Source organism: Cetorhinus maximus, chromosome 29 (genome assembly GCF_964194155.1).
Source record: "Cetorhinus maximus chromosome 29, sCetMax3.hap1.1, whole genome shotgun sequence".
Taxonomy (NCBI): Eukaryota; Metazoa; Chordata; class Chondrichthyes; order Lamniformes; family Cetorhinidae; genus Cetorhinus; species Cetorhinus maximus.
In genome coordinates, this window is record NC_135907.1 from 17,606,810 (window position 1) to 17,895,167 (window position 288,358).

General features: G+C 45.0%; 4 protein-coding genes across 9 annotated transcripts in view; all 4 read left to right on the forward strand.

Annotated features, from left to right (window-relative positions):
* The window catches only part of LOC144669324 (oxysterols receptor LXR-beta-like), a 25,836-nt gene extending 14,048 nt beyond the window's left edge, over positions 1-11,788 (forward strand). Inside the window, exons 7-10 of the mRNA XM_078531684.1 lie at positions 4,295-4,394; positions 7,393-7,506; positions 9,480-9,574; positions 11,153-11,788. Of these exons, the coding sequence (XP_078387810.1) occupies positions 4,295-4,394; positions 7,393-7,506; positions 9,480-9,574; positions 11,153-11,299 (456 nt within the window). The 3' untranslated portion in view covers positions 11,300-11,788. The remainder of the gene's footprint in view (positions 1-4,294; positions 4,395-7,392; positions 7,507-9,479; positions 9,575-11,152) is intronic.
* Positions 11,789-42,546: 30,758 nt separating this feature from the next.
* On the forward strand, positions 42,547-155,433 carry pold1 (polymerase (DNA directed), delta 1, catalytic subunit). 6 transcript variants are annotated; one of them, XM_078531718.1, is made up of 28 exons: positions 42,561-42,658; positions 44,167-44,208; positions 48,468-48,668; positions 51,378-51,494; positions 53,281-53,421; positions 54,924-55,049; positions 55,677-55,845; positions 59,785-59,905; positions 62,930-63,059; positions 65,371-65,537; positions 69,794-69,898; positions 72,069-72,209; positions 73,948-74,058; positions 74,868-75,059; positions 79,186-79,274; positions 81,731-81,847; positions 83,137-83,250; positions 84,861-85,008; positions 108,515-108,610; positions 109,566-109,703; positions 115,858-116,033; positions 116,966-117,118; positions 122,100-122,202; positions 126,745-126,877; positions 127,683-127,796; positions 141,110-141,162; positions 146,830-146,927; positions 153,273-155,433. In XM_078531718.1, exons 3-28 carry the CDS (start codon positions 48,473-48,475, stop codon positions 153,367-153,369), a joined length of 3,345 nt encoding a protein of 1,114 aa, XP_078387844.1. In that variant the 5' UTR covers positions 42,561-42,658; positions 44,167-44,208; positions 48,468-48,472; the 3' UTR covers positions 153,370-155,433. The 6 variants fall into 6 exon arrangements, with proteins under 6 accessions (XP_078387842.1, XP_078387844.1, XP_078387847.1 ...); XM_078531715.1 differs by lacking the exon at positions 44,167-44,208 and adding an exon at positions 48,286-48,375 and having other exon boundaries at positions 42,591-42,658; XM_078531716.1 differs by lacking the exon at positions 44,167-44,208 and having other exon boundaries at positions 42,547-42,658.
* Positions 155,434-176,087: 20,654 nt separating this feature from the next.
* Positions 176,088-200,132, forward strand: LOC144669337 (transcription factor PU.1-like). The gene is made up of 6 exons (XM_078531699.1): positions 176,088-176,196; positions 186,870-186,894; positions 190,842-190,935; positions 192,265-192,461; positions 197,227-197,389; positions 199,811-200,132. Exons 1-6 carry the CDS (start codon positions 176,174-176,176, stop codon positions 200,128-200,130), a joined length of 822 nt encoding a protein of 273 aa, XP_078387825.1. The 5' UTR covers positions 176,088-176,173; the 3' UTR covers positions 200,131-200,132.
* Positions 200,133-218,857: 18,725 nt separating this feature from the next.
* Positions 218,858-288,358, forward strand: part of LOC144669336 (myosin-binding protein C, fast-type-like) — a 90,992-nt gene continuing 21,491 nt past the window's right edge. Inside the window, exons 1-28 of the mRNA XM_078531698.1 lie at positions 218,858-218,986; positions 232,473-232,736; positions 232,851-232,877; positions 235,276-235,539; positions 235,652-235,678; positions 238,467-238,490; positions 238,595-238,624; positions 244,534-244,611; positions 246,018-246,166; positions 247,348-247,462; positions 249,345-249,390; positions 250,466-250,522; positions 252,140-252,312; positions 253,179-253,311; positions 255,007-255,131; positions 259,723-259,828; positions 262,362-262,528; positions 264,139-264,304; positions 264,648-264,754; positions 266,282-266,311; positions 267,919-268,061; positions 273,507-273,666; positions 274,908-275,012; positions 277,170-277,358; positions 277,637-277,771; positions 279,941-280,108; positions 283,282-283,370; positions 286,753-286,948. Coding sequence (XP_078387824.1) covers positions 218,965-218,986; positions 232,473-232,736; positions 232,851-232,877; positions 235,276-235,539; positions 235,652-235,678; positions 238,467-238,490; positions 238,595-238,624; positions 244,534-244,611; positions 246,018-246,166; positions 247,348-247,462; positions 249,345-249,390; positions 250,466-250,522; positions 252,140-252,312; positions 253,179-253,311; positions 255,007-255,131; positions 259,723-259,828; positions 262,362-262,528; positions 264,139-264,304; positions 264,648-264,754; positions 266,282-266,311; positions 267,919-268,061; positions 273,507-273,666; positions 274,908-275,012; positions 277,170-277,358; positions 277,637-277,771; positions 279,941-280,108; positions 283,282-283,370; positions 286,753-286,948 — 3,295 coding nt within the window. The 5' untranslated portion in view covers positions 218,858-218,964. The remainder of the gene's footprint in view (positions 218,987-232,472; positions 232,737-232,850; positions 232,878-235,275; positions 235,540-235,651; positions 235,679-238,466; positions 238,491-238,594; positions 238,625-244,533; positions 244,612-246,017; positions 246,167-247,347; positions 247,463-249,344; positions 249,391-250,465; positions 250,523-252,139; positions 252,313-253,178; positions 253,312-255,006; positions 255,132-259,722; positions 259,829-262,361; positions 262,529-264,138; positions 264,305-264,647; positions 264,755-266,281; positions 266,312-267,918; positions 268,062-273,506; positions 273,667-274,907; positions 275,013-277,169; positions 277,359-277,636; positions 277,772-279,940; positions 280,109-283,281; positions 283,371-286,752; positions 286,949-288,358) is intronic.

The following is a 288,358-nucleotide window of genomic DNA, read 5'->3' on the forward strand; positions in this document are numbered from 1 at the left end:
TTTACCCACATTTTCTCCATTTCCCTACATACCCTTACTCAATAAAAAAAGCTATCGATCTCAGTATTGAAAATTTCGATTGACCCCAGCGTCCATAGATTTTTAACTAAGAAAATAAGAAGTAGGAGCAGAAGTAGGCCATTTGGCCCCTCAAGCCTGCTGTGCCATTTACTAAGATCATGGCTGATTGTGGCTTTAAGTCTATTTTCCTGCCTGCTCCCCCATAACCATTGACAGGCCGAATGGTCTCCTATGATTCTATATCACTGAGTGTAAAATCTGCCACATGAACCAAAGCAAATGTGCAGACATGTTTAATGTTGACTCCCTTGTGGATCAAAAATCAGTCTAACTCATGACCCAGTCTCCACTGCTCACCGTGGAAGAGAATTCCAAAGGTTAATGACTCTCTGAGAGAAGAAATTCCTCCTCATCCCCATTTTAAGTGGGAGACCCCTTATTTTGAAACTGTGCCCCCGGTTCCAGATTCCCCCACTAGGGGAAACGCCCTCTCATCATCTACCCTGTCAAGCTCCCCTCAGAATTTAAGATGCTTCAGCGTTCCATGCTTTAGAAAGAAATTCAAGGCTTCCATTTGCTTTTTGTGGCTGTAACTACTTGTATCTTTACACCTTTTATCAATCTCTGTATCTGCACACCAAAGTCCCCTTGCTCCAGTACTGCACTAAAATCTGTGCTGTGCTGTTTAATGAATACATCCATTCCCTGTGTTTACTTCCAAATTATGCTGCACCGCGACTTTTATTTAAAAAAAGACCGCGTTGCCAATGAAATTATTTTCCAATCTGCCAAAAAAAAAACTGGAGAATTGCAAATGTCACGCCCCTGTTTAAAAATGGGGAGAGAGGTAAATCTGGCAAACGCAGGCCAGTCAGCCTCACAGTGGCTGGGGGTGGGGGTAGGGGCGGGGTGGGGGTGGGGTGGGGATCTTCTTTCAAGAAGAATTACAGAGTTTACAGATAACACGAGACTCAGAAATACAGTAACTACTATCTGGAATAAAAAGCTAACATGATCAACTTTAAGAATTCTTTGCCAGCCTGCCTAGTTTAACTGCGTCTTTAGTATCTGTACGTTTACATCGCGTGTACAACACAGAAATGGGCCATTCGGCCCAACTGATTTGTGCTGGCATTTATTCTCCATGCTTGTCTCCTCCCACCCCGCTTCAACTAACCCTATCAGCATATCCTTCTAGCCTTTTTTCCCTCATGCGTTTATCTAGCTTCCACTTGAATTTATCTATACTGTTGACCTTAACCACTCCTTTGTCCACATTCTTACAACTCTCAGTATACGTAAATTCAATAGGGAATTTAGGAGAAGCTTATCAGTGATTATCTTATATTTATGATCTCTAGTTTTGGACATCGCCCCAGATGTGGAAACACCTTCTCTACCTCTCTCTTTGTCAAATGCTTTCATGATAGTATATCCTCTCAGTTTTGATGCCATCCATGAGTTTTTAAAATTCTTTCTAGGGACGTGGGCATCGCTGGCTAGACCAGCATTTACTGGCCGTCCCTAGTTGCCCCTTGAGAAGGTGGTGGTGAGCTGCCTTCTTGAGCCGCTGCAGTCCGTGTGGTGTAGGTGCACCTACAGTGCTGTTAGGGAGGGAGTTCCAGGGTTTTGACCCAGCGACAGTGAAGAAACGACGATATGTTTCCTAGTCAGGATGGTGTGTGATTTGGAGAGGAACTTCCAGGTGATGATATTCCCATGTGTCTGCTGCCCTTGTCCATCTGGCTGGCAGAGGCCACGGGTTTGGAAGGTGCTGTCGAAGGAACCTTCTTGAGTTGCTGCAGTGCATCTTGTAGATTCTTATGTACACTGAGTTTTCTTCACTGAAGGACATCACTGAACTGTTTTTTAAAATGTGGTCACTTTAGCTGACTCCAGCTTTTTATTTCCAGATTTTTAAAAATCGAATTCAAATGTTCAATGTACCACGGGATTTGAACTTGCATTCTATGGCTTGTTAGTCCAGAAATATAGCCACAATGTTACTGTACCCCTTCAACATTAAACGTGTCTGCGCATTTGCTTTGGTTCATGTGGCAGATTTTACACTCAGTGATATAGAATCATAGGAGACCCTTCGGCCTGTCATGTCCTTGCTGGCTGGCTGGCTGCAAGGGCAACTCAACTAGTCCCACTCAATCACCCTGTCAATATTTTCCCACAGTTCAGTTCCTAACCACTTGCTGCTTAAAAATCTCTTTCCCCCCACCCCTCACCATGTCACCATAAGTTCTTCTTCAATTAAATCTTGACCCTTTTTGTCAATGGGAAAAGTTTTATTCCGACTGCGCTCTCATGATTTTGAACTTCTATATCAAATCCCCAAGCTGATCTAGTCCCTAAAAGCTAGTTTGCCGCCCCCCCCCCCCCCCACCTACTTGAAATATCTTAAATAGATACTGTCCCTCTTAAAGAGCTTATCTTGACCCGTAACACCTCCCAGTTAGCGAGGAAGTGGAGCGACTTTTTACAAAGATCCCAAATCCACATATTGAATGTCAAAGGGGAGACAGTGGCATTACCACTATGCCACTGGACTAGTCATCCAGCTGGTGGAATTTGAATTCAATTAATAAATCTTGAACATAAGGCTGGCCTCAGTAATGGTGACCATGACAACTACCATCGATTGTTATAAAAACCCATCTGGTTCATTAATCCCCTTCAGGGAAGGAAATTGGCCAGTCTTATCTGGACTGGCTTACATGTGACTCCAGACCCACAGCAATGCGGTTGACTCTTTACTGCCCTTTGAAATGGCCCTAGCAAACCACTCAGTGATTGGTAGTGGCCCTGAGACTATGCCCCTTTGTCAGGAAGGTACAATAATTCTAATAATGTTATTGGAATTTATTGTAAAATAGTGGTGTCTGTGACTTAATTGGATTAAAGGCAGCTGTTCTGAAGGCTTTGATGTAAACATGGGGGAAGTTTAGAATGTAAGGTGTAAAAGAACATTTGCATTTTTAAATAAACCAGACTAGCTTGTTTTCAAAGGAGGGGTGAAATGTGTCACCTAGCCAGGTGAAGTTCAGGAACAGTGTGTTTATTTTTCCTAAAGATGGGTACTATGCTAACTTTTTATGATCCGGAAGGTAAAGCCCAAAGACGTAGTGAAACAATAGGTATTTGCATTCAAAGGGGAAAATATGTATAAAGGAGTGAAGGCTGTGTGTAAGGGTAGGTATTTTAAGAACTAACAAGTGTGAAAAGCCTTCAGCACCTCTGCCTCAAGCTGAAGTTAAGAAAACCCACTTGAATTTGATTGGTTCAGGGTACCATGTTTCTTTGCCTGGGTCTTTTAAAATCTGTGTGTCTTATTGCTGCCTTAACGAAAGTATAACTGGAAGTTAAATTAATTAGGGGATTTAGAAGTTATTATAGTAGTAATTTGTAGATACATGCGTGTGTTTAAAAATCATTTTTCTTGTTAATGAATGTTTAATCTAGATTTGTAAAAACCTATAAGACTTGGTGGTCTTATTACTACTGAATTCAAGGCACGCATCTCAAAATTTATACAAATCGCAAAACAAGTTGTGTCAGTTGTTTCAAGTTTCCCTCTGGGATTTGAACAACTCAGCATTTACTGTGCCATAACACCTTGTTCTTGAGGATGATTATAACACAGAAAGGTTTGCATTTCTGTAGTGCATTTCACAATCTCAGGAGGCCTCAAAACGCCTGATAGTCAAAGAAGAACATTTGAGGTGTTTACATCAAAGCCTTCAGAACAGCTGCCTTTAATCCAATTAAGACACACACATACCATAGTACAATAAATTCCAAAAATCACAAACACAGTGTATGAAACAAGGCAGCCAATTCACAACAGCAGCGACCAGATAATCTGTTGTCCTGCATGGTGGTTGAGGGGTAAATATTGGCCAGGACACCAGGGAGAGCTTCCCTGCCCATCTTAGAAATTATGGCTTTGGGGTCTTTTTATGGCAGTTTAACATCAAACCCAAAAGTTAACACCTCCAACAGTGCCGCACTCCCTCAGCACTGCGCCAGGAGTATAGATTAGGGGCTGCAGTCAGGTTTTAGTGTGAATCCTGCGAAACAAATGGATTTTGATCCATTGTGTTGCCAGTGCTGTGTGGAGGCAGCTAAGGTGAGGCGAAGGGGGATAGGTGTCATCAGTCATACTTGCAGAAGTCAACCTCAAGCCAACACAGTCTGCATCTGTGAGACTCTGAAGCAAAGACCTAACTGGCGCTTGCTCTTTCACGAATGTGTTCCTTCCCAGATAATGTTGCTGGAGACAGCTCGGCGGTACAACCACGAGACCGAGTGCATCACCTTCCTCAAGGATTTCACATACAGCAAAGATGATTTTGCCCGGGCCGGTGAGTGAAGCCTGGTTTCTGTTACCTTTCCTGGTCCTTTGCCGCTATCTTATTTTCTTTCTTGTTTTTTTTCAGTGCCAATTTATCTTCCTTCCTCCCTTGAAGGAACTAAATCACAGCTTGCCGGACCAGCAAATCCCCTTCCAGTGCCTCAACAAAGTGGCCGTTCTTCAATACGTATGAGCTTATTTGACCACAGAAGCCATCATGTACTGTACCCATTCCAACCTCCACATGTTGAATTGTAGGCAGCCCTGCCCTGCCCCCACACCCCAACTGCTCAACTTATACCCCCCCACATTCGCTATTGCAGGCTGAGACTAGCGTGCTCGGCATAGATCAGGAATTGCATGAGGCTCTCCGGTCTGAATGTTTTTTTTCATTACCAGTTCATGGGATGTGGGTGTCGCTAGCTGGGCCGGCATTTATTACCCATCCCTAAAGGGCATTAGTGAACCAAACGGGTTTTTACAACAATCGGCAATGGTTTCATGGTCATCGTTAGACTTTTAATTCCAGATTTTTATTGAATTCAAATTCCACTATCTGCCGTGGTGGGATTCGAACCTCACTGGCTCTCTGGATTACCGGTCCAGTGACAATGCAGTTACGCCACCACTTGACTTTCTTACCAGTAGAGGGAGCCAGTTGTTTAAAATTGAATAAAAGAGGCAGATGCATCACAGTCTGAAAAGAAATTATGATCAGGGATGGGGCGACTTACTGCCAGAAGAGATTTCTACATTCTGTGTATTAATTCATGCCTGATCCCCTTTCTAGAATTGGAGAACCATTGGAGGAGCTGAGCAAAATATCTTTTTCATCCTGGTTTTTGGGGTTATCTGGTTTGAGGGTTGTAGCTCTTTTGCTGCCATGCATTACGCCACTATTAACCTCTTTTCACTCCTATCGTTTGTTTACTCTTGTGGATTGCGGTTCTATTTTCCACAGCCCTTGAGTCAGGAAGGGTTGGTTTTGTGCTGTGGATTTGTGTACAGGCAGGAGGTGGACCGAGAATATCCAAACTGAGTTCACGTTTACAGCCAAAACTGCAACCCATCACGCCAGCCAGCCTAGCTTTGAACCCAGTTTTGCTAAGCTGAAAGCCAGGCCATATACTTTTTTTTTTAAACAAGGTGATTCCACCCAAAATGGGCACAACAGGTGCAAAAGGTGGCGGGATTTTAAATGCAAATTATGTTCAGGTGCAGATACGATGGGCCGAATGGCCTCCTTCTGCACTGTAACAATTCCGTGATTGAGAGCAAATGGAGATTTCCACAATAACTTGCGTTAGTTTAAAAAAACATTGTGCTAACAGCCAGCCCCCTTCCACAGGACTGGCAATGTCCCTGGGGCGAGTTGATCAAAATTACGAGTTTCCACTAATTCCACTGGACGGACGGTAGCATAGTGCTAATATCACTGGACTAATAATCCAGAAGCCCACGCTAATGGTTCAAATCCTACCACAGCAGCTGGGGGAATTTAAATGTAATTAGTACATCTGGAGTAAAAAACTAGTCTCAGTAACGGTGACCATAGAACTATTGTCTTAAAAACCTGTCTGGTTCAGTAATGTGCTTTAGGGAAGGAAATCTGCTGTCCTTACCCAGTCTGGCCTACATGTGACTCCAGACCCACAGCAAGGTGGTTGACTCTTAACTGCCCCTCTGAAATGGCCCTAGCAAAGCCGCTCAGTTGTATCAAATTTCTACAGAAAAAAGCACTGTGGGTGTACCTACAGCACATGGACTGCAGCGGGTCAAGAAAGCGTTTCACCACCATCTTCTGAAGGGCAATTAGGGATGGGCAATAAATGCTGGTCTTGGCTCACATCCCAAAAATGAATTGTGCTCTTTTGTGAAGGCTCTAAACGTAAAGATGGATCTTTGGGACACAAGGGTGCTAGCATGTTTTAAAAACGTTTGAATGTAATTTTTTAATTTACAAGTAAGTTCCCTGTTAGTACTCCAATGTAACTAGCAAATGTACAGTACATCTTTTTAAAAGCCATTTTCAGTCATTTAAAATAGAGTTATTCACAGGTGGTGGATTGACGTTGTGATTAAAAATGCTTAATTTTTTGTCATAGACCTGTTTTCTTGTGTATTAATCGAAATTGCACAAGGTTCCTAAACATATCAAAGTTACTTTTGAAAGAGAATTGCATTTTAAAACACTGCTTGATTGCTTTGGTTCATGTGGCAGATTGAACACTCAAGTGATATAGAATCACAAGAGGCCCTTTGGCCCGTCATGTTGTCTCTTGCTGTCTCTTCTGCAAGAGCAACTCAGCTAATCCCACTCAATCACCCTGTCAATATTTTCCCTTCAAGTGCTTAACCAATTCCCTTTAAAGACCACAATTAAATCTACCTGCACCACACTCTCAGGCAGTGCAGTTGGGATCCTAACCATTCCCTGCTTCAAAAACACTTTCCCCATTGGTTCTTTTGCCATTCCACTTAAATCTCAATCCTTTTGCCAACAGGAGCAGTTTTTTTCCTCTCTCCCTGATCCGCACTCTTATGATTTTGAACCTCTCTGCCAATTCTCCTCTTCTCTTAAGGAGAACAACCCCAGCTTCTCCAATCTATCCGCACAAATGAAGTCCCTTATCCCTGGAATTGTTCTTGTAAAACCTTTCTGCGTCCTCTCTAAAGCCCCCGCATTCTTACTAAAGTGCGGTGCCCAGAATTGGACACAATACTCCAAATGGTGGCTGTTTTTGTAAATAAGTTTGAGTGGAAATATAAGGGGGAAAAAAAAAACCACTTCTTAAAACGAGCACAATTTTGGGTGCAGTTTGTGCCCAGAATGCCAATTGCGCCCAAAGTGGAAACCTGTCACCCCCCCCCCCCAGCTGTGTTTAACTCTTGAGCTGTTGCCAGCTTGCCGGGGTATTGATGCCACGAGGTTCAGAACTGGCAGAGCTCTGGCAAGTGAACATTCTCATGCTACCTTGGCATAACCTGTTGCTGTCTCTCTCACTCAGGGCTGCAGTTTGAATTCATTAACCCGATCTTCGAGTTTTCGAAGGGCATGAGGAAGCTGCAGTTGGACGATGCTGAGTATGCCCTGCTCATAGCCATCAACATCTTCTCAGCAGGTCTCTCTTCGTTTTTTGCTTAAGCTTTCGTGAAAGAAATGATTCTGTGCTCGCCGTGGATGCGAGGAACGAGGTGTCTTCCCGCGTAAGGCATGCCAGTGCCAGCGTCAAATACTTCATACCATCTACTGTGCAACCAGATGTCGAGAGGATGTTTCCCCCTGACTGGAGACTTTAGACTAGGGGTTATAGTCTCAGGATAAGAGGTCATCCCCTTAGGACTGAGATGAGGAGAAGTTTATTCACTCAAAGGGTTGTGAACCTTTGGAATTCTCAACACAAAGGCCTGTGGGTGTACAGTCGTTGAGTTTATTCGAGACGGAGATTGAAAGATTTTTGGACATAAAGGGAATCAAGGAATATGGGGATAGGGTGGGAAAGTGGAGATTTTTCAAATTTATCTGTTCACGGGATGTGGGTGTCACTGGCTGGGCCAGCATTTATTGCCCATCCCTAATTGCCCTTGAGAGGGTGGTGGTGAACTGTCTTCTTGAACCGCTGCAGTCCACATGGTGTAAGTACACCCACAGTGCTGTTAGGGAGGGGGTTCCAGGATTTTGACCCAATGACAGTGAAAGAACGGCGATATATTTCCAAGTCAGGATGGTGTGTGGTCCTTGGAGGGGAATTTGTAGTTGGTGGTGCTGAGGTTAACAGATCAGTTATGATCTTAATGAATAACGGAGCAGACTCGAGGGACCGAATGGCCTACTCCTGCTCCTATTTCTTATATTCCAATTAAAACTTGCTGTGATCTGCTCCGAATTGTCCCTCAGCCCCAACCTAAGTTGCGAATTCCTCACCGCACCAATTTTCGACTTCCCATACTGGCTAATTTTCAGTATGACTGCATAACCATAGTCAGTTTTATGCCATTCAGAAGGCAAATGGCATGTTGGTCTTTATTGCACAGGGATTGGAGTACAAGAATAAAGAAGTCTTGCCAAAATTGTACAGAGCTTTGGTGAGACCACATCTGGAATACTTTGTGCAGTTTTGGTCTCCCTATTTAAGGAAGGATATACTAGCATTGGAGGCACAGCGAAGATTCACTAAATTGTTCCCTGGGATGAGAGGCTGAGTAAACTGGTTCTATGTTCTTTGGAGTTTAGAGGAATGAGAGATGATCTGATTGAAACATGCAAGATTCTGAAGGGGCTTGACAGGATAAACACTCAGAGGTTGTTTCCCTGGGCTGGGGAATTAGAACACCGGGTGGGGTGTGGGGGTGGGGGGCACAGTCTCAGGATAAAGAGCCAATCATTTTGAACTGAGGTGAGGAGAAATTTCTTCACTCCAGAGAGTTGTTTTTGTCTTTGGAATTCTCTATTCCGGGGGTGGGGGGGAGGTGGAGGTTGTGGATGCTCCATCATTGAATATATTAAGGTGGGGATAAACAGATTTTTAGTGTCTCAGGGAATCAAGGGATATGGGGAGGGGGCAGGAAAGTGGATTCGAAGCTGAAGATCAGCCATGATCATATTGAACGGCGAAGCAGATTCAAGGGGCATACCCTGCCAGCCTACTGCTCCCGCTCCTGTTTCTTATGTCTTTATGTTCGTATGCTGTAGGAAGCAAATTACCTGCTCGTAAGACCCAGACCTTGGTGCTGAACTCACGGTTCATACATTGAGGAAAGGATGAACCCGGAGCCGGTCTCTTCCTCAATCCAGGTTTATTCACAAGGCCACGGAGCGCAGACGGAGACTCCCTCGTTCTTCCCCCTACACCCGGTGTAAACTGGGTTTTTAGACATTTGGAATAACCCCCTAATCTTTCCCCAGTTGGTAGCAGCTGCTGTCAATTGCAAACTAAAGCTTGCTCCACTTTGTAGTATAACTCCAGCATCCCACGCCTAAGAGAGGGTGAAACCTCGAATTTTTGTTATCGAGTTGATCCCGTTGCTTTCTATAAAAACAGGACAGAGCACTTTTATTTCCGTTCAGTTGACTTTGGAATTTTTGTCTTCACAGACCGCCCTAACGTTCAAGACCATGAGTTAGTCGAGAGGCTCCAGCAGCCGTATGTTGAGGCACTTCACTCGTACTTGCGCATCAAGAGACCAAAGGTAAGTTCGACAATACAGAAAGCAGAAGGACTTGCAAATTTGTATAGCGCCTTTCGCAGCCTCAGGGCCTCCCAAAACGCTTTACAGCCCAAGAAGGAACTTTGAAGTGTTGTCACAGTTTGTAAATGAAGGAGCTGTAGCCTGAGGCAAAGGAAGAGTCATAAACCTCATTGTATTTTTTTTAAAAAATGGATATGCAACTGCAGTACAGTATTTTACAGGGCAACGCCCCAAGAGAAAGTGGGATTAGGCTGGATAACTCGTTTTTGGTTAGCACAGATTCAGTGGGCCAAATGGCCTCCTCCTCTGCTAAATTTTCTACCGAGACATGGCAGCCAAATTGTGCACAGCAAGATCCTGCAAACAGCAGTGTGATAAATGAACAGGTAATCGGTTTTTGGTGTCGGGTTAGGGATAAATATTGGCCAGGACACCAGGGAGAACTCCCTTGCCCTTCTTCGAAAAAGCGCCACGTGATCATTTGAGGAGCCTCAGTTTTAAAGTTTCATCCGAAAGATGGCATCTCCCGACAGTGCAACCCTCTTTCCCCCATTACTGCCTCGATGTGGCGGCCGGGATCTTTGTTCTCAAGTCTCTGGAGTTGAACTTGAACCCATGACATTCTGACTCAGTGGCGGGAGTACTGAGTCAGGGTTGACATTATACATGTACTGATCCTGAGAGAGTGCTTGCTGCTGACACTCGGTGCTTGGAGTAAGAAAGTGCCCCATTTCCAACAGAAAAATCCCTCAACTTGATTCACACGATGTTCTCAACACAAAATTGGAGAGGGGGAATTATAGAAGAAAATGTGAAACTTTTGCTGACAAGTTTCAATTTTAAACTAGTATTTAATAGATGTATTTAAAATTATGTGGGGTTTTGTTTGTCTAGACAGAGAGGAGCTGTTTCCACTAGCAGAAGGGTCAGTAACCAGAGGACACAGATTTAGGATAATTGGCAAAAACCTCAGGGGATATGACGAGCAACGTATTTGATCAGTGAGTTGTGGTGGTCTGGAAAGTGCTGCCTGAAAAAGTGGTGGAAGAAGATTCAACAGTAACTTTAAAAAGGGAACTGGGTACATAATTTAGAAGTAAAAAAATTGCAGAGCTACGGGGAGAGTGCAAAGGAGTGAGACCAATTGGATTGTTCTTTCAAAGAGCCAGCATAGACATAATGGGCCAAATGGCCTCCTTCTGCACTGTAAGATTCTAAATGTTGTCAAATGCCCACGTAATAGAGTCGATTAGGAGAAATACTTACCACTGGCGGGTTGGTAACCAGAGGTCATAGATTTATGTTAATTGATGGAAGAACCAGAGCGGAGATGAAAAGTTTTCCCGCACAGTGAGTTGTAATGATCTTGAACGCGATGCCTGAAAGAGCAGATTCAATAGTAACGTTCAAGAGGGAATTGGATATAATATGGAAAAGGAAAAATTGACAGGGCTACAGGGAACGAGCAGGAGAATGGGACTAATTGGATTTCAAAGAGCTAGCACAGATGCAATGGGCTGAATGGCCTTCTCTCCGTGCTGGATAATTCAATAAGTGGTACTCCTTTCTGTTTTACAGGATCACCTGATGTTCCCTCGCATGTTGATGAAGCTGGTCAGTCTTCGAACCTTGAGCAGTGTCCACTCGGAGCAGGTCTTTGCCCTCAGGCTTCAGGACAAGAAGCTGCCGCCCTTGCTCTCCGAAATATGGGACGTTCACGAGTGAACGAGGGAAAAGCCGTAAGCAGGAGAGGAGCGGGGCGGAGTAGACTTTTTTTTTCTTTTTTTAAAAAAAAAACTGAAAGGAGGATGAGGGGGGGAAAAAAATCTGCCCGGTTTTTTTTTAAAAACTAAAAACTCAAAGGAGAAAAAGGTCGAAGAGGGCCTGACCAACGTGTGAGAGAGGGACGGATTTTAAAAAAGAGACGGATATCGAACTTTTCGTGGGTATGGGACTTGGATGTCTGGAAGTTGAGGAGACGTCCGTTGCTGCACTTAGTGAACTGAGCTCCAATGAGAGACTTAAGCCTCCACTTGTTCCTGATGCGGTGGTTTTGTTACCGCAGCTCATCCTTGTTTATTGTTTAACATGCATTGTTTACCGACCCAAAAAAAAAGATTTTAACAGTGATTTTTTTTCTTCTGCAGGGTTTTTGTTTTGCCCACTAATATATGAAGTTCAATGATTTCCCCCCCCCGCCCCCCCAATGAGCAAGTTTTCAAAAAGAGATCAAATTCAATCTGGTATTGGAAAGTGGTTCTTGCAGAGACTATAGATGTGCGTCTGTGTGTTCAGCTGAGAGTTTTAGTCACGTTTCACATGAAGGGAGTTGGATCTTGCTGCTGAATGGGACAACATTATGCGGAGAAGAAACCCGTTTAATTTTATAACAAACATAAGCACTACATCCCATCGCTAGTTATCCTGATCTCTGAAGTAATGAATTGTCGGTCATTAATGTGACTTAGTGAGGTTTCTCATAATTACCTTGTAATCCACTGTCGGTTGCGTCACTGGGGCATCGATGTTGTTTTCTCCTAAGGGATTATCTTAAATCAGGGATCCTGTTGATGCAAATTGCACAAAGTTCCCCCTACTTGTTATGTTCAGATGCCCATACTACTTTGGACCTTACTCATTCGTAGGATGTGGCTGTTGCTGGCACGGCCAGCATTTGTTGCCCATCCTTAAATGCCCTTGGGAAGGTGATGGTGAGAACCCTTCTTCACTACAACTGAGTGGCTTTCAGAGTTGAGAGTCAGCCAACTTGCTCTTTGGGTTTGGCATCTCATGTGGGCCAGACTGCCTAAGCAAGGCAGGTTTCCATCCCTAAAGGACGTTAGTGAACCAGTTAGTGATTGTGTGAGTTGGGAAACTGGTTGAATTCTGCCAACCAATCTTGGGGAGAGGAGAAGATTATCTTTGAGCATCGCCATCGGCCTAGGTTAAAGCCTTGGTTTTTTTCCTTCCTGTAATTAATGCACTAGTGTCTATGTCTCTTACTAGTGTTCTGCCTATATCTGCCCTGCATCCCTCTCTCTACCCGTAAGTATGTCTTATCCTTTCTGTGCCTCCCTCTGGACTTTATCTCTGACTGACTCTGGTATGTATATGTTTTATTCTGTGTATGTCTGTCTGTCCGTTTCTCACTTCCTTTGTGTGTGTGTGTGTACTCTCTCTGATTTCATCCCTTAATTGCGAACATTGAATATTTTCCTCAGTACCCATCTGATTTTGACATCCAACTTTTGGATGTTCACACAGGTGGGTAAGAGAGCAAAAATGCAGCCAGGAAGAGAAAGATGAACAAAGAGAATTTTTTTTATATATTAAAAAAGGGAAAATTGAGGTAAGTGGAAATATATGCAAAGATGAACGTATAAATGCCTAAGCCAAAATGAATCTGATTTAGACATCTGATTACGGGTGGACCGCATGGAACAGCTGCAGATATGTATTCTTGCTGTGAAGCGTATGAAAGCAATCCTCCCTCTGTGTCTTGCTTTGTGGAGCAAGGAGACAGGCAGCATGTTGCTTCATCTTAATCAGTCACTGGGCAATGTTGGGTGTCACTCCACTGCCCTGTACCTGCGCTCAAAACATTTTGCAAACAAAGTGATTTAAAAAGTACGTATTTTTTCACACAAATGACCATTGTCAACATTTTCACCGCCGTCTTGTTTAAGTCATTGATTTCCCCCCACAATATTTGCACAGTAAGAGGACATATTAAATGCCTCCCTCACTTTGTTTCTTGTACGTTGCCTGGGGTTCCACTCCTCTGGATGTGTTAATTCATTTAAAAGGATTTCAGATAGAGATCAGGAACTGAATGGCCTTCTCTTGCCCCTGTACTCCTTCTAATTTCTCTTCTCTTGAAGGCAGTGAGGTTTGGTTCTGGCAGTGGAGATTGGAGGGATTGGGGGCTCTGGGCACCTTCTGGTATTCCTCCCAAGTGACCCTAACATGTGAATGATCCTTAACAGTGTTCCTCTATCCTTCAAGGGAATCAGTGCTCAAGCTCGAATCGCGTTCTTGTCCAATACGCACACTTTCCAACACTAGTTGGAGAGTTATCCCTCATCTGTCCCGCCAAAGAGCCTGAGACCAATTGTAGTGACCTCGACTCGAGATCAGCCAACTCAGCACGGTCCGGGAGTCAAACCTGAGGCCACTGGACTTCTATCCTTGACTCAAACCCCTCTAATTCCCAGATTGCATCAACGTCCACGTCCACCTGCACAGTTAGAGGCCAACCTTACTCAACGATAGTGAAACAATTTTAATGAAACCGTTGCTTACAGATTTATCCTAAGGAGGTTAGGGGGTCCAATCCATTTCCGCACCGAAGTATTTGTATTTTAGACTTTTCCCTAATTAATTGTATTCTCCTTTCCTTCTTGTTTTGGTTAGAGGGTGGGGGTTGGAGGGCAGGGGGGGAGGGGAGAGATTGGGCAAGGGCAGGCCTGAGAGAGCAGGCGGGCTAACCTGCTCCCAGACCTTTGTCAATATTGTACTTGTAAATAGGGCCTGTCGCCCCATGAATGAAAAGGAAATTTGAAGGCTGATTGTTTTCCTTTTCAACTTATGATTTGGGGAAGCACTTTAGAATGAATAAAAGCATTGTGAGTTTTAACTTCTGCTTTTTTACTCCCTTGAAGTTTCTGGTACCTTTCTCTTAATCTTGAATGGGATTCTTACACCACACACCTTGAATGTACAAAATTACCATTTGAAGGTTTGTTCTGTTGAGGGTTTTTCCGGCAAGGTTTTCCGCTCTTTTCCCTTTTTTTTTTGATGTTGTTCTGTGTACTAAGGAAACGTGCCTCATTGCTGTCGATAGACAAGCTTGCTTCTCCTTTGCACAGTCCTGCCAATTAATTGCACTTTGGGCTCTTGGCTGAAACCCCGGCCCTAAAATTCTGCTCCACTTAGAAAAACCACGGACTGATACAACTTTCGGACAGAAGTTGTGTTCCCTCATTTGCTGTACCTTTGAGCTTCCTCCGTGTGTGTGGGATTTGGAGTGGGGGTGGTGGTGGTGCTGGAATCGGGCTAAATTTTATTTGCACCTCTTTTTGTTACCTGTCTATTCGCTGGACCGAAGCACATTGTTGGGTGAATGTTGATGGGGATCGATACTCCCTGCCTTTGTACATTAGCGCAATCGGAATTATGATTCAGAAAATGGGTGGTGCACACCAAATTTTAGAAACTTTTTGGAGTCAGGGACTTCTGCACCCGTTCAGTTCAGGGATGTTCTGGCGCTAGGGGAATGAAGCACTTTGCATTTTGAAAGCCCCAGTGCCAGCACTGGGCATTCACAGGCATAGAGAAGATTCTACACAGTGGAAAGCTTCCTTTAATGTGCTCCATAACAATGTGCTTCAGTACCAACTCCAAAGGAGTGTTCCCTACACACTCAGTGCTCCATAACAATGTGCTTCAGTACCAACTCCAAAGGAGTGTTCCCTACACACTCAGTGTGTACCTTATCACAGCGACTCTCCCAAATAATATGCCAGATTTGTCCTTGAGACTGCACAGGTGAATTTGCCTTGAGAGCCCTACAGTACCCAAAGAGAAGGCATTCCATCTGGCAGGGGTACCCTTGAATCCAAGGGTCAAGGACCAATGTTGACCCCACTGCACCATCCAGAACCTATCACAGAAAGGCTGAAGGCATCATTTCCACTCTGTGCACGAGGGAGGAGGAGGACTGGGACTAAAGCAAAAGCATGATATAACTTGTGTCTTAACCGTGACTGACTACTTGGACTTCAGGCTTCTCCCATTCTCTCACCAGCTCTCCTGAAGGTGATGAATCTCACTGGGTACAGGATCATGGGTGCTGGTCACCTGACCCAAGTGGTCTGCATAATCGATACCGTAACACTTTTCCATGCTCGAGTCCAGTTTCTTTCTTTGGATTTGAGTATTATTTCCAGGTCTGCGGGGAGCTGACAGTCCTGCCAAAAGGCTCTGCCAACACTGCTCTGAAGCCAGTGTTTGGTTCATGTATTTTTCCCTTCTCTCTCCCTCAACACTTTGGAGGTCATTTTAATGTGGGTGATGGTGTAAAATGGGATTATATGGGACCTTTTATGCCCCCCATTCAATTTTCCAAGTTTGAGATCTCCAGTTTTTACACCCAAATGTTAATGACTGCCTTTTGAATTGTGTAACACTAGGGGAAAACAGTGGTAGTGGGAGTTAATTCAAGCTGGAGTGCAGATTCTGTGGACACTGGCTGTCCTGCAGTGCCCCACACAAGCAGCCACTCTTCATGTGTGAGCCTAGACAGTGAATGCTGACAGTTTGAGTTGTACGTCACAGACAATACACATTTTAAAAGGCTTAAGGGTGACGTTCACCATGTAGGGGATTGGCATCAGTCTGCTAGTTAATTGCTGAGCAATGCGTTGTACTAATCTACTACAGTCCAGTGACGCTAATAAAATTCAGCCCGATGCATTTGGGAAGTTGGATGTTTTCATTTGAAGAGCTCTCTCAGGATCAGTAATTGTTTGGAAAATATTTCTCAGTAGGTAATTTTTTGTTAGCAATTAAAATATTAATCTGAATCCATCAGTACTGGGATTGTAGTGTGCATGTTCTGTCATTTCCTTCAGATTTAACTTGCTTCTCCTCGGGTTTACTCTCCCTTTGATGGAATTTCCTCAGGGGCATTCTCTGCTCTGATTTTCCTCCCCCAGCCACCCCACTTACACACGAAGTTGTAACAGGAGGAACCCTAAGGAAATTCCCAGTGGTTATATTGGTCTTCAGGCACTTAGGAACAGCCCATATCCTGTGATGTTTTTAAAAAATTCATTCATGGGATGTGGGCGTCACTGACTAGGCCAGCATTTATCGCCCATTCATAATTGCCCTGTTCAGGGGCATTTAAGAGTCAACCACATTGCTGTGGGTCTGGAGTCACATGTATGCCAGACCAGGTGAGGATGACAGATTTCGGACATTAGTGAGCCAGATGGGTTTTTACAACAATTGGCAATGGTTTCATGGTCATCATCAGACTTTTAATTCCAGATTTATTTTTTATTGAATTCAAATTCCACCATCTGCTCCGGTGGGGTTCAAAGCCGGGATTCAAATCCGGGTCTCCAGAGCATAACCCTGGGTCTCTGGATTACCAGTCCAGTGACAACACCACCACGCCGCCACCTCCCACAAATTGAATAAATTCATACAAATTTATAAAGCCACTCATACGCCTTCTCAAGGCTTTATGTTGACTGAGTTGCCAATCAGATCATTCGACTGGAGACAGTCACAAGGCTCAGGACTGCCTGACGGGTGAATTGTTACCTATGCAGATTTGTCCTTGGGAGGAGTTATTAATTTCCAGGAGAGACTCAGTCTAGGAAGCTCGCCATTGAATGCTTACCAGCTAAACGATCTAAGAAGACAAAAGCAAAAGACAGCAGACGCTGTCAATCTTAAATCGAAACAGCAACAGAAAAAAGCAGAAAATGCTGGAAATACTCAGCAGGCAGTATCTGTGGAGAGAGAAATGAGTTAACATTTCAGTTCTGTGACCTTGCATCCAAACTAAGAAAAGTTAGAAATGTAATAGGTTTTGAGCAAGTGAAAGGGGGAGGGGGTGGAGAAGAATAAAAGAGAAGGTTTGTGATCGAGTGGAGGACAGGAGAGATTGAATGACAAAAGTTTTCATGTTGCAAGGCCAAATAGAGTGGTAACAGGACAAGTAAAGAAACAAAAGAAGAGTTTAGAGGAAGTTGAATGGCAGGATGGTGGCTGTTGAACAACAGGTAAAGGAAATAAGAGAGAAATGAGAAAGCGGGGGGGAAAGGAACCATTGAAGAAACACAAATCAAAATGGGGTCAGAGGTTGTGACCGAAAATTGTTGAACTCAGTGTTGAGTTCAGAAGGCTGTAAAGTGCCAAGTCGGAAGATGAAGTGCTGTTTCTCGAGCTTGCCTTGAGCTCGATTGCAGCGGGCCGAGGACAGAGAGGTCAGAGTGGGAACGAGGTGGAGAATTGAAATGACGGGCGAGTTGTTTCACGCATGTAAACTGAATGGAGATGTTCACCCGATCTGTGTTTGGAATCCAAAAAAATGTAGAGGAGACCACGTTGTGAACAGCAAATACAGTATACTAAATTGAAAGAAGTACAAGTAAATCACTGTTTCACTTGGAAGGAGTATTTAGGGCCTTGGACATTAAGAAGCGAGGAGATAAAAAAGGGCAGGTGTTGCGTCTTCTGCCGTGTATTTTCAACATTTTCTGTTTTTATTTCCACTAAAGTATCTGTCTGGTAACTTGTAGTTTCTTGGAAAATAAAACTGGCATTACCAGCCTTACGTAGAGTTTATAGCTTATAAACAGGTCCATTCGGCTCAACTGGTCTTCTAATAGAATTTCATTTTGCAGCCAAAAGGTAGTATTCCTTACAATACCACCATCACCCACTTTGTGGGGGTTGGTCCAGGAAATGATGATGATCACTGCTACTGTCTGGTGCTGCAAACCCCACCCCCCCACCTTGCATTTCTGTATTCTTACAACTGGAAATGTTTCCTGCACTCAGGAGCTCATCCAACTCCCTTTTGTAGGCAGCAAGATCTCTAGCTGTGTTTGCATCTTATTCCAGGCATTGTTGGCTACAAAAGAAAAGATTTCCTGGAATCCTACACTTCTGTAGTTTTTGTATAGATACCCTCCTCATTTTGCTCTGCTTATCCAATTTCAAATTTTGTCCAGCTGAACAAAATATTCTAATTGGGATTTTAAATGATCCTATTATTTCGAAGAATAGACTTAACCACGGTGAAGAAGTCCCAAACGTCTTAACCCTTTTCTGATAACCAAGAGTTCTAAAACTCGGTGTCAAATTGTGCAGTCCTAGTTTGAATTTTGACCAGAACCTCAATATTCCCCTACCTTATGAGAGAACCAGAACCACCGCTGTATTCCCTGAGGGTTTGAAGCCTTGTTACTTGGAACTTAGTTCCACAGATGTCAGTTATCCTCCAATCCCTTGCTCAATTGGGCTGTTCTACACGTAGACGTTTGGCAGTGTACATTGGCGGACTAACCCAACTGTAGGAGGAAGGGATCATGAAACTACATCAACTCCTCCGCTCACTCCAAGTCCACCAGGAGGAGTTCACCCCAATGTCCCGGCCAACACGTATTCCTCAACAAGCATTACCAAAATCTGGTGAATACCACACTGCTGTTTGTGGGATCTTACTGTGCGCAAATTGGTTGCCGTGTTTCCTAAATTACAACAGTGTCTAAACTTCCAAAAGTACTTCATTAGTCTTGTGGGATATCCTGAGCTTGCAAAATGGAAAACAAATTTTTTGTTAAGTAAAAACAGAAAATGCTGGAAAAACTCAGCAGGTCTGACAGCATCTGTGGAGAGAGAAATAGAGTTAACGCTTAGAGTCCATATGACTCTTCAGAGCTCTGAGAAGAGTCATACGGACACAAAACTCTAACTCTGTTTCTCTTTCCACAGACGCTGTTAGACCTGCTGAGTTTTTCCAGCATTTTCTGTTTTTATTTCAGATTTCCAGCATCCGCGGTGTTTTGCTTTTATCTTTTTTGTTAATGTTGACACTACAGCAGAAATGTGTCCTAAATATGAATGTCAGCAGGTGTATTTTACGTGTGACAGACCACTGATAATCCTCATTCTCCAAATAGCTCATGTTGTGGAAGAAATACATTTATAAAATGAATCCAGATGTGAAGATGGAATTGGTGAACACCGTGGTGTACAGAATTGTATTGAAATGGGAGGAGGAAGATGAAGAAACTGATGGATTTGCATAACCCATAGAATCTTACAGCACAGAAGGAGGTCACCTGCCTGACTGTGCCTTTGCTGGTTTCTTTGAAAGAACGATCCAATTAGTCCCAGTACCCTGTTCCTTCCCCATAGATCTGTGATTTGTTTTTTTTTCCTTTTGATATACCTATCCAAGTCCCTTTGAAAGTTACTGCTGATCTGCTTCTACCACCCTGACAGGCAGCACATTCCCAACGCAACAACTTGTTGTGTTCAAAGAAATTCTCATCTCGTCCTGGTTCATTTTCCAATTACCTCAAGTCTGTCTCCTCTGGTTGCCCATCTTCCTGCCATTGGAAACACTTATTCACTTTATCTAAACTCTTCATAGCCTTGAACATTTCTGTTAAATCTCCCCTGAATCTGCTCTGCTCTGAGGAGGACAATTGCAGCTTCTCCAGTCTCTCCACAATTATTATCTACCTCACCTTGTTGCTCTCGTACATCTTGCTTCACTGGGTGTCGCAATCCACTTGCAGTAGGGTTTGGAAATGTTCCATTCTATGCTGTAAGTTTAATAGCCAAGAAGAGATTACCACTGCTAACTTGTAAACTCTTGTTTTTTTTTTAAAGATGCTTTCTTGTGTAGGTCCAAGGAAAAGTGGATAATGAAAGAAACCCATGGGCAGTATTTTACATTTGGCGTCCGGGCACACGCCCAACACGCCAGAATATAAAATGACGCGCGATAACTCCGGGTGTGCGTCCCGATGTCATCGCGAATCTGCGCGATATTTCATTCGGCGGGCGCGTGCCAGAGTTGGCCGCCCACCCGCCGATAATTGAAAGGCCTATTGAGGCCGTTAACGAGGTAATTGAGTTGAATTTTATGTGCCCGCCCAACCTCAGGGGGTTTGAAGCGCTTTGTCATGTGCGAACTGCGCGCTGGACCCGACTGTCCTTCCTACCCCAGCCCGCACTAGGTAGTGCTCGGTACTGCTCACGATCCGTGCCCACGTGAAATCGCGGCGCGGAGCCGATCGCGGGCAGCTCCGCGACTCCTCCCGCCGAGCCTGTCCGACGGCTGGAAAATCCTGGCCCATGTCCTGCTTCAGAGCTTGTGGTGCTTAGTTTGAAATTTACTTGGGAAGATGCCACCAAGTGGTTCCTGAGTGAAGAAGTTTGCAGTGATCACAGGAGTGACAATCCCACGGCTGGAGAAGTAGATTAGTCTGAAGGTAGGTGAAGAGCAACACAAGCCAAGTCAACAGCGTCTGGCATTCACTCCTCTCGGCGAGACAAAACAATAACTGGAGAAGCTGTTGCCGCATCTAGAAAGAGGAACTTTGTATTTATATAGCACCTTCATGACTGCAGGACATCCCAAAGCGCTTTGCAGCCAGTTAAGTTTTGAAGCGTAGAGACTATTGCAGTGTTGGATATGGGGCTGCCAATTTGCACACATCAAGGTCCCACAAACAGCAATGTGATACTGATCAGGTCAATTATTTTTAATGCTGTTGATTAAAGGGTAAATATTAGCCAGGACACTGGAGATAATTCTCCTGCTCTTCCTCAAACACCTCCACCACCTGGAAGTTCCCCTCCAGTCACTCACCACCCTGACTTAAATATATCACTGTTCCTTCACTGTCACTGGGACAAAATCCTGGAACTCCCTCCCTAACAGTGCTGTGGGTGTACCTACACCACATGGACTGCAGCGGTTCAAGAATGCAGCTCACCACCACCTCAAGGGCAACTAGGGATGGGCAATAAATGCTGGCCCAGCCAGCGAAGTCCACATCCCGTGAATGGATTAAAAAAAAGAAATAGTGCCATGGTTTCTTGACGTCTACCTGAGAGAGCAGATCGGGTCTCACTTTAATGAATCATCCAAAAGATGGCACTTCTGACAATGCAGCAATCCCTCACTACTGCAGTGGGAGTGTCAGTTTAAATGAGATAACTCCAATTGATATTCAGATCTTATTTAGGACAGTTTCCCATGGCTAAGTAATGGAGCAATGGCAAAGCTGGCTGTTATTATAACCATGCTCCAGACTTTAGACTATAGCAATATAACTGATTTTGACTATCTTTCCTTTTTTGAAACTCTACAACACCAGTAAAGCTGTCAAAACAAATTGCATCGCTACTGGAATCATTCTCCTCAGTAATTATTCTCTCTAGATATAGTTCTCAGAAGTGAAGAATGGGATGAGCTTGCTAGAAGTATTCCATTCAGTATTTTTTTTTGTGTGTGTGAGAAATGGAGAAATTACATCAGTATTACTGGAAGCAGGGAAATTCCCTCTGGGAACTGGTCCAAAGGATTTTGTAATAAGTTGTAAGCTTGAAGGAACAGCCAAGACTTAGAGGATTCTGTGCCCTAACTGTGAGCAGAAAGTGTCAATATGAATAAGAGACAAGTGTTTGCCAGGTCAAGCTACTAAAACCCCCATAACCAATTTTCTGTCTCTCTTTTTGTCCCCTGCCCCCAGCCAGCTGCAAATTCTTTAAGAAAGACTTGCCCTTTATACAGCACCTTTTATGATCTCAAGGCATCCCAAAGTGTTTTACAACCAATGAAGTACTTTTGAAATGTAATCTCAGTTGTAACCTTGCAAATGTGGCAGCTGATTTGTGCACAGCAAGCTCCCACAACCATGAACGTGACGATTACCAGATAACCTAGTTCTACTGATGTTGGTTAAGGGGTAAATGTTGGCCCGGCCAACTGGGGCGAAGATTTGTTCGTTTTCGACAAAGTGGCTGCGGGATTTTTTTTACACCCACTTGAGAGGGCAGACAGGGCCTCGGTTTTAGCATCTCCGACATTAAAGCACTCACTCAGTACTGCACCAGTTTTTATTATACGCATAACTGTCTGGAAGGGAAGTAACCTGCTGTCTCAGAAGTGAAAGGGCTATCCATTGAGTCACGGCTGACACCATCGCAACCTTTGCACTTCTAATGCTACATGCGACACTGAGGGAATTGGTAAAAAACATAGTTTTTTGTGCCTCTCTCCTCAAGACACTAGTGTGTGATTCTGTGGGATGCACTCCGTCACATTACCCAAGTCGCCATACTTCATGCGAGTCAGACAGACAACGGAAGGCCAGGCTGGAAGACATCGCAACTGATCTCAACCTCCACCCATGATCTATGGAGGTTCCCTCTCCATGGTGGGGACGGGCAAGGCGTGTGTCACCTTTACTACAACCAGCAGCAGGAATTCTAGAGGGGAAAACTTATGGGGTAGAAATTTGCCTTGGACCGTCGACTGCTCCCCTCTCTCTAACCCTTGCCCTACCATTGACCTCAAGCAACCATGACTTCAGTGGAACTGACTGCTGGACGGAGAGTTTAACATGAGGCCGGTGTGATCCTGCCTGTTGTCCTGCCCTGTGCAGCCCCGTGGTGCACTCGTTCCTGCTGGGATTGCACTTGCCCTGAAGGCAGGTGAGCCCATGCCAGCAAAGACTTAATGCTGTTTCTCCCATGCTTGGGCCAAGTGCCAAGGAGAGGGTGTGAACTTACTGGTAAAGGAGAGGAGTTACCGCAGCATGTGGGTACCTTGGCCAGGTGGGCGGATAATGACTCGAAAGATCCCAAAAGGTAGGGTGCCTGAGGCAATGTGTGTAGATGTTTCGGGGGAGGACCACCATTGCCAGCGATGGTTTAAATTTCTTACTAGCATTTGGGCTGATTCCTTTTCAACACCGGCTGAGCAGCCTCGTTCCATCCTGTCGTGAGGTTAATTTTGAAATCCTTCCTGACAATTTTTAGTACATTCCCTCCCCCACCTCCGGGCTCTCTCCATGTTTTGAGGAGGAGTGTAATGGTAAAGGTGAGAGGGAGGGCGAGGGAGCCACTGCCGATTTACCTTCTGTCTGATGTTTGCCATATCACCGTATGGTGCTTTCGCTCTCCTCCCCAGCCGGCACTGCTGATATCAGCTCAAGTATTGGGAGCGAGAAAAGGGAAAGAACCAAACTGGCATTGGACAGGCAACATAGCCTTTGGGACTCTTGCATTCAGCTGCGGAGAACAGTATCTATCCCCTGAACTACACTGTTTCTTACTACAACTACATTCCATTTTACCCCACCACACCCCCCCCCCCCCCGCAACTGGAATGGCTCCCTGCACCACGGTGCCATAGTCAGTTTGCTCATCCTCCCTGCTCTCGTCTACACCAAGCTGCAAGAACTCCGAGCTTGTTGGACAACTGCAAGGGTGGGGGCCTCTCCGTTGCTACCTTCCAGATCGCCATCCCTGCCTCACTCATAGTCACACCCTCCTGTCCCTGACCGATGAACCAACTCTGAAGCACCTAGCCTGAGCAGGGTCACAGCCTCCTGGAACTAAGTGGCCCAGGTGACATTTCCCCCTCCCTGATGCATTGGCAGTGTCCAAAGCTCAGACTCCAGCTCATCGGTTCGGAGCCGAAGTTCCTCGAGCTGCAGATGTGGTTGCCGCGGATCACACTGGCGTCCACCAGACCCCACGGTGCTACTACAGCTGCAACACATTGCCTTGCCCTGCCGCCTTTATCGTGTTTGATTTAACGAATTGAGTTTCAAGAGATGAAGCATTCAATTTGCTGATGTACTTGGGTCATGACTATTCACGCAGTACATTTTAGTTTCTTTAATTCACTTTTTTTGAGAAATCGAGGTCGGAAAGTCCTTCAGCCTGGGCAAGTCCCAGTGCTAACCACTTTCCTGCCATGATCTCACTTCTTTAGACAGAGTTTTTGGGACTCCTCCAAGTTGAAAAATTGATCTGTGTCCCAGAACCACACAAAGAATGTCGGTAATCCAGCGTGGGTGAAATCATGGGGGAGTGGTGATAAACTGGTTCTCTCCGATTTCCAGGGATGTTTGCTAATAGAACACGTTTGCTTTTGAAAATTATGTAAGGAGAAGAAGGCCAGCAGCGCTCCACAAACTATTCGGCAACATGAAGCTCACCGGTCGAGTGAAAAGAAAACTACCAAGGCTGGAATTCTGAAACAAGAACACAGAAAATGCTGGAAAGCACTCAGCCCATTTGGAAGGGACAGAGATGAATGTTTCTGGCCCTTCGTTAATACGAAAATTTAACAGATGGGAACGTTCCTCAGTTAGATGGGAAGAAAGTGGAGGTGGGGGAGGGGCAAGGGATGGACGGGTGTTGGGGGGGGGTGAGTGTGAGGATGAGACAACAGACGGTCCAAGCACAGAAAGGAAGTTAACCGGCTGAATCACCTGCAACCTGCTTTCGAAGAACGGTAGAATTATTAAACCGTGTCCACATTGCGCCTCTGCCAGAGCAACTCAGCCCGTCTCACATCCTGCCCTTTCCCCATAGCCCGGTTACGTTTTTTTTGTCTTATCAGATAAATTATCCAATTCCCTTTGAATGCCACAATTGGGTCTCCCTCCGCCGCACTTTCCGGGAGTGTATTCCCGACCCCTCGTGAATTTTTGAACACCTCTACCAAATCTCCTCTCAAACTTCCATAAGGGGAACAGCGTCAGCTAGTCCCAACCATTGGAGCAGGGAGAGGTCGTTCAGCCCCCTCCAGCCTCTTCTGCCATTCAGTTAGAACGTCACTAACCTGCATCTTAATTCCATACCTTGCTCAACATATATTATATATATATATATATATATCAATTTTTGTAGATAAGTAGGGAACTGTTGGATGATGTGAGGGTAAATCTCAGTCAAGTGATGAAGTGGCCACACAAGGAAGAAAAATCAAGAAAATGAAAGAAACTAGAGGGGTGGTAAACGTTTAAGAAGAGAACAGGAAATACTGGGAACACAAAGTACAGCTGCCATTCCTGTAAAGCAATTAACAGACCAGTGCTTTTTTCTCATTGATTCTTGAGATATGTGCATCGCTGGCAAGGCCAGCAATGATTGTTTTGAGGATATCCCTAAAGCACTTTTGTTGTCCTCCTGGGAGTCTCTTGCCACAACCAAGTTTCGAGTAGAACAGCTGCTTCAGGAATCTGGTGTCAGGCATACGGATGATGTGTCATCCCCACCCCCCCCACCCCCGAGGGGATTGGTTTTGACTGGTTAGTGCCTTGCTGCTGGGCATGTTGGCTTGAGAGGGGACGCCGTTCTTGCCACTGGATGCGAAGGATCGTGCGAAGGTATCGGTGGTGATACTTCTCCAGTGCTTTGAGGTGCCTGCTGTAGGTTGCATGTGACCTTTCACATCCACTTAGGTCGTTTGAAGTGTAGTTGCAATGTAGGAAAGTTGGCAGACAATTTGGCTCCCACAATATTACAAAGAACAGATAATCTGTTTTAGTGATGTAGATTGAGGGATAAATATTAGTCAGGATATCGGGGAGAATTCACTGCTGATTTTCAAAATAGTACCATGGGAACATTTTATATCCACCCAAGAGGGCAACGGTTTAACATCACATCTGAAAGATGGCACCCCCAACAGGGCAGCACTCCCTCAGTACTGCACTGGTGGACCAGCTAGATTTTTTTGCTTCATTGGGGTTTGAGGCCATGGCCTTTTAACTCAGCCAAGAGCACAACCCACTGAGTCGCAAGTGACACCTCACAGTATTTATAAGTCCTGGCTATGCACCTGGAGTTCCGTAACCTGCAGGGCTGCGGATCAAATGCTGGAAAGTGGGATTTAGGCTGGGTGGCTCATTTTTCGGCTGTCACAGGCACAATGGGCCAAGTGGCCTCTTTTTGTGCCGTAAACCTCCTATGATTGTGTCACTATCGGTCTCCAAGCTCTTCCTTCTCAGCAGTTCTCATGTGGGGAAACCTCTTTGACCTCAGGATTTTGATGGGGTTGAAGGCCGATAAATCCCCAGGGCCTGATAATCTACATCCCAGAGTACTTAAGGAAATGGCCCTAGAAGTAGTGGATGCATTGCTGGTCATCTTCCGAGATTCTATAGACTCTGGAACCGTTCCTACAGATTGGAGGGTAGCTAATGTAACCCCACTATTTAAAAAGGGAGGTAGAGAGAAATATAGACCAGTCAGCCTGACGTCCATAGTGGGGAAAATTCTAGAGTCCATTATAAAAGATTTAATAGCTGAGCACTTGGAAAACAGTGGCAGAATCAGACAGGGTCAGCATGGATTTACGAAAGGGAAATCATGCTTGACAAATCCACTGGAATTTTTTGAGGACGTAACTAGTAGAGTTGATGAGGAGGAGCTAGTGGATGTGGTTTATTTGGACTTTCAGAAGGCTTTCGACAAAGTCCCACACACGAGATTAGCGTGTAAAATTAAAGCGCATGGGATTGGGGGTAGTGTGTTGAGATGGATAGAAAACTGGTTGGCAGACAGGAAACAAAGAGTAGGAATAAATAGGTCTTTTTCTGAATGGCAGGCAGTGACTAGAGTACCACAGGGATTAGTGCTGGGATCCCAGCTATTCACGATATATATTAATGATTTAGAGGGAACTAAATGTAATATCTCCAAATTTGCAGATGACACAAAGCTGGATGGGAGGGTGAGCAGTGAGAAGGATGCAGAGATGCTTCAGTGTGATTTGGACAAGTTGAGTGAGTGGGCAAACACATGGCAGATGCAGTATCATGTGGATAAATGTGAGGTTATCCACTTTGGTAGCAAAAACAGGAAGGCAGATTATTATCTGAATGGCTATAAATTGAGAGAGGGGAATGTGCAACGAGACTTGGGTGTCCTTGTACACCAGTCACTGAAGGTAAGCATGCAGGTGCAGCAGGTGGTAAAGAGAGTGGTGAGCCTGTGGAATTCATTACCACAGAAAGCAGTTGGGGCCAAAACATTGTATGTTTTCAAGAAGGAGTTAGATATAGCTCTTGGGGCAAAAGGAATCAAAGGATATGGGGAGAAAGTGGGAGCAGGCTATTGAGTTGGATGATCAGCCATGATCATAATGAATGGCGGAGCAGGCTTGAAGGGCCGAATGGCCTACTCCTGCTCCTAGTTTCTATGTTTCTATGTTTGCTTTCACAATTACACACACTACAAGCTTTACCTTTCGCAGGAGAGAAAATTATAGGCCTTTTGCTGTGAGTCGGAGAGTTTTCAGTGAATGTAGGGTCAGCTCCATTTCCCTCAGTGATCTTGATACTTACAAAGCCCAGAGTGAAGAAAGCCTATGAAGGTGGGAACTAAGGAGAAAATGAGGGCTTAAAATAGAGGGTTAAATTCTGAGGACAGGTTGCTTAAACTTGTAATAAAAACGGAAAATGCTGGAAAAACTCAGCAGGTCTGGCAGCATCTGTGGAGAGAGAAAACCAGAATCAACATTTCGAGTCTGTATGACTCTTCTTCAGAGCTAAAGAGAAGAAAAATGATGGATTTTATACTGTTTAAGAGGAGGTGGAGCAGGTAGAATGAGATAGAAGGTCAGCGATAGATGGGGGCTAAGGAGAGATTGACAAAGATGTCATGGACACAAGACAAAAGGGAGTGTTAATGGTAGTGGTAAGGGGCTAAAGAAGGTGCTGATAGTGGCACAAAGGTAAGAAAGCAGAATGTGTGAATAGCGGAACAAGGGTCAGCATTCTGTGAAAGAACAACATAGAAACAAGTGATAGCTGGCCCTGTGGGTGGAGGGGTGGGAAAATGGATTAAAAAAATGAACAAATAACTAAGAGAATAAAATAAAATTAGTAAATAAATAAATTAAAGTAATTAAATAAACAATTAACAATTGGATTTAAAAAAAGGATCACGAGGGAGGAAAAGAGTTCACAGTCTGAAGTTGTTGAACTCAGTGTTAAGTCCGGAAGGCTGTGAAGTGCCTAGTCGGAAGATGAGGTGTTGTTCCTCCAGTTTGTATTGGAACATTCACTGGAACATTGCAGCAGGCATTGGACAGGCATGTGGGCATGAGAGCAGGTTGGTGTGTTGAAATGGCAAGAGACAGGAAGGCCTGGGTCATGCTTGCAGACTGAGCCTTCCATAAAGCGATCACCCAGTCTACATTTGATCTCCCCACTGTAGAGGAGACCACATTGGGAGCAGCGAGTTCAGTAGACTTGAACTTGGCTTATATTCCCTTCGTTTTAGTGTTTAAAATGGCAAACCGTTTTCGCAGGGTAGATGCAGCAAAACAGTTTCCTCTGACAGGATTATTCAGAACAAGGAGGCATAATATATATCGAGCTAGGTCATGCAGGAGTAAATCAGGAAGCAATTTTCACGCTAAGATTTGTGAAAATCTGGAATTTTCCCTCCCTCCGGAAGGCGTTGTCAAACATAATTAATAGCCGAGCCATTTAAGGAGCTATTAGGACAGGTGACCAAATGACTGATGAAAGAACTAGGTTTAAAAGAGCATCATAAACAAGGAGAGAGAGAGAAGTAGAGAGGCTACTCTCAGGAGAGATCGCAGCATAGTGGTAATGTCGCTGGACTAATAAACCAGATGTTACTGAGCAGACGTCTGCTTGGCAAAGGAGGAAGCTGGAGCCAGTCTGCCCTCAACATAGAGTTAGTCACAAAACTCAGTATAGCGTAAGCGCAGACTACTTTTCTCTTCCACACAGTTCCCCTCACACAGGCTCCAACTTGCTCTTATATCTGTGCCCTAACCTTTCCTCAATTAGCATCAGCTGCTCTTAATCACAACTACAGCAGACACTCAATTGTCACAGTATTTGCAACATTAACACCAGAGGCTAATGCTGTTGGGGTTGGGCTCAAATCCCACCATCGCAGCTAGTGGAATTTAAATCCATTAATAAATCTGGAACATAGAGCTAGTCCCAGTAATGGTGACCATGATAACTGCCATCAATTGCCGTAAAAGCCCAGGAAATCTGCTGCCCTTGCCTGGTAGACTCATGGACGTTAATAGCACAGAAGGAGGCCATTTGGCCCATCATGTCTACACTGGTCAACAAAGATCTGACTACACTAATCCCATTTTCCAGCGCTTGGCCCATAGCCCCAGAGGCTATGGCAATGCAAGTGAATATCTACATACTTCTTAAATGTTATGAGAGTTTTTGACTTAATCACGCTTTCAGGCAGTGAGTTCCAGACTACCACCACCCTCTGGGTGAAAAAATCTCTCCTCAACTCCCCTCTTAGCCTTCTGCCTCTTACCTTAAATCTATGCCCCCTGGTTATTGACCCTTCTACTAATGGAAAAAGTGCCTTCCTATCCACCTATGACCCTCATAATCTTATACATCTCCATCAGGTCCCCTCTTGACCTTCGCTGCTCCAAGGAAAACATCCCCAGCCTATCCAATCTTTCCTCATAGCTCAGACCCTCCAGCCCAGGCAGAATCCTGGTAAATCTCCTCTGCACCCTCTCCAGTGCAATCACATCCTTCCTATACAAGTTGGTCTGGCCTACCTGTGACTCCAGACCCACAGCAATGTGGTTGACTCTTAACTGCCCCTCTGAAATGGCCTAACAAGCCACTCAGTTCAAGGGCAATTAGGGATTGGCAACAAATACTGAACGAAAATAACACTTACGGAGGGAATTAAGGTCCAGGCAGCTGAAGGCGCAGCCGCCTATGGTGGAGTGATTAAAATTGGGGATGTTTAAGAGGCTGGAAGAGCAGGAGCGCACAGATCCCAGAGGGTCGTGGGACTGGGGGAGATTACAGAGATAGGGAGAGGATGAGGCCACAGTGGGATTTGAAAACGAGGATGATAATTGTCAATTTTTTAATTGTGACATTGCCGGAGTGGGAGCCAATGCAGGTCAGCGAGCGTAAAGATTAGGATACAGGCCACAGAGTTCTGGACGAGCTCAGGCTTATGGGGCTTAAATGGATGCTGTTTTTGTGGTCAGGCAAATAAGCCATTGGGAAGCCTCTTGCAGTGAGGAAAGCACCTGTTGTGGCTGTATTTGCCCAGCAGATGGAGCTTTCTAATAGCACTTCCGGAATTCGGGAAGCAGACGAGCTTTCCTAAACTTCACTTGCAGTTGGCCATTCAGTTCTTTCCTTTTAGCCTTAAGCTCTGCACTAACATCTGGGAAAGTTTGTTTACGAGAACTCATAAATTTCCAGCGGCTAGGATTAGAGCAGCAGGGAGTGACAGGGACTTTCCAGAAACTCAAGTCTCGTGTTCCCAACCCACTTTTATTCAACAAGGATTCCAGTCACAATTGTGAAACTAATGACCCGAAGCCAATAATAAGAGCTCAGCCATGGCCAAGCTCGTCAATGTCCATTCGTGTTCCTCTCCAGTCCCTCCCCAGGTCACCTCACCCATGTAAAACCCTGGGATGAAGGGGTTATTATTATGGGGTAAGGTTGGGCAGGTTGGGACTGTTTATAAGGATGAGACGTGATCTCATTGCATAAGTTCCTGCGGGCGCTTGACAGGGTGGACGCTGAAAGGACGTTTCCCCTTGCGGGAGAGACCAGAACCAGGGGACACAGTTTTAAAATAAGGGCTCTCCCATTTAAGACAAAGGTAAGGAGAAATTTTTTTCTCCCAGAGGGTCGTGAGTCTGTGGAACTCTCTGCCCCGGAGGGCGGTGGAGGCCGGGTTTTTAAGGCGGCGGTAGATAGATTCTTGGCTAACAGGGGAATCAAAGGTTATTGGGTGGAAGTGGCCGGGGGTAGGGGGTGGGGGTTAGGCTGGAATGTGGAGTTGAGGCCATAATCAGATCAGCCATGATCTTATTGAATGGCGGAGCAGGCTCGAGGGGCCGAGTGGCCTTCTCCTGCTCCTAATTCATATGCTCGTATGTCTTGCACCGCTATATAGGGTTCCTTAAAATCCAAGTCCTGTTCACTCATCACCCTGGTGCTTATTGACCTACATTGGTCCCTCGTCCAGTAACACCTTAAGTTTAGTATTCTAATCCTTGTTTTCAAATCCCTCCATGGCCTCGCTGCTCCCTACCTCTGTAAACTCCTCCAGCCCCCTGAGATCTCTGTTCATCTGACGCTATCCTCTTACACACCCCGTACTAACTTCACTCTGCCATTGGCTATTGTACCTTCAGCTGTCAAGGCACTAGGCTCTGGAATTCCCCCCCAAAATTCTCCACATCTTGATCTCTTTTTTCTTCTAAGACGCTTTCTTAAACCTACCTCTTTGACCAAGATTTGGTCACCTGCCCTCATCTCTCCTTATGTCCCTCAGTGCCATTTTGTTTGTCACCGCCCCTGTGATGTGGCTGGGGTGTGGGGTTTACTACATTAAAAATGCACTATATAAACTATATATGCACTGGGGTTCTTTCTGCTCAAGTTATGGCAGCAGATAGACAGAATTTTGCCCCAAAATCTCCCCTAGAGATTAGGATTTGGTTTAATCTCACAAAATTAACCTGGATGAGTGCAGTTCTAACAACTCTCAAGAATTTCGACACCATCCAGGGCAAAGCAGCCCACTGGATTGGCACCCCATCCACCACCTTAAACGTTCACTCCCTCCACCGCCGACGCATAGTAGCAGCAGTGTGTGTGCCATCTACAAGATGCTCTTGAGCAACTCACCAAGGCGCCTTCGACAGCACCTTCCAAACCCACGGCCTCTACTACCAAGAAGGACAAGGAAACAGCAGATGTATGGGAACACCAGCCAGCTGGAAATTCCCCTCTCTAAGCCACTCACCATCCTGACTTGGAAATATATCACCGTTCCTTCACCGTCACTGGGTCAAAATCCTGGAACTCCCTAGCAGCATTGTGGGTGTACCTACACCACATGGACTGCAGCGGTTCAAGAAGACAGCTCACCACCACCTTCTCAAGGGCAATTAGGGATGGGCAATAAATGCTGGTCTAGCCAGCGAAGCCCACGTTCCATAAAAGAGTAAAAAAAAAAGGTTTATGCTTTCTCTTCACTTATAACTGGCTTGCAGAACCCATTCAGCACCCACACCAGAGTGACAGCCTTGATGATATGCTCAAGGACTGGGGTGAGTTGCTCCTGGTTCTTTTGCCAATTACCCTAAATCTACCTACCTCCTCAGCCAGCGTCACTGATACAACTGATTATCTGATCATTGTTGGATGTGGGAGCTTGCTGTGCGCAAATTGGCTGCTGCATTTCCTGCATTACGACAATGACTCCACTTCCAAACACTTCTTTTAATTCTGACAATAATTGCTGAGATGCCGGTTGACTATTATTAAGGGTGCTGTAGCCAAGCCAGGTTTCAACCTTTTCCAGCATCCACATGCCTCCAGCAAGGTTCATTGGACAGCAACTGGGAAAGGGTACCCCTCTTGGTTTTCCTACATTACAACAGTGACTACATTTCAGAAATAAAGAAGTACTTAATTGGCTGTGGAGTGCGTTGGGTCTATGTGAAGCCGTGTTTTTTTTGGGAGGGTGGGGTGCAGGGTTTGTGTTACAACTTGAGGTGCTGGGGTTGCTGTATCAATATAAAGTTGCATTTTGAAAAGAGCTGTAATATCACAACTATCTCTCAGTGAGCCAGGAGCTCTGCTGGGGACGGCAGGTTTGGGTGTTACATAAGGGGATGTGTGGTTATGTAACAGTAAATGGAAACTTATTGCCTCTACCTGTCTGCCCAGGACTAATAGTCAGGTCTAACTGTACATTAACGACTGTGTGTGGTCTGCTAGATGCAGGCTTGGAATTCCATTTCCCACTGAGTTAAACATAAGATCATAAGAAATAGGAGCAGGACTAGGTCATACAGCTCCTCCCCTAGTAAATAAGATCATGGCTAATCTAATCTTGGCCTCAACTCCCCTTACTTGCCTGCCCCTCACAACCCTCCATTCCCATTTGTTCTTGAGTCTGTCAATCTCAACCTTGAATATATTAAATGAACCCTCTGGGGGAGAGAATTCCAAAGATTCGCGATCCTCTGAAAGAATAAATCCCTCCTTATCTCCATCTTAAACGGGAGATCCCTTATTCCTAAACTATTCCCCCAAGTTCTAGATTCCCCCACGAGGGGCAACATCCTCTCAGCATCCACCCTGTCAACCCCCACAGAATTTTATGTGTTTCAATAAGATCACCTCTCATTCTCCTAAACTCCAATGAATAGAGACCCAACCTTTCCTCATAAGACAATCTCTTCATCCCATGCGTCAATCTAGGGAACCCTCTCTGAACCGTCTCCAGTGCAAGTGTATCCTTCCTTAAACAAGGAGACCGAAACTGTACACAGTACTCTAGATGCAGTCTCACCAATGCCCTGTACAGTTATAGCAAGACTTTTATACTTTTATATTTGTATTTGTATGCTCTTTATACTCCATCCCCCTCGCAATGGAAGCCAAAATTTATTTTGCCTTCCTCACTCTTTGCTGTAGCTCCATTTTAACTTTTTGTGTATTTTGCGCGAGGATGCCCAGATTCCTCTGTACTTCAGCATTTTGTAGTCTCTCTCCATTTGGATAATATTTTGCTTTTCTATTCTCCCTGACAAATCTCTCATTTGCCCACGTTATACTCCATCTGTCAAATATGCTGCCCACTCACTTAACCCATGCGTATCCCTTTGCAGACCCTGTGTTCCCGATCTCGGTTGCGCCGGAGAGGGTGCTGAGGGGAGGCGGGGTGCTTTCCCCCACTGGGGTGGGGTCGATCGAGTGCTTGAAGCACCCGGTTCCCTGATTCCAGCTTTCACGTCCCCAGTGCCGATTCTTTGTTTCACCCGGGGCAGTGAAAACTGCATCAACCACATTCACTTTGCTCGAACTGTGGAATTACTGATGGTAAATTACTTGTATCTGGAAGGGAATTCTGTGGTATCACTTACTCCTGTCAGACCGGTTAGGAGTGTCATCAGACAGGATTTCATTATTAAAAACAAAAAACTACTGCGGATGCTGGAAATCCAAAACATTTCATTATTTCATTATTGCCTGATACACAGAGAAATAGGTAACTCCCTGTAACATTGATATTCTGGCAGCCACAAGCGGCTATCAGCTCAGGGGTTTAAATGCATCTAACGTTACTTAGTTAAAGTCTCCTAACCTTAGTGTCACATGAGGCAACCTATTTCTTTCACTGCTGTTTTGGAGTATAATCTTGCGTCACATTCAGTACATTGTGGTTCCTCCACAGTCGATCTGTAACAGGTGGTTAAGGTGTCTGATGTGGTTCGGTCGGTAGCACTCTTGCCTTTCGATGAAAAGGCCGTGGGTTCAAGGCCCACTCCAGAGAGCCCGGCGCACAATCCACCGGTGCAGTACTGAGGGAGCGCTGTGCTGTTGGAGGTGCTGCCTATTGGTTGAGATCTTAAATCAAGACACGGGCTGGGCTTCCCAACCCTCCTGCTGGAGACCACCAGAATAGCTGGTTGGCCTCCCGATTGAGAAACGGTCCTGCATTCGCGCACACACGTGGTGTTTTGGCAACCAAACTGCGTTGTCCAAGTGCTGTCGGTCTCCCTGTTTTTCAGAATGCATTGTTTCACAAGAACATTCCGGAACAGGAGTAGACCATACAGCCCTTCGAGCCTGCTCCGCCGTTCAGTATGATCGTGGCTGATCTCGGGCTTCAATTCCACTGTCCGTTTGTATTGCTGATTGTAAGGATGATGGCACAAGGGGCTGAGAAAAATCTCCTGGAATCTTGGTGACCCTGAGAGCAGGAAGGGGGCGGGTGAGAGAGAGAGAGAGAGCGAGAGCGAGCGAGCAACAAAACTGAGGGGAGGATAGAGAGACGAATGCAAATTGGGGGTGGGGGTGGGGGGGTGGGGAAGAAAGCAATACAAAATGGGTGGGGGGGGGAGTAGGAGAGAGACAGAACAACAAATTGGGGGAGGGGGGAAACACAAACATGAGAGAGAGAGGAACTCAAACTGGAGAGAGGGACAATTCATGTTGACCTGTGATGTATGCTGTTTTTTCATTACTGACAGCAACAACCAAGATTACCCACCCTCCAGGATTGGCCTGACGTCTCCAGGAATTGAAGATCAATCTCCAGGACACTCGTGTTTGCAACCCTGGAAAAAAAAAATCATCAGGACATTAGAAAAGATAGTTTTTTTTTTGTCATTTTCTTTGAACATTTCTCTTTGCCAGATATAAAAATTGCTAAAAAAAACAGATTTTTTTTTTTGTTGAAGCTTTTTGTCTTGCACTCACCAGGACAATTTGCAAGAATACCAAATGCAAAGCAAACAACAATTTACACCACACGAGGAGAGAATGCTGAATGGCTCGCAAGAGGATTCTGATTGGTAGAGGCATTGCCATGGAGAATGCAAAAGTTAATAGTGACTGACGTTCAACTGCCAAGCGTTGTTTGAAATTCCTCGACTCTGGTCAAGGCAATGTTCTGAGGAATGAACCAGGCTGTCACTTATTTTGTTTTGCTGAAACAGATGCAATGTGTGTACACATTCTTTCTGTCTGTAAAGAACAGGGCCCTGCGTATTAATATGTGTAGCTTCCAGTACATGCAAATGTGCCGCACTACAAGCCCGACTGACAATCTTAAATTGGCTGTCAGCGTAATTCTTAGCACACTGATGATTATTTAGCAAATGTTGTCCAATCACGAAATCACATCTAATATCACATATTGGGAATATCACAGCTTTACGACAGGAGGACACCTCGGTGGGCTCATGCAGCGAGGCAATATGGGTAGAGCTCCGGAATAGGAAGGGTGCAGTCACAATGTTGGGGGTTTACTATAGGCCTCCCAATTGCCGGCGGGAGATTGAGGAACAGTTATGTAGGCAGATTTTGGAAAGATGTAAAAACAATAGGGTTGTTGCGGTGGGTGATTTTAACTTTCCCTATATTGACTGGGAATCACTTAGTGCTAGGGGTTTGGATGGTGCAGAATTTGTAAGGTGCATCCAGGAGGGCTTCCTGAGACAATATGTAGATAGTCCAACTAGGGAAGGGGCAATACTGGACCTGGTATTACAGAATGAACCCGGCCAGGTGGTCGAAGTTTCTGTAGGGGTGCATTTTGGGAAAAGTGACCATAATTCAGTAAGTTTCAAGGTACTGGTGGATAAGGATAACAGGAGTCCTCAGGTTAAGGTGCTTAATTGGGGGAAGGCTAATTATAACAATATTAGGCAGGAACTGAGGAATCTAGACTGGAGGCAGATGTTTGAGGGCAAATCAACAACTGACATGTGGGGGGCTTTCAAACGTCACTTGATAAGAATTCAGGACCGGCATGTTCCTGCTAGGATGAAGGATAAGTATGGCAAGTTTCAGGAACCTTGGATAATGAAGGATATTGTGAGATTAGTCAAAAAGAAAAGGGAAGCATTCGTAAGGGCTAGAAGGCTGGGAACAGATGAAGCCCGTGGAGAATATAAAGAAAGTAGGAAGAAACTTAAGCAAGGAGTTAGGAGGGCTAAAAGGGGTCATGAAAAGTCACTGGCAACCAGGATTAAGGAAAATCCCAAGGCCTTTTATACATATGTAAAAAGCAAGAGGGTAGCCAGGGAAAGGGTAGGCCCACTCAGGGACAGAGGTGGGAATCTGTGTGTGGAGCCAGAAGAAATGGGAGAGATACTAAATGAATACTTCTCATCAGTATTCATCAAAGAGAAGGACTTAGCGGTCGATTTGTCTAGGGAAGAGTGTGTAGATAGCCTGGATCATGTTAAGATCAAAAAAGAGGAGGTGTTAGGCATCTTGAAGAATATTAAGGTGGATAAGCCCCCAGGGCCAGATGGGATCTACCCAAGGGTACTGAGGGAGGCAAGGGAGGAGATCGCTGGGGCCTTGACAGAAATCTTGGTATCCTCACTGGCTACGGGTGAGGTCCCAGAGAACTGGAGAATGGCCAATGTTGTTCCGTTGTTTAAGAAGGGTAGCAGGGATAATTCAGGAAATTACAGGCCGGTGAGCCTTACGTCAGTGGTAGGGAAATTATTGGAGAAGATTCTTCGTGACAGGATTTACTACCATTTGGAAGCAAATGGGCATATTAGTGAGAGGCAGCATGGTTTTGTGAAGGGGAGGTCGTGTCTCACTAACTTGATCGAGTTTTTCGAGGAAGTGACAAAGATGGTCGATGATGGAAGGGCAGTGGATGTTATATACATGGATTTCAGTAAGGCCTTTGACAAGGTCCCTCATGGCAGACTGGTATAGAAGGTAAAGTCTCATGGGATCAGAGGTGAGCTGGCAAGATGGATACAGAATTGGCTTGGTCATAGAAGACAGAGGGTAGCAGTGGAAGGGTGCTTTTCTGAATGGAGAGCTGTGACTAGTGGAGTTCCGCAGGGATCAGTGCTGGGACCTTTGCTGTTTGTAGTATACATAAATGATTTGGAGGAAAATGTAACTGGGCTAATTAGTGAGTTTGCAGACGATATTAAGGTCAGAGGAGTTGCAGATAGTGAAGAGGATTGTCAAAGGATACAAAGGGATATAGATCGGTTGGAGACTTGGGGCGGAGAAATGGCAAATGGAGTTTAATCCGGACAGATGCGAGGTAATGCATTTTGGAAGGTCTAAGTGCATTGACGGGCAGAGGGATCTGGGTGTACAGGTCCACAGGTCACTGAAAGTGGCAACGCAGGTGGATAAGGTAGTCAGGAAGGCATATGGCATGCTTGCCTTCATTGGCAGGGGTATTGAGTATAAAAGCTGGGAAGTCATGCTGCAGCTGTATAGAACCTTGGTTAGGCCACACTTGGAATATTGCGTGCAATTCTGGTCGCCACATTACCAGAAAGATATGGAGGCGTTGGAGAGGGTGCAGAGGAGGTTTACCAGGATGCTGCCTGGTCTGGAGGTTATTAGCTATGAGGAGAGGTTGGAGAAACTCGGATGGTTTTCACTAGAGCGACGGAGATTGAGGGGCGACTTGATAGAAGTTTACAAAATTATGAGTGGCATGGACAGAGTAGATAGTCAGAAGCTTTTTCCCAGGGTGGAAGAGTCAATTACTAGGGGACATAGATTTAAAGTGAGAGGAGAAAACTATAGAGGAGATGTGCGGGGCAAGTTTTTTACGCAGAGGGTAGTGAGTGTCTGGAATTCGCTGCCAGAGGAGGTGGTGGAAGCAGGTATGATAGTGGTGTTTAAGAGGCAGCTTGACAAATACATGAATAGGATGGGAATAGAGGGATATGGACCCCGGAAATGCAAAATATTTTAGTTGACCGGCAATATGATTGGCGCAGGCTTGGAGGGCTGAAGGGCCTGTTCCTGTGCTGTACTTTTCTTTGTTCTTTGTTCTTTGTTTTAATATTGGACACTGTGTTTTGAGTTTTGCAAGCACAGGCTGGTTGTGTACGGTCTGTACCTTGCCCATTGTGAACGGCAGCTGGGACATGCTGTTTGATATGATCCGCCAGTCTTTGGGATGTACACCCTACATACCTAGCATCACACTGGCACTGAAATTCATATATCACATTACTGATTTGTGTGATGGGCCAAAATGTCTTTTTGGCTTGACAGTAGCATCCTGTTAGTGGCGAATACCACTTGCGTTGCTACTGCATAGTTGCAGCGTGAAACAGTGAGCTTCACCTGTTGCTGAAATTTTTGTGATACCCTGCCCTTCCAGGTTAACCTGAGGTGGACTGCGCACTTTTCAGGGCTGAAAGTGACGGCCTTAGGCCCGTTCATGAGTTTGCGCGATATACAGTGTGAAATAATCTGATCAGGGTGGCCATTATCCTGCAGGATGGTTTTGATGCCCCTATTTCAGCATCAAGCTTGCATGGTGAGGAAATGGCTCAGGCCCTATTTACAAGGTTGCCAATAAGGCCAATCTTATAGCGCATGGAACTGTAAGAACCCCAATGCATATATTGACCAGTGGTAGACTGTGGTAGAGAACCCCCTGGCAGATTTCTCAACTAGTACGTCAAGGAAGGGGAGTTCATTTGACTGCTCCATTTCAAAGGTGAATTTGAGCACAAGATGGAACCCATTAAGACATGTAAGGGAATTATTAAGTGCAGCTGCAGATTTAAATATAGCAAACGTATCATCCACGTATCGGAAATATGCAAGGGGTAGGAGGTTAGGTGTCATTCCATCGAAGACTTGTTTCTCATGGAACCCAAAAAAGATGTTTGTGAGAGCTGGGCCTAGAGGGGATCTCATGGCAACACCATCCATTTGGGCATACATGGTGTCATTAAAACTAAACTCAGCTGCACGAGTAGTTCATAAGTTTGATGAATGCTGATTGGTGGGTGGTGGGTCTCAATCACCATGGTATAGTGCTGTTGAGCAAATGTCTATGGCTTCCTTAAGTGGAACATTGGCTAGCAATGTCAAGCGAGCACATGGGTACAGCATTGCTATCGATATGCAAGTCCTGTATGGTCTTCACAAATGTGAAGGAATCTTTCATTGTGTACCTGCAAAGCTTGCTCAAACTGGTTGTAACAATTCGCCCAACCATTTGGCTAATTCATGTTGTGCAAAACCGGTCATAGTTATGATGGGGCGTAAAGGGACATCACTTTTGTGTGTCTTGGCAGCCCATACATACGCAGATGCAGCGTGCTGTGAGGATGAATATATATCATGTGGTAGTTCATTGCTCTTACACAAGCCCAGTGAGCGTTTTTTTTAGCTTACTTTTGAGCGAGGCTTACTTTTGCTTACTTTTGAGTCCGGTCACGTTAGGCAGCAAGGTCCAATGGATACGAATTTAGACCCGTCATTAAGAATGGCGTGCCTTTTGTTGATATAGTCACATTTGTTAAGGATGACTATTCCGGTACATTTGTCAGGTTTACTGATGTGTATGGGTTGGTCTTAAGGCCTCAAATGCTGTAAGACATTCGCATTGCATGTGAAAACCAGACAAGTTGTTCAGAATCCTGAAATACACATGCGCTAGATCAGCTAGACGTGTCTTCAAGCATTCAGTAGATGCTGCTTTGTGCTGGCATAGTTGGGAGTTTGAACTCAGCAAATGCCTCTTCCTGTTTGATTTGGGATGAAGACACACCAAAATTGAAACCATGCGCAAGAACAAACTCCTTGCTTTCTGAGAGTACATGGTCAGAGAGATTTGACCATGCTTTCACTGATCAAAATACACGTATGCAGACTCAAAACGTTAACTTTGTTTTTCCCTCCCCACAGATGCTGTCAGACCTGCTGAGTTTTTCCAGCATTTTCTGTTTTTGTTTAAAATTGATCTGGTTGTGGTCTCACCTCCACCTTCCTGTTTGTCCCCCATTGTCTCGTGGCATCGTTAATCGCATTGCCAAACTGCTTCCACTTAAGTGAGTTTATGGTTGCAGACATGTTCCAAACGGGTCCTGTGTATGGTGCTGCTATCTATTGAAGCAGCATAAATGGATCAAATCGAAAAATGAAAGAAATTTGCGTACCTCAGATCAAGCACAGTGTAGGGCACGGTGTAAATTAGTAACCCTGTTACCAATCTGCAACCACAAGCCTACCTTCACTGATCAAAATACACGTATGCGGACTCGAAATGTTAACTTTGTTTTTCTCTCCCCACAGATGCTGTCAGACCTGCTGAGTTTTTCCAGCATTTTCTTGTTTTTGTTTAAAATTGATCCGGTTGTGGTCTCAACTCCACCTTCCTGTTTGTCCCCCCATTGACTCCTTTAAATGGGACTTGGTGCAAGTTAAAACAAGGGCAGCTGACGTTTGGGTAACTTCAAGTTTGTGGCGGGTAGAGTGTGGGCGAGCAGCCAGAGGCGTATTGGAATATTTGAGTCTAGAGGTGTCACAGGCATAATGGGCTGAATGGCCTCATTCAACACCGCAGGTGTCAGCTATGGCTCAGTTGGTAGCAAGCTCACCTTTGAGTCACAAGGTTCTAGGTTCAACTCCCACCTCCAGGGCTTGAGTACAAAGATCAAGGGTGATGCTTCACCAATCGAGGGAGCCCTGCACTGTCGGAGGTGCCATCTTTCAACGAGATGTTAAACCGAGGCCTCACCTGCCTGCTTGGGTGGAATTAAAGATCACATGGCACTTTTTTGAAGAAGAGCAGGGGAGCTCTTCCCGGTGCTCTGACCTAAATTTATCCCTCAATTAACATCCCTAAAACAAATTATCTGGTCATTATCACATTGCAATTTGTGGGATTTTGCTGTGTGCAAATGGGCTGCTGCATTTTCTACAACAGTGACTACGCTTAAAAAGACATCCAGTGGTTGTGAACGGTTCTATATAAATGCAAGTCTCTTTTTTTTTTGCAAAAATTACACTTTATTCATGAAATATCTGAAAGAACATTACAAAACTTTTCAAAACGACTATCATAAATGCACAACAAAAACAGAATTACCTGGAAAAACTCAGCAGGTCTGGCAGCATCGGCGGAGAAGAAATCAGTTAACGTTTCGAGCCTTCATGGCCCTTCGGCAGACTGAAGCATAGTTAGAAGAAGGGAGAAATATAAATTAAATATAAATATAAAAATATAAATTACCAATTTATATTTCTCCCTTCTTCTAACTATGCTTCAGTTCTGCCGAAGGGCCATGAAGGCTCGAAACGTTAACTGATTTCTTATTCGCCGATGCTGCCAGACCTGCTGAGTTTTTCCAGGTAATTATGTTTTTGTTTTGGATTTCCAGCATCCGCAGTAGCTTTTAGCTTTTTGTTTTTATCATAAATGCACGTTTTTTTTGGAAAAATATACTTTATTCATAAAATATTTCGAATAACATTGCAAAACGTTTCTAAATCGCCATCACAAAAAGTGCAATCGGATTCAACTTTTACACACGGATCCCGAAGATCAATGAATATTACAGTCATTTCAATATGGTCATTACTGACAGTCAGACAGTGCAATGGGACTGGAGTTATCAACATACATCATGTTGTTCAATACAATTATAATACAATTAGTATTCAATGCATAGAATCATAAATGCACGTTTCTTTTTTTTAACAGTGATATAAACCTGAGGATCATTGTCAATGAATGAGCAGGAAATAGACCTAGTTATAAGTGGGAAGGAGAGGCGTGCAGCCAATCAGCATTGCCTACTTTCAGCCAATGCAAGCGCAGCTTTCTTGTCAGCCAATCAACGTTGCCTATTTTCAGCCAATGAGAGCTCAGCTTCGTCAGCCAATCAGCGTCGCCTACTTTCAGCCAATAAGAGCTCAGTTTCATCAGCCAATCAACGTTGCCTACTTTCAGCCAATGCGAACGCAGCTTAGCTGTAGGCCAATCGGGGTTGGTATTTTCCGCCCAGGAGAAAGCACTCTTCCTGTGGACCAGTCAACGCTCAGGCGTCAAACCAATTAGGGGGGGGGGAGTCGCCTGAGGTTGTTGGCCAATCCTGTGAGACGTGCTGCCGTTGCTGCGGTAACCGGGGGGGGTGGGGCGGCGGTTATCCCCTTGGCGGGAGATTGAGGGGAGAAGCAGCGCGAGCGAGAGGCTGAGGTAAAGGAGCTGGAGCCTGAGGCCTAGGCCATGGCTAGAGCTCTGCAGGTTTCCTGCGGCTTTCCTTGGAGCTCCGAGCAGCTGGAAGCCGGTTCGGGCAGCGGGCGGGGGGAAGGAGGGAGAGGAAGGGGAAGGGGAAGGCCGATATAAAATGGAAGCCCCGGCGTTGTGGCGGTTCAGAGACTCTCTGTCCCTGGGGAGGGGATTGAATATCCTCCCCCTCCCCCCCACCCACCCTCCTTGGCCGTTGGTTGATTTTCAAATCCCCCCCTTGGTCTCACGGAATTTTTTGTGCCTGTGAAAGGTTCATATTTTTAGACAGTGACAGTGCTTCTCCAATCTCTCTCCTTGATGCCATTGTGGCTCTTTATCTCGCTCGCCCCAGTCACAAGACACAGGGTTTGAACCCTTCGATTTTATAAACGATCAAAACCTGTTTTCAAACCCCCCACCCCCATCCCCCTACCTATCCCCATCCCCCTCCCCCTCCCCCTCCCCATCTCCCTCTGTGGTTTTGTCCGCTGTCTACCTCTTGTCATCTCCTCCAGCCCCACAACCCTCTGAGATATCCGCCATCCTCTAATTCTGGCCCCTTGACCGTCCCTGATTTTAATCGCTCCGCCGTAGGCTGGCGACCGTGCCGTCGGCTGCCCCGGCTCTGAGCTCCGCAATTCCCTCCCTGAATCTCTCCTCCACCCCGCTTTCCTCCTTAGAGGTGACTTAAAACCTGCCTCGTGACCAAGCTTTTGTCCACCTGACCTAACGTACGAATTAGGAGTAGGTCCCTCGTGCCTGCTCCACCATTCGATAAGGTCATGGTTGATCTGATTGTAGCCTCAACCCCACATTCCCACCTCCCCCTGATAACGTTTCACCCCCTTGTTTATCAATAACCTATCCAGCTCTGCCTTAAAAATATTCAGACTCATCTTCCACTGCCTTTTGAGGAAGAGAGTTCCAAAGACACTCAGCCCTCAGAGAGAAAATTTCTCATCTCTGTCTTAAATGAGCGACCCCTAGTTCTAGATTCCCACACAAGAGGAAACATGTTCTGCACATCCACCCTCTCAAGACCCCCTCAGGATCTTAAAGGTTTCAATGAAGTTGCCTCTTACTCTTCTAAATTCCAACCTGTCCAGCCTTCCCTCATGAGGCAACCCGCCCATTCCTGGTAATAGCCTAACTCTGAACTGCTTGTAACGCAATTAAATCTATCCTTAAATAAGGAGACCAGTACTGTACACAGCACTCCAGATGTAGTCTCACCAGTGCCCTGTACAACTGAAGCATGTCCTCCCTACTTTTGTAATCAATACCACTCATAATATATGATAACATTCTATTAGCTTTCCTAATTATGTGACTCCGTTATCAAATTCAAAGAATTGTTATGGCATAGAAGGAGGCCACTTGGCCCATTGTGTCTGCACTGGCTCTTTGAATGAGCAACTCACCTAGTAACATTCCCCAGCCTTCTCCCTGTAACCCTGCACATTCTAACTTTTCAGATAACAGTAACTAAATAAATGACTTGGATGAAGGGATTGAAGGTATGGTTGCTACATTTGCTGATGATACAAAGATAGGAAGGAAAGTAGGTTGAGAAGAGGACGTAAGGAGGCTACAAGGGGACATGGATGGGTTAAATGAATGGGCAAAGATCTGGCAAATGGAGTATAATGCGGGAAAATGTGAAATTATCCATTTTGACAGGAAGAATAAAAAAGAAGCATATTATCTAATGGTGAGAAATTGCAGAGCTCTGAGATTCAGAGGGATCTGGGTGTCTTAGTGCATGAATCACAAAAAGCTAGTATGCAGATACAGCAAGTAATTAGGAAAGCTAATAGAATGTTATTGTTTATTGTGAGGGGAATTGATTACAAAAGTAGTACACCAGCTTCAGTTGTACAGGATGCTCGTGAGACCACATCTGGAGCACTATGGACTGTAGGTCTCCTTATTTAAGGAAGAATGTAAATGCGTTAGAATCAGTTCAGAGAAGGTTTACTAAACTAGTGCCAGAAATGGGCAGGTTGTCTTATGAGGAAAGATTGGACAGGCTAGGCTTGTGTTTAGAAGAGTAAGAGGCGACTTGATTGAAACATATAAGATCCTGAGGGGTCCTGACAGGGTCAATGAGGAAAGGATGTTTCTTCTTGTGGGAGAATCTAGAACTAGGGTTCCCTGTTTACAAATAATGGGTCGCCCATTTAAGAGATGAGAAGAATTTTTTCTGAGGGTAGTGAGTCTTTGGATTTCCCTTTCTCAAAAGGCAGTGGAGGCAGAGGTAGATAGATTCTTGATAAACAAAAGGGTGAAGGGTTACCAGGGGTAGGTGGGAGGTTATAATTGGATCAGCCATGATCTTATTGAATGGCGGAGCAGGCTAGAAGGGCCGAAAGGCCTACTCCTGGTTTGTATGTCCCCTTTTGAATGCTTCAATTGAACATGCCTTCACCAACTCAGGCAGTGCACATTCTGATTCTGTCTCTTTCTCAATTGCTGTGAGTGATTCATGAGTTACATTGCGCCTTGCCCTATCTCATATTTCCTGAAGCATCTCGCATACAGCGAATTGTTCTATAGTGTGGTGACTTGTTCTGTAGGCAGTTGTAGCTCAATGTGTTATGCACAATGAGATCCCATAAACAGCAGTGAGATGAATGAGCTGCTTCCAGTGATGGCATTGGTTGAGGGAGGAATGCAGACCAGGATTCTGGGGACACTCTTCTAACCAATACTGCCTTGGATTCTTTAAGGGCCAAAGGAAAGAAACTTGCATTTATATAGCACCTTCTACATCCTTAGGATGTTCTGAAGTGCTTTACAGTCAAGTACTTTTGAAGTGAAATTGCTGTTGTAATGTAGTAATTGTGGCATCAATTTGTGAACAGCAAGGCCCTACAAACAGGAATAAAATAAATTGCTAGGTCATCTGATTTATATGTTGGTTAAGGCATGAAGGTTGGCCAGAACACTGAGAGAGCTCTCCTGCTCTTTGATTAGCATTGTGGTAGCTCTTAAAGACAGATGGAGCCTCTATTTAACATCTCATCTAAAAGGTGGCACCCTTGACAGTGGAGCATTCCCTCAGCACTGCAGTGGGTGTGTTGGCCTGGAGTAGGTGCTCAAACCCTGAGTGAGGCTCAGGTCTGCAGCCACCTGACTTGGGCAAGAGGGCTACCAATTGAGACATGGTTGATAATGATTGTTGAGTGATTCTTAATCTGAGGAAAATAACACAGCAAGCAAGAACTGTGGAGAAGTAGCGCCAGGGGTTGTTTTGTTATGTGGTGAACATAAACTTGGGATAGCAATGCCAAAACATGGCAGACAATTTCTATGCAGTAATGCAGGTACAACATATTATGTTTATAATCTGGTTAGTGCATGTACAGTACCTCAAATCCAGCTATCCGAAAACTGGTGGTGCCTGAGAACCAGACACTTTTTTAAAGCGGGCTGTGCAATAATTTTAAATGAATGAAGAAAGATCACTGGCTTGTTCGGGGAGTTGCTGCATCGATGCTATGGCTTGCCGAGTCGGTTTCTGGTTCTAGCACCTGATGTTTTGAGTGGCTGAGTGACCTTTGACCCCACCTGACCCTGCCCAGAGCAGTTCAGGGAGTTGCTGCATCCCGGTAGCTTCACGCTCCTGTCATTTCTTGCTCTCCGAGTGGTCGGAGTGACCCTTGACCTGGGTATCATACTATTTGGTTTTCATGCGTCCCCTATCACTGAATTAAGGGGTTCCAGTTTTTTTCCCCCGAAAACCATCAAGTTCCGAAATGCAGCATGGTCTTCGTCCTGAGGTTGCTGTTTTTGAGACACGACCAGGATGTATATTATGCTCTATCATCGACTGGATTACATTATCCGACAGCGCTGTAGCAAGGCAGTTGAGATGACTTAAAAGCAAAGCTTGAATTATTTGGTGAAACCGTTTTAATGCTATCCCAATGTGTGTTTTCTATGTGGTGAAGGGTTGGCCGTTTAGTTCCACATTTGGCAAGATGTACTTTTGCATATTATTGTTCTGCTTTTCCTTAGGAGAGTGTGTTATGATGGGCAGTGACGATCACAGATACCGCCCGCCCGTGTATTCAATTCCTTTGGAATTCGCCATTGGAAAGATCCCATTATTCTGGAAGGCCTGGTGTTCACATCCCAAAAGATCCAGGCAGGCCCATGGTGGTGTATCTACTATTCTGTGAAATGCTAGGTTAGGATTTAAGGATCCAAATAAAACTTAATGCTGATTGGTTGGCAAATCAATTCTGATTGGCCATGTTGTTGCCATGGAGAAAGCAATGGGAAACTATAGGCTCCCCAAGCTCCCAGGTAACTCAAGAAAAGCACAAGACTTGAACATATTCCTTTTGTTTGCAGAGAACAGGTCCCTGCATATGAATGTATGTCGCTTCTACCAAGTGTAAATGAACCACGCTACGAGCTCGACTGATTATATAAATTGATTTTCTTTTTCTTTTGTCTTTCATGGGATGTGGGCAATGCAGCATTTGTTGCCTATTTCTAATTGCCTTTGAACTGCGTGGTGTGCTAGAGGGGAGTTAAGAGTCAACCACATATTGTGGGTTTGGAAAGACCAGACCAGGTAAGGATGGCATGTTTTCTTTCCTAAAGGCCATTAGTGAACCAGATGGGTTTTTACGACAATCTATGAGACTAGCTTTATACCCTGTATTTTATTAATTGAGTTCAAATTCCACTAGCTGCTGAGAAATTTGAACCTATGTCGCCAGAGCATTAGCCTGGGCCCCTGGATTACTAGTCTAGTGACAGTACCACTATGCCACCATCTTCACCCCACCAGTGTAGTGATTAACGCACTTAGGATTGTTCAGCAAGTTCTGCCCAATCGCAGAATTACATCTAACAGTAGATGTTTTGTTTTAAGTTTTGCAAGTGCGGGTTGGTTGAGTACGGTGTGTATTCTGCCTATTATGAACAACTGAAGAATCATACAGCATGCTCCTATCAGCCAATCGTTGTGACGTACGGCGTACATACATAGTATTGTACCAGCATTGGAATTTTTACACAACATTGCTCAATTGTGTGGTAGGCAGAACATCCTTTGGGACTGAGGCCAGCACCCTATTAGTGGAAAATACCACTTGCGTAGCCACTGCATATTAGCAGCATGAAATGGCTTGCTTAACCTGTTGTTCAAATGTTTGAGATACTTTTGTCTTTCAAGGGTAACCTGAGGTAGACCGGGCACTTTTCAGGTTGATAAGAGGCAGCTCTTGGTCAATTTGTGAGTTTGCATGATACACAGTGAACAATGACCTGATCAGGACAGCCATTGTCCTGTGGGATAGCTTTGATGGGCTCTATTTCTGCATCAAGCTTACAAGCTGAGCAAATGGCAAGGGCCCCATTTATATGATCATTGTCGTGGCCAATCTTGTAGCTCGTGGAGCTATAACCAATCAGCATTATTTTCTCCTGTAATATAAATTGTTATAATAATTTGAAATTTGACATTCTTGCATTTGTCCTGATGAGTGCAAGATGAGAAGCTTCAACACGTCTCTCTTTTCAGTGATACAGAAAATAAAATGCTTCTATTATTACAATAAGTCTTTTTGCTTGTGCAGGCTGGAATATTGATGTGAACCATACACACTATAATAGTGACTATACTTCAAAAGGACATTATTGGCTGTAAAGCACCTTGGACATGAAAGGTGCTATATAAATGCAAGTTCTTCTTTAAAAGCACCCGATGTCTGCAGAACTCCCAATTAAATGACCGGCAACATCCTTTCTCTTTAAATAGATAAAATGCAGTTTGCAAGAAACAAGCCGTTTGGCGGCAGTGGTGATGGCAATCGGCCACAGGCGAAGAGGCTCCGTGGAGATTGGGATGATGAGGGACCGTCACAGTTTGAAGAAGAGCTGGCGTATCTGGATGAAGTGGAGGCAGAAATGGCAATGGATGCCAAGGAAGTGCAGGCATCGAATGACGTGGTTCCAATTGGTAGGTGGCGGATTGTTTTAGATGTGAATGACTGGGTTTGATATAGACTAATTGATAAGAGATTGATTGCTGTGTTTAGTCAGCAATTATTATCATTATTGTATGATAACCAGGCTGGTAGCAGTTGAGCTGGATGGATGGACCTGTGTTTTTTTTCACTTCCAACCATTCCAATGAATGTGGGAATGTTAATTTATTTTAAGACATTTTTCTTCTCGTTTTCTACCCCTCTTTGTTGGGTTCAGCTCCCTGAGCACTGACAGATCTTCTGTACCTCACCCAAGTGACTATTCTCAATGTATAAGCTTCAGTAGTGAACATTAGGAGGTTGTTTGTTCACGGGGACATCGCAGGTAGTCTCCTCTGACCTCTGTGCATGTATTTTTCGACACCGAATCGAGTTTAGCAATAGGAAGGCTGGCTGAACTGGGCACTGCCTCTAATTGTAGCACTCTTACTGCTCGCTACCTTATCTGAAATCAGGTGCCATATCTCTGAACGTTGAAACTGGGCCCTTCAACTGAAAGGGTTTCTGTTGTAAATTTGGGTCTTGTTGTGCTCTTGGTTTAGTGGTATAGTTCTCTCTCCTATCAGCAGACCCCATGTCCCTTGTATATGGAGGGCACTGGTGATGGATCAGGTAGATATTGAGAGCGGGAACTCTAGTCAAGCAAATTCCTGTATCCCTGGATGTTGCTGAATATCGCTGAGCGGTGAGTATTCCATAGCCGTCCTGACTTGTGGCTTTTTGGTGGTAGAGAGGCTTTGAGGGGTCAGGAGGCATCTTGCTCTTGTAGCGATTTTAAAAAAATTATTCGTTCATGGGATGTGGGTGTTGCTGCATCCCTAGTTGCCCTAGTTCAGAGGGCATTTAAGACCACTTTGCTGTGGGGTCTGGAGTCACATGTAGGCCAGGTAAGGATGGCAGATTTTCCTTCCCTAAAGGGCAACCAGATGGGTTTTTACAACAATTGACTATGGTTTCATGGCCATCGTTAGACTTTTAATTCCAGATTTTTATTGAATTCAAATTCCACCATCTGGATTTGAACCCAGGCTCTCAGAGCATCATCCTGGGTCTCTAGATTACTAGTGCAGCGACAATACCATTATGCCATCGTCTTCCCCCTTAAAAAATGATGGTGTTATGTGCTGGTTCAGTTAAGCTTCTGGTCGATGGGGACCACCTGATTTGTTAATGACGTAGGACTCTATGACGGTAGTACCATTATAGGTTAAGAGGAGACAGCTGGACTTCTTCCTTCTCATGATGGTCACCACCCACCACTTGTGTGAATGTCATGTACCACTTGTTAGCCCAAGTTTGGATATTGTCAGGGACCTGTAGTAGGTTGACATGTGCTGCTTCGTTATCAGAGGAGTTGGGAATGGATTAAATACTGGAATCATCAGCAAATTGCCTCAGTGTAGTGCTTATGACTAACTTCATTCACTTTAATCACTATGACTTGTCCCTGCTTGATAATGCATATCAGTGAATATGCTTCACTACCCTAGACCACAAGGTGATTGTGCTCAACTTAAACAAAACTCTCCCACATCCGAACCTTCTGATTCTGGGCAAAAGCCTGATCCAGCATCTTTCACTTTAAAACTTGACTGTTCCAGTGTATTTCCATCTCTATTACCCTTTGTTCACAACCAGAAGAGAGAGCCTTTGACAGACCACCCTTGCCCAGCATCCCAGACAGAGACTTCTAAAATAGTGGATGTGAAGTTTATCGATTAGCAAGACAGGCTAACAAATGGCTTAATTATTTTCTGATGTTTGGGGAAACAACTTAAAATACCTAGTCATCAGCATTTTTAACCAGCTTTAATTTCATCGTTTATTTATTACATTTGTGTGAATACTGTTTGCATAAAAATCTCCCACTCCTCCTGTCAATATAAATGTAGTTCTTTCCCAAATTATTCCTTTTGAAAATTAGTCAAAATAAATCCAAAAAGTAACCACACTCGAATAAATTTTCACTCCAGTATTATCAATTACTGATTTTACTGTGTCTTTTGGCAGAATTAATGTGATTCTGTATCCAAAAGATAAAGGCACCTTTGCTCTCTCGGGCATGTTGCTCACCTCTCTGTGGGTTGAGAGAGAAATGCTTGTGTGAATATCTTCCAAGGACATGAGTTCAGGTCTGTGGTACAGAGCTGTGGGCCTGAGTAAGCAGGTCTCAGCTGGTGTAGCCTTTGGGACACAGTTGAAATCTAGGTGAGAGGCAAAAAAAAAATCGATTAGGCTTCCTCATTCTCCTATGACTGTGAATGTAGTTGAGGGGAGGGATGGTGTTGTGTGAACACAGGGCAAGCGTTAGTTGTGATGGCCTCTTGTGGCCAAATAGCTCATTGACATTAATTATCAAGGCTCATGTCTGAAGATTGGCCACTTGGGCGAGGTACCATCAGCCACTGATGCCCTTGGAACCTGAGTAAGCAGTGGCACCTAGAAGAGGAGGGAAGAACACTGAAAGAAGGAAATCCGTTCTGAGCCTTGAACTGTGACAGATGAACTTCTGATTTCCAGTGATCTCTGGTGATTTTATACTAAGGAAAATGGGATAATTTCTCTTAAACTGTGCCATGTATTCTTCCCTTTTCCATTCACCTTGGCCATTTTGCCTGTCCGGTGGCTAAATACAGATAATTTGACTTGTGCTAAAAGCTCTTTTTCTTCCCTGTGTTTAGGAAACCTGTTTTCTTCCAAGGTTATGAACAACAAATGGCAGCGCCCGCCAGCACCCAAAATTGACCCAAAAGTGGATACAATCACCTTCCAGCAGATGGAGCTGGAGTACTACGTGGGTAAGTGGTGGGACCAAGGGTTGGTGGGCAATAGAAAGCTCGGAGGAAGCTTGAATTCAACTCTCCCCACTCCCAGTTAGACTGTGACATAGTATCAAAGCTTCACCCAAAAGCTTTTGAGGCTTGGAGGTGGATTCGTTACCCATGGTCAAGGACATTAAGGGTTACAGAACCAAGGCAGGGTGACAGAGCTGAAATGCAAATCAGTTGTAATCTAATTGAATGATGGAACAAGCTCAAGGGGCTGAATGGCCTACTCCTGTTTAATTATAAATAGTTCTTTCCTAACTAGAGAAAAAAGCTGAGGAGAAAAGGCCATTTAGTCTATCAAACTTAGCCCGGTGGCGTTTCAACTCAACCAGCCGAGCATCCGACTTCATTTTGCACTTCCCTCGCCCCTTTAATTCCAGAACTTTTCGTGATTATTTACCAGGTAACTTTTGAGTAAAGGAATATTTTTTCCGAGTGTAAAGTTATATTCTCTATTGGCTTAGCTGACCTATATCCTGGCTTCCTCATCTGCCTGCAATTTAATTCCAGATTAATTTGGTAAATGATCTGTTCGTTATGGTATTGCTGCTTGTGGGAGCTTCCTGTGTGCAAATGGCTGCTGCATTACAAGAGTGACTACACTTCAAAAATACTTAATTGGTTGTAAAATGATTTGGGGCGTTCTGTGGTTGTGAAAGGTGTTACAGAAAGGCAAGTCTTTCTTTCATTTTGGCCTTGTCAAAAGCTTTAAACGCTGTAACAGTCAATATGACAAGCTCCCCTCTCACTAAAATCGCGCACTTCCCTGACCGGGAATCGAACCCGGGCAGCGGCGGTGAAAGCGCCGAATCCTAACCACTAGACCTTAAACATGCAAATAAACAGTATCATAGGGTTTATTTTATTTGTAATGTTGTGAGGGAAGTTGAGGTTTGTCGAGCAGCATGCTCACCTCCTAAATCCTTACTGACCTTTACCGTTCAAGTTCCTGCTCAAACCTTTTTTGTATGCTTTGGGTCTGGCTCAAGTTTGATCCCCATTTGAGAAACAAGCATTATATTTCCAGCCCTGCTGAATGTATTATTACTGTAGCCAGTGCTATGCAAATTTCCTTGGTAGTCTCCTTCAACATAGGCCACCTGGCTCAGGAATTTGCAAATCTTCCATACGTTTAACATAGCAACCACCTACTCAGTGACGTCAAACACATGCTTCTTGTATCATGATAATTAGACAGTGAACCATTATTTTCCTGCCTGGGGAGCGTTAACTCTGCCGTTTCCCCTTCAGTAGTTTCAATTGCGCCAATATTATCTTTCATTAATAATTATCTTCCTCTCTTAGTTTTTAACCATAGAATCATAGAACAATGCAGCACAGAAGAAGGCCTTTTGGCCCATTGAGTCTGTGCTGAATAATATAGAGAAAGCTTTGTTTCCTCTGTTTGAAGTCCTTTTGCCAGATTCCTCTGTGTGCCTTTCTTTGAACCTGTTAGAAGGAATACTTGAGAAAATTCAAAATGTGATTCTTTTCCACTCTTGTTCGTTTTGTCCACTATGCTTTTCTTCCTTAACTCCATTTCATAAGAACATAAGACATAAAAAAAGCTTGCATTTATATAATGACTTTCACAACCATAGGACATCCCAAAGTGCTTTACAGCCAATGAAGTATCTTTGGAGTGTAAATAATGTTGGAAACCTGGCAGCTAATTTGTATGCAGTGAGCTCCTCCAAACAGCAAATGAGATGAGTGCCTGTTATTTTTAATAATTGTAGTTTTCTTTTTCTTGAAGGATCCTATGTTGCTGGAATGCCTGGGAATAAACAGGGACCAGTTCCTGTTACCCGAATGTTTGGAATTACAATGGAAGGGAATAGTGTCTGCTGCCACGTACATGGATTCATGCCTTACTTCTACGTTAAGGCACCACCTGGTGAGATTTTGTAAACCCTTACAATAATGGAGATGATTTGACTTTTATAAGGATCCACTTTCTGTAAAGTGGATTCACATTCCACTTTAGTTGCCAAGTTTCAGTATTGACTACCTCCCTGTCAGATATAACACAGGAGCCATAGCAGAAAATTCACTCTATTTTGGCCCTAAAATGCACTTTGAACCAGAATCTCAAAATTATGCCAGTATAAATCTGCTGAATTTAACAAATTACCCATTCTTTTTCCATCTGCAAGTGAGATTGTCTAATTTGTTCCTTGATTATAGCTAACTTTTATTTAACTTCTAATGAGAACAAGAAATAGGGACAGGAGCAGGCTTTTCAGCCCTTCAAGTCTGCTCCGTCATTCCAAGAGATCATCCCTGATCCTCTACCTCAACTCCATCTTACTTTACTATCTCCATATCCATTGATTTCCTTAAGGTACAAAAAAGCACTGATCTCTGTCTTGAATATAGTTAGTGCCTGAGAATCAATGGCTCTCTGGGGCAGAAAATTCCAAAAGTTCACAACCCTTAGAGTGAAGAAATTTCTCCTCATCTCAGCCCTAAACAGCCAATCCTTATTCTGAGATTGTGATCCCTAGTTCTAGACCCTCCATCTAGGGGAAATATCCTCCCAGCATTTGCCTTGTCGAGCCTCTTAAGAATTTTATATATTTCAATGAGGTTGCCTTCTTCTAAATTCTAGGAACCCGCGCCTAATCTACCTTGGGGATGGTGAAAATGTGACATATAGGATGCATCAGTGTCTCAGGAATTTCCCATTTGCAAGATATTCCCAGGCTTATTTACTAGAGTTCCAGTGTTTTCTTTTGTTCTCTTCTTCGGCTACGGATCTCTCCCCTTTGCAATGGCATGCCACGTTCTGTTGGCTTGAGAGGCTGACTTAAAAGGAGCATTTATAGAATAGTAAAGCACAGAGAGGCCATTTGGCCCATCATGTCTGCTCCAGGCCTTTCAAAGAGTAGCCCGGGTAGTCCCACTCCCCAGCTCTTCCTGAATATCTCTTCAAGTATTTATTCAGTTCCTCTTTGTAAGCTCCTATTGAATCTCTTTCTGTTGCCCCATTTGTTCTTATGATGCTAGTAAGGCCGTATTTATTGGCCATCCCGAGTTGCCCTGAGAATGTGGTGGCTTCTTGGATCACTTCAGGCATTGATAGTCTGTGAGAACTAGTGTTACCCACTAAAGGGAAGGCTGGAGCTAAATGCATGGCAAAGACAAGAATATTGACAGAGCTGAACTCTGCTTAAGCCTCTGTTTGAACCTGGATGTGTTGTTCAGCGTCAAAACTATAAAGGCTGCTGTCCTACCTGGCATTGCTTGAGTAAGTAAATATTTGCAATGTTATTTTGGTTAAAAGTCTGTTGTGGTCACCTCCCAAGGTGATGTGTCTCACTGCTATGGACCCTCTGAGCAGTCACGTTTTTGTTACTGTTTGGTTTTATTAACCATGAAACATAATTCGCCTGACAGATTTTGGTTCGCAACACCTCCATGATTTTCAGCGGGAGCTGAACGCAATTGTGATTAAGGACATGAGATCAAATAAGGACAACATTTCACAAGTGGTTCTGGCAGTTGATATTTGTCTGAAGGAGAGTAAGTATAAAATTCATTTGTGTGGCTCCTGCAGTTCTCTCCCATGTAATGGTTGGGGAAACCAAGGAGAAGGGCCAAACTCCATTGAGAAATGCCACAATGGTTGAAAGTAGTAGGATTGATCATCAGGTAAATTAGAAAGCTTTTTTGAACATGTAGGAGCCTGTAGATTGTCAGAGGAAGAGGAAGGTAAAGCACTTTGGTTTCCAGATTCTGAGAAGAATGAGTTCTAGCAGGAGATGGTTTGATGTGAGCTAGAGCTACGATAAGAGTGTCACAATTGACCTGAACAGGGCTAAGGCGAGGGCAAGTTTCTGACTCCTCATCACCTTGAGCCCTGCTGGAAAGTGTGTGTGTCTGGGTGTCAAGTGAGCAGATGACTAGACTCTATGAGGACCACTACAGTTGAATAGCCTGTGATACTTGCTCTACAACAGCTTGCATTTATGGCATGTTGTCTAGTTTTGCATGAAAGGAAGTCCGCTTTGACAAGGCACCAGAAAGTTCCCGTTCCAAAGGGAATGTCCTAGCAGGGTAAACTATGTTAAGGAGAGGCATGAAGAAAATCAGTATGTTTCAACATTCCTGAGGATATGCTTTCAGGTGATGACTGGTGTGTAATTACAGATATGTACGGCTATGGAGGAAATACTAAGATGCCGTTTCTGAAGATTACGATGGCACTACCTCGTTTAATTGCCCCTGCGAAACGCTTGCTAGAGCAAGGATTCCGCTTTGGTTCAACCCCAATGTATAACTATCAGTCATATGAGGCCAACATAGACTTTGAAATCAGGTATTTACTATTTCTTTGTGTGTGTCAAAGAAATTGTGCAAAGAAAGGTTCATATGAACATATGAAATAGGAGCAGAAGTAGACCATTCAGCCCGTTGAGCCTGCCCCACCATTCAATAAGATCATGGTTGATCTGTTTATACTACTAATTCCACATTCCCACCTACCCCCAATAACCTTTGATTCCCTTGCCTAACAGGAACCTACCTGTCTCTGTCTTAAAGATATTCAATGACCCCATTTCCACCGCCTTCTGAGGCAGAGAGTTCCAAAGTCTCACAACCTTTTTGAGAGAAAAAAATTCTCCTCATCTCTGTCTTAAAAGGGCACCCCCTAGTTTTAAAACAGTGCCCTCTAGTTCTAGACTCACCCACAAGAGGAAACATAATTTCCATGTCCACCTTGTCAAGACTGTTCAGGATCTTATATACTTCAATCAAGTCACCCATCACTGTTCTAAACTCCAGTGGAAACAAGCCCAGTCTGTCTAACCCTTCCTTATAAGACAACCCACTCATTCCATGTATCAATCCAGTAAATCATCTCTGAACTGCCTCTAATGTATTAACATTCTTTGTTAAATAAGGAGACCAAAACTAAACACAGTATTCACGATGTGGCCTCACCAATGCCCTGTATAACTGAAGCATAACATCCTTACTTTTATGTTCAGTTCCTCTCGTAATGAAGGATAGCATTCCATTAGCCCTCTTAATTACTTGTACCTGCATACTAGCTTTTTGTGACTCATGCACGGGATCCCTCCGCACCTTGGAATTCTGCAGTCGTATTCCATTTATGTAATACTTTACTTTTTTTTTTATCCTTCCTGCCAAAGTGAGCAACTTCATATTTTCCCACATTGTGCTCCATCTGCCAGATTTTTGCCCACCTACTCAACCTATCTAAGTCTACCTGCAACCTCCTTATGTCCTCTTCACAACATACCTTCCTACCTATCTTTGCGTCATCTGCAAATTTAGCTACCATGCCTTCGTTGCCCTCATCTAAGTCATTGATATAAATTGTTAAAAGTTGAGGCCCCAGTACAGACCCCTGCGGGACTCCGCTCGTTACATCCTGCCAATCAGAAAATGACTCATTTATGCATACTCTGTTTTCTCCCAGCCAGCCAATCTTCTATCCATGCTGATATGTTGCCCCCGACACCATGAGCTTTTATTTTCCGCAATAACCTTCGATGTGGCATCTTATTGAATGTCTCCTGGACATCCAATTACAGTACATCTACAAGCTCCCCTTTATCCACGGCGCAAGTTACTCCTTCAAAGAGCTCCAATAAATTGGTTAAACATGATTTCCCTTTCACAAAACCATTCTGATTCTTCCCAATTACCTTGAGTTTTTTTTCTAAGTGCCCAGCTATATCTACCTCAATGATTGATTCTAGCGCTTTCCCCACGACAGATGTCAGGCTAACTGGCCTATAGTTTCCTATTTTCTGCTTTCTCCCTTCTTGAATAGAGGGGTTATATTTGCTACTTGCCAGTCTGATGGAACTTTTCCAGAATCTAGCGAATTTTGGAAAATTAACATCAATGTGTCTCTGACCTCATTAGCCACCTCTTTTAAGACCTGAGGGTGACGGGCTGCAGGACCCAGAGACTTGTCAGCCCACAGTTCCAACAGCATGCTCAGTAAGGCTTCCCTAGTGATTGTAATTTCACCAAGTCCCCCTCTCCTTCCACCTCTTGTTTTATGGCTGTTACTGGAATGTTTTTGTATCCTCTGTCATGAAGACAGAAGCAAAATATTTGTTTATTTTATCCGCCATTTCCTTATTTTGTACTATTAATTCTCCATTCTCACTCTCTAGAGGACCAACACTCACTTTATTTACTCTTTTCCTTTTTAAATACCTGAAGATGCTCTTGCTAACTGTTTTTACTTTTCTAGCTAGCTTCCTCTCATAGTCTTAATTTCTTTCTCCTAATTAACCTTTTAGTCATTCTCTGCAGTTTCCATTTATATAGCATCTTTTACAACCTCAGGACATCCTGGAGCACTTTACAACCAGTTAAGTACTTTTGAAATGTAGTCACTTTTGTAATGTAGGAGACATGGCTGTCAATTTGTGCACAGCAAGCTCCCACAAACAGCAATGAAAGAAATGACTTGATGTTTTTTTGGTGGTGTTGGTTCAAGGATCAATGTTGACCCAAGACACCAGGAATGCCTCCCCTTTTCTTTGAATAATGCCGTGGGATCTTTTATGGGTCCACTTGAGAGGGCAGACGGGCCTTGGCTTAACTTCTCATCTGAAAGACGCCACCTCAGACAGTATAGTGCTCCATAGTACAGCATTGGGCGTGTCAGCCTGGATTATATGCACAGGTCTCTTGTGTGGGACTGGAAACCGCCATCTTTTGATTCAGGTGACGATGCTGAACTGAACCATGGCCAACAAATGAGTAGTCAATAGCTGTTTCACAGAATTGTTACAATGCAGAAGGTGGTCATTTGGCCCATCGTGTCTGCAATGGCTCTCCAAGTGAGAAATTCACATAGTACCATTCCCCCACCTTCTCCCCATAACTCTGCACATTCTTCATTTTCACATAACAGTCTAACTCCCTCTTGAATGCCTCGATTGAACCGGCCTCCACCACGCTTTCATGCAGTGCATTTCGGATCCTAACCACTTACTGCATGAAAATGTTTTTCCTCATGTCGCCATTGCTTCTTTTGCCAATTACCTGAAATCTGTGTCCACTCATTCTCAGTCTTTTCATGAGTGGGAACGGTTCCTCCCTTTCTGTCCCTCATGATTCTGAATACTTATCAAATCTCCTCTCAGCCGCCTTCTCCAAGGAAATCAGGCCCAACTTCTCCAATCTAGCTTCATAACTGAAGTTCCCTATCTCTGGAACCATTTTCTTGTGAATCTTTCTTGCACTCACTGCAATGACTTCAGTAAATTCTTCCTAAAGTGTGGTGCCCAGAACTGGATGCAGTATTCTAGCTGTGGCCAAACCATTGTCGTATGCAAGTTCAACATAACACCTCCTTGCTCTTGTACTCTATGCCCTTATTTATCTTAAATTGTCTCCAAGTTCCTCCTACCAGAATGAATTACTTCACACTTCTCGCATTGAACTTAATCTACCACTTTCTTTTGTAAACCTTTTCTTTTGGGTGAGGGAGCATAATAGTCTAAATGTGTTTGATATGTGCTGTGTTTTGTTGCTTGTAATATTGGGCTTTTGCCAATAGGGGTTATCTGTGAGCCATAGAAATGGCACAGGTTCCACTAGTGACAAAATGGGTACAGTTCCATTTACACTGTCTACACTTAGCACGGTCAGCTGCTTATATCGTTTAAATAGCGTTAACCATGTGCCATGACCATAACTGATTTCAGAAGCACTGCTCGTAATGTAATGCTGGCTATCTCAGGTAGTTCAATAATTTCTTTACACTTCATTAATTCTCTGTATTTACCGATCTAAGCAGCTCTGCTGATTTCAGGCAAGGTCGGGCCTTTAAACAACTTCCAATTAGCTGGCCTGTTTGGACCATTCATTTAGCTGTTTGTTCTGCTTTGAAATGCGATGTGTTTGCACGCAAACGACTAACTGCAGATGTCTCCCTCTTGTGTTCTCTGCTCTCACCTATATTTAGCTATTTATCAGTGTTGCTTAGAGGAAACTTCAGGCATTTTACATCATGCCTGTTTTTGAAACAAATATTGGTTCCATTTGGTCTTTTAATCACATTTGGTGGGAAAAAGGTGCTAACACAAACATATCCACTACTGTACTTGGTATTACACAGGCCTCAAGGTGTTTTTTCGTTGAGTCGGGCAGGTTCTGAGCCCACAGTGTGTGCAGATGTGTGGAAGGGCACTGTTGAAAAGATTGAATATAATTTTTCTTTAAATCTTGCATTTTTCTCCCTTTCCTGCAATATTTTTTGAAGATTCATGGTGGACAGTGATGTTGTTGGCTGTAACTGGATAGAATTGCCTGCTGGAAAGTACTTGTTAAGGGAAGAACAGACACCAGGAAACTCTACTACAACAAGGGACAACCCCAGAAAGGTGTGTTCGATAAAAGACTAGTTGGGTTGTATTTTTAGAGGGGTATGGAACGGAGTTAATCTTTTAAGAACTTGCATTCTTCTAGCCTGATACAGTAATTCCTGGAAGGCTAGCCCTCCTCTTCGAAGCATGACTTTGCCAAGCCTTTTGGAGAGCTGAAAACGCAGATCCTCTAACATAAAGCCTTGGGAAATGCAGGAATGTTTTAAAGTGTCATAGTAGGGCTTCTGCTTGTCATGTGGCATCGGGCTAAACTGAACAATTATTTTCTCTCAGCAATACTCAGAAGAACTTGTATTTATATAGCCCAGATTTGTGCTCAATTCTCTGCAGTGGGACTTGAACCCAGAACCTCGTGACTCAAATGTGAGGGTGCTACTATCTGATCCATGGCTGAAGTTGATCAAATTTGTCATTTTGGGCACTAAATAATATGGATGTGGATAGGGACTGACTTAAATAATCATTTACCACTGTGCCCAGAGTTATAGACATGTACCACAGAGCTTCAGAGGCCACAGGAACAGCCAGTCAGCCCCTTGAACATGTTTTGGCATTCAAAGAGACCTTGCTTCACGCACCCGCATCTGCCCCATATCCCTTGGTAACTTTGGTTAACAAAAAACTTATCAATCTCCGATTTAAAATGAATAATTCATCTTGCACCTATTGCCATTTGCAAAAGAAAGTGCCAAACTTCTACCACCTTTTGTGTGTAGAAGTGTTTTATGATTTCACTGTTGAGAGGTCTATCTTTAATGTTAGACCACACCTAAAACCCCTGCTCTCTTTAATTTATGTACATCTCAAATTGTTGATGCTAACAGATCTGATTTGCAATTGGTTCATTGGTGAAAACAATCCTTTGCAAACTTTCGGGCTCACAAAATTCAAAGAGGACAAACCAGAAAATAAAGCTGTAGTGCATTGCTCTTGTCCCATGTTTGCTCTCCCTTTTTGTGTGTGGCCTCCTGTTGGTGCCCTGCTTCTTCGGATTGCATGTTGCTGATTCAATTATTATAATTTAAAATAAGTTTTGCATGTTTATGACGGTCGTTAAAACCCACAGTGGTTTGAAGATGCTCTTCTATATCATTTAGTTTTATACACCAATGAAATTCTGGGCCTCAGATCGCGACCAAAAGAGAAACCTTTGTTATTGAACCCATGTGACTCTGGACACTCATTTTAGGAAGTACTTTGTTATAGAGTCATAGAGTCAACAGGCTGAGAGAGGTATGATTCTATTTTAATTCCCTAAATACGCTGGTGTCTGAAGTAGCTGGAACACCTGCCCATATCATTCTCTCTCATCAAAAATAGAAAATACTAGCATCAATCAGTGGATCAGTTCAAGAAACACTCTTTCTCCACAGATGCTGCCTGACCTGAATGTTCCCAGCATTTTCTGGTTTTTATTTCAGATTTCGAGCACCTGCAGTATTTTGCATTTTGTTTCATTTTCTCTCATGACTTTTGCACCTTTTAAACCGCCCTCATTTTAAAGAAATGAGCATATGGCCACAACTGGTAAAGAGGGCAGTTACGTATTGTTTGCTGTTTTTCCACTCTCCCCTCCTGCAGTAGTTCTCTTCTGTTTGTGCCAGCAGTTTTCTGGAGCTTCACCTAGGTAATTGATCATTTTTTATCTGTGAGCATAGACAGTGATCGGTGGCAGGCTGTTTGACTAGTTACGGCTTAACAGTGGAACCCCATTCTATTCTCTCCTAACGTCCTTGCACAAGCACTTCCTATATGAATAACAATCCAGTCTAACACTTTTTCTTTCAATTCCACCTCCATTGATTTTTCCTTGGTTTCAGTTTTCCTCTGATTATACAGCTGTGAGGTGCCTTGGAAAGTTTTGTAGTAGCAGCAGCCCACAGAGGTTAGGACCCCAACTGGTGCCATTAGTTCATTCAGCATGAACAAGAAATGAAACCCAGCAACTTCTGTGGTCTGTAGTGGCTGCAATCAATGTTCTCTTTAATGTTCTCTTTAAGGCATGGCCTGTTTCTCGCACTGCGTGGTCCCTTTATGATTGATGGATGGCCTGCTTGTCCCCTGTGTGGCACATTCCTGATTGCGCTGCAGCTGTGCATCTGCGCAGCTCAAGTTAAATGGATCCCGAGCCAGATGGTGAAGTATGATTCTAGACACATATCTTTTTCTTGATAAAAGCAAAATACTGCGGATGTTGGAAATCTGAAGCAAAAACAGAAAATGCTGGAAAAACTCAGCAGGTCTAACAGCATTTGTGGAGTGAAAGAAAGAGTTAACGTTTTGAGTCCGTATGACTCTTCATCAGAGCTCTGAAGAAGAGTCATACAGACTCGAAACGTTAACTCTGTTTTTCCCTCCACAGATGCTGTTAGACCTACTGAGTTTTTCCAGCATTTTCTGTTTTTGTTTCCTTTCTCGATAGGTTTATTTACAGAATGCAGCATTGCATATCTCTGCATCCCAACCAACAGTGTCCCAGCAATCCCTTTTCATATGTTCTCAAGATGCTTAATCGATATCTTCCACCTGTTTACCCTTAACCATAACAATCCAATTAATATAACATGAACAGTTTAGAGGGAATGTTGGCTGCAATGTATACTACTTACTGGATGCACTGCAGTAACTTTGCCAGTATCAACCAAGCCTGTGATCTTCACCAAATAGAAGGGCAAGGGGAGCAGCTGCTTAGGAACGCCAACAGCTCCAAGGTTTTCCTCCAAGTCCTCTCCAAGTCTCACACACCATGTCAACTTGGAAATATGTTGCTGTTCCTTCATTGTCGCTGAGGTCAAAATCGTAGAACTCTCCAACCAACAACACTTCATCAATTGGACTGCAGTAGTTCAAGAAGGTGGCGGCTCACCACTACCTTCTCAAGGCACTTCAGCATGGGCAATAAATGCTGGTCTCACCAGTTACACCTACACCTTGGAAAATGAATAAAAAGGAAAAGTTGCACATTAAGCATTACGTTCACTAACTGAATAGCCTTTCTTTAATTTTTGCTGTGTCATACAGGTGACTTTGGCACAGATTGAGGTGGACGTCGCCTGGACGGACTTCATCAGCCATCCTGCCGAGGGCGAGTGGCAGAAAATCCCTCCACTTCGAGTGCTGAGTTTTGACATAGAGTGTGCTGGCAGAAAGGGTATGTTTAATAAATTCTACAACCAAATATTTGTTCTTTTCAAACCTCATTTAAAATGTTTTGAATGATTGGGATCAGTATGGTGTATTTTCCTCCAGGAGCTAATATTAACTCATTTCATACTTGTGCTGACATTTTGTGTGTATTAGTGGAGGAAAACAGACCCGTAAATGTACATGCTCTTAAAAAAAAAAATTCTTTCCCCAAGTTCGTTCCCTCCTTTAGTACTGTCCGTGGTCATCAGTGGCCTTTGGGTGCCTTGCTGATGTGGCCATTCTTTGTGTGTGAATGCAGACAGTACTACTGTATCTTTAGGGGAATTACAGGCACTCTGAACCTTACCTTCATCTGATGTTCATTGAAATGCAGTTTGCAGCATAGGTGAGAAATGGGAACCTTGACTCAGTTCTCATTCCCAGTCTTCCCAACTGTAGTGGCAATGTAACCAATTGTAGCCTCGCCCCCACCCCATTATCACTAACCTGACAGAGATCCATTCATCCAGCACAGACTTGGGTTGGACCTGAGAGAATCTGATCTGTATGACTTAGTATTTTTGAATAAATATTTGAATGAGGGGAAGAAACAGTGCCAGGTGATGAAATAAACCCCCTTGTCCCAGTAATTTTTGGATTCCTGTAACAAAGAACTAGCACAGCATAACCTCCATTTGTACCTTTAACAAGAAATACTCAGACGTAGAACAGAGACTTTTGCCATGGCTTGATTTGATGCAGTATGAAGAAAAAATTCATAAATGATTTGCATGAGAGAGTCTGTTTCACTGAGAGAGTTTGTTTTTCTTTGCATGCATTTGGACTGCCTCCCTCATGCATGTTTTTCCCTGATAAAAGAGTGTAAAATGGTTCTTGTGTTAGAAAGGGAAAAAATAAAGATGAAAGAGGTGGGGAGCTGGAAAAAATGTGTATGTCCATTTTTCCCCAGCAGCCCCATTTCCAATTTTGTACAGTCCGCTTGTGATATGGGCCTTACTCTAGCTGATGGGAAAAGCAGCCGATTTTCTACCAAGCACCTGCCAGTATAACTATGTAATGGCCACTTCGTGGGCTGGATGATTCTACCATACATGTGTGTGCGTATGTGTTCTCGCTTGCCTGGGGGTGGGGAGGCGGGTCAATCCCTGATCCATCACTTGGCATCTTCTGTGTACACTGTGAAAGATGATTTTTATTTTTGGCCTCCAAGGGAATCAAAGGGATATGGGGATATGACAGCAAAGTGGTGAAGTTGAAGTTTAGTATGGCCTTCTTGAATAGTGAAGCAGGCCTGAGGGGACGTGGGGACGTATGGTCGTCTTCTGCCCCTGTTTCCTGTACGGTCTTATAATGCAGGTACACATGTATATCGCAGCATTCTTTATCACTGTGAAATCTACATCACAGCATTCCCCGTTACTGTGAAATCTACATCACAACATTCTCCGTCACTGTGAAATCTACATCACAGCATTCCCCGTCACTGTGAAATCTACATCACAGCATTCTCCGTCACTGTGAAATCTACATCACAGCATTCCCCGTCACTGTGAAATCTACATCACAGCATTCCCCGTCACTGTGAAATCTACATCCCAGCATTCCCCGTCACTGAAATCTACATCACAGCATTCCCCGTCACTGTGAAATCTACATCACAGCATTCCCCGTCACTGTGAAATCTACATCACAGCATTCCCCGTCACTGTGAAATCTACATCACAGCATTCCCCGTCACTGTGAAATCTACATCACAGAATTCCCCGTCACTGTGAAATCTACATCACAGCATTCCCCGTCACTGTGAAATCTACATCACAGCATTCCCCGTCACTGTGAAATCTACATCACAGCATTCCCCGTCACTGAAATCTACATCACAGCATTCCCCGTCACTGTGAAATCTACATCACAGCATTCTCCGTCACTGTGAAATCTACATCACAGCATTCCCCGTCACTGTGAAATCTACATCACAGCATTCCCTGTCACTGTGAAATCTACATCACAGCATTCCCCGTCACTGTGAAATCTACATCACAGCATTCCCCGTCACTGTGAAATCTACATCACAGCATTCCCCGTCACTGTGGATTGCTACATCGTTGCATAGTGTTCCACCTCCTGAACCATGTAGTCAGATGATTTGTTAGATCCTAAGAGAAATTTTAATGACTACTTAAGAGAATATTTGCTTTGTGGATATGATTGCTTACTCTTGACCCTCTTTCGGATGTTAAATCAATGCAACAATTAATCATTATTTTTGGTTCCAGTTGTCCCTCTTTTTAATTTTTGCTTTTCTTTTTCTTAAGGTATTTTTCCAGAGGCTGACAAGGACCCTGTGATACAGATTGCTAACATGGTGCTACAACAGGGTGAAAAGGACCCCTTCATCCGTAATGTCTTCACACTTCGGTCTTGCGCCGGCATCGTGGGCTCACAGGTCCTGTGCTTTGAGAAGGAAAACGAGCTGCTGAAGGTATTTGCGCTGGGATGGAAGGTGATGGGGGCTAAGTACAAGTGCAGCATCAGGATTGGAGAACCTTTGGAGATTTTTGCCCAGATCCCACAGTCCTCCGATAAATTTTCTTCTGCTGTGCCCAGCCCAAGGTGTAGTTTCCCTTTGAGGATGGAATTGCTGCTTTGTTCAAAACGTTATTGCTGAAATCAGAAGTGACTCTCATTACTGTGCATCCAACTACCGTTGATTTTATTTTAAAAAAATTGCACAGCTTTGGTTTAATTATCTTCACTTTTCCTCCCCAAAGGCCCTGACTTTCATCATAGCATGGTTTCTGAGGCATCAGCCAAATTGTGCTATTCTTTTCACATGAGTTATCGTCAAGTCATTTGACTACATGGGAGCACATTACATCGACGTGCGCACTTTCCAGCAGATGTCACTGGCTAGCAGTGTGAATTCCTAGCAATGTTTTCTCTTAAAGGAGGAGTAGATTAACACTTGTATTTATATATCATCTCAGCGCATCCTAAAGCGATTTTCTGCCAGGTAGTTTTAAAATGCAGCAATTGTTGTAATGAAGAAAATGCACAGTGGGCTTCACAAAACAGCATTGAGATAATGGTCAGACATTCTGTTTTGATGAAGTTGGTTGGGGGATAAATCTTGGCTGGTAAACTGGAAAAAAACTCCCCTGCTCTTCTTCAGATACTGCCGTGGGATCTTTTATGTCCACTTGAGAGGTGGGGAGGGGACGTGGTGTGGGGTGCTCGGTTTAATGTTATCCAAGAAGAGGCACCTCCAACAGCGCAGCCCTTCCTCAGCACTGCACTGCTGTCAACCTGAATTCTGAGCTCAAGTCACTGAAGTGAGACTTGAACCTGCAAAGTTTGGAGTCAAACAAGAGTGGGCTGTCACAACAGACACTCAGAAGAGCAGAGGCCAAGCATAGCTAACTCAGTACTGTGTGTTGAACCTGATATTTGTGGGTTAACACTGCACCTGGTGATGCCTTTAGCCTCCAAGCTTTGAGATGGTGTTGGGGTGGGGGGGGTCGGTGAAGGGAAATAGTTTGCACGTTTTGCTTTTTGTAACTTCGGTGCTGCCCTGCAGAATGGGCTTTGCACTTGAAGCTTTCTCGATAACTATATATATTTTATATATATATATATATATATATAAAATGCACTGATGGAGAGCTGATTAGTCCCCCCAAGAGGCAGATTTTAATGGTGAGCGAATTCTTGAACGAAGAGATAAATTTATGTAAAAACTTTAAAAAAAAATATTTTTGCGGTTTTGTATCTCAAACCTCTCCACTTTTAGATTCAACCAGCCAGTATGATAATCAGTCATAATTGCATGGTGGGGGAGGTTGCTCCACGCTTCGCTGAGTGTACACAACCTCACCCTTGGTACTTTTGTTCCATTCGGGGGAGGTGGGGAAACTGGCCTGTTTCTTGGTCAGTATATTTTTGTTTCTGTAACTTACTTTTTTTTGGTTCTGAATGCATGGTTGTGTGGTAGTTGTAGCTGTAGACCAATGACCCAGAGAATGTAGATTCAAATCTCACCAAGACCAGCAGTGAAATTGAATTCAGGAAACCTGGTGATTTGTGGTCCATCACCGGAAGTAAAAAATGACCATGGAAGTTGTTGAATTATTCACTAATCCTCTTCAGGGAAGGGAATCTATCATCTCTGCCCAGTGTTGCCTACACTTGATGCTATCCATGCGACATAGTGAACCCCTGAAGAGGCCACTTAAACCACTTGGTAATGTATGGGCAATATATGTGACCTTGCTTGTTTTGCCCATGTCCTAGTATGAATATTACAAAATGGAGAACCATTACTTTTTATTGACAATATCACTCCTAGCAACATGCTTCCTGTCAGCTCCCAGTAATAGTCTATGCAGTTTGTAACATCACAGGAAATTTATGTTGATTCAGCAGGCAAAGGCAAGTTAATGCAATTGTTGGTTTTTCAGTTGAAGTAAAAGCTGAGGTCTTGTTAAGAATAAGTTTAGTTTACACTAGAAATACTTTCCCCCTGCTTTTTTTTTCTTAGAAAATAAATTTGGATAATGGATTGTTTGAATGACTTAACAGTATACACCATTTGGCGTGATGCAGAACTACATAGAGCCTGGTCTCACCTGGTTTCAGTCCAGAAGGGTGGGGGATAGATGGGGTCTTGGGGATAAAGATCAGCTAAGCTTCCTACTTCTGCCAGCTGCCCTTTGACACCTGCTTGAAGTTGCCATATGTGAATGCTGGGATAAAGGGTTGTGGGTGGGGAAGGGGCACTTTTGGATTTGATGTTCTTCATGGTCAGAAGTTTGCTGATGCGCTCTGTTCAGACTTAGCTGCTAGGATGAGTTACCAGTGGAACCAAATCCCAGTGGTGGTTTTTGACTTAATGGACTGGGACCCTTCTCTAGAAAAGAGGAGGCTGAGGGTGACCTGATTTTTAAAAAAAGTTGTTAAGGGGTTTGGTAAGATAGACAGAGAAAATATTTCCAATTGTAAGGGAGTTCAAAACTAGGGACTATAAATGTAAGATAGTCACAAATAAATCCAATCAAGAAATCAGAAGAAATCCCTTTACCCGGAGAGTGGTGAGAATGTGGAACCCGCTAACACATGGAGTGGTTGAGGTGAGTAGCATTAATGCATTTTAAGGGGAAGCTGGATAAATACAAGGGAGAAAGGAATAGAAGGTTATGCTGATAGGGTGAGATGAAGTAGGATGGGAGGAGTCTCCTGTGCAACCTATACCAGCATGGACCAGTTGGGTCTAATGGCTTGTTTCTGTGCTGTAAAATTCTGTGTTCTATCATTCATCAACCAGATAACTAGTTTTGCTGTAAAGTCACTCTAGCATCACTGTTTGGCACCATGCTTAAGTGAGTTTGAGTTATTTTCTCCTTTTTGTTAGGCTCCTGTAGGATCACTGCCCATTCCTCAGCTGAGAAACGATGCAGGCAGATGACCTGTAGTGTGTAAGTCAGGCTGTTTGGTGACTGTGCTGTCTGTTCCTTCTCTCCATGACCTTCCAGTTGATTGAAATCTGTTGTTGAAAAATCACACCCCACGTGCTAACACAAAATAGCCTCTGTACTCTTGAAATGAGTTTTCAGCATCACCAGTCTCCTCAGCGATACGTCCAGATGTATATCCGGTGGTTTTTGTTATTTGAGATAATGGTTTTAAATAGAGGGCATATTGTGATTTTAAACACAAATTACTCAGATGTCTGAACGTTTTTGAAATAATTGTCATGTTTATCCCCCCCGCCCAGCTCTTTCAGTAAACTTATGTTCTAACATGTTCTAGATGGAAAGGGTCACATGCATGATTTAACACTCGGCTAGCTCTTGATCTCAGCCTTGCTGTCAGTGATGGGGTGACTAAACACAACCTTCAGTGACATGTGGTTATGTACATTAAAAGTAGAAAATGCTAGAAACACTGAGCAAGTCGGGCACAACAACTGTGGAGATCATTCAGCCCCTCGCCTGTTCCGCTATTCGATTATATCAAGGCTGACCTGTATCTTAACTGCATTCACCTGCTTTAGTTCCATATCCCTTGCCTAACAAAAATCTATCAATCTCCATTTTGAAATGGTCAGTTGACCCCACCCTCACCCTCACCCGCCCCACCCCATCGCCCCCACCTCCAGCCTCAGCAGCTTTTTGGGGAAGAGTCAGAACATCCTGAGTGGTGCCAGAATCATTAACTTGCCTCTTTTCTCCACAGCTGCTCTGCACAACTTCAGAAGTTTTTAGCATTTTGTTTTTGTTTCACTTTTCCAGCATTCAAGTATTTTGTGTTGATTTACAGTTTGGAATAAATGTTACATACAGGTCGAGTATCCTTTATCCGAGTCCCTTAGGGCCAACTGCGTTTTGAATTTCAGATAACTTTGGTTGTCAGATACTGTGTTTATGCCTAGACCTGCTTACATTGCAATAGTCTAAGCCTAGGATTGCTATAGCCTGACGTAAATAAAATGGCTAGAAAAGTAAGATGTGCTATTGAATACTAAATACAGGGTACTTCTAATAAGTTTCTTTTTGACATGTTCACTGCAAATATCATAAGGTAAACAGTGCAGACAAACAACTAGGCTTCCTGCGCTAAAGGTCGATGAGGTTCATTAAAAAGTACGGCTCTTTGACATGTTTGGTTTTCAGATTTACAGATAAAGTATACTTGACCTGTATATAAAAGGCTTGTTAAGATTGATGTTTTTTCTCTTTCTAGGCTTGGTCAGAGTTTGTCCGAGTGGCTGATCCTGATATAATTACTGGATACAACATTCAGAACTTTGACTTGCCATACTTGATCAACCGGGCGCAAACACTCAAGGTAAATATGACAGCCCATTCTGAGCCACTTTCCTGTTCCTGCTTGTTTAGTGTGGATTTCAATAGAGCATCTTCCATAAGCTGGCCCTGATTTTACATTACAAGTCAGGTTTTCTTGTCTTTGTAACAACTTTCGTATCCAATATTTCTGCAATGCTGCCATTGTGGTTAAGGAAGCTGGATATGGCTGTGTGGAATCTGGCTTCCTGAAGCCTGGCCTAAATAGACACGAGAGTAAATAATTTTTAATTAATCTTCAGCATTGAAAGTTACAATTGAGGGCGATCGTAGTTTATAGGGGAACTGAAAATCGATTTTGAAACTTTTGCCTTCTCACTCATCAAGCAAGCCCTTCTCTCTTGCTTAACTGAAAGGAGAGGTGTAAGCCTTTGCTAGTGTTTGTTGTGAGCTGACCAATAAGAGGTAAGTGAGAGTAACATGATTTGTTCTTTGATTCTTAAGTTGAACTTGTGACATTGCTTGTAAATAAATGCAGCAATTCTTTCTGTGTTTCCAATTCTAATGTTTTGAAGACGTCAGGCGGGAAGAGAGTTGTAGCCCTTCTGATGTTGGTTGGTCATTGTTTGTTATACCTTCCCAGCCCTGTGACACTTCCTCAAGACAATTTTTTTTAAAAAATGTAGCCACGAGATGATAACTTAAGGGGAAACTAGATAAACATATGAGGGAAACGGGAATAGAAAGATATGTTGGTAGATGAAGTAGAATGGAAGGAGTGGAATGTAAACACTGGTGTGCACCAGTTGGGCTGAATGACCTGTTTCTGTGCTGTAAATTTTATGTAAAGGAGAAACCCTTCAGTTTTTCTCCTAGTACCACACACTGCCTGTGGTTGTGAGGGAGGGCAGCTACCTAAGCCTCTGTCATTTCTATCCCTAAACAGCTGCTAGGAGACAGCAAAGCCTTGAAGAGAGTACAAGAAAGATTTACGAAAGTGGTATCAGGGTGGAGAGATTGGAAAGGCTGGGATTATTTTGCTTAGAGCAGAGAAAGGGTTAAGAGGAGATTTGATAACAATATTCAAAACCACGAAGGGTTTTGAAAAGAGTAAATCAGAAGAACTGTTTCTCGTGGGCGAAGGATCGATAACCAGAGGACACAGACTTAAAGTGATTTCCAAAAGAGCCAGAGATGATATGAGAAGCATTGTTGTACGCGGCTAGTTGTTAAAAATTGATTTAAAATACACAATCTAAAAGGGTGTTGGAAGCAGATTCAATCGTAACATTCAAAAGAGAGTTGGATAAATACTTGGAGAAAAAAATTTATAGGGCAATGACCACTCTATTAAAGAGCTGGCACACACGGACTTCGGATCAAAATGATGGTCTTCTGTGTTGCATCATTCTTTGATTCCATATAGATCCAGTGATGACTGCCCAGCCAGTTTGCTTTTACATCTTGTTGAGAGATGACAGATTTTTGATTTGTCTCTTTGTGCCTGAGATTAGAAATTTAATGGATGGGTCAGTGGATAGGGAGACAGGGACCAAGAGTCCCTGAAGAAGGGTCATATGGACTCGAAACGTTAACTCTGTTTCTCTCTCCACAGATGCTACGAGACCTGCTGAGTTTTTCCAGCATTTTCTGTTTTTGAACCAGTAATCTGATAACTCAGCCAAGTGGCTAATTGTGAACAGAGAGGCAGCAGTGAGCTTCTGATCATGAAGGACATCACATCAGAGCCCAAAAGTGGCCCCCTTGATACCAGTATCCATGTATAGCAGATATTACAGGATAGTTGTCAAAAATAGGAAACCTAGTTGATCTCTCTCTTTTTCACCCCGCCAACTCTCCAAATTGAAGCTAGCTGAGACCAAGCTCTGTGTAGTTCTGCATACACCATTTGATGTTTATTCAGCCACTCAAAACAGTCCTTTTTCAAGATTTATTTTATGAGAAAAAAAATAGAGGTGAAATAATTCTATTGCATACTAAATTACACTCCTCTTCCTGTCTTTGAGATGCCAGACTGTGATCGGGGAAACATGACTAATACTAGCAGGATTCAGTAATTTGGGTATTGGTTAAGACCTGAATGACACACGTGTAGTAAAGGACACAAATGCATCAACATTATTGTGTTATCTGTTCTTGTGATTTACAGCCATCATCATGTAACAATCAGAGAAACTTGTATTATTTTTCAGGTGACAACATTCCCATTCCTGGGTCGTATTCCTAGCATTAAATCTAAAATCCGAGATTCTTCGTTTCAGTCTCGGCAAATGGGCCGTCGAGAGAATAAAGTGATCAACATAGAAGGAAGAGTGCAGTTTGATCTCCTACAGGTGTGTAAAGCTATTAAGTGCATGGATTACACTGTAGTAGTTGTCATGGCCATCCATTTCTTTGGTAAAGTGAGTTTTTCATCATTTGTTTATTCTCCTGCTGCTGAGATTTAGCCTAGATTTTTTAAGGAGATCACTAACTTGGTAGATAGGAGAGTGTTGTCTATATGGACTTCCAGAAAGCATTTGATAAAGTTTCACTCATGATTATTAGCAGCAGGGAGAGAACATGGAATTAGAGGCATCCATGTGATATAGGTTGATAGTCGGTTACAAGGTAGGAGACAGAGTAGAAATAAAATTCTCTTTGATTGATGAGATGAAACAAACTATGTTCCCCAGAGATCTGTAGTGGGACCTTAGCTTTTCGCCATATTGATGACTTGGATGAAGGAATAGAGAGTCATATATCCAAGTTTGCAGATGATTCTTAAGTTTGGAGGAAGAATAAATTGTGTGGATTGGAGGAGGAAGTTAAAAAGGGTCATGCACAGACTAAATCAGCAAGCTAACAGAGCCAGTACAATGTGAGGTCATCCATTTTGGATCCAAGAAAGAATGTTTTGGAATGTTTCTTAATGGTAAGGTAAAGGGTGTCCAAAGGCCAGTGCACAGATACCAAAAGTAATCAAAAGCTAATGCAATGTTGTCCTTTATTGCAAAACGATTGTAATTCAGAAGTGAGGAGCTGATGCTTCAGAGCCTTAACTCAGGCCCCATCTGGAGCACTGCATGCAGAATTGAGCAAGAAATAGGAAAAAGGGTCCAGTGCTCTTTCACCACAATTATGCCATAGCTTAAAAAGTTAAATTATGAGGACAGGTGGCATATACTTGGCTTGTATCCCCTTGAGTTTAGATATTTGAGTGTTGATCTAATCTCGTGTTTAAAATGACTGATAGATTCAATAGGGCCTTCAGAGTAACTCTTTTTCTTTAGTGGGGGACAATCTTAAAATTTAACCTAGACCATTTAACAATGCAATTAAGAAGTTGTTTTTCACACACATTAAATTCTAACACAGGTTTGAGAGGCTAAGTGGCCTGCACATGTTTCCTGCCTTCAAGCCCAGACCAGGACCTGAGCACATAATCCACATTAACACTTCAGTGCAGTACTGACAGAGCACTGCATTGTTGGAGTTGCCATCTTTCAAGTGAGACATTAAACTGAGGTTCCATCTGACCTCTCAAAATATCACTTGGCATTATTCAAAGAAGAACTAGGAGTTATCCCAGTGTCCTAACCAACATCATCTCCTTCAGGTATCATGCCCTAAGAGCACTTTGGCAACCATGGACTTTCATGGATTAGTCCATGGTTATGCTTGGGAGTGAACTGTAGTAGTTTGCCACTGCCTTCTGCAGTATGGCTGACCAGGAAACTCTCCTGCTCTTACCATCTACCATCAGGTGTATTGGAAGGATTTACAGGCTGATAATTAACCTGTTTGGCTGTGTTATGAATTTTCCGTGGCCATCAAGCACTGAAGTGGGACTTGAACCCGGAGCTTCTGGCTCAGGGGTACGGACACTACCCACTGCGTCACGATCTCCAACCATCTATCCCTTGATAAACGTCGCTGAAAGATAAGCCAAGTAACTTGACATTCATCTTATTACTGATGGTGCTCATAAAACATCAGTGACTACACTTCAAAGCAAGCCATTTCCTATTTGGGAATTGCTGACTGACTTTCCATCTTTGAAGTAACTTGCGTAACTTTTGTTTTGGTCAGGTGTTACTAAGAGATTACAAACTGCGATCGTACACACTCAACGCAGTGAGTTTCCACTTTCTGCAGGAGCAGAAGGAAGACGTCCAGCACTCAATCATCTCAGACCTGCAGGTATTCAGTAGCTGGATGACTATGTTGCTGGGTGGGGGAAAGAGGTGGTGCCATCTCTTGGCGGCTTAACTTAATTCTTTAATTTAATTGAAGTTTCTTGAATTGAATTTTATGATATTGGGTTGGGGTGGGGGTTTTCCTAAATAATCCTTCTAACTCAGTTTCAGAATAGACCAGTGTTAGATTTCATTTCTGAACAAGGCACCAGCATTCGTCCCAATAGGTTTATTTTGCTTGAGAACCATTTCTTTGCTGAGCTGCTAGGAATTAGACTAATGACTGAAGAAGGAGGTAGGAGATGTCATAAGTTTTCTGTGGGCTTGAATAACCCTGAATTTGTTGAGTGCTGGCCTTTAAATATTTCACTTGAAGCGAAACTTTTGTGGCATCCTACAATCAGTCACATGAATACTTGCACCCAAACTCTGTGTGCCTGGACCTCTTGCTTGACATTGCAGTCACAACTTAGAGAGAAACCATTACAGTAAGTGAGAAGAGTTCTGCATATAAATGTTCATATAGGATCTTCTAAAAATATTTTTATCTAGCTTATTGGTTAAAGGCCAATTTCTCACATCGGCTTAGTTTCAAATTTAACTACATTGTTAAGATTTATTTTTAATTGTAGTTTAACCTTTTACACTTGAAGCGTAACTAAATAATTTTAAATGTGAATTTTACAACACATGGGTAGTTTTCTGATCTGTGCACTGTAGGTATCACCTGTTCTCTTTTTCGTCGTCACATCTATTTCTTTTTTTCATTTGTTTTCTACTTTGCCCATCTCCTCATCATTCTGCTTGGTTTAGAATGGTAATGAGCAAACACGAAGACGATTGGCCGTCTACTGCCTGAAGGATGCCTACTTGCCCTTGCGGCTATTGGAGAAGTTGATGTGTGTCATTAACTACATGGAAATGGCCAGAGTGACGGGCGTCCCCCTCCCCTATCTCCTCTCACGAGGACAGCAAATCAAAGTGGTCTCTCAGTTGCTCCGACAGGTATGGATCAGAGCGATGCTCTTTTAAATTAAGTCATTAGTTAGCTGTAATTTGTTCAGTGAATACGCCACCTAACTTCCATGTTGCATAAAGAACTTCTCCGGTATTTAGTTCCCAGCACTAACCGAACAATAGTGAATGATCTATGCTGGATAAATAGTATAAATAAAACAGTATAGAATGTGTAGGGGGAACTTAAAAAGGAAATGAGGAGAGCCAAAAGGGGGCATGAAAAAGCATTGGCAGGTAAAATAAAGGAAAATCCAAAGTTATTTTACAAGCACATTAAGAGTAAGAGGATAACTAGGGAAAGATTAGGGCCCATTAAGGACCATAGTGGTAATTTGTGTGTGGAGTCGGAAGACGTAGGTAGGGTTCTGAATGAATACTTTGTGTCGGTGTTCACAAGTGAGAGGGATGACATGGGTATGGAAATCAGGCAGAAGGACTGTGATATAATTAAAGAAATTAGCATAGAAAGGGAGGAGGTTCTTAGTGAAAAAACAAAAACAAAAATAACTGGAAAAACTCAGCAGGTCTGGCAGCATCTGCGGAGAGGAGCACAGTTAACGTTTTGAGTCTGAATGACCCTTCAACAGAACTAAGTAAAAATAGAAGAGAGGTGAAATATAAACTGGTTTAAGGGGGTGGGGTGGGACAAGTAGATCTGGGTAGAGGGCCAGTGATAGGTGAAGATAACCAAAAGATGTCACAGACAAAAGGACAAAGAGGTGTTGAAGGTGGTGATATTATCTAAGGAATGTGCTAATTAATGGTAGAAAGCAGGACAGAGAACTTAGAGGTTCTAAGTGGTCTGGCAGGCCTAAAAGTAGATAAATCTCCAGGCCTGGATGAAATGTATCCCAGGCTGTTGAGTGAGGCAAGGGAGGAGATAGCAGGGGCGCTGGCAATAATTTTCAATACCTCTCTGGCCATAGGAGAGGTGCCAGAGGACTGGAGGACAGCCAATGTGGTACCATTATTCAAGAAGGGAGGAAGGGATAAACCAGGGAACTACAGGCCAGTCAGTCTAACCTCAGTGGTGGCAAAATATTGGAAGCAATTCTGAGGGACAGAATTAATCTACACTTGGAGAGGCAGGGATTAATCAAGGACAGTCAGCATGGTTTTGTTAAGGGGAGGTCATGTCTGACCAATTTGATTGAATTTTTCGAAGAGGTGACCAGGTGTGTAGATGAGGGCAATGCATTTGACGTAGCCTACTTGGACTTCAGCAAGGCTTTTGATAAGGTCCTGCATGGGAGACTGTTAAGAGCCCATGGGATCCAAGGCAATTTGGCAAATTGGATCCAGAATTGGCTGAGTGGCAGGAAGCAGAGGGTGATGGTCGAGGGGTGTTTTTGTGACTGGATGCCTGTGTCTAGTGGGATTCCACAGGGATCGGTGTTGGATCCCTTGTTATTTGTGGTATATATGAACAATTTAGACTTGAATGTACGATGGTTGATCAGTAAGTTCGTGGATGACACGAAAATTGGTGGGGTGGTAAATAGTGAGGAGGATAGCTTTAGATTACAGGATGATATAGACAGGCTGGTCAGATAGGATGATCAGTGGCAAATGGAATTTAATCCAGATCAGTATGAGGTGTTGCATTTGGGCAGGACAAACAAGGCACAGGAGTACACGATGAATGGTAGGATCTTGAGAAGTACCGAGGATCAGAGGGACCTTGGTGTGCATGCCCACCGGTCCCTTAAGGTAGCGGGACAGGTAGATAAGGTGGTTAAGAAGGCATATGGGATACTTGCCTTTATTAGTTGAGGCATAGAATATAAGAGCAGGGAGGTTATGCTGGGACTGTATAAAACACTGGTTAGGCCACAGCTAGAGTATTGCGTACAGTTCTGGAATCTGCATTATAGGAAGGGTGTGATTGCACTGGAGAGAGTGCAGAGGAGATTTAACAGGATGTTGCCTGGGCTGGAGAGTTTTAGTTATGAGGAGAGATTGGATAGACTGGGGTTATTTTCCTTGGAGCAGAGGAGATTGAGGGAGAACATGATTGAGATGTATAAAATTATGAGGGCCATAGATAGGGTAGACAGGAAGGAACTTTTCCCCTTGGTGGAGGGATATATAACCAGGGGGCATAGATCTAAGGTAAGGGGCAGGAGGTTTAGAGGGGATGTGAGGAAGAATTTTTTCACCCAGAGGGCAGTGGGAATCTGGAACTCACTGCCTGAAAGGGTTGTAGAGGCAGAAATCCTCATAACATTTAAGAAGTATTTGGATGTGCACCTGCGATGTCATGGCATACAATGCTATGGGCCTAGTGCTGGAAAATGGGTTTAAAATAGTTAGGTACTTGTTTGACCGGCGCAGACTCGATGGGCCGAAGGGCCTTTTTCTGTGCTGTAGACCCCTATGACTCTATGGTGCTGGTGAAGTGGAATGGGGGGGCGGGGGCAGGGGTTAACTTTGGCAACAATTATTTTGACGCAAGGTGAAACTGGTCGAGAGTTCTAATTGTAAGTATAGTTAAATAAATCTGATATGTGCAAGAGGCTGCTTGGTGGTGTGACTTGAATATTGCCCTCTCTTTTCTGGGATCTATGTTTAAATCCAGCCTAGATTAATAAAATGAATGTCCCACCTGTTTTTTGGCTGTAAATGGACTGTATTTGGTGCAAAAGGGTTTGATTTTGAGATCGATGGTTAAGATCTAATGTTGTGATCATTAATTGGCAACTAGCTTGATGCTGAACCAAAGGGCAAAATGTGGAAACTGTTCTATTACTCAGTATTGGCAGCCCTGATTTATTAAAATGGAGAAGTTTGTCTAGCCTTCTCGACCTGCCTTTAGCCTTTGCCGTGGTTTAACTGCACCATTGTTCAACTCCTCTCATCCATCGCCTAGCTGGGTGGGATTGTCCTTGCCTGGTTCCATTCTTAACTATCCAGTCATAGCCAGAGAATCACCTGAAATGGCCTCTTTTCCTGCTCCCGCGCTGTTAACTGACGTCCCTTGGCTCCTCCCTGTTTAACACTGACCTGTAGCTTCTTGGTGGCATTATCTGATTGTCAGGTTGGACATGTACGCTGACATCCAGCTCTACCTCACCACCATCTCTCTTGATCCTTCCACGATCTCAAAATTGTCACACTGCTTGACTGACATCCACTGCCGGCTGAGCAGAATTTTGCTCCAACTAAATATTTGGAAGACTGAAGTCATTGCCTTTTGTTGCTGCCACAAACTCCATTTGAGCTGAGCTGAGCTTCTGACTACATATCTGCTCTTGTCACCAAGATCGCTTAATTGCACCTCCGCAACATTCCCAAGTCCACCCCTGCCTCAGCTCATCTGCTGGTGGAACCCTCATCTATGCCTTTAAATCTACACTTAACTGTTGCAATGCTCTCTTGCCCGGCCTCCCATCTTCCATGCTACAAAACTTGAGCTCATCTAAAATTCTGCCATCCATGTCCTAAGTCGCACCAAATTTCATTCACCCATCACCCTGTGCTCGCTGACTTACATTGGCTTTCAGTTCAACAACGCCTCAATTTTGAAACACTCACCTTTGTTTTCAAATCCTTCCATGACCTCTGCAATCCCTACATCTATTACCTCCTGCAGGTCCATCAAGATCTCTACGTTCCTCAAATTCTGGCACATCCTCGCTTTTAATTGCTTTACCATTGGAGGCCATGCCTACAGCTGCTGGGCTCAAAATTCTGGGAATCTCTCCCTACCGTACTCTGCTCCTCTAAGATACTTAAAGTTTACATCTCTGTCTAATTGTTTGGTTACCTATTTTAATATCTCTGTGGTTCAGTGTTAAACTTTGTTTGATAAAACCCCAATGAAGCTGGCTAGCACATTTTATGACATCAAAGATGCTTTATAAATGTAAGTTGTGGTAATGCTAAGACAACCAGGTTGCAAATACTGTTACAAGAAATGATAAATTTAAGCTTTTTATGCTGGTGCAAGGTTGTGTAGAAGTAAAAATGATGCAGGTTCCTGTGAATTCACCCCATGATCTTTGTTGCATTAAAAATACATTAATTGTTAGTTGAAAGTAAAAATTGCAAAGCATCTCCTGAGTTGATGATGTAGCAAACTGAGTTGCTGTATTAATCTTCTTTCTGTTGCTAGGCAATGAAACACGACCTGGTGATGCCTGTGGTCAAAACAGAAGGTGGAGAGGACTACACTGGTGCCACTGTCATCGAGCCAGTTAAAGGGTACATTTCGGTATAAATTTGCTTTGGGGTTAATTTTATTTGATGGAGGCTCTAAATGCTTTTTGAAACTTAGACATGCTAAACAATAATCACAGTGATTTTTCTTTCTGCACTTACCCAAGCACTCTCCTGTACCATTCTCCAACTTCTGTGTCCTTAATACTGAATTTTAAAACCACGACTGCCTTCCGCTTGGCATGCAAGTATGTAGATCCGCTGGGGTCTTCCATTTTGGACTGAGATGAGGAGAAACTACTTTTTAAAAGATTCTTTCGTGGGATGTGGTGTCGCTGGAAAGTCCAGCATTTGTTGCCCATCCCTAATTAGTCCTGAGAAGATGGTGGTGAGCTGCCACCTTGAACTGCAGCAGTTTGTGTGGTGTTGGTACATTCTCAGTGCTGTTAGGAAGGGAGCACCAGGATTTTGATCCAGTGACAGTGAAGGAACGGCAATATAGTTCCAAGTCAGGATGTGTGTGGCTTGGAGGGGATTACAGGTGGTGGTGTTCCCATGCATCTGCTGCCCTTGTGACCTCTACCACCAGAAGGCGGTGTTTGGAAGATGCTGTTGAAGGAGCTTTAGTGAGTTGTTGAAGCGCATCTTATATATGGTACACATTGCTGTCACTGTGCGTTGGTGGAGGGAGTGAATGTTTAGGTTGGTGGTTGGGGTGCCAATCCATTGGGCTGCTTTGTCCTAGATGGTGTCGCACTTCTTGAGTGTTGAGCTGCACTCATCCAGGCAAATGGAGAGTATTCCATCACTCTCCTGACTTGTGCCTTGTAGATGGTGGACAGGCTTTGGGGAGTCAGGTGGTGAGTTACTCACTGCAGAATTCTCAGCCTCTGACTTTCTCCTGTAGCCACAATATTTATATGGCTGGTTCAGTTCAGTTTCTAGTCAATGGTAGCCCCCAGGATGTTGGTAGTGGGGGATTCGGTGCTGGTAGTGCCATTGAATGTCAAGGGGAGATAGTTAGATTCTCTTTTGTTGGAGATGGCCGTTGCCTGGAACTTGTGTGACGTCACTGTCACTTGCTATGTATCAGCCCAAGCCTGAATGTTATTCAGGTCTTACTGCATATGGACATGGACAGCTTCAGTATCTGAGGAGTGGCGAATGGCAGTGAAAGTTGCGCAATCATCAGTGAGCATCCCCACTTCTGACCTTATGATGAGGGAAGGTCATTGATGAAGCAGTTGGAGATGTTTGGGTCTCAGACACTACCCTAAGGAACCCCTGTATGATGTCCTGAGAATGAGATGATTGGCCTCCAACAACCATAGTCACCTTCCTTTCTACTAGGTATGCCTCCAACCAGTGAAGAATTTTCCCCCTGATTCCCATTGACTTCAATTTTGCCAGGGCTCCTTGATGCCACACTCAGTCAAATGCTACTTTGATACCAAGGACTGTCACTCTCACCTCAGTTCTGAAATGCAGCTCTTTTGTCTATGTTTGGATTAAGGCTGTAATGAGGTCAAGAACTGAATGCCCCTACACTCAGATGGTTTTGATTCTTGAAATTTTATACCGTCTGGATGCTCAATCATTGAATAAGTTCAAGGTCTGGATTGGTATTTCTTTGGACACTGACGGAATCAAGGGATGTGGGGGTAGGGCAGGAATTGGAGTTGAGGTAGATCAGCTATAATCCTTTGAATGGCACAGGAGGCTCAAGGCCTATACTTACTTGTATTTCTTGCGTTATTGCAATTTTTTTTCATCCCATTATGGAAAGTGTGGAGAAACAGAAATGGTTTCACAGGGTTTCGCTGCCTGCCTCAATACACTGCCCAAATGGTTAATCTTCACGTGAGCCTGAAAATTGACCATTGCCATGTCATTTGACCACCAGCACAGAAACAGATTGTTCATACTAACTAGTCTGTGTCCGATTTCCTCTCATTCTGCTTATCTCAACCTACCAGCCTACCCTTCTACTCCTTTCTTTCATGCGCTTACCTTAGCTTCCCCTTCAACACAGCCTGAGCTCAATCATGTCCTCACCCAAAACATGCATAAGGACTTCCAGCAGGATTATCTGGGTAATCATCAATCGCAGGAATCCTTTTTTTTGTGTTGGGGGAATGGGGAGATACTGAGGCCAGTCGTGTCAGCTCTACCTGTGTTCGGGCCAAGATTGAACCTAAAACCATCCTATCTCTATGACTCAGCTACTGTTTTGCTTTAGCCAGCCAAGCGATTGTGGGAGCTCTGTTGAGACAGTATGGCGGTCCATGAGGGATGTCAAGTGAATTGCTGCCCACCATCATGCTCCATGTGCCCGGTCTTCATAAGGGCAAGAATGGGATTCAAAGCAACATTTCTATCTAGTGCAAGCATTAATATTTCTTTTTAAAACATCAAACATCTGTCTTATCCAAGATAGCTTTTAATGGCTCCATTGTGTTCTGCACTTCATAAAGTGTCATTTTCCTTTTCTATTCCTACAGGTATTATGATGTCCCTATTGCAACTCTGGATTTTTCCTCCCTATATCCATCTATAATGATGGCACATAACCTCTGTTACACCACCCTGCTGAAGCCAGGTGCTGTAGAGAAATACAAGTGAGTTGTGTAGCTTTACAAAGTTGGTATGTTGCATGTTGTCTTAACGTGATGATCATTCAGGTGGCTGAGTTGCAACCTTAGCTGGCCTAGGTAGATTTCTCTGTTGTCGAGCCATCTAGTTTGCTGACCTAATCAGAGTTGCGTGGTTTTTGCTGTTTTCCCCCCTGTTGCTTCTGAAAGCACTGACTCAATTTCCTCACTTGGAGTCATTCTTCATGCATTATCCTTGATGGCGAGTGATTATTCGCCATCACTGACAAGTCTGATCCTGGCTGTGACTGATTGCCATAAACAGAATAATTCCAGCAGTTGTCGCTGGTGTAGAAATTGCTGAAAAAAGAGACATGTCTAAGCTTGTCTTGCACTCATCAGGACACCTCATAAAAATACCAATATAAGGGGAAAACAACAATTTATACCGCATGTGAAGAAAGTGCTGATTGCAAAGTGTGTACATGTTCTTTCTGCCTGCAAAGAACAGGACCCTGTGTATTAACATATGTAGCTCCCAACACTCGTAAGTATGCCACACTGTGAGCCCGTGTATTAATATATGCAAAGAAAAGGCACAAGAACATGCATATTTGCGTGTTTCGGCTAAACTAAATAAGTGATAGCCTTTTGTTGACTCATTCCTCAGGCCAATGCCTTGATCAATCAAGATCAAGTTGCCTGGTTGAAATTTCAAACAATGCTTGGCAGTAAACTCAGTCACCATCACTGATGTATTCTCCATGGCAATGCCACTTGCCAACCAATCAGCATGCTTTTCACATACAGTATAAATTGTTGCTTTCTCATTAAATTGATATTCTTGCGACGTGTCCTGATGAGTGCAAAACGAAAAGCTTAGACATGTCTTTTTTTTCAGTAATGCTCAAGTTCTGAGCTACCGAATGACAATTGGTGTAGAAATCCTGTTTTTTTTTCTCTCTTCTACTGTTCTCTAGTCCTGAGTTGTTATAGCTGTGCTATTGTCATGCTGTCTGAAACTGGCTAACTTGGCCAAAATCAAACTGGCCTGTATATTACAGCAGCACAGCAAGCAGCGTATTTTTCTACTAAGCCATTTGGGGCACTAAGCAGTGAAAATGTCTTGCTAAGCCTAGCACTCTCAAAAACATGAGCATGTTAGAGGCTTTGAATTCCTAGCTAGTGATATCAAAACACATGTGGAATAATAATGTAGTGATAAAATTGAGGCTCAATTTTCTTTAATGAAAAACTTCTATTTATTATATTTTTGTTTGTTTTCTGTTCTTCTCTTCTATCTTTACCCCTTCAAGTTTTTCTTCAGATCAGTTCATTAAGACTCCGACAGGTGACCAATTTGTCAAAGCTTCAGTGCGAAAGGGTTTACTTCCAGAAATCTTGGAAAACCTTCTGTCTGCAAGGAAGAAGTGAGTACAGCGGCCTCAAATTTTTGTTATAATATATTTGTTAATTCAGCAGCTGTAATCATCAGATTTGTTTTGGAACTGGGAATGATTGAAATCCAGTTAAATCTTCTCACTGATCAGCTTGGTCAAATTTTACTCTATTGACCTAAGTAACTGGCAAAAGAGCCAGAGGCGAGTTGAGGGATTTGTTTTTTATGCTGAGAGTTATTATAACCTAGAATACACTACCTGAAAGGGTAGATTGATTTTTGGGAGGAATGGGTTGTTATGGGAGAGAATGTGTGGAATAAACTTGTGTTCCCTGAAGCTTAAAAGAACGAAAAGTGATATTCTATAAAATGTTTGAGGGCTTTACTGGTTAGATGCTGACCGGCTGTTTCTCCTGGCCTGTGTAAGTGTAGAACTAGGGGTCAGGATAAGGAGTCAACAATTTAGGACTGAGATGAGAAAAAAACCCTGATTAGGGTTTGAGAACTGTTAGCTGTTCAGAGCATCACACCTCATTGGCCTTGGAGAGAGCACAGTGTAGATTTACCAGAATCCAAGGGTTAAATTATGAGGCGAGATTTCACAAACTATGGTTCTGTTCCTTGCAATTTAGAAGGTTATGGTGTAATTTGATCTAAGTGCTGAAGCTATTAAGGGGAATAAGTAGGGTAGATAGAAACTATTTCTGCAGGTTGGGGAGGACTAGGGGGACATTATCCAAAATTTGGAGCCGCACCTTTCAGGAGTGAAATTAGGGAACACTTTTACACTCAAAAAAAAAAGGGTGGCAGGTCTTTGGAATACTTCGACAAATGGCAATTGATGCTAGATAAATTTTCATTTTAAACTGGGATTGATGAATTTTTGTTAACCAAAGGTATTAAGGGATATGGGATAAAGGTAAGTGTATGATGTTAGGTCACAGATCAGTCATGATTTCATTGAAGGGTGGAACAGCCTTGAGGAGCTATATGGCCTGTTCTTGGTTTGATGTTCCTACCAAATTTTGATTCTTGATTATTGCAGAAAAATTAATCTATTTTGCACCAGTATGAGCATCAAGTGTTCTCAGGTCAGGAATAGTATGTGTCATGTATGGAGTAAATCAATACCTACTCTCTAATATGCTGTATTAATATTCTCAGGTGAGTAATGTTAACTGGATCCATGCCAATTGGTGAAGTTAAAACAAAAACAAAGCTGATTTCTTTGCTGGAGAGAGTTTATTGACTTAGTTCATAGTCAACACTACTCCAATCTACCAGTATCCCAGCTATCCCCATTTATAGAGTTTATACAAAACCATCACTTGTTTGACAATGTAATTGCCATTAAACCTTAACAATGTGATTAATAAGACATCGCCTTGCACAAGGTTGGGCATTTTGATTTTCCATGCCAGCCATTTTGTTGGCTCTTTGGGTGATTTTACCAATTTGTATGTTGGACACTTACCATGTGGGTGCACTTCATATGGAATAGGTGACATTTTCAGCTTGCTGACATTCAAACCAGGGGCCAGAGTTGGAAGGAGAGTGTACCACACCTTTTGTGGCATCCAATTCCTGGACAATGAAGTAATGTGCTTCTAATTATCACTTCTTCACCTCCCAATATTCAAGGGCAAAGGCAGAACTAAAGAAAGAGACGGACCAATTCAAACAAAAAGTTCTTGATGGTCGTCAGCTCGCCCTGAAAGTGAGCGCAAATTCGGTGTATGGGTTCACTGGAGCACAAGTTGGCAAGCTGCCTTGCCTGGAAATATCACAGGTGAGTTTTGATATTTTGTGTCCTTGTCCTGCCTTTCACCATCCCTTCCTGCCTTTCTTTATAACTACTGCCGCACGTCCCCCCCCCCCCGCAAAAAGCCTGCAGCGTGGCTAGTTTCAAATTTTCCTTGCTGTCTAAACAAAAGCACAGCAAGTGAGATTCTTTTTTACCGAGTTGGTTGGTTTAGAAAGGACTTTATATTTGTTTGGTTTTTGTTGGAAAGAGTTCTCATGATTCTAATAGTTGCAAGTTAATTCAAGTGTCAGAAATCACAGGAATTGATGGGTTCTCGTAGTCAAACTCTCATAAGTGGCGGTAGTACATTTATGGAGCTGGACCAGTAAGGTTCAAATTCTGCCTGGCAAGTTGTGAAATTGAACTAAATTAAACCTGGAAGATGCAGAACGCTTACCAGAAACATTGCTGGATTGGCATAAACTGGTGGTCTAGTGCCCTTCAGGGAAGGAACTTGCCACTCCTGCCCAGACTTGCTGACAGATGACTCTAGTCTTGAACATAGTTGATTCTAAATGTATTTTTGTTTTTGTTTCGGATTTCCAGCATCTGCAGTGTTTTGCTTTTATCTTAGTGTTTAATTGACTGCCACTTCTCTTCAAGGAATGCCTACTCTTCTCTCTGACAGGATTTCCGCCTCACTCTTTTGCCCTGTTCACCTTCATTGCTTTCCATTTCTCTCCTGGTATTTTACAAGTTGTTTCTATGACATCTTTTGGCAATCTCCATCTATCACTGGCCCTCTATCCAGCTCTACCTGTCCCACCCCCCCTTAAACCAGCTTATATTTCACCTCTTTTCTATTTTTCCTTAGTTCTGGTGAAGAGTCATACTGACTCGAAACGTTAACTGTGTTCCTCTCTGCAGATGCTGTCAGACCTGCTGAGTTTTTCCAGGTATTTTTGTTTTTGATTCTAAATGCAACTCAGTTGACTGCGGCTCCCCACTATTGCCCCCTCATGGCACCTAGGACTGGGCCTTACCAGAATCGCTGCCAACCCAAGAACGAATGAAAAGGAAGATTGAGGCACCGGTAATGCTTCATCACTATACCCAGTATGTTTAATAGGTAATAAATTGTCTCTTATATCTACACTAAAGTGATATGCCTTTGAGCTAGGATTCTGCATGACGATTAGTTCTTAATTTCAGTCTCGCTGAGGTGTTAGGGAAATACTGAGCTGTTGGAAAGTTGGGGGCACGGGAAATCAAAGGAACACTCTTGCAAACCTTGTCCCAGTCAACTGTAGAGCAACATTGACAGAGCTGTGCCAAGACGTGTTTCCCAGTCTGTTTCTCTTGACTTGAAAGCTGCGTGACATCAGGGAGGAGGAGAAGAGCCCTGGCGTGGGAATATAACACTTCGGTAATGTACGCAATTGTGCAATAGGACTAAAATAACACTTTGGAACTTTTCTTCTAAGAATTTTGTTTCTTTAAGATGAGTAAAAACTTAAAGACTGAAAAGGGAAATGTTTGCTTTATTTATAAAGTTGTGGCAATGGAAAATGTTTTAGGAAGCAACTTCTCACCAAGAACAGATTCTACAGTACTGAGGTTTTTTAAATGGCTGTAACAAATATGTGTATATGTATATAGGCGATACGTATATACATGTATACCCGTGCAGCCTGTGTGTAGTCTGAAGACTGCAGTTTTGTGATGACTCTTGTCATATGTTCTCAGAAGGGAGACTGTGGTTAAGCTGTGCAGGAAATTGTGTTGAGCAGGATAAGATGTTATAAATCAGTTTGTCAGCAGCATCTTTGCTCACTGTCCTCTGCTTTTTTTCAAGGAGTGTCTCTGGGATTCTTCTTGGTGTTCTAGGCATATGGGGTGCTGGAATTGCTTATATCCTTTTCCTGTCCTTTACCTGAAGACAGCAACATCATCTTGCGTTCGTGTAATGTCTTTAATGTAGCAAAACATCCCAAGGCTTTTCACAGGGCCACAATCGAAACAAAATTTGAGAGTGGGCTATATGAGATATTAGGACAGCTGACAAAAAGCTTGGTTGAGGAAGTGGGTTTTAAGGAGCATTTTAAAGGATTGAGACCAGTGCATGTTTAGGGAGTGAATTCAATAGCTTAGACCCTAGGCAGCTTGAGGCATGGTTGTCAGCGGAGCAATGTAAATGTGCAAGAGACCAGAACTAGAGCAGATTGGAGATCTTGGCAGGTTGTAGGGCTGCAGGAGGTTAGAGGTATGGAGGGATTTGAACATAAGTATGAGAATTTTAAAATTCTTTTGTTGGGATATGGTTTCACGAGCACTTTCACTTGATCAACACTGTCTGTCACAGCTGAGCCCAAATCTTCAAGCACATTTTCAGGAGGGACTCTGATCAGCAATGGGAAACCTGGCTGATTTTAACTCTGGGCACTCAGGCCAGGCCACTGCACTTGCTCTGGTCAAGATGAACTAACTCTGTAAAGCCTAAGAACAAACTAAGGCTTTTTTGGGAACGTATTTACACTGTGGTGAGGGACTTTAGTTCAGTGGAAGGACTAGTAAAGCAACAACAACTTGCTTTTGATGTAGTAACACGTCCCAAGGCGATTCACAGAAGTATAATCAAACAAAATTTGACACAGAGCCCCATACGGAGATATGAGGAAAGATGACCAAAAGCCTGAGCAAAGAATCTTATGGAAGGGACAGAAATAGAGAAGAAGAGAGATTTATAAAGTAAATTCCAGAGCTTAGGGCCTTGGCAGCTAGAGGCACAGCCATCAATCATAGAGTGATTAATATTGAAGATGCGCATGAGGGCAGAATTGAAAGAGTGAAGAGGTCTGGTGGCTTGTAGAATTGGAGGAGGTTACAGAGAAAGGGAAGGAATAAGCTCATGAAGGAGTTTGAAAGCAAGGATGAGAATTTTAAGATCGAGACATTACTGAACTTGGAGCCAATGTAAGTCAGAGGAGACAAGAGTGAGGTGTGAATGGAACTTAGTGTGAGTTAGGTTACAGCCAGCAGAGTTTTGTATGAGTTCAAGTTAATATAAGGTGGAAATGAAGGCTGGCCAGGCAAGTGTCATTGGAATGGTAACGTCGCCCCACACATGTGCCAGGCAATGACCATCTCCAACAAGAGAGAATCTAACCAATGCCCCTTGATATCACTGGCATTACCATCACTGAATTCCCCATTATCAACATTCTGGGAGTTGCCATTGACTAGAAACTGAACTGGACCGGCCACATAAATACCATGGCTACAAGAGCAGGTGTCAGAGGCTAGGAAGCCTGCAGCGAATAACTCACCTCCTGACTCCCCAAAGCCTGTCCACCACCTACAAGGCACAAGTAGGGAGTGTGATAGAATACTCTCCACTTGCCTGGATGACACTCAACGTCACTCAAAAAGCTCAACACCATCCAGGACAAAGCGGCCTGCACCACCTTCAACATTCACTCCCAGCATTGCTGACATGCAGTGGCAGCAGTGTGTACAATCTATAAGATGCACTGCAGCAAGTTACCGGGGCTCCTTCGACAACATCTTCGAAACCTGCGATCATTACCATCTAGAAGGACAAAGGCAGTAGGTGCATGGGACCACCATCACCTGCAAGTTCCCCTCCAAGTCACACGCCATCCTGATTGGAACTATACCGCCATTCCTTTAATGTCGCTGGGTCAGAAATCCTGCAACTTCCTCTCTAACAGCACTGTACCCACATCACATGGACTGCAGCGGTTCAAGAAGTTGGCTCACCACCACCTTCTCGAGGGTAATTAGGGATGGGCAATAAATGCTGGCCTAACCAGCGACACCCACATCCCATGAAAGCACAAATATAAAAAAAAATTAAGCCTAGAGGTAAGGCTTGGATGAGGGCTTAGCAGCAGTGTTGCAAACAGCCTGGTTCAGTCACAGACAGTTGACAGGAATGGAGGCATCAGCTGGAGAGCTGGGATTGTACTCCTTGGAACAGAGAAATTTAATAAATTTGTTGCAAATAATGAGGGGCTTTGATAGAGCAGAAAGAGAGAAACTGTTTCCACTGGCAGGACACAGGTTTAAGATTATTGGCAATGAACCAGAGTGTGATAGAATACTCTCCACTTGCCTGGACGACACTCAACGACGCTCAAAAAAGCTCAACACCATCCAGGACAAAGCGGCCCGCACCACCTTCAACATTCACTCCCTTCATCACTGACATGCAGTGGCAGCAGTGTGTACAATCTATAAGATGCACTGCAGCAAGTCACCAGGTTCCTTAGACAGCATCTTCGAAACATGCGATCTCTACCATCTGGAAGGACAAAGGCAGTAGGTGCATGAAAAAAAATTACACAGCAAGTCATTACTGTCTGATCTGGCAGTGAAAGCAGGTGCAAGAGTAATTTTTGAAAGGGAATTAAACGATGGTTTCAGCAGCAGATGAGCTGAAGCATGGGTGGAATTGGGTGATGTTATGGAGGTGCAAGTAGGCGGTCTTAGCGCAGGTATGACACCTCTGTCAGGTATGACACCAAGGTTGCTTTTGTTTGTTAACGCTCCTGATCTAGCTGTGGAAGCAGATTCAGTGGTAACTTCTAAAAGGAAATTGTATAAATACTCAAAGGGGAAAAATTGCAGACTGAGGAAAGAGTAAGGATGTGATTAATTGGATAGCTCTTGCAAACAGCCTCCACAGGCATGGTGGGACAGATGACCTCCTGTGCTGCATCATGCTGTGCTGGTATGACTCAGTACCGAAGTAGGCATTGTTTTACCAACTATACCATTGTGGGAGGTGGGGAGCGGTGACTCTATAGGTTTATATCTACAAAATATGCTGTGGTGAATTTCTCACTATCTTTTTTCAACTTTCCATTGCTTTCGCTCCATGTCATTGTGATATGTCATCCTACACCATCCAGTGTCTAGTTACATAGCAGTGACAGAGCTGTGGGTCCAGGTAGCTACCTGACTGGAGATTGCTGCATAGTGCGGTATTGGACAAAGGGGGAAGGGAAGCTGACACATTGTCATCTCAGCATTGTAAATTGTGCAAGATAATTTTTTTTTAAACATCTCAGTGTGATAGTTTGATAAGTGAGTGTAGCCTTGGGATGAACTGTTAAAAAAGAATTGATCTTGATCTGGAGATAGGACACCCATGACTTAAGCACAAATACTTCTGTTTTCCTCATGTCCTAATTTGAAATAAGATCTGAAAATCCAGTACAATTTTGCTACATAGGAATAGGTAAATAAAGACTAGAAACCCTCCGTGCAATATAATTAAACTGATCCAGCCAATGGTGTGAATAGAAAGCATGTGGAACACGAGCACATTTACAGGCCAATGTTATCCCCTAGCATAACTGCAGTCATGCGATATGAGATTTTTATGAAAGATACGTGGGCTTATAACTGTCAAAATAAAATTACAACACTTGAATGTTGCAGTTAATTAGAATTTAACTCTTAGTGAATATTGATTGACCCTGTTGGATGAAGTATAGTGGTTTGATACTGACCCTGACTGGACAATCTTAAATGCTAGAGCACTTAGTTTAACAGTGGGCATTTTAACCGTTGACTATTGGTTGGAATTTTAGGTTAAAGAACAGGGCCAGGGTCTTGCCTGAATACATGTGTATTAAAAGGAATTGGGCAGATCTGTTTTTTTTTTTAGCTAACCCTTGAGGTTTTTTTTTCTCTGTCCCAAGAGGAGAATCCTGCTTTGGATTCATGGTTACTTTTAGTTTTTCTAGTGCTTGTATCTTCATACGGATTTGGGTCCAGAAAGGAGGGGATCGTTGTGGAACATTTTGCCAATGGACCTGCCAGCTGACTTGGTCCCAGTGGGCTGCAGGAAGGAGAGCAAATGCCAAATTACTCTTAATATTAACTCGTAATATTTTGAGGCAGAGAAGAATAGTTTATATTGAAATCAATCTCCCCAGCAATGGTTCCCTATTAGTCATTAATAACAACGAAAGATGTGGTGGGTTCTTTTTTCAGTTTAATTTGGTTCCCCTTTCACCTTTCATGGTGGGCTTAGGCTGTGCAATATTTGGGGGAGGTGATCTACTTCCTTTGTGGATACTGCAATGGAACTGGCTATTAGATGGCTTACAAGAGAAGTTTTACAAGAGGATAGGAGGTGGAGTAGGGGGAGCTAGGAATGTATGTGTCTCTTCATTCCAGCATTTACCTATCCTTGTATCTTTGTTTAATTGAAACAATTCCAGTAATGGGCAGCGTTGGCATAGGTTGGGATTTTTATTTTGAATTCAACTGAACTTCCAGGGTACGATAGAAGTCTCCAATGATTACATAAAGTCAGCAGTGTTCGGTTAGAAATATTGATTTGTACTGTTGACTTGATCATTGTAAATGTCAAAATAAATGAGTTTGACATCTTTGAAACAATTATGAACCTTAGAGCAGATCGGGCTCCTGGCCTGGATGGCATTCGCTCAAGGGTGATTGAGGAAATGGGTCATGTGCTTTGTGAACCTCTTGCCCGTATTATTAGCTCATTAGAATTGGAGGTTTATTCCATTAGGTTGGAGGGATGACCATGTCGTAGTAGCAATTTTCAGAAAGTTGCATGCGTTTCGGCCAGGGGATAGACTCTGGAAGGGATCTTGAGAAATGTTATCTGTGATCAACTGGAGAGAGGAGGAGTTGTCAGAGATGCTGAACATGATTTGTAGGAAAGAGTCATGTTTTGCCAACTTTTTAGGGGAAGCCACTGAGTTGGTGTATGCAGGTAGACGTACATTTCGATTTTCAGAAAACTTAGTTATTTGACAGAGAGATCAGATTACTACACAAGATAAAGTTGGTAGGATTGGTGTTAAATCGTTACAGTAGTTTAAGAACTAGCTGCATTCTGACAGTCAGAAAGTGCTCATTGATGGTTCATTTACGGATCTGCTGGGAGAGCAGTCACTAGTGATGTTCCACAGAGACTGGTCTCAAGGGCTGTTATTTCTCACTGTCTTCATCAACTTAATAATCTGGATGCAGGTGTTGGGAGAATGGTCTGCAATTTTGTAGATGAAATTCTGTGTGAATGTTAGGTTTGTAGATGAGAATAAGCTACTGCAAGCAGATCTCGATGTGGGGGGTAGTTAGGTCACTATTTGGAATTTAACTTCAATAAATACATACTGTGCACTTGGGTAGGACTAATGTTGAATATACTTACACCCCACAGAGTATAACACTTAAGTCTGTCGCAAGCAAAAGAGAGCTTGGTATTATAAATACATAATTCCCTTGAGGGTCATGATCAGTGCAATGAAGCCATAGCCAGAAGAAAACAAAGCACTTTTTTTTGTTTTTATGTAAGCCTTTGGTTAGGCCTCACTTAGAATACCATCTTGAGTTATAGCCCTTTCGCACAAACAGTGATATAGAGGGCCGCAAGAATGAGACCCAGCTTAAAAACCTTTGCTGTCCAGATAGACTTAAAAACTGGGTCTAGTTACCTTAGAGAGTCATTGATTCCAGGATAATCTGATAGATGTGTTTCACATATTGAAGGAACTAGATGAGGTTAATATACATTGATGATTTCATTCTAAATAGTTTAGGAAGGACCAAGGGCCAGGTGCTTATGTTGCATAAGGGTAGAACTAGGTTAGATTTTTTTTATTCACTCAAGGGATGTGGGCTTCGCTGGCTAGGCCAGCATTTATTATCTATTCTTAATTGCCCTTGAGAAGGTGGTGTTGAACTGCTGCCGTCCATGTGGTGTGGGTACACCCACAGTGCTGTTAGGGAGGGAGTTCCAGGATTTTGATCCAGCAACAGTGAAGGAATGGCGATGTATTTCCAAGTCAGAATGGTGAGCGACTTGGAGGGGAACTTCCAGGCGGTGGTGTTCCCATGTATCTGCTGCCCTTGTCCTTCTAGATGGTAGTGGCCGTAGATGTCAGGAGGTTCATTAACCAATGGAACAAGCTTGTACAGTGAATGCAGATTTGTCACATTCCCCAAGAGACCTGAACCAGTTCCTGGTTGGGACAGATCATAGCACACAAAAGGCAGGAAGACACCAGGTAATATAAATCAGGGTCAACCCTTATAAAGTCTATTCTTTTCATAGACTGTATATAATCTACCTAGTTGCTCATTCTTCCCGAGCCATTTAATCACCTCATTGAAAATTCTGCGCAAGTACACCCTGACCCCAAAGATCATGATTTCAAATTCCAGAATATTCATCAGTCAGACCTTTTCACCTTGGCTTCCTCCATTCCACAGATATCATCCTGCTGCAGTCCATTGCAGGAGCTAGTGTATAAGGTGATCTGCTCCTGTAAACTTTATTCATGTACCCAACCAGGCATTTATGCAAGAGCAAAGTAATGCAGACGCTGGAAATCTAAAATAAAAAAAGAAAATGCTGGAAATATTCAGCAAGTCTGGCAGCATCGGTGGAGAGAGAAGGCGTTAAGTGACATGAGCTCTTGTTAAAGTCTGTTCTACATTTTCTCTACTCTGGAGGGATGGGGGCACTTTATTCCGAATTAAGACACGTCAGGTTTTAAACCTATGGTTCGTTAATGTATTACCAGGCTGTTGTGTCTAACTTTTTAAAGCTCCTTTCTGCACAGTCAGGCTGTTCTACAAGACTTATTTTGCAATCCTTCATGCTTGCACAAATTATTTTCATTTCTCTTTTTTTTAACCCTTTTTCTAGAAAGATTTTAAAATTTACTAGAGTTTAATTTTCTTTCTCTGCATCCTTTTTTTTGTTAAGTTTTCTTTTCCTCCCTCTCTTGAATTTACTGACATTCACTGGGTCAGTCCCATAGACCAGATTCCTTGCGAAAGCAGCCATTTTTCATGTTTGAATTTAGATTGTGAGTATCGCAGGCTATTTGACTGCTTGTGACAATCACAGTTGAGCCTGATTCTTTCCTCATCCCCCAGCTGCACAATCCCTTCCAGAAGAGATCACAGTATAGATATCAGGAATTGAACAATGGCTTTCCCAGCCTTTCTTATGGATGTTGAAGTCAGTTACAGCTTCCTATTTGCCACCTTGTCTCAGATTGACTGACAAAGTACAGACAGGCAATTGAGCCCTGGGACTTTCCTGCTCTTTATGCTCAGCTGTTGACTGGCTTAATCAGCTGAGTTGTCAGGGAACTGGATTTATATCAAGTGAAAGCTATAATTTTTTCATTATGGGTTGCACAAAGCATTCCCTTTTTGGTGGGTACCTTAGCCTTTCATGGCTTCAAGGAGAACTAAAAGGACGGTTTGCGGAAAAACAAGCTTCCTGTTGTGAGGAGGAAGCATTTAAAAAAATATTTTTTTTGTTCTTAAATTAAATGGATGGAAAATCACAACAGATTGTTCCAACAAAATGGAGAGACGTTTTTGTAAAAAGCTTCATTCTTGACTGTTATCTTTTATTTTTGTTTCTTAAATTCTTAAGCATATCACACCAATTAGAGCCGTAGAATTTTACTGCACTGAAGGAGATCAATGAGCCTGTGCTACTGTTTGAAAGATCTGTTCAGTTAATGTTGTTCCCCCAATTCTGCCTTCTTCACTGGCTAGCAGTGTTTTGGGAGTGGACAGGCTGTTTGTATCTTGGCATCTGCCAGTGCCTCTTCAAGTTAATGTAGTGGGAAGTGTGAGATCCTACTCTGCAATTGCCCTCTCTGATTTTTAGCCCTTCTTTCCCTTTGCGCCATCCCGCTACAGCAGTGCAGGAGGGTCATCACTTTCAGTTGATACCACCTTGCAATGCTGACAACTTGGTAGCAGCAGAGATCAAATTTGTTCCATCCCCTGACCCATTGCTAGGGTACAGTCCTGAGTATGATAAATGCACCACTTAATATTGTCAAACCTTACAGCACTAAAGGAGGTATTGCGCTCATACAATATATGAACTAAAAAAGGAACTTGTGAAGTATAAAGCCGAAACAGGCACTTTCTTGTAAACAAAATGGAGTTGAGAGCCCTGGTGACCTTTTCTGACCTCTTTCCTGTCAATGCACATGGAACTCCAGGAACCCTGAGCTAACCTTTGTGTCTGGACAAATCTTGACTAAGTCATTAAAATGCAAATGACCTTCCTGGACATATCTTTGAGAAGTCATTAAAGTGCACCGACCTTTCCTGTGGTTAATGGCTGCATTTCTCCAACTAATTAAAAGGATTGGGTTTCACAATAATGTTGCAGACTTTTCGGATCTAAATTTGAAAACCAGAAAATGGGTGTGAAAAGCTCTATTTTATCAAGATGGTATGTGGATAAAATATACCCGGACTTCATTATCTGACAATGGCTTAGCCATCAGAAACTGAGGACAATGGAAAAAGATGCTGTGGTCACATGACAGAAACTAGGTTTCTGATGAGATTTAATAAGGCACATTCTGAGCAGACAGACCTGAAACACCTGGACCAATTAAGCGAAAAGACTCTGCTTAAGAAATACCAGTAGGCAGAGATTCAGATTGGCCTTGAACTCTCTATCTGAGGAACTGTACCAGGGCTTCGATTTTGCACCTTGACTGTAGTAGAATAAAAGAAACCTGTTACAGTGAAAATACAACAACAGTGAATTTGTCCTTCCAAGACTACCAGAGCTTTTATCTGCAGTGGACAAGAAAGAATTACAGACTTGCATCATTTCAAATCTTCACCTCATTGAAAAACAAGTTTAATGGAAAACTCTTGAAAAATCATAAGACCTAAATGCATGCTACTTTTATAGTTACAATAATTTCTTGAGTGTGTGTGTATCTATATGAGTGAGAGAGCGGGTGTTGAACAATAACATTTACCTTTCTTTTAAAACGTATGAAAAACCTGTCATTTGCCTGTTCCTGAAAGTTACAGCACTCAAGGGTTAAAACACTTTGTTTAACATGCTGTTTCGTTCAGTTGAGAGGTGAAAAAAGGGGAACCATCCTTACCATCTCTTCCCTGTCCGTAACAAAGGTCATTCAGCCTGTACTGCTCTATATAAGAAACAGGAGTAGGAATAGCCATCTGGCCCATCAAGTCTGCTCCACTGTTCAACAGTATCGTGGCTGATCTGATCGTGGCTTCAACTCATTTTCCTGCTTGCCTCCCCCATAACTCTCGACTCCCTTGTAGATCAAAAATCTGTCTAACTCAACCTTGAATATATTTAATGACCCAAACTCCAATGCTCTATGGGGTAGAGAATTCCAAAGATTAATGACCCTTAGAGAAGAAATTCCTCCTCACCTACATCTTAAATGGGAGACTGCTTATTCTGAGACCATTCCCCCTAGTTCTAGATTGCCTCACATGGGGAAACATCATCCTAGTTTCTACCCTGTCAAGGCCCCTCAGAATCTTATACATTTCAATAAAATCACCACTCACTCTTCTAAACTCCAATGAGCATTGGTCAACCTGCTCTTTCCTCATATTCAACCCCTTTATCCCAGGAATCAGCCTGGTGAATTTTGTCTGAATTGCCTCCAATGCAAGTATAAGGAGACCAGAACTGTGTGTAGCACTTTTCTCACCAGTGCCCCCCTTCCCTATAAATAAGATTTGCCTATTTGTATGCTCCATCCCCCTTGCAATAAAGGAAAACATTTAATTTGCCTTCCTAGTTACTTGCAGTAGTTGCATGCTAACTTTTTGTGATTCATGCACGAGGATACCTGGACTCTTCTGAACTGCAGCATTCTACTGTTTCTCTCCACTCAACTAATCTGTTTTTCCATTCTTATGACCAAAATGGGCTACCTCACATTTTCCCATACTATACTTCATCTGCTAAATTTTTGTCCACTCACTTAACCTAGCTATATTCCTTTGCAGACTCTGTGTCCTCCTCACATATTGCTGCCACCCATCTTTGTATCATCAGCAAATTTGCCTCAAATAGCACGTGACAATGATCAGATATTTGGGTGTTCATTAAGCGAGAAACATAGGCTGCGACACTGGGGAAATCTACCCCTGTTCTTTTCGAATAAGAACCATGGGATCTTTTAGGATAGGCGGGACCTTGGTTTAACATTTCATCCAAAAGTTGGTACTTCTGACGTTGCAGCACTCCCTCTACTACATTCAAGTCCTTGGGGTGGAACTTGAACCCACAACCTTTTGACTCAGTGGCAAGAGTACTGCACCATGGCCATTGACTGCTATTAAAGGAGCTCAGTTGCTTCTTGAACTGGAAGTTGTGTGGATTTTCAAAAGGAGTTTGATAAAGTAGCAAATGGAAGTCTTGTTAAAATTAATGTACCTATAGTAAAGGAAGTGTGGCAGCAGGATAGCAAGTTAGTTGAAGATCAGAAAATGACGGACCTGATGTCCTGAAGCCAATAGGAGTGAATATGAATAGCCTCCTGTGTTGGCACAAATTATGTGCCTTCCATTTCTTCAGGATGAACCAAAGCACTTTAGAGCCAATGAATTTTCTTGAAGCATAGTAACTGTTATGTTGGCAATATGGTAGCCAATTTATGTACAGAACAGGACTGACACTACTGATTCTTTTCCATTAGTACTGCACTGAAGTGTTGGCCTTTATCAGGCTTGCCCAAGCCGCAGAAGCCCCTCCATGTAGCCCCTAGAATTATTTTTTTTATTCATTCATGGGATGTGGGCTTCGCTGGCTGGGTCAGCAATTATTGCCCATCTCTAGTTGCCCTTGAGAAGGTGGTGGTGAGCTGCTGCCTTAAACTGCTGCAGCCCATGTGGTATAGGTGCACCCACAGTGCTGTTAGGGAGTTCCAGGATTTTGACCTAGTGACAGTGAAGGAACAACAATATATTTCCAAGGCAGGATGGTGAGTGACTTGGAGGGGAATTTGCAGATGGTGGTGTTCCCATATATCTGCTGCCTTTGTCCTTTGAGATGGCAATGGTCGTGGGTTTGGAAGGTGCTGTCTAAGGAGCCTTGGTGAATTCCTGCAGTGCATCTTGTAGATGGTACACACTGCTGCTACTGTGCATCAGCGGTGTAGGGAGTGAGTTTGTGGATGTGGTGCCAGTCAAATGGTCTGCTTTTTCCTGGATGATGTCAAGCTTCTTGAGTGTTATGGGAGCTGCACTCATCCAGGCAAGCGCTGGTAAGATGGCTCAGTGTGTTGGAAGATTTCTTCAGGGGCTTTTTCCCCCAGCCACAGCCTGTTTCTCTCTCATGTCTTATGCTGATAGTGAGCCTATCAGTATAAAACATGGGAGAGAAACAGGCTGTGATTGGAGGAGCTGTGTACACCGGCAAGTGTGAGTATTTGAAGATAAGAGACTTGGAGTGCACGTTCACCATGCTTTCCCTTGTCTGCCAGTGCTCTGGCCCGGCTGCGGCCACTTTCCTCCAGCTACCAGTGCTCTAGCCTGGCTGCGTCCCAACGGTTCTCCCCTACGTTCCGCCGGCTCTCTGGGTGGCGAGGTTGGGGGGGGAAGGTTATAGGGATGTGAGAGTGTGTGTCTGACTCACTCCCAGTCACAGAATCCTCATTCGCCCTCATGCCCACACACCAACAGGCACTCTCTCAGTGGGTGAGGGTGAGCGAATGAGCACCCTGATACTCGAAGTAAGCTGCACACACACACTCTCACCCTTTCGCACTGAAATGGTCGTCTTTATTTATTACTCATTTTTTAATTACCATTTTATTGTGGAGTTTTTTTTTTGCTCAGCAAGTTGTTTAGTATAATATGTCAGCTTTCTTTTTGAAATTCGTGTTTGATGTTGTGCCAGACCTTATCTTTTCGAAATTTGCTTGTCAACCCCCCCCCCACCCTTTCCCCCGAGTGTGAGATAAATTGAAATGTGGCCCCCCCCTACGAGAAAAGGTTGGACAAGCTTGGTCTATGTTATATGTCCTGCAATGGGACTTGACTGCACAACCTCTGATTCTGATGTGAGCCCTCCCATGGCTCAGAGAGGTTCTCGTCCAACCCCTTTAAGTGCCTCCTTTCTAGGGTAGCACTTCATTCCCATAGTGCTTGCCATGATTTTCATTGGGTGTACTTGCACCCCCTTAGGTCCTTGTGTTCTTTTGCGGCAGAGTAGCTGGAATTGCATACACTACCCCAAGTACGATACTTCCGTCCCCTATTTCTCTCTTTATATTTCTGTTTGTCTCTCTGAAGTGTCTTGGAATTTTTCTCTTACATGATTCGCTTTTCAGTAGTGCTTATAATTGTTTTGCTCTTTCCTTGTGTGTCTCTTAAGAACCACTTCTTATTGCGACTTAACAGCCAGATGGAGGCTGCCTCAATCCTGAACAGGTTGCTTGGTGCGTCAATTGTCAATGGTTTAACAAACTCTAACCGCAAGCTTGCAGCTTGATGATTGGGAAAGAGATGGCTGATGTAAACCAAGTTACAAAAAAGAAAATTATGCAATTTGGGAGCAGATTAATGAGGTTGTGTTGTAAGCCCCTTGCTGTACATGGGTGGTAGTGAGGGGGAGATGGGGGTGGCAGTGGCTCTGCTGTGGCAGGGGTGCTGCAAGGAGTGTGGCTGCTGTGCGTGTGTTATTTAGTTTTAACATAAGCAGGCCTCAGGAAACGGACAGTTTCCAGCTTTCCTGTGGTAAAGCCTTGCTTCCTGCCTGATACAATTCTGCTGGTATTTGTACTGCACAGTTGGGCTTGGGGCTCTGTTGCAAAATGAATTGCAAAATTGGTTTGAATTTCAGTTGAAATCATTTTCCTTTCAATGTTCTCCGTTCTGCACCCACCTGACTTGACTCCTTGTTGGGTGTATTCACACATGTGCCAATGACCCAGTGGTACTTCACCCAAGTGGACATTCTTTATGTGTGTTTGAGTGCTTTTTGACCACAGAGAGCATCACTGCCCAGCCTGATCCTCTACTTTAGTCTACTGCATTCGCTGCTCCCCATGCGATTGTCTCTACATTGGAGAGACCAAACGCAGACTGGGTGACTGCTTTGCGGAACACCTTCGGTCTGTCCGCAAGCATGACCCAGACCTCCCTGTCGCTTGCCATTTCAACACACCGCCCTGCTCTCCTGCCCGCATGTCCGTCCTTGGCCTGCTGCAATGTTCCAGTGAAGCTCAATGCAAACTGGAGGAACAGCACCTCATCTTCCGATTAGGCACTTTACAGCCTTCCGGACTTAACATAGAGTTCAACAACTTCAGATCATGAACTCTTCCCTCCACCTCCACCCCCTTTCCGATCCCCTTTTTTCTAATAATTATTATATTTTTAAATATATTTTTCTTTTCCCACCTATTTCTGTTATTTTAAAATTTATTTCCATCCATTGTTTTATCTCCACCTTTTAGCCTATTTCGATCCCTTCCCCCCACCCCACCCCCACTAGGACCATCTGTCACTTGCACATCCTGCTTTCTACTCTTTATGTCACCATTAGCACATCCTTTAGCTAATATCACTACAGTCAACACTCCTTTGTCCTTTTGTCTATGACATCTTCGGCAATCTCTCCTTTGCCTCCACCTATTACCTCTATCCAGCTCCACCTGTCCAACCCCCCTTAAACAGCTTATATTTCACCTCATTTCTATTTCTCTTCAGCTCAGATGAAGAGTCATACGGACTCGAACTGTTAACTCTGCCTTCCTCTCCACAGATGCTGTCAGATCTGCTGAGTTTTTCCAGCTATTTTTGTTTTTGTTTCAGATTTCCAGCATTTGCAGTATTTTGCTTTTATCTGATCTTCTACTTACCTGATGTTTACACATGCATATTCATCAGAAAGGGAACTTTGAAGAATGAGTGAGAGTCTCAGGTGTCATTGTAGTCAAACTTGTACCTGCAATCACCAAACACTTTGCAGGTTCTCTTTCAGCAAAGGTGACTGGACAGCAACAAACAGCCTGAAACTCTAATTGATTTTTCAGTCCATGGTGCAGAAGTTTCAAGGCCAGTTTTAGTCCCGTCATCACCGATGAGATTAATAAACTAACTCAGCCTGGGGATCAGCAGATGATGTATACAACTGAACCAGATTACTGAACCACTGGGAACCCTTTGTAAGAAAATAGTAATTTCATACAACGGCTAACCTTTCTGCTATTGTGAAAGAGATTGGTGATTTAAATCCAGTTCATGTCAAATGAATAGGTAGTTTTGTCACGTACACCCATAGTACTGGGAACACAGTAGAGAGTGTCATGTAGGCATTTTGTCAGTGTGGATTGGATTGATTATTCCAGTTATGACATTTAGTTTGAGTTGTATTTTTTGCCCTGTTTTCTCTCATCCCTCCCCTTCTGAAGGCAGTAACAGAAGCCAAGGTTCAGTTCCATGGGTGCCAGCACCCCTCCTGTACTAAACTAAGTAACCATTCTTCAAGGCAAATTTATATTTTACCTATTGTTTACAAAATAAATTCATAGAATATACTTTTTAATAAATATGGATGTATTTTTAAAAGTCAAATTATTGTACGAAAGCTGGCTTGTGTTCCTAGCCTTGCCTACAAATTTAAAATGAAAGACTTTTACAAAAAAGCCTTTAATCTCTGAGAATGAAATGGAATTTTAATTAATTAACCCAGTACATTCTAAGAATGTGAGGAAGATAACATTATTCTGGTGATCACATCTCCTCAGAGTTGGTATGCCCAGTCTGTTTAACATGCTTGCTAACCTCTCCCAAAACCAGGACACAGAGCCTAGGCTTGGGGGCGGAGAGTTGCTGGAAGCCTCAGTTACTGGTCACACACATTGTGAAAATTGCGGTTGCACTGTTGGTCATGCAAAATCCAAAACTGGGTCTTCAGTACTGCCCCAACTGCTGCCCCTGCTGAGAGCAACTAACTCGGCACCTGTCTCGTCAATAATTTAGCAATGCATCTCTACTTTACACAACATAAGAAATAGGAGCAGAAGTAGACCTCCTACCTCAACTTCACTTTTCTGCTTGATTCCCTGAGAGATCACAAATCTACCGACTGACATTTCATCACATTGAAGGTGCTAATAAATATAAGTTGTTGAATATACTTAATGGTGGAGCATCCACAACCCTGTGTCCGCCAATGCCCCGTATTTTAGATTCCCCAGCCAGCGAAACAACTTCTGTGTCCACCATGTCAAGTCCTTTCTTGTATGTTTTAATGAGATCCCCTCTCATTCTTCCAAACTCTAGAGAGTATAGGCCCAATTTGCTCAGCCTATTGTCGTAGGACAACCATCCCTTTCATACTCTTTCTTATACTTGTAAAATCTTTTACAATCTGTTTTTATATTTCTTGCTAGTATATTCTCGTGTTCTATTTTTGCCCCTTTTATCAACTTTTTGGTCATCTTTTGCTGATTTTTAGAACACTCCCAATCCTTAGGTTTACACTATTTTTTGCAACATTATAAGCCTTTTCTTTTGATCTAATACTATCCTTAACTTCCCTAGTAAATCATAGAAGGATCAATCTTGTTGAGTTTTTGTCTTCTAATGGAATATATTTTTGTTGTACATTTTGAATTGTTTCTTTAAATGTTACCACTGTTTATTTACCACTATACCTTTTAGCCTTTTCATCAAACCGAGCATAGCTGGCTCTCCCCTGATGCCTTCGTAATAATTGACTTTGTTTAAGTTTAAGATGTTTGTTTGGTTGGGACTGGAATATATCAATTTTAAACTTAATATGGAATTCAATTGTACTATGATCACTTTAAGCCGTTGAGGATGAGTATGGTAAATTTAGACTTGTCCCAGGAGCATGAAGTCTGATGCAGTTACCTCCTCAGTGGAGGCTGCAGGATTACCTACCAAAGGTTTTTCTGACCTGAACCTTGTGCTTGTTGTTTAGCTCTTGGCCCTCTCGTATTTGTATTTTATATCTTAAAAGATCATAACACTTTCCAAACCTGTGACCACATTAAGCACCCTTGGTCTGATATGGCATAGATCAAATGCAGAGTAAAGCTTCCTGTACCCTCACCTCAATTCTGATCATATAAAGAAATTAAACCACACCAAGATTAGAAAACTAGGCACTAGCAGTCCTCACATATTTGGGCTTAGTGAATCACTACGTGAATGTACAGGCCATTTGGTTCATCAAGGCAATACCATTGTTCATTTCTCATGTGGACTGCCTAGCTTAATCCTTCACTTCCCATGCCAGTATATTGCCCATTTGAGACTACAGCATAAGACTTGGGAAGCCTATTTTAGAAAGGACTTCAACCGTGTGCCTTGTGGAATATTGATGAAAAAGCTGAAAGCAAAGGGAGTATGTGGCAAAATACTGGATTTTGTATATTCTATCTTCAGCAAGGCTGGATAAGAGACTGACTGAACCTATTTCTCTCTCCAAAAAAAGCAGCGAAACAAGGTTGTCTCTGCTGTTGTTTGTCTATAACAATTTATTGGCGTCATTATAAGGAATCGTCATAAGTTAGCCTTAAACAATGAGATCCAATCAAGAGTGCCATTGCAATCAGACTTGTATCTGCATGCTCACTTTCAGCAGAGGTGACTAGATAGCAATGAGCAGCATGAAAACCTAACTAATTTTTCATTCACCTGATGCAAATTTTCAGAGGCTAGTCGTAGTGCCATCATCCTGGATGAAAGGAGTAAGCTAACTCAGTTTGGAGATTAAAGCAGGTGATGTGTCAGTTTAGTATCAGATCACTGAACTACTGGGAAGCCTCTGTATGAAATTGTTTCTTATGACAGTTAATCTTGGCCATCCCATCAAATGAATAGGTTGTTTTGTGCTTTACACCTGTAGTACTGGGAACTCGGCGGACAGTGTCACACAGTCCTTTTAGCTATAATCATTCTATCATTGTGGATTGGATCAATTGTTCCAGTAAGGCACTTAGTCCCAGTTATATATTATCCCCCACTTTCTCTCCTTCCCTCTTCTGAAGGCAGTAACAGAAGCCAAGGTTCAGTTCCATGAGTGCCAGTACTTAATCCAAGTAGCCATAAAACTGTGAGCCCACTTTCCTTGTCTATGCTGTATTTGTCCATTATCCTCATCAGGGGTCACTGGATAGGAACGTGTGGCTAACTTTCCTTGTAGCCCAGGGCATTGCCCCTAGTTTCTTGCATAACCCCTGCTTGTTGAACAGGGATGGAAGAGCCTTTCCCCATCCTCAGACTCTAATTTTAGATCATATTCCCTCAGCAGCTTCTCTCATTCGGTTCAGCTGATGCCAGTTGAGTGCATGTATGAAGTGATGAAGAGAGAATGAGCCTGAGAGAATAACAGCTTTCCCTTCCCAAGAAGGATGGAAGTGTACAACACAAAAGGAGGTCATTGGCCCATTATGTCTGTGCTGGCTTTTTGCTAGAAAAGTCCAAAGTATCTTTTTTTAAACTGGTTTCTGGGTTGCGAGAACCACTGGAAGGCCAGCATTTGATGCCCATCCCTAATTGCCCTTGAGAAGGTGGTGGTGAGCCACCGCCGTAGTCCATCTGGCGTGGACACATCCACAGTGCTGATAGGGAGGGAATTCCAGGATTTTGACCCAGTGAGAGAGAAGGAACAGTGATCAGTTCTAATTTAGGATGATGTGTGACTTGGAGGGAAACTTGCAGGTTGTAGTGCTCCCATGCATCTGCTGCCCTTATTCTTATAGGTGATAGAGGTTGTCAGTTTGGAAGGTGCTGTTAAAGGAGCCTTGATGAATTGCTGGAGTGCACCATTGTCATGCTGACTTCCCCCATTGGCACGTACTTCCTTTGCTTTAAGTATTATCAATTTTCTCAATATATGCAATGGTTTCTACTTTTAAAAACTCCGTATTTTATGCTCCTAAGACTTGTTGCATATATTTTTCCTATTCTGTTACTTCCTCTCATGTTGAAAATTTAAGAAAATAGCCTTTCTCAATATATTCTATTAAAAACTTGCTTAATTAAACAAAATCTCCATTGAATCTTCTCTTGGCCACCGCTGCACTACTGGAAATAGCTCTAGTACCTCAAATCTCTCCTCATAACCATGGCACCTTATCCTTGGCAGCATTCCCGGTTCTGTGAGGAAGAAATTGGAAAGAGAAAGATTTGTTGATCAGCAGAGCTTGATACTTCCAACAAAACAATGTCCAGTTTGCTCTATCTAAGACTTTTCCCAATTTAGTCTTTTGTGAGAGTTGAATTGTATTTCTAACGAGAGAAAACTCTCCGTGACCCTGGAAGGTAATTGAGCAAAAACTGTGATAATCAATGGTAATCTGTCTTATTTAGCTTTGCCCATTTGCTTCTTCTGTTGCCCCAGCAGGTCTGATGCCATCATGTTTGTCTTGATCTGTTATGAAAGTAGAAACTGGAAATGCTGATGATATACAGCAAGTCAGTCTGCATCTCTAAAAAGAGAGCATATTAACATTTTGGATGCGCGTACCTGATCTGAACTTAAAACTAGTTGATAAGAAAGGATTTTAGTAAAGTTGGGAAATGAGGAAGGAAGGAAATCAACAAATACTTCAATCACGGTGAGAGTATTACGAGTTGAATGACTTGCAAAGTGCCAATTAGTCTCATTCCAGTCATCACTAAAGTCATGGAAGGAATCTTCAGTAGTGCCTTACCTGTGTGTGGTTCTGTCTCTGCTAGAACCACTCAGCTTTGGTTTCATCTGGGTGTATGGAAGCAAAATGCTGCAGGGGAGCTGACATTGAGATGTCCCGTTGTGCTTTTTAGGAGTGTTGTCGAACAAAATTTTGAAACCCAAGGCAGGTGACCAAAAACTTGGTCAAAGAGGTAGGTCAGCATAAATTTGTTAAATGCAACAGTGAATTTTCGGTGCAAGGCAGTGCTGAGTGAAGAAACACTTAAGTAAAGACATGTGAGGTTTATTGCAAAGATAGTTATTTGGCAATGATGTGGATGGCGAGAGTGCCGCCTTTGCACTTTTTCTGATTCAGTCCTCCTCCTCAGAGATTGATTGTGAAATAAAGGGACTTGAGTGCTCTAAAAGATAACTACAAGTAGCTGAGAGACTATACAGCGATGTTGACCTAAATCTCTTTCTCTACCACTCTGGGATCAGCTGTTGAAGATTTGGGCAGAGGGGGCAGCAAATTATTCTTGTTTTTGCTTCAAAAAAGTCACTTGTTTGCTGAGTAAATTTTGAGGAGGACAGCACAACAGCGCAGCATTTTCTGCTGTACTGTGGAATGTGGGTAGCTACTCTCAACTGCTGACTTCCCTTTCTTGGTTACAATGCAATGAGGTGGTGCAGACTGGAAGCCTGTGGGAAAGGGGAAATCAGATTGAGCATCACAGTTGCATGCCTCTTAGTGGCTGGCTTCAGAACCAGGTTTTTGCTCATTCACTACTTTCTCCTTGGATTTTTATGTGACAAAGGGAGATGGTTAGGAAAGAGAAAAAAAAATATTCTTTTTAAGGCAGTCTGATTTCAACCCAGACTGACAATCAAAGCCTCCTCAATTTGTTGACTTGAAGACTTCAAGTGAGTTGAGTTTGGAAGTCCTAAGCCATTTGTAAGGTGTTTCCAATATAGCGAAAAACCCACTTTAACCCAGTGCTAACTTAATTTCATTTCAGTCATGGGTTGGCTTACATAGCATTACATAGAAACTGCAACAGGCCATTTGGCCCAGCTGGTATAAGCCAATGTTTATGCTCCAGTGAGCCTCTTCCCACCCTGCCCCATAACCCTCTGTCTTTTTTTTCATGTATGCATCAGGTCTCTCCTTAAATCTGCCACTGCTTTCTGCTTCAACTGCTCCACTGCTACCACTCTCTGTGTAAAGAAACTCCTTTTAAATTCTTTACTTGACCTGTCAGTGACTATCTTACACTTATGCCTCCTTGTTCTGGACTCACCTACACACAATTCTAGTACATTTTTTCTGAGCTTTCTACAGTGCTTTGGTAACCTTTTTATAGCATGGAGGCCAGAACCATGCACAGCACTCTACGGTCTAAGCAAGGTTCAATATAAATTAAGCATTACCCCCCCCCCACCGTTTTGTATTCTATTTTTCTATAGATGTACGTTGTCTGCATTCTTTTTGGCCTTATCAATCTACATTGCTACTTTTGGTGATTTCTATATCTGTATTCCCAAATCTCTGTGCCACTCTACCACATCGAGTTTTTTCTAAGGAATAAGTGACTTCCTTATTCCTCCTGTCAAAATGGATTACTCACAATTCACTATAGTGAATTTAATTTGCCATTTATCAAGCCATTCTGTATGTTTGTTTAAGTCTTCCCATATTCTGGTGCGGTCTTCAACATTAGGTATACCCTTTCACCAAATTTGGTATTTAGTAAATGGTAAACAACAGTGATTCCAACACACAACTCTGTGGCATATCACCTCTCATTTTCTGTTAGTTTGAGTGTGAGAAATTGATTTTTAGAAAAATATTTTAGGGGAATACTATGTTGTTCTGTGGAAAAGGCTGTATATGTGTGTGTGTGTGTGTGTATGATTTAATTAAGCTGGGCAGAGAGTAATGGGAGACATCTCGTCTGGGGAGGTTGAAGCATGAAAAGAATAGAGGTGTTAGGTTTGAGGTATAAGTAAATAGATTCGATCTAATATTTGCATTTTTAGATAAGTTGAGAGTTAGTTTGAATATCTAAGGGGAGTCAGAGGTGACAAGAAACATATTTGCATCTTGCAGGAGTTCCATAGGTAAATAGAAGGGGAGAGATTGATTTTTATTGACCTGAAAGCAAAGACAAGATGGAAACATGAAAGATCTTATATTTGGAAGGGTTTAAGTTTCAAAGAGATGTGAAAACAATGGAACCCGAGATGAAAGGGAGAAAAAAAGTATTTTAGAGTTACTGTTGAGCTGGAGATATATCTGTTTGAGCTGTTGAGGCAGCAGCTGGAGTTGTTTGAGCTGTTGAGTTGGGAGCTGTTAGCTCTAGACTGGGAGGAGGTACCGCTTGAACCAGCCATCCATTCAAGCCAGAAAAGCAGTTTTATTCTAAAGTTTGGATTCCACAGTAGAGTGGAAGTGTGTTTCAGGTCATGTGGTCTGCCTCTATTAAAGCTACAGCAGGTTGCCTTGGGTAATACTACTGGATTTCTTAGTTAAACATCTATAAGGGAGTGATGCCTGGAAGGTGTTTACTTGTAGGTCTGACCAAGTAGAAAGTCTTTTTTGGGGGATTGTTTTGTAAGACTAAGTTTTAACTGTGTAACTAATCTTGTGTGCTTAAGTTTTCTTTTATTCTTCTTAAAAGCCCACATATACCATATCCACTGCATTGCCCTTTTCTACTCTTTCTGTAATTTCTTTAAAGATGTGTGAAATAAGAATATCTCTCAAATGCAATAGGCATCATTCATCTGGGATTGGGGCCAGGGTGCATTGCTGAGGGGAGTAGATGGAGCTTTACTCTCCACCTTAACATTTCATTTTGGGGGAGTGCTTAATATTGACACTTGGAGCCCGAAATGGAGGTTTTAGCATTCCCAGCACACCCTACACCGTTGTGTTCAAATAGAAGACACACATTTTACATGTTTATCTTTTGACAACTGGTAATTTCTCAGAATAATACTTTGTGCTCCTACCACGTGAATGAATTTTAAGCTGTGTGCTAATATTTTTTCCAGAGTGTTACCGGATTTGGCCGACAAATGATTGAAAAAACAAAACAGCTGGTTGAATCAAAGTACACCATCCCAAATGGCTACAAAGCAGATGCTAAGGTAGGAATTGATCCACTTCCTCCCTCAGCATGCCCCACACAAGTCAAGAACATGTTCTGAAGGCACAAAATCTCTGGGAAATGATCCGCCACCCAACATCTAACCTATCCCTACATGCATCGTTTAAATGCATGACCCCTAATCCTGCCAATCTGTCAAACTGGAATAATCCTATTAATAGGCACCCCACCCAGCTCTTTCATCGCTTCACATATCTCCATCGGACTCATTATAATTCAGTGGTTCTCAGAGAGTGGGGCTCAAGACCTAGTCCAGCTGAGTACAGTGAGGGGTTGGGAGGAGATGGAGTTGCCTGTGTTGTTTTTAACTTGTCTGATATTATGCAGCCTGCAACAATCCGGCTACCTGTGTTCATTCAGGTCAGGTAGCTATCTTGGATAGCAGAATGAGCACTGCAGGGAAAGGAGGAAGAAGAATGAAAGCAACAAGTGCAAGAGCACAAAAAGAGAGGAGAAAGAGGTGAAAAATAGCAGCGAGGAAAACATCAAAGGAGCAGGGAGAATGAGAAAGCAGAGAAAAAGAAATCACCTGAGTCAACACAGAACACAATTGAATACAGGACCTTTAGGCTGGGTACTGCACCACATGATATCCTGAGGTCATGATAAGCACTTTATAAATGCAAGATTCTTTTTTGATTTGTTGATCACAAAGGTCATGCCATGGACTCTTAAGGGCAAAGCACAAGGCTTAAATCCAAGTTGCCATTAATTTGCATATATCACAATTTGCTGAAGTCTGATACTGAATTCTAGGGGCAGCACATTCCAAAACTGAGGTCAAAAAAGTCAAAACAGAACAGGCAAGTGAATAAGAAACACAAGTATAAATGCCTGGGCCTTCAGAAACTGAGTCTCAGGTACTACAATTTACAGTATATCACCGAAGGGGCTTGGCAATGTTTTATCCTAATTCCTATTTTTTTTTAAATTAGGTCATTTATGGTGACACAGATTCTGTGATGTGTAAACTGGGAACAGAGACAGTGGAGGAAAGCATGACATTGGGTCGTGAGGCAGCTGAGTGGGTCTCCAGCCACTTTATTCCTCCTATTAAACTGGAGTTTGAAAAGGTGAGTGGAAAAAGCTAGTATGAATTTTTGTTGACCTTTATTTGGTTTGGAGGAGTCCAGTAGTTTCACAGGATTGGTCTACCCCAGTTAATGGGCAGCACCATAAAATAAACAGTGGAAGCACAGATTCGCCCCATGGCTGTTCAGTCTCCATTTCCTCTCTTTCAGAGTTTATCATATTTGGATCCCTTTTTGTTTATTAAGCGAAAGTTATTTTATAGGAGGTTAAAAATTGTTGCACTCAATACTGAACTGAATATTACCCAATTCAAAATTATAGTGGTAGTGCCTGTGTTAAAGCTATTTTGTGCTGATATTCACACCTGTTTTGCATTCATAGAATTGTTTCATATAAACATGGAGATTCTTTTACATTTGAAGTCATTTCACTTATTAATTCATTTTTAAAAAGTCAAGCCTGAAGGAAGCTATGAAAACAGAATGGAAATTTATTTCAAAAAGCTCATTTCTTTTTCGGCTGAAGTAGTACTTTTTCCTTGCTAATTTATTTTGTAACCCAACAGCTTGTGAATTTTTGTCCCTGTGGATTTTTGGTTTAAATCTGAACCTCATCTTACACTTTATTGGCTACGATTGAGAGGAAAGCCTTTGTAGGTTAAGTACCTGTCAGTCGTCTTTTTTCATATGGCTTCAGGAGTTTTCGTCCCTAACCAGTCCAGTGCCCTACTGGAGAGCAAGTGTAACTCCAAGATGTTGCCCTGAGTCAGGGCCAAGATGTTATTAGGTGCTCCATGGTTTGGTCAGGGTTTCCCCAGTTGCAACTAGGTGAAATTTTGAAGTGCTACTTCAGGTGGCCACATTGGCCATACCTGGTCCATATTTTATTGAAGGTTGTCCACATGCACCAGGGGAGATTGGAGATTTCCCCTAACTTAGTCTACTGCATTCGTTGCTCCCAATGCGGTCTCCTCTACATTGGAGAGACCAAACGCAAACTGGGCGACCGCTTTGCAGAACACCTGCGGTCTGTCCGCAAGAAAGACCCAAACCTCCCTGTCGCTTGCCATTTTAACACTCCACCCTGTTCTCTTGCCCACATGTCTGTCCTTGGCTTGCTGCATTGTTCCAGTGAAGCCCAACGCAAACTGGAGGAACAGCACCTCATCTTCCGACTAGGCACTTTACAGCCTTCCGGACTGAATATTGAATTCAACAACTTTAGATCTTAAACTCCCCCTCCCCCCATCCCCACCCCGTTTCTTCCCCCTCCCTTTTTTTTTCCAATAATTTATATAGATTCTTCTTTTCCCACCTATTTCCATTATTTTTAAATCTACAACTAATACTTTGTTATTCTTTCCACCCCACCCCCCACTAGAGCTGTACCTTGAGTATCCTGCCATCCATTCTTAATTAGCACTTTTCTTAGATAATATCACCACCTTCAACATCTCTTTGATCCTTTTGTCTGTGACATCTTTTGATTATCTGCTCCTATCACTGCTTGCTTGTCCCCACAACCACCCCACCCTCAACTTCTCTCTCCCCCCGCCCCCCACCTTAGACCAGCTTATATTTCACCTCTCTCCTAACTATACTTCAGTTCTGCCGAAGGGTCATGAGGACTCAAAACGTCAACTGTTTTCTTCTCCACCGATGCTGCCAGACCTGCTGAGTTTTTCCAGGTAATTCTGTTTTTGTTTTGGAGTTTGGTTGTTGAAATGTTGGATTGGAGGCGCTGTGTTTATTTGGGAGGGTGTTTTCAGCCCCAGCTTTCCTCCAGGTTTCATCAAGTGTTATGGAGTTGGAGATGCTTGGTTCATGTCCAGAGCGGGCTTCGTGGAGCCATGTGGTAAGTTGGGGAGCCTTGAAGGTCTCTGTGGATGGGGAGGTTCAAGTTGCTGCTAATACGAGTTATTTCTCTGAGTGTTGCTGCATCCTGTCGAATGGAGGGAGGCATGATATTTGAGAGAACTGGTAACCACTGAACAGAGATAAAAACAAAAAACTACTGCGGATGCTGGAAATCCAAAACAAAAACAGAATTACCTGGAAAAACTCAGCAGGTCTGGCAGCATCGGCGGAGAAGAAAAGAGTTGACGTTTCGAGTCCTCATGACCCTTCAACAGAACTGAGTAATATTAGGAGAGGGGTGAAATATAAGCTGGTTTAAGGTTGGGGGGTGGTGGGGGGGGTGGTTGTAGGGTCAAGCAAGCAGTGATAGGAGCAGTTAATCAAAAGATGTCACAGACAAAGGAACAAAGAGGTGTTAAAGGTGGTGATATTATCTAGAGAGTGTGCTAATTAAGAATGGATGGCAGGACACTCAAGGTACAGCTCTAGTGGGGGTGGGGTGAAAAAACTGACAGGGCATTACAGGTATAGATTTAAAAATAATGGAAATAGGTGGGAAAAGAAAAATCTATATAAATTATTGGAAAGAACAAAAGGGAGGGGGAAGAAACGGAAAGGGGATGGAGGAGGGAGTTCAAGATCTAAAGTTGTTGAATTCAATATTCAGTCCGGAAGGCTGTAAAGTGCCTAGTCGGAAGATGAGGTGCTGTTCCTCCAGTTTGCGTTGGGCTTCACTGGAACAATGCAGCAAGCCAAGGACAGACATGTGGGCAAGAGAACAGGGTGGAGTGTTAAAATGGCAAGCGACAGGGAGGTTTGGGTCTTTCTTGCGGACAGACCGCAGGTGTTCTGCAAAGCGGTCGCCCAGTTTACGTTTGGTCTCTCCAATGTAGAGGAGACCACATTGGGAGCAGAAGTTGATCTCAGAGTTCCAGAGATTATCCTCATTACTAAATGAAGTTGTGTGTCAGTCAGTTTGGTGTGACAACTTGAGGCCCACATGGGTGCACAATACTTAGCTGTCGAGAAAACCAGAGCTACAGCAGAAGTGCAGAGGATGGCAGTTTTTGCACCCCAGTTTGCGTTGGCGAGCTTGTGGGTAATGTTCACTTGTGTCTTGGTCTTTTTGGCAGTCTTTTGGAGGTAGTGATGGTAAGTTAGGGAGTGGTCAAAGGTCATTCCAAGATAGGTGGGAGTCGGATCATGGGCATTTTTTCTCCAGAAAGTGACATTTAGGGTGTTTTGCAATTTTCGAGAAACGCTGTAGAACAGGGACATAGAAGCTTGTGTCAACCGTGGCTCAGTTGATAGCATCCTTGCCTCTGAGCCAGAAGCTTATGGGTTTAATTTCCACTCCGAAGACTTTGGGTTGACACCTGATGTAGTATTGAGGGAAGAGTTGCCATGTTAAAGGCTCTGCATAGAGGCCTTGACTGGCCCTCAGGTGGATGTGAAGGATCCCATGGCACTATTTGAAGAAAAGCATGGGAGTTCTCCCTGATGTCCTGGCCAATGTTTATGGCTCAACCAACATAAATTATTTTTAAAAATTCTCATTGCAGTATGTGAGACTTTTCTGCATGCAAATTGGCCACTGTGCATCCTACACTATGACAGTGACTACACTGTATAAGTGCCTAATTGGCTTTGGGATGGCCTGAGGCCGTGATAGACGCTATATAAATGCAGGATGATTCCTGTGACTAGTGGAGTTCCGCAGGGATTAGTGCTGGGACCTTTGCTGTTTGTGGTATACATAAATGATTTGGAGGAAAATGTAACTGGGCTAATTAGCAAGTTTGCAGACAACACCAAGGTTGGAGGAGTTGCAGATAGTGAAGAGGATTGTCAGAGAATACAACGGGATATAGATCGGTTGGAGACTTGGGCGGAGAAATGGCAAATGGAGTTTAATCCGGACAAATGCGAGGTAATGCATTTTGGAAGGTCTAATACAGGCAGGAATTACACAGTAAATGGCAGAACCCTTAAGTGCATTGACAGGCAGAGGGATCTGGGTGTACAGGTCCACAGGTCACTGAAAGTGGCAACGCAGGTGGATAAGGTAGTCAGGAAGGCATATGGCATGCTTGCCTTCATTGGCAGGGGTATTGAGTATAAAAGCTGGGAAGTCATGCTGCAGCTGTATAGAACCTTGGTTAGGCTACACTTGGAATATTGCATGCAATTCTGGTCACCACATTATCAAAAGGATATGGAGGCGTTGGAGAGGGTGCAGAGGAGGTTTACCAGGATGCTGCCTGGTCTGGAGGTTATTAGCTATGAGGAGAGGTTGGATAAATTCGGATTGTTCTCACTGGAGCGACGGAGATTGAGGGGCGACTTTATAGAAGTTTACAAAATTATGAGTGGCATGGACAGAGTAAATAGCCAGAAGCTTTTTCCCAGGGTGGAAGAGTCAATTACTAGGGGACATAGATTTAATGTGAGAGGAGAAAACTATAGAGAAGATGTGCGGGGCAAGTTTTTTACACAGAGGGTAGCGAGTGCCTGGAATTCGCTGCCAGAGGAGGTGGTGGAAGCAGGTACGATAGTGGTGTTTAAGAGGCAGCTTGACAAATACATGAATAGGATGGGAATAGAGGGATACAGACCCCGGAAGTGCAAAATGTTTTAGTTGACGGGCAATATGATCGGCGCAGACTTGGATGGCTGAAGGGCCTGTTCCTGTGCTGTACTTTTCTTCTTTCTTCTTTCTTTAATTTGTTGATCACGAAGGTCATACCATGGAGTCTTAAGGGTTAGACACAAGGCTTAAATCCAAATTGCTATTAATTCGCATATAGCACAATTTGCTGAAGTCCACTACTAAATGCTAGGGGCAGCCCATTCCAAAGCTTGAGGCCTAAAAAGTCAAATCGAACAGGCAAATAAATAGGAATACAAGTATAAATGTGGGTCTTCAAAAGCTGAATTGCTGTGTCTCAAATACCACAATTTGGTCATTATGCTTTTGAAACAATAACATGCATTTACATTGTGCCTTTAATATGTAATATAAATGTTCCAGTACACTTCATAAGGAAGAAAGAGGCAAGGTAGGGGTGACTGAAGCCTCGATTGAAGAGAAGGGTTTTGAGAAACTGAAGTAAGAAAGAGATGAAGAGTCAGAGGTTTCCAGAGAGAATGTCAAAGAGCGAAGCCTAAGCAACTGAAGGTCCTGTCACATATGGTGAAATCTTAGGTATATGCACAAAAGAAGGGGAGAAAGTCGTAAGGTTGAAGGAGATTGTATGAATAGTTGAGGCAATATAAGGATTTCCAGGGAAGGATTTTAAATTTGAATTTGTAGGGTAGAAAGCTAATACTGGAGAGCAAGGACAGGTGAAGTGCAAATGAGATATCATGTGGGTTCAGGTATGTGCTCCACAGTTTTGGATAAGTGTGAATGGTGCAATAGGAAGGCCAGCAAAGAGACTATTGGAGTAGTCAGATCTGGAGGTGATAAGGCATGGTTAAGGGTTTCTGTTGTCCAGAAGCACCAGCGGAATTAAGCTTGTGGCTTAGTGAGCTTCCTACCACATATCCATACCATCACTAAGATCCCCCATTTTCACCTCTAATATTACTCAACCCTGCCTCAGCTCACCTACTTCTAGATTTGACTATTCCAATGCGCTTCCATCTTGCACCTTCTGTAAACTTGGCATCCAAAACTCTGCTACCTGTGCCCTAACTTGCACCAAGTCACCTTCATCCATCACCTTTACTTGCTGGCCTACATTGGCTCCCAGTTAAGCACCATCTCGGTTTTAAAAGTCTCATCCTTGTTTTTAATTCCTTCCATGGCCCTGCACCTCCCTAACTTTCTAACCTCCTCCAGCCCTACAATCCTCAGATATCGCTATGCCTCCAATTCTGGCCTTTTGAGCATCCCTTTTTTAAAAATCATTCTACCAAATCATTCTATCATTTCCTAGCCCCAAAGTTCTGGAATTTGTTTCCTAAACCCCTCCATCTCTTTACCTCTCATTCCTCCTTTATGATGGCCATTAAAACCCACATCTCGACTAAACTTTTTATCATCTGCTTTATATCTCTTGTGTGGCTTGGTGTTGAATTTTGCTCAGTAACACTCTGTGAGGCACCTTAGTTGTTGTTGTTTGAGGTCTGAAACTGCTTGAGATGTAAGACCCCAGTGCAAATGGTCTGATTCAGCTTGAGATGGTGACAGGGAAAGAGGGAGAAATCAGCGTCAAGGGACATATTTGTTGCGGGATGTCAAGAACAATGAGTTTGGTTTTTCCATTAGGGAAATTATGTTGACTAACCTTTAGCAGATAATGGCAGATAATCCTTTTGTAAATCTGTGTTTTAGGTATATTTCCCATATCTGCTGATCAACAAGAAACGCTACGCTGGTTTATACTTTTCCTCCGACCCAAATAACCATGATAAGATGGATTGCAAGGGTATAGAGACGGTGAGAAGGGATAATTGCCCACTGGTAGCCAACCTCATCAATACCTGTCTTCAGAAGATTTTAATTGACAGGTAGTTATTAATCTGCATTATTTTCTTTTTTAATAAATCTCAGTTGGAAAGATTTAGTTCCCCACTGAATGTGGTTATGTTGGGTGTACAGAACAGTTGAAATGTGAGACCTGAGGAAAGAGGTGATTGAAGATAACGGGCACTCACTGCACACACTGTCCTTTCAGCTCCAAGTTGAAGATTGAATTCACTGCAGAAATGGAGGATGGAGGTCGCCTAACTCCATGTTAAATCTTTTATTTTTAGCACTTGAGATAATACCCAAATGAGGCAGTTTTATTTTTATATAATTCCTTAAGTAATTGGAGTAGGTCTCATCAGTTCAGTTTTCAAACCTTTGTATCATTCAGACAGACTGACACTTGGCTGGATTCTGATATTTGAAGTTGGTGCATGGTCAGAATGTTGTACCGGCTCGGACAAGATAGAGCAGCTTTTCCAAGTTTGCGTATGATGAGCCTCCTGTGCATTGTAAAATCTCCTGCCAATTGGGGCATTTAAAAATTCCGATTAGACAAGCAAGCCCAAACCATCTAATTAATCTTAACCATGAAACCAGATGTCTGATCGATATTCTAAGTGTTAAGTGGCAAATGATGCAGCATCAGAGCCCGCACTTAAAATCCCAAAGCTTTGGAAAGACTTGCTACGTGAGGAGGTTTGGAATCCATTACATTGCTTGAGGTGAGTCTCTCTGCCCACAGAGGTTGGTGCAATTACTACTTCCCACCCTGCCACATCTCCATTGAACCAGTCGTAAGAATGGCACCACCAGAGGTGTTTTTGACTTGCAGAGTGCCACCATATTGGTTGAAGGAGTGACACTGGGAGACACCTGAAATAGGGACAAAAACGCAAAAATTAATCATTTTGTAAATGGGGACAAAATACATGCTAGGGGTCTCACTGGCTACACTTGTATTCTCTGACAGGGATCCAACAGGAGCAGTGGAACATGCAAAGGAAGTTATCTCCGATTTGTTGTGCAATCGGATTGACACCTCGCAGCTTGTGATTACAAAGGAGCTCACGAGGACGGCTGATGAGTATGCAGGGAAGCAAGCCCATGTGGAGTTAGCAGAAAGGTATCTATCTGTGTCTTATTTCAAGATTTTTTTTCCCCCTCCACTTCCAGTTTCCTTGCAGGCGTTGTCTTGCTGGGATCTGGTTCCACAGATGTTGGCAGTCCTCAGGCACCTCACTCAAGTGGCCATTATTCATGCATGAGGCTAGATGGAGAGTGCTAGCAGGCCTTGTCAGTGCAACCAAATACAGTTCTGTTCAACCCTGACATTTATCTCCACACACCTATCTAGCAAGGAAGTGGTAAGGGTAGGAATCATGTTTTTATTTTCTCTCTAGCCAGGAGCAAAACTGGCTGTCCAGGCTGAGATCAGCTAATTTGTTACTGTCCATCTGATCAAAACTTGTTTGGCAGTCATGACTCAGTGGGTAACACTTTTGCCTCTGAGTCAGACAATTGAGGGTTCAATCCCACCCCAGGGACTTGGGCACATAATCTAGACTAACATTCCAGTGCAATACTTAGGCAGTGCTGCACTGTTGGAGGTGCCGCCTTTCAGATGAGATGTCAAACTAAGGCCTTATCTACCCTCTCAGGTGGACTGAATAGATCCCATGACACGATCTTGAAGGATAGCAAAGGAGTTCTCCCTGATGTCCTGTAAATATTTATCCATCAAGCAACACCTCAAACCATAGATTACGTGGTCATTGCCACTTTGTTGCTTGTGGAACCTGGCTCTGCACAAATTGGCTGCCACCTTCCTATATTACAACAGTGACTACGTTTTTAAAAATACTGCAAAGAACCTTGGATTGTGGAAGGCACTATATGTATGCCAGTTCTTTCTTTATAGTTTTTGAAGCACTTTAAGAGCTCACGTTGATCCCGAACTTGCAAAACCCGAAAGCAAAAGGGGGTGTTGACCTTCCTGACTGGATAGTCTTACCTGTACAAATAAAGGAAGTGGTTTGAAAACTCTCTGTGACGGTAATAAGGACTGCAAGTCCTGAGAGTTGCTGAAATCCAGTTGTGTTGTATAAAGAATAGTCCATTAACTGAACCTGTGGGAAATTGAGTGGTAGAGAGCGAATGCATGCAGATGCTTTGTAATGAATTCCTTTCAGGCTTTGAACCTCATGCCAAATTATCGAAATTGTATATATTTTTGAACAAATTCAAGCAGATTTTGTTAGTGCCACAATACAGAATGGGAATACTGCATTTGGAAATGCGTTTTGTTTTGTTTCCAGTGAGGTGCCAGAATTGCTGACCTGTGTCTTGCAGGAAATGCAGAAATAGCAACTCGAGGCTGGGTCACACAGCAGCTGCAAGACCAGAAGCCGTTGCGCAAAATTTAAAAAAATGTTGCTTTGAGATAAAATTGCTCAGATTTCCTGTGACCGAAGCGACCTTTAATATGTTTTTTTTAATATTCAACCACAATTGACAGTGGAGGGAGGGAGAAGATGAGCCACCCTGTCTAACATTTGTAGCAGAAAATATATTTAAATAGAAAGACTTGTATTTGTATAATGCCTTATTATATCTTTCCAAACAATCCGAAAGTATATCACATGCAATGTATTGCTTCAAAATGCAGTGACTATTGTGTAGAACACTTGACAACCATTTACAATCCTTAAGGCACCTCATAGTGTAACGACAGCCTATCCACCACTGGTGTTTCATGGCTACAGTGTGTACTACGTATAAGGGTGCACTTCAGCAACGTACCAAGGCTTCAACAGCTCCTCCAAAAGCCATGACTTCCACCACCTAGAAAGATGAGGACAGTAAGTGCGTTGATGAAACATCACCTCCAAACTCTCCTCTAAGTTGCACACACATCCCAACTTGGTTAAGCATCACCGTTCCTTCAGTGTTGCTGGGTCAAAATCCCAGCAGATCGCATGGTTTCTGGTTGGGCTCGAGAATGTATATACTATAATGCGCAAGGTATAACAATTGTGTGGGACAGGAAGGACCAGAGGATCCATCTTTGTTCATATAATTGAGAAGTAAGGAATATGAAGAAAGAGCAGGGAATTGGAATGAACAAGAATGACAAAGCAGGCTCAATGGTCCAAATGTTTCAATTTGTTTTCTGTGTTTCTTTTTAAAAGAGAGGATTTGGTACCAGTAATATAGGCTCCCCCAATCGAATATTCACAAAGAATAGAGTTGAAACTTGTATGTTGCACAGTGGCATTCTGCCTGTACCAGTTGGAGCCATGCACACACCCCCGCTCCCAAGGGCAGAGGGGGCTCATGGATGCAGTTCACTGAGCACACTGCTGTAAAATCAGAAAAAAAGGTGCAGAGGTCACGCATCGTTAGCAGCCTGGCCCATTCTCGCCGCCCTCGCTGTAGATCTCATGTCCGATGCAGGTGTTCGGGCAATGATGTCTTATTTTAGAATTACTTAGACCCATGCAAAGGATTGTGGGGCTTTCCTTTACACGGTTGTGGCTTCTTTGTGGGTAGTGGGTGATCGTTGTAATCAAGACTTGTCTATTTTTAGTATTGTTGGCGCTGTTCAAATTTTTCTGTCTTTTGCTCTCACATAATCACAAGGCTTTTTTCAGATTTATCTTGAATGAGATTCCCTTCAGTATGATGGCATGTGCATGCAGATTCAGGACCCATCCTCATACCTTGTTTTCGGAATGAGACATCAGCCTAGGGATGCCTTTATAAAACTTGCTGCTTTAGAGTGCTCGTTTCATTTGTTTTGTTAAGTATCTCACCACCTCTCCCGAAGATGCTGACTCTTGCTAGGAGGTGCTTCTATGGGCAGTGTTGTTGCACATCACTTGGGCCACTACTCTCTATGTATAGGCCTTGCCTGTGCTTACTGGGGGGCTGTTCATCTTGGTCATTCACTGTTCCAAGTGCATTTTCTGTCAGAATTGGATGGAGTAGGTTTTTGGTTTCCTGTGCACCCCACCCCCATCCACTCGCCTCAGGGTACTGAGGCAAAGTGTGGCACATTAGTCACTACTCCAACTGAAACCAGCTAGCTTGGTACAGGCCAGGAATTGAATTTGGGACCCTCTGGTCTGTTTAGCTTCAAGTCTAATTGTATTGCTGCAAGCAAGGATTGTATGCAGACCTGTGAAGATTTGAACTGTGAAGTTCTGTATGTTTATCCCTCCTCCCAACCCTCAAGCACTAACCAGTAATGTTTAACTGCAAATAGTGTTGGTTGAGGAGCTCTCCAGTGACTCGTTTATGGATGTACTTCCCAACATGAAACTGAGCCGTGTGAGTTTCAATCCCTTGTGTGTGCTGAGTTCACAAATCTTAGATAGGGGAGACAGCATAGATGTCACATCTCAGCTTAGCGCTTCAGATTAGAGGTGAAAAGTGCGACCAGAGTTCCTGCTCCTGATCACAATCTCACGATCCTTGTTGGAAAGACAGTTGAGCTGATCCACGATGTCTCCAAGAGTTGAATAGCCTGCTGAATCTCTGTCTTAGTTCAGACATGAAGGCTGGCCATTCGACTGGTATTGGGAGGCAGGTCCTTGGACCTGTATCCCTGTACAAATCAACCCCATCAAAAGAGAAAGACTTTTAAGTTTTGTACTAAGGAGAGGTACCTGATTACTTTATAAATGCATGTTTTTTGAAAAGTTAAACTGAATTAATCTTTCAGTGACTCACTTAATAAATCAGTTTGTAATTGATCCATACAGACCAGCAGGTGTCTGCTTTGTTCCCTGGTTCCCTGTGGAAATGTACTGCAACAAGGAGCCCCACTTTCAGAAGACAAGGGGAGGAAAACCTTTAAAAAAAAAACATAATTAGTTCCCAGGGTTCAGTATATCAACTAACAAATTATGTCAGCTTGTCTTTGCTTGTAGCACAGCAGAAATTGAACTTGTAATAAAAGCTAATGCTCCAGTTCAACGCTGATCATTGAAGGAGATGTTTTCCTTACGATGCGACATTAATCAGAATGTGTCGATATGTAGTTATTCATGTCTGCTTTAAAGATCCCTCTTAAGCATTAAGGGAACTCTGGTGTTCTGCCCAATGTTCCTTGCTCAACCATTTTCACCAAGACACAGGGCTGATCATTTCTTGTTGCTGTTGGTGCATCTTGCTGACTCAGAATAGCTGTTGTGCTTGCTAAGAAATAAACATAAGAAATAAAGTAGTTCTTGGTGAGAGCTATTTTGAGATTCTTCTGCCACTAGGACAAGGTGCTATATAAATGCAGATACTTCATTTTTTAAAAGTGGGGTTTGTGGGTAAGAATGGATACTTATGCCAGTTTGTTTTGAAAACTGAAATCCTGGACATTTCAACCTTTCATTGCATCTCTAAACTCTCCCTGTATAAGCTTTTTCATGGACTTCATTGCAAATAATTGTATTTGGTACTTGAGTCCTGTTCCATTGTACCCAGGAAACAGTTGCTGATTATTGTACAAAATACAGTTTGCAGTTCCACAGAGGGCTATTTTAATATTGAAAGAAAATACCCTTAGTTTCAGTTTAACACTATTCAAATAACAGTAATGAAGTGCTAGTTAACCCTGACTGTTAAAATACAGAACTGTCATTAAATACAGAATTTATTTCTTTGCACCCTGCTCTGCTATGCCGCACTCTGTTATGGGAGAGGTCATATTCAAGTAATTAGTCTGCGATTATCTCAGGAACTATGCCAAACTGGAATTTTTCATATGCAGACATATTCTTACAAGATATAACCTCACTTTCAATAACTTGGCAAGCATACTTTATTAAAGAATCCTGTATGTTTGGCATTGTTCCTAATTTTTAAAGAATAAGTCTTCACTTCAGTACCACTATAGATTGGGTTATCAACTCGGGTCACTACATCAATCCCACCACAGTGAAGGATTGTGTGGACCAGTAAGTATCAAGACCACTAAAGTTGGTTAGGGAATAGCAAATAATTAAGATACTTGAATCATTTGGCTGGAATTAACTTTTAAAACATAAAATCAACTGGAAGTTTTTTTTGCAAGTGTGTGTTTTGATCCATTTCTTGTCTGTGCCATACAGGATGCGAAAACGAGATGCAGGCAGTGCACCTAATCTTGGAGACCGAGTGCCCTATGTTATCATCAGTGCTGCGAAAGGTGCAGCGGCCTACATGAAGTCTGAGGTATGGATGTTTCATTTTGTTTGGCAAAGTCATTTTTATTGCCTATCTCTCTTTTTTTGGGGTGAATTAATAGCCTTCTCCTTGAACCACTGCAGCCTTTATAGTAAGTCCCCCCACCCTCCCCCCCACCTCCCCGATAGTGTTGGGTAGGGTATACCAGGATTTTGAACCATTGACAATAAGAAAGGAATGGTGTCTTTCAATTCCTGAAGGTCCCAAAGTGCTTTCAGCCAATCAAGTACTTTTGAAGCATAGTCACCATTGTAATGCAGGAAACGTGGCAGCCAATTGCACACAGCAAAATCCCACAAGCAGTAATGAGGTAATGACCAGATAATCTGTTTTACTGATGTTGACAATGAAGGAATGGTTATAAATGCCTAAGTCAGGATGTTGGAGGGAACTTTGAGGTGATTGTGTTCCCTTAATGCTGCTGCTCTACCTTGGTGGTAGTGATTGCAGGTTAGATGGTGCTGACGTAACCTGGTTGCTCCTGTACATTCCATTGATGGTGCGCGCTGCAATCACAGTGCATCAGTGGTGGAGAGAGTGGATATATAGAGTTCAGTGGCAAGGAATCGATAGACAAAACTCCTGAATCTTGGATGGTGTCATACTTGTAGAAAGCATTATAGCTGTACCTATCCAGACAAGTGGCAAGTATCCTGATATACTCTTAACTTGAGCATTATAGGCTTTGTGAGATCAGGAGATGAGGCGCTTGTCTTGGAATGCGCAACCTCATGTGCCCTTAGTGTGCTTTGGATATTTTTGTTCTGTATGTTGCACAGTTGTCATCTTGTGCTGTTTTTCTATATTTCAGTTTCTAATTCTTTTTGATGTTGGGAAATGCAGAAGGAGTTGTAAACAAAGCAGCAATTGGAGAAACTGTATAAAATGCATCCACAGTGATTGGCTTTTTAAAAAAACTATAAGTCCCATGTTTTTTTTCCTTTCCCATTTTCTCCCCCGTTGGGGTTCCATTGATACCTGTCGCTGCCCAGTATCTAACTCAAGTGGGTTCTTGAACAGTTCAAATGTAGTGTGTGCCTGGTCCTCTTCTGCCCAATTTGCCATGTATGCCACACTTTTCAGCAGAAGTTGACAGATGGCAAGCTCATTGTCCCTCTTCCTACCTGGTGGATGCTTCATTTGACCAGCAGGAGCTCTCTCTGTAATAGAGAAACCAGGTAAAATTCCTTCACTGAGGTGATCCTGTAATGCTTCTACCTGCATATTCTGCACTGCTTGTGAAGACAGGAGTGCAGAAGAATGGTGTCAACCACCCAAACAAGCAATCTGCGACTTTGTTTTCCTGTTTTCACCTATCACCTACCCACCTTCTCCAAAAGAAATGCAATAGCATTTAGGTGAATGCTAGTGAAGTTGAAGTTAATGACTGTGCCTTCTGAGAGTGTTTTTGGGAACCCTCCCCATTGTGGTATCAGCCATACAGTGCTTGGGGAAGTGAGCCTTTGAACACTTGTTCTCTTTTTTCAGTTTTGTGAAAGTATTTCCTTATTTTTCTGAACATGTTTAATTGATCGCTTAACTTCCTCAGCTCAAAGAGAAAGTTTAGCGGTTTTGGTGTTTGTGTTGTATCAGGTGTGTTTCCCATCCTACAGTAGTGAAGGGGGATGCCCATAACTATAAAACCTAATAAGGCAAAGAACCTGCAGCCAGTGAGCAAACCACAAAAGAACTGTTCTTTGTTGTTCACTGCAGCAAGCTAGTACCTATTACAAAGAAGAACGCTTTTTTGTGAATTAATTCTGTCACTTTTTTTAATGAGGGGTTTTGAGGAGAAACTGTTTCCACTGGTAGGAGGGTCAGTAACCAGGGGACACAGATTTAAGATAATTAGCAAAGAAACTGGAGGGGTGATAAGGTTTTTTTTAAAGCAGAGAGTTATGATGGCCTGGAATGCATTGCTTGTTAGGGTGCTGAAAGAAAATTCAATAGTGACTTTCAAACAGAAATTGGATATATACTAGAAGAAAACATTTGCAAGGCTATAGGAAAAGAGCAGGTGGAGTGGGACTAAATGGATAGCTCTTTCAAAGTGCGCGATTGGCTGAATGGCTTCCTCCTGTACTGTTTGATTCTATGCTGATCTATTCATTTTGAGGTCAGATATAGCATGGGCTAATGCAGAGTAATGCTCCCTTTCCTCTGCCCCGATTTTGTCTCCTTGCCCCATTTTCAGAAGAGTGGCCCTGCTCTAGAATTTTTCACTTCCCAGATCAGGCGTCATGTAGCTCCTCAGTGAGCTTGCCAATTAGCTTTGTGCTGAGGGTCCATGTCTATTGGTAGCTGGATTGAGACTACGGAAATTCCTTAGTTCCTTTCACATAAAACCTTTACAGCCCACAGAGAGAAATATCTTTAACAGCTGTTTAACAGTTCATGCAGAAGAATTGTAGGGGAGTGCTGCGCCATATTGTTGCAACACTATGTGAATTACACACTTCTAAATATTTAATTTAATATTTATTTTTGCAGTGCTGTTGGGGAGAAGGATCAAGCAAAAAGGGTATTCATGTGTTTGTGAAAAATGTGGTCATTATAAGCACAATCGATTAAAAATAGAATTGTTTGGCTTCTCTGAAAGCTTAGTATATAAAGATTAAAAGGCTCCAGCTTTGAGCCCAGATCTTTGTGGAGTTAACTACCTTCTCGAGCAATTAGGGATGGGCAACAAATGCTGGCCTAGCCAGTGACGCCCACACCCCATGAATGAATAAATGAAAAGTTGATTTCATTTGGGCAGGAATTAGTGGTGGGGTTGGGGAATCCATTGAGGATCCATTTTTCAATTGCTATCTGGCATCTTCTGCTGGAAAGCGTACATGTTAGCTGAGGATAGGATCAGGCTTGAGTGTGATACCCCTTGCCATTGATAGGCTGCTGACATTCCCCATGTAAGACCACGTGAAGTATGGTGAGGTAACAGAGGATAGTGGTACTGTGGACTTGTACGGCAGCAAAAACTGACACCATCAGGGGTAGAAAAGAACAGAGAGAGCCAGGCGTGTGGTTGGGAAAGACTGGTATCAAATCTTACAGACCATGAGTAAGAATACATTTCATGAGCCAATCCCAAGAGCAATTTAGCTCAAATAATTTCTTCATTGTCTGTCTGTCTTTTTGTTCTCTGGATTTGACTGACTATGACATGGCTGCATTTATTGTCCGTCCCTGTTTGCTCTGAAAAGGTGGTGGCACTTCTCCTTGAACTGGGGTGGTGTTTGTGATGATTTTCCTCCACAATGGTGGCGTATAGGGAACTCTTAAGATGTTGACTCAGTGCTGATGAAAGAACAACCATATATGTCCCAAGTCAGGGTGGTCTGCAACTTAAAGGGGAACCTGGAGATGATATTATTCCTATGATGTTGCTGCTCTTGTCCTCTGTGGTAGAAGTAGCATATTGAAGTAACCTCGGTGAATTGCTGCAGTGTATCCTGTAGCTTGTACATACTGCAGCACTAGTGTGAACGGAATGATTACTGAGCTCAGTGACGTTGCACTAATCAAGCTTTGTTTTTGATGGTGTCCAACTTCTCGAGTGTTGCTGTGTTGCACCCATATAGGCAAGTGGTGAGTATTCCATTGCATTCCTGACTTGTATATGGCAAAGAGGCCCTGAGGAGACCAGGAGTGAGCTAATTATCACTAAGTACTCCAGCACTGCCCGTATTGCTCTTTTCAAAAGAAATCTGCAAATTTATTGCCATTGGATCTTCTCTGCAAAGTCTGTCTGTTGAAGTCAGTAAGTGAAGGAGTTCTGTGCATCCTAAAGTGGTTCCATTCATTTTGATGGAGTACATACTTTGAATCTGTTCCAGAGCCAGTTAATCTCCCTGCCAGTTTTATACTGGCTGAATGCCGTTGAATATGTCCCAGGTGTTTTATGGCTTCATGCAAAGTACTGGTGATAGTGCTGAAGCCCAAGGTGCTCCCCACTGGATAACGAAAATAAGTCACTCAGTAGGGTTCAGAAGGTGGAATCCTTTGTGAGACTGACATAGCAGTAGGCCACACAACTAAAACATTTTCCTCTGATTCAATAATAATGAAACCATCTGTGTTTCATTATCTGATTCTTCCCTTGTCCTCCTTTTTCCAAAGGTAGCAGCTTTTACTGGTATGCAGTCAGGTGGTGATGGCCTTGCAGTCATTCTTCCTTCATATCCCTGAAAAGTGGCAACAGGGTATTTCAATTTTAAGAAGCAACCTGACTTAGCAAAATACTCCCTCTGCAAGCACTTATGCATGTACCAACTTTTTTCTTTGAAAGCCCTCCCTATCCTGGGATACAGATCAATTGTGCTACCTCCACTATTTCCCTGACACAGTTGACTGGCATAGACCTGAGAGCAAACCTCTCCTGGTTGCTTAGTTCCATTCTGACTGGGTATTTATGAGCGGTTGGGTCAAGTCATATTTTTTTAAGCTTTCTTCTGTAAAAGTTTCTTTCCAATTTTATAAGGTCCTCATTCCCTCTCCCTCCCTCTCTCTCTCTCTCTCCTCTGTCTTAAGGATCCAATTTATGTCCTGGAGAACAACATTCCAATTGATACGCAATATTATCTGGAGCAGCAACTTGCAAAACCGCTCCTGAGAATCTTCGAACCCATCTTGGGAGAGGCCAAGGCAGAAGCTGTGCTCCTAAGTGAGTGAATTTAAACCTCGAAGCCTTAACTCTGGTGCAGTGACCATTTGCACTGTGGAATCATTAGTGGAATATCTTTCTGGTATTGAGTTATTCAGGGTTAAGTGACAAGTGAAGTGAAACACCAAAGTACTACAGTGGTATAGTCGTAAATCTGATGCATATGTCCTTATTTTTATTGTTAATTCCAGTCTGTATCCCCATTCTATAATCCTCTACATATTTCAGTTTCTCTTGTACTTCATGAGGTCATTCAATGAACAAGTAGTGGGACAGTTGCTGCTGTTCATAAATTTTTCTTCTACTTGCTCATTTTGGATGACATCCAGTGGGAAATCTGTTCCACATTCTCCTTTTCTGAAAGGAAGAAATGCTTTTCTTTTTAAAGGCACTAAGTGATGCTGGGTGTGGTTTGTGGTACATATTGTACCTGACTCAGGTGGCCCTCTTCATTTGTGAGACCAGACATTGAATATTAGCAAGCTTTTCAACTGGGGGATTCAGAGTCCAACTTGATCTGTCCTCACCTGGGATTCACATATGGTCACTTCCATCTGAGATTGCGGATAATGATCAAAAGTGGGAACGCTGGCTGTTTTATTTTCCCCTGGAGCATTTGGATGAATGGTAGCACACCCTGCTAACCTAGGTGATTCACCACAGACAGGGTTGTGCATTTATCCACCAAATAGTTTTATGAAAAAACATTAATAAGTTAGGATTTCACTTGGAAGAAACTAGTTGTATGCACTGCTTGCTAAGTTTTTCTGTGTTGATTTCAGCTATAATCTTTTATTTGTTCTAGAGGGAGAACACACAAGATGCAAGACTGTGCTGACGTCAAAGGTGGGAGGGCTCATGGCCTTTGCGAAGAAAAGAAGCACATGCATAGGGTGTAAAGCTGTGCTGAATGATGACAGTAAGGGAACACAAGCGATTGATTAACTGCTTTATAAGTAAGAGCTTGTTAGTGAGTTGAGTGTCTCTTAGGCCTGTTAAATCTAGCCTAGGTGGTGGGCTAAGGGTCCCTTTGTTCTTGGAGGATATTGGGTAGCACAATGTAAAGGTTGCCTCCTCTATCTGAAATAAATTAGAAAGTGCAGTGTGCATATCCACCTTTTTGGAAGGTGAGGTGATGTATTGGTATAATATGAAAGCCCCTGCCTTTTAGAGGAGACCATTTCTGAGCATTGGCCTGGGTGATAGTGTAGGGAGAGGGTCCAAATGCTTCAGCATCCATTGACTAATCTAGCTGCTTTGTGCCTTCCCCATGTTGAATCCCCATGAACTTGGACCAAACTTGCCACCTTTAAAATAAAATTGCAGATGCTATACAGTAATTTAGAATTAGAGCCAGGGCGGATGTGGAGACGTCCAACTTTTTTTTTATATTGGTGTGGGTATTGAGTGGGTCAGTGCTAAGATTAAAAGCTCTGCAGCATAAGTGAAAGATGTCATCAGTCAGAGTCCCATGGGTTTTTAGTTGAGTTGTGTTTTATGATCTGATTTGAAAGAGGCAATATAATGTGCACCTTCTGTTACATTCAACTGCAGAATGTGTTGAGTGGGTAGCACTTCGCCTCCAAACAAGCATTCTCTCAGTAGCTCACTAGAGGTTGCCTCATTACCTCCTTTAAAGGCTGAGGAGTTCGAGTTTTTGTAATCTTTCCTCGAAATCCAATCCCTTGACATGAAGGATCAGCACAGTGACCCCTTTCTGCACAACTTCTAGAATTTTGACATCTCCCTATGTGACAAGCACTCGACACAGATCCTAACCAGACACTAAATTGCTTCAGCATGATTACTTCATTGCTGACTGGTGCTCTGTCATGACTCTGTGACCAATGTTGAGGCTCCTAGATCTTTCTTCGGTGTCCCCCTTACTTAGGTTGGCATGACTTATTAAGTAACACTGAACTTAAATGCTATGTCCCCAAGTTTCTATTTCTCTCTGGGCCAAAATAAAAAAAAAACTATATCGGAAGCCCAACATGCAGCAGATGATATCTATCCAAATTTAATTTCAAGGTAGCATTCTGTAATTAAAATATCTTGAGAATTGGAAACATTTTTTACTTTGAGAGATCAGAGACCCCAACAGATGTTGTTGGGAATAGTTGAAATTAACGGTGAGTGTCGACAATGATTTGCATCAGGGGAGAGATAAATACACAGACCATGGCGAGGAAAGCAAAAAATAGGCCAATGAGTCTTCCTGGCTCTGTTGCGTTCTAGCAGCTAGTTATAGATCAGCTGCCAGATGGAGATTTGGAAGTAAATTGCCTGACCACTGTCTCATGGAGATGGAAAGTGCACACTATGGGCGGAATTTTCCGAGCCCACTGGTGGCGGGTGTGATAGGTGGCGTACGGGGAAAATATGGCAGGACCCACTTCGTGACGATGTGAAGGCAAGTTGCGATATTCCGCTTCGGGCCGCGTTTCCCGCCATCGGTCAGCGGGCAGCTAATTGTAATACGTTAGCATATAATTAAAAGGCCATCCCGCTAGGCTCTTGGAACCCCGCCGTGTCGTTTGTCCACGTCCGCGGGAAAGCACACTAACATGTTTCACAGCACGCAGGCGACGTGCTCATCGGCCTTCACTTTGGGAGAACTGAGGTGAGTGAGTGAGCAGCAGCGTTCTCTACGGCTTGCCTGTTGTGTACAGGCTTCAGAGGCACGGGGGGCGGGGGGGGACTGATGCCCGGCCCCGCAGGCAACTGCTGAGGGGCGGGGGGTGTCTGGGGGCAGGTGCTGGCCAACCTTGGAGGCGGCTGCTGATGGGGGCGGGGCCAAGTGCTGCCCTGGCGCTGCATCCACTCGCAGACAATCGAGGTGGGGGGCAGGGCAAGAGAAGGAAATGGCCAGGCATTAGGGACACCTGTATAAACTGACCATGTCTCTGCAACTAAGACAGATCAGGCACAGACACAGTGATATGATTGGGGTCAGGCTCCTAGCATCGCGGAGGCACCTAAGTGCCACCAAGCGCTCCATACCTTACCCCCACCCCACCCCTCTGGCACAGACTTCAAGCCCGCCCCCACATTATTGGACCACAGAGCAGTTGGACTGCACACGTTGTTCAATCTCCTCACCAATGCTGGCCATGTAGCAGTCACTGCTGGAGGCACTCACCGTCCCTTGCAATCTCAGCACCCTGGTTTGGACCAGTGTCCCCTATGTTGGAGGGCAGCCATGCAGCGCACTGATCTCTGGCCATCCGAGGGGTGACCAGCACTTTCTGAGAAGCATTAAGGGGCGGTCACACAGGGCCAGGAGAGGTGTTAAGTACAGCCATGATAACCATGTCTCTCTCTCTCTTTCATGCTGCAGGAAGACCAAGTCAGGATCATGGATTCTGGTGAACTAGCTGTTTGCCTGATGGCCTACAGAGACCATAGAAGATGGAGGAGAGAGCGACTGATGCACTTGGCTGTGCAAAGGCAGGAGCAACAACCTCATGAAGAAGGGGCAGCAGGGATTCCAGCACACGCTGCCCAGGAGCAACAGTGTGCCGTGGCTGGTTGGCACCTAGCGACACCCAGGGTCTACAGACACCGCCTGCCATTCCTGCAGATGACTGAGAACCAGTGTTGTTGAACTTGGTTGACTTGGTGCCAAGGGGACATAGAGGGCATCCACTGCCAGTGGCTGTGAAAGTGACCACGGCGCTCAATTTCTATGCCAGTGGCTCCTTTCAGGGTTCCACAGGTGACCTCTGAGATTTCACAATCCGCCACCCACAAATGCATCCATGAGGTCATGGATGCCATCTTCTCCATGGCACACAACTTTGTGCACTTCGCCTGGGTTGGGACAGCCAGGATGCAAAGGCCATTGGATTCGCCCTGATCTCGGGATTCCCACAGGTACAGGGTGCGATTGACTGCACTCATGTGGCGCTCAGGTCTCCATCGCTACACTCAGTGGGCTTCATCAGCTGCAAAGCGTGCAGCTGCTATGTGACCACCAAAAACGCATCCTGCAGGTATGCGCATGGCTTTCAGGGAGTGTGCACGATGTCTACATCCTGAGTCGCTCGCAGATCCCTGCAGTCTTCCAGGGCCCATAGAGGTCCAAGGGTTGGCTCTTTGGGGACAAGGGCTACCTGCAGAGGCCGTGGCTCAATTCACCCATAAGGCGGCCTCAGACTGCAGCAGAGCGATGCTATAATGATGCTCATGCAGCAGCTCGCAACTTGGTGGAGCAGATCATCCGGATGCTGAAGATGTGGTTCTGGTGCCTGGCCCGGTCTGGTGGAGCCCTGCAATACAGTCTGCAGAGGGTGTCACGCATTATCATTACCTGCTGCACTATTTACAACCTGGCACTGCAACGGGTAGAGGAGATGGAAGAGCTGCACGTCTCCTCCAATGGGGAGGACGCTGTCGGCGATGAGGGTGAGCGGGTCCTCGGTGGTGACGACGAAGGGGATGAGGCTGTTGTATTGGCTAGATCAGGCAGGTGGACTTTGGAAGCCCTCATACTGCCAGATTTGTGGAGGATGATGATGACATGCAGTGAGGTGTACCCGTAGATCCTCACATCGCAGTTCTGAACGTTTGACTTATCTCAGTGCCAGTATCCACTGTGAGAATGCTCCTGTCATGGAGATGCAGTGGAGGCCCTAATAGTCGCTCGATCGCAGGAGGATGATGGCAAGATACAGTGAGGACACTCCATAGATCTTCACATGGCCTCTAAGAACGTCTGATTCCTGTCTGGCCGAGGGCAGCTCGCTTGTGCTCCGTGATCACGACCATCTCACAGACACAGCCATGAAACTTTAGATGCCTCTGATGCTGTGTCTGCCTTCAGCACCTCAGCTCTTCGGGAGCTGGCGCACAGCATCAGTGGTCACAGATGCTGGTGTGATGGGGGCCAGCCCCACCTTAAAGGCGCTGAGAACATACAGAGAGTATGAGAGAACTCTTTGGCACCTGCCCACTACATTCTGGCAGCAGTGACCAGCACTGCCGAGGGGCAGGCATCAATAATTTTCCCAGGGAGTATGGGGCTGGACCATTAATATGGTCTGAAGGCCGCGCAGGTAAGAGGCCCTGGACTGAAGACACCTGCCTTTTATCTTGTGCAGAAAGGTTTCACATCTGAATGACAAGAACACTGCTCATCAGAACAAGGAGCATAGGCAGGGAGACATTCTTGGGAGTTTATTGACAATAGTGAACATTATGTATAAGTGATTAACACCCGTGCCCAGGCTGTGCAACTAATTCTCCTTAACTGTCCTAACCCTGCCGCTACGTCTTGGTGCTCCCTTGGACATCCGCAGTGGAGGTGGAGACAGCCTGCTGACTGTGACGCCCTGTTTGTGATGACTTTGGCGGGTGTCCTCTGGAGGGCCAAGACTTGTAGGGCCCCGGCCTACTTTCGGGGTCCTGCTGTGAGGTAGTGGCACCCTTCTTGGCCTGTGAAGCTGGATCTGCGGAGCTCACAGGGAGTCAGATGAGCCAGTCACTTCCAGAGTCACTTGGGTGGATGACCCTGGAGCTTGCACCTGCTGATCCTCCTCCCTATGGATGCCCGAGGGTCCCTGGCTGACTCTGTAAGCAGAAGGGGTAGCTGGAGTGAGATCGAACTGCCCAGCACAGCTCTCGCATACACAGGAGGCTAGCTATGGCATCAGTGATGGAGTTAAGCCTGCGCAGCAGTGCAGGAGTGATGTCCTGGACCAAGGTCTCCATGGTGGCTGCCATCTTGCCGGTGTTGGCCTCAGTGCATTGCAATTCTGGTGCTATCACCTCAGCCTGAAGATGGACTCCTCTATCGTGCCTTGCAATCTGAGGAGTGCAGCGGCCATCCCTTCCTGATGTTCCTGAGCTTGCTTTTGCAGCTCCAGCAACTGTGCCATGACCGAGTCGAGAGGCTCGTCTGACTTGGACTCAGCAACGTTCTGGCCTCCAGCAGCCCTGGGAAGTCCCTGCCTCCGCCTGCTGTCGATCAGAAAGTGCGATGTGCTCACCAGATTGTGGTCCTGAGGCTACTCTAAAACTAGGTTTCACCGAGGTGTGTGTCTCTGTGCTGGTGGAGGGTGTGGGTGAATGCTGTGACGAGACTTCAGGGAGGGTGCCTTCAGATTCGTTCCTCTTCGGAGGTTTCTTCAGAGCTTGCTTGGAGGCTCTGGGTTGTGGACTTCTGCTGCTTCCCAGGTGTGCCTGCGAAAGCAAGGGGAGATAATTAGTGCATGACAGTGGCCTGTGAAAGAGGACACATCACTCACGGTATGGTTATCTGATGGATATTGCACTGCTGGATCCTCATTTGGTAGAACAGCTCACCATCAGCACAGGGCCGGTCCTGGTCACCGCCAGCCAGCTAGATGGCTCTGTTTTCAAATTCTGAGAGAACTTTGATCTCCGGCGTTCCTCTACCTGTCTGTGACCTTTCCCCCCTGTTGTGACCCAGTTTTTCCAGCATGGATAGAGATGGGCAGAGTGTATCAGGACGCCTGCCGGGCCAGATGATAAGTATGCCTGGCCTGAAGGGGTGGAGAGTGGTCCCATGGATGGGATGAGGACAATGATGGCGTGTGTGAAAGAGTGAATGGTGATGTCCCTTGCACTGGCAGTGAGTGAGGGCCCTGTGGGTATGTGATGGATTTGAGAGTGAGAGAGTTGGGAGTGATGAAAAGAGTTACTTACCCTGGCGGGACGGAGGAGATCATTCATCCTATTGCAGCATTGGGTGGCTGCCCTCTTCTGAAGGATGTTGGCGCCGACCACTGCTGCCACCGCCCCCCAAGCTGGATTGGTGACATTGCTCCCCATCCTGCGGCCAGAGCAGGGGTAGAGCACATCCCGATCGGCCTCCACGGCATTCAGCAGTCACGTGGGGGACCGTCGTTGAAGCAGGGGGCTGCAGTCTTTTTGCATTTGCAGGCCTTGTCTCCCAGGCAGCGGTGGTGAGCTGGTGGAAATGAGCGCTTTGCTGGCGGCTGCCTTTTAAAGATGGCAGCCAGTGTGATGCAATAAGCGGGGTGGTGGCGAGCGGGTGAATGACAGCCTGCTTGCCACGGAAACGGTGTGTTTCGTGGGAGTGAAATATAATGAGGCGGGCTCGGGAAGATATGGCATGAAAACCTGCCAATTTCATCAGTGGGTAGGACTCCATTTTACCCACCCGCTACCGCATTTAGTGCAATCCTGGGAAAATTCAGCCCTATGTCATAACAGAGTAAACATAGCATAACATGGTCATTGGCGATCTTCCTTGAGCAGGCAACTACGTTGATAATTGGGTATTTGTGCCATGAAAAAATACATCATCCCTGCCTCCAGTTCCCTAAACCTGAACTATTGGTGCTCTGAAAGCTCTGCATATCAAACAGCCCATGCGTGCTGGCCCATGAGCACCCAGCCAGCGGGTTCACTCAGCTGCTGCTGCAAAGCACTGTGCATTAATGCTGTAAAGTTCAGGTATTTGTGATGTCTCAATGAGAAGGTGGTATTGACCTCCCTTTCAGTTACTCAGGTGGTGTACTAATTACAAAGTGTTTGTTTGTGTATTAGGTGAGGGCAGGATTGAGCTCGAGTGTAAAATTCACCTGCCTTCAAAATGGTGTCTCAGTCTGCAGAGCCATTGCTCCCTGTTTACTGTCAGATATGAAGGAGGTTGTTTTTATCTGTGTTTGATTGACTGCCACTTCTCTTCAAGAAATGCCTACCTTGAAGAAGTTTTGTGCTACTCTCCGTCAGGATTTTCAAATCTCTCTCTTGCCTTGTTCACCTTCATTGCTTTCCATTTCTCTCCTGGTGTTTGACAAGGTGTTTACTAAAACCTGCTTTCACAGCCATATTTCCTTTCTCAGTGACTGTCTCCGTCTCCGGCTTACCCCACGTGGATTTCAACTGAAATTCCATCCCTCATGTTTTGAACCCACCCAGGATTACAGGTATCTCCAGGACATAAAACGTTTCTCGGACTGCTGTTCCCGTCGCATTCTGAGATCCACACTCAGTGCCATGTGCCGCCATATGAACACACTTGACCTCTCCCTCCAGCAGCACCGCTGCACCCCTTTTCCAAAGCTGCGCGTGCCCCCAGTTTCATTTTATTCTTCGTCTCAACCGACGCCTCAACAAGAAACTTTTTCTCTTTCTCTCAAGTGCTAAGGAACGCAAGTTCCAACAACTCATCGACACCAACACCCATCTAGGACCCTCCACCCCTGCCTGTCCCTCCGTCCCCACCCCATCTTACAATCCCAGCCCCGGCCATGTATTCACTATACCCCCTGACCTTCCCCTCTCCGACGCTGAACGTTCAGTGCTCAGCAAAAAATTTAGTTTCATACCCTTACGCCCTCATCTCAATGAATTTCGGGCTCGGCATGATGCTGAACTCTTCTTCCGCCGCCTTCGTCTCCGTGCTCACTTCTTTGGGCAGGAGTCCTCTCCCCGTTCAACAGATCCTTTTACCCACCTCCAATATTCTCCCTCCACCTGGACCCCTCCCTCTGGATTCTTACCTTCTCTTGATCTTTTCATTGAGAACTGTCGGCGTGACATTAGTCGTCTCAATTTCTCTGCTCCTCTCACCCATTCTAACCTGTCTCTCTCTGAACTTACTGCACTCCGTTCTCTCAGGTCCAACCCTAACATTGTCATCAAACCAGCTGACAAGGGTGGTGCTGTTGTTGTCTGGCGCACTGACCTCTACCTCACGGAGGCTGAGCGTCAACTCGCAGACACTTCCTCCTACCTCTCCCTGGACCATGACCCCACCACTGAACATCAAGCCATTGTTTCCAGGACTGTCACTGACCTCATCTCCTCTGGAGATCTTCCTCCCACAGCCTCCAACCTGATAGTCGCCCAACCTCGGACGGCCCGCTTCTACCTCCTACCCAAAATACACATACAGGACTGTCCCGGCAGACCGATCATGTCAGCCTGTTCCTGCCCCATGGAACTCATTTCTCATTATCTTGACTCCCTTCTCTCTCCCCTTGTCCAGTCCCTTCCCACCTACATCCGTAATTCCTCTGACAACTTACGTCACATCAACAATTTCCAGTTCCCTGGCCCCAACCGCCTCCTCTTCACCATGGACGTCCAATCCCTCTACACCTCCATCCCCCACCAGGATGGTCTGAGGGCTTTCAGCTTCTTCCTCGAACAGAGGCCCGAACAATCCCCATCCACCACTACTCTCCTCCGTCTGGCTGAACTTGTTCTCACACTGAACAATTTCTCCTTTAACTCTTCTCACTTCCTCCAAATAAAAGGTGTGGCTATGGGTACCCGCAAGGGCCCCAGCTATGCCTGTCTCTTTATGGGGTATGTGGAACATTCCTTGTTCCAGTCCTACTCCAGCCCCCTCCCACAACTCTTTCTCCGGTACATCGATGATTACTTCGGTGCTGCTTCATGCTCTTGTCTGGACCTGGAAAAATTTATTAATTTTGCTTCCAATCTCTACCCCTCCATCATTTTCACAAGGTCCATCTCTGACACTTCCCTTCCCTTCCTTGACCTCTCTGTCTCAATTTCTGGTGATAGACTGTCCACCAATACCCATTACAAGCCTACTGACTCCCACAGCTACCTCGACTACAGCTCCTCACACCCTGCTTCCTGTAAGGACTCCATCCCACTCTCTCAGTTCCTTCGCCTCCGTCGCATCTGTCCTGATGATGCTACCTTCAAAAACAGTTCCTCTGACATGTCCTCCTTCTTCCTTAACCGAGGTTTTCCACCCACGGTAGTTGACAGGGCCCTCAACCGTGTCCGGCCCATCTCCTGCGCATCCGCCCTCACGCCTTCTCCCTCCCAGAAACATGATAGGGTCCCCCTTGTCCTCACTTATCGCCCCACCAGCCTCCACATTCAAAGGATCATCCTCCGCCATTTCCGCCAACTCCAGCATGATGCCACCACCAAACACATCTTCCCTTCAACCCCCCCCCCGGCACCATCACACCCTACTCCTCAACCTCCACCTACGGCACCTCCCCATGCATACGCAAAATATGCAACACCTGCCCCTTCACTTCCTCTCTCCTCACTGTCCAAGGGCCCAAACACTCCTTTCAAGTGAAGCAGCATTTCACTTGCATTTCCCCCAACTTAGTCGACTGCATACGTTGCTCCCAATGCAGTTTCCTCTACATTGGAGAGACCAAACGCAGACTGGGCGACCGCTTTGCAGAACACCTTCAGTCTGTCCGCAAGAATGACCCAGACCTCCCTGTCGCTTGCCATTTTAACACTCCACCCTGCTCTCTTGCCCACATGTCTGTCCTTGGCTTGCTGCATTGTTCCAGTGAAGCTCAACGCAAACTGGAGGAACAGCACCTCATCTTCCGACTAGGCACTTTACAGCCTTCCGGACTGAATATTGAGTTCAACAACTTTAGATCTTGAACTCCCTCCTCCATCCCCCCCCCACCGCCTTTCCGTTTCTTCCCCCTCCCTTTTATTTTTACCAATAATTTATATAGATTTTTCTTTTCCCACCTATTTCCATTATTTTTAAATCTATACCTTTTATGCCCTTTTAGTCTTATTTCACCCCACCCCCACTAGAGCTATCTGTACCTTGCGTGTCCTGCTATCCATTCTTAATTAGCACATTCTTTTAGATAATATCACCACCTTTAACACCTCTTTGTTCTTTTGTCTGTGACATCTTTTGGTTATCTGCTCCTATCACTGCTTGCTTGTCCCTACAACCACCTCCCCCCCCCCCCCCCCCCCAAAAACCTTAAACCAGCTTATATTTCACCCCTCTCCTATTTTTAATTAGTTCTGTTGAAGGGTCATGAGGACTTGAAACGTCAACTTTGTTCTTCTCCGCCGATGCTGCCAGACCTGCTGAGTTTTTCCAGGTATTTCTGTTTTTGTTATGAAGGTGGTCACTTGGGTGAGTTACCAGAAAGTGGCCACTGCCCATTGAACTGATCTCTAGGCAAGGGTTGGTGCCTTCAGAAATGAAACGAGATAAAATGAATAAAATTTTAATTAAAATTTCTAAAGACATACTCTTGCTACATTCTCTTTTTCCCCCCTTCCACCAAACTTGCCACCCCTGCTAAAGCCCTCAAGCCTCCCGGCAGTCAGTCTGGAGTTTCCCTTATTCGAGAATAGAATGCTTACAGCCCAAAGCCTCCTTCGGTCTCCCTCTCATTTCCCGTGGTCAGAGCAGAGATCTAACCAGTTCCTCATTCTTGTAGCTACTTTTCCAGTATCACTCAGCCTCTTCCTGACACCACATCATGGGATTACAAATGGAGGGGGGTGGCAGTATGTGCGGAGGGGGCTTTCTTTTTTTAAAAACTAGACACCGCGATTACGCTCTGTGTGGGCCACTGGCCTGCGCTGTACTTACTGATGTTTAACTAAGTGTTGTTTGATTTTAACCATATTTGTTATGGCTTGCCATTGCCCTAATTGCACAGTATCGGGAACCTGCACCCGATACTTTTTAATTCTCTGTTCTTTCTTTCTTCCTTCCTTCCTTTCTTATCTCTCTTTTCTATCTTGATTACCCTTTTCTGATTTTTTTTCACACTCCTTTATTTTTGTGTCTGTGATCCAAGGTACCTTCCCATCTCTCCAAGGAGAATGTACACCCCAGTTGACATGACTCCAAGCTAGTTTTGTGTAGAATTAATATATGTGAATCCATATGCTTCTGGCCATTGGCGGTGTTGCAGTATGCTGCAGATCCCTGAATCTCATTCCCAGCACTAATAGAAGGCTGGATTGGGTAGAAACCTGAGACAGCTTTCGCTGGCTGGAGAGTCTCCAACTAGGGATCATAGTCTCAGGATAAGGGGTTCGTCATGTAGGGCTGGGTGAGGAGAAATTCCTTTACTTGGGGCTGTAAATCCTTGAAATCCACCAGGGTAGGAGGCTGTGGATGCTTAGTCATTGAGTATGTTCAACATTGAAAAACATAGATGTTTGGGTTTTAAGGGAATTGAGAGATATGGGAATAGGATGGGAAACTGGAGTCGAGTACATCATCGGCCACGGCCTTCTTGAATGGCAGAGCAGGCTCAAGGGGCCATTTAGTCTGTTGTGCTATTTTTTTTCTTTCAGCCATTTTTTTCCACCCCAATCTTCTCTTGCTGGTGGGGCAGCCCCACTGATTCTGGAACCTTGTCCGAGTAATGCCTTAGTTTATCTAGCCCTGGTTGGCATGGCAGCTGGAATTAAATCTTTCCTTGTCTGATGTTCATGCTAATGCACTGAATAGCGATTAAGCTTGGAAATAACAACTGATTAAGAGCAACTTTTAAAATTAAATTATGTAGCGCTGCATTGCACATTGACAACAGCAGTGAAATTGGACCATATAATCCACTAGCTTCAGTTGTGAATGTATTAGCCATCACCAAATCAACAGGAAGCCAGTGTTGTATCTATTATATAAAATGGTTCTAGTATTTTTTAATGAGGGAACTTAGTGCTTCAGCTATGTTGAAGTTGCCAGGTTAGCCCAATCAGAAGCAGTTGTCGTTCTTCTCGAGCTTTGGCCCTAGGCAGCTGAAGGCAAGGCTGTTAGTGGCAGAGTGATGAAAATCGGACGTGTCCTTAGCCTTTCTCTTTAAACGTGATTAATTTTGTTAAATAAACAACCCTTAAGCAGAACTCAATCCTGCAAACAGCAACCAGGGTTCCTGTGTGATCACTGATGGAAGGGCTGTGGATGTTGGTCAAGGGCAAGGTTGAGATGAGCTGTGATGCCCCTTGCGCTGATGCTTACTGTTGACGCTCGCAGATGAATAATCCTGACTGGAGTGTGGGAGAGAAGGGCACCAGTAGAGCTGTAGTTCAGCAAGAAACCAGTATGATCAGAAGGGGAAATAAAGACTAGAAACCTAACTGGGCCAGCTGCATAAATATTTTGGCTACAAGAGCAGATCAAAGAATGGAAATTCTGCAGTGTGTGTGTCATCTGATTTCCCAAAGTTTTTCCACCTTCTGTAAGGCACAGGTTAAGAGTTTGTGGAATACTCTCCACTTGCCTAAATGATTGTAGCTCCGACAACCAAGAACTTTGACACCATCCAGGGCAAAGCAGCCCACTCGACTGGCACCCCATTCACATTCACTTACACCAGCATCAGCATGCTGTGATTTCAGTGTATACTACATACAAGATGCACTGGAGCAACTCAAAAGCTTCTTCAACACCACTTTCCAAATCCTTGACCTCCACCACCTAGAAGGACGGACAACAGACGCATGGGCACATCACCACCTGCACATTCCCCTCCAAGCCGCATGCCGTACTGGCTTGGAAATAGATTGCCGTTCCTTCATTGCTGGGTCAAAATCCCTAGAACTGCGTTCCCCGTAGCACTGTGGGTGTACCTATACAGCACAGCAATACAAAAAAGGTGACTTTCAAAGGCAGTTAGGGATGGGTAATAAATGTTGGTTTTGTCAGATCCCGCATTCTATGAATCAGAAGAAAGGAGCGAAAAACAAATATCAGTCAGTACTCAGACAAAAATAAGTTAATATTTGGGTGCTTTTCTCTCTCTAATGCTGATGTGGTGTGTAGTTTTGCATTTTTCTTTCAGATTTCAAAGAATCATAAATATTACACTACGAAGGAAGCTGGTGTATTACCTGCGCTGTGCTGGAGGTGCCTCCTCCCCTTTCTTTGTCTACTGCTTCCTTTTCCAATGCTTATCCAATTCCTTCATAAATGATCAAAGCAAGATATTGCAATTGCTGTAAAGCTGAAATAAAAGCAGGAAGTGCTGTTAATGCTCAGCAGGTCAGGCAGCATCTGTGGAGAGAGAAAGAGTTAACATTTCAGGTCAATGACCCTTTGTCAGAATTTTTGAATATATTTAATCCTCTGCTCATACAAAGGATAGTCGCAATCTGGAACTTTCTATTCCCCAGTAAGCTGTTGAGGATGGGTGTCAATGGAAAATTTCAAAACTAAGTAATAGATCTTTTTTGTTAGACAAAGGGTATTAAGGATTGCAGAATGAACTGCATGTAGATGGAATTGAGGTACAGATCAAGGATGTTCTAATTGAGTACCTGAACAGGCTTAAAGGATTGAATGGCCTACACCTGTTCCTATTTATAACTTGTTTGTGATAAAGCACTCTTTGTCCTAATCACATTTTGTGTGCAAGTTTCAAGCCTTTATAGCATCTCTCTTTACATTGTACACTGATCGCCTGGAAAGAGATTTCAAATTCAATCCAATCTTAATCTCTGCTTTTACCTCAGGTGCCGTTTGCAGTTACTGTAAGTCTCGCCAGTCAGAGCTGTACCAGAAGGAGGTATGATAAAAAAAAAATCATTTATATAGTTTGTTTTTGGGTCAGAAAGTATATGCTTTGTAGATTCTCTGGTGGTGTCTCCAAATCTCGGCACCGTACTTCAGGAAGGATCTCAAGCCTTAGAAAAGATGCAAAAGGGATTTACTGAAATGATACCAGGGATGGGGTCTGGAGGTGCTGGGTTTGATCCTCCTCACAACAGAGAAGGTTACAAGAAGATTTGATAGAGGTGTTCAAAATTATGAACGATTTTAAAAAGTAAGTATGTGAAACTGTTTCCAGTGGCAGAAGGGTGGCTAGCCATAAGGGTTGGTAACCTAAAGGCACAGATTTAAGATAACAAGCAAAAGAAACAGTTATTGTGATTTCTAATTTACTGTCTGATAGAGAATGGTGGAAAGAGATTCAACAGGAACTTTCAAAAGGGAATTAAATAAATACTTGAAAGGAAAAAAAATATCCAGGGCTCTGGAGAAAGAACAAAGGAGTGGGACTAATTGGATAGCCCTTTCAAAGAACCAGCACAAGTGTGATGGACTGAATGGCCACCATGTTTCAGTCAGAATTGTGTATGACTTGGAGGGGAACTTGCAGGTGGTGGTATTCCCGTTGATGTGCTTTCCCTTCTAGGCGGTAGAGGTTGTGGGTTTGGAAGGTGCTGTGGAAGGAGCCTAGATGAGTTGCTGCAGTGCATTTTGTAGATGGTGCACACTGCTGCCACTGTGCATCGGTGGTGGAGGGAGTGAATGTTGAAGGTGGTAGATGGGGTGCCAGTTAAGCAGACTGCTTTGTCCTGAATGGTGTCAAGCTTCTTGAGTGTTGTTGGAGCTGCACTTATCCAGGTAAGTGGTGAGTATTCATCACACTCCTGACTTGTGCCTTATAGATGGTGACAGGCTTTGGGGAGTCAGGAGGTGAGTTACGCTGCATAGAATTCCCAGCCTCTGGCCTGCTCTTGTAGCCACAGTATTTATATGGCTGGCCCAGTTCAATTTCAGATCAATGGTAACCCCTCGGATGTTGGTAGTTGGAGATTCAGTGGTGGTACTACCATTGAATGTCATGGGGAGATGGTTAGCTTCTTTCTTGTGGGAGACAGTCATTGCCTAGCACTTGTGTGGCACAAATGTTACTTGCCACTTATCAGGCTATACCTGAATATCGTCTAAGTTTTGCTGCAAATGGACACAGACTGCTTCAGGATCTGAGGAGTTGCGAATGTGCCGAACATTGTGCAATCATCCGCGAACATCCCCTCTTCTGACCTTATGGTGGAGGGAAGCTTATTGATGAAACAGCTGAAGATAGCTGGGCCTAGGACATTGCCCTGAAGAACTCCTGCAGCGATGTCCTGGGATGAGATGATTGATCTCCAACAACCACAACCATCTTCCTTTGATCTGGGTATGACTCCAACTAGTGGAGACTCTGCTCCCAATTCTCACTGACTTCAGTTTTGCTAGGGCTCCTTGATACCACACTCAGTCAAATGCTGCCTCAATGTCAAGGGCAGTCACCCTCATCTCACCTCTGGAGTTCAGCTTTTTTGTCCATGTTTTGACCAAGGCTGTCATGAGGTCAGGAATTGGGTGATCCTGGTGGAACCCAAACTGAGTGTCAGTGAGCAGGTTATTTCTGGGTAAATGTCGCTTGATAGCACTGTTGACGACATTTTCCATCACGTTGCTGATGATCAAGAGTAGACTGATGGGGCAGTAATGGACCTGGCTGGATTGCCCTGCTTTTTGTGGATAGGACATACTTTGGCAATTTTTCACATTGCTGGGTAGATGCCAGAGTTTATCTGGACTGGGACAGCTTGGCTAGGGGCGTGGCTGGTTTTGGAGCACAAATCTTCAGAACTATTGCCAGTATGTTGTCAAGGCCTTTGCAGTACCTAGTGCCTTCAGCCGTTTCCTGATATCATGTAGAGTGAATCAAATTGGCTGAAGACTGGCAACTGTGATGCTGGGGACCTCAGGAGAAGGCTGAGATGGATCATCCACTCAGCACTCAGGCTGAAGATCGCTGCAAATACTTCAGCCTTCTCTTTTGCACTGATGTGCAGCGAGCAACTCACTTCCTGGCTCCCCAAAGCCTGTTCACCATTGACAAGGCACAAGTCAGGTGTGTGATGGAATACTCTCGACTTGCCTGGATGAGTGAAGCTCCAACAACACTCAAGAAGCTTGACACCATCAGGACAAAGCCCACTTGATTGGCACTCCTTTCACAAACATTCACTCCCTCCACCACTGACGAACAGTGGCAGCAGTGTGTACCATCTACAAGATGCCCTGCAGAAACTCACCAAGGCAGCGCCTTCCAAACCCACAGCCACTAAAACCTAGAAGGACAAGGGCAATAGATACATGGGAACACCACCGAAGTTCCCCTTGAATCCACTCACCATACTGACTTGGAAATGTATCGCCGTTCCTTCACTGTCACTGGGTCAAAATCCTGGAACTCCCTCCCTAACAGCACAGTGGGTGTACCTACACCACAGGGACTGCAATGGTTCAAGAAGGCAGCTCACCACCACCTTCTCAAGGTAAATTAAGGATGGGCAATAAATGATGGCCTAGTCAGTGATGCCCACATCCTGTAAATGATTTTTAAAGAAAATCAGTTGCTTGTGGGATGCTTGGCCCCGTCTATCGCATGCTGCTTCTGCTATTTGGCATGCAAGTAGTCCTGTGTTGTTGCTTCATCAAATTGACACCTGTGAGTTTACAGATTGTGGTTGTATACAATTCTGCTGCTGCTGATGGCATCCATTAGGCCCAGTTTTGAGCTTCTAGACCTGTTCAAAAACTATATCTCATTTAGCATGGTGATAATGCCGTACATCACAAGGACTCTGCGGTCGTCACTCCTACCCATACTGTCATGGGCAGTTACATTTGCAATAGGTAGATTGGTGAGGACGAGGCCAAGTAGGTTTTTCCCTCTTGTTGGTTCCCACACCACCTGCCGCAGACCCAGCCTAGAAGCTATAACCTTTAGGACTCGGTCAGTAGTGGTGCTACCAAGCCACTCTTAGTGATGGATATTGAAGCCCCACACCCAGAGTACATTGTGCCCTTGCCACCCTCAGTGCTTCCTCCAAGTGGTGTTCAATATGGAGGAATACTGATTCTTCAGCTGAGGTGGGCGGCAGTAATTGGTAACCAGCAGGAGGTTTCCTTGCCCATGTTTGACCTGATGCCATGAGATTTCATAGGGTCCAGAGTTGATGTTGAGGACTCCCAGGGCAAATCCCTCCAGACTGTATATCACTGTGCCACCAACTCTGGTGGGTCTGTCCTGCTAGTGGGACAGGACATACCCAGGGATAGTGATGGTGGTGTCTGGGACATGATCCATAAGACATGATTCCGTGAATATGACTGTCAGGCTGATGCTTGCCTAGTCTGTGAGACAGCTTCCCCAATTTTGGCACAAGACCCCAGATGTTAGTAAAGAGGACTTTGCAGGGTCGACAGGGCACTGTTGTTGTTTTCGGTGCCCAGGTCGGGTGATCTCTCTGGTTTCATTCCTTTTTGACTTCATAGCAATTTGATACAACTGAGTGGCTTGCTAGGCCATTTCAGGGGGCATTAAGAGTCATGTAGGCCGGGTAAAGACAGCAGATTTCCTTCCCAAAAGGGCATTAGTGAGACAGGTGTGTTTTTATGACAATCAACAATGATTTTGTGACCATTAGACTAGATTTTAATTCCAGATTTTTTTTTCCAATTGAATTTAAATTCCACCAGCTGCCATGGTGGGATTTGAACCCATGTTCCCAGGCCATTAACCTGAGCCTCTGCATTACCACTATTCCACCACCTCCCCAATACTTCCTGTGCTATATCATTCTACAATGTGGTCATTCATCTCTATCTTCGGGTTAAGCCTGAAAAGAAGTCCCATTTCAAACCTGCCTTTGAGCACAACCACTTGCATTGCTATTTCTCCACTGGTATATTGAAAGCAGCAGGGAAAGTGGTGAGTTAGTGATATGGAACACATATTTAACTTGAGCATTTGCAATACTGCAGCCCATTTGAGGTGTTCAAATTACACTGTAGATTAGAAGAGCAAACCTTAAACGAGTTACATATCACCTGCCAGTTAGATTCCTGCCTTTCGTTCACCTTTGACCTTCTCACGGTTAGTACCATTTTGAATAAAGTTGCATTGAGATGATACACTTTCTCCTCTCCAGAGGCGCTAATTCTACGAAGGATCACCAGCCATTAAACACTTCATAAGTAAACTTTTCACACATGGGAACTTAGATAATGGATTGCTCTTGGAGAAAGCTGGGGTGAGGAAGTGAAAGGTAGGCAGGTCAGTAAATTGTATTATTAATTCATGGGATGTGGGCATCGCTGGCTAGACCAGCATTCATTGTCCATCTCTAAGTGCCCTTGAGAAGGTGGTGGTGAGCTGCCTTCTTGAACCGTTACAATCCTGTGTTGTAGGTATACCCACAATGCTGTTTGAATCTAATAAAGAGTCTTTCCTTGTGTTCCTTTTTATGTTTGATTTGACTAGCAAATTGCCCCTTTTCTTATACGCTAGCTGGTGATTGAGTCGACAGAGAGACTTTACAGAGCCACCTCATGTCCACAACCTGCAATCACAATGTGACAGTTGACAGGATTACATGGAATGGGAAATATTGACATAGCAATTTTTAATGGTTGGCTAAAAAGTGTGATGAAATTTTGACAAGAAAGATTTGTGGTCAGGAACTCTGTGCCTTACTCACAATTTTTAATAATGTACTAATTATCTACAGGCACAGAGGATTCAACACCAGGTGAAATAGAGTTAGAAGGGGAAACAGTGGCATAGTGGTCATGTCACCAGGCAAGAAATCCAGAGACCCAGGCTAATGTCCTTGAGGTCACAGGTTCAAATCCCACCACGGCAGCTGGTGGAATTTAAATTTGATTAATTAATAAATTGAAAGTTAGTCTCAGCAACGGTGCCATAAATTATGATTGATTGTCGGTTTAAGAAACAAACTCACCTGGTTCGCTACTGTCCTTTAGGGAAGGAAATCTGCCATCGTTATCAAGTCTGGCCTCCCTGTGACTCCAGATCCACAGCAATGTGGTTGACTCTTAGCAGCTCCCTGAAATGGCCTAGTAAGCCACTAAGTTCAAGGGCAATTAAGGATGGTCAACAAATGCTGGCCTTGCCAGTGATGTCCCCATCCCATGAAAAGAATTTTTAAAAAGGCAGGACATAATTGAACAAGGGTGCAAAGATGTAATTCAATCCCTATTTTAATGTTGTGTATTGTTTCTGTATTTCCATAAGTTGTTATGTCCACACATTTATAATGGAAACCTCTAACTAAATGTGTTGGCCGATTAATTATGGCCTGCAGCCAATTGTGGCACTGCAATGAGAGAGTTGACCTGAAGTGCTCACATGTGCATGCTTTTTAATATACACAGATAAGCTAATATTTGTGTTCTCTTGTCACTCCTAATAAGAGTTGATTCTTGTGCCATTGAAAAGCAAGTTATGTAAATCTGCTTAACAGTAAAGCTGGGATTTATATAGCCATCAGTATACTTTCACGGGCAGGTGTTTCAATATTTTATTGCTGTTATCTGTAAATTTCCTTGTAAACCCATTTCTGGATTTTTTTCTCACTTTTAGATATCTCAGCTGAAGCTGCTGGAGGAGAAGTTTTCACGTTTGTGGACACAGTGCCAGCGGTGTCAGGGTAGTCTGCACGAGGACGTGCTTTGTACCAGGTAAACAATGGTCTTTCTGCTCCCACCGACAGTGTCCCTCATTACGAAGCTGCTGCTTAGCTGAACCCAGTTCTGACTCTTGAATTTGTCCTTACTGGGAGCTCAAAATTGGAGAACTTCCAAACTTTGTTTAGTCTTCCAATCCTCTAATGACTGCAGACTTTCAAAACCCGAGCTTGGCTTCACCTCGCCAGTATGTTTTATAGTTCTGTCTTCCCTTTTGATATTTTCACCTGTGATGGTTTCCTGTGCCTTTTATTTCTCATCGCTGCACTCCAAATCGCTACAGGACCAATCCCTAGAAAATGCTTGTACACAATTTGTAATTTTATTCCTTGATTTAATGAGTGACAGTGCTGAATGAATAATTTATTTTTAAAAGCACTTCTCCTTTCCACTGCCTGCCCTAATTCCCCTCCCTACCACCCCGCTACTGAAGGCTTGCTGTGGTAAGGGTCCTAGGGTGCCAGTAGTCTTCTCCCTGTATAAGGCTAGTGTTGAGTGTTGGCAGGATGTTTGAACTTGTGGGACGTGTCAGGACAGCCTGATCCTGTCTTTGCTGACATCCTTGCACTTGCACTTTCCAGGAAAGATGGTGCTGATGAGCTAGCCTGATTTTCTTTCTTCCCTTTGTTAAGCCAGTATAATTAGGACAAGTTTAAAACCTCAGATATTATTCACATGCCAAGTTTTGTGTAATGGGACTATACAATTGTGCCTTTTCTCAGTTACTTTTCAGCACAGTGGAATGTATACAGTGTTTCATGTTGTGTTGATCCAGCTGGATTGCAAGCTTGTCTGCTACAATGTTCTGGCAAGACTCCTTAATTCTAAGTCACACAAAAGTTTTCAATGTTAATGTGCAAAATAGTGGTTAGCCTTCAACTGGGGTTATTATACGCAAATCAGAACACCATTGGAAGGATATTGTCTTTGACAGGTTGTAGTGTAGGACAACTGAGATTCATATCAGACTTTCAGAAATCTAAGTTATGCAGAAGAGTTGAGGAATTCAAGGTATTTTGTCATAAAGAAAATGATCCAAAGTGATCTCATAGCAATCTTCACAATTTTGAATGCAGTTGAAGTAAAGTTGAAGACAATAAATAAAAGATCTATGGAAGAAATAGAGGCATTCGAAATTTAAAAATGAGGCCTCCCTTTTAAGACTAAGATTAGGAGACTTTTTTTCTCTGAGGTTTGTTAGTATGTGCAATTCTCTTCCCCAGAAAGCAGTGGAGGCTAGGTCATTGAATTTGTTCAAGGCAGCGTTAGATAGATTTTTGATAGACAAGGGAGTCAAGGGTTATGGGGGACAGACAGGAAAGTGGAGTTGAGAGCACAACCAGATCAGCCATGATCTTATTGAATTGTGGAGCACGCTCGAAGAGCCAAATGGCCTATTCCTGCTCCTAAGTCCTATGTTCCTATATGGATATGAAGACATAAAATTCAATATACAAACCATAAGACAAATGAAGAGGTACTTGAAATTCCAAGAGCAAAAAAAAACTCTTAAAAAGTGACATCCAGAAAAAAAATGTGCCAGTATTTCGGCCATTTGATCAGAGCTGGAAAGCTACAAAGATCTCTGCTAGATGACAAAAGTGGGGGCAACAGAAAGGAGGCGTCTTCTTAGGCATAGTTGGATGATGAATACCACGGAGTGGTTGCAGATGAGCTACAGTGGATATGACAGGATGGCGCAAGGCAGATGAGTGTGATATACTATGACAGTAGACCTCCTGGTAGGAGTAGCTACTAGCAGCAGCAGCAGTGAAGTAAACTGGAACTTCATAAACTATTTCACACAGTGGATAAATGGTAGATTTATCAAACAAGGGAAAGCCCTTGAAGTGTACAATAACAAAGGGTTCAAGAGACAACTAAATGTTTGTAAAGAAAGTGGATAGAGAAATGTTTGGTTTATTAAAGTAATTTATTTCCATTATATTCTCTAACCTTGAGTTTTGAATTGATGGATTGGTAAAAACTTATTCTCACCCAATTTTAATATTAAGAATCATGAATTTTGTGCTAAAGATCTAGTCCAGAGATGTGCGCACATCGCACATTGTACTCAGGCCTGACACATACAGTACACAATGTGTAATCATTTCAGTATCAAATTCAGTGTAGAATCGCTTTGAGGTTATTTGTGTTAATATTGTATTGCTTTATGGGTTGTGAGTGTGTTTTATGGAGTATTGGGATGTGTTGTGATGTTTGAAACAAAAACAAATTTTCTTAATTTTCTCATTTTATAGGTTTACTTTCATCTAGTTTGAGATGCTGAAATTAGAATCTAGAAAGAAAAAATGGGTTTTTAATTCAGATAAAAAACCTTAATGTGCCTTAAGAGGGATCGATAGCAACCTGATCAGTCCAAGTAATTTGCGCTCTTGTCTAACTTCCTATGTTCTTGCATATCCACTACTCACCCTGACATGTAACTCTTTCTTCCCTTCCCCAACTTCCAAGCTTGCCAGTACTTTACACGTTCTCACCAAGATGAGTTAACATAACTCGCAGTGGTTATCTCAGGTCTGAGGGCAGTTGGGTGTGTGAGAAAGGATTCATGGCTGTCAAGAGAGTTCTAGCCTGCGATTGACATTTATGACTCCTTCATTACCAATGAACTTGCTTTATGAATCCAGGCAGGTTGCTATGATGGTTGTAAATCAAGGTACTGTTTAATGTCCTGTAATCAAGTAAATATCCAGTGGAAGGGTAAGATTTGTAGACTGTATTTTAAAAAAATAGCTAGCTCAGGTGAAGAACGAAGCCTAGTATATGGCGCTTGGTGAAGATAATGACTAATGGGCACTGTGAATCAATGTTGTGCTTGCTGTGGAAGGATGTAAAACATAATCCTAACAATGCAGTAATAATTAGGGATCATCTGGGGAGTCACTTAATCTAAAGTGATGGAGGACAAATCTATTCAGGTTCACTAAAGGAAATTATTTATAATGTGGCTTTCATGGTTCCAAGATATCCCAAAGTGCTTTACACTTCAAATGTACTTCCAATAGCTGTAGTTGTAATATAGGAAACATGGCAGCTAATTTGCGCACAATAAGTTTCCACAAACAGCATTGCTTGCTATTGCCAGATAATCTATGTTAGTGATGTTGATAGAGGAATAGATTTGGACAGTGGGGAGAACTTTGCTGCTGTTCTTTGGCAGCGCAATCGGATCTTCTAAGTCCTCCTGAAAGGATAGATAGGACATCAGTTTAGTGTCTCATTTGAAGGACCACACCTCCAACAGTTCACCACTCCCTCAGCACTACACTGGCGAGTCATGTCTTTGGAGTAGGACTTGAACCCACAACCTTCTGATACAGGTGAAAGTGCTACCCAGTGAGCCATGGCTAACACCTAAATTCAGAGCTTGGGATATTATTGGTCTAGCATTCCCTATGCAAGATCTCAGTACATTAGTGCTATTTTGAAGTCATGCTGAAATGATTTTAAGGGTAATTTGGAAATGTTCGCCTTTCACAACCTCCCTACATTACAACAGAGACTGCACTTCAAAATGATCTAATTGGCTGTAAAATGTTTTGAGACCTCCGGAGGTTGTGAAAGGTGCTGTAAAAATGTGAGTCTTTCTTATATGAGGTAACAGCTTCAAATTGAATTTTCTCATTTTTAAAGAGACTCTTTAATCAATTTCACTTAGTTGTGAAGAAATAAGTTCCAATAAAAAAAGTTTCAATAATGTGGCAAAATAATAAGCTGCACAGTCCCACATGTTTTTTTGGGCTGGGAATTGGAGGTAGACGTGTTGGAGTCAGACTTCACTCACCACAATGCTATACAGTCTGGTACATCATCCACAAACCTTCAGCAGTGACTGAACCTGAAGGAGGAAGTGAAAGGATTCTGGTTTGATTCAGGCTTTATTTACTTTTCTTGCTTTCCCACCTTTCCCATCCCCAATACTTTTTAATGTAGATTTGATTTTTGCTTTGTTTGAGAGTATGAAATTTCTCCCCTTTCCCTGTCCCGTTATTTCTTCCCCTTGTGCACTACCTAAGACCAAGCAGACAGACTTGCTCCAGACATATTATAGTTTTAGTTAGCAACAGTGATCTGGTGTTGGCTTTTCAACTGGCTTTCCTTCATCATAAAATCATTGAAATTTACAGCACATGAGGAGATCATTTGGCCCATCGTATCTATGCTGGCTGAAAAGGAACTATCCAGCCTAATATTACTTTCTACCTCTTGGTCTATAGCCTTGTAAGTTAAGAACTTCAGGTACATATTCAAGTACCTTTTCAATACGATGAGAGTTTTCTGCCTCTACCACCCTTTCAGGCATAGAGTTCCAGATTCCCAACACCCTCTAAGTGAGCAAATTCTTCCTCAGCTCCCCTCTAACCCTCTACCAATTAGTTTAAATCTATGCCCCTTGGTTATTGAACTCTTAGCTAAGGGAATCGGTCCTTTATCTCCTAGATAAAGGATTAGAGGGACTTTTGCCCAGAGTGGAGTGAGGGCCTGAAACTCTGCCTCTAGCTAGGCTGCTTGTTACTTTATATACCTCAATTAAATCTCTCTCTGCCTCCTCGGCTCCAAAGAAAATAATCCCAGAATATCAAATCTTTCCTCATAGGTAGAATTCTCTAGTCCTGGGAACATCCTCATCTAAATCTCCTCTAGTGCAATCACATCTTTCCTGTAATGCAGTGACCAGAATTGTACGCAGTACTCCAGCAATACCCTAACTAGCATTCTTTACAATTTTACTGTAACCTCCTTGCTCTTACTTTCTGTGTCTCAACTGATAAAGAAAAGTATCCCGTATGCTTTCCTAACCATCTTATTCACCTGATCTGTGGACATACACTCCAAAGTTCCCCCCTCTACATTTCCTAGCATCTGACCAATTATTGTGTATTCCCATGTCTTGTTTATCTTTCCTAACTGCAATACCTCACACTTCTCTGGACTGATTTCCATTGCCACTTTTCTGCCCACCTCACCAGTCCATTGATATCTTCCTGCAGTCTACAACTTTCTTCCTAACTATCAATTGCATGGCCAATTTTTGTGTCATCTGCAAAATTTTGACATGGTGGGTTGGTGCTGAAATGCATTATGCCATCTTCTTTCCTCCTACCACCACCCAAAATCAGGTGGTCTTTTTCTGCTCAGAGGCAAGGTGTTGTGTTCCAAGTACTTTGTAAAGGTCCCTAGCCTCTTAAACAATATTTTTATAATTTTTTTCCCCTCATGTCATAAAGCAGTAATTTATTCTGGGGCATGGTTGGTTCCATGGGCATTTGTAGTCCTATCATTCATGTACAACAACTTCCATTTATATCACGCCTTTAACATAGCAAATAGTCCCGAGGCACTTCACACAAGTGTTATCAAAAATTGTTTGACGTGAAGCCACATAAAATGTTAGGTTGGATGACCAAAAACTTGGTCAAAGGAATAGGTTTTAAGAAATGTGTTATAAAGGTAAAGAGGCAGAAAGATTTCGGCAGGGAATGCTAGAACTCAGGACCTAGGCAGCTGAAGGCACGGCCACCAGTGAGGAAGATAGCATGTAGATGAGAAATAGTAGGGGGCCATGGATAGATCCTTGGGGAACTCCAAAGGTAATGATGAGGGAGCAGAAAAAGGATTATTCCAGGAAATTTTCTGGTTGCACCTATACTGGTACAGTACACAATCATAGCTGATCAAATAACCTACAGACCGCTGTTGGAGCAGTGGCTACTTCAGTGAGGCACTGGAGCTGCTGGTGCCCATGGAATCATAGCCTTAAAGAGAAGCAATGAAAATTGGATGTTATTATTTCCTCTGTAGCTGATTTTTTTTCTTTTGGCAAAAGAGTTAGTTTGGAGTAGTTGAAAAATGGTTTGGTGCTGAGCAGGATGGACAGAGAGGAAATGTCACAAGGCCTTACGTGACTTTCAGTAATTCACCCCTTTATTGCTAGGGATCCTTGCCATTTTTGTCATTCCAGCACATTTGCTGAATTTCTACAGAACAAAAGGCTGGATTTTTCCACTTGTGGTGAAAACTAAAGGCCATCAGCATGTTGTCCCTATTAACATCTCACCCAAAGAATGTTGGGAATGTGAAATTTGCTATCACAGGAAGTGTTTGAGGTGAATAGCATAAATGGATTTAAGGGGAAGCTAGACAAATACAGAAGGGAGAAAGGAATAGAAGGATATATTAATAGGGTTAGATGAAGTAGGGATGAGAAAAGGCTTGATGGAGTATAAATGCTGGCAGGAACCCATTGGACCAAATGGCCTATCTGCTGTAAATTCTATGTAACATCCTTTTGTCTTTTTCCTCTTTTCTCATCAGTCGGGACTGCCCTATATTCTACATGCGGAAAAAAGTGCAGAAGGACCTTGGTGACCAGGAGAAAGTGATGATGCGATTTGGACCCCCGACTTGGTGATTACAGGAGCAAGAAACCAGGAGGTGTTGGCGGGGGGGGCGTGGGGAGAGGCTGTTTTTAAAATAAATGAATGGAAAGGTTTCTTCACAGGATTCAGAAACTAATTTTTTCTGCCCACTGACCACATGTTACTGCCATGTGGAGAGAAGCTTATTACATGTGAAATTCTAAGCTGCAGGTTTGTTTTTATCTCCTAATTGTGAACATCTTTCAAATTGAGTAGGGACCCTTTTATGGCCTGACTTCTTAAACTCAGCATCTGAAGTAGCTCAGGAGCCTCTATATCAAAAGCAAGTGTGTGGTTTTTTTATCCTAAATACGGTTTGTCAGACCTTTGGGGAAAGGGAGGAATGGGCAAAGGAAGAAAATGTTCGAATAAAGAGTGCTGAATTTTCAGAAGCATTGTGATAGATCACAAATTGTGAATGATCCATTGGCTGTTTTACAAAATACGCCATTGCAGATGAGACACTGTTTTGTACACTAAAGGATGACCTTTGGGTTACCAATGTGCTAAATCTACCGCTGTTACAAACAAGCTGAGAGATATTTTTGATACCTACTTCATTAGTTGAATTACTGACCAGTGGATTGATTGAAGTGCACGTGATTTGAATGAATGGGTGAAATTAAGTGTTAATGAGGTGGTGTATTTTTGTGTTATTCTTAGAAATCTTTCTTAGATCTGCCAGGCCAATTTGACGAAATTGTCCACTGCATAAGTACTTTGTTCAGTAGCTTCAGGGATATTTGAATCTATTTTGATAAGCTGGAAGATTTTCTCCCATTCCAGCCATTTAATACATTGCTACGTGCTGCTGACCATCTCCTTTGTGCTTGTTAGGCAGGTGGAGTTGAAGGCAGCTTATAGGGTTTGAGGGTAGGATGCACAAATAGGTGCAGAATGTGTGCTCATAATTAGCTTACGGAGGAGAGTAGGAATGGAGTGAGAAATGAGAAGTTGCACTTGAAATTGGGAACTCGGTTGGGGCACTGTGATACATTGTGTTATGTTCTCTAACCAATAAAAATAACCCATGCCCATTCTTCTGGGTGTACCAGTGAACCACCTGGTGTATGGGTGTGGAGCAGGAAAAACCATTAGAATTCAGTTTTAAATATTCCCCAGATGGCATGCTTTTTCTCATAGTTATATTTTTTAAGCTCAATGTCCCATCAGAATCTTTCGTAGTAACAGGCAGCGAAACCCGGGTCATAATTTGCCCTTGAACTAGTTGGCAAATGGAATTTTTTTGGACAGCCAATCTGTGGGATCAGCTCTAGCTGTAGCCAGCTTTCCACTGGTGGGAAAGTGCTGAGGCTGCATTCAATTTGTGTTGTTTTGGCTTTAGAAGGAACTTGATAATGGACCTCTTATTGGATTGGAAGAGGAATGGTTATCAAATGTGTTTATCTCCTGATTCCGCCTTTTCTGTAGCCAATGGTTCAGGATACAGTTCCAGTCGTCGGCACCATTCTGGTACCTCCCCAAGTAATTGGTCTTTGTGTGTGTTGTCTGGGCAGTGATTCATGTTGGGCTGCTCAAGAACGAACACCCATCCCAGTTAAACTTGACCTTTCATCACCTGGCATCCAGGTGTGGAATTCCAACCGGGATTTATCAGCAGATAGCGATCAGCAAAAGAAACCTGGGCAAATTTACCTCCACCAACACCCAAGTCTCAATATTCTCATTTCTATTCTTGCTAAATTGGCTAACAAAATAAACCAGGGATCAAAACTCAGGTCTCCCTGGTCTGTTTTGATTTGGTGCTACATCAGCTGGTGCATTTACCTACTAAGCTATCTGAGGCATATTTGAAATTCCACCATTCAACCACATCCCAAGTTTTCAATTGCAGTGTTCTTTATGGCATGGGTACGATGGTAGTCAATTTCTTATTCACTGACATGAAGCCAGTCCGTGTGGAATTTATTTGGTATTTCACGCAAGTATGACTTTGTACTATATATTTCTATATGACCATATGTTTTTTGAGCAACGATTTTTGTATCTTGAGAAATAAAAGTGTTAACTTGTTATTAAACTGTCATGTTCTTGTATTCTAGTGAGCGCCAATTGTCTTTTTTGGTTAAACTATCTTCCTGGAATTTCTCCTGCATCCCCAGACATATTTAATGAATGTAACTCAATGGCACCGATCAAGCTTCAATGAGCAGCACCAGTTTAATTTTATCCCTATCCTGGCTCTGTTCTTGATGCCAAAAATGCTGTTTAATAACCGATTTACAAGGACTCTGCAACACAGAGAATCACATTCACCATAAAACCAGTTAAGCTAACTGAAAGAAACGGAAGAAAACTTGTGTTCTGCTTTCTATTTTTGCCTCTTCTTCCCTGACTTTGGTGGAGGGGCAGGAGGGAGATTATTACTCAGCTGTTAGCAGTTTCCTGGTCCCTTGTCTAAATAGCTATTCTTCATATGTGAGCATAGATGATGTTTGACCATGGCAGGACAAGAAACATCATGTTTGGGCTCCATCTTGTTTAGGCATGCATGGTACACTCTTCAGCGGGTGTGCTGTATAGCAATGAGGAGCAAGCACCCTAGCTGTTTTTATTCACCATTTTTGAGTGATGTTGCCAATAGTAGTAGCCCACTTGATGTGCTGGCTGCGATCAGACCAAGAATTGAACCAACAGACCTTCTGTTTTGACTGTGCAATGTGGTTCTGAATGCTCGGACCATTTTGGTTCTGAGCTGCCCGTTGAAACCTTTGTGCTTTTTCTCAATTTGCTGATCTGCTTGGACTAGTTCATTAGGCTTTTTGTATTTAAGACTTTTTATAATCAGCACCTTCTCTCAGATATCAATACCTGCCACTTAGGGGCAGTTCACACGAAGACTAACCTTTGTTGGATGAAGTTTGGGACATGGAAGCAATAAAAGTTAGAGGCTTCTTAGTGAATGTGCTCATCTAGGTCATGGGCATGTGTGAACAATAAAACACACTTTCCATTTTAGCTGCATGAGTAGTCTACTGGCTATGATTTCAGACTAGCAACACAGAGGTCATGAACAAGTACCAGCATGGCAAATTGCGAATTCATTCTTTTAATGTTAGTCCAGAGATTACCAGATTTATTGATCATGAAATCATGCTACATTGTCTTCAAAGCTGGTTAACTGATCCCCTACAAGGCATAGAGAGCCTGCTGTCCCTATACATGTTTTACATATGACTCCAGTTCCCTAATACATGGTTGTTCGTGAATCCCTAGCAAACCACTCCCTTAAAATGGCTACTGTGAAACAAACCATGAAGAGAAATATGGCAAAATATATTGACAAGACCGAGGCCTTGGATCAGGACAAGATTCAGGCAGTCCCAACTCAGTTGACCCTGAAAAGTCTCCCTTACCAATGATGAACAATAAATGCAGCCTTGTCTGCATTGCCCACATCCTGAGAATTTTAAGAAAAGTGTTAGCTCAGATACTATCAGATCTATTATTGCGTGTGGTAGATTCACAGTAAAACTCTCGCTGGTGTCCCAAGTTGGGACCAATGTCTCAGACTTGTAAAACAACAGCTTTATATAGTCATGCTCACTGTTAAGACCGGATTGGGAGGAGTGTGCAGTTTATCTAGCCCCACTACTCCACAGGTCGTACCATTAGTGTAAGTGTTTAATTCACTTAACAAAATGGCCAATTATTTACCTTTGCTACTGTTGGACCCAGGATAAAAGAGATTTTAACCAGGCTTCTTTCAATAAACTCGAGTGATTGATTTATTATAAAACGAATCTTCCTTTTAAAATAAGTTACAAGAACTGGTTAACATACACTTCCAGGTTACAAATTGTAACTATCTTATTTTTAAAATTCCCCAGCATGTGCGCACGCACACAAACAACAAACAAATAGGGCCTCTGCAGAGATGGACGGTAGAAGAAAAAATCTTTATAAAAAGGATAAAGTTTGCAGGGTTTTGACGTAGATCTGGCTCTCCCTCATGCGAGGATGGATCGCGAGCCCCAGTAGATGTGTGGAGGTTCTCACCAAGGGAGCTTCAGTGTGGAGGAAAATAGAGCTGGACGAATCCTCGTCTCATCCTCGCGGGTTTCCAAATATAGACAAGTTCCATTGAGGTGAGGATTCCTAACTGGATACTGATAATCACACTATTTCAACCAAGGCAAGGGGAGCACGAGCTGGGCAACTTCAATCTTCCATTGTATGATATTCACTCCAATTGTGCTGATAGATTAGCATCCTAAAACTGGCCATCCAATGATATGTCAGGCCCAACACCTTAGAATGAGGCACCGATTTAGCATGCAGCTAGCCCTATGTTGTAGCTTCACTCAACATCAAAAAGAGCTGGCTAAACATCCCCACAATTAATGGATCAGAGAAGAGTTATTGTACCAGCATATCCAATCATGAATGATGATAGACAATTGGGCAACTAACAAGGAAGAGGCTCCATGAACCACCCAAGACTCAGCATGGTGACTCAGCATGCGAGTGCGAGAGATGAAAATTCTTCAACCTCAAGTGTTTTCAGCCAGAAGTGCCAAGTGAATGGCCTCCTCTCAAGGTCGTCATCATCATGGGCAGCAATGCCTAGCCAATTTGGTTCACTCTACTAAGGAACAGGCTGTGGACCTTGGCAATATCCTGGGTATTGTGCTACGGACCTGTGCGCGAGAACTAGATCCCCATATCACTATTCAAGCATGTAATTCATGCTGTGCAGCCATGACACTGGCATCTATCCAGCAATGTGGAATATTACCCATGTATTTCATATTGATAAAAAAGCAGGATTAATCTAACTTAGCCAATTCCCAGGTTACTAGTCTCCTGCCAATCATCAGTGAAGTGACAGAAATTACTAAAAGTGCCATCAAGCACCATCTACTCACCAAAATACTTCATCTCAGTTCCAGTGGGACCAAATGACTCCAAACTTTGTCTCAGCTTTGATCCAGACAATGGGTACAAAGTAGATACAAGAGGAGAGGTGAGAGTAATTGCCCCCAAGATCAAGGCAACATTCAGCAAATCTTAACAAACTGAGGTTAGTATGAATGTTGTTCTGTGACTGGAATCATAAATTACACACACACTGATGGTTGTGATTGTTGGTGACCAGTCTGAACATCACTGTCAAAGTTCCTCGGCCAAAATATTTTTGGCTACTACATCAATTACATTTTGTTGTAGGGACAGGGATGGGACTGTTTGCTTATAATCTTGGGCTTCTTTCACAAGTCCTTCAATAATAAAGTAGCCCATGCCAACCCACAGCAGCCTCTAGACTACATCTTGGGTTGACAAGTAACAAAAATCTCTGGATGCTGGAAATCTGAAATAAAAGTAGGAAATGCTGGAAAAGCTCAGCAGGTCTGGCAGCATCTGTGGAGAGAGGAACAGAGTTAATGTTTCAAGTCCAATATCTTCTTAAGAACTTCATTTTTATTTGGGTTGACAAGTGGCAGATAACATTTGTGTTACAGAGTGCCAGGCAATGACCACCTCCCGACAACCTTTAATGGCATTGCTATGGTTGATGTGTCCACTATCAGCATCCAGGGATGCCTCCGTTGACCAGATGTTTAACTGGGTCAACTGTATCAAAACTGATTACTGGAAAGAACAGGAACTGGGATCCATGTGATAAATGGCTCACTTCCTGACCTTCAGCATTGACAAGACTCAAGTCAGGAGTATAATAGAATGCTTACCACATGTTTGCAGTCGCAACAGTCAAGAAGCTATTTAGAAGAAAGCAATCTTCTGCGCCCCTGCCAATGCATTCGATATCCTGGGGTTATGTGCTGTCTACAGCTTGTACTGCCGAAATTCAGCAAGCTTAACTTCAACGCACCACCTTAGCCCCATGACGTCAACCACCGAGCAGGACAATGCCATGGGAATGCCAACATTTCCCAGGTTCCCTCTGAGTAGCACATTATCCTGCTTGGTCATATAAATTGCCGTTCCTTCAACATTGCTGGGTTAATTTCCTACCTAACATCACCACCACAAAGACAACGGAGCTCAAGGAGTCGTCGCTGGCATCTTTTCAGGGTGACTAATGATGAACAATAAATGCAGCCTTGTCTGCATTGCCCAAATCCTGAGAAAATTTTAAAGAAAAGTGTTAGCTCAAAATAATATCAGATCTATTATTGTGTGTGGTAGATTCACAGTAAAACTCCCGCTAAAAAAACTCTGCTGTAGTGGCGTGAGGTAGCTTCAACTGCAGGAGTGCTTGACACCGCTCCTTAATCCTAATGAATTAATTGCTTAATCTCTGTTGTAACCATTCTATGGTTTTATTATGAGTTTATCTATTCACCCTAAAACTAATCCTGCTAGGGTCTTTGAGATAGCTTGTGGGCAGTTTTGTACTATGGAACATTAGGGACTGGTTCTTTATGGAGCTCATTTTAGTTTGGACAGTTAGCAGAGAAAGCTAACTTTCTGGTCTGGGTGGCTTGGACCAGAAATTGTAGAGGTAAAATGTTACCTCTACAATCAACCAAATGCTCTGCTCAGTCCCAAGAAAGATTTAAGCGATGTTCATCATCTTTTGATTCACCTTGTGTGTACCACTGAAAAACCTTTGACATGCTTTATTCTTGCAGTGACCATTTGAGATATCTGATGTCTTCCTGCGTCCGTACTACACATGAAGCCGAGGTCTCGAGCCGCACTTTGATTCTTTTTCATTGTCAGCAGCTCTATTCCCCCATCAGGTAAAAGTTCCTCAAATTGTTGATTATCGGTTACATTTCTTCATGAATCTTCCTGCTAATTGTTATGTAGTAGTTTGGAAATCTTATGCAAGGTCTTCTAATTTCCTGTAGGTTATATTTGATGCCCTGGGTTACTGCTCTGGTGCCTCTACTCCATTATCACTGTGATTTCAATTTTGTTTTCAACACACTGTTCTTTGGTTGAGCAGTAGGTTGATTTGGTGGTTCCTGTTCACCCCTTGTGTTCACTGGTGTTTGTTGGCTCCAGATCTGGCAATGCCTCAATTTAAAAATTCTCATCATTCTTTTAAAATTCTAAATCTAACCATCATCCCTTGACATTCAATGGCATGACCATCGCTGAACCCCCCACTATTGACATCAGTTGACCAGACACTGAACAGGACCAGCCATATAAATCCCGTGACTACAAGAGCAGGTCAGAGGCTGAGAATTCTGTGGCGAGTGACTCACCTCTCGACTCCCCAAAGGATGTCCACAAGGCACAAGCCAGCAATGTGATGGTGGGGCTCTTCACTTGCTTGGATAAGTGCGGCTCCAACAATACTCAAGAAGTTTGACACCAGGACAAAACAACCCGTTTGATTGGCACCTCATCCACCAACTTAAACATCCACCACCAATGCATCGTGGCAGCAGTGTGTACCATCTACAAAATGCACTGCAGCAACTCAGCAAGACCCCTTTGACAGCAACTTTCGAGCCCACAACCTCTACCACCTAGGACAAGGGAAACAGATGCATGGGAACACCACCACCTGGAAGTTCCCTTTCAAGCCACACACCATCCTGACTTGGAAATATATCGCCGTTCCTTCACTGTCGCTGGGTCAAAATCCTGGAACTCCCTCCCGAACAGCATTGTGGATGTACCTATACCATATGGAAGGCAGCTGTTCAGGAAGGCAGCCCACCACCACCTCCTCAAGGGTAATTAGGGATGGACAACAAATGCTGGCCTTGCCAGCGATGTCCAAATCCCTTGAAAGAATAATTTTTAAAAATTCCTTTCTGGCCTCGCCACCCCTGTTCCCATCTTTGTAACCTCCTTCAATGCTACAACACTTTGAGATCCATATGGTCCTCCAATTCTGGCCTCTTGCACATCCCCAACTTTCATTGTTCCATCATTGGCTAATGTTCTTCCAGCTGAGAAGTCCTAATCCCTGGAATTCCATTAACCTCTCTCTCCTCCTTCAAGATATTCCTTGACCAAGCTTTCGTTCACCTGGGCTAACATCTCCATATGTGGCACAGTAATTTTGTTTGATAATGCTCCTGTGGAGCATCTTGGGATGATGTACTTCATTAAAGGTGCTATATAAATACAAGTTGTTACATGTAACCACGTTTTACCAGACTTGGGAGTACTTGATGTTGACACTTGGTTGCACCCCCCCACACTGGCATTTTTTGCCAATTATCTTAAATTCTTAAATCTATGTCCTCTGGTTACCGACCCTCGTGTCATTGGAAACAGCTTCTCCCTGTCTATTCATTCAGAAGCTCTCATAATTTTGAATGCCTCCATCAAAACTCTCTTTAACCTCTCACTTTTTCCATCAAGGGCAACCTTTAAACCAGATTATACTTGCTGAGTTTTTACAGCATTTTCCGTTTTTATTCCAGCAGTAATTTGTTTCTCTGCCAACCATGGCAGCGTTAAAGGAACCCAATTTTAACTGCGTGCCGAGGGATTGATTTTGATTGGGTTAAAATCGGGCCCAAGCTCTCTTTCAGAATCAATGGACGTTCAAAAGTTCAAAACAATAATAATTTGGTATTGCACCAGAGAACCTGAAGTCAATCTCCGATGTAAAACACATCACAAGGGACATAGAATCGTGATTTGTTTTACCATCTCTAGCTTTTATCTGGTGGCAAAGATGAACTGCACCATGTGGAGAACTATTGACCTGTTGGCCATGTTTATCGATTTTTTAAAAATTTCAAGTAAATGGAGTAAAGGCAGGAAAATAGATTTGAGGTGCAGATCAGCCATGATCTAACTGAAGAGAGTGCAAGCCTGAGGGGCTGAATGGCCTCCTTCTGTTCCTAGTCTTCTTAAATGTACATCCTGCCCTGCAGTTTTTCCATTAATGGGCACCCATCTTTGGTGCTTGAGGTGTCCTTCAATTGTTGCATATACTTGCGCTGCACAACCTTTACAAAGAGGATGGTGTTGCTTGATACTTGACAGTGCAAGTGAGACCTTGCTGTCCTGCTTGTCAAGAGCTTCAGGTAACATAGACCAAGGTGAGTTATGGAAGGTTTCCTCTGATTGTGGATAGTCATAAGAGTTATACAGCACAAAAACAGGCCCTTCAGCCCATTGTATCTGTGCCGGCTGTCAAGCATCTATCTATTCTAGTCCCATTTTCCAGCACTTGGCCCCATAGCCCTGTATGCTATGGCGTTTCAATGCTCATCTAAATGCTTCTTAAATGGTGTGAGGATTCCTGCCTCTACCACCCCCTCTGGCAAAAAAAACCTTTCCTCAAACCCCCTATAAACCTCCTGCCCCTTACCCTAAACCTCTGCCCCCTGATTATTGACACCTCCGCTGAGGGGAAGAGATTCTTCCTATCTACCCTATCTATGCCCCTCATAATTTTGTACACCTCTATCAGGTCCCCCCTCAGCCTTCTCTGCTCTAAGGGAAACAACCCTAGCCTATCCAGTCTCTCTTCATAGCTGAAACTCTCCAGCCCAAGCAACATTGTGGTGAATCTCCCCTGCACCCTCTCTAGTGCAATAACATCCTTCCTATAATGTGGCGACCAGAACTGCACACAGTACTCCAGCTGTGGCCGAACTAGCATTTTATACAACTATAACACCTTTCGCTTTCAGAAAAGCCCTCCCCCCCGCCCCGCCGCTAAAACCTATACTGTTGGATGAATATTGTTCTCCCTGTGATTCCAGGATATCTCCTTCAACCCTTTTGGAGTGTGAGATCCTGACTATTTTCAATTCGTCTTCACACAAGGTCTATCACTTTGGATAAGTCTCAATGTTGTTTGCAAGAATATGCAGCCCTGTCTGTTTTGAAACTGCCTTCCATTTGACTAATTGCACCTACATCGGACTTGAATTCCATTCTCCTTAACCTCAAGATAGTCCCTTTTGAACCCACTGTATTTTGTCCTCTTCAGTCCTTCAGTGTGAAAGCTCAGACTTATGCAGCTAGCCCCTATCACAGCGCAAGCCTTGAGTCTTTTTAATGCATTTGTGGGATGTGGGCAGCACTGGCTAGACCAGCATTTATTGCCCATCCCTCATTGCCCTTGAGAAGGTGGCAGTGAGCTGCCTTCTTGAACCACTGCAGTCCATGTGGTGGAGGTACACCCACAGTGCTGCTAGGGAGGAAGTTCCAGGATTTTGACCCAGCGACAGTGAAGTAACGGTGATATATTTCCAAGTCAGGATGGTGAGTGGCTTGGAGGGGAACTTCCAGGTGGTGTTGTTCCCATGTGTCGGCTGCCCTTGTCCTTCTAGATGATAGAGATCGTGGGTTGGAAGATGCTGCCTAAGGAGCCCTTGGTGAATTCCTGCAGTGCATCTTGTAGATGATACACAATGTGGCCACTGTGCAGTGGAGGTGGAGGGAGTGAATGTTTGTGGATGTGGTGCCAGTCAAGTGGGCTGCTTTGTCCTGGATGGTGTCAAGCTTTTTGAGTGTTGTTGGAGCTGGACTCATCCAGGCAAGTGCAGAGTATTCCATCACACTCCTAACTTGTGCCTTGTAGATAGTGGATAGGCTTTGGGGAGTCAGGAGGTGAGTTACTCACCGTGGGATTCCTAGCCTTTGATTTGCTCTTGTAGCTGCAGTATTCATATGGCTAGTCCAGTACAGTTTCTGGTCAATGGTAACTCCCACCATGTTGATAGTGGGGGATTCAGCGATATTAATGCCATTGAACATCAAGGGTGATGGTTAGATTCTGTCTTTTTGGAGATGGTCATTGCCTGGCACTTGAGTGGCATGAATGTCACTTGCCACTTGTCAGCCCAAGCCTGGATATTGTCCAGGTCTTGCTGCATTTGGCCATGGACTGCGTCAGTATTTGTGGAGTCATGAATGGTGCTGAACATTGTGCAGTCATCAGCTAACATCCCCACTTCTGACCTTATGATGGAAGGAAGGTCATTGATGAAGCAGCTGAAGATGGTTGGGCCTAGGAGACTACCCTGGGGAACTCTTGCAGTGATGTCCTGGAACTGAGATGATTGGCTTCCAACAACCACAACCATCTTTCTTTGTGCTGGGCATGACTTCAACCAGCAGAGAGTTTTCCCTCCGATTCCCATTGACTCCAGTTTTGCTAGGGTTCCTTGATGCTCCCTTGATGTCAAGAGCAGTCACTCTCACCTCACCTTGGGAGTTCAGCCCTTTTGTCCATGTTTGAATCAAGACTGTAATGAGGCCTGGAGCTGACTGACCCTGGCAAAATCCAAACTCAGCATCAATGAGCAAGTTATTGCTAAGCAAGTGCCACTTGATAGCACTGTTGATGACCCCTTCCATCACTTAGGAGTAGACTAATGGGGCGGTAATTGGCTGGGTTGGATTTGTCCTGCTTTTTGGGTACAGGACATACCTGGGCAAATTTCCACATTGACAGGTAGATGCCAGTGTTGTAGCTGTACTGGAACAATAAGTTGAGGCAAGTTCTGGAGCACAAGTCTTCAGTACTATTGTCGGAATATTGTCAGGGCCCATAACCTTTGCAGTATCCAGTGCCTTCAGTCCTTTCTTGATATCATGTAGCGTGAATCAAATTGGCTGAAGACTGGCATCTGTGATGCTGGGGTCCTCTGCAGGAGGCCAAGATGGATCATCTACTCGGCACTTCTGGCTGAAGATTGTAGCAAATGCTTCAGCCTTATCTTTTGCACTGATGTGCTGGGCTCTACCATCATTGAGGACAGGGATATTCGTGGAGCCTCCTCCTCCAATGAGTTGTTCAATTGTCCACCATCGTTCACAACTGGATGTGGTAGGACTGCAGAGCTTGGATCTGATCTGTTGGTTTTGGAATCACTTAGCTCTGTCTATCGCTTGCTGCTTATGCTGTTTGGCATGCAAGTAGTCCTGTGCTGTAGCTTCACTGGGTTGACAGCTCATTTTTAGGTATGCCTGGTGTTGCTCCTGGCATGCCCTCCTGCACTCTTCATTGAACCAGGTTTGATCCCCTGGCTTGGTGGTAATGGTAGAGTGGTGGATATGCCGGGCAATGAGGTTACAGGTTGTGGCTGAGTATGATTCTGCTGCTGCTGATGGCTCACAGTGTCTCATGGATGCCCAGTCATGAGTTGCTAGATCTGCTCGAAATCTATCCCATTTAGCGCGGTGGTAGTGCCACACAACACGATGGAGGGTATCCTCGATGTGAAGGCTGGATTTCATCTCCACAAGGACTGTGCAGTGGTCACTCCTACTGATACTGTCATGGACAGATGTATCTGCGGCAGGCAGGTTGGTGAGGATGAGGTCTAGTATGTTTTTTCCCCTTGTTAGTTCCCTCGCCACCTGCTGCAGACCCAGTCTAGCAGCTCTGTCATTTAGGACTCAGCCCGCTTGGCAGTATTGGTGCTACCGAGCCACTCTTGATGATGGACATTGAAGTCCCCATCCCAGAGTACTTTCTGCGCCCTTGCCACTCTCAGTGCTTCCTCCAAGTGTTGTTTCACATGGAGGAGCACTGATTCATCAACTGAGGGAGGGTGGTACGTGGTAATCAGCAGGAGGTTCCCTTCCCCATGTTTGACCTGATGCCATGAGACATCGTGTGGTCCGAAGTCGATGTTGAGGATTCCCAGGGCAACTCCCTTCCAATGTACCACCACCCTGCTGGGTCTGTCCTGCCAGTGGGACAGTCATATCCAAGGATGGTGATGGTGGTGCCTGGGACATGATCTGTAAAGTATGATACCGTGAGGATGACTATGTCAGGCTGCTGCTTGACTAGTCTGTGAGACAGCTCTCCCAATTTTGGCACAGCCCCAGATGTTAGTAAGGAGGACTTTGCAGGGTCGACAGGGCTGAGTTTGCCATTGTCCTTTCCAGTGCCTAGGTCGATGCTGGTTGGTCTGTCTGGTTTGAGTTCAAATCTAAAGTTTTAGTCTATAATATCATCTAGATTGTATTGGATTTGCAAGGGCCCCTGGCATTTACAGTGTCTTCCTGGCACTGTCGATTTTAACTGTGGCTTAGTTGGTAGAATTCTCTCCTCTGAGACAGAAGGTCATGGGTTCAAGTCAAATTGCAGAAACTTGAGCATATAATCCAGGCTGGTGTTCCCAGTGCAATACTGAGCTGCCATCTCTCTGTTGAGAGGATAAACTGAGGCCCTGTCAGCCCATTCGGGTGGATGCAAATGATTACGCTACTTTGAGGAAGAGTAGTGGAATTCTCCCCTTGCCCTGGGCCAATATTTACCCTCAACCAACGTGAAGTGGAAAAAAAAGATAAACTCTTCGGTCATTAACATATTGCCGTTTGTGGGATCTTCCTCTGCACAAATTGGCTGCCACGTTTCCTACATTACAAATGTGACTGCACTTCAAAATAACTTTATTGGCTGTTGAATGCTTTGGGATGTCCTGAAGTTGTGAAAGGTGCTTTGTAAACGCAAGTCTTTTTTTAAAAACTGGGGCTGCTGGTGCCAATGGAATTGTACCCCAGCGAGTCACAGAGAGGAGCAGGGTAAGGGTGGGGATTCTTCAACTCTTCATTGTCATAAGCTCGGTTGGTAGGATAATCTGGGCTCATGGTCCGGTGCAGTACTGAGGGAGTGCTGCATTATTCGCAGTTCCATCTGTCCGAAGACTTGTTAAATGGAGTATCCGATCGCTTGTTGAGGTGGATGTCAGGATGGCATAGTGGCTTTGTCACCGGACTGGTAATCCACAGACCCAGAGTAATGCTCTGGGTTCGAATCCCACCACAGCAGATCGTGGAATTTTAATCCAATAAATATCTGAAATTAGAAGTCTAAAGATGCCATGAACCGGTTCACTAATGCCCCTTTAGAGAAGGAAATCTGCTGTCATCACCTGTTCTGGCCCACATGTGACTCTTAAATGCCCTCTGAAATGACCTAGCAAGCCAAACCGGTATCAAACTGTTAAAAAAAAAATCAATAAAAAGGAATGAAACTGGATAGACCACCCGGCATTGACCTAGACACCAGAAACGACAATGGCAATCCCAGCCTTGTTGATCCTGCAAAGTCCTCCTTATTAACATCTGGGGGCTTGTGCCAAAATTGGGAGAGCTGTCTCACAGACTAGTCAAGCAACAGCTTGGCATAGTCATACTTACAGAACCATACCTTACAGATCATGCCCCAGACACCACCATTACCAGCAGAGCTGGCGGCACAGTGGTATATAGTTGGGAGGGACCTGCCCTGGGCGTCCTCAACATCAGCTCCAGCATCCATGAAGTCTCATGGCATCAGGTCAAACATGGGCAAGGAAGCCTCCTGTTGATTACCACGCACTGTCCCCCCCCCCCCCCCCCCCACCCCCCCAAAACCCACTTGGAGGAAGCACTGAAGGTGACCAGGGCACAGAATGTACTCTGGGTGGGGTACTTCAATGTCCACCATGAACAGTGGCTCGGCACCATAGACCGAGCTGGCCGAGTCATAAAGTACATAGCTCCTAAACTGGGTCTGCGGCAGGTGGTGAGGGAAAAACATACTTAACCTCATCCTCACTCATCTGCCTGCCACAGATGCATCTCTCCATGACAGTATCCGTAGGAGTGACCACCGCACAGTCCTTGTGCAGGTGGTCACTTCACATCGATGTCATCGTCACATCGAGAATACCCTCCATCGTGTTGTGTGGCACTACCACCATGCTTAATGGGATAGATTTCGAACAGATCTAGCAATTCAGGACTGGGCGTCCCTGAGGCGCTGTAGGCCATCAGCAGCAGCAGAATCGTACTCAACCACAATGTGTAACCTCATGGCCCCACATCTTCTCCACTCTACCATTACCACCAAGCCAGGGGATCAACCCTGATTCAATGAAGGGTGCAGGAGGGCATGTCAGGAACAGCACCAGGCAAACCTAAAAATGAGGTGTCAACCTGGTGAAGCTACAACACAGGACTACTTGCAGGCCAAACAGCATAAGCACCAAGTGATAGACAGAGTCAAGCGACCACAGCCAACAGATCAGATCTAAGCTCTGCAGTCCTGCCACAGTTGTGAATGGTGATGGACAATTAAACAGTGCACTGGGGGAGGAGGCTCCACAAATATCCCCATCCTCAATGATAGGAGAACCCAGCACATCAGTGCAAAAGATAAGGCTGAAACATTTACCAAGGCTCCTTAGAAAGTGCCTTCCAAACACAAGACTACTACCACCTAGAAGGACAAGGGCAGCAGATAGATGCGAACACCACCACCGGGAGGTTTCCCTCCAAGTAACTCACCATCCTGACTTGGAAATATATCGCCGTTCCTTCACTGTCGCTGGGTCAAAATTCTGGAACTCCCTTCCTAACAGCGCTGTGGGTGTACCTACACCACATGGACTGCAGTGGTTCAAGAAGGCAGCTCTCCACCACATTCTCAAGGGCAACTAGGGATGGGCAATAAAAATGCTGGCCCAGCCAGTGAATGAATTTTTAAAAAATTCGCAACAATCTTCAGCCAGTGAGGCTGAGTGGATGATCCATCTCAACCTCCTCCTGAGATCCCCAGCATCACAGATGCCAGTCTTCAGCCAATTCGATTCACTCCACGTGATATCAAGAAATGGCTGATGGCACTGGATACTGCAAGGATATGGTCCTTGACAACTTTCCGGCAATAGTACTGATGAATTGTGCTCCAGAACTTGCTGCGCCCTTAGCCAAGCTGTTCCAGTACAGCTACAACACTGGCATCTACCCGGTAATGTGAAAAATTACCCTGGTGTGTCCTGTACACAGAAAGCAGGACAAATCCAGCCTGGCCAATTACTGCCCCATTAGTCTCCCCATCATCAGTAAAGTGATGGAAGGGGTCATCAACTGTGCTATCAAGTGGCACTTGATTAGCAATAACCTGCTCATTGACTCTCAGTTTGGGTTCTGCCAGGGCCACTCAGCTCCTGACCTCATTTCAACCTTGGTTCAAGCATAGACAAAAAAGCTGAACTCCCGAGGTGAGGTGAGAGTGACTGTCCTTGACATCAAGGCAGCATTGACCGAGTGTGGCATCAGGGTGCCCTAGCAAAACTGGAGTCAATAGGAATCAGGGAAAACACTCCACTGGCTGGAATCATACCCAGCACAAAGGAAGATGGTTGTGATTGTTGGAGGTCAATCATCTCAGTTCCAGGACATCACTGCAAGAGTTCCTCAGGGTAATGTCCTCGGCTCAACCATCTCCAGCTGCTTCATCAATGACCTTCCTTCCATCATAAGGTCAGAAGTGGGGATGTTCGCTGATGATTGCACAATGTTCACCATTTGTGACTCCTCAAGTATTGAAGCAGTCCATGTCCAAATTCAGCAAGTAACATTGTCGCCACACAAAAGCCAGGCAATGACCATCTCCAACAAGAGAGAATCTAACCATCGCCCCATGATATTCAATGGCATTATCATTACTGAATCTCCCGCTATTAACATCCTGGGGGTTACCATTGACCAGAAGCTGAACTGGACTAGCCATATAAATACTGTGACTATAAGAGCAGGTCAGAGGCTAGGAATCCTGCGGCGAGTAACTCACCTCCTGACTCCCCAAAGCCTGTCCACAATCTACAAGGCACAGGTCAGGAGCATGATGGAATACTCTGCACTTGTTTGGATGAGCTCCAACAACACTCAAGAAGCTTGACACCATCCTGGAGAAAGCAGCCCACTTGATTGGCACTCTATCCACAAGCATTCACACCCTCCACCACCGACGAACAGTGGCAGCAGCGTGTACCATTTACAAGATGCACTGCTGGAACTCACCAAGGCTGCTTAGGCAGCATGTTCCAAAGCCACAACTGCTACCACCTAGAAGGACAAGGGTGGCAGACACATGGAAACACCACCCTCCAAGCTTCTCACCATCCTGACTTGGAAATATATCGCTGTTCCTTCACTGTTGCTGGGTCAAAATCCTGGAACTCCCTCCCTAAAGCACTGGGTGTACCTACACCACATGGGCTGCAGCGGTTCAAGAAGGCAGCTCACCACCACCTTCCGAAGGGCAATTAGGGGTGGGCAATAAATGCTGGCTTAGCCAGTCAACCCCACATCCCGCAAATGAATTTTTTTAAAAATTAAAGAAGAGCAGGGAGAATTTCCCCAGTACCCTGGCCAACATTCCTCCCTCATACAGTACTACCAAAGCAGATTAACAGACATATGCCTCATTGTTGTTAGTGGGACCTTGCTGCGCAACACTTTACTACAGAATAACACTGCAGCATGAATTAATTGGATGTGAAGTAATTTAATTTGTTCTGAAGCTGTGAAAGGTGCTTCTTTTGTAATTTGTTCTTTTGGCAAAAGACAAATTTCTTTTTGTTTTGCTGTTCATTTTTCATCATCAAGTCGTGCTGTAAATGAGATAAATCCAAATGGGTTTCCATCTCAAAAAAAACTTTTCAGATAACAATTGAATCTCATGTTTCAGATATGTTATCTCAATGCTTACTAAGCAATCTGTAGAAAGTAGAAGGAAATAGGTAAATTAAGAAGTATTGGGTAAGTGATTAGGGTTGCCGACTCTGTAGGATTCTCCAGCAGTCTCCAGGAATCGACGATTAATCTCCAGGACATTGCTGGGATCATGCCAAGAGAAAAGTCATAGAGGGCACTAAACAAATTTGTTTTTTCTTTCCACCTTCTGTTGAACGGGCCTTGGCCTGGGTTGCTTGATTTAGAAAAAATAGGGTGTGGATAATTGATTTATGTTAAATGGGGAAAGAGCATAACCTGTGGCAGTTGAGATTTCTGTTCAGATGATCTAGTGCTTTACAGAGGGGTGATGGTGGTAATCTCACTAATGGGGAATGAAGCATGGAAATGCCTTGGCCAATCAGAGTTGACATGCCTGGTTTGAATTTGAACAAAAGCTTGGCAGTTAACTGTTCCCTGCTGCATTCTCAATGGCAACGCCTCTACCACTTGCTAACCAGTCAGCACACTCTTCTCATGCAGTATAAATTGTTGTTCCCTTCACTGTTGGTAATCTTGCAATCTGCCCTGATGAGTGCAAGACGAAAAGCTTCGACAGCAGGTCTCTCTTTTTTTTCGGCAATCCTCAAGTCTGTACTCTTAAACGGCTGGTCACATTGGGCTCGAAACGTTAACTCTGTTTCTCTCTCCACAGACCTGCTGGGTTTTTCCAACGCTTCCTGTTTTTATTACTTTCTTCTTGATTGGATTATTGGCTTCTTTTATTCCTATTCCTAGACATACATGATACCTTCTGGCTATTTAATCCTTCTGCCCAAGCACCTTCTTGTACTTAGCCTTGCTTTTCCAGCAAAGGGTGTATTTCTCTGCAACACTGTCAATTCTGTAACCTTTGGGCTTTTAAAAGTCCAGGGATCACCCAGATGGTTGCTAACTCTCATTTTATTCCTGGAGGCTTCAGCACATCACTCCTTGCCTCAAACCATTCGGCTGTTGGTCTATCCTCCAAGTGTCACTGCCTTCCCCCAGCCAATTGGAACGGCTCTTGGTTACTCAATTAGATTAATCTTCACTGTTGAGGCTTTTCTCCCATATTCAATATTTTCAGAATTAATAAATGGAAATGCTCCGAGAAAATGGAAAAAAAAAACACAACTTTGTTGAGTGCCCTCTATGACTTTTCTCTTGGCATCATCTCAGCAATGCCCCGGTGATTAACCTTCAATTCCTGGAGACTGCTGGAGAATCCTAGAGTACCGGCAACCCTAATCACTTACCCAATACTCCTTCATTTACCCGTTTCCTCCTCCTTTCTTCAGGATTCATGATATCCTGCAAAATGGGTCACGACCTGGGTTGCATAATTTAGGATAAAAAGGCTGTGGATAGTGGATCTATGTTAGGTGGGGAAAGAACACAATCTGTGACAGCTGAGATTTCTGTCCAGATGATCTAGTGCTTTATTTTGTTAAGGAACAATGAGATCATTAACCCAACTGTGGTGAGATATTTTTAGTGCAACTGTGAGGGAATCAAACGTGGGAGGGTAAATCCCCATCAGCGGACGTTGTGACAATGACCAGGGACAGTGTTTCTGAGGGTCAGGCGCTTACATCTCCATGGGAAAGGCCAGGAATATGTGCCATGGGGGAATTGTCCGTGCCACCCAGTATTACCAGTTTCTCAAGTTACTTCACGGTGAGCACAGGTGAGTAAAGAGGAATTGGCCAGAATTATTCCTTTAGTCACAGGATGTGGGATGAAGTCAAATGCAAGTAACTTCTCCATAAGTCTTGTTATTTTGGTTGTCAGGCCCCCGATCATGCACAGTGTTAGTGACAAGTTCTTTAATTCCTTATTTGGGCATCATTGAGGATGCTAACCGTTACAAGTAATTTTTCTCTCCTTTATTCTTGGTGACTTATCTCAGGCGTTTGGTCCACGGACACTAACAGCCCTCTGGTGCCTCATGCAAGTGACTACTCTTTGTGTGCGAGCATGAGTGAGTGTCGTCATTCTATCTGACCATGAAGGGCATTATTATAGGGGCACACACCTGATCCTCACCCACTTTTCATTCTTTCAAGGAAATGTTTCAGGATAGCAATCAGTAAAAAGCTCCCCCTTCATTTCTAAGCCCTACATAGGAACAGAAGACGAGTAAGCTGTTACACCCCATTAGCCTGTTCCGCCATTCAATTATATCATGGCTGATCTACCTCAACTCTTTATATTCACCTTTGCTCCATAATGTTATAGGATGTTGTATACATTAAAAGTGTCGTATGAATTCAAATTGTTCACAATACCCCCTGCCCATCAAAAATTTATTATTGTCAGTCAGAGGAATTGAGACCAATTGCAGTGTTTCCCCCAATCTAACATCAGTTAACTCAGTACAGAGCGGAGATTAAGCCAAGGAACTAAACAGTGCTTGAATATCACTGAAAAGAGAGACATGTTGCCAAAGCTTTTTCACTTATCAGGACAAATGCAAGAATGTCAAATTTCAAATGATCACAACAATTTATACCACGGGAGATAAGGGCACTGAAGGAACTATACCTAGATGTGTTGTTATGGACTCATGGAAATGTCAAAGCATTAATAAAAAGAGCAGCTATTTCTGTTGAGTTTGCATATATTAAACAAGGAACTTGTTCTGTGGCAACCATGTTGCTACCAATTGACTTAGTAAATTACATTGTGGGACACCAGTGTTCTAAATATTCAACATGATTGTCTGAAATGCCTCTCGCTGGTATCCTAACAGAGATGTGAACCCGTTTTGGTTAAATGCGCTAAAAGTTTCCATGGCACTATTGCCAAGCCTAACTTCAGGGCTCAGGTTATAAACTAGCCAGTTAAATCCAGTCCCTCTGACTATTATTATGAGATTGTGGTGACTGACAATGCTCAGTCCAGGAAATTTTATTGTGAAGTAATTATTTTTTTTTGAAATTCACAATTGGAAAAAGTGAAACATTTTCAACAAAGCACAATAGATTTATGGAGCAAGTTAATCATTGAATCAGATACTATAAATGGCTGAATGAGGCATTGCTGGAAAAAGAAGGGTGTGGTTTACCCATAGAACCATAGAAAGGTTACGGCGCAGAAAGAGGCCATTCAGCCCATCATGTCTGCGCCGGCCAAAAAAGAGAAAAAAAAGAAACTAGCCGCTCATTTTATCCCTTTTTCCAGCACCTGGTCTGTAGCAGGTTATAGCGCTTCAGGTGCAGATCCAGGTACCTTTTAAATGAGTCTCAGCCACCAATTCGGACAATGAAATCCAGACGCTCATCGTCCTCTGGGTGAAAAGGTTTTCCTCATGTCCCCTCTAATCCTTCCACCAATCACATTAAATCTATGCTTCCTGGTATTGACCTCTCTGCTGGGGAAACAGGTCTTTCCTGTCTACCCTATCCTGGCCCCTCATAATTTTGTACACCTCTTGCCCAACAAGAACGGATGGACCTGTTGGACCTAATGACCTTTTATTACATAGAATTATGTAAAATTTATAGCATAAAAACAGGCGGTTAAGCCTGAGATTTGAGCATAATCACTTGCATGGACTTGACGTATCGAATGGTCTGTGCTTGTGTTTATACTGCACAAGATGCTTTCTCCCATCCTATTTCTTCTCCCTCTACCAACATATCCTTCTATTCCTTTCTCCCTCAATTGTTTATCCAGCTTCCCCTTAATGCAGCTATGCCATTAACCTCAAATACTATGTATGACAGCAAGTTCTGCATTCTCGCTATTCTCTGGGTAATGAAGTTTCTCAAGAATTCTCTATTGGTTTTATTAGTGGCTGTTTATGGTTCCTTTCCTGTTCCAGCAATTCTTGTTTCTTGTGGGTGATGAGAAAGATGCCAATTAATTGACCCTTGGTACATTTCAACATCCTCTCTCTGTGACCCACGACAGTATGGTCCTTGAAGCCAAATAGCTTGGTCATGGATACTCCATTAATGTATGATGCCCTGCCCATGTTAAACTTGTTTTCTGCTTTGTTTGTAGCTACTTAGCGATGTTCAAGATTTCAAAGGAGACTCCATTTTTTCTCCCCCTTTGGATGGACTGGCAGGGGGGGTGGCTGTGGTGTGATTACACAGGTGACCAGCAGTGACAAGGTACATGACTGTCGGTTTGTCCATCACAGCCAGATATCAACCTCCTCTCACCCAATGCTCAAACGCTGGCAAAAGTCGATGGGTGGGGACCATTGGTTTACGGGACCATTGGAATTTTGAATTAGACGATCATTGAATGACGATCACGAGCAAGATATTATTTTTATCCACTTCTAGACCCAGAGGTCAACAACTAATTGCAAAATCCCAACAACTGCTATTCCAGAAGTTGAGAGAGACTAGGTGCCTTCTCTTAAGTATAGTCTAGCATCAAACATAATTGGAGTTCCAAATTTGTTGATTCCCTGATATATTATTTCCATCATCTAATGGTTAGAACAAAGGGGAGATGGTGGCATAGTGGCAATGTCACCAGGTTAGTAATTCAGAGGCCCAGACTAATGGTGTGAGGGCATGGGTTCAAATCCCACCATGGCAGCTGGTTTAAATTTAAATTCAATTAATAAAATCTGGAATATTGGTCTCAGTAATTGTGACCATGATTGTTGTACTCATCTGGTTCATTTGACCTAGCAAGTCACTCAGTTCAAGGGACAATTAGGGATGGGTAACAAATGCCAGTGATGCCCACATCCTGAGAGAAAAAAAAAGCTCTTCTGCAGTAACAGTAGGCACTGGAAGTTGGAGATGATGGGGGGGAGCTGGTGGTCCCCTCAGAAGTGTGTCAGTGTTTACAAGTGTGTGATTTCTATGAGGTCGGGGAGGGTGCGGGTGGGATCAGAAGTTAACACTCGGTACAGGGCTTCCCCGGGGAATTTGCAGGCGTTGGTGTAGTGTTAGGAGAGAAAAAAAAAAGACACAGGAGCTGTTGGGAATCGGAGGTGAAATCTCCCTGTTAATGTTCATACAGTTTGGGAAACTCGGGCGAGATTACAACTCTGCCTTCTCAAAAATAATCGCGTTGCTCCAAACCCCAGTTCAGATGTGGCTTCTTTAGCTATTCCTTTATTGAGGGGCCCGGGTCACTTTTACGCTTTAAAACAAAATAAAATATTTTCTGCTGGCTGTCCCTCCCCAAACACACACACACAGACACAGACAGACACACAAGAGGCTCTTGACTCCAGAAATGTCGATTGTGCAATGTAAAGGGGATTTTTGCAATGAAATCACCAGGCTCCGCCCACCCACGAAAGCTGTAGGGAACTTTAAAACGCTTGTAGCGATTCGAGTCCGGGTTCAGAAGGGAAGCAGGACTAGAGACTGGGCTGTCACAACTCTTATTCCGACCAACATGCACACACTGGAATCACCGCAGTAAGTACTTGTCAACACACCAGATAAATCCCGACCAAGCAACCCACCTCAACACTTGATAAAACTCACTGCCCCCCAATCCAGGTTTAAACAGACAAAAGAAATCCTTTTTATTTTGTTTTTTTTTAGAAACTTTTAAAAAAACATTTGGAACTCTTTCAATGCTGAAAGACGACATGGGGTCGGGCTGCTCCCCCTCTTTCCTCCATCCAAGTTACTTGATGATAACTTCCTTTTTTGAAAGTGTAAACCTTTTGTCTTTAAAAAAAAAATCGGTGTGGGAACCTAGCGATTTCTGAAGTGGCAAAAAGGAGTTGAGGGATCTGGGTTTTTTTTTGGTGGTGCCAGAGTAGGGTTAGAACTATTTAAACAAGAATGAAGTTGCCGTTTTGTTTCGTGGGGAATAAACGGAAAGGACATAACAAATTTAAGCTGTGAAAACCTGGATTGATTTGAAGCTTATTGAGGAGTTAAGGAAGAATGTTGATTTTTTTTTTTGTTTTACTCTTTGACAGATTACTGCTGCATTATTTCTATGTATGTTTGTACGGACAGACCAGATGCGTCTCCTTGTAAATGTGTCTGAGATGTTGGTTTCTGAGATGTAACAATTTTAAGTAAATACCACATTAGTATTTCAGTGTTACAGGTACTATTTTTCTGCTGTGCTGTTTTTGAAGCTTAGTTCATTACTAACAGAAGCTGATTCTCCTCTTCAGCATCGTTGCGTACAATTTCACTGAAATTTGGCTTATGTTACCCCAAAACATAGCAAAACGAAGAGAACCAAATGTGATTATAGACCACATTCCTGCCACTTCCAGACCTTATGGTTCAGGCCGAGAATTGACTTGATGGGTTAAGCACAGTTTAAGATTTAAAAAAAAAAGTGCTTTCTGTCACGCAGAGATACACTATGTTAACATCTATACAAATAGAAAAATACGTCAATTAATAGGCTATGTCAAAATATTCACAATGAATTGCTTTTGAGGACTTACGAGACTTGTTATGTTGGCGAATGCAACAACCATTCTCCCACAATCAATAACTAGAATGACCTGTTAATCTGCTTATTGATGCTGTTTGCTGAGGGGGAAATGCTGGCTGGGGCACTGGAAGAGAATTCTGCTTTTAGAAGTGTTATGTTGTTTTATTATTAATGCTTGTGATTATAAATAGATAGGTATTTGCATGTGTTTGTTTTTTGTGGAGGTTGCTGTTTTACAACTTGCTTTGTAGTCACAAATAAGTTGTACTGTTTTTTTTTCTAACTGGATAGAATTTGGTTTGATTCTTTTAGTTTATGCCTCTGCACTGCTTTGTAATATATTATATATATATATATATAAACAGATTTAAAAATTCACACAACAAAAAAAAAGTGGAAGATGGAGGGGGTGTTGTAGCTCCCCCTCATGGGTAAATTGAGGAATGCATTGGCCAGTGAGTCTTATGGACTAATGGGTCCCTGGTTCAATGCATGACCTCAGCTGGGCAATTTTAGGGGTGCTGTAATTGGCCTCACAGTGCTGCTGGGGGAATCAATCGCCACCAATCACTGCCCAGTGATCCCTGATGGAAGGTCGATGTTGGGTGAGGGTAGCATTGGGAGGGGCTGTGCTCCATTGAGGTGTGCTCAGGATGATTGCCCACTTGAATAGGGCGCTGCTCAAGCGTGTAGCAAGTCATTGCCTTAAGACGAGGAGGGGGCGGGGAGTTGTTGGAGGCAAACTGTTTAGCAAAATGACCAAGGGATAGTTTTGAGCAACCTATTCCCATTCTTGAATTAAGGCTCAGATGAAGTGCCAACAGTATGTCACAGATAATTAGGGTTGTTTAGAAAGAAAATAACTATTTACACAGCATCTGTGACCACCACAGGATGTGCCAAAACACTTTACAGCCAATGAAGTACTTTTAAAGTGTAGCCACCGTCGTATTGTAGTAAACTTGGCAGCCAATTTGTGCACAGCAAGCTCCCACAAATAGCAAGAGGATAATGACCAGATCATCTGTTTTTAAGTGTTGATTATAGAGTATGATTCTATATGCACATATGCTGCTGTTTTGTTTTCAGCGCTACATGGTATTGTCAGATGAGACCCTATACGAAAGCAAGTGGAGTTTTCAACAGTAAAAACAATGCTTTTAATTATAGCTCCTGTACATCTTTCACAGGTCAAACCTGTCTCATTTTCTCCTTGGCTCTGTATGTTGGCAGTTTTCTCACATTTTATTTTTCACATTTTATCTTCACCAAATCTTTGGCCCTCCCTATCTCTGCAACCTTCTACAGCCCCACAACCCTTGGTGAACCCCACATTCCTCCAATTCAGGCCTCTTGAGCATCCCTAATTTTAATTGCTCCATCATTGGCAGTCCTGCCTTCAGCTATGGAATTCCTGCCCTAAACCTTTCTACCTCTCTGCCTTATAGATGCTCTTTAAAATCCCTCTGTCCAAGCTCACCTGTTCCACTAGCTCCTCCTATGTCTGGTTGTCACATTTATTTGGTAATTGCCCCTGTGAAGTGCCTTGGGACATTATACCATGTTAAAGACACTGTGTAAATGCAAGTTGTTGTGTATCCCTTCAACATACTTCATCATAAGACACAGGAGCAGAAATTAGGCCATTCGGCCCATCGAGTCTGCTCCGCCATTCAATCATGGCTGATAAGTTTCTCAACCCCATTCTCCCGCTTTCTCTCCGTAACCTTTGATCCCCTTACCAATCATCGACAGCACATCAGTCTTCAGTCACTAATGAGAGGGAAGATGTGTGAGTAAAAAAGCACCCACACATCTCTAACTGCAGTCCTTGATCTAGCTGTGACATACGGATAATCAACTTTATTCCAGACAATTCTAGGAATAAACGTTAGGAAGGAGAGTTTAAGGAATGTGCAAAGCATTTCTTAATTTATAATGATTCCTCAGTCATCTCCACTCACCCACCCACCCCCTACCTGAAAGTGTACACCAGCCTAAAGGATCCACAACTTTCTCCCAGACCTCCAACAACACAACACCAAGCTGGCCACTAGGAGGCACCCAAGGGTGATTCCAATTCCAGGGAGGCTCTTGGCCATACTCAATGCCTCAGTGCAGCTGGATTCAGAAATTAAAATGAGGCTGGGGCAATAGCCCTCCCCATTCCATAGTTCCATTGTATTGCATGTTGGCACTCCAATGGGCTGACTCAAAGGTCATGACTGGCACCTGTCTCTCAATTATTTGATATAGCCTGTTAGTGCTACGTGTTTACCACTGGGTGGGTTGGGATCGGGGTTGGGGTCAGGTTCTCATCCCATATCCAGAAAGGCTGAACAAGAAGGCTATTCACCAATTAGAAAGTGCAAATAAGTAATTGGTGAAACTTCCCTTATCATAGTTTCTGAAGCGTTTGAATTGTCATGTGACACGGTGCACCCAGTACTTGTGGTCACCTGAATAGAACATCATTTCTCTAATGCAGCATCATTCTGGATATTACTCATTATTGAAGGCGGTGTAAAATTGCCTCCATTAAATACCTATTCTATATTATGGCCTCCTCGTACAGCTTTTTCCCTTCGCTCTATCCTATCCAACACAGCGGGCATATCCAAGTATCTGTATGAAGGACCTACTTGTGTTTTTTAGCCTTAAGTTTCCCACCAAATCCCAGATTCAAGGAGAAGATCCATCACTACCTTCCCAAGCTACCTTCTCGGTGTGGACAGTAAATGTGGCTTTGCCAGCGATGTTCTTTTTTTTCTTTATTCTTTCGTGGGATGTGGGCGTCACTGTTGTTGCCCGTCCCTAATTGGCCTTGAACTGAACATTTCAGAGGGCAGTTAAGAGCCGACCACATTGCTGTGGGTCCGGTGTCACATTTAGGACAGCAGATTCCCTTCCCTAAGGGACATAAGTGAACCGGATGGGCCTTTACGTCAATCAGCAGTTATCATGGTCACCATTACTGAGGCTAGCTTTATATTCCGGCCGGATTTGAACCCCTGTCCCTCGAGCGTTAGCCTGGACCTCTGGAATACGAGTCCAGTGACACAAATTTTCCTCACGGTGGAGTAATGGCGTTTTTTTAAAAGTTGAAAGTGGAACAAGCTGACTGGTTGTTGGTTGATGATCTCGGCCCAGGCTCGGCCCTTCCAGCGGTGTCAGCCTAGGCCATGTGCTCCAGTCTCGGTCGGAAGCGTTGAACCCACAGCCTTCTGCTGTGGATTCGCGTGCAGCCAGCTGCGGTGATAATATGTGGCCCCTTCTGATGGCTCAGTGATGGGGTGCAACACCTGTTTGCTTCTGGACCTTGAGGCAGCTTCCTGAGGTCACTAACCTTAACGAGAAAGAAGGCGTTCATGTAAAAAGAAACAACGACAACTTGTAGAGCACCTTTAATATAACGAAACGTTCCCAGGCGCTTCACAAGGAGCATTATAAAATGAGTTATGACAGCGAGCCACATAGTTAGATGTCAGGTTAGATGGCCAAAGGTTTAGTCAAAGAGGTAGGTTTTAAGTGTCTTAAAGGAGGCAAGTGAAGCAGCGGGACAGAGAGGTGTAGGGAGGGAATTCCAGAGCTTGAGGCCCAGGCAACTGAAGGCACACCACCAATTGTGCCTGGGAATTCCTGAGAGGCCAGAGTTAGAGGAACACAGATATCTCAGAGGGTTGTGGGGCTGGAGTAGATTACAGAGACAGGGAAGGGTGAGGCCATAGAGGGATTTGGAAACGAGGTTGAGAAGTTTAAAATCAAGAGGCCTCTCCATTAAGATTAGCGATGACGTGAACTTGGGCACCAGGGGTTGGGGCAAATTAGAGTGAGTTTAAATCCGAGTTTTCAGCACTTGCTTATCTGAGTCTTACAGACCAGGAGGGGTTGCACGTTTGGCAGTAATTGGCATTAGCGCATTGATGTGGTGGTAAGATTTTTACAGTTGGCTTTAGTGTCCCATAATCAGCCCAGCTTCCTGCTCCTGCCACGTTTAAGTAGCAACTACCGGAATTGGACAGCAGTGAGGGCCAACTTGAGTGAATAACCAGCTGCCTCCAGCCTGTGCTCAGACACCAATGTTGACCATTGAAGTCCAATATTGCAGTGTGACCATAGGACCATAACCATCAAGACTGAAGTCTTCTAGGGAAGAGGGGGCGGTGGGGGGGGGGGGGGCGGGGGGAGATGGATTATTTTCATCTTTGGCCACTTAATTAATGCACTTAATTAACGTCTTGCATGACTTCAGAATGTCCAGAGGTGCAATCATTGCCCCAATAATTGGGAGCGAGTTCCACATTCTCACCACCCTCTCAGTGAAGATGCTTCTCCTGAATTCCCAGTTGGAGTTATTAGTGACTATCTTATATTTGGTCAGTGCCACAATCGGGCATCTTACATAGAATATACAGCAGGAAAACCAGGAATTCTGCTTATCTGGTCCATTCCAGTGTTTATGTTTAACATTAAGTCTGTGTTGCCAGAATATAAGAGGCCTCTGTGAGGAGTGCAACTTTCTTTGTACAAAATTCAAGTATAATACATTATATTTTATTGTTCTAATTTTCTCCCTCCTTCTTCTGAGTACACAAATTCGGATGTAAGCTCCCAGTACTCTGGCCCAAACATAGTGGGTATTATTTCAGTTATGCGGATGGATTGGAGAACTTGGGACTGTTCTCCTTGAAGAAGAGAAAGTTGAGAGGAGATTTGATAGCGGTATTCAAGATCATGAGGGGACTGGACAGAGTAGATAGGGAGAAACTGTTCCCACTGGCGGAACGATCGAGAACGCGAGGGCACAGTTTTAAGGTAATTGACAAAAGAAGCAAGGGAGATGTGAGGAGAAATTTTTTCACGCAGCGAGTGGTTAGGATCTGGGATGCGCTGCCTGAGCGTGTGGTGGAGGCAGGCTCAATCGAGGCGTTCAAGAGGGAATTGGATTATTATCTGAAAAGGTAGAATGTGCAGGGTTACAGGGAGAAGACGGGGGGGCGGTGGGGGATGGCACTCGGTGAATTGCTCATTTGGAGAGCTGATGCAGACGTGATGGGCCGAATGGCCTCTTTCTGCACTGTCACGATTCTGTAGTTCTGTGAAACTCTGTTGTGCTGAAATTGCCATCATTGCTGATCCCAGTGGAAATTAGGCGATGTTTCTATATATGCCACACCTTCTTTCTCGTTGAGGTTAATGACCACAGGAATTGTACTGTGCATGGGCCTCAGCCCCCAGTCTACAAGTGCACGCCCTGCTGCACTGACGTGACGATTACTTGTTTCCCACACCAGCCCTTCCTGTGGCTACTTTTGAGTGAGATTGGTAATTTCGTGCTGAGCTGGCAGATGCGTACACCCCACCAGGGCTGACCAAACTCATTTCACACATGACCCTGACAGCTGGCAAACATGTAGTGTGATCCTGAGTCATCTGTGCGTCTTGCTGCATGTGGGACAAGAAACCTTTTAAGACGGGAGTAGTGTGGTCAGTCTCAAGAGCAGGTTTTACAGCTCCCACTTCCAACCTGATTCCCTTCTCCTTGTCCCTTCCTCATTGGAAATGGAAACTGTACTTGGAATGTAGGATAAGCCCAAATTTTCCCAATAAAATGAAGAAAGAAAGGAACACTTGCATTTGATTAACGTCTTGCATGACTTCAGAATGTCCAGAGGTGCAATCGCTGTCCCCATAATTGGGAGTGAGTTCCACAATCTCACCACCCTCTCAGTAAAGATGCTTCTCCTGCATTCCCAGTTGGAGTTATTAGTGACTATCTTACATTTGGTCTGTGCCACAATCGGGCATATTACATGGAATATACAGCAGGAAAACCAGGAATTCTGCTTATCTGGTCCATTCCAGTGTTTATGTTTAACATTAAGACTCCACCCACCCTGCTTCCAACAAACCCTATCAGCATATCTTTTCATTCCTTTCTCCCTCATATTCTTATCTAGCTTACCTTTAAATACAACTATCTAATCACCTTGTGGTAACGATTCTCACATTCTCAGCACTCTTTATGTAAAGAAGTTCCTTCTGAACTCCCTGTTGGATTTATCAGTGACTGTCTTATATTTAAGGGCCCCTAGTTTTGGTTTCCCTGCAAGTAGAAACGTCTTCTCCAGGCCTAACTTATTGAATCCCTTCTTAACCTTAAAAAACCTCTATTAGGTCACCCCTCAGTCTTCTCTTTTCTAGAGAAAAGAGCCCCAGCCTGTTCAGTCACTCCTGACAGGTTTAACTTCTAAATCCTTGTAGAGTATGGGATCAAGGCAAGTAGATGAAGTTAATATCTAATTGAATGGCGAAAGTGGCTTGTGGGAGTGAATGATCTACTCCTGTTCCTAAGAGCTTGGTTGGATGTGGCTATTGTTAAATTAACCCTTTAGAAGCCCCTCCTCAGGTCCCATGTCCAGTTTTGTGGATTGATCTAATTCCTTTTCCTCTACGTACACAATTCCGATCACATTCCCATTTATTTCCTTGAATTTTCTGAAGCAGGAGCCACTCCGCAGAGCCTGTATTGATGGAGTGGACAGTTGCAATGTTGCTGCCAATAATCCAACAGGTGAGGTTGGAATGGTTGGCATGTCGACAACATGCCGACGTGAGCCATCAAATATTTCTAACTTCCCGACTCCACCCAGCGTTCCTTAATACAGGAAGGAGGTGGATTGTGGGCTGTAATGGAAGTGGTTTTGGCCCATTCACAAAATCTCTCCGTGCTAAAGTTTTGAACTGAAGCCTAGACCTGCACAGTCATTGTCTTTGAGTGATGGGAAAGGAGGGAAGGGAATTAGATCTTCCTTGATGTGTGGGACTAGAGGAGCTGGGGTTGTTCTCCTGAGAGCAGAGGAGGCTGAGGGGAGATTTAAAAGGGATAGGCAAAATCACGAAGGGTTCTGATGGAGCCAACTTTTCTTTTTACGGGATGTGGGCTTCGCTGGCTGGTCCAGCATTTATTGCCCACCCTTAATTGCCCTTGAGAAGGTGGTGGTGAGCTTCCTTCTTGAACCGCTGCAGTCTATGTGGTGTAGGTACACCCATAGTGCTGTTAGGGAGGGAGTTCCAGGATTTTGACCCAGCGACAGTGAAGGAACGGTGATATATATTCCAAATCAGGATGCTGAGTGACTTGGAGGGGAACTTCAAGGTAGTGGTGTTCCCATCTATCTACTGCCCTTGTCCTTCTAGGTGGTAGTGGTCGTGAATTTGGAAGGTCCTGCCTAAGGTGCCCTGGTGAATTCCTGCAGTGCATCTTGTAGATGGTACACACTGCTGCTACTGTGCGTCAGTGGTGGAGCGAATGAATGTTTGTGGAAGGGGTGCCAATCAAGCAGGCTGCTTTGTCCAGGATGGTGTCAAGTTTCTTGAGTGTTGTTGGAGCTGCACTCATCCAGGCAAGTGGAGTGAATGCCAACACACTCCTGACTTGTGCCATGTAGATGGTAGACGGGCTTTGGGGAGTTAGGAGGCGAATTACTTGCTGCTGGATTCCTAGCCTCTGACCTGCTCTTGTAGCCACAGTATTTATATGGCTAGCCCAGTTCATTTTCTGGTCAATGGTAACCTGCAGGATGTTGATAGTTGGGGACTCAGTGATGGTAATGCCATTGAATGTCAATGGGTGATGGTTAGATTCTCTCTTGTTGGAGACCGTCATTGCCTGGCACTTTGCCTGGCACGAATGTTACTTGCTGCTTGTCAGGCCAAGCCTGGATGTTGTCCAGGCCTTGCTGTGTTTGGACATGGAGAAACAGTTTCCCCTGAGTCAGTAAACAGAGAGCACAGTTTAAAAATAATTGGCGAAAGACCGAGAGGGGAGAGATGAGGAGAGGTTTTGTACAGGCAGCTGTTATGATCTAAAATGCACTCAGCTGAATAATAACTTTCAAAAGAGAATTGGATATATATTTGAAAAGGAAGACTGGGGAAAGAGCAGGAGAGAGTGTAGGGACTAATTGGATAGCCCTTCAAGAAGCTGACACAGGAAAGATGGACCGAATGGACTCCTCCTCTGTTGTATGATTACATCGATTCCATTCCATTGCTTTAGATTGACGTCTACTAATGTTTTCCACAGCCCCACCACCACCACCACCCCAGCTCTTCCCCCTTCCTCTGCTGATGGTGTTAATGAACAAATGCACAGCACCATGGCTACCCTCACCCAACTGGTGGCTGGGAGCTTGGGCATTGAGTGTTGACCCTATATGACCTTTGAGGGCATTGCAGACCATAACATCACCCTGGCCTAAGTCAGCAAGCACAGTGTAAACTGGGTACTGAATCCAGAAGCGGTGACCTAATAGAGATCTTCAAATTTATGAGGTGTTTCGAAAAAGCAAGCTAGAAGGAAGTGTTTCCTCTGGCAAGTGAGTCAATAGCCAGAGGTCACAGAATTAAAATAATTAGCAAAAGAACTAGAAGAGTAGGTTTTTTTTCAGTTGACCTGGAACCCACTACCTGAAACAGTGGTGGTTGTCACCACAATAGGACAGTTGGACGTGTATTTGAAAAGGACTCATTTGCAGGGTTATGGGGAAAAAGAGTGGCGTGTGCGACAAAATTGGACTGCTCTTTCTAAGAGCTGGCACAGGCACAATGGGCCAAACGGCCACTTTCTGTGTTGTAAGATTCTATGATTTTATATCTATAAGCCTCCTAGTCTGGGCATCTCGGTGTTACGCGGGGTACTATAGTCGCTCAGGGTCACTGTGGGAGACTTGTAAGTTATCTTGAATGGGGTTAGCCTGTACTGAAGAAGTCCAGCTACATCTGTTGGGAGTGGCAGCTGAATTTTTTTTTGTTCTTAAAGGGGCATTGATGAAGGAATGTACAGAAGCAGATAACTGTACATGTACAGCTTTAGGCTCCCCTAATGAAGCTATCTGATGAGATACCCATGTGCAGCAATGTCCTATTTCCTCCTCGGGTGATGCACTAGGCTTATTTTAAACACAATTTGTGCCAAAGCCTTGTCAGAGGAGACGTTAAACCAAGGCCCCCTATCTGCCCTGTTGGTGGGCATCAATGGTCCCACATTGCGATCCCCACTCCCCACTCCCCCCCCCCCCCCCCCCCCCCCCCCAGCACGGTGCTCTAGCTAATGTTTATTCCAATGCCAATAGCACTAAAAATCAGATTATCCGGTCATTTTAATACATTGCTGTTCCTGGGAGCTTGCTGTGAGCAAATTTACTGCAAGGTTCCAGCATTTTGATAGCTACACTTCAAGAAAGCGCTTTACTGCCTGTTAAGTGCTTTGGAACTTCCTGAGATTGTGAATGCTGCTACGTAAGTGCAAAGTATCTCGCTCTATGGCTGTGGACTGAAGACTTTACTTTTCTAGCCACCTTGCCACAAAAATTAAATTAGTGTTAAAATGTGGAATGCTGCAGGTGCCCCCGGTAATCATCCACTGCGGAGCCTAGAGCAACACACCCTCTCTCTGCCCTCCCCACTGCTCCTCCCCTGCTCCCATACCCGGCTCTAACAGAGGTGGGGGGGTGGGTGAGGAACACAGTTTGGATTAGGTTATTTCAGGAATTGTAACACCCCAGAGCACTAATATCAGCATCCCAGAAGGATCATCCCACTGTTCAGCAGGCGTGAGCTGAACCCCCTGCTCTCGCTTAACATCCTAATGTTCTTTTATTTTGTTCCTTCTCTCTAGGATTGAAACGTCACAGATTTCTCTAGTAAGTATGAAACAGCTTTAAGATTCTGTTTTTTTTTTATTTTGCAAGCCACTGAAATGTTTACATATCTTTACCCTGAGTTGGTATGTTCAGACATGCCAACCTTACCATATCTTAGCAGAAATAAACCTTTTAAAAAAAAAAATGTATTCTTTCATGGGATGGGGGCATCGCTGACAAGGGCCAGCATTTGCTGTCAATCCCTAATCGTCCTTGAACTGAATGGCTTACTAACCCATTTCAGAGGGCAGATAAGAGCCATTCAGACCCATTGCTGTGCATCTGAAGTCACATGTAGGCCAGACCTGGTAAGGCCGGCAGATTTCCTTCCCTAAAGGATGCGTTTTTACAACAATTGATAGTTTTATGTTCACCATAACTGAGATTTGCTTTTAATCCAGATTTCTTTTTTATTAATTGAATTTAGGTGCCATGGTGGGATTTGAACCAGTGTCCCCAGGGCCTTAGCTCTGGGTTATTGGCCCAGTGACATTTCCACTGCACCACTGTTTCCCCATGGAATAGGTCTGAAAGCTGACTTGTGTGTCTCACTTCTTGCCGAAGACTGGTGTACCTCATATCTCCCTCCCCAGCTCCCTCATCCCTTGGCTCATCCTACGAGATTCAGCTTTATAAACCTCAATTTAAATTCAGTTCATTCATGAAATAAATCTGGAATAAAGAGCTGGTACCAGCAGTGAAACTACCAGATTGTTGTAAAAAACCTATCTGGTTCAATCGTGCTTAGGGAAGGAAATCTGCCGTCCTTACCTGGTCTGGCCTACATGTGACTCCAGACCCACAGCAATGTGGTTGACTCTTAACTGGCCCTCAGATGGCCTGGCAAGCCACTCAGTTGTATTAAAGACTGCTTAGGGATGGGGAAAAAATACTGATCTTTCCAGCGACGACCACACCCCATGAATGGAAAGAAATTGGCAGCACCCAATTAAAAGTGGAACTTACCACTTATACCCTTTTCAACTTTGGCCCTACAGCAATGGGCCTTCACCCAGTGTACCATGCCTTGGGGATGTGAGTGCAGGGAGAGTATTAATCTAAGACCCAGTGTGGGGAATGCTCCGCCAGTCTTTCTCTGCCCAAGCCGCCAGCAGTGCCATTTGGAATGATTTGTGACGTTCCCTTACGAAATCCATCACAACTGCACTTTGGTCCCTCTGACAACATCTGGATTTACAGTGTTATAAAATTGATGTTTGATGGGGCAGTGGGTTTTAGTACCTGGGATCAAACTGGGGTTCAACTAATGGGCGGAAACCCTCCAATGCTGGTCCCGAATTGAGCTAAGGGTTAGTTACAATTTAGTTCCTGGTAGGCACAAAGCCACACCATAAACTTGTTGTGCCTTAAATTCGGAAATCTTGATTGAAGAACCACAACAACTTGCATTTATATAGCGCCTTTAACATAGTGAAATGTCCCAAGGTGCTTTGCAAGAGCAGTATCAGCCAGAACCTTGATACTGAGCTACATAAGGAGATATTCAGACAGGTGGCCAAAAGCTTGGTCAAAGAGGTAGGGGTTAGAGGAAGAGAGAGGAGTGGAGGGACAGAGTAGTTTCAAGAGGGAATGCCAGAGCTTGGAGCTACAGGAAGACTGGAGTGGGAAATGGAAGAATGTAGCACTGATTGACCAAGCTTTTTGGTCATCTGTCTTGATGTCTCCTTATGTGGCTCGATATTTGATAATGCTCCTGTGAAGTGCCTTGGGGCGTTTTTCTCCGTTAAAGGTGCTTTGTAAATGCAAGTTGTTGCTTATTGCACAGAGCTGGCATGGATATGATGGGCCGCATGGTGGCCTCCCGTGCTGTAATCTTTCTATAGTTCTATAAATGCAAGTTGTTGTTGTAGTGCAGCAGAAGCCATTTCCCAGAGTTGGAGGCTGAGCCAATCTGAGACAGAACACAGGGAGCTTTAGTCTATGTCTCATTGTGACCTGAGAGTGCTTGCTTTTGGATTTGGTGTCTACACACATGTGGCTACCTCAAATAGCAATTGCCTTTACTGCCTGCATCCAATCTCTGTTTAAAAAAAAAACAGACACCTTTCTCCCTCCCCTGTGTTTCTTCTCCCTGTCAGGCTACATGCTACCTGGTTGGAAGCTTGGGACATGTCATAGAGTCCTGCAGCATGGAAGGAGACCATTCAGCCCATCATGCCAGAGTCTTTGAAAACTCTTTGAAAGAGTTGTCCAGTTTAGTTCCACTCCCCTGGCTCTTTCCCAATAGCCCTGCAAATATTTCTTTATCAATTATATATCCAATTTGAAGTTACTATTGAATTGGCTTTCACTGCCCTTTCAGGTAGCGCATTCCAGACCATAACAGGCCGTTGCCTCAATCTCATTTGGTATTGGGTGTCAGTTCATAGGAAGTGATAACCTTTTCAACATGCTTAGCATCTGCTTCAGCGTCAACCCTACTTATGCTTTGCAGTGTCTAGACTGGTCACTAGGTGGGTCCGAAGGAGGCATTTTGTTGGTCAAGTTGGTAATAGAAGTTCATGGTCCTGCCTATCAGACTCCATTCAGAAGACTCGCTGATAACAGCGCACTGTGTTTTTAACAAATAAAGACCTGCTTATCTCCCCTCTGGTTCTTGTTGAGTTTGTTAATCTGCCTATTTTCCTATGAGCATTGCGAGATTCAAACCTGGAATACACTGCATTGTCTGAGAGTCAAATGCTAGTAGCAGGGGGTGATAGGCTGAATGGCCTCTTTCTGTGCTGTGTCTTTCTACGATTGCACTTTCAACTTCCACACAACAATGTTACCAGCGAGTCTTCTGAATGGAGTCTGATGGGCAAGACCATGAACTTCCATTGCCAACTTGACCAACAAAATGCCTCCTTCGGACCCACCTAGTGAGCAGTCTAGACACTGCAGAGCGTAAGTAGGGTGAACGCTGAAGCAGGTGCTAAGCATGTTGAATGGGTTACGACTTCCTGTGAACTGTCACCCAATACTGAATGAGATTGAGGCAACGGCCTGAGAGGGGAGGCCAGGGCAGGCTCTGTATTCAAATTATTTGCACACTCCATTTGGCAACCTCCCCGCCATGTGCATCCTCCCTGAGGACCCTGGGGTGTCAAATAAAGAGTCTGAAGTGCCGCGCGCAAAAACACAAAAAGGAAACAGATGGGAGCTTGAGTTTAACCCTCGCGGCTACCCGTCCACCTGAGTTGCCGCAAGCGTTAACTTGTCAGATCAAAGCCACCAAAAGTAATTAGCCCCAAGTTGTTTGTCGGCACATATTTAGAATGAAACATTATATTGATGCCCGTTGTGGAAAAATTCAAATAAGCTGGCTCCATGCCAGACATGTACATGTGAGCCACAGTTGAGCTGGGGTTTTGCAAATATGCTTCATTTGTTTTTCTTTAAGCCAGCGTCCTTGCCTTAATTCTCAGCTCAATGGTCTCACTGTTGTACTGAAATCGCTACAAGGTTGTAACCACCACCTTTCGAATGAGACGAGAAACGGAGGCCTCTTCTGCTCTCTCAGGTGGACATAAAAGGTCCCAGAGCCAATATTGAGAAGGAGAGCAGGGGGAGTTCTCCACTGTGTCCTGGGGAAATATTTACCCCTCGACCAATGTCACTGAAAATGGACTCTCTGGTCGTTTATTTAAGTGCTGTTTGTGGGAGGTTGCTCTACCCGAATTGTTTTTTGACTCCATGACAATAGTGACTGCGCTTCAGAAAGTGTTTCATTGACTGAAGTGGCTGGGGGGAATCCTCAAGATGCGAAAGATGCTTTATTAATGCAAGTTTGGTGTTTTGATCGTGGGTGGCGAAGGGGGAAAAGAACAGTCCCTCTTCTCCAGCAAGTCATTGGGAAGTCTAAACGGTGAGGGCTGGGGTGGGCAGATCAAGTGAAAGTGAGGTGTATGTTAGATAACTCTGACAGTTCTATTTCTTCTCTGCAGTATCCTGACACAGTGACATACGAAACAGAGACATACAGCAAACACCCGGCTGCTTTCTGTTCCTACTATGTAGCTGAGCCAGAACAACCAACAGGTCAGTGGCTTAGGTATTGGGCTGAGATTGAAAAGTGGCCATATTTTTTCTAATTACTGACTATTGGAGCTCCATGTATCATCTCCCCCTCTCTCTATTTAACCACCCACACTACAGTCCAGTGGCACTGAGAGCCCAGCCCAGCTCGGAGCTAATGAAACAGCCTTGCAGTTTGGGAAGGCTTAACTCATGAAAGGACCTCTCGAATGCTACTTGTTTTTAATCAATCCCCAGAAAGAGGGAATCACTGCCAAGGCAAACACTTATTGTGTAGGTGGTGGTGAGCCATCTTCTTGAACCGTTGCAGTCCACGTGGTGTCTGTACGCTCACAGTGCTGTGTGGGAGGGAGTTCCAGGATTCTGACCCAGTGACAGTAAAGGAATGGCGATTATATAGTTCCTGGCCACGATGATGTGTGGCTTGGAGCAGAACTTGTAGCTGGTGTTCCCATGCGCTGGCGTTCCCCTGCCCTTCTAGGTGGTACAGGTTGCAACTTTGGAAGGCGCAGTCAAAGGAGGCTTGGCGAGTTGCTGCAGTGCATCTTGTAGATGGTACACACTGCTGCCACTGCGCGTCGGTGGTGGAGGGAGCGGATGTTGAACTTGCCAATTGGGGTGCCGATCAAGTGGGCTGCTTTGCCTTGTTTGGCGCCGAGCTTGTTAAGTGTTGTTGGAGCTGCACTCATCCAGACAAGTGGAGAGTATTCCATCACACTCCTGACTTGTGCCTTGTAGATGGTGGATAGGCTTTGGGGAGTCAGGAGGTGAGTTACTCTCCGCAGAATTCCCAGCCTCTGACCTGCTTTGGTGACCATGTTAGTTATGTGGCTGATCCAGTTAAGTCTCTGGTTGACCCCAAGATGTTGATATTGTAGGATTCGGCGATGGTAATGCTTTTGAATGACAATGTTCTTGAATTTTGTAACCTTTCGCTTAAAGTATGCAGACTATTATCTCTCTGTATTAATAAATATTTAAATAAATAATAAAAACACTTCAAATTTACAGCCCAGAAACAGGCCATTCGGCCCAGCTGGTCTATGTCAGTGTTTATGCTCTACACAAGCCTCCTTCCACTCCTTTTCATCTGATCCTATCAGCATATCCTTCCAATTCTGTTTCTAATCTGCAAGTGTCTTTTCCTTCACCTTACCAGAGACCTAGATTAATCCTGTCTGTATTGTAGCTTACATATTGAGTTATTGGTTGCTGTTGGAGGTCTTGCTGATGGGTGGGTGACAGACGAGAGTAATTACAGGTTCTAAGGGCAATGATGTTCCAGAGATATTAAGCATTACACCCCTAACAAACTGCTTCCTCTGCCTCTAGATCATTACTGGACGGGCTCTGACCATCACAGCCTGAGCTATGACCATTTCGATGGTGGGCAGTTCACACAGCTTCAGAATGTGCCGGTCTCCCACTTGCAGAGTTTGTACCCGCAGTTCCCACTGGAGGTCATCAGCACCCCCGACCCCTCACTGCCCAACCACACCCCCTGCCCACTGGAGGAGGACTACAATCAGGTAAAAATTACCAAAATTTGCCGATGATACCAAACTTGGAGGAGTGACAAAAAGTGAGGACGATAGGAATTGACTGCAACAGGACGTAGATAGGCTAGCAGAATGGGATGATAATGGGCAGATGGAATTTAATGCAGAGAAGTGAGAGGTGAAGCATTTTGGCAGAAGGGACGGAGAGAGACAATGTAGACTTAATGGCGCAATCCTAAAGAGTGTGCAGGAACAGAGGGACCTCGGGGCTCATGTGCATCAATTTTTGAAGCTGGTAGGACATAATGAGGGAGTGGTTAGCAAAGCATATAGGATCTTGGGTTTCATAAATAGAGGTATCGAGTACAGAAGCAGGGAAGTTGTGCTGAACCTTTATAAAGCCCTGGTTAAGGCCACAACTACCGCATGGTATCCAGTTCTGGTCACCATGCTTTAGGAAGGATGGGAGGGTCCTTGAGAGGTGCCGTGGAGATTTGCCAGAATGGTTCCAGGGATGATGGAATTTAGCTACCAGATTAGGTTGGAGAAGCTAGGATTATTCTCCTTGGAGCAGAGGGGAGATTTGATAGAGGTGTACAAACTTATAACAGGTTTGGATAAGGTAGACAAAGAAAAGCTGTTCCCATTAGCTGATGGTCTAAGTCTAAGGGACACAGATTTAATATTTTGGGCAGGAGATGCAGGTCCAATCTGAGGAAGAATCTTTTACACAGCGAGTGGTAATGACCTGGAACTCACTGTCTGCAAGGGTGGTAGAAGCAGAGACGATCAATGATTTCAAAAGGAAATTGGATGGGCACTTGAGGGAAATAAACTTGCTGGGTTACAGGGATAGAATGGGGGCAACGGGACTGGCTGGATTGCTCCACGGAGAGCTGGCATGGACTTGATGGGCTGAATAGCCTCCTTCTGTGCCAAAAATGACCCTATGACTTTATGACTCTAGGTATGTTGGATAGGGTTGCCAGCCCTCCAGGATTGCCCTAGAGTCTCCAAGAATTGGAGGTTAATCTCTGAGCACATCTGGGAGATAAAACCATAGGGAATTTTTTGTTTTTGTTGGTAGGCGTGTTGGCCATGTCTTAGTTGGTAGCACTCTTGCCTCTCTAGTCAGAAGATTATGGGTTCAAGTCCCACTCCAGCACCTGAGCACAAAAAGCTAGGCTGACAATCCCATGCGGTATTGAGGGAACGCCTCACTGCCTTTCTGATGAGACGCTAAACCAAGACCCCCATCTGCCTCCCCCTCTCAAGTGAATGCAAAGCATCCCATAACACTATTTTAAAGAAGATCAGGGAGTTCTCCATGGTGCCCTGGCCAATATTTATCCTTCAGTCAACGTCACAAAAATACAGATGATCTGGTCATTGTCATGTTGCTGTTTGTGGGAGCTTGCTGTGCGATAACGCCTGCTGTGTTTCCTACGTTTCAACAGTGACTACACTTCAAATGTATGTCATTGGCTGTAAAACACTTTGAGACATCGTGTGGTTGTGAAAGGCGCAATATAAATGTAAAGCTTTCATTTTTATGTATAAAGATATTGCAAATAGGGAAGGTGGGGAGTAAAAACTATTTAACTGACAGTCAACTATCATCCAATGGGGTGCTGTAGAGCCTGTGGGTCTGCCAATGCCTGTGGACTGGGGGGTGTGCACTGTGGAGATGGACATGTTGAGTGACCAATGGGAAGAGTGTGGAGGCTGGGCAGTTGGGCGGCAGGAGGTCATGTGAAGAATGTCCAGGAATCTATCCAAGCAGAGTTGGCAACCAAATAAAATCAGGAACTGCTGGAAAGACTCAGCAGGTCTGGCAACATCTGTGGAGAGAGAGAAACGGATTTAATGTTTCAAGTTCAATACGACTCTTCTTCGGAACTGAAGAGAGGCAGAATTGTGATGAATTTTAAGCTGTTGAAAAAGGGGGAGGGTCAGGTGGAGCAAAAAGGGAAGGTCAGGGTTAGGTTAGAGGGCGGGGAGATTAATTAACAAAGATGTCATGGAGTTAAAGGCAAAGGGAGTGGCAATGGTTGTACTGAAGGACCAAAGCATTGGTCCAGAAGGAGTCTTAATGTTAAGAATAAAGCCTGAAAGCAAAAACATGAAAACATGACACAGACTGGCACTTGACAAAAAAAAATCAAAATGGAGCGCAGAGTAGTCAGGAGTTGCTGAACTCAATGTTGAGTCCAGAAGGTTGTAAAGTGCCTAATCGGAAGATGAGGTGCTGTTCCTCCCTGCGTTGGGCTTCACTGGAACATTGCAGCAGGCCAAGGACAGAAATGTGAGAGTGAGATGGCAACTGAATGTCAGATTAGCCAGAAGCTGCACTAGACAAGTTGCACAGAAAGAACAATCAACAGCTGTGGATTTAAGAGGAAAGTGTGTGGTCCTGAGTGTTGTATACTGTCCTCTGTCCTCTCTCCCTGTTCAATTCCCCGCAACCCCCCTCACTACCTGTGTCTTATGAGCCACTTTTGAATTTGGCTAAGTTTGGTGATGTTGCAAATACAGAGGGCCCACTTCCCACACCTCTCCTCACACTGCCTGTAATGTCAATGACAGCAACTGAATAGCTCTGATTATTAAAATGCAGCAGATCTGGAGAATATCTGAAGCAGATTCTCTCTGAATTAGAGTGCCTTGTTAGCTCCAGTAGAAACAACCTAAATGAGAGTCAGTAAACTCTGTGTACAAGGCTACACCTGGATGCACGTTATTTCCCAGACTGCACTCATGTAGTGAACACGTAGCCATGCACGTGGTGAGATGCAGTGTCATTTTGACACTCTGAAATATCGCCACTGATCATGACCACTGCCGGATAGAGCGCGGCTGGATATGGGAGCACCGTGCGGTGAGGGCTCAGGAGAGGACTGGCAAGGGCTTGGGGGGAAGTGGACAGGGCAGCGCCAGAGTCAGCGGCTGAACGAGGCACAAATCAGTAGCAGCACCTGCCGAGGGCACACACCCATGGCGTCAACGGTGGGAGGAACTGCGCCCACCAGGAGCATGTGGGGAAATGGCACCTGACCAATCAGTGTCAGGAGTTGGTGTTTGAATTTTGTCCTGGGTTCCCTGCGGAAATTTGCAGCTTGTTCCCTGCAGCCCTCTTATAGAAAGCAGCATTTAGTGGGTTAAGGGGAAATACAAGCTGAGGACGTTACACTTTTAAAAAAGTTCATTCACGCGATGTGGGCTTCGCTGGCTGGGGCAGCATTTATTGCCCATCCCTAATTACCCCTTGAGAAGGTGGTGGTGAGCTGCCTTCTTGAACCGCTGCAGTCCATGTGGTGTAGGTACACCCACAGTGCTGTTAGGGAGGGGGTTCCAGGATTTTGACCCAGCGACAGTGAAGGAACGGCGACATATTTCCAAGTCAGGATGGTGAATGACTTGGAGGGGAATTTCGAGGTGGTGGTGTTCCCATCCGTCTGCTGCCCTTGTCCTTCTAGACGGTAGAGGTCGTGGGTTTGGAAGGTGCTGTCGAAGAAGCCTTGGTGAATTCCTGTGGAGATGGAGCTTGGGCTCCATCAAAGAGTTGTATTTATTTCAAAATCTCGGGACATCCAAAAGCACTTTACATCAAATTAAGTACTTTTATTGAAGTGAAATTACAGTTGTAACGTAAGACAGGCCAATTTATGCACAGCTAGCTCCCTCTAACAAACAGCATTGGGATATTCCCATAAATCCTATAAAATATACTCTTGCTGTCCTTGAGAGGATTTGAAGAACATTCCAGGACTGTAAGGAACGGTTAAAGAAGTTGTCTCTCTTCTCTCTGGAAAAGGGCAGATTTTTGAGACAATCCAAGTTACAGATTTGAAAGAGCCCATTTGGTCACTGGCAGGAGGGAGTTCGGAGTGAAGCTGAGCAGAACTGTCTCATCTAAAGAGCGATTGAGAGTGCGATAAATTGCTGGAGAAGGTAAATTGAAGCAGGCCATATAAAGTGGATCAGGAGGCAATAGGATGTGTTATTAGAGAGAAAAGATTGAGAGAGGTGGCAAGGGTTGGGGAAGTGAGGGTGGATCTATGGCTCTTCCTCATCATGTAGAATTCTTGTGTAAGCTGACACTATACAAATCTCTCAATGAGTTGTATGAACATTCACACCAATTGCTGGCTCCTGGTTTGTAGACAAACCTCCCACTGTAGTTGAGACAATGGAACAATGCAGTTGGGAGATTAATCCTGCAACACTGTGAGTCAACAGAAAGCACAGGTGATGTAGGAACCTCTCCAAGCGATATGAAAAAATCTTTTTCTTTTTCTCTCTTAGCTCCTTTTGTACTCCCTTTTGCCCTTTATCACACTAATATCACACAATTTCTAATCTTCTTGAGTTCTCTGCCCAAAGGCAAGTCCGACCCACAGTGCCACAGCCTCCACCATGGGTAGGGCACAGGGAGCGAACCCTGTACTGTTGGCACCGATCTGATCTGCCCAACCAGCTGGCCCCCCTAAGGAATTTGAGTTGCTATGGTAGAGGCTCCAATTCCCTTTCCATCACACGGCTGACCAGGAATCTCTCCCGCTCTTAACGCCCGCCGTTGGCGTGTGTTGGAAGGATTTGCAGGTTGATAATCGACCTGTTTGTCCACATTATGAACGCACCTTCCTTGGCCGTCACATCCTGGGATGGAACTTCAACCCGGAGCTTCTGGCTCAGAGGCAGGGGCACCACCCACTGCGCCGCAAGACCTCCTGTAATTTTAATGCACCGCCTAATGGATTACAGTCACTGAGATTTTATTTTTCCATTTCTTCAGGTTTTCCCGATGTTGTACCCTTCTTACCAGACGTCCAACGATCTGTCGAGCCCATCGATATCCGAGGACGATGATTATAATCTCGGCAGCCCGGTTCTGGAAGTCTCCGACAGTGAGTTTGACGAGAACATCCCTCCCAGAGAATCATCATCGCACGATGGAGGTCAGTGAGGCCTTGATGGCGAGTTGAAATACATATTTGAGTGAAATTGTGTCAGTTACAGCACTGCCGCCGCCTCCCTCCTCAACCCCCTCACCATGGCGCATCAGTTAAGTGCATTGACTGCGGCATGGCTGGAGTATTGTGTTCACTCCTGGGCACGACACCTTAGGAAGGATTCATGGCTGGACAGTTACCACTGGGATGAGGGACTTCAGTTGTGTGGAGAGATTGGAGAAGCTGGGGTTGATTGCCTTAGAACCAGAGAAGGCCACGAGGGAGGTGTTCAAAATCGAGAACAGTATTGCTAGAGTCAGTAAGGAGAAATTGTTTCTTGACACAGGCGGGTCAGTAACCAGTGGACACAGATTTAAGATGATTGGCAAAAGGGCCAAGAGTTGTTGTGATCTGGAATGTGCTGCCTGAAAGATGCAGATTCAGTAGTAACTTTCAAAAAGGGAATTGGATGTAGACTTGAGAAGGAAAAAAAAAATTGCAATTAATGGGGAAAGAACAGGGGAGAGGGGGTGGGGCTAATTCGATAACTCTACCAAAGAACAGACCCAGGCACGATGGGCTGAATGGCTGCCTTTCTGTGATGTTTCAGTCATATGGACCAGAAAGGTCCAAGGTCCTTATACTCACTTGGCTGACGTCTGATGAGTGGGCATCGGGGTGCTACCAATTGGCACTGGTGTCTTGAGTCTTAGGGAGAGGCTGAGCCCCAGTGACCCTCTGCTGGGGAATGCCACGAATGGAGGTTTGGATGAAGAGAGGGTCATGCCCTCTCCTCCCTCCATTTACGGGTGGTGTGCCAATGCTCACAGGTGAAGGTTGGATCACTCGGGAGGAGAGACGGAAGGAGGTATTGATAGGCCCTCGGCGTGTTCTGCAGAGACAGGAAGTGTAAAGCTATGTTGCTCTGTGGAGCAGCTGGACGCTACAAATAGATCTGCAAGTTAGTGCCACGAGCCTGGGCCTCAGACGCTTTGGGCAAAGATGCTCCACCACTGTTGAACCCAACTGCTGCCAATTTTGCTGAGTGAGCAAAAGTAGCAGGGTAGGGGAGGAAAGCCAACACTTCTACCAGGAGTTGTGCGCAGCATTGGCGGAGTTGGTTAACTCTGGTCAAGTTTATCAGGAAGGGTCTGGAGCCAGGAGCTGTTGGTGGAGGAAGGGGGGCGGGTGGTGGTGATGTTAGTGTCCACTTGAGCTGCTTGTAAATTTTTTTAAGGGAGTTACTCTTGTTTTATTCATTCATTGGATGTGGGCGTTGCTGGCAAGGTCAGTCAGCATTTGTTGCCCCCATCCCTAATTGCCCCTTGAATTGAGTGGCTTGCTCAGCAGGTAGTTAAGAGTCAAATGCAGGTTTGGAGTCACCTGACCAGGTAAGGATGGCTGACTTCCTTCCCTAACAGGGCATTAGTGAACCAGTTGGGTTAGATTGTGATAAGCTGTCAGATTTGCTTTATATTCTAGATTTATTAATTGGATTTAAAATCCACCAGCGCCAGGGTGGGATTCGAACCCACAATCCCAGGCATTTGCCCGGGTCGCTGGACTACTAGTCCAGTGACATTACCGCTACGCCACCATCTCCCCCTTTAACACTTTGAGGAACAACTAACTGAAAGCTGTTTGTAGATCAATGTCGATGTCGCTGTTTGAAAATTGAATTCTGCTGTTCCTTTCTCGAAAGTAATAAATGTATGAACAAGCTTTGTTACAGCGCGTGCAGCTGTTGTTTCTAAGGACACTGAGCCTGTTGTTGGGGTTCAACAGGTGTGGGTTTCTTCCCCACTCTCCCCTCCCGCTTTGGCATCTTGCCACCATAACCTTGCCTACTCTTCCTGGTCAAGCTGTTTGACTGCAGAGGACCTCACAGCTGAATCTAACCCTGTCTGTACCTGATGTTGACGCACCCCCTCCCCCCGCCCCCAACCAGTCGCTAGCACCTTTCTCCCCCACCTCCCCAATATGCCATTGTTGCATGCTCTTCCTCACTTGAGCTTGAGCAGTTCCTGTCTCTCTATCTTTCTGTCCCTTGCATTGACCCACCGGTCAGGTCACCTTGCTACTCCTGAAGGAGGCCCTTGTGGCGTAATGGGTAACATCCCTGCCTCTGAGCCAGAAGCTCCGGATTTGAGTCCCATTCCGGAACTTGCTGGTCAAGAAAGATGCGTATGTAACGTGGCCAAACAGGTTGACTATCAGCCTGTAAAAGCTTCCTTATGGCAGGTCTACCAGGCCTGAGACAGAGTGACGCTCCCTCAAGCTGTAGCCTCTGGCTTCAGGTTGGCAACCTGCTCCAGGAGAAACAAGCGACAGAAACAGATGTGAGGCTTTGTCTGCCTCATGTGTCTCTCGTGTGAAGCCTTCTAAGCCTTAAGTTGCTGTGACTAACATACTTCCCGGCTTGTGCAGGTGCCCGGAAAAAGGTCCGTCTGTACCAGTTCCTGCTGGAGCTGCTGAAGAGCGGAGACATGAGGGACTGCGTCTGGTGGGTGGACCGTGAGAAGGGGACTTTCCAGTTCTCCTCCAAACACAAGGAGCTGCTGGCCCATCGCTGGGGCATGCAGAAAGGCAACCGTAAGAAAATGACTTACCAGAAGATGGCCCGGGCACTGAGGAACTACGGCAAGACCGGCGAAATTCGCAAGATCAAGAAAAAGCTAACCTACCAGTTCGACGGCATGCTGCTGGGCCAGAAGAAATCGGAATGCAAAACCAGCTATTTGCCGTAAAACCACCAGGAGGGTCCCCCTTTTTCCTCGTGGACCCTTTGATCCCGGACTGATTGTTATGTTTGTTAGGACGTGAAAGCTGGTTTTAACTCTGCACTTACTTCCTTGTTTTCGTGTTGTGTTTTGTCTCGGTTTTCGAGAGCGCTGTTGAAAGCTGCTGGCGCTGTTGCTTTCCAATTTCACCGCGCCGAGATTCACAGACTTAACGCCACTTGCTTTTAAGTAGAACTGTGCAGCTGTTCTGTTTTTCCAGAAAGCTCCGAAGGTTAAAGGCTGTTGATTCATCAAAAGACGATGCCCCTCTTCCCCCCCCCACCAGTGGGCTAGGGCTGGCTGGGGGGTTGGGTGGGGTGGGGAAGGGGGAAGTAGTTTAAAGGAGCTTTCTATTGGAGAGGTCCTGTTAAAGGGAGTTTGTATTCTAGCCAAGGTGTCGCTAATCCCTGCGTTATAGGGGGAAACTTTTTTTTCCACTGCTTGGAGGAGTCCAGGACAAGGGGACATAATCTTAGGACCAGAGGCAGGCCATTCAGGAGAGAAGTTAGGAAAAGCATCAGCTTCCTATGAGGAAGCGTGGGGCTGTGTCCCGCAAAAGCTATAGATACCAGCTCAATTCATTTTCAATTCACGTGATCGATGGGAGCTTTTCCAGCTAAGGAATAGGGAACCAAGACGGGGTGATTGGAGTTAGGATGCAGATTAGCCACAATCTCACCAAATGGTGGAACAGAGCTTCTTCTGTCTGAGCCTCCATCTCTTCCCCGTGCGTCTCGTTGAATCTCCATCTGGACCACGCTCAGGCTGGAGGGCGTTCGTCAACTGATTAAAATGATTGGAGTCCCCTTGCTGTTGGCTAAAGACATGAGCTAGCTGCATCTCATTGATGAGGGCTCCTGCCTGCAGACAAGGCCCGAGTCTGTCCTAACCCACTGCTGCTCTGTTGATGGTCGACAGTTCAGGGCTGGAGAGTAGATTTGATGGATAAATGGTACTCTGGGTCATTGAACGTCTGAGACGAAAACACTCGGCCCTTTTTGAAAAAGCCAACTGGGGATTTGCTGTGCTCTACTTTTCTATTTTGTTTATTATTACAAGTGGGATGTGGGCGTCGCTGGCTAGTCCAGCATTTGTTGCCCATTCTTAATTGCCCATGAGAAGGCGGTGGTGAGCCGCCTTCTTGAACCGCTGCAGTCCATGTGGTGTAGGTACACCCACAGCGCTGTTAGGGAGGGAGTTCCAGGATTTTGACCCAGCGACAGTGAAGGAACGGCCGATATATTTCCAAGTCGGGATGGTGAGTGGCTTGGAGGGGAACTTACTGGTGGTGGCGTTCCCATATGTGTCTGCTGCCCTTGTCTTTCTAGATGGTAGAAGTCGTGGGTTTAGAAGGTGCTGTCTAAGGAGCCTTGATGAGTTGCTGCGGTGCATCTTGTAGACAGTACACACTGCTGCTACTGTGCATCGGTGTTGGAGGGAGGAGATGTTTAAGTTGATGGGCGGGGTGCAGATCAGGCAGTCTGCTTTGTCCTTTTGCAATATTCTGTTTATTTTGGAAAGTGTGCTTTTGTTGTAAATTTACAGTTAAAGAGAGTGTTAATTCTTATGGTGCAGGACCATGCCTGTGAGCTGCAATGAGAAAGCTTACCTGCATTTCTCTTTCCCATGGGTGAAATCAGAGGCTGTACCCCACAGAAAGCATTAATTGGATAACAGCACATTTGGGAAAACGAGATTAAATTCTTTAATATGATGAAGTTTGCGATGTATCTGTATATATTTTGAAAGCAAAAGGGGTAGGGAGGGTGGGTTTGGAGTCTGGTTCATTGACACATTCCTGTAAAGAATCTGAGGAGGGACCTTCATGGTTTCTGATCTTGGTTCTATCTCGTGTACATAACGTGTGCTGCTTAGAGCTGTCTTAAAGTGCGGCTTTTATTTTTATTTTTTTTTGTAACGATAAAAGAATTGAAAAACTTTGGTGCAGACACTGGTGACATACTACCTCCCAGTGCAGCCGCTGTGGGCGCTGTGTGCGGCCGATGTGGGCGCTGTGTGCGGCCGATGTGGACGCTGTGTGCGGCCGATGTGGGCGCTGTGTGTGCATGTGCCTGTTCACGCTGCATCTGGGAGCCTCAGCTCGCTCTGTCAACCGGGCACTTGGTGGACGGCAATACCTGGTGCGAAATGGTGGGCCCGGTACCATCCCCTCCCATGGGTACCATTTGCTTCATGTGAAGCCCCTAATGTAAATAAATGTAAATAAAACAGGAGTTGATTATTATTGGTCAGGGCCAGATGCTGTTGTGGGACCGTTTGTCTGTTTAACTGAATTAAAAAGAAAAACACCCTCTAATTTTTGTAGCAGGAGCTGGTCTTTGTCATTCATTCTTTCATTTCTTTTCAAGGTGCGCTGTTATTTTACACAGTTGTTTTAGTGCATGTGGTTCACTCTTGGAGTGAAGTGAGACAAACAGTGTCTGCTCCTTCTCCCCTTTAGTTTCCCTTTTACACAGTGGTAGATTGTGCACCATGCCACGCGTTATTGGGTACGGTCAAAGATGTGGGGCTGGCCATAACCGGGTGAGAGAAGGAACCATAGAACTTGCCTTTATATAGCACCTATCACAACCTCAGGATGTCCCAAAGCCAATTTTCGAAGTGTAGTCACTATTGTAATGTTGGAACCGTGGCAGCCAATTTGCGCACAGCAAGCTCCCACAAACAGCAATGTGATAATGACCAGATCATCTGCTGTTGAGTTACGTTGGGATAAATATTGCGCCAAGGCACCAGGGAGACCTCCTCTGGTCCTGTTTGAAAGTGGCACAGGTGTCTTTTGTGTCTAAATTAGATAGCAGATGGATCCTCTCATCTGAAAGATGGCACCTCTGACAGTGCAGCACTCCCTCAGTTATTGCAAGTCTTGCAGGCGGCCGGCTGATTCCCTTTGAGAGGATGGTGGATGAGAATCTTATTAAAAGCTCCACAGTTGCACGTGGAGGAGGCGCCAGCATCTACCATGGCCAGGCCCGAGGTGGGTGAGGGTTGTCTGTCATTTGCAAGGGAGGCTATATTGTGAGGTTTTCTATAAGGAGATTGTGGTGCGATGTTTGAAAGCAGAGGGAGCAGGGTATTTGTGTCATCAATAGTGAATCAAAGCAAAAATTTAGACACCACCAGATTTGGCCGATTCCTTTCTACCCCTAACCCCCCCACCGTCTCTTTCCCTCAGAGACATGACCTTTTGCCAGGCTACAGGATTGCAGATGCCCACTCACACTTAACCCAATATGGTTCCCAACATGTGCAGCCTAGGAGTGTCGGTGAGCAATGCGACTGTGTTGGGCATCGCAGGAGAGCTGATCCCGTAAGGAGTTACTGCATAGCGATCAAGGGCAAAGCCCCTATCTAGATGGTGCTGCCTCACCCCTCCCCCTCAACTAACTCACGGCACCAAGTTCAATTGCAGCAGGGCAGCTACAACTCAAAACTGAGAGCTGCTAAATCTGCGCAGTGGGGCATGTTCCTCACCCTGCTCAGTTTGGGCTGCGGATTTCGCCCACTAGAAGCTGGCAAGGGTTTTAATTTCTTTTTAATAATGAGAGAGTATGGCGCATAAAGAGGATTGATCAAAGCATCGATTCCTGGGCTCCCCGTGCAATCTCTTCTGTCCCGAGGTTGTCTGCGATCTCCTCTGCAGGGAATGATAATTACAGCATAATGAAGGACACTTTGGGGAAAGTCATCGAGCAAGAACACTGCCAATAATGGGAAGCACATCTGGGAATGATCTTCAAAAAGCAATGTGCTGAACCGTAGTCACTGTTCCGAAAAATGTACTGGACAGAATAATGGGATTCCAAAGGCTGAAGACAGCTTGGATGAGAGGACATAGGATTCCCTGTAAATACTGACACACTCCCCTAGGGACCCCCTGTAAATACTGACACACTCCCCTAGGGACCCCCTGTAAATACTGACACACTCCCCGGGACCCCCTGTAAATACTGACACACTCCCCGGGCACCCCCTGTAAAAACTGACACACTCCCCGGGCACCCCCTGTAAATACTGACACACTCCCCGGGACCCCCTGTAAATACTGACACACTCCCCGGGCACCCCCTGTAAATACTGACACACTCCCCGGGCACCCCCTGTAAATACTGACACACTCCCCGGGACCCCCTGTAATTACTGACACACTCCCCAGGGACCCTCTGTAAATACTGACACACTCCCCGGGACCCCCTGTAATTACTGACACACTCCCCGGGACCCCCTGTAAATACTGACACACTCCCCGGGACCCCCTGTAAATACTGACATACTCCCCCAGGGACACCCCCTGTAAATACTGACACACTCCCCGGGACCCCCTGCAAATACTGACACACTCCCCAGGACCCCCTGTAAATACTGACATACTCCCTCAGGGACACCCCCTGTAAATACTGACACACTCCCCGGGACCCCCCCCTGTAAATACTGACACACTCCCCCAGGGACCCCCTGTAAATACTGACACACTCCCCCAGGGACCCCCTGTAAATACTGACACACTCCCCCAGGGACCCCCTGTAAATACTGACACACTCCCAGGATCCCCTGTAAATACTGACACACTCCCCGGGGACCCCCTGTAAATACTGACACACTCCCAGGGGACCCTCTGTAAATATTGACACACTCCCCGGGAGCCCCTAAATACTGATACACTCCCCGGGGACCCCCTGTAAATACTGACACACTCCCCAAGACCCCCTGTAAATACCGACACACTCCCCAGGACCCCCTGTAAATACTGGCACACTCCCCGGGACCCCCTGTAAATACTGACACGCTCCCTGGGGACCCCCTGTAAATACTGACACACTCCTCGGGACCCCCTGTAAATACTGGCACATTCCCCGGGACCCCCTGTAAATACTGACACACTCCCCCGGGGACCCCCTGTAAATACTGACACACTCCCCCGGGGACCCCCTGTAAATACTGACACACTCCCCGGGACCCCCTGTAAATACTGACACACTCCCCCCGGGGACCCCCTGTAAATACTGACACACTCCCCCCTGGGGACCATCCTGTAAATACTGACACACTCCTCAGGACCCCCTGTAAATACTGACACGCTCCCACTGGGGACCACCCTCTAAATACTGACACACTCCCCAGGGGACTCCCTGTAAATACTGTTGCACACCCCTAGGGTGCCCTGCAAATACTGACAAACTCCCTGTGGACCTTCCGTAAAGACTTACACATTCCCGGGGATTCCCTGTAAATACTGGCACACTCCCCAGGACCCCCTGTAAATACTGACACACTCCCCAGGGACCCCCTGTAAATACTGGCACACTCCCCAGGGACTCCCCGTAAATACTGACACACTCCCCAGGACCCTCTGTAAATATTGACACACTCCCCGGGTATTCCCTGTAAATACTGATGCATACCCCTGGGGTGCCCTGTAAATACTGGCACACTCCCCGGGGACTCCCTGTAAATACTGGCACACTCCCAAGGGACTCCCTGTAAATACTGACACACTGAAGGCACCAGGGAGACGCTGCTCACACAGCTGATGAATCCACCTAGAGGAAGCAGTGAGGGTGGAAAGGGCGCAGAATGTACTCTGGATGGGGGACTTCAATGTCTATCACCAAAACCGGCTCGTTAGCACAAGCACAGACCGAACTGGCCAAGCCCTAAAGGACTCAACTGCTAGACTGGGTCTATGGCAGGTGGTGAGGGAACCAACAAGAGTTATAACATACTTGACCTCATCCTCACCAACCTGCCTGCCGCAGATGCATCTGCCCATGACAGTATCAGTAGGAGTGACCATTGCACAGTCCCTGTGGAGATGAAGTCCCATCTTCACATTGAGGATACCCTCCATCGTGTTGTGTGGCACAATCACTGCGCTAAATGGGATAGATTTCAAACAGATGTCACAACTTGACCGGGCAACTATGGGGCGCTGTGGGCCATCAGTAGCAGCAGAATTGCACTCGAACACAATCTGGAATGTCATGGCCCAGCATATCCCCCACTCTACCATTACCATCAAGCCTGGGGATTAACCCTGGTTCAATGAAGAGTGCAGGAGGGCATGCCAGGAGCAGCACCAGGCATACCTAAAAATGAGGTGTCAACCTGGTGATGCTATAACACAGGACTACTTGCATGTCAGACACCATAAGCAGCAAATGATAGACAGGGATAAATGATTCCACAACCCACAGGTCAGATCTAAGCTCTGCAGTCCTGCCACATCCAGTTGTGAATGGTGGTGGACAATTAAACAACTCACTGGAGGAGGAGGCTCCACAAATATCCTCATCTTCAATGGTGGAGGAGCCCAGCACATCAGTGCAAAAGATAAGGCTGAAGCATTCACAACAATCTTCAGCCAGAAGTGCCAAGTGGATGATCCATCTCGGCCTCCTCCGGAGGTTCCCAGCATCACAGATGCTAGTCTTCAGCCAATTCGATTCACTCCACGTGGTATCAAGAAACGGCTGAAGGCACTGGATACTGCAAAGGCTATGGGTCCTGACAATATTCTGGCAATAGTACTGAAGACTTGTGCTCCAGAACTTGCTTCATCCCTAGCCAAGTTGTTCCAGTACAGCCACAACACTGGCATCTAATCAGCTATGTGGAAAATTGCCCAGGTATGTCCTGTACACAAAAAAAAGGACAAATCTAACCCAGTCAATTACCGCCCCATCAATCTATTCTGGATCATCAGTAAAGTGATGGAAGCGGTCATCAACAGTGCTATCAAGCGGCACTTGCTTAGCAATAACCTGCTCACTGATGCCCAGTTTGGGTTCCGCCAGGGCCACTCAGCTCCTGACCTTGTTACAGCCTTGGTTCAAACATGGAGAAAAGAGCTGAATTCCAGAGGTGAGGTGAGAGTGACTGCCCTTGACATCAAGGCTGCATTTAACCGAGTGTGGCATCAAGGAGCCCGAGCAAAACTGGAGTCAATGGGAATAAGGGGGAAAACTCTCCGCTGGTTGGAGTCATACCCAGCACAAAGGAAGATGGTTGTGGTTGTTGGATGTCAGTCATCTCAGCTCCAGGACATCACCGCAGGAGTTCCTCAGGGTTGTGTCCTCGGCCCAAACAGCTGCTTCCATCAATGTCCTTCCTTCCATCATAAGGTCAGAAGTGGGGATGTTCACTGATGATTGCACAATGTTCAGCACCATTCACGACTCCTCAAATATTGAAGCAGTCCATGTCCAAATGCAGCAAGACTTGGACAATATGCAGACTAAACATTACCCCTTGACATTCAATGGCGTTACCATCGCTGAATCCCCCACTATCAACATCCTGGTTACCATTGACCAGAAAATGAACTGGACCAGCTATATAAATACTGTGGCTACAAGAGCAGGTCAGAGGCTGGGAATCCTGCAGTGAGTAACTTGCCTCCTGACTCCCCAAAGCCTGTCTACCATCTACAAGGCACAAGTCAGGAGTGTGATGGAATACTCTTCACTTGCCTGGATGCAAGCACCTCCCACAACACTCAAGAAGCTTGACACCATCCAGGACAAAGCAGCCCACTTAATTAGCACCACATCCACAGACATTCACTCCCTCCACCACTGACGCACAGTAGCAGCAGTGTGTACCATCTACAAGATGCACTGCAGGAACTCACCAAGGCTCCTTCGACAGCACCTTCCAAACCCAAGACCACTACCACCTAGAAGGACAAGGGCAGCAGATACATGGGAACATCATCACCTGGAAGTTCCCCTCCAAGTCACTCACCCCCCTGACTTGGAAATATATCACCGTTCCTTCACTGTCACTGGGTCAAAATCCTGGAACTCCCTCCCTAACAGCACTGTGGGTGTATCTACACCACATGGACTGCAGCGGTTCAAGAAGGCAGCTCACCACCACCTTCTCAAGGGCAATTAGGGATGAGCGATAAATATGGCTTGTCCAGCAATGCCCACATCCCGTAAATGAATAAAAAACACCGTGCCGGCATTCCAGGAGAAATGTTCCCAGTAGTTTCACAGTGAGTGAGCCAAAAGGCACTGAAGGTCAATGGTATTTATGATTAATTTATCGGACACCGGAGTGATCAGCATTTTCTTTCCTTCTGACCTTTCTTTATTTTAAATGTTGTTGATGTTTTATAACTAATTCCCCCCGGTTGCATTGCTCAGTGTTTTTAGCAATTCTGACCATATTTCGCTGGGTAGCCTCTAGTTCCCTTCATGTATCTGAGTTTAGTGGACATGATGGGGAAAGAGAGAGAGAGAGAGGAGGAACCTGTTGCTAATATTGGCATGTTCCCAGTGATTCCCCCCATCCGCCCCCGACCCCCCATCATCCCCTTGCCCCCCCCATCTAAACATTGGCACACTCCAATGTCTGTTATATCGGAAATAACAACAGAAAATGCTGGAAAAACTCAGCAGGTCTGGCGGCATCTGTGCAGAGAGAGAAACAGAGTTAGTTTTGAGTCCGTCTGATTCTTCTCTCTCCACAGATGCTGCCAGGATTGCTGAGTTTTCCCAACGTTTTCTGATCTTTGTTTCCGATTTCCAGCATCTGCAGTATTTTGCTTTTATCTGTTATAATCTGAGGGAGGTGATGGGGTCGGTGTTTTTGTGGGGTTGGTGGGGGGGGAGGGTGGTTTGCATGGGGGTTAAGGTGGTTGAAGAAGAATCTTCACTGTTGCTTCAGCCGAGGTCCAAGTTGGGCCTGGTCAGCCCTGGGCTCAATTCAAAATCCAAATAAACCCTATGGATACTTCACAGGCTCAGCTCAGTCTGAGTCCTTCCCACCTCTCTTCCTGTTTTCCCCCCCACCTAATCCCCTCCCCCTCCTTATCTGCCCCGTTCCTTCCCCACCTCCCCTTCTTCCCGGTCGCTCCCTCCCCTCCCTGTCTCCCTTTCCCCTCCCCTGTTCTACACCTTCCCCCACAACTGTTGTACAACCCCTCCCTCTCCCCTCTCCCCTCCAGGATCCTGGTTTTGTGAACGCTGTAGACTGGTGAATGGTGGGGACTAGATGTACTGGATTGCGAAGGGGGGTTGGAACTTCATTATTGAGGTAAAAAGGCTCCAGGACCAAGAGTCACGAGTTTGGAAATCAGGAAGTTGTGGAGGGTGTGAAACGGAATCAGCGCCAACTCTTCCTCTCTAAAGGACATGCGCTTGGGACAGAGGTTACTTGGGGGAAACCAGAGACAGGCAGTAACAGTGTAACTTGGTGCACAGCCAATAGGATGATTCTTTAAGCGTAGAGGGGTTAAGGCAGTTTTGTTGCTCGATGCTGTTGTGGGCTGTGCTGGGGTTGGAGATTTATTGGGGGTTTATGTAGGATTAGGGTGTTTATTGGAGGTTACAGTGGGATGAGAGGGTTTATTGGGCTATGGTGAGTTTTGGGGGGGGGAGGCGTTATTGCCTGGTTGTGGTGGGATTATAGAATCCCAGAATGGTTACAGCACAGAAGGAGGCTATTCGGCCCGTCATTTTTGCACTGACTCTCGGAGTGAGCAATGCACCTGGTGCCACTCCCCGGCCCTCTCCCTGTAACCCTGCACATTCTTCCTTTTCAGATAATAATCCAATCCCCCTCTTGAACGCCTCGATTGAACCTGCCCCTACCCCGCTCTCAGGCAGCGCATCCCAGATCCTAACCACTCGCTGCGTGAAAAAGTTTCTCCTCACGTCTCCATTGCTTCTTTTCCCAGTTTCTTTAAGTCTGTGCCCTCTTGTTCTCAATAGGCCCACCAATGGGAACAGTTTCTCCCTCTCTACTCTGTCCAGACCCCTCGTGATATTGAACACCTCCATCAAGTCTCCTCTCAGCCTTCGCTTCTCCAAGGAAAACAGTCCCAACTTCTCCAATCTACCTACGTCACTGAAGTTCCTCATCCCTGGAACCATTCTCATGGTTATGGAGGGATTGGGGATTTATTGGGTGGGGGGGGTGGTGTTATGGTGGGATTGGAGGTTTGTTAGGCAGCGTTATGTTGGGATTTGATGATATGGTGAGATTGAAGGGGGTTGTGGCAGACGGAGCTATATCTGTTCAGGGATGTTGCAAGACAGAGTGACTTTTTCCTTTTATTAAACATGTCTATGTCCTGAATGCAGGTCATCCCCAGGGCTGGAGATTCCGGCCAAACATCTCGGTCAAACGACTCCTCGCAAAAGCAGATTTCACTGAAACGACACCTTTGGTCCTGGGAAACATTTTGAGAAGAGGCTGCGACACATTTTGCCTCTGCTGAAGCGGAGCTGATTTCAATTTGGTTGCTATCCAGCAGGGGGCAATATCGCCCCAGTTCTTGGTATTGGGGAAGTGTTGAGTGTGCCTGGTGAAAGTGTGAATTCACTTGTTACAGAGAAACACAGAGGCTGTAGTTAATGTTCCACAGCGCCAGTATTCTCGTGTGTGGTTAATGCCTTCAACATCTTTTGAACACAATTGATGTTACCTGCTGCGTTAGACATGAGTTTATGTAGAGCTCAAAAACTCAGCTCTATCTCATATGATTTATGGCGAGGTGTGGTGTGTTGTTCTATAGGCCTGCAGGCCGTGCACAGGAAGATGCCACAAATGAGGTGAATGCCCAGTTAATCTAACAGCACAGTGGGTGTACCTACACCACAGGGACTGCAGCGGTTCAAGAAGGCAGCTCACCACCACCTTCTCAAGGGGCAACTAGGGATGGGCAATAAATGCTGGCCCGGCCAGCGACACTGACATCCCATGAATGGATTTTTTATAACAAGCTTGTTTTTGACGGAGTCGCTGAGGATGGAATTTTGACTGGAACATTGGGCGAGCTCCATTGATCCAGTGGAACTGACAATCTAGATGGTGCATTTCAGTCCTGTGTGGAGTTTGAACCTTCTGACATAGAGAGGGGTGGACAGCAACACAGTTTAGGCAAAAACAAAATGATTCAACCAGAAAATCTTTTCTTTTCAATTTTTTTCTGTTCCTCTCTTTCTGTTGATGCCCCATAGGTGGTGGCAGCTGCTTGACCCAAGTGGTCACACTTCACATGTGAGACTTAGACAAGGAGTATAAGGAGGCTGTCTGACTACAGGGAGCATCGCAGACAAACCCGAACCTAAACCTCAGCTGATACCTGCAACCAGAGGCTTCCATAAACACACACATAAACACACACACACATAAACACACACACACACATAAACACACACACACATAAACACACACACACACACACACATAAACACACACATAAACACACACACACACATAAACACACACACACACACACATAAACACACACATAAACACACACACAAACACACACATAAACACACACATAAACACACACACACATAAACACACACACACACATAAACACACACACACATAAACACACACACACACACATAAACACACACATAAACACACACACACACATAAACACACACACACATAAACACACACATACACACACACATAAACACACACATAAACACACACACACATAAACACACACACACACACACATAAACACACACATAAACACACACACACACATAAACACACACACACACACATAAACACACACACACATAAACACACACACACACACACATAAACACACACATAAACACACACACACACACATAAACACACACACACACACATAAACACAAACACACACACATAAACACACACACACATACATAAACACAAACACACACACACATAAACACACACACACACATAAACACACACACACATAAACACAAACACACACACACATAAACACACACACACACATAAACACAAACACACACACACACACATAAACACACACACACACACATAAACACAAACACACACACACATAAACACACACACACACACATAAACACACACACACATAAACACACACACACACACACATAAACACACACATAAACACACACACACATAAACACAAACACACACACATAAACACAAACACACACACATAAACACACGCACACATACATAAACACAAACACACACACACATAAACACACACACACACATAAACACACACACACATAAACACAAACACACACACACATAAACACACACACACACATAAACACAAACACACACACACACATAAACACACACACACACACATAAACACAAACACACACACACATAAACACACACACACACATAAACACACACACACATAAACACAAACACACACACATAAACACAAACACACACACACATAAACACACACACAAACACACACACACATAAACACAAACACACACACACATAAACACAAACACACACACACATAAACACACACACACATAAACACAAACACACACACACATAAACACACACACACACATAAACACAAACACACACACACACATAAACACACACACACACACACATAAACACAAACACACACACACATAAACACACACACACACATAAACACACACACATAAACACAAACACACACACATAAACACAAACACACACACACATAAACACACACACAAACACACACACACATAAACACACACACACACAAACACACACACACACATAAACACACACACACATATATAAACACACACACACACATAAATACACACACACACATAAACACACATAAACACCCACACACACATAAACACACACACACACACATAAACACACACACACATATATAAACACACACACACACGTTTACACACACACGTTTACACACACACATTTACATACACTTGTTTCCACAGACATATGCAAAGACTATGCACAAACAAACACGAACACTTGCGCACGCCCATAAATGTGCACATACACGAGTGCACTCACATACACACATGCAGACTACACACAGGCTTCCACACATGTACACACATGCCCGCTCTGTACATGCACGTACACACTCATGTGCACGCACAGGCTACACGCATGCACGCACACGCACGCACACACACACACACACACAAAGGCTTCTGTACTCTCATATGCACATACACACACACATACACACACAACCACACAGGCATATGTGCAAGCAGATGCACACATACATACATGTGCACACACTAGGGTGGCCCGATACCCGGTTTTGTGACAGACTGTCCAGTTTACCCTGTCTGGCCACTGTCCGCTACCAGATGATTTCACATCGAGTATTTTGACCCTTAGTCCACTTACCTCAGTAAAACTCCGACAGGTTTCTGTGCTGCTCCTTTTCCATCTGCAACAGCTTTGATGTGACAGATGCAAAAGTCAGCTTTGTTTTACAACATTTTGACAGTCCCATTTTTACCCCCTCCCACCCCATTACCTCTCTAACAGCATGGAATCTCTGAATGTGTTGATATCACCTGTGCGAAGGTGTCCAGTTTTGGTGGCCTCTGGCACTGACCACCCTACAGGGCGCACGAACAGCAGACATGTGCGTGCACACACACACACGCACAGGCACACACACACACATATACATGCACACACACACACACGCACACACACGCACACACACATATACATGCACACACACGCACACACACGCACATGCACACACACACATATACACGCACACGCACACACACGCATATGCACACACACGCACACACACACACACATATACGTGCACCCACACACACGCACATGCACATGCACACGCGCACACACGCATGCAACGATGCATGCACACACATGCTCACGCACATGCACACAGACATGCACACACAAACACATACACACACACCCATACATGCTTCTACACACAAAAACACGCAGGCTTCCACACACGCTCACATGCTTTGCAGCTGGAGTAATGGGAGATGGCCAGCTGGTTATTTTTTCCTTTCCCCTCCCCTAACTCTGGGCATTGAAGCTAATTGTAGCTCCCCAACTGCCTGTCTGCCATCTGTTAGTACAGCAGGAATTGCGAAAGAACACTTGGTATTAGAGGAGCAGTGAATTTACCCGCTGGGCCATCGGGTGGCGTCGTTCCTCTCTTTTTCATATGGTCGGTCCGAGCGGATAGTCTTAGGGAATAAGTGCTCCAGATCTCAAGCGTGGACAAACATGCGTGGCTGAGATGCACCTGTTCCTCAACGCAGACTACACCTCACACCTGAATTCCCAACACGGGTTCCCAACGGGCTTTTTGTAACATAAAAGCAAAAAACTGCGGATGCTGGAAATCCAAAACAAAAACAAAAATACCTGGAAAAACTCAGCAGGTCTGGCAGCATCTGCGGAGAGGAACACAGTTAACGTTTCGAGTCTGAGTGACCCTTCAACAGAACTAAAATAAAAATAGAAGAGAGGTGAAATATAAGCTGGTTTAAGCGGGAGGGTGGGACAAGTAGAGCTGGATAGAGGGCCAGTGAAAGGTGGAGATAACCAAAAGATGTCACAGACAAAAGAACAAAGAGGTGTTGAAGGTGGTGATATTATCTAAAGGAATGTACTAATTAAGAGTGGATAGCAGGACGAGCAAGGTACAGATAGCCCTAGTGGGGGGTGGGGTGGGGTGAAGGGATAGAAATAGGCTAAAAGGTAGAAATAAAACAATGGATGGAAATACATTTAAAAATAATGGAAATAGGTGGGAAAAGAAAAATCTATATAAATTATTGGGAAAAAAGCAGGGGGATCAGAAAGGGAGTGGGGATGGAGGAGAGAGTTCATGATCTAAAATTGTTGAACTCAATATTCAGTCCGGAAGGCTGTAAAGTGCCTAATCGGAAGATGAGGTGCTGTTCCTCCAGTTTGCGTTGAGCTTCACTGGAACAATGCAGCAAGGGTGGAGTGTTAAAATGGCTTTTTGTAATACTGTGCATACTTCACTGTTGAAAACAATTTAAACAGATGCAATGTTATGCAGTAGACTCATAGAGGAGACTCATAGACGATCACAGCACAGAAGGAGGCCATTTGGCCCATCATGTCCGTGCTGGTCAACAAAGATCTGACAACACTAATCCCATTTTCCAGCGCTTCGCCTATAGCCCTGGAGGCTATGGCAACACAAGTGAATATCTAAATACTTAAATATTACAAGGGTTTCTGACTCAACCACCCTTTCAGGCAGTGAGTTCCAGACCCCCATCACCCTCTGGGTGAAAATAAATTCTCCTCAATTCCCCTCATAGCCTTCTACCTTTTGCCTTAAATCTATCTCCTGGCTATTGACCCCTCTACTAATGGAAAAAGTGCCATCCTATCCACCCTATCTATGCCCCTCAAAGTCTTATACACCTCTATCAGATCCCCTCTCAACCTTCGCTGCTCCAAGGAAAACATCCCCAGCCTATCCAATCTTTCCTCATAGCTCAGACCCTCCAGCCCAGGCAGAATCCTGGTAAATCTCCTCTGCACCCTCTCCAGTGCAATCACATCCTTCCTATAATGCGGATTCCAGAACTGCACGCAATACTCTAGCTGTGGCCTAACCAGTGTTTTATACAGTTCCAGCATAACCTCCCTGCTCTTGTATTCTATACCTTGGCTAATAAAGACAAGTATCCCCTACACCGCCTTAACCACCTTATCTATCTGTCCTGCTACCTTCAGGCGTCTATGGTATGCACACCAAGGTCCCTCTGATCTTCAGTACTTTTCAGGGTCCTACCATTCATAGTGTAACCCCTTACCTTGTTAGCCCTCCCCAAGTGCATTATCTCACGCCTTTCCGGGTTGAATTCCATTTGCCACTGCTCTGCCCACCTGACTAGTCCATTGACATCCTCCTGCAGTGTATGGCCATTGTATGCCAATGCCAATAGCATTCCTTGTACTGAGGGGACATGGGGAATCTCCACCTGTCAGATCTGGTGTGTCTTGACTATCACCCTGTGTGACATAACCACACTGTTGTACACTTCCACAGTGACAGCGCTGCACTGTACTGAGCTCGGTCAATCACATCGTGACTGGGCCCCACCATCACCTACATTCAGTTCTGGACACCGCACATCAGGTATGGGCCTTGGAGGGAGTGTAGCACAGACTTAGCAGAATGATACTGGGAACCATAAGACTAGGCTTGTATTCCCTTGAGTAGAGGGAAAATTGAGTAGCGGGTGATCTAAGTGGGGAGTTTCAGATCATTTAAGGATTTTATAGTGAAGATAGAGAGAAATGATTTCCTCTAGTGGTGGGTGGGGGTGGGGGGAGTGCGAGGAGTCCAAAACAAGGAGACATAACGTTAAGATTAAAGCTAGGCTGTTGGGGGGGTGATGTCAGGAAGTGTGATGTCAGACAAAGGGTAGTGGAAATCTGAACCACTCTCTCCCCCAAAAAAGCTGATGGGACTGGGAGTTAACTGAAGATGTCAAAACTGAGATTGTCAGATTTTTATAAATGCTGCGGATGCTGGAAATCTGAAAAACAGAAAATGCTGGAAAGGCTCAGCAAGTCTGACAGCATCAGTGGAGAAAGAAACCGAATTAACATTTCTAGTCCGTATGACTCTTCTTCAGGAGACAGGTTTTTGTTAGTTAAGGGTATTGAGGAACATGGAATATTTGGGTGTAGAGTTAAACATGGGAACACAGGATATATGAGCAGGAATAGGCTCTTTGGCCCCTCGAGCCTGCTCCACCATTCAACTAGATCAAGGCTGATCTTCTACCCCTACCCCCACCCCACTTTCCAACACTATCCCCATATCCCTTGAGCTTTCATATGTAGAAATTTATCTGCTGGAATACACAAGGTTAAGATACAGATCAGCCGTGATCTAATTCAATGGTGGGACAGGTTTGAGGGGCTGAATGGCCTCCTCCTGTTCCTATGTTCCTCCTATTGTGGGGGCCACAACAATAACAACTTGCATTTATGCAGCATCTTTATGATTTCAAGGTGCATCAACAACTGTGACACTGAGCCACATAAGGAGATAATAAGCACTCAGACAGATGACCAAAAGCTCGGTCAAAGAGGGAGGCCTTAAGGGGCCACTTAGAGGACAGAGAGGGTCAGAGGGTGATAAGGCTGTTTGATGCTGTGACAATACATTTGTAAGCTGTGATATTTTGTTCCCTGCACACGCTCTTTTGGAATGCGCCCAGAAGTAAAGCCTACGCCAACGTGTTGTAAAAACACATGAGTGGGTTTGGGGATAATGCATTGAGTCAGAGTTGGCTTTGTGGTTTGGATTGGTTTGGCCTTACTCCAGTCTCAGGCTAATGGAATGACAATCACTCTGACCGCAGTCTAAAATCGCCCAATCTAAAATGACTCTAGACCCCCTCCGTTTAACCCCTAATGGACGTGGACTAAACCAGCCAGGCAACAGCACTAATCTGCCAGTCTCATTCGGCAAGGGCATGGCCAGATGGTGCATTTGGGCTGATTCTTTGGGACTCGGGGACATTGGCATCTCAGGCAAAGCTACATTTCTTCCTCATTCGTACATGCTCAGGGAGGGTGCTCTTGGCCCTCTGTGGGGTGAGGTGTCTCCCACGGGTGTGTTAGGTAGAAAGTTCCAGGATGCTAACCCAACAACGAAGAAATGGCAAAGTGTATCGAGTTACAATGATGTCTTCTTTGACGGAGAATTTGGCAACAATAAATTCTCGCTTTCTTCATCTCTATGTCTATTTCTCCCTTTCACCATCCCTCTATCTGTCACCCACTCCCTATTTCTCTATCACTCTCTCCCTCTGTGTAAAACTCTCTCCCTTTGCCTCTCAACTTCTGTCCATCACACTCTTTACACATCTATCTGTAACTGTCTCTCCACATCTCTATTGCTCTCACCTCTATCTCTCTGTTTATCGCTCTCTCCTCTTTATCTCTGTCTGTCACTTTCTCCCTTGTCTCTCTCTGTTTATCACTCTCTCCTCTCTATCTCTGTCTGTCACTCTCTCCATCTCTCTCTGTTTATCACTCTCTCCTCTCTATCTCTGTCACTCTCTCCATCTCTCTCTCTTTTATCACTCTCTTCTCTCTACTTCTGTCACTCCATCTGTCTCTGTTTATCACTTTCTTCTTTCTATCCCTGTCTGTCACTCTCCATTTCTCTCTCTCTGTTTATCACTCTCTCCTCTCTACCTCTATCTGTCACTCTCTCTATCTGTCTCTCTATCTCAGTTACGTGGATGGATTGGAGAATTTGGGACTGTTTTCCTCGAAGAGAAGGCTGAGGGGAGATTTGATCGAGGTGTTTAAACATCATGAGGGGTCTGGACAGAGTAGAGGGGGAGAAAGCGTTCCCATTGGTGGAAGGATCGAGAATGCGAGGGCACAGAATTTAAGGTAATTGGTGAAAGAAGCAATGGAGACGCGAGGAGAAACTTTTTCACGCAGCGAGCGGTTAGGATCTGGAATGCGCTGCCTGAGAGTGTGGTGGAGGCAGGTTCAATCGAGGCGTTCAAGAGGGAATTGGATTATTATCTGTAAAGGAAGAATGTGCAGGGTTACAGGGAAAAGGTGAATTTGGGTGAATTGCTCTTTCAAAGGGCAGGAGAACTGAATGGCCTCCTGTGCTATAACCATTCTGTGATTCTATCACTTGTCTGTCTCTATCCCTTTGAGTATCACTCTCTCCCCCACTTTCTCCCTCTCTCTCTCTCTCTCTCTCTGTGTATCCAAGACCCTCAGTGCCTCTGGCACTGGTCCCTCTGGTGTCTCAGCCCCTTCCCCGGGGGGTTGGGGGTGGGGGGGGGACTGTCTGCTGTGTGGCAGGCTCCAGGGGAAGGGATCGAGTAGCCCTGAGCCTCTCTCTGAGGTGTGGGTGTCTTATATATCGGGGCACCGCTGGGTGCTGGTCACACAACTGGAGCGGAGCACGATCGAGACGCAAACATGCCGGAGCACAAGAAGCCAGGTCAGTGACTGAGCCGGGGTCCCAGGGGAGGGGAGGGGGGAATCCACCCGATTAGGGACCATTGCAACAGTTTGCAAACTCTTAAAATAACCACCCTTTAAATTTAAACACCTTGTTTGAACTTTGTTTTTTTTTTGGTGTCACCTTCTATACCAAAACTGGAAACAACCATGAACGATGCAAATTCGTTTCATTTGATTCCACTTCTGGAGCATGTGGGACAATAAAGAAGATTGTTTACCTTTCGTGATATTGGATTGATATAAAATTAGGGGAGAAAGCAACTTGAATTTTTTTTGCTGAGAGTTTTTTTTAAGACGTAGAGACACGTCCTGAGGGAACATTTTTAAGTCGATTTCTCTGTCCAATGGACAGATTTTTTTTTCCCCCCATCAGTTTTCCCCATTGGGACAATCAGTTTTAAGGGACGGGGAATTATTAAGGCTGCGGATTGAGTCTGGCGCCGAAGGGGTTAAGTGAATGTTGCATTTTCACGTTGCAAACTGGTGCATTTATTTATATTAATAACCTTCAGAACAGCGACCCATTCAGTTGATGCAAAAAAATACAACACTTGTGGTCTGAAAGGAAGGTGGAAGCAGTAACTTTCCACAGGGAATTGGATAAAGACTCCAAGAGGAAAATATTTGCAGGGCTATTGGGGGAAAAGAGCAGGAGAGAGGTTGCTCTTTGCAAGAGCTGGCACGGATACAGTGGGCAGAATGGCCTCCCAGCAAGTTTCTGAGCAACGTTTATTTCTGTAGTTGCTACTCGCGTTAACACATTTATAAAGTAAGTTTAAGATTGGCCTACTTGGGAGCTCTGCTAATGGGAAGCTGGGCAGAATATGGGGGACTGGTTCCAGCCAATGTTGGGAGTTGGTGAGAGTTTAAAAGCGGAGGGGTGGGGGTGCCTGGTGTTGTTTGGAGGGTTTGAGGTATCTTCTTAGCAAGTGGAGTTGACTAGTGGGTGATGACCCTTTTTAAAATCATTCACTGGGATGTGAGAGTTGCCGGCTAGGTCGGCAGTTATTGCCCATCCCTCATTGCCCTTGACAAGGTGGTGGTGAGCCCCCCTTTCTCGAACCGCTGCAGTCCCTGTGCTGTTAGGGTGGGGGTAACAGCAGAGTTGACAGCCCATTTCAATATCAAACCAAAAAGTGGGTGGAGAGGACAATTTTTGGGGAGGGGGCAGGGTGGGGTTTGGGGAGCAGAGCCCCTCCCCTACTCCAGTTTCCCCTGACCGCCCATGCATGACTTACCCCAAGCAAAAAGTTACCTCCCCTCACCTCCCCAAGTTCCCCCCCACCCACCCCACCTCTCCCCTCAGAGTAAATGGGCCAAATTCCTTGGGTGCAATAGCTTATCTCCGCAGTCTGCGCAAAGCTGCTCTGGTACAAACTGGGAACTTGTTTACATAACAGATTCTGAAAGAGGAAAGGGCAGAATAGTGTTTTTGAGAATGCAAACGCCCTTCCGATAATTGTGAACCTTGCATTTATCAAGCGCCTTTCACAGCCTCAGGAGCTCCCAAAGCCCTTTACAGCCAATGAAGTACTTTTAAAGTGTAGCCACTGCTGTAATGTTGCACTTTCAGCATCGTTCCCTCAAAAAAGGACTAGAATTCCTTCACCGTTCGAAAATTATTGCTAGATTAAGACTCTAATAATCAACTCTAGTTCATGACCAACACCTCGAACTCTCTAAACATTGACTGCCCTTTTTTATTCAACTCCACCTTGCCTCTTCAGGGAACTCTCCAGGAAAGTATTCCAATTCGGGATAGTTTCTAATTGTGTGGGTTTTTTTTTTGGGAAGTCAGCACCAATAATAAATAACGTGCGCCCCCAGAAATAATTTTGCAGCCTCTTTAGGAAACCTGAGTCAAAGGCTGTGCATGGACGTGAAGAGTTTCTGTTTCTGAGAATGGTAAGGTTAGGACAGGTTTGGGTGTGCGCCAGATCGCAGATGGAGGAATGGAACTGGTCTTCAATATTCGCTTAACCCTGTCAGCTCCAGGCTCACCCTGCATCTCTGCCCCCTCTTCCCTTTAAGTCGTCATTCCCCGATGTCGACGCCAGAGCGATTTTCACCCATTTTGCTTCTTTTTACTCGGAGTGTTGAACCCTCCCCCCCTCCTCGCACTTAGAATGTGATATTCCCAAGATTTCGGCAGCCCAGGGGGTCTATGTGAGGCTCTGTTTGCCCCCTCAGGTGGATGCCGGAGATCTCGCTGCCACTATTTTGCAAAAGAACAGGAGGGTTCTTATAATATTTATCCCTCAACCAACATCACAAAAAAAAACAGATCATCTGCTCATTATATTGCTGTTTGTGGGAGCTTGCTGTGCGCAAATTGGCTGTCAGGTTTCCAGCACTATCGATACATTGCAAAACCACTTGATTGGCTGTAAAGTGCTTTGGGGTGTCTCGAATTCCTGAAAGGCGGGTTTATCTTTTCACCCTTCATCTCTTTTCTCCCTCGGCACCCCCCCCTGGTGTAACTCAGCCTTCACCCCTAGCCGTCAGCAGATGTTCATCCAGCTTCTTTATTGAAAGAAAAAGGCCCCGATCCCTCACACTGGCCAAAGGGAATATCCCGGAGCTTTTTCCTGCTTTTAGGCTTGGTGACGCCTCCCCCCCCCACCCCACCCACCCCAGCAGCCCCGCAAGGGGTTAACGTGACGACATGGGTGGTGGAGTATCTTGACTGCGAGGACCAGCTGAAAATAGTGCCTTAAGTTGCCTTAAATCTGCTGTCAAGCCAAGTTCAAACCTGTCTCCCGAAGTGTTGGATTTCCACACTGAGTGCGACTGCAGACTTTGCCGGGGTGTCGTTTTATTATAGCTCGTGCCCCTGAACCCTGATAAGGGAGGGCAAGGGGAGCTGAGGACCCTTCTCTGCTCCTAATAGGACTGGCTGCCCAGCACCATCCCTCTCAGCCTTGCTGCAAGACTATAACCCAGCAGCTTACTAATGCCGAGTGTTATTTACCCTGTCGCTGGAAAATAAATTAACAGGATTTAAAGGAGCATCAAGTTAAATCCCAACAACCAACACTTGAGGCTCATAAAACATTTTAATGCTAGTTGTTTTCCCCCTTTTTCCTCCCTTTCCAATCAAGCTTCTTTTTCTCAATAGTTTTAACACAACTGCTCTCTCCCTCTACAGCTCCCTTGCTGTGTCTCAGTCTATATCTTCCCCCCCTGCGTCTGCCTCTGTTACTTTTTGTGTCTTCAAATGCCCCTTCCCGTCACTCTCTCTGCCTATCTTTGTTCCTCAGTGTGTGTGTGTGTATGTCTCTGGTTCTGCACTCCCTATCTCTCTATCTCTCTACCACACTCCCCCTCTCTCTGACTCTGTGTGTATTTCTCTTTTACTACCTCTGCCTCTGTGTCTCCCTCTTTGCCCCCATTCCTGTTTCTTTATCTCTCTTTTTGCTTCTATTCTATTCGCTGCATTTTATTTCTTTTTGCTTTTCACTCTTTTTCTCTTTCACTGATATTTTTTTTCCCTTCCACTTTTTTCTTTGAGGCTTTGGGCAAGAGAGGCAGTGTGGGGGGAGGGGGAATAGTGGGGGGAGGGTGAGTAGTAGGGGAGGGGGAGTAGTGGGGGTGGGGGGGTAGTTGGGGGGGGCACGGGCAGGATGAGGAAGAGCTTTTTATGCAGAGAGTGGTAATGACCTGGAACTCTCTGCCCGTGAGGGTGGTGGATGAGAAAACAATTAACGATTTTGAAAAGGAAATGGGATAGACACTTGAGGGAAATAAACTTGCAGGGCTATGGGGATAGAGCAGGGGGCAATGGGGCTGACTGGATTGCTCCCCAAACAGCAATGTGATAATGACCAGATGGTCTGTTTCAGTGACATTGATTGAGGGATGAATGTTGGCCCAGACATCCCAGCTGTTCTTCAATAGAGCCAGGCCAGCTTGTATGCCCACCTAAGAACCATAGAAAAGTTACAGTGCAGAAAGAGGCCATTCAGCCCATCATGTCTGAGCTGCCCAAAAAGAGAAGAAACTAGCTGCTCATTTTAATCCCGCTTTCCAGTTTCTGGCCCATAGCCTTGCAGGTTACAGCTAAGGGGGCCGGGCAGGGTAGCTTAGAAGTCCAGGACCATAGAGCATAGTCCAAAATTTAGACCTTTCAGAAGCGAAATCAGGGAAAGACTTCTTCATACAAACAGTGGTAGAGGTTTGGAACTCTCTTCTGCAAATGACAATTCAGCAGTGTGTGTACCATCTACAAGACGCACTGCAGAAACTCACCGAGGCTCCTTAGGTAGCATCTTCCAAACCCAAGACCACCTCCATCCAGAAGGACAAGGGCAGCAGATACATGGGAACACCACCACCTGGAGGTTCCCCTCCAATTCACTCACCATCCTGACTTGGAAATATATCGCTGTTCCTTCACTGTCACTGGGTCAAAATCCTGGAACTCCCTCCCTAACAGCGCTGTGTGTGTACCTACACCACATGGACTGCAACGGTTCAAGAAGGCGGCTCACCACCACCTTCTCCAGGGTAATTAGGGATGGGCAACACATGCTGGCGACACCTACATCTCATAAATGAATTTTAAAAAAAGCCGGATCAATTAGTTTTAAATCTGAGATCATTTCTTCGTTAACCAAGGTTTTAAAGAACGTGGGGTAAAGGCAGGCATAGGAAGTTAGGTCACAGATCAGCCACGGTCTCATTGAACGGCAGAACAGGCTTGAGGGGCTGGATGTCCTCCCCTTGTCCCAACGTTAAACATCCAACCTAAGTGTGTGGAGTGGGGCTTGAACTCTCAATTTTTTGATTCAGAGGCAAGAACCAAGGCTTTCACCTGAATCCCCTCTTCCTGCCCTTCCTTCTGAGTCCCCTGCTAAGCCAGTGAATGTAATCCGTGGTTCAAAAGCAAGTGCAGGTGCCTAATCTGATCAAAGATTTCATATGGTAGCTGTAAACAAGGGAGCTTTGACATCCCAACCCATTCGGACTATCAGTTGGGTTGTAACTCACTCGAGCGTTAGTTATTCTTCAGATCTTTCGTGTATGTTAAATAAGGATAGTCAGCTCTGGTCACCACACTTTAGGAAGGATGTGAGGGTCCTTGAGAGGGTGCGGAGGAGATTTACCAGAATGGTTCCAAGGGTGAGGGGATTTTAGCTCCAAGGCTCGATTGGAGAAGCCGGGGATGTTCTTAGAGCAAAGGAGATTGAGGGGAGATTTGAAGGAGATGTACAGGATCATGATAGGCTTAGATAAGGCAGACAAAGGAAAACTGTTCCCATTAACTGATGGCACAAGGGGCTTAGGGGGACACACACATCTGAGGTTTTGGGCAAGAGGTGTAGTGAGGGATGTGAGGAGGAACCTTTTTTTTTCACACAGCGAGCACCAATGATCTGGAACTCGCTGCCCACGGGGGTGGTGGAAGTGGAGAGATGAATGATTGCAAAAGAAAAATGGGTATTTGAGGGAAATAAACTCACAGGGCTACGAGGATAGGACGGGGGAATGGGATGGATTGGATTGCTCTACGGAGAGCCAACATGGATTTGATGGGCTGAATGGGCGCTTTCTGTGCTGGATTTACTCCATATACACAGTATCTGTGCTGGAATTACTCCATTTACACAGTATCTGTGCTGGAATTACTCCATATACACAGTATCTGTGCTGAAATTACTCCATATACACAGTATCTGTGCTGGAATTACTCCATATACACAGTATCTGTGCTGGAATTACTCCATATACACAGTATCTGTGATGGAATTACTCCATATACACAGTATCTGTGATGGAATTACTCCATATACACAGTATCTGTGCTGGAATTACTCCATATACACAGTATCTGTGATGGAATTACTCCATATACACAGTACATGTGCTGGAATTACTCCATATACACAGTATCTGTGCTGGAATTACTCCATATACACAGTATCTGTGCTGGAATTACTCCATATACACAGTATCTGTGCTGGAATTACTCCATATACACAGTATCTGTGATGGAATTACTCCATATACACAGTATCTGTGCTGGAATTACTCCATATACACAGTACCTGTGATGGAATTACTCCATATACACAGTACCTGTGCTGGAATTACTCCATATACACAGTATCTGTGATGGAATTACTCCATATACACAGTATCTGTGATGGAATTACTCCATATACACAGTATCTGTGCTGGAATTACTCCATATACACAGTACCTGTGCTGGAATTACTCCATATACACAGTATCTGTGCTGGAATTACTCCATATACACAGAATCTGTGATGGAATTACTCCATATACACAGTACCTGTGCTGGAATTACTCCATATACACAGTATCTGTGCTGGAATTACTCCATATACACAGTATCTGTGCTGGAATTACTCCATATACACAGTATCTGTGATGGAATTACTCCATATACACAGTACCTGTGCTGGAATTACTCCATATACACAGTATCTGTGCTGGAATTACTCCATATACACAGTATCTGTGCTGGAATTACTCCGTATACACAGTATCTGTGCTGGAATTACTCCATATACACAGTATCTGTGCTAGAATTACTCCATATACACAGTATCTGTGCTGGAATTACTCTATATACACAGTATCTGTGCTGGAATTACTCCATATACACAGTATCTGTGCTGGAATTACTCGATATACACAGTATCTGTGATGGAATTACTCCATATACACAGTATCTGTGATGGAATTACTCCATATACACAGTAACTGTGATGGAATTACTCCATATACAAAGTACCTGTGCTGGAATTACTCCATATACACAGTATCTGTGCTGGAATTACTCCATATACACAGTATCTGTGCTGGAATTACTCCATATACACAGTATCTGTGGTGGAATTACTCCATATACACAGTATCTGTGCTGGAATTACTCCATATACACAGTATCTGTGCTGGATTTACTCCACATACACAGTATCTGTGATGGAATTACTCCATATACACAGTATCTGTGCTGGAATTACTCCATATACACAGTATCTGTGCTGGATTTACTCCACATACACAGTATCTGTGATGGAATTACTCCATATACACAGTATCTGTGCTGGAATTACTCCATATACACAGTATCTGTGATGGGGTCACTGCACTAACTTGATACTAGAAATAACTTACTTTATTCTCCAATGAATGGACCATATTGCCATCTGTTCAGGGCAGTTCAGAAGTTTCCAGAATGTTCACTGGACACCAGGAGGCTCCTTGTTCCAATCGGCATCTTGCTTCTCTCCTTTCTTTCTGCTTCACCATCAGTTATTGGGAGATTTCTAGTGACTTTCCACCAAGGCAAAACTAACTGCGAAACTTAAGGTGATGGAGCGAGATGAAGTACCTGGAATCTGATTTGATAGGAGGTATTAGAAAGACAATTGGACAGAAGACTTTGAGAGCTAGAATACAGGAGAAAAAGCTGAGGTGGGGAACCAAATTGGACAGGTCTTTCAGATAGCTAACCCAGGCCTCCTACTCTGCTGTAAGAGTCTATGATTCTAAGTAGGGTTTAGAGGAGGTGCATGTGGAGCATAAGTGACAGCATAGACCAGTTGGGCCGAATGGCCTGTTTCTGTTCTGTACACTCCATGCAAACTCAAACTTCCTTGCTTGCCCAGTTCCAGACTGAGCGCAAGATCTGGTGACGACAATAATATTTGTGGAAGATGCTTTTAATGAGATTGAACATTGTTTATAAATGTCAGAAGCTGGAATTAACAGCAATCTGGAGGATAGAAAGCAGTGATTAGGCACCAGAATCCATAAGGATTTTCTTTAATGTTGTCCCGTGCTCTGAGTTATGACTGTGTAAAGGGATCGCATTTCCAAAAAGGCTGACATCTGATGCTTCTTTTGGCTTGCGTTTTGATTTGTAAGGGTCGCTGACTTAAATAAGGATAGACTCTGGAAATAGAGTCTAAAGTAGAAGCAGAGATCACTTGAGTTGGGCTCCTTGACAATTCCTGAGTCAGTTTATGTCCAAGCCATAAATCCTCAGTTACTGGCTGACAGCAGGGCAAGACATCTGGTGATGAGGACAAGGTGAGAGAGAGGAGGGAGGGGGGGATAGAGAGGGGGAGGGGGGGGGAGAGGGAGAGAAAGGGGGAGAGAGAGAGTGAGACAGTGTTTGAGAGGGGGAGAGAGAGTGAGACAGTGTTTGAGAGGGGGAGAGAGAGTGAGACAGTGTTTGAGAGGGGAAGAGAGAGTGAGACAGTGTTTGAGAGGGGAAGAGAGAGTGAGACAGTGTTTGAGAGGGGGAGAGTGAGTGAGACAGTGAGTGAGAGGGGGAGAGTGAGTGAGACAGTGAGTGGGAGGGGAAGAGAGAGTGAGACAGTGTTTGAGAGGGGGAGAGTGAGTGAGTGAGAGGGGGAGAGTGAGTGAGTGAGAGGGGGAGAGTGAGTGAGTGAGAGGGGGAGAGGGAGTGAGAGGGAGAGGGAGTGAGGGGGTAGAGGGAGTGAGAGTGGGAGAGGGAGTGAGAGGGGGAGAGGGAGTGAGAGAGAGAGAGAGGGGGAGAGGGAGTGAGAGGGGGAGAGGGAGTGAGAGGGAGAGGGAGTGAGAGGGGGAGAGGGAGTGAGAGGGAGAGGGAGTGAGGGGGGGAGGGAGTGAGAGGGGGAGGGGGGGAGGGAGTGAGAGGGGGAGAGGGAGGGAGAGGGAGTGAGAGGGGGAGAGGGAGTGAGAGGGGGAGAGGGAGTGAGAGGGGGAGAGGGAGTGAGAGAGGGAGAGGGAGTGAGAGAGAGAGAGGGGGAGAGGGAGTGAGAGGGGGAGAGGGAGTGAGAGGGGGAGAGGGAGTGAGAGGGGGAGAGGGAGTGAGAGGGGAGAGGGAGTGAGAGGGGAGAGGGAGTGAGGGGGGAGAGGGAGTGAGAGGGGGAGAGAGGGGGAGAGGGAGTGAGAGGGGGAGAGGGAGTGAGGGGGGAGAGGGAGTGAGGGGGGAGAGGGAGTGAGAGGGGGAGAGGGAGTGAGTGAGAGGGAGTAAGTGAGAGGGGGAGAGAAAGTGAGTGAGAGGGGGAGAGTGAGTGTGAGAGAGAGGGGGAGAGTGAGTGTGAGAGAGAGAGGGGGAGAGGGAGTGAGAGAGTGAGAGGGGGAGAGGGAGTGAGAGAGTGAGAGGGGGAGAGGGAGTGAGAGGGGGAGAGGGAGTGAGAGAGTGAGAGGGGGAGAGGGAGTGAGAGGGGGAGAGGGAGTGAGAGGGAGTGAGAGGGGGAGAGGGAGTGAGAGGGGGAGAGGGAGTGAGAGGGGGAGAGGGAGTGAGAGGGGGAGGGAGGGAGTGAGAGGGGAGAGGGAGTGAGAGGGAGAGGGGGAGTGAGAGGGGGAGAGGGAGTGAGAGGGGGAGAGGGAGTGAGAGGGGGAGAGGGGGTGAGGGGGGAGAGGGAGTGAGAGGGGGAGAGGGAGTGAGAGGGGGAGAGGGGGTGAGGGGGGAGAGGGAGTGAGAGGGGGAGAGGGAGTGAGGGGGAGAGAGAGTGAGAACCAGACCCTCTTCGAGAAGTCTGCAGCACTGAAAAGCGACGGAGACAGATTATGATTTTTACATGGGGTCTTTCCTAAGTTAAAGTGGTAAAACAGCCAGTGATTTTGTTTTGATTTTTGTTTTGAAACAAAGTCACTGATGTGACATAAACAGACAGTATGGTTTGTGCACAGCAAGATCCCACAAGCAACATTGATGTAAGTGGCCAGTTGCTGTAGTGTTGGTTGAGTAATTGGCCCTTCTTGTTCTTGTTTGGAGTTGTGCCACGGGAGCTTTCTATGCACTGGCACAGGCGTATGGGGCCCCTGGTCTGAACCAAAGGCCAGCTCCTCTGACAATGTAGCACTACCCCACCACCCCACCCCACCTGGCACCATGTTGGCGTGTCGGCCTTGGTTATGTGCTGGAACTCATGGCGTTCTGCCAGGTGGCAATGGTTTCCTCTGGGAGCGGGTGAACACCCTGCCTGATGTGAAGTACACAGACCTGAGGAGGATGTTGACGCTTGGTACCCAGCCTCAGCTGAGTTAATGAAGGAAAAGGAAAATGTAGGTTTATTGAGGGCCATTTGTTACTTTAGGATGTCCTGAAACACTTCCCAGCCATTGAAGTGTTGTGTTATAGGGTGTTATAGGGTATAGGGTTATAGGGTACCAAGGTAGGTAAGGTGCACACAGCGAGAAACCACAAATGACAATGAGATAATGACAGGAAAATGGAAAATCTGTTTTCCTTTGTGGTGCTGAGAAAGGGATTGGCCATATTTGCTGTACCATTGAGAACTTAGAACCATAGAAAAATTACAGCACAGAAGGAGGCCATTCGGCCCATCTTGTCCATGCCAGCCCGAGGACACCCAGGTGCCCTTTCTAATCCCACCTCCCTGCACCCGGCCCATAGCCCTGCAGCTTATAGCACTTAAGGTGCAGATCCAGGTACTTTTTAAAAGAGTTTAAAGTTTCTGCCTCTACCACCAACTTGGGCAGCGAATTCCAGACACCCAATACCCTCTGCGTAAAAAAAGTTCTTCCTCATGTCCCCCCTACACCTTCTGCCACTTATCTTGAATCTATGTCCCCTGGTTCTAGAATTCTCCATCAAGGGAAACAATTTTATCCTGTCCGCTCTATCTTCTTGGGCCTAGTGCCATGGGATATTTTATCTGACAGGACCTCATCTGGTTTAACATTTCATCTGGAAGATGGTTCCTCCAACAGTGCAGCACTCCCTGAGTACCGCACTGGAGTGTCAGCCCAGGTAGTGTGCTCAAGTCCCCGGAGGGGGGACTTAACCCACAACCTCCTGACAGGAGTGCTACTCACTGAGCCATGGCTGGGTGAGCATTAGTTGGAGTGTTAACTTCAGTACCTTGGGCTACGGAGGGGTGGAGGGGAGATCAGCCCCATCTTCTGCACCTAATCATCGACCAGCCTGAGGGCGGAGGCTGAGTATAGGATTAAGCTCAACTGTGTGCCATCCAGAAGGTCTCAAACTGCAGTGAAACCTTTAAGATCCTGAAGGTTCTTGACAGGGTGGATGTGGAGAGGACGTTTCCTCTTGTGGGAGAATCTAGAACTAGGGGGTCACTGTTTAAAAATAAGGGGTCGCCCGTTTAAGACAGAGATGAGGAGAAATTTTTTCTCCGAGGTTGTGAGTCTTTGGAACTCTCTCCCTCAAGGAAGCAGAGCCTTTGAATATTCTGAAGGCAGAGCTAGGTAGATTATTGATTAACAAGGGGTGAAAGGTTATCGGGGGGGTAGGTAGGAATATGGGGTTGAGGTTACATTCAGGTCAGCCATGATCTTATTGAATGGTACAGCAGGCTTGAGGGGCCGAGCGGCCTACATATGCTCCTAACTTGTAAGTTCATATGTAGTGGGTAGTGGCCCTGCCTCTGAACCAGAAGCTCCGGGTTCGAGTCTCACTCCAGGACTAGATGGCCAAGGAAGATGAGCTCATAACCTGGCCAGACAGGCTAACTATCAATCTGCAAATCCTTCCAACACACACCAATGGCAAGGGGTAAGAGTGGGAGAGACTCCTCGTCAGCCATGTGATGGGAACAACATTGGAGCCTCTATCATCACTATCCATAGCTCCAGACCACAAGGTGCATGTCAAAGCGCATGTTGCCACAGCTACTGAGTGACCTGCATCACACCAACGCATGCCATCCATGGTCAGAAAAACCTGTCTCGCCCAGGGCGATGTGACCACTGGGTGAGATACTGGGAAGGCTGCCATTGCCTGGGGGAACCAGAGGAGCCTGAGTTTTCAGGATGGGAGAGGGAAAAGGTCAGGAAAGAAGACCAAACTTAAGACAAGAAAGGCTTATCTTTACACAGCACCTTTCAAAACTTCACAATGTCCCGAAGCACTTTGCAGCCAATGAGGTGATTTTGAAGTACTTTTGACATCACTGTTGTGATGTAGGAAAACATTAATGTAATGCATAAAGTATTAATATAATAAAGCCTACACCCCCCTTCCTCTCGAACGATAATGAAGTTGGAGTTTCTAACTTCTACACGTCGTGAGAAATACCCCTTCACTGGGACTTTCCTCAAGAATTTGCTGGAATGGAAATTCCCAATCCTCGTGTTCAGCTGGATTTCCAGTCAGCCTGGATTGAAGGGCAGGGTTGGGTATCATAACTCTGAGGAGGCTTTTTTAAAATTTGATTGTTTCTCTCTGAAGCTCTTTGGGTCATCTTGCCATGTTCAATATAAATATAACATAACATAAATTCCAGTTTTTTGAGGTAATCACACTGGCACCTGGACTGGCTGAAGAGAGGATGAGATGCTGTGGGTGTGTTTTGTTCAGTTGTTTGTTGGGCTGCTCACTACAGGTGGGTTACATCAACTGTACTGCACGGAAACAGGCCTTTCAGCCCAACGAGCCCTTGCCAGTTTTTATGCTTCATACAATTGTCCTCCCACCATTCTTCATCTAACCCTGTCAATGTAACCTTCTCTTCCTTTATCTATCATGTTGTTATCTAGCTTCCCCTTAAATGCATCCATGCTATTCACTTCAGCTAGCAAGTTCCACCTTAAGAGTGTAAGAAATAGGAGCAGGAGTAGGCCAATCGGCCCTTCGAGTCTGCTGCACCCGCCAATAAATTCATGGCTGATTTTTTTTTCTACCTTAACTCCACTTTCCTGCACTATCCCCTTGGATCCCTTCATGCCCAAAAATCGATTAATCTCGGCCTTGAATATACTCGACAACTGAGCATCTGCAGGTCTCTGGGGGTGGAGAATTCCAAAGATTCACCGCCCTCTGAGTATTGAAGCTGCCCTTCACCTCAGTCCTCATTGGCTGAGCCCTTACCCTGAGACTTTGACCCCTAGTTCCACACCATCCAGCCTGGAGAAGCATCTCAGACTAGCCTATGTTCCAATGAGATAAACCACTCTCTAGGTAAAGGAAGTTTCTCCTGAATCCCTCATTGGATTGACCGGTGACTAACTTGTATTTTTGGCCCCCACTTTTGGTCTCCCTGGAAGTGGAAACATCTCCACATCTACCACTTCAAGCCCCTTTCTTAAATGTAAAGACTGCTGTCAGGTCACCCCTCGGCCTTCTCTTTTCTGGAGAGCAGAATCTTAGCCTGTTTGATGTTTCCTGATAGTCACACACCCTCACTTCTGGCATCATCTTTGTAAATCTATTTCTGCACCTGCTCTGGTACCTCACTATCCTGTTTAAAGTATGGGTTCTGTCTCCCATATATAATGATGGGGATGTTAACCTCTCTGTAATCTTGGGTTCCAAACGACCATATTGGGAAGTCACTGGGTAGGAGATAATGTGACCTGTCTGTCACGTATCATTTTAATCGCGCAATTTCAGTTTGAAAACATGCTTTGTTGTATTTCTACCTTTTCCAGCACCCCTCCTTTCCCCTCCGAGCTTTCATCTCTCTCTCTTTTGGTGACATATATCTTTGATCTTTTCTTTCTCTCCAACGCAGTCGGCTTCGCCAAGAAGCCGCAGAGCCAGACGGTAGCGCCGGGCGGGAAAGCGGAATTTGTGGCAGAGGTAGAGAAGGTGAACGTGAAGGTGAAATGGCAGAAGGGAGGGAAGGACCTCATTGCCGGCCCTAAGTACACCATCAAGGTGGAGGGCAAGAAACAAACGCTGATCATCAAAAACCTGGTCAAGGAGGATGGAGGGGCTTACATGGCTGTGTTGGGTGCACACAAAGAGAAATTTGAGCTCCATCTGAAGGAAGAAGGTGTGTAACTCTCTGGCAGAGAGCTGCCTGTTAACATATCCACCAGCGCGGGATGATCTGGGCATTGACCAAGATTGTCCATTAAGTAATCACTTGTATTTCATTGTCTTCCAGCAAAGCCTGCTGCCCCAGCGGCTGTGGGTAAGTACTTTATGCTTTCCTTTTTCTGGCTAAAATTAAACCCATTTTATGATGGAGCCTTCTCTATGCAGTGCTCATAGAAATCTGGAATTCTCTCCCCAAGAGATTGGATAGTGGGGGAACAATTGGAGCTTTGAAGACTGAAGCTCATGAGTTTTTGTTAAGCAAGAATATTGAGGGATATAAATCGCAGGCGGGTAAATGGAGTTGAGGCACAGGATCTTATTGAATGTTCCATATGGAAAGTTCCAGGGCCTGACTGTCATCCTCCTGTTCCGATGTTCTGTATGTGAATTGGTGAACTCTCCACTCTCCCTTTTGAAAGCGTCACTAACTCTGCCTGTCAGGGGCTTCCGTGTAGAACCCGCTGACCTCGCAAAAGTGGGGTTAGAGCAAATGCCTGGGCCCGAAGAGGTGAAAGGTCATGCTTCCCCCAGTTAGATGGTGTGGAGCTAGGGGGTCAAAGTCTCAGGGTAAGGGTTCAGCCAATGAGGACTGAGCTGAGGAGCAGCTTCAATATTCAGAGGGCGGTGAATCTTTGGAATTCTCCACCCCCAGAGACCTGCAGATACTCAGTTGTCGAGCATATTCACGACCGAGATTAATCGATTTTTGGGCATGAAGGGATCCAAGGGGATAGTGCAGGAAAGTGGAGTTGAGGTAGAAAAAAATCAGCCATGAATTTATTGGAGGGTGTAGCAGACTCGAAGGGCCGATTGGCCTACTCCTGCTCCTATTTCTTACACTCTTAAGGTGGAGCTTGCTAGTTGAGGTGTATAGCATGGATGCATTTAAGGGGAATGAAGGAAATGAAGGAAGAATCTGTCTATCCTTTCTCTCAACTATTCATCGAAGCTGTGATTGAGCGCATCCTTCCATTGCCTCAGGACCTAATGGCTACACCCTCCTTCCTCTCAAACGATAATGAAGTTGGAGTCTCTAACTTCTCAAGGGAGAAACACGTCGTGAGAAATACCCCTTCACTGGGACTTTCCTCAAGAATTTGCTGGAATGGAAATTCCCAATCCTCGTGTTGAGCTGGATTTCCAGTCAGCCTGGATTAAAGGGCAGGGTTGGGTATCATAACGCTGAGGAGACTTTTTAAAAATTTGATTGTTTCTCTCTGAAGCTCTTTGGGACATCTTGCCATGTTCAAAACTCAACATAAATTCCAGTTTTTTGAGGTAATCACACTGGCATCTGGACTGGCTGAAGAGAGGATGAGATGCTGTGGGTGTGTTTTGTTCAGTTGTTTGTTGGGCTGCTCACTACAGGTGGGTTACATCAACTGTACAGCACGGAAACAGGCCTTTCAGCCCAACGAGCCCTTGCCAGTTTTTATGCTTCATACAATTGTCCTCCCACCCTTCTTCATCTAACCCTGTCAATGTAACCTTCTCTTCCTTTATCTATCATGTTGTTATCTAGCTTCCCCTTAAATGCATCCATGCTATTCACTTCAGCTAGCAAGTTCCACCTAAGAGTGTAAGAAATAGGAGCAGGAGTAGGCCAATCGGCCCTTTGAGTCTGCTGCACCCTCAATAAATTCATGGCTGATTTTTTCCTACCTCAACTCCACTTTCCTGCACTATCCCCTTGGATCCCTTCATGCCCAAAAATCGATTAATCTCGGTCTTGAATATGCTCAACAACTGAGTATCTGCAGGTCTCTGGGGGTGGAGAGTTCCAAAGATTCACCGCCCTCTGAGTATTGAATCTGCTCCTCACCTCAGTCCTCATTGGCTGAGCCCTTACCCTGAGACTTTGACCCCTAGTTCCACACCATCCAGCCTGGAGAAGCATCTCAGACTAGCCTATGTTCCAATGAGATAAACCACTCTCTAGGTAAAGGAAGTTTCTCCTGAATCCCTCATTGGATTGACCGGTGACTAACTTGTATTTTTGGCCCCCACTTTTGGTCTCCCTGGAAGTGGAAACATCTCCACATCTACCACTTCAAGCCCCTTTCTTAAATGTAAAGACTGCTGTCAGGTCACCCCTCGGCCTTCTCTTTTCTGGAGAGCAGAATCTTAGCCTGTTTGATGTTTCCTGATAGTCACACACCCTCACTTCTGGCATCATCTTTGTAAATCTATTTCTGCACCTGCTCCGGTGCCTCACTATCCTGTTTAAAGTATGGGTTCTGTCTCCCTTATATAATGATGGGGATGTTAACCTCTCTGTAATCTTGGGTTCCAAACGACCATATTGGGAAGTCACTGGGTAGGAGATAATGTGACCTGTCTGTCACGTATCATTTTAATCGCGCAATTTCAGTTTGAAAACATGCTTTGTTGTATTTCTACCTTTTCCAGCACCCCTCCGTTCCCTTCCGAGCTTTCATCTCTCTCTCTTTTGGTGACATATATCTTTGATCTTTTCTTTCGCTCCAACGCAGTAGGCTTCGCCAAGAAGCCACAGAGCCAGACGGTAGCGCTGGGCGGGAAAGCGGAATTTGTGGCAGAGGTAGAGAAGGTGAGCATGAAGGTGAAATGGCAGAAGGGAGGGAAGGACCTCATTGCCGGCCCTAAGTACACCATCAAGGTGGAGGGCAAGAAACAAACACTGATCATCAACGACCTAGTCAAGGAGGATGGAGGGGCTTACATGGCTGTGTTGGGCACACTCAAAGAGAAATTTGAGCTCCATCTGAAGGAAGAAGGTGTGTAACTCTGGTGGAGAGCTGCCTGTTAACATATCCACCAGAGCGGGATGATCTGGGCATTGACCAAGATTGTCCGTTAAGTAATCACTTGTATTTCATTGTCTTCCAGAAAAACCTGCTGCTCCAGTGGCTGTGGGTAAGTACTTTATGCTTTCCTTTTTCTGGCTAAAATTAAACCCATTTTATGGTGGAGCCTTCTCTATGCAGTGCTCATAGAAATCTGGAATTCTCTCCCCAAGAGATTGGATAGTGGGGGAACAATTGGAGCTTTGAAGACTGAAGCTCATGAGTTTTTGTTAAACAAGGATATTGAGGGATATAAATCGCAGGCGGGTAAATGGAGTTGAGGCACAGGATCTTATTGAATGTTCCATATGGAAAGTTCCAGGGCCTGACTGTCATCCTCCTGTTCCGATGTTCTGTATGTGAATTGGTGAACTCTCCACTCTCCCTTTTGAAAGCATCACTAACTCTGCCTGTCAGGGGCTTCCGTGTAGAACCCGCTGACCTCGCAAAAGTGGGGTTAGAGCAAATGCCTGGGCCCGAAGAGGAGAAATTCTCTCTCTGAACCTCTCTGTTTCTCCTCCTTAAGACCTTCCTTAAAACGTCCCTATTTCTCCAAGTTTTTCGCCATCTGTCTTTTGACTATGCTGCTGTGAAGTAGCACGGACGTATTACTATAAGCACTATATAACCGCAAGTTGTTATTGTTTCTGTCAGAAGGTTTTTAAAAAAAATAGAATTCTTTCCTGTCACTGGCCATTTGTTGCCCATCCCTAATTGCCCTTGAACTGAGTGGTGTGCAAGGCCAAATTAGAGGACAGTTAAGAGTCAACCACATTGCTGTCAATTGGAGTCCCATGTAGGCCAGACCAGGTAAGGACGGCAGATTTCCTTCCCTAAAGGACATTAGTGAACCAGATGGATTTTTTACAACAATCGATGATAGTTTCATGGTCACCATTACTGAGACTAGCTTTGAATTCCAGATTTTATTAATTTAATTCAAGTTCCACCAGCTGCCATGGTGGGATTTGAACTCATGTCCCCAGAGCATTAGCCTGGGCCTCTGGATTACTTGTCAAGTGACATTAGCACTACACCACCATCTCCTCCAATATTGGTACATTCCTAAAAATCCTTTGCAAATGCATACTCCTCTGGGCCTTCTGTAGACATTGATATTCTCCTCAGGGCACTTAATAATTACTAATGTACTCACTGGGCAACCCCATAGAAATATTAACACACTCCCATGGTTAGCCCACAAACATTAGCATAGTCCAATATACAGATATACTCTTGAGATCCTCTAGGAATATTAATAGATTCCCAGAGATAATTTGCACCTTCCAGGGGCTCCCTCTCTTAACTTCTATAAGATAGCGGCAGTGCTTAAGATAAGTGGTTACAAATAATCCAGCAGCCTGGACTAAAAGCCTGAAGACATTAATTCAAATTCCACCATTGTAGCTGGCGAATTTTAATTCAGTTAGTAAATATAAATCTGTAATGATGGTCACCTAACTACTGGATTGTCATAAAAAATGCAACTGGTTCATTACTGTCGTTTGGAGAAGGAAATCTGCCATCCCTTGTCTGGTCTGGACTATATATGCCTTCATGTCCTCAGCAATGTGGCAGACACTTAACTGCCCTCTGAAATGGTCTAGCAAGCCACTCAGTTGTTAAGAAGGTGAGGCAATTAGGGATGGGCAATAAACACTGGCTTTACTCAATATTGCCCACATCCTATGAATAACAAAAAAAACTGCAGAAAATGTTTTGTGTACAGCCACAGAATCAAGATGCTCTCTGGTCAACAAGTACATTATAATATAGAATAATGATGAGAGAAATTTGATGATCCCCTGGGATTCATTGGGACCCTAAAGATTTAGGGATTTAATACAAGCTTTTTAAAAAAAAAAGGTGATGGAGAAAATAATGGGACTTAAGATAGACAAAATCTCCAGGACCTGATGGCTCCACTGCAGAGTACTAAAAGAACCAGGTAAGGAAATCATCCATATGTTAGTCATAATTTTCCAAAACCCTCTAGAAAGCTTGTGCCTTGGGTTGGAAAATTGTAAATGCCACTCCACGACATAGGAAGGGTAACTACAGACTTGCCTGCTTAACATAAGGTATGGGGAAGTAACTGGGATCTATTCTTAGAGACAATAACTGAGCACCGGGGCTTGTATTAAAAGGACAGAGAGAGACAGCGTGCATTTGTGAAGGGTAAGTGATGTCCAACTCAGCTAGTTGTGTTTTTTGAATTGGTCATGAACATGGTGGATGGGTGAGTGTTGATGGATTTTGCCTCTACGGGTTTCCAGAGGGCATTTGGCATGGTTGCGCACGAGGAAGCAGGTCCTGCGGCGGTTCACCATCTAGTGGCCGCACCTGCTGCCAGTGCTTATGGTGGTCGAGGGGTGGGGAGGAGGATTGCATGTGGACATCAGTGGGCAATGACTGTGCTGCCTTCTAACATTGAAAGCCCAGTTGGTGTTGACTGTCTAGGCTTTCTGATCAGGTAATTAGCCATAGTCCATGATGAACCATAGGCATCTCTCTCCATTAGAGAGTGGGAGAGAGAGAGAGACAATTGGTTATATGGCTTGAGGGGTTCTACTCTGCAAGCATGGGGCAAGGCAAGGAGGCTGAGCCATCACAGCCAGTCCAGGGATTGAATGTAAGCTGTTGGCATCATTCTGCATCACACTCCAGCCAACTGAGCTAACTGACCCATCCCTGTTAAACTTTTGGATAATGACCACTTGAGCAGGGTTGTGCGACTGTGGAGCCAGGGAAGGAGTCAGCACCTTGGAGAGGAGGCAGAGAGAATGGGTAAAATTGTTGCTAAAAGGAAAATTAAAGAGTAACCACACTAACTGATTCTCCCCTTCTCGTTCCCGCAGAAGGAGGCAAAGCCCATGCTGAAGGTAGCCAAATTTATTTTCCCTGATTCTATGATGTTTTATTCTATGATCTTTATTCCTTTTTTCGATAGCTTAGAATAGTTTCTGTGTTTCTCTTTTCTTTGTAGATCAGATTCAAACTGAACTTCCTGTGGATGGTAAGAATTTCGGTTCATTTGCGTCACCGATAAACTTCGAAAGAATTATACAGGACAGAAGAGGCCATTTGGCCTATCGTCATGTGCTGGCTCTTTGAACAAGCTTTCCCCTACTACCCCCCCACCCCCCCCTCTTTCCCCCATAGCCCTGCAACCTTTCCTTTTCGAATATTTATCCAATTCCCTTTTGCAAGTGACCCCATTGCATGAGACTGACTGGATAGTTCTTGTCAGATAGACTGAGGTCGATAGGAGATCCCACCCCCCCAATTAAAAACCTAGGGCTGTGGATTTACGACTGTTTCTGTAGCGTTCCAGCACTGTGCAAAAGCAAAACACTGCGGGTGCTAGAAACCTGAGACAAAAACAGAAAATGCTGGAAACACTCGCCAGTTCGGCCGGCATCTGTGGGGAGAGAACGGAGTTGACGTTTCAGGTCGATGACCTTTCCTTTGGTCCTACGTCAGTTGAGAATTTAGCAGGGAAGGTATTTGCATGACGATGGGGGGGAAAGGTGGGGGAGTGGCAGAAGGAAGCTGCTCTTGCAAAGGGCCAGCATGGACAGATGGGGCCAAATGGCCTCCTTCTGTCCTGTAGCCACCCTATGGCTGGGATTTTCCAGCACTGCCGTGGGGAATGCGGCGACCCTGCCAAAACTCCATTGACTTTCGATCCCGGCGGTGGGAGGGGGGGGTGGGTGGAAAATCCCATCCTATGATTCTAGTTCCAGGTTCATTGATTCATTCGAAGTCAATCTGGGGAGACGGGTATGGGTCTGATCCAATATTTCCTGTTGTACAGTTTTCCCAAATTCCTATTCAGCCCCCGCACTCCCCTGCCCCCCTCCAGGGGAATCCCTGACTAATCTGGTACAGAGTTTAGACCATCTTTAAAAACAAGACCCATCAAAATAAGATGGCTCTTTTAAACGGAAGTGAGTGATAATCAATGGATCTAACCTTGACCCCTGAAGTTGTCGTTTTATTTTACTTTGCATCATTTTATGTCTCACCAGAGCGACTACATCATACAGAAAACATTTTAGCCTCAAAAAGCCACATTGGCGTGTCAGTCCAACTCTTTTTGGAAAAATATACTTTATTCATAAAATATCTACAAAACATTTCAAAATGGCCATCACAATAAGTGCAATCAGATTCAACTTTTCCACATGGGTCACAAGGTGCTTCATTACAATCAATGAATATTACAGACATTTCAACATGATCATTACAGACAGTCACAGTGCAATGGTATTCAAATTATCAACATAGAACATGTTGCACTCTAAGGTCCTTCAATACAATTATGATACATTTAGTATTCGCTGTATACATTCAGTGTGACACAAAGCTGGGTGGGAGGGTGAGCTGTGAGGAGGATGCAGAGATGCATCAGTGTGATTTGGACAAGCTGAGTGAGTGGGCAAATGCATGGCAATGGGCGCATGGGTAAATGTGAGGTTATCCACTTTGGTAGCAAAAACAGGAAGGCGGATTATTATCTGAATGGCTATAAATTGAGAGAGGGGAATGTACAACGAGACCTGGGTGTCCTTGTACACCAGTCGCTGAAGGTAAGCATGCAGGTGCAGCAGGCGGTAAAGAAGGCAAATGGTAAGTTGGCCTTCATAGCGAAAGGATTCGAGTACAGGAGCAGGGATGCCTTGCTGCAATTATACAGGGCCTTGGTGAGACCAAACCTGGAATATTGCGTGCAGTTTTGGTCTCCTTATCTGAGGAAGGATGTTCTTGCTATAGAGGGAGTGCAGCGAAGGTTTACCCGAATGATTCCTGGGATGGTGGGACTGACATATGAGGGGAGATTGAGTCGTTTAGGATTATATTTGCTGGAGTTCAGAAGAATGAGGGGGGATCTCATAGAAACTTATAAAATTCTAACAGGACTAGACAGGGTAGATGCAGGAAGGATGTTCCCGATGGTGGGGGAGTCCAGAACCAGGGGTCGCAGTCTGAGGATACGGGGTAGACCATTTAGGACTGAGATGAGGAGAAATTTCTTCACCCAGAGAGTGGTGAGCCTGTGGAATTCACTACCACAAAGTAGTTGAGGCCAAAACATTGTATGTTTTCAAGAAGGAGTTAGATATAGCTCTTGGGGCAAAAGGAATCAAAGGATATGGGGAGAAAGCGGGAGCAGGCTATTGAGTTGGATGATCAGCCATGATCATAATGAATGGCGGAGCAGGCTCGAAGGGCTGAATGGCCTACTCCTGCTCCTAGTTTCTATGTTTCTATGAGTCATGCAGCCCGAGGGGTCTATACAATTCCCAGCCTCTTGCTGCACTATGGCTGAAAGGTCTTAGACAGCGACTTTGCGCCTTTGCGGCAGCTGCCCCAAGCTTTAGTGCGTCCCTCAGCACGTAGCCCTGGATCTTGGAATGTGCCAGTCTGCAACATTCGGTCGGGGACAACTCTTTGCACTGGAAGACCAACAGGTTTCGGGCAGACCAAAGAGCGACTTTCACCGAGTTGATGATCCTCCAGCTGCAGTTGATGTTTGTCTCGGTGTGTGTCCCTGGGAACAGCCGGTAGAGCACAGAGTCCTGTGTCACAGAACTGCTTGGGATGAACCTCGACAGAAACCACTGCATCTCTCTCCAGACCTTCTTTGCAAAGACACAATCCACAAGGAGGTGAACAACGGTCTCTTCCCCACCACAGCCACCTCGAGGGCAGCATGCGGAGGGGGTGAGACTCCTGCCGTGTTGGAAGGATCTGACGGGGAGGGCCTTTCTCACCACCAGCCAAGCTACATCTTGGTGCTTGTTGGTAAGTTCTGGCGATGAGGCATTCTGCCAAATGACTTTGACAGTCTGCTCGGGGAACCATCCCACAGGATCCACCCGCTCCTTTTCCCTCAGGGCCTCTAAGATGTTACGTGCTGACCACTGCCTGATGGACTTGTGGTCAAAGGTGTTTCTCTGCATAAATTTTTCCACGAGGGACAGGTGGTACGGCACGGTCCAACTACCTGGAGTGTTCCATGGTAGCGTGGCCAGACCCATCCTTCTCAACACCGGGGACAGGTAGAACCTCAGCACGTAGTGATACTTGGTGTTTGCGTACTGAGGGTCTCCGTGTCAGTGCAACGTACCATAGGCCTGGAGAATGGAGTTTGCGTACAGACGGAAGTAGTTAAAAGGTAACTACTGTTCAGCCTCTCCTCCAGTTACAATTACTGTGCTGTCAGTACCTCATTTCTAACATGTAATGGGGGATATTCAAGTGCGTTTGAATACCTTGCAAGTCACACCTTGGTCTTGCAGTTTAATAGAAGGATATTCATATCGGTGTTGTAAATGGACGAGGTTATTCACAGCTCATTCGCAGCCCACACCAGAGGGGATATATTTTGCATAAGTCTTTCATTTGCATTTAAATAGACTTCAGTCGGCTTTGTGACCAGGAGAGCAGTATTGAGGAGTCCAGGTATATACAGTGTGGTGAGGGCTGGTGCGAGTTAGGCTTCTGCAGGCTTGAGCAAAGGGGGCTGCAAAGGCGCAATGGGGAAGGGTCGCTGTCTAAGACCTTCCTGCCACAGGGCACCGAGGGGCTGGGAACTGTTTGAATCCCCTCGGGCTGTACAGCTCAAAATGAATGTCTGCAAATGATTGTAATATTGTTTGTACTGATGCACCTGGTGATACATTTTGTAAAAGTTGAACCTGATTGTACTGATTGTAATGGTGTTTTTGAAATGGTTTGGAATGTGGTTGAAGATATTTTATGAATAAAGTATATTTTTGCAAAAAAAAATAAAATAAATCAGATTGGCACGCTGAGGCCTGGGACACATTGGATTGGATCTTCATCTTTAAAGTGCATGAGGCAGAAGGGGTCGGGAATGGGGTGAGGATGGTGTGAGTGCAGGGAGGGAAACCCGGCCCTGGTTTACAAACCCCAAGCCGGCCCTGCTTCCTACCAGCGCAGGCTCGGAAACCCCCGTTCGGCCTGACGTCAGGGTCCCAAACCCCATGATTAAATTCACCCCGTTATTTTAAACCCTGATACCAGCTGACTGTTCCCTCCTTCATCCTTTAATAGGATGTGGGCGTCGCTGGCAAGGCCAGCATTTGTTGCCCATCCCTATTGCCCTTGAACCTAGTGGCTTGCTGGGCCATTTCAGAGGACAGTTAAGAGTCAACCATCTTACTATGGGTCTGGAGTCACATGTAGGCCAGACCAGGTAAGAATGGCAGATTTCAGTCAACCAGATGGTTTTTTTTTTACAACAATTGATTCATGGTCACCGTTACTGAGACTAGCATTCAATTCCAGATTAAAAAAAATATTATTTATTGAATTTAAGTTCCACCAACTGTCACGGTGGGATTTGAACCCTTGTCCCTAGAGCATTAGCCCAAATCTCTGGATTACTCATTCAGTGGCATTGCCACCGTCTCCCCTGTTTACTGTCAGGCAACAATCGTTGCTTCAAAACGTCTTAAGACCAAAGGCGATGCGCTGCACGTTGCCCATCTCCTCCCCTCCCTTGTCTTTCCCCCCTACCCTCCCCTCCCCTTCCCTTCCCTTCACCCTCCTCCCCACCCGCCAACCCACCGTCTGGAAACTCGCACACGACGGACTTGCTGGGAATGCAGCCCCATTAGCCGCTCCTCCCCCAATCCATTGTCCCCATCATCACGCCCCTCCCCCTATAGCCCCATCAGCCGCTCCTCCCCCACTCCATTGCCCCCATTAGCCGCTCCTCCCCCAATCCATTGTCCCCATCATCACGCCCCTCCCCCTATAGCCCCATCAGCCGCTCCTCCCCCACTCCATTGCCCCCATCAGCCGCTCCTCCCCCACTCCATTGCCCCCATCAGCTGCTCCTCCCCCCACTCCATTGTCCCCATCATCACGCCCCTCCCCCTACAGCCCCATCAGCCGCTCCTCCCCCACTCCATTGCCCCCATCACCACGCCCCTCCCCCACTCCATTGTCCCCATGACCACCACCCCCCCCCTCCTCTTCCTCCTCCTCCTATGGCTCCATCAGCCCGCCCCTCCCCCGCTCCTAGGGTCTGCCATTGACAAAACGCCCCTTTATCTTTATCCCCCAGAGTTGGTCACCTTGACCAGGTGAGAGTGGGGCCTTCTGCCCCTCAGGCACAGGGAAGTCCCGCCCTTGGGAGCTGCCAGCCATTCTGATTGGCCGGCAGTTGAGTGGCCCCAACAGTGCCAGGATGCAGAGTGGCCGCTGCTGGGACTAGAAGGGAGTCCTGAGAAGGAAGGACATGGGTTGCTGGGCTGAAAGGTGAGTCCGACGTTTTTGGCCAGGGAGGGATTGGGGAGCCTAGCAAGGGAGGGGAGGGGAGGAAAGGAGGAGGGGTGGAGGTTGGGGTGGGTGGGGAGGGGGGTTCGGGTTCATGAGACCAGATGGGGTCGGGGGTAGGGGGTAGCACAAACGGGGTGGGGAACCCATCTTATGAGAGGTGCCCCCGATGGGCATAGGGAACCCCAGAGTGGGCACTGTGCTGTGACTTAATGAAGGAGGGTCGTTGAGACTTGAAGTTTAAGTCAACTATGCCCCAGGGTCATGAGGACTCGAAACGTCAACTGATTTCTTCTCCACCGATGCTGCCAGACCTGCTGAGTTTTTCCAGGTATTTCTGTTTTTGTCTTGGAAGAAAGTTTCCTGAGGAACACTGTTTTAAAAAAAGCACCCCGCCCCCACACACAGCTCAGAAACCACAGGGTGGAATTTTACAGCCCTGTTGCCATGGGTTGGGGAGGGGGCAGGGTGCCTGTAAAATGCAGCCAGTGAGCTGCTCAAAAGTCCATTGACTCCGGCAGGACCGTAAAATCCCAACGTAGAATTCCTGCTCAGAGCCCAGATCCTGAGGTGAATGAATCTCTTTTTCTCTCTCTCTCTCTCTCTCCGCAGATACCGCCCCGGATGATGCACATCAAAACCTGACTGGTCTCTTCGCTGAGAAGCCTGCATCGGTATCAGCCCGCATTGGTGAGTCTGTACGGAAAGCCAGACGATCGCCGTGATGTTGTGCGGACTGACTGGTCCCAGTCGGAGCCTGGGGGATCTCCCAAGCGTTAAAAAAGGTTCAACAGGGAGAAACCACTTCCTTTGGTGTCGGGGTGCAGGGGAAAGCGTTGGGCTGGTGCCTGGCACATCCACCGTGTTATGGGAAACCAGCTCAGGGTTGGGTGGGAAAGCGGTGAGCTAGCCACCCGTTTTGATTTTACCTGCCCCACCCCGCCACCTGCAAATAAGCCGGCTGGTCGGCGGGGGAGGCTGTAAAATTCCCCACGTTGTTTCAGGTCAGTTCCTTTTGTCAGGAATCTTGCATCTCTCTCTACCATTTGAAAACAAGTGCTGTAATCATTGCTGAGTTTAACTTTGTTGGATATCCTATGACCCAGGGTAGGATTTGAACATGAGGATCAACATTTCACAATTGATGTGGCCAGACCACTGAGCGCAGGGATTTAAAAAAAAATTGTTAATTCGTGGGATGTAAATGTCGATGGCAAGTCCCAGCATTTGTTGCCCATCCCCAATTGCCCCTTGAGAAGGTGGTGGTGAGCTGCCTTCTTGAACCGCTGCACTCCATGTGGTGTAGGTACACCCACAGTGCTGTTAGGAAGGCAGTTCCAGGATTTTGACCCAGCGACAGTGAAGGAACGGTGATATATTTCCAAGTCAGGATGGTGAGTGGCTTGGAGGGGCGTTTGCAGGTGGTGGTGTTCCCATGTATCTGCTGCCCTTGTCCTTCTAGGTGGTAGAGGTCGCAGGTTTTGGCAGATGCTGTCAAAGGAGCCTTGGTGAGTTGCTGCAGTGCATCTTGTAGATGGTACACACTGCTGCCACTGTGCGTCGGTGGTGGAGGGAGTGCATGTTTAAGGTGGAGGATGGGGGGGCCAATGAAGTGGGCTACTTTGTACTGGATGGTGTCGAGCTTCTTGCCTGTTGGGTGAACAGGTTTTGTTGTGAGTCAGGATATGGACGGCAGACTTTAGGATGAGCTCAAATTTAGGGGTGTGGGGGTGGGTAGTGGAATGTACGAGTCTGGCCAGGAGAGCGCTGGACTAGTCGAATTTGGGGGTAACAGAAGCACAGACAACAGTTTCAGCGGCAGCTGGGCTGAGGCAGGGGTGGAGACAGGCGAGATTATGAAGGTGGAAATGGGTGGCCTTTCTGATGGAGAATTTATGGGGCTGGCAGCTCAGCTCTGGGTCAAATAGGATGCCAAAGTTGTGGACATAAAATTAGAAGCTAGCTCTAAAACTATGTGGGATCATCACATCCCACTCTCTTTTGGCGTTTCTCGAGATGCTGCTGAGTCCTGGAACGGACAGAAAGTGAGGTGAAGAAGGGGGCTTGACTGATCTTTTCTTGCCTTTGATCGACAGGTGAGACTATCTCGTTGATAGCCAAGGTTGATTCCAGCAAACTTGTAAGGAGACCAGCTATCAAGTGGTTTAAGGGAAAATGGATGGATCTGGGAAGCAAAGCCGGAAAGGTGTACCAGTTCAGTGAAAAATATGATGGCAAGGCAAAGGTGAGGCAGGACTTCGAACAGGATGAGATGGCTCCAGTTTGCCCATCTTCATGACACAGTTATAAAAAAATATACAAGTTAAATAAAGCCTTTAATAACTTAAGGATGCCCCAAAACATTTCACAGCCAATGAAGTGTAGTCACTATTGTAATATAGAGAGTGCGACAGCCAATTTGTGCGCAGCAAGACCCCACAAGCAGCAATGTGGTAATGACTGGATAATCTTTAAGTGATGTTGGTTAAGGGCTAAGTATTGGCCAGAATACCAGGATAACTCACCCGCTCTTCTTCAGATAGTGGCCACAGGATCTTTTGGATGTATTCGAGGGGCCAGGTAGGGCCTAGGTTTCATGTCTTATCTGAAAGGCCGCTCCTCTGGCAGTGCAGCACTCCCTTGGCACTGCCCTGGAGTGTCAGCCTGGGTTTTGTGCACACGCCCCTCACTCGGAGGGGAGAGTGCTACCCCACTGAGCTTTGGCTGACCATAAGCATCTAATTTAAGCGAGAGTGCACGCTATTAATTCCATAGTTGTACCTGCGGACATTGGTCAAGTAGCGTGGAATGACAAAAAAAAGTATGGCTGCAGTTCCTAACTTGCACAAGACCAGACTTGGTAGTAAAGTGACAAGTGCTGATCCAGGGCTTCCCAAACTGTGGGTCGTGACCCCCAGAGACAAAATTTTGGGGTTGCGAGCTCCGGGGCAATGGCTGCCATGGAACTCGGACTGAACGCTAAGAGCTGCGAGGCCCCTTTAAATCCTTGCTTTTTTTTCTAATGGTGGGTGTGGCCTACCGGACCGACCTTTGAGGCCTGATTGCTACAGCCAAAAAAAAGCCTGCAGCTTAAACACTTTACACCACACTCAACCTCACCCCTCCCAACCCCCCCAGCTTGGCAGATGAAGTCCACTCCCTCGTTGCCCTGCACCCAAAGCTCTTGTACCCCCCCAACCTTTCACTCTTGGGGGGGGGGTCAAGTGAAGTCTGGGGCATTAAAATGGGGACACACGAGGAAAAAGTTTGGGGAGCACTGTGCTAAACACTGGCTCCTACATTTGCTAAGTCGAGGTAGACAGATGAGCCCAGCAGCTATAGACAAGGAAGAGGACGAGCAGTGGAGTGGACAGGACATGGGAAGAATTCAGTTAAGACGATGGATAACGAATTCTCTCTCCACAGGTTTACACCTTTGAGATGAAGATAAATGTCGATAGGAACGTTGCAGGTGGCTACAGGTGTGAGGTGGCCTCAAAAGATCAGTTTGACAGTGTGGCTTTTGACATCACTGTTGAAAGTAAGAAGCACGTTTTCCCTTAATAATCCTGAATTGATTATACAGTCAGTAAGAATACTCTGTGCAGCCAGCTTGGCTCAGGGTCAAAGGCCAATGGGTTCATGTCCTACTCCAGAGACTTGAGCTCAAAACCCCGTGGTAACACCCGATGTGGTTGTGAGGGTGACTCAGGGTCAAAGGCCAGTGGGTTCATGTCCTCCTCCAGAGACTTGAGCTCAAAACCCCGTGGTAACACCCGATGTGGTTGTGAGGGTGACTCAGGGTCAAAGGCTAATGGGTTCATGTCCTCCTCCGGAGACTTGAGCTCAAAACCCCGTGGTAACACCCGGTGCGGTTGTGAGGGTGTCTTGCATAGTCGGAGGTGCCATCCCTCAGATGAGGTGTTAAAATGAGGCCCTGACTACCTGTTTTTGTAGTTCTGGTGGATGCCAAAGAGTCCGCAGTACTAATTCACAAGACCGATAGGAAAAGCCATTTTGCCCATCTTAATTCTTCCATCCTGAAAGATCTCAGACATTACCCCCCAAAACTCCACGAGATCCAAACCCTCCTTAAGCTTTCTCCTCCACTCCTCTATTTTTGGAATCCATTTCATAAGCTCAGGAGTAGGAGTAGGCCATTCGGCCCCTCGAGCCTGCCCTGCCATTCAGTAAGATCGTGGCTGATCTGAGCACAATTGCTAACCAACTCCCACCTCCTTCCAGATCACGACTCCATTATTGATGCCAAACTATTATTTTCCTGACCCTGGTCTCAACTCCACTTTCCTGCCTGTCCCCCTTGACTCCCTTGTCAATCAAAAATCTAACTCCGCCTTGAATATATTCAATGACCCAGCCTCCACTGCTCTCTGGGGAAGAGGATTCCAAAGACTAACAACCTTCTGAGAGAAGTTGTTCCTCCTCCCCTTCTTCTCAAATGGGAGACCCCCTATTTTTAAACTGTGCTAGTTCTAGATTAATCAGTCTGGTTTGTGAAGAGGGTTTTCTGATATCAGTCTTAAAATTACCTTTCACTTTACTGAACTACTGCCTCCTTGCCCTCTTATTCATTTAAGGCAAAATCGGGATTCACTAGGTGTCCTGCCAACTCAAGATGGCCGCACAAGATGGCCACCGACACCCTACTGCACATGCAGAGAAATCCAATGATTTCACGCCTGTAGGGCTGGTGGGAGAATGTAACAGGCATCCAGGGTCCGGGAGATAATAGCTTGGCATTGATAATGGAGCCTTGGTCTGGAAGGAGATGGGAGTTGGGTAGCAATTGCCTTTAGGCAGCTAGGCCTTTCCGTTATAAAACAGCGATTGCCTTCTCAGCTGGGAGAGCTACAAATACAAGAAAAATAGATTAGTGGGTCACGGTTGTGGGGAAGCTGAGATGGGATCCCCTGCACTGACACAAAATCCCCCTCCCCTTGCTTGGGAAAACTCTTCCCCGCCCCCCCACAAAGGTCAAGGCTGTGTGTTGGGTGGGGAAGGCCCCGGGAAAGGCTGTGATATTGGTGCGGCAGCTGAAGGGAAGAGCATGATTGGGTACTCCAAAGAGATCCATGTTTCCTGGTTTCCGGACCGTAACCCCGCCGAAATGCATTGGCGACAATCAAGAGTTTATCCCTGTTAATTCCCTCTGCTATTTTAAACACTCCTGTTTGATCTCAAAGCTGAAAAAACCCGACAGTTTTGCCCAAAACTCTGGCACCTTTTTAATCGGAGCAAATCGCTTGGGTGTCATCTTATTCGACATCTTCTGAAACCTATACATATATCCACCGTACTTTCCTCAAGATTCAATTCATTTGGAACCCGCCCTTTCAAATCTCTGCTGTGTATACTTGATTATTCTTCTGCTGCCTTTTAAATCTTCACTAATTTCTCTACAGCTTCAGTAGAAGAGTCTACTAATATTCTTTCAACTTTCAGGCGGACGTGAGTAATCTCTTTCTCTCTTCACTGGTCTTCACCCCTAACTGGTCCATCCTGTGTCATGTGTAGCCCATCCCTAGTTGCCCTGTGCTACATCGGAGTGGCTCACTAGGGTACTTTAGTGTGGAGTTAGGAGTTGACTGCATTGACTGTACAGGAGTCTCAGACAGGCTAGATCAAGTAAGGGCAACAGGTTTCCTTCCTTGAAAACCATTAGTTGGGTTTCAGTGGCCACTTTTACTGATACCAGCGTTTTATTTGCGCATTTCCTTTTTTCAAACTGTTTTTAAATTCTTAAACTGTGGCACAAATCGGATTGGCATTCCGCGGATTAATGGTCTACAGTCACCACACAGCTACTGTACTCATTTGCGGTTCCAGGAACTATTTGATATCTCTGCCTGCTTCAGCCCAAATGGCGCGTGTTTGCCATTCATTCCACCTTGGAGAGCATCAGGGCTGCCTGGGCTCACAAAGGAAGGGTAGTCCCTTGGTTGACATGGCATGGGGGGGCTGCCACAGTCGACGAAGTGGCACCTCAGTAAGATTGTCCTATCAGGAATGACTGGGCTCTTTTTCCTCTCTCAGAGAGAGGGCTGACCTGAGAGAAGCCTTTAAGATTAAGCAAGGCTCCGATATGTTAGGGATAGAGAAGATGGCTCCATTTGCGGAGAAGACCAGAGCTGGAACCGTCAATGTAAGACGGTCATTAGTAAATCCAGTAGGGAATTCGGGAGAAACCGCTTTACCCCGAGAGTGGTGAGAATGTGGAACACGCTAACACATGGTGTAGATGCGATGGCTAACATAGATATCTATAAAGGGAAGCTAGATGAGGGAGAACGTAATAGAAGGTTTTGTTGATGGGGTGGGATGTAGAAGATTGGAAGGAGGCTCAAGTGGAATAGAAATGCTAGCATGAACCTGATGGGCCGAGTGGGCCTGTTTCTGTAAATTCTGTGTAAGAGCTTGCGCCTTTGGAAGATGAGTAGAAAACTTAGCAGAGAGAGGGAATATCTGAACACGACTGAGAAAAGATCTCGATTGTTAAACTAAGATGTGTTCATTTCACTTGCAGAGCTAAAGCTGGTGATGATGCCGGAGAGCTGGATTTTAGTGGACTACTGAAGAAAAGGTAGGGGAGGAGTGAATTATGTTTTGTAAGCGTTTAAACCCGTCCATTATAAGGGTCAGCTTGACTCAGTTGGCAGGGCTGTTACCCTTGAGTCAGAAAGTTGTGGGTCTAAGACTTGCGCAGTTGATGGTCTATCTAGGCTGACACTTCAGTGCAGCACTGATGGAGTGCTGTGTTGTCGGAGGTCCTGCCTTTTTAAAAAATTGTTCGGGGTGTGTAGGGACACCCACAGTGCTGTTTGGAAGAGAGTTCCAGGATTTTGACCTAGCGACAGTGAAGGGATGGTGAGATAGTTCCAAGTTAGGATGGTGTGTGGCTTGCAGGGGATGCTGTTCCCTTGTCCTTCTTGATGGTAGTGGTCACGGGTTTGGAAGGTGCTGCCAAAGGAGTCTTGGTGAGTTGCTGCAGTGCATCCTGTAGATGGTACACACACTGCTGCTACTGTGCGTCGGTGGTGGAGGGAGTGAATGCTTAAGATGGTGGATGGGGTGCCAATCAAACGGGGCTGCTTTGTCCCGGATGGTGTTGAGCTTTCTGAGTGTTGTGGGAGCTGCACACACCCTGGCAAGTGGAGAGTATTCCATCACACTCCTGACTTGTGCCCTGTAGATGGTGGACAGGCTTTGGGGAGTCAGGATCATAAGAACACAAAAAACAGGAACAGGACCACTTGGCCCCTCAAGCCTGCCCCACCATTCAATAAGATCATGGCTGACCTGCCCCAGGCCTCAACTCCTCTTTCGTGCCAGCTCCTCATAGCCCTCAACTCCCCGATATTTCAAAAATCTATCTACCTCCTCTTTAAATACTTTCAGTGACCTAGCCGCCAGGAGGTGAGCTACTCTCCGCAGAATTCCTAGCCTCTGACCTGTAGCCCACAGTGTTTATAAGGCTGGCCCAGTTCAGTTCCTGGTCGATGGTAAACCCCCCCAGGATGTTGCATAAGATGTTGGACGATGTCTGTCTACCTAAGAGGTTGCAAAAGCTTCAAAGAGTTCTCTCCTGTCCCCCGACCTGGACTGATGCCTCAACCCAGCAACATTGCAGACGGATGAATTTGCTATTTAACGTTGCAGGGACTACATGTTAAAAGTAGTTTGCTCGCTGTTGATCTCCTTTGAGATGGCCCATGATTGTGAAAGATGATATATCAGTTCTTTTCCCTCTCTGCATGAGTCTGTGTCCTTTTCACACATACAGTCCACCTACATGTGGACAATCCTTGTGTCGAAAGAAAAGAAAGGTTTGCATTTATATTGTGCCTTTCCATGATCTCAGGATGTCCCATAGTGCTACACAGGCAATGAAGTACTTTTGAAGTATAGTCGCTGTTGTAATGTAGGAAACAACAGTAGCCAGGCAGTCTCTTCTTGGCCTCCACCTATCACTGGCCCCCTATCGAGCTCTCCTGTCCCACTCCCCCCTCTACCAGCTTATATTTCATCTCATTTCTATATGTCTTAGTTCTGATGAAGAGTCATACGGACTTGAAAAGTCAGCTGTATCCCTCTCCGCAGATGCTGTCAGACCTGCTGAGTTTTTTTCCAGCTATTTTTGTTTCTGTGCCAGGCAACAGTGGCAGCTTGACATCACTAGCTATTGTTATTTTTGAAACAGGGAAGTCAAAACTGAAGTCAAAGCTCCAATCGAAGAGGTTGACGTCTGGGAAATCCTGAAGAGTGCCAAGCCCTGTGACTATGAGAAAATTGCGTTCCAGTACGGCATCACCGACCTACGGGGCATGCTGAAGAGATTGAAGAAGAAAAAGAGGGTGGAGAAGAAGAGCGAATGTAAGTGAATCTTAGGCCATAACCTGAGGCGGGGGAGTTGGGGAGAGGGAGAATGAGAAGGTGGACAGGCACCTCCACACGCTCAATTACACATGCGCGCACAAAGGTATTTGTGGACATACAGGGGTCAATTTTCGTTGCCTGCTTTAAACTGGATGGTAATGGCCTCGAAATGGAATCAGACTCTCAGGATTATAGATTTGTTGCAGCGCAGAAGGAGACCATTCAGCCCATTGTCTCGTTAACAGTGACAATGTGGCATTCGCCATTTTATAAGCACCCGCCTCATTCTGGCCACAGGCCCCTGTTGACATGGAAATTGGGGGGTTGTGAGGTAAATGGGACTCCAATTGCCAATTCAGGTCAGAACTGGATACACTCCGGCCAATCCCGTGGGCAATAGAGCCAGCTAGGTCTGGCCAAAGGTTAACTGCCTCACCCACCCACCATTCCCCCTTCAACCCAGCCATCCGCCTCCCCACCCCAACCCTACCTCCCCTGCTGTGGTCTCCTTGCTGTAGTCTCAATCTTCCTGTTTGGAGCAAGCAGCTTAGCTGCCAAGTTTAAGTAAGACCAGTGCCTCAAAATGGCAGTGGGAGAGGTACGAGGGGAAGGGTGGGCCACCTTTGTCCCACCTGAATGACCCCAAAATTCAAAACCCACCCTTCAGAACTTTGTTCCATGAAACTTGGTTGCTCCTTATGTCCCGTCTTAATAGCGAGGGTACAGATACTTGTGCAAAGTGTAAAATTGTTCTCTCATTAGTGTTCACTATACCTGTCTAAAAATTATGTTTGCTGCATAATTAATTTATATTTTAATTTTTCCCCCCACCACCCCCCCCGTTTTTAATTGGCATTGGTCAGCATTTGCTAAAAAGCTGGAGAGCGCATATCAGGTAGACAAAGGTGGCAAAATTCGAATGTCCATAGAGCTGGCATCACCAAACTTGGAAGTGAAATGGTTGAAGAACGGGAAGGAAATCAGACCGAGTGGCAGGTACGTTGGGAGGGCGAATATTTTTGCGATGCCAACCGTAGTGATAATTAGAAGCCTTGTGTATGGCGTGGACCTCCTGTCCATTTTGTAACCTTACATCCCCTTTGTAATTTTTACATCAAGGTTTTAAAATGGGAAAACACCCCCCCTGTCAACATTTGCCTGTCACTTTAACTGAAGGCCTCCTACCATTAGGTGGCGATGTATTGCAGTTCATCAAGTTCACTGGTCATTTTGTTCCACAATTCTGATTCTTGGCTTGAATTTTGGGCCTTTGAAACTCAATTTCTGGGTCTTCGACCTGATCTTCAAGGTTTCAGCATTGGCTACTGCCTTCGACCTGTGAGCAGCCAGCTGATTTCAATTTCAGGCCTAGCCCCCATCTGCCCTGTTTCCTTTTGATGCAAGGACTGGGCTGGCCTTAGGCCTATCCTTCGGCCCTGCTTCTTAATTTTGGATTGGTGTTGCGGCACTTTCCCCGATCCCTGGCTTCGTTGCCCTAGTTACAGTGGCTGGCCTCTGAGTCTTGCAAGTCATGTTTTACACATCCCTGTTTACATCCCCTCCCCTGGGACCAGGAATTAGGAAAACCAAATGGTGACCAGTGCAGTTGGTGGATCACTTGCCTTTAGTCAATCAGCACTCCGGACCATTAGTCCCAGCACTATTTGGTTTTTCTAACCTGTGGCCTATTCATCTCATTGCCTCATGAAGCAAGTGGGTCCCCATTACAATTGCTCCCACTGAACTGTGATCTTGATGGCTTAGGCTATGGATGATGTCGGTTTGGAGTTATAAGAACACATTCGGCCCCTCGATCCTTCTCTGCCATCCGATAAGTTTATGGCCGATCTGATTATGGCCTCAACCCCATTTTCCTGTCTGCTCCCCATTACTCTTGACTCCCTTGTAGATCAAAAGTCTGTCAAATTCAGCCTCGAACATGTTCAATGACCCAGCCTCCGCTGCTCTCTGGGGTAGAGAATGCCACAGACTAACGACCCTCTGAGAGAAGAAATTTCTCCTCATCTGTCTTAAAGCCACTCTTTCATCCCTGGAATTGGCCTGGTGAGCCTTCTCTGAACTGCTTCCAATACAAGTGTATCCACCCAGAAGCATGAAGATCAAAACTATACCCTGCTTCTTCCCAGATCCACAGAATGTATTGAAACAGCCTTACCTACCTCTATAACACCGTCCAGCCCTACAGAACTCTTGTTCTCCTCCAATTCCGACCTTTTGTGATTTTAATCACTCAGCTATTGGCGGCCAGCCTTTCAGTTGCCTGGCCCCCTGAGACCTGGAATTCCCTTCCTAAACCTCGTCCGCCTCTCTCTCCTCCTTTTAAAACGCTCCTTAAGCTTTTAACTGACTAATCTTTTCACCACCCATTTTAATATCTCCTGATGTGACTTGGTGTCAAATTGTTTGATTAATTGCGCCTCTGAAGCAGCTTGAAATGTGGCACTCTGTTAATGGTGCAATATAAATGCAAGTTGTTGTAAACGGGCACCTCTGATTAGCGTCACACTTATGTCCTGTCGCACTTTCCACTTTTGACTCGGAGCAACTCCATGGGTGACCTGCCAGTTTAATCTAATCTTCCCGGTGCCCTGTATAATGTAAGTTTCAAAATGCTCTCGTGCTTTGCCTGTTTTCTCAATGGCTTGCTCTCTTGCTTTCTGTCATCGGCAGGTACATCTTTGAGATCATTGGACTGAAGAGGGTGCTGACCATTAAGAACTGCACGCTGGCAGATGACGCAGAATATGAGTGTATCATTGGTGAAGATAAATGTGCCGCTGACCTCTTCGTCAAGGGTTAGTGTGGCCTCACTGCTTTTTTCTAGCCCCCCCTGCCACCCGTTGCTGTATCATGACTGTCACCTCTGCACTCCTCCACTTTTGGCCTCTTTTGAGCATCCCCGGTTTTAATCGCTCCAGTGTTGGTGGCTGTACCTTCAGCTGCCTGGGTGCTAATCTCAGGAATTCCCTCCCTAAACCTCGTCTCCGCCTCGCTACTCTGCACCTTAACGGGGACGACGCGGGAGAGTGGGATTGGATGAGCCACTCTTGCGGAGAGCCAGGACGTACAAGATGGGCCGAATGGCCTCTTTCTGGGCTGTTACCTTCTATGATTTTAAGGTGATCCTTAAAACCTCCCTCTGCGACCAAGCTTTTGTCAAACATTGCTTTGACGCTCTCTGAAGTGCCTTGGGATGTTGTACCGTGTTAAAGAAGTTTTATATAAATGCAGGTTGGTATTCTAAAGGACATCCTGCATTGCAAGTTGAGGAGGCGATAGAGCTGAGGTGAATGCGTTTGATGCTAATTGGAATAACCCGACATGAGCTGCCAAGGCAGACTGGGATCGGAAAAGCACAGGCAAAAAGCATTCCACGTTTAAAAAAAAATTCTTTCACGGGATGTGGGCATCGCTGGCTAGGCCAGCATGTGTTGCCCATCTCTAATTGCCCTGGAGAAAGATGAGTGGTGAGCCGCCTTCTTGAACCGCTGCAGTCCCTGTGGTGTAGGTACACCCACAGTGCTGTTAGGGAGGGAGTCCAGGATTTTGGCCCAGTGATAGTGAAGTTGTTCCCAAAAATTGGGTCGATGGTTGGGAATGATTGTCAAGGAGGTCTGAGATGTAAACGGCTCAGGAAAAACCAGCCTGTTCTTTCTTTACCACCGCTCCCTTGCTTCCCCCTCCTGAAGGGGCAGCCTCACGCACAGTGCCATGGGTCTCATGGCTTTAAAGCATTGTGGAGTCAGGTGACCAATGTAACTGGCTTTGTATTGAACTGTGCAGGGAAGTGCTGTGCAATAGAGGGAGAGGAATCATACAGAGAGAACAATGAACGTGCATTTATCTATCCTAGCGCCTACTCTCAACCTCAGGACATCCCAAAGCGCTTTACGGCCATTGAAGTGTAGTCACCGTTGTAGGAAATCCAGCAGCCAATTTGCGCACAGCAGGATCCCACAAGCAGCAGTGTGATAATGACCAGATCATCTGCACTTCAGTGATGTTGATTGAGGGATAAATATTGGCCAGGACACCGGGGAGAGCGCCCTCGCTCTTTTTCGTAACAGTGGCCATGGGACCTTTTGCCCCCACCTCGGAGCCTCCGTTTAACAGCTGACCTGAAAGCCGGCACCTCCGACAGGGCAGCATGCCTTCAGTACTGCACTGGGAGCGTTGGCCTAGATTTTGTGCTACAGTCTGTGGAGTGGGGCTTGATCTCACAACCCCCTGACTTTACGTGGAGTTACATAGAATGCACAGCACAGAGAAAGGCCATTGGAGCCAGATGGCTTTCAGGCTGCCCATTGAGCCATATGGGTGATACCTAAAATCCAGAATCATAAGACATAGGAGCAGAAGTAGGCTATTTGGCCCATCGAGTCTGCTCCGCCATTCAATGAGATCATGGCTGATCTAATAATCCTCCACTCCACTTTCTTGCCTTTTCCCCATAACCCTTGATTCCCTTACTGATTAAAAATCTGCCTATCTCAGCCTTGAAAATACTTAACGACCCAGCCTCTACAGACTCTGCGGTAAAGAATTCCACAGATTGACCACCCTCTGAGAGATGAAATTCCTCCTCATCTCTGTCTTAAATGGGCACCCCCTTACTCTGAGATTGTGCACTCTGGTCCTAGACTGTCCCAAAAGGGGAAATACCTCAGCATCTACCCTGTCAAGCCCCCTAAGAATCTTATATTTTTCAATAAGGTCGCCTCTCATTCTTTTAAACTCCAATGAGTACAGGCCCAACCTACTCAACCTCTCCTCATAAGAAAACCCCACCACCCCCAGGATCAACCTAGTGAACCTTGTCTGGACTGCCTCCAATGCCAGTATATCTTTCCTTAGATAAGGGGAACAAAACTGTACGCAGTATTCTAGGTGTGGTCTAACTATTGCCTTGTATAGTTTTAGCAAGACTTCCCTATTTTTATACTCCATTCCCCTTGAAATAAAGGCCAACATTCCTTTTGCCTTCCCTATTACCTGTTGAACCTAAACGTTAGTTTTTTGGGATTCATGCACAAGGACTCCCAAATCCCTCTGTGCTGCAGCTTTCTGCAATCTTTTTCCATTTAAATAGTATTCAGCTCCTCTATTCTTCCTGCCAAAGTGAATAACCTCACATTTTCCCACATTATATTCCATCTGCCAAGTTTTTCCCACTCACTTAACCTGTCTATATCCCTCTGTAAACTCTTTGTGTCATCCTCACCACTTGCCTTCCCACCTATTTTTGTGTCATCCACAAACTTGCCGATAGTACATTCACTTCCCTCATCTAAGTCATTAATATATATTGTACATAATTGTGTGGCCCCAGTACTGATCCCCATGGCACTCCACTAGTTACAGGTTGCCATCCTGAAAATGCCCCCCTTTTCCCAACTCTCTGTCTTTTATAAGTTAGCCAATCCTCTATCCATGCTAATATACTACCCCCCCAACACCAAAGGCTCTTACCTTATTAAGTAGCCTTATGTGCGGTACCTTATTGAATGTTTTTTAGAAACCAAAATATATTACATCTACTGGTTCCCCTTTGTCTATCCTGCTTGTTACCTCCTCAAAGAATTCTAATAAATTTGTCAGGCATGATTTCCCCTTCATGAAGCCATGCTGACTCTGTTTGATTAGATTATGTATTTCTAAATGCTGTTATTACATCCTTTATAATAGACTCTAACATTTTCCCAATGATGGATGTTAAGCTAACTGGCCTATAGTTATCTTTTTTTTGTCTCCCTCCCTTTTTGAATAAGGGTGTTACTTTAACAGTTTTCCAATCGTCTGGGACTTCTCCGGAATCTAAGGATTCTTGGAAGATTACTACCAGTGCATCCATTATCTCTGCAGCTACTTCCTCTAATATTCCAGAATGCAACCCGTCAGGTCCAGGGGACTTATTGGCCTTTAGCCCCATTAGTTTTCCTAGTTCTTTTTCTCTAGTGATAGTTATTGTATTTATTTCCTCCCCCGCTTTTGCCCCTTGACTATTTAGTATTATTGGAATGCTATTAGTGTCTTCTGCCGGGAAGGTTGATGCAAAATATTTATTCAACTCCTCTGCCATTTCCTGGTTCCCCATTATTATTTCCCCTGCCTCATTTTCTAGGGTCTATGTTCACTTTGGTCCCTCTCTTTTTGATATATTTAAAGTTGCTCTTATTGTCCATATTTTTTTTATAATACTTGCTAGTTTACCCTCAAAGTTTACTTTCTCCCTCATTATCTTTTGTTCATTTTTAAAACTTTCCCAATTCTCTGGCTTACCACTAATCTTTGCCACATTGTACATTTTTTCTTTCAATTTGATACTATCCTTAACTTCCTTGGTTAACCATGGTTGGTTTATCCCCTTTCTAGAATACTTCTTCCTCACTGGGATATATTTTTGTTGTGAGTCATGAACTATTCTCTTAAATGTCTGCCATTGTTCATCAACCATATTTTCTGCTAAACTGCTTTCCCAGCCCGCTCCAGCCAATTCTGCCCTCATTCCTTTTGTAATTACCCTTATTTAAGTTTAGCACAGTTGTTTCCAACCGAAGTTTCTCACTCTCAAACAGAATGCTAAATTCTACCATGTTATGGTCACTGTTTCCTCGGGGATCTTTCACTCTGAGATCGTTTATGAAACCTATCTCATTACACATTACTAGATCCAAAATAGCCTGATCCCTTGTTGGATCCTCAACATATTGTTCTAGGAAACTGTCCCGAATACACTCTATGAATTCTTGCTCGTGGCTACCTCTGCCAGTTTGATTTTCCCAATCTACATGAAGATTAAAGTCACCCATGATTAATGTACTGCCTTTTTCACATGTCCTCATTATCTCCTGATTTATTCTCTGTCATGCAGCCTGGCTACTGTTAGGGGGCCTATCGGCTACTCCCATCAGTGTCTTCTTCCCCTTGTTATTTCATACCTCCACCTGTATGGATTCTGCATCTTCTGATCCAAGATCATTTCTTGCTATCATGCTTATTCCATCTCATACTAACAAAGCTAATCCACCACCCTTTCCTTCCTGCCTGTCCTTTCAAAAAGTCACATATCCCTGAACATTTAGTTCCCAGCTTTAATCTCCTTGTAACCATAAGATCATACTCATTAACCTCTATTTGTGCCGTTAATTCATTTATTTTGTTTCGAATAATACTTGATATAACTGAAATGCTAACATTTCAGTCATGCTTTATTTTTGCACATTGGCTAATGCCCATTCAGTAGATCCATGTGCTACAGAGGTCGTTGACCCTGCTTTCAGTTGGCACAAATCCAACTCCCTCTCCATCTCCCAGTCTAAGTGCTCAGGAGACCTTGATATCTCTTTCCCCCACTATCAATGTTAATCTGCTCATTTCTTTTCTCAGAGCCTCCTGTCACCATCATTGTGCCCCTGGATGACCAACATGTATTTGTGGATGAGCGGGTTGAGTTCGATTGTGAGGTCTCAGAGGAAGGAGCAGTCGTAGTCTGGTAAGAATCTTTGCATGTCTCCCCTCCACCACCCAGTTCTCCCCCCTTCCTCTAGAGAGGCTAACGTGCTCAGATACAGGGCCCTTCTTAAGGGCGTTATCATTGCTGAATCTCTCACCATCAATGTCCTGGGGGTTATCGTTGCCCAGATACTGAACTGGACCAGCCATATAAATACTGTAGCCACTAGAGAGAGTGCAGAGGAGATTTACCAGGATGTTGCCTGAGCTGGAGAGTTTTAGTTATGAGGAGAGATTAGATAGACTGGGGTTATTTTCCCTGGAGCAGGGGAGTTTGAGGGGGGACATGAAGGAAGGAACTTTTCCCCTTGGTAGAGGGATCAATAACCAGGGGGCATAGATTTAAGGTAAGGGGCAGGAGGTTTAGAGGGGATGTGAAGAAGAATTTTTTTGCCCAGAATGTGGTGGGAATCTGGAACTCACTGCCTGAAAGGGTGGTAGAGGCAGAAACTCTCATAACAATTAAGAAGTATTTGGATGTGCACTTGCGATGCCATGGCATACAAGGCTATGGGCCCAGTGCTGGAAAATAAGATTAGAATAGTTAGGTACTTGTTTTACCAGCGCTGACTCGATGGGCCGAAGGGCCTTTTCCTGTGCTGTATATCTCTATGACTCTAAGAGCAGATCAGAGGCTGGGAATCCTGTGGTGAGTAATTTCTAACGCCCCCAAAGCTTGTCCACCATCTACAAGGCATAAGTCAAGAGTGTGATGGAATACTCTCCACTTGCCTGCATGAGTGCAGCTCCAACAATACTCAAGAAGCTCGACACCATCCAGGACACAGCAGCCTGTTTGACTGGCACCCCGTCCACCACCTTCAACATTCACTCCCTCCACTACCGACGCAGAGTGGCAGCAGTGTGTGCCATCTACCAGATGCACTGTAGCCACTCGCCATACCATCTTTGACAGGACTTCCCAAACACACGACCTCTACCACCTAGAAGGGCAAGGGCAGCAGATGCATAGGAGCACCACCACTTGCAAGTGGCACAGAACCAGGCCATTCAGCCCAACTAGTCGATGCTGGGATGTATACACCACATGAGCCACCTCCCTTTCCTTCACCTTCAACCTCTGAAGCCGTTAATGCTGTTAATTGTGTGTAGCTGCAAGAGCCAGATGTAACAGTGCCCCAATAAAAGAACTGGACCAATATTCAAATCTGGTGATTTCGGTATTTTCCTTTTTTTTTGAATAAAGGTTTTTTTCTGCCTTCTCTCTTGGAGACACTGGCCCTCCCTGGGGTGAGGCTCCATGGACCGAGGTGAACCTCTGGATCCTCAAGTGCAGGCTCATCTGTTATTCATGAGTCCAGACAGCAAGCTATTCAACCAGGAAAGTCATCAAGGCTGAGCTGACCCTGGGGCTTGGTTGGCACCTGCTGGCTTGTGTGTGATAGTGGTGATGGGCAGCAGGGAGCCCCCTCCCTGGTCAATTGTCCCCTTTGGGAGTCCTGGAGGCTCAAAGTTGCCCACACTGCCCTACCCTTGTGCAATGAACTAATTCAACAAGGAGTAAACTAGGAGCTCCCTGATGGGTATGCCTTAGTACCGCACAAGGAGAGTTACTCTGAACCTTTATAAAGCTCTGTTTACAACTAGAATATTGTGTCCAGTTCTGGTCACCACACTTTGGGAAGTATGTGAAGACCCTCTACAGGTTGCAGAGGAGATTTACATGAACGGTTCCAGGGATGAGGGATGTTAGCTACAAGGTTAGGTTGGAGAAGCTGGGCTTGTTCTCCTTGGAGCAAAGGAGGTTGAGGGGAGATTTGATCGCGGTGTACAAGATCTTGACAGGTTTTGATAAGGTAGTCAAAGAAATGCTGTTCCCATTAGCTGACGGTACAAGGAGCAGAGAGGGGACACAGATATAAGGTTCTGGGCAGGAGATGTAGGGGGGAATGTGAGGAAGAACTTTTTTTTACTTGACAAGTGGTCACGACTTGGAAATTGGGCGGTGGAAACAGAGGATGATGTCAAAAGGAAATTGGATGGGCACTTGAGGGAAATTAACTTGCAAGGCTACAGGGATAGAGAGAAGGAATGGGACTGACTGGATTGCTCCACAGAGAGCCTGCATGGACCCGATGGGCCAAATGGCCTCCTTCTGTGCCATAATGATTTCATGGCCGGAATTTTCCAGCCCCCCCCCAACCCCGAGCTAAGGTGGGACTGGGAGCCGTTGAAATCGCCTTTTATTTTGACGGGACCCGAAGATCCCAGCAGCATGAGGGGACGGAAAATTCCGGCCTATGACACCAGCAATAACTTACCTTTAATGTAAGAGAACATCCCAAAGCATTTCATGGCAGCGTTGCCACCGAGGCTTGTCACTTGGAGATTTTTGGTCAAAACCTTGGTGAAAGAGGTAGGTTTCCAAGAGCATCTTATAGGCAGGGAGGGAATTGGGGGGGGTTTTAGCGAGGTAAATTATGGAAATAGTGTGCATAACAGTGTGGAATGGGGGGAAAACTCTGACCTTCCCTCTCTCCTGTCTTTTTAAGGTCAAAGGACGGGGTGGAGTTGACCCGAGATGACTCCATGACACATCGCATTAAGAAGAGCGGGAAGAAGCATATATTGATTATTAATGATGCCACCAAGATGGATGGAGGGCGCTACAAGATCATAACTAACGGAGGGGAATCAGAAGCCGATTTGATTGTGGAAGGTACTTCACAGTGAGCTATGGAGAATGAAATGGGCTGACGGTGGGGTGGGGCCCAAACCACAGTGAAGGGGGCTCAAAGAGAAAAGAGCAGCCATCCCGATTGGCCCTTGCCAGTTGGCTTGTCCAACATGTCATTCAAAAAGCGAATTGCTGTGTCCTTTTCACCCAGGTGAAAGGCAGATTTAATAGAGGTTTTTCAAAATTGTGAGGAGTTTTAGGGAGAAATTGTTCCTTTCAGCGAGAGGGACACCAACCAGAGGACACAGATTCAAACCCTGCTGAGAACGAGGGAATAAAGATTTCAAGTAATTGGTGAAAGAATCAAAAGCTACATGAGGAAAATATTTATTTTAGCCAGTGAGCAGCTAGGACTTTGACTAAGCTGCCTGGGAGTGCGGTGGAGGAGGATCCAATTATGGCTTTCAAAAGGGAATTGGATAAACAACTGAAGAGAAAAACCAGGACAATGGGAAAAGGGCAGGGGAGTCGGACTAGCTGAGTTTCTATTGCAGAAAGCCAGCACAGACTCGGTGAGCCAAATGGCCACCTTTGTGCTTTAACCATTAACCACCTTCATATAATGTGGATTGTCACAGAATCTTAATGGCACAGAAGGAGGCCATTCAGTCCATCGTGTCGGTACTGGCACTCCAAATGAACTTCATGACCTAGTGCCATTGCCCTGCCTTTTCCCCATACCCCTGCTCATTGTTTCTATTTAAATAATCATCTAATGCCCTCTTGAATGTCTCGATTGAACCTGCCTCCACCACACTTCCAGGCCGTGCGTTCCAGACCCGAACCACTCGCTGTGTGATAAAGTTGTTTTCTCGTGTCACACTTGCTTCTTTTACAAATCACTTCAAATCTGGGCCCTCTCGTTCTTGATCCTGTTATGAGCGGGAACAGCTTCTCCCTTTCTACTCTGTCCAGCCCCTTTTAAGATTTTGAACATCACGTGTTCAAACACATGAAAACCTTCTGAACCTCTCAATTAGATTCCAGTCTTTAACTCACTTGCACAGCTGCAGCTAGGGGTAGCACCCTGGCCCTTGAGTCATTAGGTTGTGGGTTCAAGTCCCATTCCAGGACTTAAACGCAAAAATTGAAATCACTGGATAATCCAGTGCAGTACTGAGGGAGTGCTGCACTGTTGGAGGTGCCGTCTTTCAGATGAGACATTAAACCGAAGCCCCGTCAGCACAAAAGATCCCATGGGCGCTATTTTGAGGATGAACAGAGGAGTTCACCCCAGTATCCTGGCCAATAATATATCCCTCAATCAACATCACAAAAACAGATTATCTGGTCATTATCACATTACTGCTTGTGGGAGCTTGCTGTGCGCAAATTGGCTCCTGTGTTTCCTACATTACAAAAGTGACAACATTTCAAAAATACTTAATTGGTTGTGAAGTGCTTTAATTCTTTATCTTTATTACGCTATTCCTGTTATCATTGAGTCAGATGACAGCAGTGGGAATAGTTGCTTATGTGGCCTAATTATGATACACTCAAGGTTTGGTAGCGTTGAGGTGAAGTAGTTTTTTTTCAAAGCCAAGTTGTCTCAGCTGGACTGAGCCTGTGTGCTTTTTGAATCTGTGTTTCAGACAAGGTCCTGCAGGTATTGCAGAGTTTTGCTGACCTGACACTGAAGGCCGCAGAACAGGCAGTCTTCAGGTGTGAAGTGTCTGACGACAAGGTGACAGGCAAGTGGCTGAAGAATGGGATCGAGGTCGTTCCCAGTAAGCGACTCCACATCGCCCATAATGGCAGGTAAGTCGTGCCCTGTTCAATGGCAATTGGTCGGATTTCTATTGTAACTGGCCCCCCCGCGCCACCCCGATCTCCCTCCACAAGGTAACGGTCGATCAGCTGTCATGCCCGACACCACCTCTGGCCCGCAGAGATTCCTTCAAACATGTTGGTGAGGGATATGGTCATGCCTAAAGTGAAAGAACACCCTGAAGATGGGAAACAGCAGTGGGATGGTCGCTGGGATTCATTTGCCCTGTTGGATGTTATTGGTTTTCCATGGCCCTGCTGCCATTGTGCTTGCTGATTTGACCCCCGCCCCTTGTAACTTGGACATTGGGTCATCCCTTGTTCCTCTCCGCAGGTTTCATAGACTTGTGATTGATGATATCGCACCAGATGATGAAGCTGACTACACCTTCATTCCAGACGGTTACGCCATCTCCCTCTCTGCCAAGCTCAACTTTTTAGGTATGAGTCGCTTTGAGCTTCCATTGTATCAGTTAACGCATGTTGTCTACACAGGACCATGGCCGAGTATATATCATATATGCAGGGCAGTGATTGGGTATATGTAATATATGCAGGACTGTGATTAGGTATATGCAAAATTGTGTTTGGATACACAGAATATACACAGGACTGTGATTATACACACAATATATACAGGACCATGATTGGTTATACACACAATATATACAAGACTGTGACTGGATACGCACAATATATACAGGACTGTGACTGGATACGGACAATATATACAGGACTGTGACTGGATACGCACAATATATACAGGACTGTGACTGGATAAGCACAATATATACAGGACTGTGACTGGATATACGCAATATATACAGGACTGTGACTGGATACGCGCAATATATACAGGATTGTGACTGGATATGTGCAATATATACAGGACTGTGACTGGATGCGCACAATATATACAGGACTGTGACTGGATGCGCACAATATATACAGGACTGTGACTGGATGCGCACAATATATACAGGACTGTGACTGGATGCGCACAATATATACAGGACTGTGTCTGGATATGCACAATATATACAGGACTGTGACTGGATACGCACAATATATACAGGACTACAAAAAAATCTACAGAGTGTAGCAATAGAGATACTATTCAAAAACCAAAGATCGTGGAAGAAGTGATTTTAGTCACAAGCTAGTGATTGTAGACTTTTCAGCACACCAAGAAAAGGCCTGAATCAGTTACCAGTACAATAGTCCATTCTAGTCCTGCAGCTTATCTTGATGAAGATCTAGAATGGCAATGTGAAAGGGGGGGATTTTTTTTCTCTGCTGCTGTACCCTGGTTAGACCTCATCTGGAGTACTGTGTAAATCTGGAACACCATGCCTTAGAAAGGATATATACCAGCCTTGGGAGGAGATGCAGCTCTGCTCCATCAGGGTATTACCAGGGCTGCAAGAATTAGTTCACGAGGAGCGATTATGTAAACTTGGCTTGTATCCCCCAGAATATGGAAAGTTTAGCCGTGATTTGCTCTAAGGTTTTTTTAGAATTTTGAAAGGAATTGATGGGGTAGGTAGAAAGAGATTTTCCACTGGGTGGGTGGGTGGGGGGTGGGGGCGTCTAGGACAAAACAAAATCGGAAGCCATTCAGGAGAGAAGTCAGGAAACACTTCTTCACACAAAGGGTTGGATCTCTCTCCCTCAAAGAGCAGTGGAAGCTAGCTCAATTAATAATGCGAAATCTGAGATCAATAGAGTTTTGCTAGCCAAGGGTATTAGGAGACATAGCACCAAGGTGGGTGGACGGAGTTCATGTACAGATCAGTCATGATCTCATTGAATGGTGGAACTAGCTCGAGGGGCTGAGTGGCCTGTTCCTGCTCCTATGTTCCTACCCTAGGTTATCGATGATCGACAAATTGGAGCAAAGCTTAATATTTCTTTTAGCTGTTGAATTTATTTTCAATCTCAATTTTTATTTTCTCTTGTGTCTTTCAGAGGTCAAAATCGACTATGTCCCCCGACAAGGTAAGTTATTCAGATATCGGTACTGAATGTTGTTCAATTTAAATATAGTGTTTGCATTTTTAATTTAAATTGTGTGATCAGCCAAAGAGGTGACAAAACTCAGTGGTACAGAGGGATCTGGGTGTCCTGGTACATGAATCGCTAAATGTTAGTACGCAAGTGCAGCAAGTGGTGAGGAAGGCAAATGGAATGTTGGCATTTATTGCAAGGGGGTAAAAGTATAAAAATAGGGAAGTTACTACAGCTGTACCTTGGTGAGACCACATCTGGAAAACTGTGGTCCCCTTATCTGAAAAAAAGATATAAATGCATTCAAGGCAATTCAGAGAAGGTTCACTCGACTCATTCCCAGGATGAGGGGCTTATCTTATGAAGAAAGGTTGAAGAGGGTGGGCCTGTACCCATTGGAGTTTAGAAGAACGAGAGGTGATTTTATTGAAACATCTAAGATCCTGAGGGGACTTGGTAGGGTAGATACCGGGAGGATGTTTCCACTTGTGGGGGAGACTAGAACTAGGGGACACGGTTTAAGAATAAGAGGTCTCCCTTTTTAAGACAGAGATGAGGAGATTTTTTTTTCCCCCAGGGTCGTTCTGTGGAATTCTCTTCCCCAGAGAGCAGTGGAGGCCGGGCCACTGGCTTTATTCAAGGCTGAGTTAGACAGATTTTTTGATAGACAAGCGGGTCAACGGCTCTGGGGGGCAGATAGGAAAGTGGAGTTGAGACCATAACCAGATCAGCCATGATCTTATTGAATAGTGGAGCAGGCCTGAAGGGCTCCTGCTCCTAAGTCCTATGTTCCTTTGTCTTGTACAGCACGAGGTCTCTATCCCAAGGTGACTTTATCGTTTTAGTTATGAATGTTAGACCTTCTGAAAGTGTGAGTCCTGCTCTCCCATTGCCTGTCTCTTGCGCTCTCCCGTGCTCGCTCTCCCGCGCTCCCGCGCTCGCTCTCCCGCGCTCGCTCTCCCGCGCTCGCTCTCCCGCGCTCGCTCTCCTGCTCTCCCGCGCTCGCTCTCCTGCTCTCCTGCGCTCGTTCTCCCACGCTCGCTCTCTCACTCTCCCGCGCTCGCTCTCCCGCGCTCGCTTTCCCGCGCGCTCGCTCTCTCCCGCTTCTCCCGCGCTCCCGCTCTCTCCTGCGCTCCCGCTCTCTCCCGCTCTCCCCCGCTTGCTCTCCTGCGCTCGCCCCCGCTCGCTCTCCCGCTCGCCGCCGCTCGCTCTCCCGCGCTCGCTCTCCCGCGCTCGCTCTCCCGCGCTCGCTCTCCCGCGCGCTCGCTCTCTCCCGCTCTCCCCCGCTTGCTCTCCTGCGCTCGCCCCCGCTCGCTCTCCCGCTCGCCCCCACTCGCTCTCCCGCTCGCCCCCGCTCGCTCTCCCGCTCGCCCCCGCTCGCTCTCCCGCGCTTGCCCAACTCTCGCTCTACCGCTCGCCCCCGCTCGCGCTTGCTCTCTCCCTCCCCCTCTGTTTCGTCTTCCTCTCTTGTGTGCAACTTTCTTATTGTCTTTCTTTCTCTATCTGTCTTTTTTTCTCTATTTTCCTCTTTGGGATTTGATCTTTCTCTCTGTCTCTGACTCTGTCCACATCTAAACATTTATTTATTTTTCAAACAGAGCCTCCTAAGATCCACCTGGACTGCACAGGCAGTGTGGTTTCCCACAATACCATTGTTGTGGTAGCTGGTAACAAGCTCCGACTGGATGTTGACGCCAGTGGTGAACCCCCTCCAACTATTAGCTGGCTCAAGTCCGATGAGGTAGGCATCTCCAGTCACTCCCCATGGGTTGATCTGTCGCAATTAAGTGCTTTGCTTTTGTATTGCCATTTTCATTCAGCACTCTCCAGATACACACCACCTGATCCTTCAGACGAGCATCATCTGCTTTTCCAGATGAGCACCCGCTACCCTCCAGATGCCCACTCGCTGGTCTTCCAGATGCCAACCCTTTAGCTCTCCCATACTGCCACCTTGTGGTCATCCAGATGTCTACTTTCCCGAGCTTCAGGTGGGAATGCTCTGGACCTCCGTGCAGCCACCCTCTGGTCCGCCAGGCAGCCACACTTTAGCCCTCCGGGCGGCTGCCCTCTGGCCCTCCCGGATGGCCGCCCACTGGCACTTTCATGTATGAGCTTCAGGACTGACGCTGGGGATTTCCTATGGGATTCTCCCCATTGGTTGCTGTAACTGCCGTGCCTAATCAGAGCAGGGACATGCTATGTCAGCGGGGTCCCCCTCAAAATTTGGACAGGTGATCGAGAGAACTCCAGGTAAGAATATCCCTTGAGCCTACAAACTATTTGACTGTGAAAGGCATCGTAGCCACGCCTGATTCTGCCCTTAGCTCACCTTCGCCACACAAACTTGATTCTAATGTGACAGCCGTCAGCAGCAGAAACAGCTCCCAACTTTCCGTACCTTGGCAACTTTAACTCATTAAGATAATGAGAAGGGAATTGCACCCCTGGCTGCGTGCTACAGCCTATCAGCATTTAAAACCTTTACTTCAGTTATACATCACCATCACTGCCCTGAAAAATATATTTTTTTTTTGATTCATTCATGGGATGTGGGCATCGCTGGCTAGGCCAGCATTTATTGCCCACTCCTAATTGCCCTTGGCATTTTAAGAGTCAAGCACATTGCTGTGGGTCTGGAGCCACATGTAGGCCAGGCCAGGTAAGGTTGGCAGATTTCCTTCCCTAAAGGGCATTAGGGAACCAGATGGGTTTTTACAACAATCAGCAGGGGGGCTTCACTTCACCACTTCACTTGCTGCCCCACTCACCGCTTCCACTTCCCCCTTAATTCCAGATTTCTATTGAATTCAAATTCCACCATCTGCTGTGGTGAGGTTTGAACCCAGGTCCCCAGAGCATTAACCCTGGGTCTCTGGAATACCACTGCGCCACCACCCCCCCTTAAATATATAATGGTTTAGCCCCTCCTGGCAGAGGTCGGGCAACCCAGCACAAACTAGGAATCAAAGCTGGCTACTGCCAGGTTTGCATGTCTTGGGACCATGTTGATGCCCCACTCCAGCAACTTGGGCACAAAATCCACACTGACACGCCCAGTGCAACACTGAGGGAGTGCTGCACTGCCAGGGGCACCGTCCTTTGGATGAGACGTTCAAGCAAGGCCCCCCCCCCACCACCAACCCGGTGGACAAAAACAAAAGTCCCGTGTCACCGTTTCGAAGAGCAGGGGAACACTCTTTGGTGTCCTGGCGAACATGGATCCCTCTGCCAAGATCATTCAAAAACATATGATCTGCTCATTATCACCTTGCTGTTTGTGGGAGCTTGCTGTGCGCAAGTTGGCTTCCGGGTTTCCTATATTACAACGGCAACTACACTTCAAAAGTCCTTCGTTGCCTGTGAAGCACTTCGGAACATCGTGAGCTCATGAATGGCGCTGTATAAATGCAAGTCTCCCTTTCTGTCGCTCCAAAGTTGAATTTATGAATGAATAATCAATTTTCTAAGAAGTAAATTTGTAAGTCACCATTAATAGATTCCGCCAGACATTGTTTCTGGGAATAAAAGCGGCTGATGCTCATTAACACGTTGGCTCACTTGTGCTTTTATTCCACTTACCTTAATGGAGAAACCTGCGCATTTATTTAGGATTTGCCTGTTTCGCAAAGCTCTTTAATTTCGCAGCATTGAGTCTGGCAGCAGCTGTCCCAAAGGGAGCTGGCGCTTTGAGGGTTGAGCAGGAGAGGAGATCTGATAAGCTGCACATTTGAAGTCATCCCAAACATGGCAGTGGGAGATAACTGGCAGCGACCCTCATTACTTAGCTCAGCACTTTTCTTCAAGTTGGACACTGCGTGTGCCGACTGCCCCTTCTGTTTAGTGATGGGCTGTTTGTCCGACTGGGTGAGGGTGTTTCTCTTGGTTGTTTGAGAAGGAACAATGTGCAGGGTTAAGGGGAGAAGGCGGGCGAGGTAAATTGCTCATTTGGAGAGCTGGTGTAGACACGACGGGCCGAATGGCCTCCTCCTGTGCTGTAAAACTCTTCCGCCGTCTACGATTGTGTCTAGGGTCTCAACATTCTATCTGCGCCCACCAATTAGTTGAGTGGACAGCGCTCCTACAAACATATGAGCTAGGAACAGGAGCAGGCCACTCGGTCCTTCAAGCCTGCTCCCCCATTCATAGCCGATCTGATTGTAACCTCCTGCCTACCCTCCTGACGACCTTTCACCCCCCTCTTGTCTTGGAACCAGCAGATCCTGGGTTCAAGTCCCACTCCAGAAACTCGAAAATACCATCTAGGCTGATACCCCCCTCCCAGTGCAGTACTGAGGGTTTGCTGTAGCGTCTTTCAGATGTGACATGAAACCAAAGATCCTGCGGCACTGTTTCGAAGAAGAGCAGGGTGGATCTCCCTGGTGTACCAACCAATATTTATCCCTCAACCAACGTCGATAAAACAGATCATTATCACATTGCTGTTTGTGGGAGCTTGCTGTGCGCAAATTGGCTGCTGTGTTTCCTACATTACAACAGTGACAACACTCCAAAAAAATACTTCACTGGCTGTAAAGTGCTTTAGGAGGTCCTGGGGTTGTGCAAGGTGCCATATATAAATTCAAGTCTTTCCTCCCTCTCCCTGAATGCCTAGGTTTACATACTGCATAATGGAAGTGCCACTGATGACTATTTATAATGCTTAAGGTAAAATAAAATAAGAAATTGTGTTTATAAAGCTGTCTTTCACAACCTCAGGATGTCCCAAAGCACTTTATACCCAGTAAAATGTTTCCTTGAAGTAGTTTTTCAATTCTTTTTAGGCAAAAAAGCTTGACCTTAGGAGTGGAAAATTGGACCTTATGATGTTAGCTAATATGGAGAGCAGGGTTGTGTTGTGGGCCTGTTTCTATGAGGACTTGTGCTGAGCTCTCTATAGAGCCCTTGTAGCTGACCATGATAGGATAGTTTGATTTCTTGAGTCTTCCCCCTGGGGTGGAAGGCCTACCCAGTGAAGTCAGGCAACTTTAATATCTTATAGTGGCTGCCAGATATATATACATTTTTATTTATTCTTGGGATGTGGTATCACTGGCTGGGCCAACATTTATTCCCCATCCTTAATTGCCCTTGAGAAGGTGGTGGTGAGCTGCCTTCTTGAACTGCTACAGTCCATGTGGTGTCGGTACACCCACAGTGCTGTTAGGGAGGGAGTTCCAGGATTTTCACCCAGCGATAGTGAAGGAACGGTGATATATTTCCAAGTCAGGATGGTGAGTGGCTTGGAGGGGAACTTCCAGGTGGTGGTGTTCCCGTCTATCTGCTGCTCGTCTAGACGGTAGTGGTTGTGGGTTTAGAAGGTGCTTTCCAAGGAGGCTTGGTGAATTCCTGCAGTGCATCTTGTAGATGGTACACACTGCTGCTACTGTGTGTTGGTGGAGGAAGGAGCGAATGTTTGTGGATGGGTTGTCAGTCAAGTGGGCTGCTTTGTCCTGGATGGTGCCAAGGTTCTTGAGTGTTGTGGGAGCTGCACTCATCCAGGCAAGTGGAGAATTTTCCATCACACTCCTAACTTGTGCCTTGTAGATGGTGGACAGACTATATATATATTTTATATATTTATGGCTGGTCCATTTCAGTTTCTGGTTAATGGTAACCCCGATAGGGGATTCAGCGATGGTAATGCCATTGAATGTCATGGGGAAATGAGTAGATTCTCTCTTGTCGGAGATGGTCATTGCCTGGCACTAGTGTGGTGTGAATGTTACTTGCCACTTGTCAGCCCAAGCCTGGATATTGTCCAGGTCTTGCTGCATTTGGACATGGACTGCTTCAGTATCTGAGGAGTCAAGAATGGTGCTGAACATTGTGCAATCATCAGCGAACATCTCCACTTCTGACTTTATGATGGAAGGAAGGTCATTGATAAAGCAGCTGAAGATGGTTGGGCCTAGGACACTACCCTGAGGAACTCCTGCACTGATGTCCTGGGACTGAGATGATTGACCTCCAAGAACCACAACCATCTTCCTTTGTGCTGGGTATGATTCCAACCAGTGGAGAGTTTTTCCCCTAATTCCCATTGACTCCAGTTTTGCTAGGGCTCCTTGGTGCCACACTCGGTCAAATGCTGCCTTGATGTCACCTCGGGAGTTCAGCTCTTTTGTCCATGTTTGAACCAAGGCTGTAATGAGATCAGGAGCTGAGTGGCCCTGGCAGAACCCCAAACTGAGCATCAGGGAGCAGGTTATTGCTAGTGCTGCTTGATAGCACTGTTGATAATCCCTTCCATCGCTTTACTGATGATCGAGAGAAGACTGATGGGACGGTAATTGGCCGGTTTGGATTTGTCCTGCTTTTTGTGTACAGGACATACCTGGGCAATTTCCACGTAACTGGGTATATGCCAGTGCTGTAACTGTACTGGAACAGCTTGGCTAGGGGTGCGGCAAGTTCTGGAGCACAAGTCTTCAGTACTATTGCCGGAATATTGTCAGGGCCCATAGCCTTTGCAGTATCCAGTGCCTTCAGCTGCTTCTTGATATTACGTGAAGTGAGTTGAATTGGCTGAAGACTGGCTCCTGTGACACTGGGGAACTCTGGAGGTGGCTGAGATGGATCATCTTTTGGCCCTTGAAGTAAGAAATTACATTTCTAGAGCGTCTTTCATAATCCCAGGATATCCCAAAATGCTTTACAGTCAATGAAGTTATCAACTGTTAGAGATGCATTAAATGAGGCAGCCAATTTGCACACAGCAAACTCCCACAAATGTGATAATGACCAACTAATCTCTTTTTAGTGATAGTGCTCAAGGGATAAATATTGGCTGGGACAACAATGAGAACTCCTCTGTTCTTCTTCAACATAGTATCTGGGGATCTTGTAAGCCCACCCAAGTGGGAAGTAGGAGCTCAGTTTAATGTCCCATTGGAAATACAACACCTCTGATGGGGCAGTACTGGCACTGGGAGTGTCAGCCTAGATTTTGTGCCAATGGAGTGGAATTTCAACCCATGAGCTTCTGCCCCACCAAAATCAAATGTGCTACCCACTGAACCATGACCCATAATGTAGTCCGCCATTTTTGAGACTCAACAAATCCACTTTGGTTTAAGGTGAGTTCGGGACTGCCTGAGGTGAGCAAAGTAATATCTAAACTGACAACATGGCGGAACCGAAGAATGAATCCTTCTTTAGCCTTATTCATTATTATCATGCCTAGGTACTCTCGGAAACAGAAGGACGCCTGCGGATTGAGGCAAAGAACAACATCAGCAGTTTGGTGATAGAAGGAGCGGTGAGAGAGGATGAGGCAAAATACAATATTGTGGTCCAGAACCCAGCGGGTGAAGATAAGGCTGTCATCTACCTTAAAGTTGTCGGTAGGTCTCAGGGGGATGGGCCATCTGGCAGGAACAAGTGCAACGGTTTCAGAAATGCAGAAAAGAGAGGCGAAATGGGCCCAGTCGCTCAGTTACCACTCATCCAGTTTTTTGGAGAATTCTTTTTTTAGAAAAGCTGAACGCCAAATACTCATGTAGTCACCTGTGTCTCACATGGAGGTATTCCATCGGCTAGTAGCTATTGAGAACGGTTTTCACTGCTCACATGACTATTAAAGACATTCCTGAGGTGATTGATGAATCTGTGCCTTCAGCAAAGTAAATCTCTGAAGTTAAACTGTGACCCCATCCCATCCCATCCCATCCCATCTATCCCATCTCCTGTCTGCTTGGGACTAGGAGGAAAGCAAGGCGGTCCTGTGGATAACTGTAAGGACACCTCAGATTACTTTCAGCAATTCTTTTCTTTTTTCATTATTTATTTGTGGCAAGGCCACATTTGTTTACCATTCCCAATTGTCCTCAAGAAGGTGATGGTGAGCCGCCGCCTTGAACTGCTGCAGTCCATGTGGTGTAGACACCTAACAGTGCTGTTACGCGACTTTTCTGTAGCGGTTTGATACAACTGAACGGGTTGCTAGGCCTCTTCAGAAAGCGGTCTGGAGTCACATGTAGGCCAGACCAGGCAAGGCCGGCAAATTTCCTTCCTAGAAAGAAATGATGATAGGTTTTTACAGCGACCTAATAGTTTATGGTCACCATTATGAGGCTACTTTTTATTTTAATTCCAGATTTTTATTAATTAATTGAATTTAAATTTTACTGGCTGCCCTGGTGGGATTTGAACCTGAGTCTGGAGCATTAAGTCCAGGATTTACTAGCCCAGTAACATTAACATGTTATCATTCCCGATCCTCTAGTCCGTTAGCTAGTAACTATATTCAGAACTGTTTTCGCTGCTCAAATGACTACTAAAGACATCCTGAAATCTTGGGCAACATCTAAGTGCATGGAGGGATGAGCAAAAGATCCAGTCTACAGAAATATCTCATCATACTGTCACGCGAAGTGTTGCATAATCAGCCATCGGGAAACACTTCCCGTGCCATATCTGAGAAAGCCTCTATGAATCCAAGGCCCTCAGAACGTCCAGCACTTTGAATGCGTTGTCCGCTCTTAACAACCCTTAACTCTATCTAGCATCTGCCACCTTTGGGTCGGAGGAACTGTTGATGTTTTGGCAAGTGTGCAGTAATAGCTACCAATCCTTTGTGTTGCAGATGTGCCTGATCCCCCTGTGAATGTCAAGATCGTTGGCATTGGAGAGGACTGGTGCACAGCGGGATGGGATGTTCCTCCATATGATGGTGGCCAGCCGGTTACAGGTACCTGCATGTTCCAGATGAGGTCCACTGGGTGGTTGCCGACCCAAGTTAAACATTTTTGCCATTTTAAAGGGGAGAAGAAAAAGTGAGAGGCGATTCTTGTTTGTTGTAAAAGGGATCGAGTCGGCTGACCTAAGGTGAGCAATGCCATGGGTGGTCTAACATAACGGAAATCAAAATTCGTGGTCAAGGGAAGAAAAAAGGTCTTTTCCTTCTAGACTCAAAGCGTTCGAGAAAGTCCCAAGCCTGGCTGTGAGGAAGGACTGAGACTAGGGCCGAGATGTTCCAGCCCCACCATGGTGGGTCTCAGTGCGAGGAATGTGGCGGGCCAGCCATAAGTCCATTGACTTTCAGCAGGACCGGGAATTCCCGGTGGCAGGCGGAGTTGGAAAATCCTGGTCGAGGATACCTTTGGTCGAGACTGTTTATTGCACAGCTTACTTCTCCACTCTAAACCCCCTCATACCCAGCGCTGGCTGACTCTTCTTTATATACACATAGCTCACCTTTTCTTCGGAAGGTTATTATTGAATCGATTTCCACTGCCATTTCAGACATTGAATTCCAGATGATAACTCACTGTGTAAAAGAAATTCCGTAGAACTACGTAGAATTTACAGCACTGAAACAGGCTCCACACATCCCACCCTACTTCATCCTACCCAATCAACATTCTTTCTATTCCTTTCTCCCTCATGCGTTTATCCAGCTTCCCCTTAAATGCATCTATGCTACTCACCTCAACTACTCCCTGTGGTGGCGAATCTCACATTCTAACCACTGTTGCTTCTGAATTCCTATTGGATTTATTATCTCCTCATCTCCTCTCTGGTTCTTTTGCCAATAACCTTAAATCTGCGTTTCCCGGTTACCTACCTTCCTGCCAATGGGAACAGTTTCTCTCTATGAACTCTGTCAAAACCCATCAAAATGTTAAACACTCCTATTAAATCTCCCCATAACCTTCCCTGCTTTAGAGAGAACACTCCTAGCTTCTCAAATCTCTCCACAAACTGAAGTCCCTCATCCCTGGAATCATTCTTAGTAAATTTCCACTGTGACCAATACCTTGACATCCTTCCTAAAGTTTGGCGCCCAGGATTGGACACGGCACTCCAGCTGAGGGTGGGAAGCCCCTAGCCTATTATAAATAGGAGTAAACAGACCCACATTATGGGGCTGGGTTGCTCTGTCCCATAGTGTAGAGTCTGGGAGACTTTGGTCTCAGTTATGGGGGGGAGGCACTAGTCCATAGCATCAAGAGGAATCCCCTTGTTCTACACAAAAGCAAAATACTGCAGATGCTGGAAACCTGAAAAAAAAACATAAAATGCTGGAAATACTCAGCAGGTCAGGCAGCGTCTGTGGGGAGAGAAACAGAGTTAATGTTTCAAGTCAACGACCTTTCGTCAGAACGGGAATAAGTTCGATATTCGGCAAGGGGGGAGGGTGTTTAAAAAAAAAAATGAAGGGATGGCCTGTGATAGGGTGGGAGACAGGAGAGATTAAATAACCAAAGCGTTGGTGATGCAGGGCCAAAGGGAGTGGCAACGGGACATGTAAAAAACCAAAAAATGTGTCCAGAGGAGGTGGGAATTGCAGACCTATAAACAGCTGCTGTCCGAAAGTAAAAAACAGGCTAAAGTGAGAGTAAAACCAAGACGGTGGTCGGAACTTGTGGAACTCAATGTTGAGCCTGGAAGGCTGTAGAAAGCCTCTTTTCTTGGAGAGTGGGAGGGGTCTCTTTGTTTTATGCCACAGAGTCGGATTCCTTTGGCCTACATTATGGGCTGAGGGGGGTGTTAATGTTGCAACCCTGTCACAATGAAGTGGGTGCTCTAGTGGTAACTGAGAGCAGCAGTTACTAACTGGGGAAAGGTAAGGGCATTATTCTTAAGTATATATAAGAGCCGGTTTTCACCTGTATGGGGAAGGAAAAGGGAATCTGTGCTCTGTGAATAAACCTATGTTAAGGAAAGACTGGCTCTACATTCCTCCTTTGCTCAGTGAATTATAACAAGCGGCTTTGGTTCATATGATAATGGGGAGTTTCTCTAGTTTGTTTTCTAGGGAGGGGTCCTTCTGGTTTAAATTATGGGGAGGCGGAGGGGGGGAGGTGCAACGACAGTGCTGTTTATTCTTTGCCTCTTCGTGCAGGTTACTTACTGGAAAGGAAGAAGAAAACTAGCCAGAGATGGATGAAGTTGAACTTTGAACCTGTACAAGCCACAACCTTCACTGCCAGCCGGATGATAGAGGGCTGTCAATATGAGATGCGTGTGTATGCTGTGAATGGGATTGGCATGTCTCAACCCAGCGTTTCTTCACGGACTTTTATGCCACTTGGTAAGCAAGGAGCGGCTTTGGGCGTTGGAAGTGGGAATCGCGGTGGAAAGGTGGAGGGCTAGCATTCTGTCGGCAACTGAAAATTTTAATTACGAGCGGGGATTTTAGGAAGCTATCGCCCTTTCATCCGTTCTCAGCCAGCGTGCTGTGGGAGCCTAGGCATGTGCATTGATGCTGGGGAGCATTGCTGGCACAGAAATCCCACAGTTATGGTAATGCCTGCCCGCGGCAAATTGCTGGGCCAAACCTGCCGCTAAACGTTTGCTTTGTGTCCCTAGCCGTCCCAGGCGAGCCAACGCACTTAACTGTTGAAGATGTTACTGACACCACCATTACCCTGAAGTGGAGAATACCCGAACAGATTGGTGCTGGTGGATTGGATGGATACCTGATTGAATATTCAAAGGAAGGCTGTAAGTACTGGACAGTTTGCTGATTCGACGATCAGAATTTTCAACGCACTATGGCCGGGTCGGGGGAAGCAGGATTGGGAGTAGGCGGGCACGAAATTTTGGGCAGCTGTCTGGCATGCCAGTTTGCCAGTGTCATCTCGTCCCGGGCCATTTCCCCAGAGGCGGGATTGGGGTGGAAGGGCTACCTGCTTGGGAGCAGTGTGTAGCCAATGAAAGTAAGTAAAAAAGGCGAATTAAGGCCAATTATCTGAGGGTGACTGGAATTCCCCCGGGGCCCCTCCTCCAAAATGGTGGCTCAGCAGCTGTGGCCGTTCTTTTTTTTTTAATTCAAAAGTTTCCAAGTGGAGGCGCCATCTCTCTTTCTCCCCTTCACGCAACACTGGGCTGCAGCACCTTCCACACTGGAATGTCTCCTATTGGCCAATTCAGGGGAGGTCACGGCCAGGTGACTACTTCCGACACAGTGTGAGGTCAGGACCACCCCCCCCCCCCCCCCCCCCACACCATTTGACCCCAATGTCGGCATCCTGACCCAAACCGCAAAATCCTTGCCCGTTACCTCAGGGTGACATTTAATGAGTATTTAACTGGCGCCAATGTTGACAGCCAGTTGTGCTGTCTCTGCTACCATTCAATCTAATGTCCAGTATAAATGTGCCGTTTGCCGTCGGATTGACTGACTCTGAATCTCTTGTCGCCTGACGATACTTTTTGCTGTTGGGTGATGTAGCCCAGCCATGGTTAAGAATATCTTTACCCAAGAGGGTCGTTGGAACGTGAAATACTTTGCCACGGGGAATGGTTGAGTGGACACCCGGCATCATTTAAAAAGTTTATTTTTGGGATGTGAGTGTCGCTGGGCAGAATTTATTGCCCATTGTTAATTGCCCTCGAGAAGGTGGTTGGGAGATGCCTTCTTGAACTGCTGCCACCCATCCAATGAGTGTGCTCCTGCAGTGCTGTTAGGGAGGGAGTTCCAGGATGTTGACCTAGCGACAGTGAAAGAACAGTCAACAAGGTGGTATGTGTGATTTAGAGCAGAACTCGCAGGTGGTAGTGCTCCCATGCACCGATAATGTCTTTGATTGTCAAGGGGAGATGGTTAGATTCTCTTGTCGGAGATGGTTCTTGCCTGGTGATATGGCGATTTAAGGGAATATGGACCAACATTTGAAACGGAGGAAGATTGAGGCTATGGGAAGTAAGCAGGGCATTCAGATTTAATTTTGGATTGCTCTATATTGAAGAGCTGACAGACACGTGATGGGCCGAATGGCTTCATCGGAGCTATGAGACAGATCTTGATTTGGGAACAAAGCTTCTAAATGGCAAGAACCGACAGAAAGGACCCCCCGCCCCTCCCCCTCAAGATGTTTTAAAATGAAATTTATATGATATTTGTTCTGGCAAACCATTATGGTTCCACCACTTTCCGCAAAATTCAACCACGGCATCACCAAAATGGCTGGCAGAACAAGAGGGCAAATTCTCAACAGCTCTCCACCCACCACCAGCCTGCATTCAGCCCCCCAGCAACCTGCTGACGTGACTAGCTATTTTTCGAACGCTCTCGGCCTGTCCTAATGACATGCCTCAGCTTCACGTGCATGTCAACAGGGCAACCGGGCATGATTGTTTCATCCAGTTGCCTTTCTGAGTGAGACTGTCAGGTTTAGTGACAAACTAGGGGCCATGTTTGCGTTATGACCTCATTCTCCTGCGACATCGGCCCCTTGCAGGCACCGGAGCTGGAGAGAACTTTCACCCATCTACCTAGGCTGGCCTTAAAGTCGAGGTGAAAGGCCAATCATTTTAAAACCCACTGCTCCAGTTCTTAAAAGCCCTTTCTGTCCCTCCTTCCCTCTGTGCAGCAAACAACTTGCCTTTCCACTGCCTTATCCCCTTGGCAATCTGGCTAAGATCGTGGAATTATGTAGGAGTGGTACATAGGAACAGCAGGAGGCCATTCAGCCCCTCAAGCCTAAACTGCTTTTCAGTTAGATCATGGCTGACCTGTATCCGAACTGCAATCCCCCCTACCTTGCTTCCCTAACCCTTGGTATCCTTGCTTAAGCAAAATCATAACCAAAGATCTTGACCAAAGTCAAGTTTTGAACATGGCTGCCCTCTCTCTTTTGTTTTAACCATGAAACCTCTGCCTCTCTGCAGCCGATGAATGGGTCGCAGCCAACAAAGAACTGGTGGATCGTCTAGGATTCACCGTCAAAGGCCTTCCCACCGGAGAGAAGATTAACATACGTGTGCGGGCAGTGAACATAGCCGGAAAGAGTGTACCTGCTGTACTCAGCCAGCCAGTCACCATCCGTGAGATTGTCCGTAAGTAGCAACCAAATAAACTGAGCAAAGCGAAAGCTAATGACTGAGCTTTCCATTTTGAAGGACCTGGGAGCTTGGGAACAGATTCCAACCTAGACATGTGATCCACCTCCTTGGGGTGAAATTTGAGTAGTCTGAACAAGGCTTCATGATGTTTTAACAACAGTTGGCGTTAGTCATCAAAAAACATCCATGGCCGATCAAGGAAGTTAAAGATAAAACAAAGGCAAAAACTAAGGCATACCAAATTGCAAAGGTCAGTGGCAGGCTGGAAGATTGGGCAACTTTTAAAGATCAACAAAGGGTTACTAAAAAAAAAATAAAAAGAGCAAAGGTAAATTATGAAAGAAAACGAGTGCAAAATGTTAAAACTGATAGCGAAAGCTTCTACAAATATGTAGAAGGAAAGAGAGTAGCTAAAGTGAATGTTGGTCCCTTGGAGGATGAGACTGAGTTAATAGTGGGGAACGCAGAAGTGGAAGAGACACTTAGCCAATATTTTGCCTCACTTTTCACGGTGGAGGACACTAGTACCACCCCAATAGTAACAGGTAGTGCAGAGGGTATAGAGAAGGAAGAACTTAGAACAATCACCATCACTAGACAAAAATACTGAGCAAACTATTGCGATTAAAGGGTGGCAAGTCACCAGGACCTGATGGCCTATATCCCAGGGTCTTAAAGGAAGTGGCAGGGGAAGTAGTGGATGCATTGGCTATAATATTCCAAAATTCCCTGGATTCTGGAAAGGTTCCGGTAGATTGGAAACATGCTAATATAACACCCTTGTTCAAAAAGTGGGGGGGAGGCAGAAAGTAGGAAACTATAGGCCAGTTAGTTTAACGTCTTTTGTTGGGAAATTGTTGGAATTCGTTATTAAGGAAGTAGTAATGGGGCATTTGGAAAGTCAAAATGCAATCCATCAGAGTCAGCATGGTTTTATGAAGAGTAAATCGTGTTTGACTAATTTGCTAGAATTCTTTGAAAATGTGACAATGGGGATCCTATAGATGTAGTATATCTGGACTTCCAGAAGGCCTTTGATAAGGTGCCGCACAAAAGATTAATACACAAGATAAGATCACACGGAGTTAGGGGTAATATATTAGTTTGGATAGCTGATTGGCTAACCAACAGAAAGCAGAGAGTTGGGATAAATGGGTCTTTTTCTGGATGGCAAGCTGTAACTAGTGGGGTGCCACAGGGTTCGGTCCTTGGGCCCCAACTATTTACAATCTATATTAATGACTTGGATTCAGGGATAGAAGGTGTTACAGCTAAATTTGCAGATGATGCCAGAATAGGTGGGAAAGTAAGTTGTAATGAAGAAATGAGAAATTTACAAATGGATATGGACAGGTTAGGTGAATGGGCCAAAATTTGGCAGATGGAGTTTAACGTGGATAAGTGTGAGGTTATCCATTTTGGTCAGAAGAATAAAAAGGTGACTTATTATTTAAATGGAGAGAAACTTCAAAATGCTTCAGTGCAGAGGGATCTGAGTGTCCTCATGCATGAATCATATGCAGGTACAATGTAATAAGGAAGGCAAATGGAATTTTGGCATTTATTGCTAAATGAATAGAGTATAAAAATAGGGAAGTGTTGTTGCAACTGTACAAGGCATTGGTGAGACCGCACCTGGAGTACTGTGCACAGTTTGGGTCCCCTTACTTGAGGAAGGATGTCGTTGCATTGGAGGCAGTTCAGAGGAGGTTCACTAGATTGATTCCAGAGATGCGGAGCTTGTCTTATGAGGGGAGATTGAACAGTTTAGGCCTATACTCGCTAGAGTTTAGAAGGGTGAGAGGAGATCTAATTGAGGTATATAAGATGCTAAAGGGGATAGACAAAGTAGACGTGGAGCAGATGTTTCCCCTTCTGGGGCATTCTAGAATGAGAGGCCATAGTTTTAGGCTAAGGGGTGGTAGATTTAAATCAGAGATGAGGAGGAATTACTTTTCTCAAAGGGTCGTGAATCTGTGGCATTCACTAGCTCAGACTGCAGTGGATGCTGGGACGCTGAATAAATTTAAGGAGGAGATAGACAGGTTTTTAATTAGTAACGGGTTGAAAGGTTATGGGGAGAGGGCGGGAAATTGGAGTTGAGGCCGAAATGAGATCAACCATGATCGTAATGAATGGCGGGGCAGGCTCGAGGGGCTGAATTGCCCACTCCTGCTCCTAGTCCTTATGTTCTTATCAAGATCTGCCCAGGTAGAAGGACCACCTGTAAGAACGTCAGCTGCAGGAGGAAGGCATTCAGTCCCTCAGATCTGCTCCACCATTCATTTGGATCATGATCAATCTGTATCTTGATCCAATTTACCCACCATAGCTCCAAATTCCTTACCCAACAAAAAAATCTAATCGATCTCACCCTTGAAAGCGCCAACAGGGCATCGGCTAGGCCAGTATTTATTGCCAATGAGGTCTCGGTAAGGACAGCAGATTTCCTTCCCCAAAAGGCATGAGTGAACCAAGTTTCATGGTCATCGTCAGACTTTTAATTCTAGATTTTTATTGAATTCAAATTTCACCACATGTTGTGGTGAGAATTGAACCTGGGTCCCCAGAACATTACTTTAGGTCTCTGGAATACTAGTCCAGTGACAAGACCACTTTGCCACCACCTCCTCCCAAGGCATCCACAGCCTATTTGACTCATTTGTACAGCTTTAGTTAGAAAATGCCAGGGAAGTGGAATTTCCCACTACACAGCGAAATTGAGAATAGGATAGATTCCTTTTAAAGGGCAGCTAGATAAGCACATGAGAGAGAAAGGAATAGAAGGTTATGTTGATAGGATGGGAGCATAAACACTAGCATGGACCAGTTGGACCAAATGGCTTGTTTCTGTGCTGCAATTTCTATGCAAAGTAATATAAGCACAAATATATATTTCTTTTATTTTTCATGATGTGGACATCGCTGGCTAGGCCAGCATTTTATTGCCCATCCCTGATTTCCCTGGAGAAGGTGGCAAACTGATGGCAAATCCAAAGAGTACTGTACTGCAGAGAAACTTTGGCTAAACGGTTGTCTGCCTCGGTTATGTTTGGTTCTTGAGACCTCCATCACAATTACCTACAGGAAGTTATGTCAAGGCTGAGGCACTGCAGACTTGCCAGGATATGCTGTAATCTTCTTTTATTCCTTTCTTTTCCATGTAGAACACCCAAAAATCTGGCTACCACGCCAACTGAGACACACATTAGTAAGGAAGGTTGGCCAACAAGTCAATCTTTTGATCCCTTTCCAGGTGAGGAACCTGTTTTTGTATATGTGTGTGTGTGTGTGTGTGCATGCATATGCGCCTGTCTGTCCTGGGGTACATACCTACAAACTCCTTGTTGGCAAGGTCCTTGGAGGAAGGCATTCATTTAATAGAGTCATAGAATGATACAGCACAGGATGAGGCCATTTGGCCCCACCGTGCCTGTGCGGGACCTTCCTGCCTGAGAATTGAACCTTGTGTTGCCACGTGATATTAACAAGCCAGGATCTGATGGCGAATTAGCAATGAAAAGAACAGAATGACAAAACTCTGATCAAGTCCTACCTACAGATCATGTCATCCCATCCTGAACTCCGCCACACCCCATGATGAGCTCCACCCCACCCAATTAATCTCCCAAGAATTTTCCTCTAAGTTTGCTTTCCTTGACATGACTTTCTATGATCTCAAGGCTTGGTATAGTCTTCAGATGAAGTGAGTTTAGAGAATGACAGGTAATTGGACTAGGCTTTGGAGAAATAGTTTGGTTCTCATTTTAAAGTCCTATGCTCTACCCCTATTCCTATGTCCAGATCTATAATATGGACACTTATATATAACATTGTAATTATGCCCTCTCACCAATGGTGATGCTGCAGCACTTCAGTTGGGTTGAGTGTGTAATGACAGTCTGATATGTTTACATAGGCAATTTTCATCATTAATGTGGATGTAATAATTTATAATGAAACAGGGCTCAGAAAATGCGCACAGATGACAAATTTGAACATAATGCTACTTTCCCTGTGTGCAAGGCTAGGGAAAGAATCAAAACCAAGTATTCAGGCTATCAGGGTTAGCAGTCCAAGGGATAATCGGAGAAAAGTGGGGCAAAAAGAGAGGGGAGAGGGGAGGGAGGGGAAGAGAGGAGAGGACAGAGGAGCAAACTAGCGATGAGAGGGAGCATGGAGAAGGGGCTGTGGAAGGGAGATAGAAGTGAGGGTGGATGAGGAGAGAAGTGAATACTAGGCATTGAAAATGGGTGTGGGAATGTGGAGGTGGGGAGAGGTGCTGGGGAATAGGAGAGGGAGAGAAAGAGGAAGATTGAGGGTTGGAAGAAAGAAGTGATAGCAGAGATATTAGGGAGAGGAGTTGATGGAATATGGCAGGGTGACTCCATCTACAAGATGCATTGCAGCAATTCACCAAGGCTCCTTCAACAGCACCTTCCAAAACTGTGACCTCTACCACCTAGTAGGACAAGGACAGCAGATGCTTGGGACCACCACCACCTGCAAGTTCCCCTCCAAGTTCCTTCACTGTCGCTGGGTCAAACTCCTGGAGCTCCCTTCCTAACAGCACTTTGGGTGTACCTACACCCACATGGACTGCAGTGGTTCACCACCACCTTCTCAAGGGCAGTTAGGGATGGGTAATAAATGCTGGCCTAGCCAGTGACATCCACATCCCATGAAAGAATAAGTAAAAACTCCTGAGGTGGAGAGGTCAGGGAAGGTGGCAATTTTTTTCACAGCTGGGGTGGGGATGGTTTGGCTGCACAATGTGGAAAGAGGTTCTTCCATCTGTATGTCCTGCCCACAAGTTATTTTAAGGTAGGAACTTTGAAGGAGGATTTTCATACCTGATCCTAGAGGTGAAAGTTCAGTGAGATGTCTGTGTGTTCTGAGGGATGGGGGTTGGGGTTGGAGAGGGTCATCTATCAGAAATGAGGATTTTCACACCCTCTCCCTGGGCTGGATTTGAGTCTCACCTTCCAAACCCACAACCGCTATCATCTAAAAGGGGAAGGACAGCAGATACCGGGGAACAAGTTCCCCTCCAAGCCAGTCACCATCCTGACTTGGAAATATATCGGCCGTTCTTTCACTGTCGCTGGGGCAAAATCCTGGAACTCCCTCCCTAACAGCGCTGTGGGTGTACCCACACCACGTGGACCGCAGCAGTTCGAGAAGGTGGCTCATCACCACTGTCTCTAGGGCAATTAGGGATAGGCAATAAATACTGGCCTAGCCAGCGACACCCACATCCCGTAAATGAATAAAAAAAGGTGGCAGGATAAAGTCTCAACGCATTCTGCACGTCTGTAGCTGAGACAGAGAACAGCTGTGATCTCCGATTGACATGACTGAAACCTGAGAGGGGGGTAAAGAAAAGTCTGCACATGGATGAGATACAACTTTATGGGGAAACTGTATCAAGACAAAATTGCTTTCTTCCATACCAATACAGTACATTAAAATAAGGGAGTAATTAGATTGCTGCAGTTGGTCTCAGGGCCCCTGGAATAGAGAAGGGAAAATCAGCACATTACTGATCTGCTGCATTGTTGACATCACTTTATCATATTGGAGGCCAGGGGGTCTTACAGCAGGACTTTCAGCAAGCAGTCTATTTCACAGCAAACAAGTCGATTCACTCAGTCGATACACTGTTTAAAGTCATTTAAACAGCACATTACAACAAACAGTCTACAGAATCTATTTAAACAGCACACTCATTAAACTCTACACAGTCTCTTTAAATGATGCACCGCAGCAAATAGTCTACAAACAATGCACTACAGCAAACAGCCTACAGAGTCTATTTAAACAGCATATTACATAGAACAGTCTACAGCGTCTATTTAACACTCATTAAACAGTCTACATAGTCTATTTAAACAATGTACAACAGCAAAAAAGTCTACAGCCTATTCAAACAGAACACTAGAGCAAACAGTTTACAGAGTCTATTTAAACAGTACACTCGTTAAACCCTACACAGTCTCTTTAAACGATGCACTACAGCAAATAGTCTACAGATTCTATTTAAACAGCATATTACAGACTGTCTACAGAATTTATTTACAGATTCACTATGAGTTAGGGAGCACAGAACCATAATCACAGCAATGTCTCCTGATAAAAATCATGGTGATTTCTCCAGCAAAATGATGGAGAATAGTTGTGTAATACAAATTCTATGTGTAAAATTAATCCCAGTTACTTGCAGCAGTGGGGCTCTCCAGAACTGACAGACGGATAATTTGCCTGTCTATCTCTATTCTGGCTGGGAATAATGATGTCACCATATACAGCCAACATATTGAATAAGAGCAGAATGTGGTTCAACTGTAATGCCTCATAGGGTCGAAAGTTTGCTAAGAATCACTGCCAGGGCTCACAGGAAGAGTGGTTACATGGGTGCAGCGCTGGAAGCAATTGTGGAAATGCATCCCAGTCTACAAAGTCTATTTAAACAGTGCATTATAACTGCCTTCAGGGAGTGGAGAAGAGAGAACTGAATGGAGTGAGGGAAGAGACATATTTCAGAATTAAAATAATAACCTTGAGTTGATTCACAAGCATGCTTCACTTTCTCAACCCGCCTGAGTTGGATTGACTGTTTGAACTTTGGTCCTCATCAGGGAAAGCCACGGCCTTTGATCACATGGTTGAAAGATGGGCAGCCACTGGACTCCAAGCAAGTCAGTACCCGCAACAGCGAGGTGGACTCCATTCTCTTCATCCGAAGTGCTGAGCGCTGTAACTCTGGGAAATATGAGCTCAGTATTCAGATTGAGAACTTGATCGACAAGGCAATAGTCAAAATTCGGGTTGTTGGTAAGCACCATAGTCTGGGTGGCATATTTAATTATGGGCAGCCAAAGAAATCCCTCAGCTTTAAGTTGAAAATACTTTGAAATGTTTCGTGAAAGACGCTTCACAAAGTTGACTCCTGGGAATGTAAGAATGTATGAAATTGACAAATAAGAAAAGACTGTCTGGTCCTATCAAGCCCTTGACCGCAATGCTGGAGCATCATGACTAGACACGTCTTTCCTCTCTTGACCTCCCTTCCAATCCCTCACCCCCATCCTTGCAACCAAGTGATCTCCTGGGAGAGGGAAAGAAACCCAGAGACCATAGGGAACAAATACTCTGGAAAATTCATCTCCAACTCACTCAATTGAAATCAGTCCAGAAGATCACATGGGTCAAGTCTTTTCCATAAAGACACTAATGCTGCAGTCTCTGCCCCAGTCAGAAACCCATCCAGCTCCCTCCTGAAGGCTACAGAAAGTAGTCTGTGCACTTTGGCAAACAGTCTACAGAGTCTATTTAAACAGTACACAACAGTAAATCGTCTACAGAGTCTATTTAAACAGTGCACTACAGAGTCTATCTAAACAACACACTCAGCAGTACCCATTACACCAACTGGGAATGGTAGCATAGTGGTAATGTTACTGGAATAAAATGCTAGTCTCACTAATAATGGTCAGGAAACTACAAGATCATTGTGAAAATATGTCTAGTTTACTCATATCCTTTAGGGAAGGAGATCTGTCCATATCTGACTTGACCTATATGTGTCTCCAGATCCACAACGATATGGTTGATTCTTAACACCCTCTGAAATGGGTTAGCAAGCCACTCCGTTTTGGTGGTTCACCACCCACTCAAGGGCAATTAGGGATGGACAATAAATACTGTCCTTGCAAGTGACGCCCACAACCCAAGAATGAATAAAAAATGGCAATTCATTCCAGAGGCTTACTACTTTCTGGGAAAAGATATTCTCTATTCCTGCTCTTACATGAAACTCATGTCCTCTATTCCTCTCCAATCTGTTAACATGGAATAATTATCACAGACGATACTAATCTGCCATTAATTATGTTAGAGACCTCCCTATCAGCTCGCCTCCAAGTCTAAAGTCAATAGACCAAGGGTCTTGAGCTTACCTGATTGCTGAGGTTCTTTGAGGAAGTGGTGAAATGCTCATCATGTACATCTAATTAACATCCAGGACTCAAGAACAAATGAGTAACAATAGAAAAAGATCTTCTGCTCCACCAAGACATGGGCCAGAATTTTATGTGCCGCGATGGGATGTGGGTCTGACCCGAACTAGTGCGAAAACGTTGGGCGGGCTTCCCGACATCATAGCGACGTCGCGTGGTATCACGGTCGGCAGGCGCGCACGGAAGTCGGAAGTGCGCCCGCTGACAAAGTTCCAATTGAGCCAAT

Coding starts and splice junctions, on each gene's coding strand:
- pold1 (XM_078531715.1), top strand. Junction 65,538..69,793: donor AGGAAAACGAGCTGCTGAAG/GTATTTGCGCTG, acceptor TTCTCTTTCTAG/GCTTGGTCAGAGTTTGTCCG. Junction 116,034..116,965: donor CAGAAGATTTTAATTGACAG/GTAGTTATTAAT, acceptor ATTCTCTGACAG/GGATCCAACAGGAGCAGTGG.
- LOC144669337 (XM_078531699.1), top strand. CDS start 176,174: ATGCACACACTGGAATCACCGCA. Junction 186,895..190,841: donor AAACGTCACAGATTTCTCTA/GTAAGTATGAAA, acceptor TCTTCTCTGCAG/TATCCTGACACAGTGACATA. Junction 190,936..192,264: donor TGAGCCAGAACAACCAACAG/GTCAGTGGCTTA, acceptor CTCTGCCTCTAG/ATCATTACTGGACGGGCTCT.